Genomic DNA, 252,557 nt, shown 5'->3' with positions numbered 1-252,557 from the left:
GCGAATAAACAGATGGCTAGGCTAGTTTACCCCATTCTAAGGTGAAGTGTTAAGCAACCATGTGGTCGAACCTAACAGCAATAATGAAAATATTCCATGGATATCATATTACTGCGTCACAATTTCAGCCAATAAACAGATGGCTAGGCTAGTTTACCCCATTGACTTAGTGTAGTGTTAGGCAACCATGTGGTCGAAAGTAACAGCATTAATAAAATATTCCATGGATATCTTATAACTGCGTCACAATTTCAGCGAATAAACAGATGGCTAGGCTAGTTTACCCCCATTGACTTAGTGTGGTGTTAGGCAACCATGTGGTCGAGGATAAGAGCAATAGTGAGAATATACCATGGATATATTATAACTGCGTCACAATTTCAGCAAATAAACAGATGGCTAGGCTAGTTTACCCCATTGACTTAGTGTGGTGTTAAGCAACCATGTGGTCGAACGAAACAGCAATAACGGAAATATTCCATGGATATCTTATAACTGCGTCACAGTTTCAGCGAATAAATATATGGTTAGGCTTAGATTTCTCATTGACTTAGTGTGGTGTTAGGCTACCATGTGGAAGAAATTTATTATTTTGCTATTTAGCTAGACCTTAAATTTATTTAATGAAAATGATATTTAAAAGCATCACACAACATAGGTACATGATTGGAAGGCTATTTTAGTTGGCATTCTTCTGAAACAATACGTTAACTGCTTTCAAAAGCAGCTTAGTCAAATGGTTTTCATTGTTGTTGTCCTATGGAGTACTCGAGTTAAGAACATTAGAACAAAAAAAGTCGTACATATCTTAAAGATATTGATGTAGATTTAAATATTTAATATAGCTGTTCTAGTGTGTAGGGAAGAGCTTAATTTTAATGATTTTTTAATAATTGAAGTAAAAAGTTAATACTGATGCTTTTCCAGGTTTTTTCTATGGTTGTTTGCATCATTTTTCTTTACCCGATTGTCTGTAAATAGTTTGCTATTCTAGTTTAATTTAACTTTTCATAGAGTTATAGCCTTCAAGCAATTTCAGACATAGATATAAAAAATGTCCTCTTTATTCAATTTTGTACCCAAAGTTGATACCTCCTGGTTTGGTTGGGGGCGTGCTTCAAGGTCTCTGCAACTTCTATCTCTTCGAAAGACACACACGTACCATTGTGGGATCGTACACCAGCTTCTGCAAGAAATCATCCCGTGAATTGTTCGCAAGTATATTAATTTATTTACATTGTTTGAATTGATTTCCATCAAAAATGAGGGTAAACATTTTGCTTCAAATTCACTGGCTTACGTCAAAAAGGTATTTTCAATTATTGATGGAGATTTATTCATTTACATATATATTGGCCCCAGATTATAATCTCGGGCATAGTATAATTACTACAAGTTTTCAATAAGTACTTTGCTGGAGGTCTTAACTCTCCAAATTGTTCTCCGACGATTCTAAATGAACACAAAAGATGTTTGAATGTCCCAGTAAGGTCAATTTCCGCCAGGATGATAGATAACAAAATTAGTTTAAGAAGTTTGACTAAAGGTGACCACCATATTTGAAAATCTGGCTTGTTTGGGGCTCATACAGCATACATTTAAACATATAAAGTAGTGTTTGAACGGGTTATCCGGGTACCCGGCCACACGATACTACCCGGTTCCTAATTTATTAACCGAATCCTACGCAAATAGTTATCTATTTATTTTGGTGTTTTGCAAACCAATGGTAAGGCAAATTTTCCATAGACTTAGTTTGGTGTGAGGCTACCATGTGGTCGAAAATAACAGCAATAACGAATGTATTCAATGGATATCTTATAACTACGTCACAATTTCAGCTAATAAGCAGAGAGCTAGGCTAGTTTACCCCATTGACTCAGTGTAGTGTTAGGCAACCATGTGGTCGAACGTAACAGCAATAATGAAAATATTCCATCTTATAACTGCGTCACAATTTCAGCAAATAAACAGATGGCCAGGCTAGTTTACCCCATTTCTTAGTGTATTGTTAGGCAACCATGTGGTCGAGCGAAACAGCAATAATGAAAGTATTCCATGGATATCTTATAACTGCGTCACATTTTCAGCGAATAAATATATGGTTAGGCTTAGATTTCTCATTGACTTAGTGTGGTGTTAGGCTACCATGTGGAAGAAATTTATTATTTTGCTATTTAGCTAGACCTTAAATTTATTTAATGAAAATGATATTTAAAAGCATCACACAACATAGGAACATGATTGGAAGGATATTTTAGTTGGCATTCTACTGAAACAATACGTTAACTGCTTTCAAAAGCAGCTTAGTCAAATGGTTTTCATTGTGGTTGTCCTATGGAGTACTCGAGTTAAGAACATTAGAACAAAAAAAGTCGTATATATCTTAAAGATATTGATGTAGATTTAAACATTTAATATAGCTGTTCTAGTGTGTAGGGAAGAGCTTAATTTTAATGATTTTTTAATAATTGAAGTAAAAAGTTAATACTGATGCTATTCCAGGTTTTTTCTATGGGTGTTTGCATCATTTTTCTTTACCCGATTGTCTGTAAATAGTTTGCTATTCTAGTTTAATTTAACTATTCATAGAGTTATATCCTTCAAGCAATTTTCAGACATATATAGATATAAAAAATTGTCCTCTTTTTTCAATTTTGTACCCAAAGATTAACGTGACGTTGATACCTCCTGGTTTGGTTGGGGGCGTGCTTCAAGGTCTCTTGAACTTCTATCTCTTCGAAAGACACACACGTACGTACCCTTGTGGGATCGTACACCAGCTTCTGCAAGAAATCATCCCGTTTATTGTTCGGAAGTATATTCATTAAATTACATTGTTTGAATTGATTTCCATCAAAAATGAGGGTAAACATTTTGCTTCAAATGCACTGGCTTACGTCAAAAAGATATTTTCAATTATTGATGAAGATTTATTCTTTTAAATATATATAGGCCCCAGATTATAATCTCACGCATAGTATAATTGCTACAAGTTTTCAAAAATACTTTGCTGGAGGTCTTTACTCTCCAAATTTTTCTCCGACGATTCTAAATGAAGACAAAAGAGGTTTGTTTATCCCATAGACTTAGTGTAGTGTTAGGCAACCATGTGGTCGAACGTAACAGCAATAATGAAAATATTCCATGGATATCTTATAACTGCGTCACAATTTCAGTGAATAAACAGATGGCTAGGCTAGTTTACCCCTATTGACTTAGTGTGGTGTTAGGCAACCATGTGGTTGAGGGTAAGAGAAATAGTGAGAATATACCATGGATATATTATAACTGCTTCACAATTACAGCGAAGAAACATTTGGTTAGGCTTGGATTTCCATTGAATTAGTGTGGTGTTAGGCTACCATGTGGTCGAAAATAACAGCAATAATGAAAATATTCCATGGATATCTTATAACTGCGTCACAATTTCAGCTAATATGCAGATAGCTAGGCTAGTTTACCCCATTGACTCAGTGTAGTGTTAGGCAACCATGTGGTCGAACGTAACTGCAATAATGAAAATATTCCATGGATATCTTATAACTGCGTCACAATTTCAGCAAATAAACAGATGGCTAGGCTAGTTTACCCCATTGACTTAGTGTGGTGTTAGGCAACCATGTGGTCGAACGAAACAGCAATAACGGAAATATTCCATGGATATCTTATAACTGCGTCACAGTTTCAGCGAATAAATATATGGTTAGGCTTAGATTTCTCATTGACTTAGTGTGGTGTTAGGCTACCATGTGGAAGAAATTTATTATTTTGCTATTTAGCTAGACCTTAAATTTATTTAATGAAAATGATATTTAAAAGCATCACACAACATAGGAACATGATTGGAAGGATATTTTAGTTGGCATTCTACTGAAACAATACGTTAACTGCTTTCAAAAGCAGCTTAGTCAAATGGTTTTCATTGTTGTTGTCCTATGGAGTACTCGAGTTAAGAACATTAGAACAAAAAAAGTCGTACATATCTTAAAGATATTGATGTAGATTTAAATATTTAATATAGCTGTTCTAGTGTGTAGGGAAGAGCTTAATTTTAATGATTTTTTAATAATTGAAGTAAAAAGTTAATACTGATGCTATTCCAGGTTTTTTCTGTGGGTGTTTGCATCATTTTTCTTTACCCGATTGTCTGTAAATAGTTTGCTATTCTAGTTTAATTTAACTTTTCATAGTTATAGCCTTCAAGCAATTTCAGACATAGATATAAAAAATGTCCTCTTTATTCAATTTTGTACCCAAAGTTGATACCTCCTGGTTTGGTTGGGGGCGTGCTTCAAGGTCTCTGCAACTTCTATCTCTTCGAAAGACACACACGTACCATTGTGGAATCGTACACCAGCTTCTGCAAGAAATCATCCCGTGAATTGTTCGCAAGTATATCCATTCGCAAGTATATCCAAACATTGTTTGAATTGATTTCCATCAAAAATGAGGGTAAACATTTTGCTTCAAATTCACTGGCTTACGTCAAAAAGATATTTTCAATTATTGATGGAGATTTATTCATTTACATATATATTGGCCCCAGATTATAATCTCGGGCATAGTATAATTACTACAAGTTTTCAATAAGTACTTTGCTGGAGGTCTTAACTCTCCAAATTGTTCTCCGACGATTCTAAATGAACACAAAAGATGTTTGAATGTCCCAGTAAGGTCAATTTCCGCCAGGATGATAGATAACAAAATTAGTTTAAGAAGTTTGACTAAAGGTGACCACCATATTTGAAAATCTGGCTTGTTTGGGGCTCATACAGCATACATTTAAACATATAAAGTAGTGTTTGAACGGGTTATCCGGGTACCCGGCCACACGATACTACCCGGTTCCTAATTTATTAACCGAATCCTACGCAAATAGTTATCTATTTATTTTGGTGTTTTGCAAACCAATGGTAAGGCAAATTTTCCATAGACTTAGTTTGGTGTGAGGCTACCATGTGGTCGAAAATAACAGCAATAACGAATGTATTCAATGGATATCTTATAACTACGTCACAATTTCAGCTAATAAGCAGAGAGCTAGGCTAGTTTACCCCATTGACTCAGTGTAGTGTTAGGCAACCATGTGGTCGAACGTAACAGCAATAATGAAAATATTCCATCTTATAACTGCGTCACAATTTCAGCAAATAAACAGATGGCCAGGCTAGTTTACCCCATTTCTTAGTGTATTGTTAGGCAACCATGTGGTCGAGCGAAACAGCAATAATGAAAGTATTCCATGGATATCTTATAACTGCGTCACATTTTCAGCGAATAAATATATGGTTAGGCTTAGATTTCTCATTGACTTAGTGTGGTGTTAGGCTACCATGTGGAAGAAATTTATTATTTTGCTATTTAGCTAGACCTTAAATTTATTTAATGAAAATGATATTTAAAAGCATCACACAACATAGGAACATGATTGGAAGGATATTTTAGTTGGCATTCTACTGAAACAATACGTTAACTGCTTTCAAAAGCAGCTTAGTCAAATGGTTTTCATTGTGGTTGTCCTATGGAGTACTCGAGTTAAGAACATTAGAACAAAAAAAGTCGTATATATCTTAAAGATATTGATGTAGATTTAAACATTTAATATAGCTGTTCTAGTGTGTAGGGAAGAGCTTAATTTTAATGATTTTTTAATAATTGAAGTAAAAAGTTAATACTGATGCTATTCCAGGTTTTTTCTGTGGGTGTTTGCATCATTTTTCTTTACCCGATTGTCTGTAAATAGTTTGCTATTCTAGTTTAATTTAACTTTTCATAGAGTTAAGCCTTCAAGCAATTTCAGACATAGATATAAAAAATGTCCTCTTTATTCAATTTTGTACCCAAAGTTGATACCTCCTGGTTTGGTTGGGGGCGTGCTTCAAGGTCTCTGCAACTTCTATCTCTTCGAAAGACACACACGTACCATTGTGGAATCGTACACCAGCTTCTGCAAGAAATCATCCCGTGAATTGTTCGCAAGTATATCCATTCGCAAGTATATCCAAACATTGTTTGAATTGATTTCCATCAAAAATGAGGGTAAACATTTTGCTTCAAATTCACTGGCTTACGTCAAAAAGATATTTTCAATTATTGATGGAGATTTATTCATTTACATATATATTGGCCCCATATTATAATCTCGGGCATAGTATAAATACTACAAGTTTTCAATAAGTACTTTGCTGGAGGTCTTAACTCTCCAAATTGTTCTCCGACGATTCTAAATGAACACAAAAGATGTTTGAATGTCCCAGTAAGGTCAATTTCCGCCAGGATGATAGATAACAAAATTAGTTAAGAAGTTTGACTAAAGGTGACCACCATATTTGAAAATCTGGCATGTTTGGGGCTAATACAGCACACATTTAAACATATAAAATTGTGTTTGAACGGGTTATCCAGGTACCCGCCCACACGATACTACCCGGTTCCTAATTTATTAACCGAATCCTACGCAAATAGTTCTATTTATTTTGGTGTTTTGCAAACCAATGGTAAGGCAAATTTTCCATAGACTTAGTTTGGTGTAAGGCTACCATGTGGTCGAAAATAACAGCAATAACGAATGTATTCAATGGATATCTTATAACTACGTCACAATTTCAGCTAATAAGCAGAAAGCTAGGCTAGTTTACCCCATTGACTCAGTGTAGTGTTAGGCAACCATGTGGTCGAACGTAAGAGCAATAATGAAAATATTCCATGGATATCTACGTCACAATTTCAGCGATTAAACATCTTAGGCTTAGATTTCTCCATGACTTAGTGTGGTTAGGCTACCATGTTGAAGAAATTTATTATTTTGCTATTTAGCTAGAACTTAAATTTATTTAATGAAAGTGTTTAAAGCATCACACAACATACGAACATGATTTGAAGGATATTTTAGTTTGCATTCTAAGGGAAGCAATACATTAACTGCTTTCAACACCAGCTTAGACGAATGGTTTTCACTGTTGTTGTCCTTTGGAGTAACAGTTAAGAACGTTAGAACAAAAGACTCGTGCATGTCAAAAAGATATATTGATGTAGATTTAAACATTAATTATGGCTGTTCTAGTCTGTAGGGTCTGTCAAAGAAATATTATATAGTTATGAAGCCATTATATACTTTGTATCACCTTTTATTGTGGAGCATAAACACTTTTACATTTTTTTTCACAGAGTAGATTCTTCAGTGTTCACAGTGGTGGTTTTCTATCAGTTTATAGTACAGAACTATGGAATGTGTGGCAGAAACTTTCGGACGAGTTCATCTTACTAACTGCAATGTATGGTGAGAGACATTGGTTGAGGGAGTTTATACTACATAACTATGAAATGTATTGCAGAAACTTCTCGGACAATAACTACAGCTTACTCACTGCAGTGTTTAGTGATAGACATTATTTGAGGGAGTTTATACTACATAACTAAGAAATGTTTTGCAGAAATTCCTCGGACAATGATTGCAGCTTACTGACAGCAATGCAATGTGAGACATTTGTTGAGTGATTTTATACTACATATCTATAAAATGTATTGCAGAAGCTTCTCGAACAATGACTGCAGCTTACTCACTGCAGTGTATAGTGAGAGACATCATTTGGGGGAGTTTATACTACATAACTATGAATTGTATTGCAGTAACCTTTCGAACAATGACTGCAGCCTACTCACTGCAGTGTTTAGTGAGAGACATTATTTGAGAGAGTTTTAACTACATAACTATGAAATGTTTTGCAGAAACTCCTCGAACAATGATTGCAGCTAACTGACTGCAATGCAATGTGAAAGACATTTGTTGAGTGATTTTATACTACATTACTATTAAAATGTATTGCAGAAACTTCTCGAACAATGACTGCAGCTTACTCACTGCAGTGTATAGTGAGAGACATCATTTGAGGGAGTTTATACTACATAACTATGAAATGTTTTGCAGAAACTTCTCAGACAAAGATTGAAGCTTACCCACTGCAGTGTTTAGTGAGAGACGTTATTTGAGAGAGTTTTAACTACATAACTATGAAATGTTTTGCAGAAACTCCTCGAACAATGACTGCAGCTTACATGCTGCAGTGTTTAGTGAGAGACATAATTTGAGGGAGTTTTTGATACATAACCTAAGAAATGTTTTGCAGAAACTTCTCGGACAATGATTGCACCTTACTGACTGCAATGCAATGTGAGAGACATTTGTTGAGTGATTTAATACTACACAACAATGAAATGTATTGCAGAATCGTCTCGAACAATGATTGCAGCTTACTCGCTGCAGTGTATAGTGAGAGACATCATTTGAGGGAGTTTTTACTACATTACTATGAAATGTTTTGCAGAAACTTCTGGGACAATGATTGCAGCTTACTCACTGCAATGCAATGTGAGAGACATTTGTTGAGTGATTTAATACTACATAACAATTTAAATGTATTGCAGAAACGTCTCGAACAATGATTACAGCTTACTCGCTGCAGTGTATAGTGAGAGACATAATTTGGGAGAGTTTTTACTACATAACTATGTAATATTTTGCAGAAACTTCACAGACAATGATTGCAGCTTACTCACTGCAGTGTTAAGTGAGAGATATTATTTGAGGGAGTCTTTGATACATAACTAAGAAATGTTAACTTCTCGAACAATGACTGCAGCTTACTCGTTGCAGTGTTTAGTGAGAGACATTATTTGAGAGAGTTTTTACTACATAACTATGAAATGTTTTGCAGAAACTTCTCGGACAATGACTGCAGCTTACACTCTGCAGTGTTTAGTGAGAGACATCATTTGGGAGAGTTTTTACTACATCACTATGAAATGTTTTGCATAAACTCCTCGGACAATGATTGCACCTTACTGGCAGCAATGCAATGTGAGAGACATTTGTTGAGTGATTTTATACTACATATCTATAAATTGTATTGCAGAAACTTATCGAACAATGACTGCAGCTTACACGCTGCAGTGTATTGTGAGAGACATAATTTGGGAGAGTTTTTACTACATAACTATGAAATGTTTTGCAGAAACTTCTCGGACAATGATTGCACCTTACTGACTGCAATGCAATGTGAGAGACATTTGTTGAGTGATTTAATACTACACAACAATGAAATGTATTGCAGAAACTTCTCGAACAATGACTGCAGCTTACACGCTGCAGTGTATAGTGAGAGACATCATTTGGGAGAGTTTATACTACATAACTATGAAATGTTTTGCAGAAACGTCTCGGACAATGATTTCAGCTTACTGACTGCAATGCAATGTGAGAGACATTTGCTGAGTGATTTAATACTACACAACAATGAAATGTATTGCAGAAACTTCTCGAACAATGACTGCAGCTTACACGCTGCAGTGTATAGTGAGAGACATTTGGGAGAGTTTATACTACATAACCTAAGAAATGTTTTGCAGAAACGTCTCGGACAATGATTTCAGCTTACTGACTGCAATGCAATGTGAGAGACATTTGTTGAGTGATTTAATACTACACAACAATGAAATGTATTGCAGAAACTTCTCGAACAATGACTGCAGCTTACACGCTGCAGTGTATAGTGAGAGACATTTGTTGAGTGATTTTATACTACATAAATATGAAATGTTTTACAGAAACTTCTCGAACAATGACTGCAGCTTAACACGCTGCAGTGTATAGTGAGAGACATCATTTGGGAGAGATTTTACTACATAACTATGAAATGTTTTGCAGAAACTTCTCGGACAATGATTGCAGCTTACTGACTGCTATGCAATGTGAGAGACATTTGTTGAGTGATTTAATACTACACAACAATGAAATGTATTGCAGAAACTTCTCGAACAATGACTGCAGCTTACTCGCTGCACTGTATAGTGAGAGACCTTTGTTGAGTGATTTTACACTACATAACTATGAAATGTATTGCAGAAACTTCTCGAACAATGACTGCAGCTTACACGCTGCAGTGTATAGTGAGAGACATCATTTGGGAGAGTTTTTACTACATAACAATGAAATGTATTGCAGAAACGTCTCGAACAATGACTGCAGCTTACTCGCTGCAGTGTATAGTGAGAGACATTTGTTGAGTGATTTTATACTACATAAATATGAAATGTTTTGCAGAAACTTCTCGAACAATGACTGCAGCTTAACACGCTGCAGTGTATAGTGAGAGACATCATTTGGGAGTTTTTACTACAAAACTATGAAATGTTTTGCAGAAACGTCTCGAAACAATGATTGCAGCTTACTCGCTGCAGTGTATAGTGAGAGACTTTTGTTGAGTGATTTTATACTACATAACTATGAAATGTATTGCAGAAACTTCTCGAACAATGACTTCAGCTTACACGCTGCAGTGTATAGTGAGAGACATAATTCGCTGCAGTGTATAGTGAGAGACTTTTGTTGAGTGATTTTATTACTACATTACTATGAAATGTATTGCAGAAACTTCTCGAACAATGACTGCAGCTTACACGCTGCAGTGCATAGTGAGAGACATCATTTGGGAGAGTTTTTACTACATAACTATGAAATGTTTTGCAGAAACTTCTCGAACAATGACTGCAGCTTACACGCTGCAGTGTATAGGAGAGATACATTTGTTGAGTGATTTTATACTACACAACTATGAAATGTATTGCAGAAACTTCTCGAACAATGACTTCAGCTTACACGCTGCAGTGTATAGTGAGAGACATAATTTGGGAGAGTTTTTTCTACAAAACTATGAAATGTTTTGCAGAAACTCCTCGGACAATGATTGCAGCTTACTGACTGCAATAAAATGTGAGAGACATTTGTTGAGTGATTTAATACTACACAACAATGAAATGTATTGCAGAAACGTCTCGAACAATTATTTCAGCTTACTCGCTGCACTGTATAGTGAGAGACTTTTGTTGAGTGATTTTACACTACATAACTATGAAATGTATTGCAGAAACTTCTCGAACAATGACTGCAGCTTACACGCTGCAGTGCATAGTGAGTGACATTTGTTGAGTTATTTTATACTACATAAATATGAAATGTTTTGCAGAAACTTCTCGAACAATGACTTCAGCTTAACACGCTGCAGTGTTTAGTGAGAGACATAATTTGGGAGAGTTTTTTCTACAAAACTATGAAATGTTTTGCAGAAACTCCTCGGACAATGATTGCAGCTTACTGACTGCAATAAAATGTGAGAGACATTTGTTGAGTGATTTAATACTACACAACAATGAAATGTATTGCAGAAACGTCTCGAACAATTATTGCAGCTTACTCGCTGCACTGTATAGTGAGAGACTTTTGTTGAGTGATTTTACACTACATAACTATGAAATGTATTGCAGAAACTTCTCGAACAATGACTGCAGCTTACACGCTGCAGTGCATAGTGAGTGACATTTGTTGAGTTATTTTATACTACATAAATATGAAATGTTTTGCAGAAACTTCTCGAACAATGACTTCAGCTTAACACGCTGCAGTGTATAGTGAGAGACATAATTTGGGAGAGTTTTTTCTACAAAACTATGAAATGTTTTGCAGAAACTCCTCGGACAATGATTGCAGCTTACTGACTGCAATAAAATGTGAGAGACATTTGTTGAGTGATTTAATACTACACAACAATGAAATGTATTGCAGAAACGTCTCGAACAATTATTGCAGCTTACTCGCTGCACTGTATAGTGAGAGACTTTTGTTGAGTGATTTTACACTACATAACTATGAAATGTATTGCAGAAACTTCTCGAACAATGACTGCAGCTTACACGCTGCAGTGCATAGTGAGTGACATTTGTTGAGTTATTTTATACTACATAAATATGAAATGTTTTGCAGAAACTTCTCGAACAATGACTGCAGCTTAACACGCTGCAGTGTATAGTGAGAGACATCATTTGGGAGAGTTTTTACTGCATAACTATGAAATGTTTTGCAGAAACTTCTCGAATAATGACTGCAGCTTACACGCTGCAGTGTATAGGAGAGACTTTTGTTGAGTGATTTTACACTACATAACTATGAAATGTATTGCAGAAACTTCTCGAACAATGACTGCAGCTTACACGCTGCAGTGCATAGTGAGTGACATTTGTTGAGTGATTTTATACTACATAAATATGAAATGTATTGCAGAAACTTCTCGAACAATGACTGCAGCTTACACGCTGCAGTGTATAGTGAGAGACATAATTCGCTGCAGTGTATAGTGAGAGACTTTTGTTGAGTGATTTTATTACTACATAACTATGAAATGTATTGCAGAAACTTCTCGAACAATGACTGCAGCTTACACGCTGCAGTGCATAGTGAGAGACATCATTTGGGAGAGTTTTTACTACATAACTATGAAATGTATTGCAGAAACTTCTCGAACAATGACTGCAGCTTACACGCTGCAGTGCATAGTGAGTGACATTTGTTGAGTGATTTTATACTACATAAATATGAAATGTATTGCAGAAACTTCTCGAACAATGACTGCAGCTTACACGCTGCAGTGTATAGTGAGAGACATAATTTGGGAGAGTTTTTTCTACAAAACTATGAAATGTTTTGCAGAAACTCCTCGGACAATGATTGCAGCTTACTGACTGCAATAAAATGTGAGAGACATTTGTTGAGTGATTTTATACTACACAACAATGAAATGTATTGCAGAAACGTCTCGAACAATTATTGCAGCTTACTCGCTGCACTGTATAGTGAGAGACTTTTGTTGAGTGATTTTACACTACATAACTATGAAATGTATTGCAGAAACTTCTCGAACAATGACTGCAGCTAACACGCTGCAGTGCATAGTGAGAGACATTTGTTGAGTGATTTAATACTACACAACAATGAAATGTATTGCAGAAACGTCTCGAACAATTATTTCAGCTTACTCGCTGCACTGTATAGTGAGAGACTTTTGTTGAGTGATTTTACACTACATAACTATGAAATGTATTGCAGAAACTTCTCGAACAATGACTGCAGCTTACACGCTGCAGTGCATAGTGAGTGACATTTGTTGAGTTATTTTATACTACATAAATATGAAATGTTTTGCAGAAACTTCTCGAACAATGACTTCAGCTTAACACGCTGCAGTGTATAGTGAGAGACATCATTTGGGAGAGTTTTTACTACATAACTATGAAATGTTTTGCAGAAACTTCTCGAACAATGACTGCAGCTTACACGCTGCAGTGTATAGTGAGTGACATTTGTTGAGTTATTTTATACTACATAAATATGAAATGTTTTGCAGAAACTTCTCGAACAATGACTTCAGCTTAACACGCTGCAGTGTATAGTGAGAGACATCATTTGGGAGAGTTTTTACTACATAACTATGAAATGTTTTGCAGAAACTTCTCGAACAATGACTGCAGCTTACACGCTGCAGTGTATAGGAGAGATACATTTGTTGAGTGATTTTATACTACATAACTATGAAATGTATTGCAGAAACTTCTCGAACAATGACTGCAGCTTACACGCTGCAGTGTATAGTGAGAGACATAATTTGGGAGAGTTTTTACTACACAACAATGAAATGTATTGCAGAAACTCCTCGGACAATGATTGCAGCTTAACACGCTGCAGTGTATAGTGAGAGACATCATTTGGGAGAGTTTTTACTACATAACTATGAAATGTATTGCAGAAACGTCTCGAACAATGACTGCAGCTTACTCGCTGCAGTGTATAGGTGAGAGACATTTGTTGAGTGATTTTATACTACATAACTATGAAATGTATTGCAGAAACTTCTCGAACAATGACTGCAGCTTACACGCTGCAGTGTATAGTGAGAGACTTTTGTTGAGTGATTTTATACTACATAACTATGAAATGTTTTGCAGAAACGTCTCGAACAATGACTTCAGCTTACACGCTGCAGTGTATAGTGAGAGACATAATTTGGGAGAGTTTTTACTACAAAACTATGAAATGTTTTACAGAAACTCCTCGGACAATGATTGCAGCTTACTGACTGCAATGCAATGTGAGAGACATTTGTTGAGTGATTTAATACTACACAACTATGAAATGTATTGCAGAAACTCCTCGGACAATGATTGCAGCGTAATCGCTATAGTCATTGTTCGAAGCAGTCTTTGTTCATTGTTCAAGTTTCTGCAAAACATTTCATAGTTTTGTAGTATAAAATCACTCAACAAATGTCTCTCACATTGCTTTGCAGTCAGTAAGCTACAATCATTGTTCGATAAGTTTCTGCAATACATTTTATAGTTATGTAACATAAAGTCGCTCAACAAATGTTTCTCATTTATACACTGCAATGAGTATGCTGCTGTATTTTTTCGACTAGTTTCTGCAATTCATTTCATAGTTATGTAGCTTAAAATCACTCAACCAATGCAATGTGAGAACATTGCATTGCTGTCAGTAAACTGAAGCCATTGTTCGAGAAGTTTCTGCAAAACATTTCATAGTTATGTAGTATACACTCCCTCAAATAAAGTCTCTCACTATACACTGCAGTGAGTAAGCTGCAATCATTGTTCGATAAGTTTCTGCAAAACATTACATAGTTTTGTAGCATAAAATCACTGGCCAAATGTCTCTCACAATACATTGTAGTCAGTAGGCTGCAATCATTGTCTGAGAAGTTACTGCAAATCATTTCATAGTTATGTAAGTAAGAACTGCCTCAAATAATGTCTCTCACTATACACTGCAGTGAGTAAGCTGCAGTCATTGTTCGATAAGTTTCTGCATTACATTTCATAGTTATATAGTATAAAATCATCACTCAACAAATGTCTCTCACATTGCATTGCAGTCAGTAAGCTGCAATCAATTGTTCGATAAGTTTCTGCCAAACATTTCATAGTTTTGTAGTATAAAATCACTTAACAAATGTCTCTCACTATACACTACAGTGAGTAAGCTGCAGTCATTGTCCGAGAAGTTTCTGCAATACATTTCATAGTTATATACTTATAAACTGCCTCAAATAATGTCTCTCACTATGCACTACAGTGAGTAAGCTGCAGTCACTGTTCGATAAGTTTCTGCAATACATTTCATTGTTATGTAGTATAAACTGCCTCAAATAATGTCTCTCACTATACACTGCAGTGAGTAAGCTGCAGCCATTGTCCGAGAAGCTTTCTGCAATACATTTCATAGTTATGAAGTAAAAAATCACTCAACGAATGTCTCTCACTATACACTGCAGTGAGTAAGCTGCAGTCATTGTCGGAGAAGTTTCTGCAATGCATTTCATAGTTATGTAGTAAAAACTCTCTCAAATAATGTCTCTCACTATTGAATGCAGTGAGTAAGCTGCAGTCATTGTTCGAGAAGTTTCTGCAATACATTGTAATGTAGAACAAAATCACTGAACAAATGTCTCTCACAATACATTGTAGTCAGTAGGCTGCGATTACTGTCTGAAAAGTAACTGCAAATCATTCCATAGTTATGTAAGTAAGAACTGCCTCAAATAATGTCTCTCACTATACACTGCAGTGGGTAAGCTGCAGTCATTGTTCGATAAGTTTTTGCCAAACATTTCATAGTTTTGTAGTATAAAATCACTTAACAAATGTCTCTCACTATACACTGCAGCGTAATCGCTATAGTCATTGTTCGAAGCAGTCTTTGTTCATTGTTCAAGTTTCAGTCATTGTTAAGCTGCAGTCATTGTTCGATAAGTTTTTGCCAAACATTTCATTGTTATGTAGAACAAAATCACTGAACAAATGTCTCTCACAATACATTGTAGTCAGTAGGCTGCGATCACTGTCTGAAAAGTAACTGCAAATCATTTCATATTTATGTAAGTAAGAACTGCCTCAAATAATGTCTCTCACTATACACTGCAGTCAGTAAGCTGCAGTCATTGTTCGATAAGTTTTTGCAATACATTTCATAGTTATATAGTATAAAATCACTTCAACAAATGTCTCTCACATTGCATTGCAGTCAGTAAGCTGCAATCAATTGTTCGATAAGTTTCTGCAAAACATTTCATAGTTTTGTAGTATAAAATCACTTAACAAATGTCTCTCACTATTCACTGCAAGTGAGTAAGCTGCAATCATTGTCCGAGAAGCTTCTGCAATACATTTCATAGTTATGTAGTAAAAAATCACTCAACGAATGTGTCTCACTATACACTGCAGTGAGTAAGCTGCAGTCATTGTTCGAGAAGTTTCTGCAATACATTTCATTGTTATGTAGTATAAACTGCCTCAAATAATGTCTCTCACCATACATTGCAGTCAGTAGGCTGCAATCACTGTCTCAAAAGTTTCTGCAATACATTTCATAGTTATGTAGTAAAAAATCACTCAACGAATGTGTCTCACTATACACTGCAGTGAGTAAGCTGCAGTCCCTGTTCGATAGGTTTCTGCCATACATTTCATAGTTATATAGAATAAAATCACTCAACAAATGTCTCTCACATTGCATTGCAGCCAGTAAGTTGCAATCATTGTCTGAGAAGTTTCTGCAAAACATTTCATAGTTATGTTGAATAAAATCACTCAACAAATGTCTCTCACGATACATTGCAGTCAGTAGGCTGCAATCACTGTCTGAGAAGTTTCTGCAATGCATTTCATAGTTATGTAGTATAAACTGCCTCAAATAATGTCTCTCACTGTACACTGCACTGAGTAAGCTGCAGTCACTGTTCGATAAGTTTCTGCAATACATTTCATTGTTATGTAGTATAAACTGCCTCAAATAATGTCACTCACTATATACTGCAGTGAGTAAGCTGCAGTCATTGTTCGAGAGGTTTCTGCAATACATTTCATAGTTATGTAGAATCAAATCACTCAACAAATGTCTCTCACCATACAATGCAGTCAGTAGGCTGCAATCATGGTCTGAGAAGTTTCTGCAAAACATTTCATAGTTATGTAGTAAAAAATCACTCAAATGCAGTCTCTCACTATACACTGCATTGAGTAAGCTGCAGTCATTGATCGATAAGTTTTCTGCAATACATTTCATTCTTATGTAGTATAAAATCACTCAACAAATGTCTCTCACCATACATTGCAGTCAGTAAGCTGCAATCATTGTCCGAGAGGTTTCTGCAAAACATTTCATAGTTTTGTAGTATAAACTCCCTCAACAATGTCTCCCACATTGCTTTGCAGTCAGTAGGCTGCAGTTATTGTTCGAGAAGTTTCTGCAATACATTTCTTAGTTATGTAGTATTAACTCCCTCAACCAATGTGTCTCACCATACATTGCAATCAGTAGGCTCAATCATTGTCCGAGAAGTTTCTGCAAAACATTTCATAGTTATGTAGTATAAACTCCCTCAAATGATGTCTCTCACTATACACTGTGGTGAGTAAGCTGCAGTTATTGTCCGAGAAGTTTCTGCAATACATTTCATAGTTATGTAGTAAAAACTCACTGAACAAATGTCTCTCACAATACATTGCAGTCAGTAGGCTGCAATCACTGTCTGAGAAGTTTCTGCAAAGCATTTCATAGTTATGTAGTATAAACTGCCTCAAATAATGTCTCTCACTATACACTGCAGTGAGTAAGCTGCACTCATTGTCCGAGAAGCTTCTGCAATACATTTCATAGTTGTGAAGTAAAAAATCACTCAACGAATGTCTCTCACTATACACTGCAGTGAGTAAGCTGCAGTCATTGTCCGAGAAGTTTCTGCAATACGTTTCTTAGTTATGTAGTAAAAACTCTCTCAAATAATGTCTCTCATCATACATTGCAGTCAGTAAGCTGCAATCATTGTCCGAGAAGTTTCTGCAAAACATTTCATAGTTTTGTAGTATAAACTCCCTCAACAATGTCTCCCACATTGCTTTGCAGTCAGTAGGCTGCAGTTATTGTTCGAGAAGTTTCTGCAATACATTTCTTAGTTATGTAGTATTAACTCCCTCAACCAATGTCTCTCACGATACATTGCAGTCAGTAGGCTGCAATCACTGTCTGAGAAGTTTCTGCAATGCATTTCATAGTTATGTAGTATAAACTGCCTCAAATAATGTCTCTCACTGTACACTGCACTGAGTAAGCTGCAGTCACTGTTCGATAAGTTTCTGCAATACATTTCATTGTTATGTAGTATAAACTGCCTCAAATAATGTCACTCACTATATACTGCAGTGAGTAAGCTGCAGTCATTGTTCGAGAGGTTTCTGCAATACATTTCATAGTTATGTAGTAAAAACTCTCTCAAATAATGTCTCTCACTATACACTGCAGTCAGTAGGCTGCAGTCATTGTTCGAGAAATTTCTGCAATACATTTCATTGCTATGTAGTACAAACTCACTGAACAAATGTCTCTCACAATACATTGCAGTCAGTAGGCTGCAATCACTGTCTGAGAAGTTTCTGCAAAGCATTTCATAGTTATGTAGTATAAACTGCCTCAAATAATGTCTCTCACTATACACTGCAGTGAGTAAGCTGCAATCAATTGTTCGATAAGTTTCTGCAAAACATTTCATAGTTTTGTAGTATAAAATCACTTAACAAATGTCTCTCACATTGCTTTGCAGTAACTAAGCTGCAATCATTGTTCGAGAAGTTTCTGCAATACATTTTATAGTTATGTAGAATAAAATCACTCAACGAATGTGTCTCACTATTCACTGCAGTGAGTAAGCTGCAATCATTGTTCGAGAAGCTTCTGCAATACATTTCATAGTTAAATACTTATAAACTGCCTCAAATAATGTCTCTCACTATACACTGCAGTGAGTAAGCTGCAGTCACTGTTCGATAAGTTTCTGCAATACATTTCATTGTTATGAAGTAAAAAATCACTCAACGAATGTCTCTCACTATACACTGCAGTGAGTAAGCTGCAGTCATTGTTCGAGAAGTTTCTGCAATACATTTCATAGTTATGTAGAATAAAATCACTCAACAAATGTCTCTCACCATACATTGCAGTCAGTAGGCTGCAATCATTGTTCGAGAAGTTTTTGCAATAGATTTCATTGTAATGTAGAACAAAATCACTGAACAAATGTCTCTCACAATACATTGTAGTCAGTAGGCTGCAATCAATTGTTCGATAAGTTTCTGCAAAACATTTCATAGTTTTGTAGTATAAAATCACTTAACAAATGTCTCTCACATTGCTTTGCAGTAACTAAGCGGCAATCATTGTTCGAGAAGTTTCTGCAATACATTTTATAGTTATGTAGAATAAAATCACTCAACGAATGTGTCTCACTATTCACTGCAGTGAGTAAGCTGCAATCATTGTTCGAGAAGCTTCTGCAATACATTTCATAGTTAAATACTTATAAACTGCCTCAAATAATGTCTCTCACTATACACTGCAGTGAGTAAGCTGCACTCATTGTCCGAGAAGCTTCTGCAATACATTTCATAGTTGTGAAGTAAAAAATCACTCAACGAATGTCTCTCACTATACACTGCAGTGAGTAAGCTGCAGTCATTGTCCGAGAAGTTTCTGCAATACGTTTCTTAGTTATGTAGTAAAAACTCTCTCAAATAATGTCTCTCACTATACACTGAGGTAAGTAAGCTGCAGTCATTGTCGGAGAAGTTTCTGCAATGCATTTAATAGTAATGTAGTAAAAACTCTCTCAAATAATGTCTCTCACTATTGAATGCAGTGAGTAAGCTGCAGTCATTGTTCGATAAGTTTCTGCAAAACATTTCATAGTTTTGTAGTATAAAATCACTTAACAAATGTCTCTCACTATTCACTGCAGTGAGTAGGCTGCAATCATTGTCCGAGAAGCTTCTGCAATACATTTCATAGTTATGTAGTAAAAAATCACTCAACGAATGTGTCTCACTATACACTGCAGTGAGTAAGCTGCAGTCATTGTTCGAGAAGTTTCTGCAATACATTTCATTGTTATGTAGTATAAACTGCCTCAAATAATGTCTCTCACCATACATTGCAGTCAGTAAGCTGCAATCATTGTTCGATAAGTTTCTGCAAAACATTACATAGTTTTGTAGTATAAAAAAAATCACTGACCAAATGTCTCTCACAATACATTGTATAGTCAGTAGGCTGCAACCATTGTCTGAAAAGTTACTGCAAATCATTTCATAGTTATGTAAGTAAAAACTGCCTCAAATAATGTCTCTCACTATACACTGCAGTCAGTAAAGCTGCAATCATTGTTCGAGAAGTTTCTGCAAAACATTTCATAGTTTTGTAGTATAAACTCCCTCAACAATGTCTCCCACATTGCTTTGCAGTCAGTAGGCTGCAATCACTGTCTCAAAAGTTTCTGCAATACATTTCATAGTTATGTAGTATAAAATCACTTAACAAATGTCTCTCACATTACTTTGCAGTAACTAAGCTGCAATCATTGTTCGAGAAGTTTCTGCAAAACATTTCATAGTTTTGTAGTATAAAATCACTTAACAAATGTCTCTCACATTGCTTTGCAGTAACTAAGCTGCAATCATTGTTCGAGAAGTTTCTGCAATACATTTTATAGTTATGTAGAATAAAATCACTCAACGAATGTCTCTCACTATTCACTGCAGTGAGTAAGCTGCAATCATTGTTCGAGAAGTTTCTGCAATGCATTTAATAGTAATGTAGTAAAAACTCTCTCAAATAATGTCTCTCACTATTGAATACAGTTAGTAAGCTGCAGTCATTGTTCGAGTAGTTTCTGCAATACATTTCACTGTTATGTAGAACAAAATCACTGAACAAATGTCTCTCACAATACATTGTAGTCAGTAGGCTGCGATCACTGTCTGAAAAGTAACTGCAAATCATTTCATAGTTATGTAAGTAAGAACTGCCTCAAATAATGTCTCTCACTATACACTGCAGTGGGTAAGCTGCAGTCATTGTTCGATAAGTTTCTGCAATACATTTCATAGTTATATAGTATAAAATCACTTGAACAAATGTCTCTCACATTGCATTGCAGTCAGTAAGCTGCAATCAATTGTTCGATAAGTTTCTGCAAAACATTTCATACTTTTGTAGTATAAAATCACTTAACAAATGTCTCTCACATTGCTTTGCAGTAACTAAGCTGCAATCATTGTTCGAGAAGTTTCTGCAATACATTTTATAGTTATGTAGAATAAAATCACTCAACGAATGTGTCTCACTATTCACTGCAGTGAGTAAGCTGCAATCATTGTTCGAGAAGCTTCTGGAATACATTTCATAGTTAAATACTTATAAACTGCCTCAAATAATGTCTCTCACTATACACTGCAGTGAGTAAGCTGCAATCATTGTTCGAGAAGTTTCTGCAATACATTTTATAGTTATGTAGAATAAAATCACTCAACGAATGTCTCTCACTATTCACTGCAGTGAGTAAGCTGCAATCAATTGTTCGATAAGTTTCTGCAAAACATTTCATAGTTTTGTAGTATAAAATCACTTAACAAATGTCTCTCACATTGCTTTGCAGTAACTAAGCTGCAATCATTGTTCGAGAAGTTTCTGCAATACATTTTATAGTTATGTAGAATAAAATCACTCAACGAATGTCTCTCACTATTCACTGCAGTGAGTAAGCTGCAATCATTGTTCGAGAAGTTTCTGCAATGCATTTAATAGTAATGTAGTAAAAACTCTCTCAAATAATGTCTCTCACTATTGAATACAGTTAGTAAGCTGCAGTCATTGTTCGAGAAGTTTCTGCAATACATTTCACTGTTATGTAGAACAAAATCACTGAACAAATGTCTCTCACAATACATTGTAGTCAGTAGGCTGCAATCACTGTCTGAGAAGTTTCTGCAATGCATTTCATAGTTATGTAGTATAAACTGCCTCAAATAATGTCTCTCACTGTACACTGCACTGAGTAAGCTGCAGTCACTGTTCGATAAGTTTCTGCAATACATTTCATTGTTATGTAGTATAAACTGCCTCAAATAATGTCACTCACTATATACTGCAGTGAGTAAGCTGCAGTCATTGTTCGAGAGGTTTCTGCAATACATTTCATAGTTATGTAGAATCAAATCACTCAACAAATGTCTCTCACCATACAATGCAGTCAGTAGGCTGCAATCATGGTCTGAGAAGTTTCTGCAAAACATTTCATAGTTATGTAGTAAAAAATCACTCAAATGCAGTCTCTCACTATACACTGCATTGAGTAAGCTGCAGTCATTGATCGATAAGTTTTCTGCAATACATTTCATTCTTATGTAGTATAAAATCACTCAACAAATGTCTCTCACCATACATTGCAGTCAGTAAGCTGCAATCATTGTCCGAGAGGTTTCTGCAAAACATTTCATAGTTTTGTAGTATAAACTCCCTCAACAATGTCTCCCACATTGCTTTGCAGTCAGTAGGCTGCAGTTATTGTTCGAGAAGTTTCTGCAATACATTTCTTAGTTATGTAGTATTAACTCCCTCAACCAATGTGTCTCACCATACATTGCAATCAGTAGGCTCAATCATTGTCCGAGAAGTTTCTGCAAAACATTTCATAGTTATGTAGTATAAACTCCCTCAAATGATGTCTCTCACTATACACTGTGGTGAGTAAGCTGCAGTTATTGTCCGAGAAGTTTCTGCAATACATTTCATAGTTATGTAGTAAAAACTCACTGAACAAATGTCTCTCACAATACATTGCAGTCAGTAGGCTGCAATCACTGTCTGAGAAGTTTCTGCAAAGCATTTCATAGTTATGTAGTATAAACTGCCTCAAATAATGTCTCTCACTATACACTGCAGTGAGTAAGCTGCAGTCACTGTTCGATAAGTTTCTGCAATACATTTCATAGTTATGTAGTAAAAAATCACTCAAATGCAGTCTCTCATTATACACTGCATTGAGTAAGCTGCAGTCATTGATCGATAAGTTTTCTGCAATACATTTCATTCTTATGTAGTATAAAATCACTCAACAAATGTCTCTCACCATACATTGCAGTCAGTAAGCTGCAATCATTGTCCGAGAAGTTTCTGCAAAACATTTCATAGTTTTGTAGTATAAACTAGCTCAACAATGTCTCCCACATTGCTTTGCAGTCAGTAGGCTGCAATCACTGTCTGAGAAGTTTCTGCAATGCATTTCATAGTTATGTAGTATAAACTGCCTCAAATAATGTCTCTCACTGTACACTGCACTGAGTAAGCTGCAGTCACTGTTCGATAAGTTTCTGCAATACATTTCATTGTTATGTAGTATAAACTGCCTCAAATAATGTCACTCACTATATACTGCAGTGAGTAAGCTGCAGTCATTTTTCGAGAGGTTTCTGCAATACATTTCATAGTTATGTAGTAAAAACTCTCTCAAATAATGTCTCTCACTATACACTGCAGTCAGTAGGCTGCAGTCATTGTTCGAGAAGTTTCTGCAATACATTTCATTGCTATGTAGTACAAACTCACTGAACAAATGTCTCTCACAATACACTGCAGTCAGTAGGCTGCAATCACTGTCTGAGAAGTTTCTGCAAAGCATTTCATAGTTATGTAGTATAAACTGCCTCAAATAATGTCTCTCACTATACACTGCAGTGAGTAAGCTGCAGTCACTGTTCGATAAGTTTCTGCAATACATTTCATTGTTATGTAGTATATAAATTGCCTCAAATAATGTCACTCACTATACACTGCAGTGAGTAAGCTGCAGTCATTGTTCGAGAAGTTTCTGCAATACATTTCATAGTTATGTAGAATAAAATCACTCAACAAATGTCTCTCACCATACATTGTAGTCAGTAGGCTGCAATCATTGTTCGAGAAGTTTCTGCAAAACATTTCATAGTTATGTTGAATAAAATCACTCAACAAATGTCTCTCACAATACATTGCAGTCAGTAGGCTGCAATCACTGTCTGAGAAGTTTCTGCAAAACATTTCATAGTTATGTAGTATAAACTGCCTCAAATAATGTCTCTCACTATACACTGCACTGAGTAAGCTGCAGTCACTGTTCGATAAGTTTCTGCAATACATTTCATTGTTATGTAGTATAAACTGCCTCAAATAATGTCACTCACTATATACTGCAGTGAGTAAGCTGCAGTCATTGTTCGAGAGGTTTCTGCAATACATTTCATAGTTATGTAGTAAAAACTCTCTCAAATAATGTCTCTCACTATACACTGCAGTCAGTAGGCTGCAGTCATTGTTCGAGAAGTTTCTGCAATACATTTCATTGCTATGTAGTACAAACTCACTGAACAAATGTCTCTCACAATACATTGCAGTCGGTAGGCTGCAATCACTGTCTGAGAAGTTTCTGCAAAGCATTTCATAGTTATGTAGTATAAACTGCCTCAAATAATGTCTCTCACTATACACTGCACTGAGTAAGCTGCAGTCACTGTTCGATAAGTTTCTGCAATACATTTCATTGTTATGTAGTATATAAATTGCCTCAAATAATGTCACTCACTATACACTGCAGTGAGTAAGCTGCAGTCATTGTTCGAGAAGTTTCTGCAATACATTTCATAGTTATGTAGAATAAAATCACTCAACAAATGTCTCTCACCATACATTGCAGTCAGTAGGCTGCAATCATTGTTCGAGAAGTTTCTGCAAAACATTTCATAGTTATGTTGAATAAAATCACTCAACAAATGTCTCTCACAATACATTGCAGTCAGTAGGCTGCAATCACTGTCTGAGAAGTTTCTGCAAAACATTTCATAGTTATGTAGTATAAACTGCCTCAAATAATGTCTCTCACTATACACTGCACTGAGTAAGCTGCAGTCACTGTTCGATAAGTTTCTGCAATACATTTCACTGTTATGTAGTATAAACTGCCTCAAATAATGTCACTCACTATACACTGCAGTGAGTAAGCTGCAGCCATTGTTGGAGAAGTTTCTGCAATACATTTCATTGTTATGTGGTATAAAATCACTCAACAAATATCTCTCACATTGCATTGCAGTCAGTAAGCTGCAATCATTGTTCGAGAAGTTTCTGCAATACATTTCATAGTAATGTAGTATAAATTCCTTCAACCAATGTCTCTCACCATACATTGCAGTCAGTAGGCTGCAATCATTGTCGGAGAAGTTTATGCAATACATTTCATTGTTATGTAGTTAAAACTCTCTCAAATATTGTCTCTCACTATACACTGCAGTGAGTAAGCTGCAGTCATTGTTCGATGAGTTTCTGCAAAACATTTCATAGTTTTGTAGTATAAAATCACTTAACAAATGTCTCTCACATTGCTTTGCAGTAAGTAAGCTGCAATCATTGTTCGAGACGTTTCTGCAATACATTTCATTGTTGTGTAGTATTAAATCACTCAACAAATGTCTCTAACATTACATTGCAGTCAGTAAGCTTCAATCATTGTCCGAGAAGTTTCTGCAAAACATTTCTTAGGTTATGTATCAAAAACTCTCTCAAATAATATCTCTCACTTAACACTGCAGTGAGTAGGCTTCAATCATTGTCCGAGGAGTTTCTACAAAACATTCCATATTTATGTAGTATAAACTCCCTCAAATGATGTCTCTCACTAAACACTGCAGTGAGTAAACTGCAGTTCATTGTTCGAGTAGTTTCTGCAAAACACTTCATAGTTTTGTAGTATAAAATCCCTCAACAAATGTCTCTCACATTACTTTGCAGTAAGTAAGCTGCAATCATTGCTCAATAGGTTACTGCAAAACATTTCATAGTTATGTAGTATAAACTGCCTCAAATGATGTCTCTCACTAAACACTGCAGTGAGTAAGCTGCAGTCATTGTTCGAGAAGTTTCTGTAATACAATTTATAGATATGTAGTATATAATCATTCAACAAATGTCTCTCACATTGCAATTGCTGTCAGTAAGCTGCAATCATTGTCCGAGGAGTTTTTGCAAAACATTTCTTAGTTATGTAGTATAAACTCCCTCAAATGATGTCTCTCACTAAACACTGCAGTGAGTAAGCTGCTGTCATTGTTCGAGAGGTTACTGCAATACAATTCATAGTTATGTAGTATAAAATCACTCAACAAATGTCTCTCACATTGCATTGCATTTAGTAAGCTGCAATCCTTGTTCGATAAGTTTCTGCAATACATTTCATAGTAATGTAGTATTAACTCCCTCAACCAATGTCTCTCACCATACATTGCAATCAGTAGGCTCAATCATTGTCCGAGAAGTTTCTGCAAAACATTTCATAGTTATGTAGTATAAACTCCCTCAAATGATGTCTCTCACTAAACACTGCAGTGAGTAAGCTGCAGTCATTGTTCGAGAGGTTACTGCAATACAATTCATAGTTAAGTAGTATAAAATCACTCAACAAATGTCTCTCACATTGCAATTGCTGTCAGTAAGCTGCAGTCATTGTTCGAGAAGTTTCTGCAATACAAATTCATAGTTATGTAGTTAACTCTCTCAAATATTGTCTCTCACTAAACACTGCAGTGAGTAAGCTGCAGTCATTGTTCGAGAAGTTTCTGCAATACATTTTATAGATATGTAGTTTAAAATCACTCTACAAATATCTGTCATATTGCATTGCTGTCAGTAAGCTCAATCATTGTCCGAGGAGTTTCTGCAAAACATTTCTTAGTTATGTAGTATAAACTCCCTCAAATAATGTCTCTCATTAAACACTGCAGTGAGTAAAGCTGTAATCATTGTTCGAGAAGTTTCTGCAATACATTTTAATAGTAATTTAGTATAAAATCACTCAACAAATGTCTCTCACATTGCATTGCAGTTAGTAAGCTGCAATCCTTGTTCGAGGAATTTCTGCAATACATTTCATAGTAATGTAGTATTAACTCCATCAACAAATGTCTCTCACCATACATTGCAATCAGTATGCTCAATCATTGTCCGAGAAGTTTCTGCAAAACATTTCATAGTATTGTAGTATAAAATCACTCAACAAATGTCTCTCGCATTGCGATGCAGTTAGCAAGCTGCAGTCGTTGTTAGACGTGTTTCTGCAAAACATTCAATAGATCTATATTTATAACCTGCCTCAACCAATGTCTCTCACCAAGAGTACATTGCAGTGAGTAAGCTGCAGTCATTGTTCGAGAAGTTTCTGCAATACATTTCATAGTTATGTAGTATAAACTCCCTCAACCAATGTCTCTCACCTTACATTGCAGTTAGTAAGATGAACTCGTCCGAAAAGTTTCTGCCACACATTCCATAGTTCTGTACTATAAACTGATAGAAAACCACCACTGTGAACACTGAAGAATCTACTCTGTGAAACAAAATGTAAAAGTGTTTATGCTCCACAGTAAAAGGTGATACAAAGTATATAATGGCTTCATAACTATGTAATATTTCTTTGACAGACCCTATAGACTAGAACAGCCATAATTAATGTTTTAATCTACATCAATATATCTTTTTGACATGCACGAGTCTTTTGTTCTAACGTTCTTAACTGGAGTACTCCAAAGGACAACAACAGTGAAAACCATTCGTCTAAGCTGGTGTTGAAAGCAGTTATGTATTGCTTCCCTTAGAATGCAAAATAAAATATCCTTCAAATCATGTTCGTATGTTGTGTGATGCTTTAAACACTTTCATTAAATAAATTTAAGGTCTAGCTAAATAGCAAAATAATAAATTTCTTCACCATGGTAGCCTAACCACACTAAGTCATGGAGAAATCTAAGCCTAACCATATGTTTAATCGCTGAAATTGTGACGTAGATATCCTTGGAATACTTTCATTATTGCTGTTACGCTCGACCACATGGTTGCCTAACAATACACTAAGAAATGGGGTAAACTAGCCTGGCCATCTGTTTATTTGCTGAAATTGTGACGCAGTTATAAGATATCCATGGAATACATTCGTTATTGCTGTTATTTTCGACCACATGGTAGCCTTACACCAAACTAAGTCTATGGAAAATTTGCCTCACCATTGGTTTGCAAAACAACAAAATAAATAGATAACTATTTGCGTAGGATTCGGTTAATAAATTAGGAACCGGGTAGTATCGTGTGGGCGGGTACCCGGATAACACGTTCGAACACTATTTTATTTGTTTAAATGTATGCTGTTTTAGCCGCAAACATGCCAGATTTTCAAATATGGTGGTCACCTTTAGTCAAACTTTTTAACTTATTTTGTTATCTATCATCCTGGCGGAAATTGACCTTACTGGGACATTCAAACATCTTTTGTGTTTCATTTAGAATCGTCGAAGAACAATTTGGAGAGTTAAGACCTCCAGCAAAGTACTTATTGAAAACTTGTAGTAATTATACTATAAAAAACATGGATCGTCATTTATACTCAACTTATTTTAGAACCTCCTATATCTTTGAACATACATAGTCATCATTAATACTACAACTTTCGCATGCACTATACATAAGACATTATATTATTATCTATTTACTGACGAGGAAGATGTGAAATCTTCGAAAACGTTTGAATATACATTACTATGACTTTCATCAACTGTTTCGTTCTATTTTGTTCGTTTACCTGGTTCAACTAATTATCTGGTTCTACTAATTATCTGGTTCTACTAATTATACTATGCCCGAGATTATTATCTGGGTCCAATATATATGTAAATGAATAAATCTCCATCAATAATTGAAAATATCTTTTTGACGTAAGCCAGTGAATTTGAAGCAAAATGTTTACCCTCATTTTTGATGGAAATCAATTCAAACAATGTAAATAAATTAATATCCTTGCGAACAATTCACGGGATGATTTCTTGCAGAAGCTGGTGTACGATCCCACAATGGTACGTGTGTGTCTTTCGAATAGATAGAAGTTGCAGAGACCTTGAAGCACGCCCCCAACCAAACCAGGAGGTATCAACGTCACGTTAATCTTTGGGTACAAAATTGAATAAAGAGGACATTTTTTTATATCTATGTCTGAAATTGCTTGAAGGCTATAACTCTATGAAAAGTAAACTTAAACCAGAAAAGCAAACTATTTACAGACAATCGGGTAAAGAAAAATGATGCAAACAACCATAGAAAAAACCTGGAATAGCATCAGTATTAACTTTCTACTTCAATTAATAAAAAATCATTAAAATTAAGCACTTTCCTACAGACTAGAACAGCCATATTAAATGTTTAAATCTACATCAATATCTTTTAGTTATGTACGAGTTTTTTTTTGTTCTAATGTTCTTAACTGAGTACTCCATAGGACAACAACAATGAAAACCAATTGACTAAGCTGGTTTTGAAAGCAGTTAATGCATTGGTTCAGTTGCAAACTAAAATATCCTTCCAATCATGTTCCTATGTTGTGTGATGCTTTTAAATATCATTTTCATGAAATAAATTTAAGGTCTAGCTAAATAGCAAAATAATAAATTTCTTCCACATGGTTGCCTAACACTACACTAAGTCGATGGGGTAAACAAGCCTAGGCATCTGTTTATACGCTGAAATTGTGACGCAGTTATAAGATATCCATGGAATATTTTCATTATTGCTGTTAGGTTCGACAACATGGTTGCGTAACACTTCACCAAAGAATGGGGTAAACTAGCCTAGCCATCTGTTTATTCGCTGAAATTGTGACGCAATTATAAGATACCCATGGAATATTTCCATTATTGCTGTTTCGTTCGACCACATGGTTGCCTAACACTAAACTAAGTCAATGGGGGTAAACTAGCCTAGCCATCTGTTTATTTGCTGAAATTGTGACGCAGTTATAAGATATCCATGGAATATATCTGTTTATTGGCTAATATTGTGACGCAGTAATATGATATCCATGGAATATTTTCATTATTGCTGATACGTTCGACCACATGGTTGCCTAACACTACACTAAGTCAATTGGGTAAACTAGCCTAGCCATCTGTTTATTAGCTGAAATTGTGACGCAGTTATAAGATATCCTTGGAATACATTCGTTATTGCTGTTATTTTCGACCACATGGTAGCCTTACACCAAACTAAGTCTATGGAAAATTTGCCTCACCATTGGTTTGCAAAACAACAAAATAAATAGATAACTATTTGCGTAGGATTGGGTTAATAAATTAGGAACCGGGTAGTATCGTGTGGGCGGGTACCCGGATAACCCATTCAAACACTATTTTATTTGTTTAAATGTATGCTGTATTAGCCGCAAACATGCCAGATTTCAAATATGGTGGTCACCTTTAGTCAAACTTTTTAACTTATTTTGTTATCTATCATCCTGGCGGAAATTGACCTTACTGGGACATTCAAACATCTTTTGTGTTCATTTAGAATCGTCGGAGAACAATTTGGAGAGTTAAGACCTCCAGCAAAGTACTTATTGAAAACTTGTAGTAATTATACTATGCCCGAGATTATTATCTGGGGCCAATATATATGTAAATGAATAAATCTCCATCAATAATTGAAAATATCTTTTTGACGTAAGCCAGTGAATTTGAAGCAAAATGTTTACCCTCATTTTTGATGGAAATCAATTCAAACAATGTAAATAAATTAATATACTTGCGAACAATTCACGGGATGATTTCTTGCAGAAGCTGGTGTACGATCCCGCAATGGTACGTGTGTGTCTTTCGAATAGATAGAAGTTGCAGAGACCTTGAAGCACGCCCCCAACCAAACCAGGAGGTATCAACGTCACGTTAATCTTTGGGTACAAATTTGAATAAAGAGGACATTTTTTTATATCTATGTCTGAAATTGCTTGAAGGCTATAACTCTATTAAAAGTAAACTTAAACCAGAAAAGCAAACTATTTACAGACAATCGGGTAAAGAAAAATGATGCAAACAACCATAGAAAAAACCTGGAATAGCATCAGTATTAACTTTCTACTTCAATTAATAAAAAATCATTAAAATTAAGCACTTTCCTACAGACTAGAACAGCCATATTAAATGTTTAAATCTACATCAATATCTTTTAGTTTATGTACGAGTTTTTTTTTGTTCTAATGTTCTTAACTGAGTACTCCATAGGACAACAACAATGAAAACCAATTGACTAAGCTGGTTTTGAAAGCAGTTAATGTATTGGTTCAGTTGCAAACTAAAATATCCTTCCAATCATGTTCCTATGTTGTGTGATGCTTTTAAATATCATTTTCATTAAATAAATTTAAGGTCTAGCTAAATAGCAAAATAATAAATTTCTTCCACATGGTTGCCTAACACTACACTAAGTCAATTGGGTAAACTAGCCTAGCCATCTGTTTATTAGCTGAAATTGTGACGCAGTTATAAGATATCCATGGAATACATTCGTTATTGCTGTTATTTTCGACCACATGGTTGCCTTACACCAAACTAAGTCTATGGAAAATTTGCCTCACCATTGGTTTGCGTAGGATTGGGTTAATAAATTAGGAACCGGGTAGTATCGTGTGGGCGGGTACCCGGATAACCCGTTCAAACACTATTTTATTTGTTTAAATGTATGCTGTATTAGCCGCAAACATGCCAGATTTTCAAATATGGAGGTCACCTTTAGTCAAACTTTTTAACTTATTTTGTTATCTATCATCCTGGCGGAAATTGACCTTATTGGGACATTCAAACATCTTTTGTGTTCATTTAGAATCGTCGGAGAACAATTTGGAGAGTTAAGACCTCCAGCAAAGTACTTATTGAAAACTTGTAGTAATTATACTATGCCCGAGATTATTATCTGGGGCCAATATATATGTAAATGAATAAATCTCCATCAATAATTGAAAATATCTTTTTGACGTAAGCCAGTGAATTTGAAGCAAAATGTTTACCCTCATTTTTGATGGAAATCAATTCAAACAATGTAAATAAATTAATATACTTGCGAACAATTCACGGGATGATTTCTTGCAGAAGCTGGTGTACGATCCCGCAATGGTACGTGTGTGTCTTTCGAATAGATAGAAGTTGCAGAGACCTTGAAGCACGCCCCCAACCAAACCAGGAGGTATCAACGTCACGTTAATCTTTGGGTACAAATTTGAATAAAGAGGACATTTTTTTATATCTATGTCTGAAATTGCTTGAAGGCTATAACTCTATTAAAAGTAAACTTAAACCAGAAAAGCAAACTATTTACAGACAATCGGGTAAAGAAAAATGATGCAAACAACCATAGAAAAAACCTGGAATAGCATCAGTATTAACTTTCTACTTCAATTAATAAAAAATCATTAAAATTAAGCACTTTCCTACAGACTAGAACAGCCATATTAAATGTTTAAATCTACATCAATATCTTTTAGTTTATGTACGAGTTTTTTTTGTTCTAATGTTCTTAACTGAGTACTCCATAGGACAACAACAATGAAAACCAATTGACTAAGCTGGTTTTGAAAGCAGTTAATGTATTGGTTCAGTTGCAAACTAAAATATCCTTCCAATCATGTTCCTATGTTGTGTGATGCTTTTAAATATCATTTTCATTAAATAAATTTAAGGTCTAGCTAAATAGCAAAATAATAAATTTCTTCCACATGGTTGCCTAACACTACACTAAGTCAATTGGGTAAACTAGCCTAGCCATCTGTTTATTAGCTGAAATTGTGACGCAGTTATAAGATATCCATGGAATACATTCGTTATTGCTGTTATTTTCGACCACATGGTTGCCTTACACCAAACTAAGTCTATGGAAAATTTGCCTCACCATTGGTTTGCAAAACAACAAAATAAATAGATAACTATTTGCGTAGGATTGGGTTAATAAATTAGGAACCGGGTAGTATCGTGTGGGCGGGTACCCGGATAACCCGTTCAAACACTATTTTATTTGTTTAAATGTATGCTGTATTAGCCGCAAACATGCCAGATTTTCAAATATGGAGGTCACCTTTAGTCAAACTTTTTAACTTATTTTGTTATCTATCATCCTGGCGGAAATTGACCTTATTGGGACATTCAAACATCTTTTGTGTTCATTTAGAATCGTCGGAGAACAATTTGGAGAGTTAAGACCTCCAGCAAAGTACTTATTGAAAACTTGTAGTAATTATACTATGCCCGAGATTATTATCTGGGGCCAATATATATGTAAATGAATAAATCTCCATCAATAATTGAAAATATCTTTTTGACGTAAGCCAGTGAATTTGAAGCAAAATGTTTACCCTCATTTTTGATGGAAATCAATTCAAACAATGTAAATAAATTAATATACTTGCGAACAATTCACGGGATGATTTCTTGCAGAAGCTGGTGTACGATCCCGCAATGGTACGTGTGTGTCTTTCGAATAGATAGAAGTTGCAGAGACCTTGAAGCACGCCCCCAACCAAACCAGGAGGTATCAACGTCACGTTAATCTTTGGGTACAAATTTGAATAAAGAGGACATTTTTTTATATCTATGTCTGAAATTGCTTGAAGGCTATAACTCTATTAAAAGTAAACTTAAACCAGAAAAGCAAACTATTTACAGACAATCGGGTAAAGAAAAATGATGCAAACAACCATAGAAAAAACCTGGAATAGCATCAGTATTAACTTTCTACTTCAATTAATAAAAAATCATTAAAATTAAGCACTTTCCTACAGACTAGAACAGCCATATTAAATGTTTAAATCTACATCAATATCTTTTAGTTTATGTACGAGTTTTTTTTGTTCTAATGTTCTTAACTGAGTACTCCATAGGACAACAACAATGAAAACCAATTGACTAAGCTGGTTTTGAAAGCAGTTAATGTATTGGTTCAGTTGCAAACTAAAATATCCTTCCAATCATGTTCCTATGTTGTGTGATGCTTTTAAATATCATTTTCATTAAATAAATTTAAGGTCTAGCTAAATAGCAAAATAATAAATTTCTTCCACATGGTTGCCTAACACTACACTAAGTCAATGGTGTAAAGTAGCCTAGCCATCTGTTTATTTGCTGAAATTGTGACGCAGTTATAAGATATCCATGGAATATTTTCATTATTGCAGTTACGTTCGACCACATGGTTGCCTAACACTACACTAAGTCAATGAGAAATCTAAGGCTAGCCATCTGTTTATACGCTGAAATTGTGACGCAGTTATAAGATATCCATGGAATATTTTCATTATTGCTGTAACGTTCGACAACATGGTTGCGTAACACTTCACCAAAGAATGGGGTAAACTAGCCTAGCCATCTGTTTATTCGCTGAAATTGTGACGCAATTATAAGATACCCATGGAATATTTCCATTATTGCTGTTTCGTTCGACCACATGGTTGCCTAACACTAAACTAAGTCAATGGGGGTAAACTAGCCTAGCCATCTGTTTATTTGCTGAAATTGTGACGCAGTTATAAGATATCCATGGAATATATCTGTTTATTGGCTAATATTGTGACGCAGTAATATGATATCCATGGAATATTTTCATTATTGCTGATACGTTCGACCACATGGTTGCCTAACACTACACTAAGTCAATTGGGTAAACTAGCCTAGCCATCTGTTTATTAGCTGAAATTGTGACGCAGTTATAAGATATCCATGGAATACATCGTTATTGCTGTTATTTTCGACCACATGGTTGCCTTACACCAAACTAAGTCTATGGAAAATTTGCCTCACCATTGGTTTGCAAAACAACAAAATAAATAGATAACTATTTGCGTAGGATTGGGTTAATAAATTAGGAACCGGGTAGTATCGTGTGGGCGGGTACCCGGATAACCCGTCCAAACACTATTTTATTTGTTTAAATGTATGCTGTATTAGCCGCAAACATGCCAGATTTTCAAATATGGTGGTCACCTTTAGTCAAACTTTTTAACTTATTTTGTTATCTATCATCCTGGCGGAAATTGACCTTATTGGGACATTCAAACATCTTTTGTGTTCATTTAGAATCGTCGGAGAACAATTTGGAGAGTTAAGACCTCCAGCAAAGTACTTATTGAAAACTTGTAGTAATTATACTATGCCCGAAATTACAATCTGGGGCCAATATTTATATCTATGTCTGAAATTGCTCGAAGGCTATAACTCTATGAAAAGTTAAATTAAACTAGAAAAGCAAACTATTTACAGACAATCGGGTAAAGAAAATTGATGCAAACAACCATAGAAAAAACCTGGAATAGCATCAGTATTAACTTTCTACTTCAATTAATAAAAAATCATTAAAATTAAGCACTTTCCTACAGACTAGAACAGCCATATTAAATGTTTAAATCTACATCAATATCTTTTAGATATGTACGAGTTTTTTGTTTGTTCTAATGTTCTTAACTGAGTACTCCATAGGACAACAACAATGAAAACCAATTGACTAAGCTGCTTTTGAAAGCAGTTAATGTATTGGTTCAGTTGCAAACTAAAATATCCTACCAATCATGTTCCTATGTTGTGTGATGCTTTTAAATATCATTTTCATTAAATAAATTTAATGTCTAGCTAAATAGCAAAATAATAAATTTCTTCCACATGGTAGCCTATCACCACACTAAGTCAATGAGAAATCTAAGCCTAACCATATGTTTTTTCGCCGAAATTGTGATGCAGTTATAAGATATCCAGGGTATATTTTCATTATTGCAGTTACGTTCGATCACATGGTTGCCTAACACTACACTAAGTCAATGAGAAATCTAAGCCTAGCCATCTGTTTATACGCTGAAATTGTGACGCAGTTATAAGATATCCATAGAATATTGTCAATATTGCTGTTACGTTCGACCACATCGTTGCCTAACACTACACTAAGTCTATGGTGTAAACTAGCCTAGCCATCTGTTTATTCGCTGAAATTGTGACGCAGTTATAAGATATCCATGGAATACATTCGTTATTGCTGTTATTTTCGACCACATGGTAGCCTAACACCACACTAAGTCTATGGGAAATCTGCCTAAACATAATAAATAAATAACTATTTGCGTAGGATTCGGGTAATAAATTAGGAACCGGGTAGTATCGTGTGGGGCGGGTACCCGGATAACCCGTGCATTTACTATTTTATATGTTTAAATGTATGCCTTATCGGCCCCAAACATGCCAGATTTTCAAATTATGGTGGTCACCTTTTATCAAACTTCTAAAACTATTTTTGTTATCACCCAAGAGAAAATTTAAACATCTTTTGTTGTTTATTTATAATCGTCGGAAGACAATTTGGAGAGTAAAGACCTCCAGCATTTTGTGCGTTTTGTTTTTACTCTTACATTTTACATGTTTGATGAAGGTATGCTTTATTGGCCCCAGACATGCCAGATTTTTAAATTATGGTGGTCACCTTAATTCAAACTTCTTAATCTATTTTTGTTATCTATCATCAATTACTTAAAATTACAAAGCTAGCATTGAAAGTAGTTAACGTGTTTGTTCCCTTAGAATGTCAAAATTAATCAAAATTAAGCTTTTCACACAGACTAGTGTTACGAGACTGCTATCTATCTATAAGAGGGATTCAACCCCTCGAGATTAACCAGCAGTCACGACCATAAAAGAAGAGACGGGAAAGGAGAATTTGTTCTGTGAAACTATCATTAAAGCATACATTAAGTTAACACATATAACAAATACATTTCAATTACTTGCAAAAGAATGACGTCGCTGAGAGCAGGGCGTGGTTCCTGGTAGGTCGGCGAAAGTTGTTATGTATAGTTGGCCAGTCAGGTTTTCGGAAGAGCGTGTATTTCAAATTGAGCAATATATATATTTTGTAGAAAAAGTGCTCTTGAAAAGGTCCCAAATAAAAGTTATACACAACAGTCCAAATCGAAAACATCAAAATGAACGAGAGTATTCTCCTGGTAAATGAATTGACGGAAAGTAAATAGCGAGAGAGAGAATGGTGAATCAGCATAGATGTATTCATTGCGTATGATAAAGTAACAACCACGTAGAACGGCGTTGACAGATAATGAAAAGATAGGCAACATGTGTAGTGAAGACACACTTCTTGTTAGGAGGAGTGAATTGAACTGAACCAATTCTTTAAAGCTACCCCCAAAGATAAGCTTGCACGGCGTAGCGATTACGTAACACTCTCTTTGTATTAACACAGCAACTGCCAAAGAGGATCTAGCACGGCTTAGCGATTACGTAACTCTTTAATTGTAATAACACAGCTACTACCGAAGAGGAGCTAGCACGGCATAGTGATTACGTAACACTTTAATTGTATTATCACATTCCTAAGGTTTGCATAATCAATTAAACATAACTACGAACGATGTATTAATGAATTAATTCATTCACAAGGTAGACAATTAAACTACGTTCAACAGATGTACATTCCTTAAATATAATGCACAGACATCACAACACTAGTTCAACCACATTAAATGTATAAGGGAGTCTTCCCGTTAACCACGAGTACTCCATAGAGCCACAACAATTGATTTTTTTTATTTTTATAAAGCTGCAGTGTTGAAAGTTGTAAAGGTATTGGTTCCCTGACGAATGTAAAATGTACTATTCTTTCAATCATGTTTGTCTGTTGTGTGATGCGTTACTATCACTTTCGGATAGCGGAGTGTATAGCCTAGTGGTTAACGCCGGCGTCTCCCAGTCATGAGATCCCCGGTTCGATTCCCCGCCGACAGCAATGTGTGTCGTCTGGCAAGGGTGTTGTGCAATAACAACTTCCCGACATGGACGTTAAATGGATGTGTGCCGAGAGATTGGCTTCGGTCAGCTTGCGAGTCTATAAGCCTCCATGGCTTCTTTCGCGAGTTCCTGCTTGCGGGAAGATCACATATACATACATACATACATACATACATACATACATACATACATACATACATACATACATACATACATACATACATACATACATACATACATACATACATACATACATACATACATACATACATACATACATACATACATACATACATACATACATACATACATACATACATACATACATACATACATACATACATACATACATACATACATACATACATACATACATACATACTTTCATTAAAGAAAGTTAAGGCCTAGTTTGAATAGCAAAACGTATGCGAAACAGCGTAGTAAATTCCTATTCCTAAGAGACAGGTGGCACAGTAATTACTGCAAAGCTGTTACACGTTGAACTACGAGACCGAAAGGTGTAAAAGCGCGGCGGCTGGGTAACGAAGACTACTCCCTAGCCATACAATACGGAGTGCATGGTCGGCGCTGGCACAACACGTAATATAGCCGACACACTGCGGCGGCGGTTATTTAATACTGTATGCGAGATTCAGATGGAAGCCTTACTTTTCTCCAATCGTTTTAGTAAATCAACCTGATTTGAACATTCTTCACGGACAGGTGAGTGGGTTCAAGTCTCAAATAGAGGCAAAACAGATACACAAAATGGGACTTAAGGTGGGGGAGGGAGGGGGAACCTAGATTAGCCTTATGGGTAGTTCCACCTCTAAATTAGGCCTTGATATAGTAATACAATAGTTTACCAGCATAATGACTCGGCAGTGCTACTACTACATTACTACTACCAGTATACCCTGCATCGTGCGTTGGTTTTTTGCAAATGCGGGAGTGTTTGATGGTCAGAATTTAAAATAAGTCCCACTAGGTTATTAAAGTCGTGCAGTCTCTATACCAGGTACTTAAGGTTTTCCCTAACAAAAGTAAACTTATAGTAGTATTTAATCCGAATCTAGGTATAGTGCCATTCCGCCATAGCCTAGGTACATGCTGCCATACCTTTCCGCAATAGGATTCGGGCATTTCCGCCATGGCACCGCCTAGGGCGGAAACGTACATTTTAGGAAGGCCTTTACACTGGTGTACAGGAATGTACCGGTAAAACTTACTTAAAATCGCATGGAAGCAGAGGTACACCGTCTCCAAATGTTCAAATGTTGGTTGAGGTAATTGAATTAAAATAAAATTTGACAGATTCTAGATGTTGATTTAGAAATTAGAAGACCTACCTGGGGACAGACGGGCCTTAATTGGAAGTGTGAAGTGGAACAATTTACAGTGCATGTGTTGAACATTGAACAGTGCTTGAATCATATATTGCCCCAACAAAGCTTTACAATTAGATTATTCCTTACCTCGTAATTCTGGGAATTTCTTGAACTATAATGTACTCTTACCGCCATCATAGGAAAAGTGCTTTATCGCCATGGTGTAAACATGGCGAAAAGGCATGCACCTTTCTCTTGTGGTATAAAGTACCCCTTTTAACCCTAATTCCTAAAGGCGTATGTAGTTGTAGAAAGCATAGATATTTTTGTGACATTTACGTTAGGCCTAAACAGTCACTAAACTGACAGACAGGCATTCCTGGTGTTATACAATTTACACAGTAATATTTATATAGGCCTATATATGTACGAGAAGGAGAATCACTTTTAAGCAATGTAGCACAATTGTCCACCCTTGCCCTCAAAGGCATTGAAGACTCGCCCCAAACCGTGTGCGGTCATCTGAAAAAGTTAACTTTCCGTTGCTTGCAAGTGACGTTCTGTTTGTGTCGCTACAAAATGCAGACAGTACAGTAAAGAAATGTGATACCTTGTTATCTTTAGCTGGACCTGAGATGTCCAAAATGCAGACAGTACAGTAATGAAATGTGATACCTTGTTATCTTTAGCTGGACCTGAGATGTCCATCGCGCTGTATTGATTGAACACTGTGCTGTGCTTATTGACCGCAGCTGTATGTACTGACTATACACTAGTGTCTAATTACCGATGTTAGCAAGCTGTGTGTGTATTTTCGCCATCGATGGTGGTGTTTAACACTTCTGTTACACCTCATTCGAAACTAGGTCAGATTACCGGCATTAGACGTTTCTTTTTGCGCGAGTCTTCACACCCTTTTAGTCGCGGAAAAAACAGGTACTTTATGCAATCGTTCATACCTTGCACTGAAAATTGAATGCAATTTAGGCAGAGGAAATAGGATTTTTACTTTTGAGTCATATCAATTCCTTTCTTTCTAAAATGCACGCTAAACATCCTTCAAAATAGCCCTCTTACTGACCAACGCGTATGACTCATCACCTTGACCGAAAATCCTGTGGCTCTGTGCGGGCAAGTTGGTTGGACTATTCCATTCATCACGGGGGTCTTAAACGGTGTTTCTATATAACTAGGATTGCATTAGATAAATAAATTGGTACTTACTTGCCCCAACATTTAATGATGCATTTTCTACGGTAATTTTCTTGAAAATAATATTAAGTTCGATAAAATATGACGTTTTGAAAGCGAATCTCGGTTGTGGCGTTGTAGGTGAACACAAAGTACGGCTATCAAATGGTGATTTCTTCAGTATTTACTGGTCTGTGTGTTATCAATGAGGATTTTGAGTTCGATATTTATTAACTTTGCATCGTAAATCACCCGTCCGATGGAATTTTGAACTGTAATGTTAAGAAAATAACAGAACTTGAGAGACAACACATTTCTCTGTTTAGTGCCGTTTGAACTAATTTTTATTGGTATAAACTTTTCACGTTATGGCTGTAGGAAAATGGTCTATATGGTAAAGTCATAGGCTTAAAACTGCGACAGTCGAACTCAGTTCGCGTGCTGCACAGGGAATGGCGCTGAGGAATTGATATGCTGGTGCTAGATTGATGAGAAGCCATTCTCCTCGCATATAGGCATATATTTATATTAACCTACTGTGGAAATTGTATAATGCTAGGAAACAAAAATGGTCACTGTTTGTGATAAACCTAACTCAAAGCATGTCAAAGACATTAACGGTGTAGCACATTTGTTTTTTTAATTTCAAATGCCACTTATTCAGTCAAGGTGGTGCAGTTTTCAACACAAATCCTCATAATACTACCACAGACCTAGGCGTCCTTGAAGTATTGCTGTGTACGGTGTTTAATTCTTTCTACATTATCTAGTCTAATATTATTTAGTCTAACTTGCTAAGCCTAGGATAGGTCTTCTGTGCATTAGAAGGTGAAATTTGCCCCTTAAGAAATGTCTGCTCTAGCTAGTTATCAAAGCAGGCTCGTAGCCAGCGTGGGGCATGGGGGGCCGTGCCCCCCTGTGCAAGGGTCCATGCCCCCCTTGTAAAAAGATGGTAAGAAAAAAAATTACATGAAATTAAACAAATAAATTGGTTAAATTTTGTTGTTTTCATGAATTGCAATTTGTTGTTTAGTTTGAAGAATTTAATTTCGAGGAGTATAGTTTGCAGCCTCCCTTTCCCACTGCTCTGATCCCCACCCGCCCACTGTAGTATTTCTAAGCTGAAACTGCAAACTCTCAATAGAAGTCCTGTATAGGCTACTGTAATTTTCACCAGGTTCTTCATTCTACTGTAATACATGTAATGTATACAAATATTACGCGCGTTTCTACACCCCTTCACACACACGTGTTTCTACACCTCTTCACAATACAATCGAAAAGTTGCACAGTGATCATACACTCTGGACACATTGTTGTAAAGTTGTTTTAGTTGGATCTTTGCCTAATTACCTATAATATGGATCGCTTCCTTGTCAGGGGAAAGTCTTCAGCCCCGACTTCTTCCTCAGGATGCCCATCAGATCTGGGCAAAGATTTGCCAGAGAGACCAATTTTAGCATCATATCCGCCTACAAAATTTGGGGCAAGGCACAGATCATTCAATAAGGGGTGGTATGATCAATATACTCATGGATAGAGTATTCAATCTCAACGGACTGGGCTTTTTTGTTATACCTATACCATAGAAACTCTGCACCAATTAGATCATTAAAAGACAGAACATTCAACAAACAAGGATTTAATCAGTGGAAATCTGCAATGGAGAAGGGGAGGGTTACGTTAAGCACAATGGGTCAGCGACTCACATTCAGGCTATTAACTTGTGGAGAGAAAGAGATATCGGAAGTCATCAGGGAAGTGGGGTTCATCAGCAACTGTGAGAAGGACAACTGGAGAAAAATAGGTATTATCTTTGCAGTATCTTTGATGCAATTAAATTTCTTGCCATGAATGAAATGGCATTTCGGGGGAATAACGAAACTGTGGGGGAATTGCAAAAGCCGGACGATTTATAATCGGGGGGAAAGTTTAAGCAACTTTTGTTATTCACTGCAGAAAGTATGGCAAATGCTTTAATTGACGTGATTGAAAAGGCAGGACTGACTGAAAAGATTATTAGCTAACCATATGACGTAGCTAGTGTCATGTCAGGAAGATTGGGTAATTATATTCAATTTATTATATAAAAAAATGATAAAATGACAATAAAATTCCAGGATTTTCAAAAGAGAAGGGGCTGAAGAAAATCGTGGTAAATTTTGAGGATTTCGACCCTCTGGAAAAAAATGGATTTATATCCAGTGGCGTAGCTAGACTTTTTCCAGAGGGCGAAATTCTCAAAATTTCTGACTTTTCACCACGATTTTCCGAATTTTCTTCGAACTTTTTTTGCAGAGGGGGCAAGACATCCAGATTTTCTGATTTTTCTTCGAATTTTCAAGAAAAATGGGCCAAATTTGGTAAATTTTACCCCAGATTTTCCGATTTAAAAAAAAATTCCGCCAGGGGGGATTTCCCCCTGCCGCCTCTTTCCTACGCCACTGCTTATATCATAATTTATATTGAAAGAAACTAAGTATGCATCGGACCTTTTAAAATTGTGTATTACTCTCATTTAAATATAAAATCGTAGGTCCTACAGAAAAGTTTCATGAGGCACTCACTATAGAAAAGGTCTGTAGGGTCAAGCAAAAACCAAAAAAAATAGTGATTTGCTTTTATATTTAATGCTGAATCCGACTGTGAGTTGCTTAAGAATGCATATTCTGAATGCATCTCATATGCATGCATTGCATGTCTTTTTTTTACTATACGCATTTTTTTTCAGAGATAAAAATTTACTTTAGGAAGTTTCAACGATTAATTTTTGGCCAGGCTTGTGACAGTACAATAAAAAGTACAGTAGTACAATATTATAAACCATTTTTAATGCAATTATGCTTGCTGATATAAATACAAGAGCAATCGTTGCATGTGTATCTGTAACTGCATGATATTATATGCGACTCTTTCTCGAACACATGATGCGTTATATTTATTTTCTCATAAAGTTATTTGTGCCCCCCTTGATACTATGGTGCCCCGCCGTGTAAAAAATTCTTGCTACGGGCCTGTATCAAAGGGGTGATAAACTTCAGCTTCTCAATCTGTATGCAACTAAAATAATGTCACTGCTAGTTTCTTTACAGTATGCGTGATTATCACATTTGGTGATTACATTTAGTTTCTGGTAACCAGACAGTGTGTGTGCACGTACGATGCATAGAGAATCATATGACATATCCCATGGCGGCACATAGTTGTTATTTCCCAATATCCGACGGTGCAGTAATTGTAATGTACTTCAGTACAGTATAGGCCCACAAGAAGGGTTGTGCTGAAATGACATTTCAATGTCACATTGGTCCATGTACAACTATACTGCCATCTTCTTTTCATAAACAGTTTGTTCCCTGCTGCTGTATGACATTAGGCTTAGGTCAATTCCCTTCTATTACCACTATCTGAGAAATCTAACTGTTCCATGTTTGTCATGGCATCCTAGCTAATGTAGCAGTACTTAGTTGGAAAATGTTAGCTTTCCACCAATGGAAGACACCTGAGTAGCCTTATAATATTCAACAATCGTTTAGGTAGTATTTTAAGCTAGATGTTCATAACTATTGCTAGGGAACAGCATGTTGTCTGCTGTGGAATCCTGCCTGTAATTACACCAAAACTTAGTATGGATTTCACAAAGGGCAATGTTTATATAGCAGCGCTATTGTGGGTGTATTCAGGTATATATATTAAATACTTGGATTCTGGGTAACCCTGTACTGTTGGATATTAAATGTTCAGTTAAACAGCTAGTGAAGAAGCAGAAAATTATCATAAACATAGTTGACCAATGATGTAAAAGTGTTTGTTGATAGACTTATGACACCAAAGTTGAAAGAATTTAGTGAATGATACTGGTTTTCATATTTTGTCAAATGAGGAATATCGGGAGGGGGGGGGGTGAAGGGAAAGGTTGGTGAGAGGGATTACTAATCATTTGAATAATCTATTTAGATCATTTCCCCACTAATATCCCTTTTTTAATAAAATATTACACTTTCTCAATTGTTGAATAAGTTTGATACGGTAACTGATGTGCTTTTATTTGCACCATGGATCTTTTATCCATCCAGTTTGATAAACAAGACAAACCTATCACATGGTCTCAGAACTCAAGACTATTCAGAGACAGTAGACTGTTGTGGATATTGCAAGGATAATGCACAGGAATTTATGAGCACAGAGCATGATATCACATGAAGGAAACTTGGAGGCATATGCATAGGCGTACGAGGCGGGGGGGGCAGGGGGGCAGACTCCCCCCCAAATTTCCAGAGGACAAGAAATTCGGGCAAAAGTCCTGAAAAATTCGGGCAGCCTAAGAGGAGAAAAAAAAAATAATATAAATATGTAGTAGCTTGCCCCAATCTTTTTCATATTTTTGCCCGAAAATTCCATGGAGAGCGTTCTGTGTTATTTGTTTTGTGACATTAATATTAGTAAAGGCCTAATGAGTTTCTTTATTTAGCATCATGATGCCCAAATTTTTCCATGTAACACCACCGTAAGCGCAGCGCATCTTAGGCCATCAGCTGAAGGTCGAAATTCGCTTGTTTCGTTCCAGCAACTGCGGGTCTAAAATTTCTCTACAGCATTGAATACATAAATTAACTAAGATTAATGATCCAAAAGTTCTCCATGTACTTTCCTGCAGTTTTTTTGCAATTCCGCTCGAAAGATCGAACTATATTTTTTATTGCGTATGTTAAGAAACCTGCCGTTTTACGTTCAAAAGTTGTGCGCCAGTGAGATATCTGTACCATGTGATATGAATTGTCCAATGAGCCATGAGTTCTGTGTGCAATCTTTGTAGAAAACAACAAACATGGCGGCTCCCACGGGCGCTAGTCAGTCTCCGACACACGGAAATCTACAGTGCTCAGTGCACATTGAATCTGTAAAATTTGAAGCATTCAAGGCACTGACGAGTAAACAATGGAATAAAGTTACTTCCTGCGCTAAAGATTGGCTTAATCTCAGCGGCGGAGACAGTGATATCGCCGTACTACTGATTACTCCATGGCCTACTACGATCAAGCGTGTGTTCATCAGCATAGTATGATGGGGTTCCACGATAAGTGTTACAGGCGGTTCATTGATAGCAAGCACATTGGTGCAAGAAAACGGACAGTTCCAGAGGAGACCCCATATGATTTTAAACGAAGAATTGACGGAAAAGATCGAGGAAACCAAGCAGAAACTCTGGTGTATTGCCTGTTCAATTTATTATATGTGGGAAAAGAAACAATACATTACTAGGCGTTGCAAACGGGACAAGCTGCAGCAGGCAGAGACTTTCAATGGAGGTAAGCCTAAGCATACTACACGACTCTACTTGTACTTCTGTGGCATAGTTGAAGTGTTAAGAGAAGTTGCATAATGCAAGATCAGTAGCTCTTAAGGGATAGAATCCAAGTCAAAGGGCACAGTGTTGGACCTGAACATAATATAATTACTTAGTGGCATGGTCATCTGATTTGTTTTGTTATAAGGTGGTAGGAATGGAAATTTGTTTCAAATTCTCCATCTGGGGCACTAGCCTAAGTGTTAAATACAGGCTTCATAGTTTTCTTACTGTGGCCCTTTATTTGAATGATAGAGATATTATATTAGTTAGAAAAATAAGTGTAACAAAGGTGCAATAAGGTTAGGTTTGCAAGGTCTTATGGTCAGCCTGTCTAGCTTTACCAAAATGAACAAGTATCTGTCTCCTTTATTATTAGTAACAGATATAATCTACCATTGTATAATTTAAACCATAACATTAAGAGATAATGTACTGTACTGTCAAAAAAAAGCATGTTTTAATTCTTTTTTTGCATGGCACTGGTTTGCAAAATTTGAATGTGTCTTTGTTTGTCCATAGAAGATGAGCAGATCACATGGTATATAAATAAAATTGTCTTAGTTCTTATTTGTTCAAACTTACATTTTGATCAACAGAAAATGCAAAACAATTTGCTTTTTTTATTTCATTTGATTAAGGTATTGCTTCGACAAGCAGCAGAGCGGAAAAAAGATGAGCCCAGATTTTATGAATATTAGAGGAAAAGCCTGTGTTGCCATTGAAGTGAGGTACCACTCTCTATGTTGAAGAAACTAGATACAATTCTTGACAAGGAAGACATACAGATCTTGAAAGGTAAAGGACTCTCTTCAATGTGTGGTTCATTGAGTGTTCAGGGGTGGATCTAGGACTTTTGGAATATGGGGGTCCTCCCCCAAGGAAAATTAAAAAATTCTCTAAACGCTTTGAGATGCAATATCAGGTTAATCTTTCCATTGAAATTATTAAAGAAATTTGCAACATATTTCTAGCTGAATTGTAATTATATTGGTACCCCATCATAAAATGTGAGACTCAAAAATATCCAATTTCATGGTACAAGGTGTTCTGTTCATCTCCTCCTCAGAGCAGAGTTTACCACCAACAAAAGATGCTCTGATCCAGCATGTTAAGCGCTGCACCAACCAGGCTGCTATTCACAGTAGGGCATTGCAGCCAAGGATTGATGCACTCTCACCAGAGGGACATGGATGTAAACTTGAAAATGATGACCTTATAATCACTTGGATGACGAAGCCACCTGACCCAGATGTTTTGCTTCAGTGTGTCAGCAGTAGCTGTAGAGTCGGCAAATGTCTTAAAGGAAGATGTTCCTGAATGAATGCACAACTACCGTGTACAGACCTATGTAAATATAGAAATTGCAGCAACTTCCAAGAAGGTGTTGAGATTGTTGATGCAGGGGAAGATGATTTGGAGGATGAACTGTGATGGTGTTAAATCTCGATATCTTAGTCTGAAATTTTAAATCAAGTTTGAAGTTTGTGAAGAGGGTTAACTTTTTCAAAGTCATGTTGTCATTATTTTGTTCCCCAGAGTTTAAAGGAACCAGTAAACATGATCTTATTCATATATTCATTTTAGCTATTAGTAGTTTTACGTAGATTACCCTACCTACCAGACACCTTTGATAAATATCCACATTTTCTTCAAATCACACCTTTTTTTTTAGAGGGGATGGGAGGGGGGAGGAGGGTGTTATGGGCATGCTTTACCTCTTGCATATTCACAACTACATTTACTGATGACGCAAATACCGCGTCCTGAAACCAGGCAAAGGTTTATATACTGTTGTTGGGGAACCATCGCCCCTGACCCTGTTCCAATATCACGGTTCTTTATTGTTTGCCGTAACATTTCGTTACCTGTTTTATTCATATTGTTAATATGTTCTGTGCATCTGTTCAAGTTTTGACTGAAGGATATTCAAGTCTTTAGTGACTTTTATTTCATCTAATTATCTTCACCTCTACTACGGAATAGACTTTCCCTTTTCCATACCATATCTGACTTCCATGCAGTGAATTGAAGTGGATACTGTTAAGACTAGTACAACTGTCCTTGGATGAACTTTTAATCACTTATTAATTCCGCGCCGCGCCTTTTGATGAAGAACCTGTATCTTGAATCATCGCAAAGGCCCAGCTCTACTACACCATTGAGTGTATCGACCCAGTCTTAATAGATACATTATTGCTTTATATCTGGGGCTTAAGTTAACTGTCTTCGTTATTCACTTATTTGTACCATTCACCTTTATTATTCATATTATTTGTAGAATATAGAACTATTATTATTCAAAATACCATTCAAAACCTTGTCGACCTTTTCTTTTATGCGTTAACTCCCTTGGAAACTCTTTTTGCAGGAATACGAATTATAAACATGTCGTTTCAGTAACAAGGAGAAAGTACCTAGTTTTGCAGGAGACTGTAGAAAGAGTACTAAGGTACGGATATATACCGACTATAACTTTATTTCACATCTACGATATGCCATGACGTCTTAGTGTGCCAACTTATATATTGATTTATACAAAAGAAATAGCTCACTGGTCTTGGGGCATTGGTACATCTCATTGTAACTAGGGATTTAGCTACATGTAAAGTAGATGGGGAGGGGGTCGCATTTGTAAAACAGTTTGGATGGGGAGTGTAACAATTATGGAGAGGAACTTTTCATTATATGTGTATATTTACGCATACATGCACAGACGAAATGCATTCATAACATAGGGGGAAAATCTAAAAATATTTGATTTATTACAAAGCATTATATCTGAGTTTATTAAAAGTGGTACATTTTTATAATTAAAACCCTTAAGTTATAATGTGCAAAAATTGTATTTCATATTTCAAAGTTGAAAATGTGATTTTTTACCATTTTGGCGAAAATGTAGGGGGGGGGGGCACAACTTGTAATGCCTGAAAACAACCCTCACTGACCCTTAGACCAGAATCCTCTTCCACCATTCTTGTAACCCTGACCCAACTATTATACAAAAAAAATATATCAGTAGTAATTTAACATATAAGAAAAGAGTTGTATGTATGCACCACTATACCAAATCTAACGTTAGCACATGTGTTCCTAATACATAGCATCGTAGCACGTAATGTCTACATAACATACCCAATTTCAAGGGTTTCTTACAAAAATACTGCAGGAAATTTTTTGGAGAACTTTTGATATAATGTTTGTGATGCATTAAACTACCCAAAAATGCATTAAAAATCTAGACCCGGTGTTGCTGGAACGAAACTGATTTTACAGCCACATTTTGAGCTTCAGCTGATGGCCTATCTGGGCTACCACGCTTTTTGCACTATCGCCCAAAATTATTAACGCTGCTCACAATCGTGGTGACAAGCATGCATGGAGATTAGCAGTCTCTGAAGTGAAAAAACCACAGTAAATTTTTTTCTAACTAGTCAACTGTATATCTGGACATCCCAGACATGAGTGTATATAAGAAACATTTTCTTTTCATGGATGGTGCGGGGGGGGGTGCCTACAAGCCTGAAAGTACAGGTTTATCATATTCTTTGATATTTTTTATACTTTTTTGTGAGACAAATTGCAGTCTCACCCGACATTTTCCCGCCTACGTGTCGTTGAACAATGTATGTTTTTCTGGAGGTAGCTGAGTACTGTGTTAAAATAATAAATACTGTAACTAAATAGGAGTTAAAAAATAAAAATAAATTGTCCTAGATTTCCCCGTCAAAGTGATGTTACCATTTTTTCTTCTTCTAATTTACTAAATTTTTGGGGAAGTGTAAATTTCTAAACGTGAGGTTATAAAATAAAGAATGTTTAGATGCAACTTGTAAGGCTTCAGAAGTGCCATTTCCGGCAATCTGAGAGCCATATTTTGCCCAAAAAATTATTGTACGCTACGCGCCAACCGATGGTGGCGCTCTGCTTAGATAGTGTCACAGGAAATTTTGGGCGCAAAAGTTTCTGCCCCCCAAACCGAAATGGTCCTGTACGCCTATGGGCATATCTCATGTTTAGTAGTGTAGGGAAAGTGTTCCATACTGAGTACAAGTAGCCTTTTGCCTTTAATGGAGATCACAGGTCATTTGGGTAAAATAAATAAGTATATATGACCTCATGCGTACACAATATCTTAAAACCAGAAACAACCTCTGTTAATCATTGTTGTTAAAATTGGAAAGAATTCAAATGTATTGTGGTATTTTTTTTCTTGAAGGTTTCATGGAATTTATCTTTCCTGTGATGCATGTTTACTTAAACAAACCTAACGCAGTATCTGTAGTACTAATAGGCTTTCACCAACTTCTTGTATGAGCCCATTGCTATTTACTCAGTATTTTACCGGATATCAGTTGAAGTTTGAATGTGAAATGTGTATGTACATGACCATTGCATCATACATAGAAATGATCTTTTATATCTTGAAACTTAACCTAGGAAAAAATGTAGTTAAATGACTCACATATTTTCACTGCTGTTATATTGTGCAACAGAGGAGATTTCTCACATCAAATTTGTATAGAAAGTCCTGCTTACTCACCACTTCGATAAAATGTTACATTGGTTACTCAGCATCCCTCTGAACCTAGAAGTGACTCTAAAGCTCTCAAATAATGCCTTTGTTTTTTGCAAAATTGCAATAAGTCGTTCAAGCTTCCATGTGGCAATATAACCAAAGAAAAGTAAAACCAACTGCCAGACATGTACAGGATTGTAAAAAAAAACCTTTAAAAATACTGGTCATCATCTTTTCACAGAGTATCACGCCTCCAAAGCCACCAGTGGAAAAAAAGAAATTAAAGTTTTTCCATACAAAGGTAAACGACGACCTGACAAAGGCCCCGTTTGAGTATACAAGATGTAGTCAATAGAACAAGAGGAGTAGCCCTTTGACTAGGACATACCCTGAGAGCAGTTTATTTGCTGGGGAGACATACCCATATCCACCTGCTACCGAGGAGCTCCTTCAAGGTGATCCAAGCCCTCTCCAGTACTCAGTATTCACACTGTGTCAGCATCATCATCATCAGCTGCAAATGCCTGGCAGGCACTTCGTTCCAAGCTTACCAATGCTTTCATCGTATCAGTTGTCCCAAGCTCCAACATGTGTGATTCCTGCAACACTGTAACCAGTAATTGTGTGAGACTGCACCTCGAGACCTATCTTCTGTGGGAAGTGTGCGGTAGAAAGTCACAGAGAGAATGCACAGTTCCACCATTTAGTACAATTTAGGGTAAAAGCCATTAATGTGTTCAGAGTTACACCAGCCCTCCAGATTGAGGCAGCCAATGCTCTAGTTGAAGATTACCAAACTATACACAGGTAACTTCAAAACCATTTCTTATAATCACACAAAGTAAAAAAAAAAGAGAGAATATGTGACTTTATTCTTTAGCGCCATGTTTAGGGGTTGGCACTGCGATGCCAATATCTGAGATTGGATCACAATAAAGTAGATTGTTTTGGTCTGTGCGCTCTGATCTGTAAGTACTTACACATGTCCTGTCAAGTACGGGATATCATTATTTCATGCCCAAAATTATAACCTTATGGATATATATATAATTTGAGCCGTGACTAATTTTTCTGCATTGGCATTTGGCTCCAAGAGATAGCTGTTCTGAAAGAGATATTGAAACAGTAGGCATTTGACATTTGCTGAAAATTTCACAACATGGTTACTCTTGATTTCTTCTCGTACCTTTTAGTGAATGATCCCAAGGTGGGATTTACAGTATGGAAAAAACGGCTTTCACTGACAGTAGTTCCTCCTAGCTTTTAGTTTCTGAATAGGAACTTACAGTATATGCCACAGTTAAAAAACCATGATGTTATGTGAAGTTACTAAGATTAAACTGCAGGTTAGGACAATTGATTTTCATGCTTGTATCGATCATAATTACTTTATATGTAACCACTCTGTACTCTACTAGGCTGAGCTTTATGTAACACAATAACATGCAAGGGGGGGGGGGGGTTGGGGAGAGGGGCATTGAAGAGACCTCTTCGGTACTGGTTGATAATTTCTGGTAAATTTGGATTAATAACGACTAACTGTGTTAATTTAAACAGAAAAAGTTTAGTGTAGGCTGCCTTTAGATTGCAATGATATCCAACCTATTAATGTAAAATCATGTACAGGAGAGGAATATGACACCCACACCTGGTACACTGGGCCTTCCATTTTGATGGAGTCAAACTGTCTGCTTGGTGGCCTACAAATCTGGTGCCCTATATTCAGATAAAAAAGTATAATGGGCATGGCAGACAGAGACATTACTCTAAGATCCAAGATATTAAAAAGACATGTTATTTAATGCAACAGTCTGTGCAAGGCAACCTCTCTAGCTCAAGACACCTCCCATCTGCACCTCCCTCCACTTCAAAAAAACATGTAAAATGAATCTTGCACATATGGAGCTTTCATAAACTTTTACACCACCCTTGTAATACACTGAGAAATTATGGCATTCTTCAAAGTTGGGGTAATACACAAATTTTCAAGATTCTTTATTGAAACTACCTTCTGGAGAGATTAAAAGGACCCTGCTGCACAGTATTATGAAAATCTTTAAGAAATGAAAATTGCTTTTATATGGCAATTTTTTGACCTTCAAGTGATGAGCATAATGTAGTCTAGATAGCTATCTTTCTGCTTTTTATATTTATTTGCTCACAGAATGGATACTGCTCAACTTTTAGTTTCTGCAGAGAGCTCACTGCCTCACAACACAGCTGTAACAAGAAATATTTGAAGTCAATGAGGTTATTTGACAAACATGGTGAGAGTTACACACCATAGTGGAATATTTATGTAACGACTACTCGCCATGTACCTACGGCATAGGAGCAGCGGGGTTAGGGGTGTTTACAATGACGAAGTGACCTGCTTCCCTTTATTATCTTAAGGTAGGAGATATTGATTTATGGTAATATTAGCCCATGTGTTGAAACCAAAATGGTACGGTATGCTGAGATTACAAATTCTCTGAACTGTGTACAGAGGTTGTCCTGTTATGTGTTTTGTCAATGCCACATCAATTCAGTATGCAATAACTAACAGATAGGCTATACCCAGTTTACAGTGATGTTATGTGCACTAATGTTGTCTAATAATATCTATGCATGTTTCATTAAGCTTAATACTGTATGTGGGCTAGGAAAAGCAAAATGTCAAATTGCACAACGTTTGATGAAGAGCTCTGCACAATAATGCTAAAAACATTTATTTTATTTACATATTTTTTACATATTTCTGAAACTTCCAATAGTGCAGGGAGGGTAACCTAGTATTGCAATGAATTTGAATACATTCACTTTCTCAATCTTATCTTATTCCTTTTGATGACAGACAAAACAATGAAGCCAGAAAGGAGAAGATTGAACCACAAGGAAGTGGCAAAACAATTCATCAACCTGAAGAAAGATAGGCAAGGTGTTATAGTGAAAGAAATACCACCAAAAGGTAAGTTGAAATTATACAATACTTTTCAATGTGAGCAGTTAATGGCGTGATATACTGTAGGTATAGTAAGAAAAAGGGAGAAAGAATAAAGATATGCATCCTGCCTTTGCAAGTAAAAGTAAGCGCATGTCAATTATGTCAGTCCTGCAAAACATGTCATGTGCAGTGGCGTCACCAGACATTTCAATCTTGGGGGCACAGGGGAGGGGGACAGCACTAGGGGCACAATGTTTATTTGTGAATGCTGTCCTTTGAAAAATTTCTATTAAGTAAGGGTCCTTAGATGTGATCTGGTGCTATATTTTGCAACTTGAAGTAACTTTATGTTCAAGAATTTTGGGATCAGTCTGTCCGATGTTTATGTTTGTAATTGAGGCAGATAAAGTTTTTGTTTGAGTATTGTTTTTAGCACTTCAAATTGCATCTGGGGGGCACCTGGTAAGGCTCGACTCTTTTTGGGGAGGGCACATGCCCCCCCCGACTAGGCTACCCTGGCGACGCCACTGGTCATGTGACCCCTACCCTTTGATGTTCGAGGTGGAGACTACTACTAGAGAGCTGGCCCCTTAACAATAACCATAAACTGATTTTATTTACTGCAGGTAGAGGAGTCGTAACAGATCCCTTGTATGAAAAGGGGGAATTTCTCTTACGATTCAGTGGAAAGTGGCTTACGGCTACAGAAGGAGATCAGCTGGAAAATGAAAATTCATCTGGGTTCAGATTCTTCATCAAGTGCAAGGGCAAGGAATATTGGTAAGGCATTGGGTATTGTGAGAAGTGTATGTACAAGGTCATGTAAAGTCCAAGGTTATTTTTAGTTACTCTATTCCTAGCAATCCGTAGTTGTTGAAAGGTTAGCGTTGTTGCCCGTCTTTCTGCGTGCGTTATGTGCGTGACACGATATCATATTTGCATTCAGCTGTGCATGATCGATTGGCTTGTCCAATCAAGAGTTATTATTGTTGGTCTATATTGGAACTGAGTTTGAAATGTATGGCTTACTCTGTATTTGTTATAGCACAGGTATCCATTTATTGACCCTTAGTTTTGAAAAGTAATAAACTGCACCACCCATTGAAATAATGTTATCAATTCTGCATTTGTACCTTCTCTCCCTTCATTTATCCAGATAAACAATGTGTAATGTATATGACACTACTTGGTTTAACTAGGAGTTATTAAGGCTGCAATTGTTCATAATTATCTTTGTTTTCCTGCTATCTTTATTGATACATTGTTATTAACAAACAAGGCTTTTTCATTTATAGTATTGATGCAACTGAAGAACCAACGTCTGGTCCTAAATTAGGACGACTAGTAAACCATGGAGAGAAGATAAGTGAATGTCAAACTTTCTACTATTCAAGTGAGTGGTGACCCAGCATTGTGCCTGTTTGCATCACGGAATATTGAAAGGGGTGAAGAACTGCTATATAACTATGGTGTTGGAAACTTACCGTGGAAGAACTGCACCCAGGTTAGACCATTGTTTCTAACTCAATTCACAATTTGCTACTCTAGCAGTCTTTGACAACCAAAACAAACTATTTCCATCAGTAATCACTTGGGCAAACTCTAGAATCATGGAACTGGGACCACAACCACCAGTATCCTACATGGCTCCAGTTTAGGCTACATGGTAGGGGTTAAATTCCATCTTCTTTGTATCGTTTACTGTTGTCAAAGAATACATAATTCAAAGATCTCATAGCCATTCCATAGACCAGTCTGCTATATTACAATATATTGAAAGCCAAATGTCAAGTTCTTCATGAAATATGAAAACAAAAGTCAATATCTATTAATATGTTTTTTCTAACAGACAAAACAAGGCAGAGAAAGTCCTCAACCTCCATGTTGTGTGGCAGGAGATGTGTCTCCAAGAGTATCCGGGAAGTCTACTGATAAAGGTTAGTCAAAAAACTTACATTTTATCTTCAACACCTATTGTAAAATTTGAACAAAACTTAATTTGATGTTTATATTATTTGAGCAATTAAATTGACCAAGACAGTAGAGGTGACCCCAGTTCCCTTAAGTATAGCTTGGATGTATCCCCACTTTCAGTGTACAAGTTCATCAATGAGCATATATATTTGTAGGTGTGTGGCTTAGGCTTACAGAAGCCAAGGCTGTTATAAATCCACTAGACAGGGGATGTATATAATAAAATCAACTATGATAGATTGACTATTATATTTTCAATTGATATACATCTCAGTTGGAAATTGGATAGTAAAGTGGGGATGCACACTATTGTAAAACCAGTAGGCATAATTTAAAATATGACAGTTAAGAATTATTGTTTAGAATGACTACTGTATTGTGAATTGATATGAATGTCAGTTGATACTTGGGGAATGAAGAGAGGATACACACTGTTATAAAACCAATAGACTCTGTACATCTACAATAACATCAAATATGACAGTTAAGAATTATTGTTTAGAATGACTACTGTATTGTCAATTGATATGCATGTCAGTTGTAACCTGGGGAATGAAGAGATGATACACACTGTTATAAAACCAATAGACTCTGTACATCTACAATAACATCAAATATATATTTGATGTTATTGTAGAATAACTCTTAGCTGTCATATGACAGTTAAAGGCACTCTCTCAGCTAGGAAATTGCTAATCTTGTCTCAAGGTATTCCCCGATTTAAAAATAAAAACAACGCTGCCCTTTTCTCACAGCGGCAACATATTCATTCCTTAATGTGGCATTCTCATCCTTAGCTATAAACAGCATACGGATCTGGGTACTCTTACCGCAAAGTATCAGGTTTCTGAGATTCTAATCCGCCTCTCACAGTGTTGCGTAACCTATATGCATACGGTGTAATTGTACTGTGTGCAATGCGAGCAACTTTCCACTTGTTATGTACGCAATTTTTCGATTGGCTATATGGAACAGTGCATATTGTACTGCTGTGAAAACGCTATACCAGCTCGTAGGAGTCATATGGGATCTTGTGCTTCCGATTTTGGTTGGAGAAAATGCTAAAGAAATAAAAAGCGAATAGTTTCGTCGTGTGATTCTCTACAAATACAAACATGTGACTGAATATGTGCTGCTTATGAACTTTTATTTGACGAAACGACTTGCTTCTGGCCTAACGTTCTAAAATACTTGAGTTCAAAAAAAAAAAATTGGTAGCAAACTGCTTATCCACTAGAGAGCCTGTGTAGGAAAATGTGTGAAAGTAAGTTGGCCTGACGTTTCGATCCTAGCAGGATCTTCTTCAAAGGCTAAATGACAAGTGACAGTAACAGAAGGGACAAAAAACACGCACATAATACAGACAGTTTAATGAGCATGGTGAACACAAAGAGATAGATGTTAGGGGATTTAGTAGACATGGGATGGAGAGAAGAATGAAAGAAAGAAACCAACAGGGGAAGAGGAGAGGTAGGAGATAAACAGTGGAGGGACAAAGAGAGGATTATGGGAAGGGGGTAGGGAATAAACTGGAGAAGGACATAGACAGAAAGGTGTGGAGAAAAAAAGGGGTGGATGGGGGGGGGGGACAAGGGGAGAAGGAGGGAGAAAGAAGAAAAGTTAGTCATGTCCTTCCTGAATGTTGAGCCCATGAGGTTGAATGGTGCGAAGGCATAGCATCCACAACCTCTCTCTGCTGGTTTGTACTAGCTCAGGACGGCTACCTAAGGATTCAATCTCCTATAGAGACATGTCGTTAATGGTATGGTTGCATAGCTCCCAACTCTTGAGAAGGCAAATGCTGGTCCATGCCACGAATCATCCTCCTGGGGGAGGGGTATGTAGGGAGGGGAGGGGGACAACCCCTCCCCTTTTGAATTTTGTTTGGAATCCTGGTGATGCCTACATGTAAAATGGTGGCACTTAGAAAGGCTTTTGTCACCCAAAATTTTCTGAGAAATGTGCAATTTTTTGTGTGTAACATCAATAAATTGAATAGTAGGTGATAATTCATTCTTTCCCGTGGCATGAAAAGAAATATAGGCTTATTTGAGGTTCAAATGATGTTGTAAAGGATGCTGCTAAAGAAATGATGGTTGCTAAGTCAAAGTTTGATGCAATTTTTTTATGTATACTTGACAATCACAATGCAGGTTTTTCGGACGCTTTCGCGGGTCAGCGGGTTTGGGTATTAGAATGCGGGTCCAACCCGCGAATTGCAGGTCAGTTGGGAGCTCTGTGGTTGGGAAGGTTGAAGTGTTTTAAAAAAACCATTACTACAAACATATGGTGGCTTCCACGGCAACTCTTGACCAGAGTATGCTGTATTGGCCCCAAATATACAAGATATTCAAATATGGTTATCTTTGGTCAAAGTTTTGAAACTGGTTTTATTACCACCATCGAGAAAATTTACCTCACTGGGACATTCAGGCATCTTATGCTTTCAATTAGAATCAGTGGCGTCACCAAGGGGGGCCAGGGGGGGCACGTGCCCCCCCTGGAAAACCTAGTGCCCCCCGAGTGCCCCCCATCTGAGATTTGGGTTGGTAAAAAAAATATATATATATTTTGTTATATTCAACTCCCATCATCTGAGTTGGTTTTTCATAAGGACAAAGAAGCACAGTAATTCGTATTTTCTTCAAATGAGCTGCGAAAATATGGAAAAGTTTATCCTTGACCATCGGGTATCGAAGTCGTAACCCGCGCCATCACAACTCGTGAATTGGATGCCTGTGAAATGCCGAAAATCAGGACCTGCTGTGAGAAGGGAGGGTACTGCAGTATGTTGCCTTGGTCTGAGGTTGACAGGTTAGGAGCTGACGAAATGTGAGAATGTGAGGGTCCGCAGGCACCATACTTGCCTATATTTGTGGACCCATATATTAACCCTGTTGTGTAGGGGGTGCAGAGGTCATTTGAGGTCAGATGCGTGTAGGAACAAATGGCGAATGTTCACACCTGCATACTGAGCTATACTCGATGTGTGATCAAACTTTGGATTGCATGGTGAGATCCCTGATAGGAGCCAATAACGATGCTGGAACCTGTTACATCTTAATAGATAATGGGAGAAAACGAGAAGGACAAGAAAGGAGTCGGGGGTCATGCACACATTAATTCAACAAATGTAGGTTCTATTGATAGGGTTAGGCATAATATCGACAGCATGTGGTTCATATCCTCTGCAAAATTCTGCGCGTTGTTTAAATCATTACCTCAAAAATAGCAATTTCTGGAGATATCTTCAGATCGAATTTAGCATCAAATGTGGCACCATTTTGCATCTAGCCCATCCTCCGTATGCGAAAATTTTCCAAAGGGGAGGGGTCACCCCCTCCCCTTAGACCCCTCCCCCAGGACGGCGATCCGTATCCACCTAAGTGCCCCCCATCAAATGCTGGTGCCCCCCTGTGCCCCTCAGACTGAAAAGTCTGGTGACGCCACTGATTAGAATGCCTTAGAACAATTTGGAAAGTAAAGACCTCTTGGAACATTTTGTTTTTTTATATATTCTACCAATTATAGCATGCTAAATTGGGGCCAATACTACATAGCCTACCTTTAAAATATCCTGTAACCTACTCTGGATAAACACTATCTGATATGGAAGAAATGCTTTGGTTAAAGTTTTTTTTAAACAGATGCAATCAATGTGTTAAAAAAAAACATGTTACAATACTGACTTACCTAACTTTAGAATAAGCAATACAAACAATAGTAGGGCAGTGTTCCAAATACGGAATGCAAGAACATATACCCAAATAAGGCTAGGAGACGCCATGCCTCCATTGTGGAACTTTTCCATGATAAGTATAGCAGCTTTACATCCAAAAGAAACTTTGGCAACACTTCAAAAGACCCCATAATGTCCCTGCATTTCAAACATCTCCATCTGCCACTATCTCCATCTGCCACTGGGGTTATATTGAGAGCACTGAATGTACTGTTTTATCACTACTAGCTGCAAGTTAGAGTACCTCTTCAACACTCCATGACATCACAATCAGGCGCGTAGCAAGGAATTTGCCAAGGAGGGGCGAAACTGTAGATTGGGCACTATCTAAGCGTAGCTTAGATAGTTTTAAATTATGTAGTTTACATTACACTATGAATGAACATGCAAATCAATGCTAAATACTACAGAAAGGAGTTAGATACATAACGCACTGAATGCAACAATCAATGTTTGACACCATGAAGAAGATAAATTCTTATTAAACATTGCACTAGCTTAGTAACTTCATTTTACTGAGACACCATGTTTGTTGTTGTCTGTTATAGTACAGTTTGTTCAATTGTCTTGAAGGCTTGTGATATCTACATTCTGGATACTTGTTACTTCCATTGTCCACTCTTGTGTCCTTGATGTATGGTATTTAAACAAGCTGAGGAACTTCTTTGACATCAGCTATTTCAAAATTGTCCGTATCCATGTTAACAACGTTCACTATGCAAATCCATAGCTTTCACTGGAGAACAAGAAATATGACAATCATCTTACATAAAGTAGAGAAGCACACATTTATTAATGAAACAATCGAACACAAACACTTCCAGTTCCAACCCATATATCTGCTTGCAAAACATCCATCATGCCATAACGCTATGCTGTGCTGTACTGTTCCTCTAAAGGATGTTCTGTACATCTGTAATGTGAAATGAAAAGGGAAAAAAGACATATTGATGGCATTGTGTGAGGACAGAAGTGTCGCAAAGATATACCTGTTCAAATAATTTTCCAAGATATGATTCATTTGATTTTAATTGCAAAAGAGACATTCAGGTTCATAGCCAAGGTAACTGGGTTGGAGCCAGCACAAATGTTATGTTTGTTTATTCACTGAGATTGTAACTTGCACTCATTGTAATAACTAAATATTATTGTTCAAATCTGGGAGAAAGTAGACACCTTAATGATGCCCCTAACATGTTAAACTAGAAATATAGCTCACACTCAAAATTTGCAAATTTACAAATGATGCCACATCATCATGAAACATAAAAAGAAAACGTAAGAAAAGAATAATTGTGCAATTTTTGAACACAAACTGCTTCAGACAGGTAGGTATATGCACATTCTACAAGATTGGTAAATGTCTTTATTTTTCAGAGATAAGGAAAAATACTACTGTTATCGTTAACTTGTGGGGTTTGAACATTTTTGGGTCCCTCGCATTTACAGACCTCCAGTGGCTGTATTAGCACCATATTTAGAACTATATGTCTATGTCATTTAATATTGCATAATACAATAAATGAATAAATGTGTCCAATGTCCTAAATCCGGTTAGTCATATACAGTCCTACAGTAGTAGACTGCAGACCTAGTTAAAATGTAGACTTATTTACAGCATGGAATGGTTACAGTATGTACATCAAAAAATTACCAGTCTCCACTGGGGTACAGCTGCTGGAGTGCATTGCTGCATCAGCCTCTGTTGGGCATGGCCTTTTGTTGAGGAACTGGTGTTATCTTTTCTGGTGTATCATTTTGGATACCAACCTCTTGAGTTTTTTAATTGGGCACACACCTTCAACTGAAAAAGACAAATAATACCGGGATGTGCAAAGTTTAATATATCAGAATGCATACTGTACACATAGCAGGGAAGTGCTCATGAATATTTGAGTGCCGGGCAGATTGTGCGGTAGTGTGATCCACATCCTGGGAGAGGGATCTCATGGGTGGGGTACCCCCCCAAATGGACAAATTTTGCACATGAAGTATGCTTAGGTGGTGCTATTTTCCTATTCTGTGCCATATGTTCTCCCAGATTTTGGTTATGGTAAAATTTATTAAATTATCATCAAAAAGTGCTGGGCGAAAAAGGTTCAAATACTGTTTGTGCGAGGCGGCATTCAGAACTGCTGCACACATTCCAACTCACACGCATTTGGCGTGTGACACACGCATTTCCAGCCCTTCATAGGCTCACACGCTATGTGCACTTTATCACACGCAATCTACAAACAATCTCCGAAAAACCGTCCTGAAAGATGCTAAGAAGGCTACATACCTCTACAACCAAGGGCGTAGGAACCGGGGGGGCTGGGGGGTGCCAGCCCCCCCAGTGAAAAATGTGGAGGGGCGGAAGTATCATTCCGCCCCCCGGTTCGCAAGTCAGAAAACCCCTTTTTCATTTCCAAATGAGAAAAAAATCTCATTTGGAGCACCAAATTGCATCTAAGGCCAGGTGAAAATACAAAATTAAGTTTACAATATGGAGTGGGTTTTGAAGTGTGCTATATTGCACCAAATTGCATCTGAGGCCACCTGGAAATGCAAAAAAATTCCAAAGGGGAGGGGAACACCCCCTCCCCTTAAACCCCTCCCCCAGGCCGGCCATCAGTCTTCAGCCCCCCCACTCAAAAGTACCTTCCTACGCCACTGTCTACAACACAAAGCAACTTACACTTACAAGAGTAGTGCATTTGCCATGGTGGTGGAGGAAAATGCCGGTGGGAGAGGTGTTGGTACCAGAGATTGAGAAGTGTGCTTCAATTTCTGATATAAATGTTCAATTATGTTAGCAAGTGATTACTTTCATCGATTCAAGAAAAGTCTTTGTTGAGAAATGTATTGCTTGTTGAGTTCAATAATATATATATGATGATGACATTCTCAATATAAAATTACTCAGAGAAACTGAAAAAGAATGCACCATTTTGCATCTAGGCAGTCAAAAATATGAAAAATTATACAAAGGGGGAGGGGGACACCCGCTCCCCTTAGACCCTTACCCCACTGCCGCTGATCACACTCATAAATTTTCCTCAATGTTGGAAAGTATGCTGTTGGGCGCAGCCGCCCAGTGTGAGCACATCCCTGACATAGTGAATTATATAACTTCCAACATAAATTACTGAATACCACATTTTGCCCTTCACTAAATAGTCAACAATTCACATCAATTTTGCAAACACAGAACAGTAATTACACTACTAGTTACAGAACTTTGCTATTGGCAGCATAAATTCATCACATCTGCTTTATGATATACAGTATGTATAGTGTCAACTCTGCAAGTATTCAAGAATGTTCATTTACTAATCTAGTGCAAACCTAAACTAGTGATGTGCAACAATTTCTATTATATTTTTTATTTCTATGTTAGTAGTATACACCTGCAGTATTATAACTTATCTACTAATACCTTACATACACTAAATGTCATAACGTCTGATGTTACAATGGCAATGTCCCAGTAGGCTTGTTCATACACTAATATGTCACCAAATTTCATCATGTTGAGGGATGCATAATTGCTTTAAAAAAATATAGCTAGGCTTTGCTTATTTCCAAGACTAAAAATTACGGAATATTCTACAGGTGTGCCCTGAACAATGAAGTGTTTAAAAGATCACACAGAAACATGATATGGTATATTATGGGCGACCATTATAGTTCTCACACATCAGTAGTATCACTTTCATTTTGTACAATTTTTAGAACTGCATGATCAGATTATGTGTAGAGCTATGAAGCCTATGATATTGTTATATTTTGGCTAATGTCTTTAATTTCTATATCATGATGAAATTATCAATTATTGTAAGACGGACTCAGCGACCCCCTGGAATGGTGCGTCATGTCCGATGAATTGTGTGACTAAGGGGTCCGTCAAAGCGCACATTTGGTTCGTCATTAAAGCTACAATATGTGCATCAGTGTGCGTCAATGTGCCATGCAGGGTCCATCATGGTCAGCAAACGATCGGTCAAAACGTTAATTTGGTGTATGTCAAAGACATACAACAATGTGTCACTTTCACTATGATGCAGGGGTGCATCAATGTTCAAAATTCAATCAAAATTAACCTATTCCAGGGGTCTGAGGGTGTGTCATACGGAAGCAGGACACTTCGCCCAACAACCATTTCGCCCAGTTGCCATTTCGCCCAACCTTACCATTTCGCCCAACCAGCCTGGTCATTTTGCCCAACCAGCCTGGTCATTTCGCCCAACCAGCCAGGTCATTTCGCCCAACCGGCCTGGTCATTTCGTCCAACCAGCCTGGTCATTTCGCCCAACCTTGATTAAATATACTTCAAAAGGAAACGTTCGGGAATTGTTAACGTTACAGGATACGAACCGAATATTAAGGAAACTTGAGGATCGATCAGTGTGTTAGGGGTTAGGTTTGATAGTAAACGTTCGAATATTAAGGAATATTAAGGAAACTTGAAGTCCTTTACTTTGTATAACTTTAGTAAGGAAACGTTCGGGAATTTTTAACGTTACAGGATACGAACCGAATATTAAGGAATCTTGAGGATGGAGTCAGTGTTTTAGGGGTTAGGTTTGATAGGTTTGGTAGTAAACGTTTGGGAATTGTTAACGTTACGGGATACGAACCGAGTATTAAGGAAAGTTGAAGTCGGGGTTAAATTGATTACATATGTGATTACATATGTGGTTACATTGATAAAGTGGTTACATTGATTAAATATAGTACTTCAATATTACGGACGGGTTTTATATATTTTTTTTCAATTTAATAAGGAAACGTTCGGGAATTGTTAGTCAGTAGGATGGATCAGTGTTTTAGGGGTTAGGTTTAATAGGTTTTTATGAAGACCGATTCCCCTGTGTTTGTATAATAATATAACTTACATTGTATGCGTAAACGCTTAAAGTAGTGTAATCCTCCCATAATACCCGAAATAACTGCTCAGACTTTGATCCATATCGAGCGGACCTCACTTTTTTATTTACCTATTACGAAGTAACCTAACCCAAAATAAATCAAATTGAACTAGTGGATTAGAAAAAGTAATATTATTCTGACTGAATATTAGTAAAAATAAGGTTGGGCGAAATGACCAACACGGTTGGGCGAAACGACCATGCTGGTTGGGCGAAATGACTATGATGGTTGGGCAAAATGACCATGCTGGTTGGGCGAAATGACCAGGCTGGTTGGGCGAAATGACCAGACTGTTTGGGCGAAATGGCAGTTGGGCGAAATGGTTGTTGGGCGAAGTGACTAGAAAGCTGTCATACAATTGCTAGACCTGTGCATTATTGGCATCTGCAATTCTAATAGTCATTTTATAATCAAAATAGATTAAACATACCAAGGAGAAACAATAATTCACACCTATTTTGAGTTACACAGATAAGTCCATTAGAACGGTCAATAATGTGTTAGTTCAACCAACACTGAGATTTAAATAATCCACTAGACTATGTTTCGACTGCATTGTGCAATATGTGACTTAAATAGTACACACCATCACATGGTAACCACATAAATTATTGGAACAATAGAGAAGAATATAATGGACCCAGCACACTTTATAGTAGATTAGTATTTTAGCATTACATCTTCCATTGAGTAGATTATAAGACTACAGTAATTGCAGAATACTGTACCATGTAACTAAATATCATGGTGTATCCTTTAAATTAAATGTGATACATTTTGTCGAACATAAAATGGTGGCATTCACAATTATTGGTAACATTGATTTGTTTATGTTGTCCTTGATTTTCTGATTAAGCAACGATGATAACAAACTATCATGTTATGAATGTATAAATATGTGAACAGTATCCTTCACTAATTCAACAAAGGAGCCTGTAGAGCTAGTGTAGCTTCTTTCTGAGAAGGCTTTTGAGTTTTGAATTAATTTGGAAAACTTACTTATAGCACTTTACACTACAGTTACCAGGAAAAGAGGTAGCCCCTAGCGTTTTTTTAAAGTTACTACCAAGTTGGGAGTAATAGGCAATACTCTAATTTGGGATAGAAAGAGTTAACATTTTTGTGTAAATTTTTTTCTTTGCAAGTGGAGAATCATCCACAGCTAAAGTGGCTATGCGGATTGACAAGCAAGTGAAGCAAAGTAAATACCCTAGCCTATGCATATTAGACTTAAAAAGGTAAAAAGAACCCAATGCCTTAGTAACTTAATTCATCTTGGAGTTGCTCAGCAGATTCGAGGTTATTTCACCACTTGCTCCCATGCTCAGACAAAAAAAAAGACAAAAATGAAATGGCTACACAAATTAGTTTGTCTATAACTGAGAATGACCATGCATGCAAATATGCAGTAAATTTTCAAGTTGTCAGACGTACTACTTTATTTGTTGCAAGGAACTCTATAATTGTGCTGGTAAACTAGAGTAGGAAATGAAAACAGTTACTTTATTGAGTATAGGCCCCTGTCCCTCACTGCATACTAGACTTACAGTCAGGGCCGTCTTAACGCATGGGCCCACTGGGCCCTGGCCCAGGGCCCCGCGATGTCAGGGGCCCCGCAATCGTAGTAACCCATGTCGTAATATGGGAGGAAAACTTATTGAATAGGCCATTATGCCTGATTGAATCGATACTTGACAACTTGTGACGAGAGTTGGTGAAACAATTGAGAGTTTGACATTAAATATTCGAATCTGAGTTTGCAACCCTGGAATATACAATCCCCCGAAGGCCCACACAGAGAAACTGTTACTCCGTAACAATAAGAAAGAGGATATTGCCTCAGCCACGAAAGGCATAAAATTTGAAAACCCTGGAATATACAATCCCCCGAAGGCTTACACAGAGAAACTGTTACTCCGTAACAATAAGAAAGAGGATATTGCCTCAGCCACGAAAGGATAAAATTTGAAAACCCTGGAATATACAATCCCCTGAAGGCTTACACAGAGAAACTGTTACTCCGTAACAATAAGAAAGAGGATATTGCCTCAGCCACGAAAGGCATAAAATTTGAAAACCGTGGGAAATACCTCACTACCAAACCTAAACAAAAGGAGCCACCACTTGTGTTCAAGCTCACCTATACACCCCATATCAAAACCACGCATTTGAAAAAAACACTTTTTGAAACATTGGCACTTAAAGCAGCATTTTGCGTTAGGTCTCTGTTGTCTACTTTTTTGACATGTCCATCGAATTTTGTACATATTTCAATCACAAAACAGCAATCTAAGATATTAGCCAGTTTTTCCCTGCCAACAACGTTAATTGGCGAGTAATTAAGGATATTTGCAGATAATGAGCAAAGTGTCCACGACAAATTCCACATTTAAAATTAATCGCATACAGTTCCCCAAACCCACTAGTTTGAATTCAACCAATCAGAGATGCAGGTTTAGTTATGAGCCGTTGCTTAAAATTGATGCAAGACTTTGCGTTGGTACAACCAGGGAGTTGTTATGGAACTCCCTGGTATACAACTGCCATATAAACTGTACACAAATCAAGCATGGTGTTATATTACGTATTGGTCAAATCGTAGTGTTTAAATATTCATATTATGGGCAAGGTTTATTGGGATCCCAACGGAAAATATCTTGGAGAAAACAAAGTTTCAAAGTTGCAAATTTTTCGACTTTTATGCCACCATTCGAAGTAAGATTTAAATAGATAAGCTAGTTATGTATGTCGTTATGGCATATTGGAGTCAGTGAGGTTGAGAACAATCATAGAAAAGGACGCAAAATGCTGCTTTAATCTCGCAACACGCGGAATTATCCAAACTGTTTCCAAAAGAGCCGATTCTAGCCTACAAAAGGGCCCCAAATCTCAAAGATTTACTTGTTAACTCAAGGTTTTGTACTAACGAAGAATCAGCTGACTCTCAAGGTTCACACGAAGCTCTTTTAGATGCTCTTATAACTGCACTATGAGTCCATAAAAACTCGTGCACAGAAAATAGATGCATTTTGAGAACGAGACGCCCAGGCTGAATATAAAATATTGAAAGGCTACTACTGATGAAGCTCCTCCTATAAAGTTTGAGAGCAGAAACCGGTCTAGTTGGTCATAAGAACCTAAACTAGTCTTTCCTACTATTAAAAGTACACTCAATTCACCTAATAGGTGCAATTATGTTTCACCATGAGGAGCATGCTATAAGTTCATGTTCCTCGCACCCTCCCTTAAAAATACTTCATGTTCTTGGCGACCACGTTGCGTTAGATAGTGTAAAACCGCCTACAGCCCCCTTTCAGTTGAAAGACTCAACACAAGGGTGTTACAAATGGTGAGTCCAGTATTGTTAGGGAAGGGATGGAGGGCAACTGGAAGATTACTCTTCTATAATGTATTTCAGCTTTTAGATATATCACGTATGTTATTCAGCTAAAGTTTTATGCTTTATGCGCGACATAGGGAGGGGTGGTAAATGCAGGCATGTCTATGCTTGAGCGCTTGTCAAGGATGTCAATTTTTCACGCAAATTTTTTCGAACTCACTTGATTGAGGGGCTCGCTCTATTGCCGGGCCCAGGGCCCCGTGATCTCTTAAGACGGCCCTGCTTACAGTTACAAAATAAATATGCCCATATCAAAAAATGCTTAGACAGGAATAACCACCAAATTGAGGTAGGCCCTGCATATGGTGCATAATTTTATAAATCTGGGCCTGGAGCTAGGCTACAATAGTCCTACTTTGTTATTGCTCCGCTCATGAGAAGTTGCATTTCTTTCGAGTTTTATTTTCTTTTGGGGAGATCTCCCTACCAAATCCACATGTCCATATTACACTGATGTAGGCTAAGGCCTATTCATATTTGCAAAGCTACCGAATTATAAACCAAACACATATGATACCGCAGACTTTCATACTGATAATGCTTACTAGGCGAATATAAGTAGAAAAGCATAAATAACACTTCAAGAAATGTTCGGCCTAGGCTAGGCTACAGTTAGTACAGCAGCCTGCACTGCAGTAACATGGACATGAAAGCATGGAAGTTCGGACACCTAAGCCTTAAAACACCCCAATACTATATCTCATGGTATAAATCACCTGAAACTATACTTGATATGGTTGGGTCATTTTGGAGAAAATAACTGTAGCTTCGTAGTTTTTCGTGCAATTGGCTCTTGCTGTAGGTTGTCATGGGGAAATCGTGTATTTCTTAGGGGTGTCCGAACTTCGCAGTTTTCCAAACTTCGCAATACTGACTTTACTACTACTGTACTAGCCTATGCCTCTCGGTGTATTAGTTGCCTTAGTTTGTCGGCCTAGCTACTCCTAAGTAGGTATAGCTAGCATGATCTATTGAACAATATAACAAGGAAGCCTACAGTAAACCAAACACTTCGGCCAGAAAACAGTATACTGTAGCCTAAATAGTAAATATATAACGTTAGTTGTTAGCACAATTTGCTGCCTACCTTCTCGTATGATCTGCCATGCCAGTAAATGCTCCGCGAAGGTAGCATTGGTCATTTTGTCGATCCCCCGATCTCTGTTCCAGTAGATCGTTTTTGGAGACCCAGCACTTACACAAATTTCTAGTACCCTTTACATGCATGCGTATTTCTTGAGCATGTTTTTTGTGCGGGGTTTGAAACAATACATGTATGAAAATGCCCTCCTTACATGCACTATGGCATGCGTGAAGCATGTATTTGAAAAAATACATGCATGTAAATGAGCTACATTACATGCTCCAGCAAATATAATAATAATAATAATTTATAATTTTAGGTTTATAGTCTTGTTCAGGGCCAAGGCCCTCTCACACGACTTTACAACTTAACCCTGGTCATTGGTAACTTGTCACACCTACACATCAAAGTGTGCACAATTCAATCAATCTCTCCTGGGGCACCACAGTGCACCACAACCACGTGTCCCCCGAGGGACTTCCCATAGGGTGCAGCCACAAACCGGCGCAAACAACTATTTTTACAAGTTACCTTGCAAGTCCCCATTTATACACCTGGGTGAAGAGAGGCAATGGAGATAAAGCGCCTTGCCCAAGGACACAACATAATGATCTGGCCAGGGCTCGAACCTGTAATCCATAGATCACAAGTCCACTGCCTTAACCACTTGACCACTACGCCCTCAAATAATAGTAATACATGCTTAAAGCATGTATTACTCAATGTTTCATACATGTACATGCAAAAAGCATGTTTTTTTGTGCGGGGTTTGAAACAATACATGTATGAAAATGCCCTCACATGCACTATGGCATGCGTGAAGCATGTATTGGAAATGTTTCATACATGTACATGCTTGAAGCATGTTTTTAAATCCATTGCATGCACTAATGCAAAGGAAATATACATGCATGTATTCCATGGAAATACATGCATGAAAGTATTCCATGAATGCATGCATGAGGAAATGTTTTTAAACATTATAGTTTTGGTTGCTTTGTGTGACAAATACATGCTGTAAACATGTTTTTGAATTCTGATGTAATGACACACTTTTAGAAACAAATATTGAATGTTACATTGAAAGTTAATTTATTGAAATACTAATTACATCCATATAGACAACTGATTTGTGTGTTAATAGTATTCGTATTAATATTGCTGATGAGTATAAAATCGGTGAAAATCCAAGATCTGAATTGTGACAAGTTTTTGGCAGGATCTGCAGTAAGATTGCAAATTTATGCATAAAATAAGTCTCGCAAATGAGGCAATGCTTAGAAATAAGGTAACATTAAATAAAATACTGGTTAAGAATAGACTACTTACAAGAAGTGTGAAGATTAGACTTGTTAATTAGAAACAATTAGGATGAAATGCAAAATCTGGACTGAAAGCAATGAACATGCATGGAAAATCAGTTTTATTTATGTTGAAAACATATACTAATAGTCAGGTGGCTTAGCAACAATTTTCAGGCTTAACGTTACCGGCCGGACAAAAGTACCAAATTTGGCATGGAGTTTCTTTTCGACCTATCTATCGATTTTATCCGTGGAACCCACTTTATCGGTTCCGATTTTTCAAGATGGCGGCCAAAATCCAAGATGGCCGCCAGAAAAAAGGAAATGTCATATATCTGGCTGTAAAAATCGGAGATGAACAAATGAGGGGTCAATTCAGGTGTTTCCGGGGTCACTGAAACAGATGATGATCATGGCATGTTGCTTGAGTAACCCACTTCCAAGATGGCGGCCAAAATCCAAGATGGCTGCCAGAAAAAAGGGAAATGTCATATATCTGGCTGTAAAAATCGGAGATGAACAAATGAGGGGTCAATTAAGGTGTTTCCGAGCTCACTGAAACAGACAGGGGCGTATCCAGGGGGGGCGCAACAGGCACGCGCCCCCCCTATTGGCTGTCACCAAAAAAAAAAAATATTTAACAAAAAAAAAAAAAAAATTGATGACGACCTTTATGTGAGTTGTTGGTGATAGCTCAACCCCCCCCCCCCCTCCCGTATGCTTTATTTTTTGCTTGCCAAAAAAGGGTTCTGGCGAAGTTCGGCGGCATAATAGTTTTAGAAACATAGATGGTAATTGTGTTTGTATTATCGCGTAGCACAGGGCGTGTATAAGGCCTCTGGGCTGCCTGAGGGAAGCCCATAATAGCTCCGTGCATAACACGTGAGGTTACTCTATCGAGGCAAAAATTTTCCACCCCTGCCCTTAGACCCATCCCCCAGGACGGCGATCATTCATACCTGACGCCCCCCCCCAGTGGAAAATCCTGGATACGCCCCTGAACAGATGATGGTCATGGTATGTTGCTTGGGCCACCCACTTCCAAGATGGCGGCCAGAATCCAAGATGGTCTCCTGGAAAAAAGGAAATTTCATATATTCAATCCCCAGACCCCCTATGCCCTTTTCTGATCGGGACCATCAAACCTTCCGTCCTCAAACGTGTAAATGAAACCGGGCTAGCACCCTGACTATATGTTATGGCTAGTATTCTAATTGTGTCACTTTGGTTCAGGAAGCCACTTAGGACTTATTGGGGAACTTTGAGGTGTGATCGACCGTGGATAGACACTGACGCAAAGCTCGTTATTATATGGGAGTTACGAGTGTCATGTAAGACTGATTACATTGAGTCAACTATATAATAGGGTAACTTGAGGGAAAACCGACCAGATGTGAATACCGACTCATTGAGAGATTTTGTACGATTGTGCACCCTTCATAAACACAACGTCAATTGTGCGAACAACACACGCTAAGTCAGGTCACTAGTCATCTGAGGTATTTAGGTCGTTCTTTTCGAACCTGTACTCCAGGGCTGCTATTAGCGAGGATCTCCAGGAAGACTTGTTGTCTGGTATAGACAAACCTTCCCCCCCCTTCATAAACACAACGTCAATTCTGCGAACAACACACGCTAAGTCGGGTCACTAGTCATCTGAGGTCAACCAATAACACTAATAACCAAAACAACAATAATAACAACCAATAACACCAATAATGAAGGCGTGAAACCATCATTCCCACACCAACCGGACAAAGGGACACTCCAGCAAAAGGTGTTGCATAGTCCTGATGGCTTTACAGCCCAAACAGGGACAAATCCCATAACCTAATCGCCACCTGACTAGGTGAAAATGGTTAGTGATGAGGACCCCATGTGCAATCCTCCTCGCCAAGTCCCGGAGACGGCTATCTAGTGACTTGCAGCACACAGAACACCACACATCTGGAGAGATGGCGGTTTGGCAAGCCGAGGGGCCACGTTCAGCAGAACATCTGGCCCACCCTCCTCTTTGATTCTGCAAAGTGAATCACCAATCTGAGTATACACCCCCGAAGGGCGTGTCGCCTTTGGCCGGTTATTGGAAAAGGATCCGGGCTAGTAGTGGCGAAAAAGAAAACCACCCCAGAACCTAACAAAAAAGGCAAACGAGGGATTCTCAAACGCAACGAAAAAACCTTTCAAAAGGAGAAAGCGCAGTTGAGATGGTAGGTGGACCAAACCATGCCCACCCGCTCAAGGGGGTCTTTTACAGAACGGTCCTTTTGAGAAGGTTTGGTTTGCACGTTCCCCAAATGAAATAAAAAATGATCCTCTCCAATCGCACCAAGGCAGAATCTGGTGCAGCGATCACTGTACCAGGATACCAAAGGAGAGGAACAATAAAACGATTGACAACTGTAACCTTCCCAGGGAGGGAGAGTCACCTCCGATTGAATGTGTCGAGCCTTGCTTCCACCTGATCAGCCTTCTCGGCCCAAGTGGTGGCCTCTGGGGCACCATAACCTAGCCAGATGCCGATTACCCTGATCATGACATATGACCAAGTAGCATCGAACGGGAGGGATTGGCCACGCCAACCTCCTGAATGCAGCCCTTTGGTCTTGGACTTGTTAAGTCTGGCACCAGTAGCCTCTTGGAAGGTGGCCAAAACCTTCGATAAAGGCTTAAAGGAGACGAGGTCCGAGACAATACAAGTGACGTCATCGGCATATTGCACGCATTTAACTCTAGCCCCACCCGGTACATTGAAAGGTCAAAACCCCAAGGTACTGAGCGTTTCGCTGAAGAGAACATACAACAACGGGAAGAGGGGACAACCCTGACGGACTCCCCTTCGAACCGGGAAGGGACCAGAAGTAAATCCGTTAACAGTGACCATGCTCGTGACGTCCTTATATAGTAACGAGACCCAACGAATAAACACTGAGTTCAATCCGAAGGACTCGCACAGCGCAAGTCTGGAGAGGACCTACAATATCCGGCATCACATCCGCTAAGCGATTTCCTAATGCTTTGGCCAGGATTTTGTAGTCCAGATTTAACAGCGTTATTGTACGCCTATTAGGGTCCAAAGGGTCTCCCACTTTGGGAGGAGAACAATATTTCCAGCCCTCTGTGTTTGGCTCATATAATTCAACTGGAAAGCGGTAGCGAACACGTCTCTAACGTCCCCACCGAGAACCTCCCAGAAGGTCCTATAGAACTCAGCAGGGAGGCCATCGGGACCGGGGACTTTCCCTTCTTCATAGCTGCTACCGCTGTCCAGAGCTCACCAACGGAGAGATTCGAACCCAAGCTATCGTTTAACTATGAGGGGGGGGGGCCTTGTCTATACCAGACAACAAGTCTTCCTGGAGATTCTCGCTAACAGTAGCCCTGGGGTACAGGTTTGAAAAGAACGACTTAAATACCTCAGATGCCTAATGACCTGCTTAGCGTGTGTTGTTCCCACAATTGACGTTGTGTTTATGAAGGGTGCACAATCGTACAAAATCTCTCAATGAGTCGGTATTCACATCTGGTCGGTTTTCCCTCAAGTTACCCTATTATATAGTTGACTCAATGTAATCAGTCTTACATGACACTCGTAACTCCCATATAATAACGAGCTTTGCGTCAGTGTCTATCCACGGTCGATCACACCTCAAAGTTCCCCAATAAGTCCTAAGTGGCTTCCTGAACCAAAGTGACACAATTAGAATACCAGCCATAACTATAGTCAGGGTGCTAGCCCGGTTTCATTTACACGTTTGAGGACGGAAGGTTTGATGGTCCCGATCAGGAAAGGGCACGGGAGTTTGGGAATGAATATAGGCTATATGAAATTTCCTTTTTTTCCAGGGGGCCATCTTGGATTCTGGCCGCCATCTTGGAAGTGGGTGGCCCAAGCAACTTACCATGACCATCATCTGTTTAGGTGAGCTCGGAAACACCTGAATTGACCCCTCATTTGTTCATCTCCGATTTTTACAGCCAGATATATGACATTTCCTTTTTTTCTGGCGGCCATCTTGGATTTTGGCCGCCATCTTGGAAGTGGGTTACTCAAGCAACATGCCATGATCATCATCTGTTTCAGTGACCCCGGAAATACCTGAATTGACCCCTCATTTGTTCATCTCCGATTTTTACAGCCAGACATATGACATTTCCTTTTTTTCTGGCGGCCATCTTGGATTTTGGCCGCCATCTTGAAAAATCGGAACCGATAAAGTGGGTTCCACGGATAAAATCGATAGATAGGTCGAAAAGAAACTCCATGCCAAATTTGGTACTTTTGTCCGGCCGGTAACGTTAAAGTTGCTAAGCCACCTCACTATACTGTAACAAGTGTAGTGAGAAAGGCAAATTCCAGTTATCCTGGCAAGCTAAATAAAGTATATGCAAAACTAAAAAATAAGGAATTGGTCACATGTAGATAATGAACGGTAGATATAATTATGAACTGGTATATAGCTGATAAAAAATATAATGCAGATGAACTAAGAAAGAAAGCACCTTAAATGCAATTATACAAGTGTAATAAAAATGGTATATCAAAACATTACATATGCCCATTGGGCACCCTTAATTGTGACTACATTTTCCTCACTATAGATGTGTAGTGTTATAGTATTATAGTATAGTACACAAGTATACTGTTGTAAAGGTAGTAATGAATGAATCATGTTGAAAGATAAGATCTGGATACTCAAAACACTGATCAGGTCATAAAATTTGGCAATGTTTATCCAATTAAAGAATGGATTGGAAGCTTACAGAATGTTGCATCACAGAATGGCCACTCTGTATGCTATAAGGCACATATATAGAATATATATTTGTCATAAAATTAAGGCAAAAAGAAAACATGAGCAACATTAATATAGTTAAGCTACATCAAAAATATGTGAACATTCTAAAAGCATTAAATTTGGTGTAAAACATAAAACAAATTACTAACTTGGTCCATTGCTGACTTCTTTTCCTATAGGCTTGGTAAATTGTGGAGCCGAATAGCAAATTAAGAACAGAGAAGAAAAATTTCAAGCAGCCAAACACTAGCTTTTCACGATTTTTACAGCACATGCAACTCATCAATTTCTGTGAACTTCTCCCAGGGCAAATAGGGAATATCTACTTCACATAACTCACATACAAACAAAGTTCATTTTAATTAACCTCTACATTTACACTTGCAAAGATATTGGCATATCAAGATTAAGGCATATTTTGTAAATATTCATATGACCCAAAACAATAGGGATCATACATTTCCCCAAGCCCCACATGCAGTATATGTCAGATATTATGTTTACAAGCTACAGTATTTCTCAATTATCAGAGTTGACACTTTTTGTAAAGTTTGTACATACATGGCAAACATTTCCCGGTGCATTGTACCGTCTGCACTGAAAATGCGCCCGCTACACCACTTGACAAACGTGACCCCATGCTGCTTGCAGACCCTATGAATCATGCTGTTCGCAGCCGGTATTCTACTGTTGTAGGCATCAAGGCGTGGGGCAATTCCATGACAGAAATCTGAAAAGAACAGAAACAAACATATATATAGGCTATAGATATTTATTATAGAGAAAATCCATACAGAAAACCAGAGAAATAAGATATGACTCATAAATGACAAATAAGGAGTAGTGTTTTAGGAAATAGTATTTTCTAAAACATCTCTGGTTTTGTCTAATAATAATATTTTATATATAAATATGTATATATATATATATATATATATATATATATATATATATATATATCAGGGTTCTGCCCAGGGTGGATTGAGTGCCGGCAGGACTATCTGAGCGGAGCGCCACCATCGGTTGGCGCGGAGCGTACAAGAAAATTTTGGGTTTTGGAAACCCCCCAGATGGCCGGAAACGGCCCTTCCCGAGTATTCTGAGCCACATGTAGACAGCTTTGAAATGAGACCTCATGTCTGGAATTTTTCATAATTAATGAAAAAAAGTTAGGACAAATATCTGGAGCACCAGAGTACAGACCAGCCGGTGGTGCCTATTAAATAAATCATTCAGGCTGAGATAATAATTTTAGATGGACAGTGAGTGAGAGTCCACTCCCAAATAAAGACGAATCATAATGAATCATGTATTCTCTCTCATTTATTCAACATCGGGCATATGAAATCGGTCCATTGAAAGAATATCACATAATTACAGCAGTGACTGCCGACTCTGACCACTCAGCAGACGCAGTGTGTGAGTCTTCGATTCTTCTTCCTAGCCCAGAGTTGCACTGCCGGGACTGCCCTTCTGACAAGGAATTTATCCAGGGGAGGACCTTCTATCACAACCCTAAGAATAGCATCAAGTGTTTATTACTGCAGTGTTTAACCCTACCCAACTACCACGGTACATGTGCTGCGAATTTTCCCAGGTACCTTGCCAATCCGACTGTGAGCTCATCCCCTGTCTAACACCTGTTTGTTAACATTTTTTGGCACGTTGCCAGGGCACTTTTCATGGAGTAAACTTTTTTCGTTCCACTCTAGAATTAATTAGGTCAGTCAGTAAAGGATCGGTAAAGTTATGCGAAATGATATCTTAGACGTTCAAGAAAAGTAGGTAAAATATCCCCGTTACATTTAGGTAAGTAAAACACACCTCAAGCCAACTGACTCCTCCGCATGCACACCCCATGAAACACGAGGCACAGTCCATACCATACACGCATAGCACGATATCAAGGCCCCTTGCTATGGCCATCTTTATGAAAGTTACCCTTGTAATCACATGTTTTAGGCCACTTGGCATGATTAACTCAATGCTAAATATTGTTTCCATGTTCTTGTAGAAAACGTAAACTCCGCAAAATACAATTAGTTGTGATTTTGTAGTTACGTGAGATCCGTTATAACCGTTGAGGTGGTTAGGCTATTTGCTATACACTTAACTATGGTAGGATATTATTTTTTCGGTATTTTTGGAAATGCTAGAAAATACTTTCTTCCCCCCCCCCCTCACTTAACACCAGATGTGGTCTTACGGTATATTCATAAATGGATGCACTAGAGCCTTGTTTACATGACATTAGTTGCATTTAGTACGATATGCAAGTTTGGCGTGAATTTTTCGAAAGTGCTTTGCTCGATCTTTCGTAAAATTTGAAAGGTGTAGCCTACCACCTTTCCGTACACAATTGGTACAATTGATTTTCAGTTCTTTTTCTCTATACGGTCAAGTGAATAAGTTGTACATTGAGTATAAACTCATATATAATAATATAAAAATTATAAAAATAGATATAAATGAAACTATCAAAAGTACGATCGGGAGTTGGAAACGGAAAACAGTCATTGGTCTGGAATGCGGAACTCTGGTAATTTTTACTAAGTATGACACTGTGATGTGTTGGATATTTTGAACAGTTATGAACTGGATTTCCCCTAGTCTCAAACAGATTGTTTCTGTACGTTCGACCCTCCGGCTATGGAGCTGTTTTTTGGAGTTCCTATCGAAAATAAGTGCCGGTCGGAAAAGTCACTCAGGCAGATTGTGGCGGTCGGTAATTCAGCGTGCCGGTCGGGCCCGACCGGCGCCGACCAGCAGCGGCAGAACCCTGATATATATATATATATATATATATATATATATATATATATATATATATATAAATGCAAATCCTAATGAGTTGGAATATATATATATATATAAAACACAATGTGTCACTTCTGGTCGAAAAAGTGCTCGATACACAGGGTAGAATTGTATGTTTAAACATCAATTATGGACTTTTCGATGAACTTAAAATTCAACCATTTTGCATGTATGTATTCCTTAACTCATTCCAATTACATTGCTGCAATTAACTTTACCAATTACGGACGATAAATACGTGAAAAAAGGGCAGAAAAGTCAGCCTTTTAGGAAAACTATATCAGACATTCCTGAAACATTCCTCAGACATCAGGTGACCATGTGATGTCATTGTTGGTATACCCCCAATCAAAACAATGATTTGTCCCTCAGTTAGTGTGTAAAGTTGTATACTCGGCCACGAATGAGCTGCGAGAAACATCAACGATATTATACTCCTTTTTTCCCAAAATGTCACAATTCTGTTTAGTTGGAGGTTGTAGTAATACCTTAGCCTACAAAAGCATCAGCTTTTTTAGCTTTCCGAGTGAAATTGACCATTTAAGTGTGAAGCCTAAAATAACTCCTCGTAAACACTTCTTAGTTGCCCTGGGTGTCCTTACATATGTAAGGGTGTTAGCCACTGAAAATAATTGTTTGTTTCTTGATCAGAGAACCCTGGGTTTGGTGTGATGACCAAACACAGAGCAAGACGCATAAAAAATGGAAAACTCAACTGGATTGGATTAAATTAAATTATAATTACGAATAACAAACAATATACAGCTGATCTGGGCCCAGAATAAGAATTAAATAAAATGACTTACAGTTGTTAGGTGCGCACCCCAATAGTTAATGTTATTACAATATGTTTAATTTAAACGCTGATTCTGGTTGGCTGGCCCGCTGGTGTCATCAAGGGTGTCATCAGATCTTCCACGACATCAGTATAAATGGAGTCCTCCAATGGTCAAATAATATAAAAGGAAATAGTGTTCCAGCATAGCGTTCATCAAATTACAATATAAAAGGAAATAGTGTTTCAGCAAGCGTGTTACAGAATATCCATATATAACAAATACTGTATACCAGACAGCCAGATAAAACAGTGGATTGTAACAAACACTGTTCCGGACAGCCAGATAAAGCGGTGATAGTAACAAATATAGTGTTCAGGACAGCCAGATAAAGCGGTGATATAAGTAACAAATATAGTGTTCCAGACAGCCAGATAAAATAAAGAAGGATTACAGAGTTTTCCATTTAGAATTAAGATTTACTATAAAACAACTATCCAAAATGATTAATAATTAATAAGTCTCCTTTCTCTAGACTTTCCACGAAGAAGATGTACAATAAAACAAACTATCCAACATTAAAACTATACTTCTTCTCATTAGCAACTGTCTTGCTCCAATACTCAAGGCCAACTGCCTGACTCCCTATATCCTCACAAAACTCCTTTGTTCCTATAATATATATACACAGACCCCATTTCCTGTGATGCACTACAGTAGCATGCACTGTTAGTCCAGTGGGTATAGTGAGCTACCGCCCATGTTGGGTCACAGCAAGGGGAAGTAGTTATGTTAGGATTTCATCGCATTTATCCATTTGTTATATTCCAGTATCGTGTATTATATTGTCCATTTTGTTTGTTCCTGCATCTGCATGGTCCAAGGAGTGGAATAAAATCGGTACTATAGCGATTGGACGTTGTTATATTTTGTTAGTGACTGCATGTCTTTTGTGATTGTGTATGTAGTGGATGTTACTGGCCTAACTAGGCCTAACTGTATGGAATAACACATAGTCACGGTAGTATTTCGCCCAGGATTGAACGAGAAACATGGATTTGGAGTTGGGATATTCACAACAGAAATTTGGTTTACTGCTAGGATATTTTTTCCTGTGTATGTACTTTGGATATTAAAACGAGTAAGTTCAGCTGAAGCTTAGTCATGTATCCTTCCCTGGTCGAATCGGGCCTACCAAATTGAAATCGAAGCAAACTTGATTGTTTGCCCAATGGAGATGGGAATTAAATACCAATGCATACATGTGATGCATTTACATTATGAATGATTCAAATTTTGGCATAAATTTTTTTTTGTCAGTCAGTCAGTCAGTCAGTCAGTCAGTCAGTCAGTCAGTCAGTCAGTCAGTCAGTCAGTCAGTCAGTCAGTCAGTCAGTCAGTCAGTCAGTCAGTCAGTCAGTCAGTCAGTCAGTCAGTCAGTCAGTCAGTCAGTCAGTCAGTCAGTCAGTCAGTCAGTCAGTCAGTCAGTCAGTCAGTCAGTCAGTCAGTCAGTCAGTCAGTCAGTCAGTCAGTCAGTCAGTCAGTCAGTCAGTCAGTCAGTCAGTCAGTCAGTCAGTCAGTCAGTCAGTCAGTCAGTCAGTCAGTCAGTCAGTCAGTCAGTCAGTCAGTCAGTCAGTCAGTCAGTCAGTCAGTCAGTCAGTCAGTCAGTCAGTCAGTCAGTCAGTCAGTCAGTCAGTCAGTCAGTCAGTCAGTCAGTCAGTCAGTCAGTCAGTCAGTCAGTCAGTCAGTCAGTCAGTCAGTCAGTCAGTCAGTCAGTCAGTCAGTCAGTCAGTCAGTCAGTCAGTCAGTCAGTCAGTCAGTCAGTCAGTCAGTCAGTCAGTCAGTCAGTCAGTCAGTCAGTCAGTCAGTCAGTCAGTCAGTCAGTCAGTCAGTCAGTCAGTCAGTCAGTCAGTCAGTCAGTCAGTCAGTCAGTCAGTATTTCATCCCAAAAGGGAAAATACAAGCTCGCATATGTACATATAAGACAAATACAAGATGATAAAGAGTAAAAAGACATAAGAATGGCAAACAAGAGAGTATCAGAGAATTAAAGTATAAAAGTTTAAAGGCGTGATGATCAAACAAATGTAACACCCGTATAGATGGCAAGAACGGGAAGATAAAGCAGGTAACTATCGATTGAAACGAAAATTAAAGAGCTTAATGCACTGAGGGATAAAGGAAGATTTGTGTCGATTTGTTATTGCACTCGGAAGCCTCATCCGCCCACTGCGAGATATAATTGCACTGCTGAGATTTAGAAACAATGGGTGATTCTCGTCGGCAAGGATGGCGTCGAGCTTAGACTCTATAACATTATGATACATACACTCCATTGTGAGCTGGTCCCCACCCAGAATACGATTAGCCTGTCTGATAACAGAATCAATGCGACTCTTATCATAAGCAGTCACATTACCACCCCAGCATGTCATACAATATATCTCAACACGCTACAAATGACTGAGTTATAAAATATGGTGAGGATACGACTGTCAATGTCAAATTTACTCATTCTACGGAGACAGTATAATCTAGGGTTTACTCTCTTCACCAAATAATCAATATGCTCATGCCACGTCAGTTGATCATCAAAAACAACACCAAGATATTTATAGGATGAGACTTGTTCTACGGGATTTTCTTTAATCACAACCTCTCTCGGTTGACCCTTGACCCTTCTAAAATCAATATTCATTTCCTTTGTTTTTTTAACATTAAGCTCCAGGAAGTTCTTGTCACAATATTTAAAGATGACATGGTATATCAACATCACTTCCCAACACCTCTACTACTTTAAAGATGAACAATAGTGACATTTTACATTACTCTCTGTACAGTGGTTTATATTTGAATTTTCCTTAAAACTGGGACGTTGACTTTCAAACACAAACCGTTTCTTTCTGTTGATTAAAGAAATTTCTGGTTGAAATTGCTACTGATGAGGCAGCTTTTGGGAAATCTTTGCAGGATGCATATTTATATAGCTGATTTGAAAATTGAAGGGAAACGTACAGAAAGTTGTGTATCTCTCAACTACCTACCTATCCTCCTTTAAAAAATGCCTCTAAAAAATACTACAAAAATCTAACCTGTTTCTTGTTGCCAAGGGAGGCTTGTTGGCATTCCAAAGCACCTGTCAAGCATTTCAAGAAATGCAGTTCCTCACAAGTGACTGCTGTAAGGAAAGAGCAAAGGTTCTGTGAAATCTTCTTGACATAAATTGAAAATGTTTGTTAAAACTAGCTTTATTCTGTCAAAATATGTCCATATATCAAAGAAAACAAAGAAAACAATAGTAAGAGTAGACAGAACAGGTAGTAGACACAGCTGAAATGATGCGTGTAACCAGAACAACAAAATTGAAGGTAATTATCTTAATGCATCACAATATCAATGGAGCATTTGCAGTTCATATTTGGACCAAACAATTTCAGAAACAATATATTATCAATTTGACCTTCCGTGATGCATGATCCTTCCAATGAATGATGTAGCTTCTAATCTTACATTGCACGTCTTTTAGTTTTTCAGGATAAGTAAAAAAAAAAACCCATCACTTACATGGTAATTTTGGTTGGTGCATACGTTGATACCGTTGTAACTCTCTCCTGAGCTCGTCGTTCTTCGGTTAATATCTTCTTCGGTCCCCAGCAAGCTTCCAACATATTTGCACTTCTTCTCTTGCTGGTAAATGACTAACGTACTGAACCACGTACAATGCAAGTGGTAGGCTATAGTATAGGCTACTACAACATGACCGAAAAGTTGAAATTCGAAAAATGCACTCAACTAAATCACTGGAAATAATGAATCCAAACTGCTTTAAACACTAGATCCGTTGACAGAAACAATAAACCTTGATACTAGAGTGAACGCGACAGGAGGTGTTCACTAAAATGAGCAAAAAAACAAGCAAATTTCCGAAGAAAGATGATACCGACAACACACCACTGATGTCTTCCAATATCTATATACTGTAACTATCTTTGAAAGTGTATAAGTTTTACCGCCGAGATTGAGTCCCGAGTAATGTTCCTTGTAAATGTGAACTGTAATAAATTTAACACGAAACGAATCTATTTGGTTCGTGTTTTGTGGGTAAAACAGGACAGGTGTAATTAATTAAAATATATTTATTTAGAAATTGTGGGCTTTCTTTTTATTTTGGTATCGTTTTTCTCGGCTTAGAAGACCAGACAAAATAAAAAAATAATGAATAAACGTACCAGGCACGCCGTCTGCGGTTTAGTTCTGCGTCGGTACGGTCGGTCATTATGCATATTCATGTTGTCGACAGCAATGTTCAACTTAACTTCGACCAACGTAAAATAGTATACTGTACTGCACTAAACCAGTAGGAAGGCCTGTGACTACCTTGCCTGGAAAAATAAAGTCGCAATTTAAGGACGTTAATATTAACAATTTCGAAGAAGCAATAAACCTTGCGCAAGATCGTGATACATGGCGGAGGTTAATCACTGAGCATGTCGGATACACGAGACTCAACTTACTAATACTACTGTACTGTGCGCATATCGCGCGATATGTATAGACCTTACGTACCTTGTCCTTAGACTTTTAGAGTAAGTACGGACCACGTTACTTCTATGCTCTAAGAAAATTCCGGAACTTTTGTCGATCAATATTGAGGCCTACAATGCCTTCTAAATATAGAGACTATTTCAGGACAAACGACCCGTTTATATGTAACCACGAACCACACGGTGGCGACAAAGCTCATCTCAGTTAGACGATTTAGACAATGGTGATGAGATGCCTTACGTTAGGCCCAATATTATTGACACTACTCATGTTAGTGTTGCCTTAGCCCAGCTAGTACTAGTTCTACGACTAGTTTGAATACTACTAACGTTGGTGCCACTCAACTCCCAACAGAAGGAATCAATGAAGGAAATGGAGCTGAAAGGTTGTTAAAATGACTTTTTTTACTTCAGTTATGATGGAACTGGATGTTTTTCCCACCATGAACAAACAGGTATACAGCCTGTGGTATTGGTAAGGCTATAGCCCAGCCAGCAATCATAATTGGGTCCCAAATGGGGCCCAATCGGGCTGCCAAATGGGCCCCAATTGGGCTTCCCAATAGGGGCCCATTCAGATTTGTCATTCCGTTCCACACAGGGCCCAATTGGGCCAAACAGATTGGGGCCCACGAGTGGCCCAAATTGGTCCCAGTTGGGCCAGAGTGATTGGGCCCATACCAATCCCATACGGGGACCAACCGGGCCAGCTGTCTGGGGCCCACCTGGGCCCCATTCTGGGCCCCAATCGTTTTGGCCCACACAGAACCCATACTTTGCCCAATCAGGCTAACTGCATGGGGCCCAAATGGGACCCATTTCGGGCCCAGTTGACTGAGCTTGACCCAAGTGAAACCCACATTGGGCCCAACTGGGCCAACTGTGTGGTCCAAATTTTAAGCCCAGCTGGTTCACTGTGTCCCTTAAAATAGTTCAGTTATGTACAGGTTCACCACCTCTCAGCATTCAGGAAAGTGGCTGAAGGCCAAGTTTCAATCACGACCATGGGATGGGGACATAAAATAACAGTCCTGGGAGCATGCAGGAAGTGTTTGTAAAAGTTCTACGTTTGTCTCAGCGTGAAAGTGTAGTCGACCCTATCATCCAAAGGACGAGAGAAGAGCTGGATTTAGCTTGGTTGCACTTGTGTCCCACATATTATAGTAGGTTGTTGAATGGTGGTCAATAACACTTGAACCGTTCATGTACGTGGTACAGCAGAGATTAATTGCCTCAGAAATATATCTAAAATAAAAGCAAATGTATTCCTGTCTACATTCATTGAAATATATTTTTCAAGAAGACAACGATGAAAACTAAACAATAATTCATAAACTCCATAATTACATTTTATTTTAAAGAAAAATATGAAACTCTCAGAACTGAAACTATACAGTATGCATCCTAATTGGTGGGAACATTTTGGCATTTGGAGAAAGAATAAAATGTCCAGGCAAACCCTGCAAATGTTAACGATGAGGGCAAGATGCTATATATTGCACATACTTTTGCATTGCAATACAATGCGAATGTTGCTCAGGGCCAACAGTATGTATGCTAGATCATCCTCTGGATCAAATGGAATCATAAAAACATGAAGTCATTTAAAATCGTGACAGAAAGCTGAACTTTTACTTTTTCTGGCAAGGTGAGAATAAACATCTTCAATGTTTTATGACAAGATAATGGCATAGGTGATAAAAAATATTACTAAAGTAAATCTGGAAAACACAAAAATATAAATGGATGGATGTACTCTAGAATAATGAGCATTGATGAGCAAGAATTAAGGTGTATAATCATTTAATGTAGATACGACACAATGAAAAAGAATGGAATGGTTTTAGTACTAAGCATAAAAATTCACATTAAAGGGCAAGTGTACTCAAAATGTGATTTATGTATGTTATAGAGCTCTAAAAATCATGCCAGTAGCTATTTATCCCATCTCTATACAGGGACATAGCTAAGGCCTGATGATTGGGGTGGGGGGGGGGGTGTAGTGGCTGAAATTCCAACTGGATGGGTTTTGGACCCAGAAAATTCTGACTGCTGCCTTGTACCCCCCCTCCGCCCCCCTAACGTGTGCGTAGCGCGCTGAATCATTTTTCAATACATCTGTACCACTGGCCCTCACTTCAAAGTAAGCAACTGAGTGTAGTTATCTGCTTGAAGGCTACATAGACTACTGACTACAAAAGCTACGTTAATGTAACAAAGGGGAATTTTTTTTCTTTTCAACAAATTGTATTCGAAGACATAGTGAATTACCAAAAATTTTGCAGCAAAATTTCCAATTGACGAGATATGATAAGTTGTCAATTAAACATTTTGCAGAAAAATGTCCAATTGACGAGATATGATTAGTTGTCAATTAAACATTTTTCAGAAATTTTTCAATTGCTCAGTTAAAGCAACTGAGCAATCCAACATTTTTCTGGTATTTGATAGATTTTATCTTGTTATCTAAACAATTTACTGAAAAAAGTCAACTTATCGGGCAAAGTTTTTCATGTTGATGGCACTTTTAAGCTTCCATAGATTAGCATTGAGTGTCTCAATTGTATAAACCATAGAGCCAATGTATATCCTGAACTTACTTGAAGCTAGCGAACAGGGTCAACCCACCCAAAATTAATACATAAATTAACCGAATTGAAGCTGAACTTTGTACAGTAGTTCTAGGCATTTTTTTTAGAGTATTCAAAATCATACAAAGTTTTGTATAGTGTAGTGTAAGGATCTTGAGATACAATTTCTCAATATGACAAGGAAAATGTGGTAAATATGACTGATTAAAGGTCAATTTTAGGTCACTCAGAAATTATAAGAATATGTGTAAATTAGACTGCGACAGTCGGAAAAATTAGAGTGCGACAGTCGGAAATTCATGGAAGTTATAACCCTATCTGTTCTAAAATGTTAACATGTCAGCACTTGGGATTTAGATGATGGTTCCACAATATTATTTATTTCACATGTAAGGATCATGTGGAAACGTGCGTATATATTTCAAAGGGAAATATAACACTTTTAGTAATAGCCAGGTATTGACATGAAAAATATAGTGTGGCCATTCTACTCCTATTGAATAACAAACTGCAAACAGTCATACCTCAGTAACTTAAGATGCTATGAAGATGGAAATAGTGCTACCGACATGATTTTCAATGCTCTATCAGATAGGTGAACTACAGTTTGAATAAATGCCCCTTTAATCTAAAAAAATCGGTTTGAACATGAAAAATACATATTTACAAATGAAATTGTCATGCGGTTGATGATTGAAACAACGAATGAATAGGTTGACTGCGTCCAATTGATTGTCAAGATCGTGCTGACAGGCCTTGAGTTGTTCAGTAGTGAGTATTGGCAAAAACAGCTGCCGACTTTCCTGGAACTTAACAAAGGAGGCTGTAGGAATAGTAATAAGGGCAACAATAATTGGTGGGTGCTCTCGTTGAACAGCGTCCTTAAAATGTTGGAGATGTGAGATTAGCCAAGGAGCAGTAACTGGAGATCGACGGGGAACTCTGTGACCTGAAGAATTGCTGGCGAATTCCGTAAGGTTGTTAAATGCCTGCAGCACAGCAAAGAATGACCCAGTCGTTGGTAGGATAGCGACGTAGCTTATCTATGGTATACGGAAGTCTGCAACAGTGGCTCCTCTTCTAATTACAAAGTCTATGCTAAGTACAGGTCCTTCAGGCCTACGATAGCGATCGAAAGAATATGCCGTTGAATCAGTTACAAACAGAAAATTAATGCGTGGTGATCCACTACGAGACATGTGTATTGGAAAACGAACAAGGAGACTAATCTATGAAAAGTTTATAATGAAGACAAATAATACACCAACCGCGATTGCTCTGCAACTGTAAAAGGCTAAGTCAATGTAGACCGCAAGGATAGGCTGTCGCGAGTAATACACGAAATGACATGCCAACAGGTCTAGGCTAGTTGCCTGATAATGCACATAACTTAGGCCGATAGGGTGTTGTAAAACTCAAACCTCTGAAGTCTGATCTAATAATTCGGATCAGTCCGTCTAGTAAAATTAAATGAAAAGTGGTCGGTCCTCCAGTACACGAAAATACACACAGTACACCGTCGCTCAGTCCAAGCTTAGATCGGTGGCGTGAGAATCTTTACGCCAAGCCGTGGTTGGAACTTCCAGAAGGTGGCGCGAAGTAGTAGTAGTAGACTATAGGGCGCCTAGGCTTACTATCCTATGAACAGCAACCGTGCTAGGCTACGCTGATAAACACTAATCACCTGCGACGAGGACAGGAGGTGATCGTTAGGCCAAAAGCTCGCGGAGCAGTAAATAACACGAGCGGGCAATGTCCGAACAAATATAGATAATAAGGGTTGAAGTTCCCGAGGTAAAGATATGCGTGTAGAGCTGTAATTAAGTATATTAATATAGGTCAGCTGGTACTCCTAATAGTAATAATCAGGTGCGTATCCAGGGGGGGCGTTGGGGGCGCGCGCCCCCCGGGTAAGAAAAAGAGAAGAGAAAAAAGAGAAGAAAAAAGGAAAAAAAGGGGAAAAAAGAGGAGGAGGAGAGGAAGGAAGGGAAAAGAAAAAGAAGAAAGAGAGAAAAAGGAGAAAAAGAGGGAGTAAAAGCAAAACGCGAAGACACCGGGAAGAGAAAGAAGAACAGTGACATCATTACAGCGCTGAAGGGTAGCCAGTGACGGATCAATGATTTCGTAAAAGTGTGACTCACCCTACCCCTTACACCGACAACTCCATTTTTTGACGTTTCCATTTTCCTCTCTCACTAATGATCTATATATATACTATATATGGTCTATCATAACGCGTGTGTAGAATTGTGCTATGAAACCAACTGTGGCTGGTCTCGAACTCGACCGTGTCGTCGGGGAACATGATGCATTTTGGGATGGGGGCGACCGCCCGCCCCCCCCATTCAGCATTTTTTTAAATGATATTGCTAAGTAATTTCAAAATAGAAAGTGCTTAGAGGCAACTTACAAGGCCTGGGAAGTGTCATTTCCAGCGATCTGGGAACATTTTCGGCCAAAATTTGCTTGTACGCTTCGCGCCAACCTATGGTGGCGCTACGCTTAGATAATTTGCCTATAGGCTTCGCCCCTCCCTTGGCAAATTCCTCGCTACGCGCCTGTTCGAATTTGTAACGCAAACAGCAGATATAACATCATATCAGTGAGCATGAAAATGGCGTTCCAGGATGAAAAGCCTCAAAACTGTCCGACTTGCCTGAAAAAATAACCAAAAATTTTCAAGCGCTTCGCGCGCGTTCAACGTGTTCATGTCAATATCATATAAGCAAGCATCGGTTATTACATCGCATGCCATCATGTACCGTACGGTCCGTTAAAATTGCGCAGTATACCGCGGGATGCTAATGTAAACAACGACATGTCTCATGTAGATGTATAAAAAGCATGGAGGTCCAATTATGTCAAAACTCTCTTTTACATTAGTAATGGCGAATTAGGGCCTGCACCCCCGCCGCGCAGTGGCGGAGCGTCCATATGGTCAGGGGGGCGGATCCCCCCCTGACGGACTCAAATGGACTGCTGGCGCCTTTTTCAGCTCTTTACCACTTTTTACTTATTCTAGATTATTGACTTTTTTATTGCGCTCTCATCTACTTATTGACATTTGTCACATTTTGTTGGTGTAATTTGGCGATGACACCTTATTCTTTGTTTATCTGCAAGTTAGCCAGGCCCGGAAAGGGTCATTTCCGGCGATCTAGGGAGTATCTTTACTCAAAAATTTTCTGTACGCTACGCGCCAACCAGTGGTGGCGCTCCGCTTAGATAGTGTCGAAAGCACCACTTCAGACCATTCTCGCCACTCCTGACCAATACCCCTAGCTCCGCCACTGCCGCCGCGCCTCCTACGCCTATGTGTGTAGTGTTCGGTTTCGGAAATATCTGCTATTTTTTCATTTCCTTCAACCAAGTTTTATAATAGCCGTTATAACAGGTTTTAATATTTGTACACCAATAAATTAACTGTGTCTGAATTTTCGAAAATTTCTGACCAACATTCTACATCACACTTCCCTCTACTCGTGCAATTTTGACCGGTCTGTTAGGGGTTGAAGGAAGTTTTTTCTATATTGGTTGTCCATAGATGAAATTTTGTACAACATTATGGGTATGTTTTGAAGTGAGTTTATTCACGAGAAATGTGAATTTTCAAATTCTGAACAAATATGGGGCTTAAAACCTTGAAAAGTGGGGCTGACGGGTATTGTGGGCCGGGACGTAGAATCACCTACAAAAGCAAAGACCCACAGGAGATGCGATCAGGTCGAACATGATGTGTGCCGGGTTGACAATCTTCAAAAAGGTTATGGATGGAAAAAAAAACTATTAGGAAATCCTTGGTTCTCAGGCAGAAAGTGTACATCTGGTTGGTCATTTTCAAGCCCGAGAAGTGCCGTTTCCGGTGATCTGGGGGGTTTCAAAACAAGAAATTTTCTTGTACGCTGCGCGCCAACTGATGGTGGCGCTCCGCTTAGATAGTACTTCGCGCCCCCCGGGTTTGAAAATCCTGGATACGCGCCTGATAATCCACATGTCGCGGAGGTCCCAAGCTAAGATGACGCATGTATTCCTCTGGGGAGTCCCTTAAAGTATTTTCCAAACGAGGCAACCCGTCACAGAAAGTTTACACTTCCGGAGATGAGGGTGCAAGGAAATAAAACTTGCTACAAATTCACCCAAATGAGTCACACCCTCACAGAAAAAATTGTTCCAAAATACTCACCGAGTACCAACTCCTTTCGAGTGAGTGATTGAATTATCAATTATGAATTGACTTATTTCGATGGATTTCGTTGAATCATATCGGATTTCGGAAAGCGTTCTCTGTCATTTCTTTAGCTTTATCGCCGTAGAATGATCATGTGAGGACATGGAGCGCACGAGCGATACGTATTGGCGGCCAAAAAAACGCGCCTAATTCGGGAATCAGTGTTGCCAGTTGGCATTATCATAACGATAGTGCAGTGTGAAAATGAGATATATACATTGTAGGTCAGCAGAAAGAGTGAAACCCATGGGCGTATCGTACGGGGGGGGGGGGGGTGTTTGTGAGTTCGTCGTTAAAATCAAATATACTGATTACCTTAATCTTTTTTTCTTTTTTTTTTGCTTGTCAGTTTTTTCGGCTAACAATCTTACCGATTTAACATATTTTTCGCAGACTAGCCTCATTTTTTTCGAGCGAGATTGCAAACAATCAATTTTGGTTGGTAAATTTGGGTCCGTACACCCCCCCCCCACTCGAAACAGTCACAGAACGCCCCTGGTGAAACCGTCTTGCTCCCGAATGGGCCCGAAGTGGGCCATACATAAGGGCTAACCTGATCAAAAACCGAGTCTGTCCCAATTGGGCCACTACGTTAATGAATTAACTGTTGTCAAGGATTGGTGGCCTAGGGACGAACCTAACCTTTCCAAAGCAAAAAACAAGTATCTGTTGAACATCTCAATAATGTTTTGAAGTATGTTAACCAGAAGGGCCAAACTGTATTGTGCCCGAATGGGCACTGAGTGGGCTGGCCCTGGCCCAACCAGGCCCAATTCAACTGAGTGAAACCCAATTGGGCCCCAACTGGGCCTGCTGGCTGGGAGGCTGCCTACAGAAAACCTAGTACTTTTTATTAGTAGGGTAATATTGTGAATAGGCCTAGGCTATATCTTATTTGTATTACTATTACTGCCTTGGTCCATACCTAGGCTTAGCCCTGTAGCCTAGTCCACCAAACTTACATGTGCAGGGTATACAATTAAGCTTCTTTAAAGTTAGGAGCATGGAACTGCCCTTAAAATGCATAGCTGGAGGCGGATATTTTTTTTTTTTTTTGGCTAGATCATACTAGTCTAAAGTATTTTAGTAGTAAATAGTACACAAACAATACCGTGGTTCCAGTTTAGTCCAAAGAGACATTATTTGATGTCAAAGTTACAGTAGCAGATTCCAACTGACCAGAAACATGGTGCAAAAAGCTAATGAACGTACAGGTCTCTGTGTGACGTCATTGTGCGGAGTGTACCGCAATCACAATGGACTTTACACGTATTTCTCGTAAGCAGGGAACCTTTTCTTAACTTCACTCTCCGCAAGAGTTACCTGAATAATTAGATTGAAAGGCTCGTGTTCAGTGCTCAGATGGAAGAACAATTACACTTAGGTTGCCGTTCTATTATTTTTTTCTTGGGGGGAGGGGGGAGTAGGGGTGGATGACAGAAGTTGTTTTGCAAAGAACAATCTAAAGACTTCTTTGCTGTGAGTCACGATGTAAAGCAGAAGTTTTGTTTATGCAGTAGCAGGTATATAGCGCTTGTGTGTAACGTGGAAAAAATGCCAATTTCTCTGACGAAGGATGATGTATCCAACAATAAATTAACACATATTAATGTTGACGTTGCACCACCCAACCAAAGATATTTTATTTCTGTGTATGATTTTGGTTGCTGTTTGTGTGTGCATGGATTTAGTTACATTGCTGAGGTTCCCAATCTGATTGAAAGTGATTGAAACAGAGGGCCCATGTTTAAGTTACGTATAACATAATCTTTTCATTTGAAAGCTGATTCTGATCAGTATTGTTTGGAGAAAGAAAGAAATTAACACAACAGGAACACTGTAGATATATAAATGACTATATGAATAAAATTGTGAATTCAGTACAATGCAGAAAAACGTTATTCTTGTTCACAATTGATTTTCAAACTCTATTGATAGTTATTTAATTTTTATATATACTAATTGTGTTCATTGAACGGTACACACCAGTCGAAGAGATGCATAATATAAGTACTGTAACATGAGTACAGTAAATGGTATGGTAGTCAAAGGTTTTTTGCTTGCATGGAGGCCCAATATTTACCAGCTCTGACAACTTTCTCAAAATACCACTGGCTATGTAAAACGATATCTATGGGTATACTAGACTTTTGCTTACATGTACCACCTTTTATATGTTTGCCTATCATAATATTGGAAAATTTTGAATGTAATTAACCCCAATGAGTTAGATGAGTCAGTCATTTTAGGCTCAAGTGAATGAGCTGTTTGTGGTTTTTGTTTTTTACTGTGTAAAGACACCAATCGTTTATATTCTATTTATAAGCTGCAATATGTTTGTACACAAAATCCATAAGGTTAGGTCATGTTATGACCTTTTTGTTGTGAAACAATAATTTCAACAATAATTTCCTATATGTAAGGAATTTCATAGTAATCTGAATGTTATTCTTCATTGTACAGTAGGTTAAATCAATTTGAAAAGTATTTGTTGTAAAATTGCTGTGGTAAGCCTCTCATCTTTCTTTCTGTCTTAATGGCTGTCGTTCACTTTTGAATCAAGAGGGCATTGCGTATCTCTTTGGAAATTTGTCAAACCTTTACCGCTTTATTCTACGGCGCAAGAGTTACCTCTATAATTAGATTGAAGGGCTCGTGTTCAGTGCTCAGAAGGAAGAACAATTACACTGAGGTTGCCGTTCTATTATTTTTTTCTTGGGGGAGGGGGGGGGAGTAGGGGTGGATGACAGAAGTTGGTTTGCAAAGAACAATCCAAAGACTTTTTTGCTGTTAGTCACGATGTAAAGTAATGCCAAATATAGTTTTTTTTTTTGGCCTACAGTACTCAAGGAAGTCGTTCTGTGCATGTTACACTTAGCTTAGACTAAGTCTACCAGAACAGTAAAACATCAGCTTTGGTGAACATTCAAATTTGTACATTTTCTTGAAATGAACTGCAACTAATTTTATCTTTTTTAATTTGTTTGTGTGTATATATAGGCCTCAACCATACTATTTAATAATAATAATAATATTAACAGAGATTTATAATGCGCACATATCCACCCTGCAGGGTGCTCAAGGCGCAAGATTATTATTAACCCCTGGTCATTGGTAACTTGTCACACCCACACACCAAAGTGTGCACAATTCAATCAATCTCTCCTGGGGCACCACAGTGCACCACAACCACGTGTCCCCCGGGGGACTTCCCATGGGGTGCAGCCACAAACCGGCGCAAACAACTATATTTACAAGTTACCTCGCAGGTCCCCATTTATACACCTGGGTGAAGAGAGGCAATGGAGATAAAGCGCCTTGCCCAAGGACACAACGCAATGATCTGGCCAGGGCTCGAACCTGTAATCCTTAGATCACAAGTCCACTGCCTTAACCACTTGACCACAACGCCCTTAGTCTCAAAGTGCAAGCAATTGTGATCTAGGGATGTTATACTTGACTTCTAAAGAACGTAAAGGTCATGGCTTGGCTTGTGCTTTTAACACAGGTTTGTCTTGGGGGACATAAGTTTTTATCTGCAGGATGCAAACTTTTTCGGGCAGATGCGTCCCTGGAACGCGCGTTTTGAATTCCTAGTAACTAAAAACATTGGCTGACATTTTTCCAATTGACTGTTTACATTTGGCCACCCAAAAAACATTTGGTGTCCATAAAAAGGGTTGTGACCCCAATTTGACTACCAGGGGTGTAACATAGAGTACTAGTCCACTTTACTTTCACCAACTTATTGTAGTAATGCATTAGTGAACATTAGTGAATGTATAAGTGGTAAAATAAATATTTTGAGAGTGCAGGCTGTCATGTCCGGTGGTGGTTTCCGTAAACCGGTCATGATAATAATAACACGTGAAACAATTGGTTGCCATTTACAAGTCTGTTTATTTTAACAATATAGGTGGCGCTATCCCAATATGGGAATTCGACGGAACATAAAATAAGACAATACAGTACACTCCTCCCCTTGTCAACAAATAAAAAATATATGTCCTTTAATTTATGTCCTAAAAAGTACAACCTGTAATAAACATTATTTAAAAATCAAGAATCTTCTTCAGTTTCCTCATTCTATCTGACCTTCTGAGTAAAATTTGACTATCAACTGACTGTCTTGGAGAATCAGGTTTACCAGATTCCAACAAATGTGGTGAAGTTTTTTCCCTAACCTGACTCTCTGATGTGTCAGACTCATGATCTTCATCTGGCAACAACAGTCTGTCAAACATTTCTGAGTGAGTGGATTCCAAAGCTGTGGTGCTTTGAGATTCTTTCAAATCAGACTGTGTTTGAGCAGAAAATGACTTTGACCTTATCTGGTTCACATGTCTCTTCCAAGTTTGACCTTCTACTTGAATGAGATATGTCACAGGACCTAACACTTTGTAAACAACTCCAGTTACCCATTTACCATAATGCTTTCTGAAATCTAGGCCTGAGACAGAATCACCTACAGAAAATTGTCTCACTGAACCTTCCATGACTTCATGACTTTGACCTTTTGATAACTTGGTACTCAGAGACGGTGTAACAGGAAATTCCCCCCCCTGAAAATTTCCCCCCCGGGGGGAATTTTTCCTAGGATAAATCCCCCCACCCTGAAAATTTACCCCCCCACCATAAGCATGATCAATTTTCCTGCCAGCACCTGCAAGTCTTTAGCTTGCAATGAATTTCATAATATTCCTATATTCCAATAGGCGATATCTCAAATCTATCACTTCCTTCAGTCTCCATGGTGTAAATTGTAAAACAGTATGTATAATTGGCTTCAGTGCAGCAATCCCTTTGATGTTCACCCTCATAAGCCATGAATTAAGATAATCCCATTGAGCTTCACCACAGCTCATAATCAATAATCAATAAGTCAACCCCTTCCCAATAAACATTGAATCCTCCTGTGGAACCATCATACCAACACAATGTAATAGTTTCAATTTACAATGATTATACTTGACTACATCAGTAACATCAGAGCTAGTCCCATTCCATTCATGGCACTGCATTCATGGCCTAACCCTAACCCTAACCCAAGACATCTCCTCTGAATATCCTTATTGCAGGAATGATATATTCCAAGTTCATGCCCAAAAAATGTTAAAATCTCCTTATTATAGTTCCATGATGAGATATCCTTGATAGGTGTACAAAAATATAATTAACTAGAATTACATGAAGGTGGGGGGGAATTTTTCCAGGTTGGGGGGAATATTTCCTAGGAATAATGCCCACCCGGGGGGGAATATTTCCTAGGAAATCTCCACCCGGGGGGAAAATTTCCTAGGAAATATTCCCCCCGGGGGGAATATTTTCAGGGGGGAAAAAATCCTGTCACAACGGTTTCAAAGAACTCAAACGTGTTCTCAACTCACGCTTCAAAAACAACTTAGATGGTGTCTCTTTTGTTACCGAATGTGGAGTCACTCTCTATGACAATAAGAACCGGTCTAATTTCTGATGTAAATTACCAGAATCATTTTGAGATTTCTTCATGGACTGCTTAAAAGTCTGAACAAAACGTTCAACTTCTCCATTTGATGCTGGATGTTTGACTGCTGATTTTATGTGTTCCACATTATTTTTCTTCAAAAACTCTTTGAACTCATGTGCCACAAATTGAGGACCATTATTAGACACTACAGTATGAGGTAGTCCATACCTACTGACAGGGGCGGCGATCTGTTTCAAATATTGGGGGGGACATTTGCAGGCAAATTACTATCAAAGCGGAGCGCCACCATTGGTTGGCGCGCAGCGTACAAGAAAATTTATGGTTTTGATAGCCCCCAGATCACCGGAAATGGCACTTCTCGGGCTTGAAAATGACCAACCAGATGTACACTTTTGCCTGAGAACCAAGCTTTTCCTAATAGTTTTTTTTTTTTCATTCATTACCTTTTTCAAGATTGTCACCATTCACACATCATGTTCGACCTCATTGCATCTCCTGTAGATCATTGCTTTTGTAGGTAATTCTACGTAACGCCCCACAATACCCGTCAGCCCCACTTTTCAAGGTTTTAAGCCCAGTATTTGTTCAGAATTTGAATAATAAATTCACTTCAAAACATACCCATAATGTTGCACAAAATTTCATCTATGGACAACCAATATAGAAAGAAAAAAACCTCAACCCCTAACAGACCGGTCAAAATTGAACTCGTAGAGGGAAGTATGATAAAGAATGTTGGTCAAGGAATTTTCGAAAATTCAGACACAGTTAAATTATAGCTGTATTAAAACTTATACAAACTTAAACAAATATTAAAACCTCTTATAACGTCTACTATAAAACTTCGATATCATAGAAAATACCAAAAAATATGCTTGAGGGGGAGGGGCGGTCTCCACCCTTTGCCCCCCCCTCCCTTGGCTACGCACCTGCGGTTAGAAATCTTGTAGGAAACAGGCCAAATGGAAACCTAGTGAACCCATATCGATGTGGATCATATACTTATTATTGTACGTACTTATTTCATTACGGATGCTGTCCGTCTAGCTATTCATTTCGAAAAAAAGGAAAAACTACTTTCGGTCATATATAGTAACAAATTGTAATACGGTTAGACAGGCGCCTTGCGAGGAATTTGCCAAGGGAGGGGCAAAGCTTGTACCCAGACTTTCTAAGCGTAGCGCCACCATAGGTTGGCGCGAAGCGCAAAAGAAAATTTTGGCCGAAAATGCCCCCCAGATCGATGGAAATGGCACTTCCCAGGCCTTGTTAGTTGCATCTAAGCATTTTCTATTTTGAAATTACTAGCGATATCATAAAAAAATACAAAACATATGCTTAAAAAAAACTATGCCACCAAATATTGGGGGGGATATTAGATACTATATCCCCCCACCTAAAATATTGGGGGGACATGTCCCCCCGTCCCCCCCATGATCGCCGCCCATGCCTACTGAACATTTTTCGCATAACTGTTATTGTTTTTCAGCTGTAGTAGTTTTCATCGGTATGACTTCTGGCCATTTAGAGTGACTGTCTACGACAAGCAGAAACATAGATCCTAAAAATGGACCTGCGAAATCTACATGTATTCTTTGCCAAGGCTCTGTTGGCCATCTCCATGGGTTTACAGGCGCTTTGGGTGGCAAAGTTTGGTACTGTCGACAATCATCGCATGACCCTACTAACTCTTCTAGCTGCTGATCTAGTCTTGGCCAATAAACATGGCCCCTGGCTAGACTCTTCATCCTGACCATGCCAGGGTGACCTTCATGTAACTCCTGCAAAACATACTGACTCGGGCACAACTGCTCTAACCCCCCACAAAATACAACCACATTCAACTGTTAACTCGTTTCTTTTACGGTAGTACGGCTGAAATTTAACATTGACAGTCTCATTTGGCCATCCATTTAATATGAAGTACTTGACTCTTGACAAGACTTTATCTTTATCAGTTTCCTTCCTAAGTTTCTCACTGCTAACAGGCAACCTGTTAACTTGGACCTTGTTGACCTTTGACCCTTCATCAGTCCATAACACTGTGAACTGATCAGTACTCTCCCTACTTTTATTCTGGGTTTGCTGAGGCAATCTTGACAAACAGTCAGCATTTGCATTTAGTTTTGTTGTGCGATACTTTATATCATATTCATAACCTGCTAGCAATATGGCACAACGCTGCAATCTAGATGCTGCCAGAACTGGTATTCCTCGCTTTGGACCTAGGAGGTATGTCAGTGGTTTGTGGTCTGTCTCTAGGATAAAACGTTTGCCACATAAGTATTGGTGGAAATGCCGCACACCAAAAACTATTGCGAGAGCTTCTTTTTCCAGCTGTGAATAGTTTTGCTCTGCTTTTGTCAAGGTTCTAGATGCATACGCAATTGGTCGCTCCTCGCCCAAGATCTTATGTGAAATGACGGCGCCAATACCATGGGGACTTGCATCAACTGCTAATGTTACATCCTTATCAGGATCAAAATAGACAAGCACAGCCTCTGAGCTTAGGATTTCTTTCACTTTATCAAAAGCGTTTTGGCATTCCACTGTCCATTCAAACTTAGATTTGCTTTTGCTTTGCTCTATAGGACCTACTATGGTTGAAAGGTTTGGGATAAACTTTCTGTAATAGTTTATTAACCCTAGCAGTGACTGCACTTCATGCACTCTTTGGTTGTGGAGCAGACTTCAGTGATTCAACCTTACTTGGTGAAGGATGTAGCCCTACCTTGTCTGCAACATGCCCCAAGTACTCAATTTGATCTTGAAACAACACACACTTTTCCCTTTTAAGTTTTAATTAAACTGATTCAGCCTTTCCACATCTGCTAATAGATTCCTTTTGTGTTCTTCATCATCTTTTCCAGTGATAATGATATCTAGGTAACAGCCTACACCCTCCAGCCCATTCAATATCTTATCCATACTCTGTTGAAATATGGCTGGGGCTTAGTTTACACCAAAAGGAAGCCTTGTGTATTGGAATAACCCCAGGTGTGTATTAATGGTTACATATTTCCTTGATTGTTCATCAAGCTCTACCTGTTGGTATGCTGAAGTTAAATCTAACTTTGAGAACTTCTGCCCCCCATTCAATTTTGCATACAATTCCTCCAGCCTTGGGAGTGGGTACTCTGTGGTTTCGAATTCAGGATTAATTGTCACTTTATAATTACCACAAAGCCTTATTTTTCCATCAGGCTTTTTTACAGGGACTACAGGGGCTGCCCATTCTGAATATTCCACTTTTTCCAGGATCCCCTCTTTTACCAATCTGTTAATCTCCTCTGTAACTTGTTCTTTAACTGCAAATGGGATGGGGCGAGGTTTGAAAAATTTGGGTTTTGCTCCCGCTTTTGCTGCTACCGTTGTGAAAGTTCACGTCCGGATCGGAAATTCATTAATAACCGATGTCATAAACTTCATAGATCCCATCCTCGTTCGCCATCTGTCATGTCTGGTGGTGGTGGCCGTAAACCGGTCATGATAATAATAACACGTGAAACAATTGGTTGCCATTTACAAGTCTGTTTATTTTAACAATATAGGTGGCGCTATCCCAATATGGGAATTCGGCGGAACATAAAATAAGACAATACAGTACACAGGCAATACCAAATATAAACTTCAAAAAGTCATACCGCATCATCCTGTATATTTTATAAAGTTCTTAAATTTCTGTCATCACAGTATGTAAGTGTAAAATCAAGGCACAGCATGAAGCATGTACAGTAGCTAAATACACAATGGCATTTCCTTATAACTCATGGGAGAATACTAAATCAATGCTTTATATTTCAGGGTGCTCCATTTAATAACATATATCACCAATGCATGAGGTTACTTTAAACAACCAGCTAGCTGAAATTCGAAAAAATGAATGCTTGTTTGCATCTTAAGATGTCAAGAGCTCATCTGGAAAAGAAAAATAATCAAACTCTTCATTCATACCAAAACTTATTGTGATAAAATATGATATAATCATCCTATATACAGTATACCATAAAATTACATCCAAATTGACTAATTGCATGTGTGCAATTGTAAATTGATCAAAGTCCAAAATACATGCACTGTAAATTTGAATACATGCACTATGAATTTGAAAAAGTCACAAATACACGCTTCACAAGCATTCATAAAACAACTAAGTCCAAATACATGTTTGACAGTTTGGTTAAATGCATGCATACACCAAGTTACATGCCCAATGGACACTTATATTGCTGCGATACATGCTTAGTGTAAGGTTTAAACGCATGCATTCGAAATACATGCATGCATAAATACATGCTTGCTGGATGCATACATGTAAATTGTATGAAAACAGCATGTGTAGAGCATGTACATGCATGCAAATTGCATGTTTTAGCCTTTTCATACAAGATACATACAATTTACATGCAATTTACATGCAATTTGCATGCTCTAATTTGTATGAGGGAGTCCACGTACATATAGCACCAGCTCAAGTACACTTTTCATGCATGCAATTCTCTGTCCCTTTTTCGCTCACTGCTTTTGGCATCGGGACCCACAATAAAGCAACCTGTGCCTTCCACCTAAACAGCTCGGCGACGAGACCGCAATATACACGTTACGTGTGTTATGCTACCACTGCGTGAAACTGTGCTATACATTACATATATTTACATACAGGGTTTACACTGTACAGTGGCAGTATATTACAAATACCGTGTCACGTGAGTAACGGTGTACCAGCGAAACCTATGAAATTGGCCCGCCCTCTAAAAATTTCCTAGCTGAGAGAATGCCTTTAAGAGTTATTAATGTTAACACTACTTTATTGTGAATTGAAAACATGTCAGTCGGAGCATACAGAGTGAAGTGGGGATACACACTGTTATAAAATCAATAGACTGGGGATATCCACAATGACATCAAATATGACAGTTAAGAGTTGTTAATGTTCAGAATAACTGTTGTATATACTGTCAATGTAACTCTTTCACTTTACCTTTACTTTTCAAGTACCATTTCCCTGTAGGACATCTCATGTTACATTGTAGGAATTTGCAAGTGATATAAATTGGGTCTTAACACAAAGTGCACGATTATGATTGAGCTTAAATTGTTGGCCCAAATGTAGCTACACTAGACAAAGTTTTACTCAAGGGCTCACGTGATGTGACATGCTGCATAGTAACCATGACAGAAGTTATTTATAGCATGCTATGGGTAGGGCCAATACAGCAGATCTAATAGTGATGAGGTTTGCTTAGCAAATGAGGTTCTTGATATTGTGAGACGGTTAAAAGTTGGCTTAAACACACTAAATGCTTTGCATTGGCTCAAGTGGTAGAATAGGTCTTGGCAGACAATAAAGGGTTTGATATCAATTATTGTGCCAAGTTTTAAATCAAATAAATTGCCCAACGTGTTTCCCACTTATCAATCAGTCCTTTGCCAAGTTCTGATTATAGTAGTATTTGCCTCAATCAGGTAGTTGAAGGGTAACACCCAAAATTTCAATCGTAAGAGTCAGGTAGTCCATCTAACTGCATTCACCAGTGACTGTGATGCGATATATTTCACACAGGTTGTGGAGTATGCAGGTCCTTGTTCAACTGTTAAGCCAATTGCTAACCTTCCTCAATGCTAGCCATCAAAAGTGTTGATCCTTGTGTAACAGTGGTAACCCTTATCGATGGACTTGGCAAAAGGTGACGAGCGTCATTTATTTTACTTAAATACTTTTTTATGAGAATCATTTGTTACTACAACAACTTTTTGTGAATGGTCTGATCATCCTTTTTACGGAGCCATTCTTTTGCATAACAAGATCGTATTATATTCAGGGGTTTTATTTCTTATTGTTGTTTGTTTACCACTGAATAAACACCATAGCAACATGAACCTGTGTTTTGGTCATTACAAATTTGGCGTAGTCGGCAGGGTTAAGGAAAACCCCTGAATATTAGAGACCAAAACCCCTGAATATAATACAATGTCCGAAGTGGAAGAGTTGCGGCTTGAGCTGAAGTCCTTGCGGGATGCACTGGAAAGGGAGAAGCTGGTTTCGATGAAGGCTAAAGCTGACATCGAGGCACTCCAGAAGTTATCTGTTGGGTCTGAAGCTGACTCAGATAAGGAAGGTGATGAAGATGTCCATAGTACCAGTGAGGAGGGTGATAAGCAGCTGTCTGTGGTATACCTCTCACAGGGTCAACGAATTGATCGATTTTGTGACCGACCTACAAAGCCAGGAGATCTGTCTGTACAGGAATGGATCAGAGACGAAAGGAGTCAACTGGAGGTCCGATGACTAGGACCTAAGGACCAAGCCAGTCTTATTCTCAACCATCTAGGTGGGAAGGCGAGGAAGGAGATAGCAGGAAGAGGGGATGAAGTTCAGAGGGACCTCAGTAAGATTTTTGCTATTTTGAGTAAAGTCTTTGGTGGCGCGGTGACACTCTCTCACAACTACAACAACGTTTCTTCTCTTATAGACAGAGGGATGGTGAAGATCTTGTAGCTTGCTCCTTAGAACTGGTTGATCTCTTTGACCGTATTTGTCAATTAGACTCATCGTTTCAATCATGCAGGGAGAAAAGTTTAAGGGGAAGACTGGCAGAGGCGGCGAAAGATGAGGGGGTACAGAGAGAGTTACGAAGGCTGAACTTGGAGAATCCAAACATGACATTCTTCGATTCACGAGATCAAGTGATGGAGTGGATTGGGGTACCAAAGAGCCTGACACAAGGAAAATTCACTGTACATAAACTTGAGGCAGACAGTGAGTACCATCACCTAATTAAACAACAGGGCGACCAGATAAAGGCACAACAACAACAGATTGATGACCTAATTCAAGCTCTGAAGACTAATGCTGAGAAGTCCTCAAGACCCAATTACACTCATGGAGGAAAACCATCTGGTACTAGACGATGCTACCAGTGTGACTCTAAGTTTCATTTCAAGCGAGATTGTCCTGACAATCCTATGAATAGGCAACCACAGATTGGGGCAAGCACAGAATCAGTCTCTACAACCACCAAGGAACCTTTAAACTAGGGAAGCCTGTCGTTGGCAACCAGGAATCGACAGGTGTAGTTTTGAATAACCCTGGTCATGACACTCTTGTAACCAAAGCAGTAGGAGAATGCCCGAAGATTACAGTTCAGTCTGGATCACTGAGTATCAGGTGCCTTCTTGATACAGGTGCCGAGGTTTCTACGATCACTGAGCCGTTTTTCCTAGAGCACATTACCCAGAGTGGCGAGCTGGTAGAAGTAAGTGCTTTTCTGAAGATATCTGGTGCTACTGGTGTAAATGTCCCATACATTGGATATGTGGAGTTACCCATTACTGTGTTGGGTTGTGTGTTTCCAGGCATGGGTTTCTTGGTAGTCAAAGACTCTTGTGACCCCCAGTTTGTAGAAAAGAAGAAGATGGTGCCTGGTGTTCTGGGATGTAATATTTTCAGAGCAATGCAGAGGTTGCTGGAGAACAAATGGGGAAGTAATTTCCAAAATAAACTTGTTCTGGAATCTGGCACCATAGAAGACCAGCGGTTGGCTCATGTTATTGCTGCCTTTCAGGATAAGGAGGAAGATTTGAATAACCGAGGTGTGGATCATAGTATTGCTTGTGTATGTGCTGAAAAATTGGTACTGGTGGCAGCAAACACCATTACGTCCATAAAGGTATCAGTCCAACCATCGACTGATTCACGACCATATGTTGCCATTATTGCACAGTTGAATGCTGAGGACAGGACACACCTACCCACTGGCTTGCAGGTTGCACCAACACTTGTTTCCGTTGATCGAAGTGGTGTTGCTCCATTGCAGGTCGCTAATTTTTCGAATCATGACATTTATCTCTAACCAAGGGCTCCTGTTGGGATTGCTGCAGGTGCATCATTAGGGTCGATGGTCCAGGCTTGATGTCAATGAAATACAAGTGCAGACAGTTGATGCGAATGAACTCCAGACTGTATCAGAACCACTTGAACAAGTATCAACAAGGGCTATTCCACTGGAATCCAAGATGACTATTGGTGACAAGTTAAATGTATCTCAAAGGGAGGAGCTAAGAGCTCTGCTCCACAGGTATGATCATGTTTTCAGCCAGCGCGAGGACGACCTTGGCTTCTGTGATAAGGTGGAACACCGCATTATCCTACTGGATGATAAACCAGTTAAGGTACCACATAGGAGAATTCCACCTCACCGATGGAAGGAAGTTCATGACCACCTTCAACAACTTTTGTCTCGACAGATTATCAGAGAATCATCTAGCCCATATGCGTCACCAGTGGTGCTAGTTCGAAAGAAGGATAACAGCCTGAGAATGTGCGTAGACTACAGAGCTCAACGCAAAGACACACCGTGATGCTTACCCCATTCCCAGAATTGAAGAAGCCTTAGATGCATTTTAAGGAGCTAACTACTTCTGTAGTCTTGATTTAGCTCACGGTTACCACCAGGTCCCGGTTTCTGAGAGTGATATAGAAAAGACCGCTTTCCGAGTTGGTACAGGAGGTCTCTACAAGTTCACACGAATGCCGTTTGGACTAACAAACGCCCAGCGACATTCATGCGATTGATGGATAAAGTTTTTGGTGATGAGAACTTCCAAACAGTCCTAATCTATTTGGACGATATTTTAGTATTTGGGCGAACTTTCCAGGAAACACAACAACGTTTAGAGATGGTTCTGAGTAGGCTGCGATCATACAATCTGAAAGTCAAGCCAGAGAAGTGTTACTTGTATGAGGAACGATTGAGATACTTTGGCCATATTGTTAGCAAGGATGGTATTCTCCCTGATCCTGAGAAAACGAGAGCCATTCAGAATTGGAAAAGACCTGAAACTGAAAGAGAGTTGCGGAGCTTTATGGGGCTCGCAAGTTATTACCGACGTTTTGTTGCAAACTTTGCCAAGATAGCAGCACCACTCCATGCTCTGACAGGTGGCCAGAGATGTAAAGCAAAACGTCCTCACAACCCAACCAGATCAGTTGCAGACAGATGGGAGGCAAAACATGAGGAGGCTTGAGCTGAAATCAAAGCTTACCACAGCACCGCTATTAGGCTACCCTGACTTTCAGCGCCCATAAATTCTTGAAGTAGACGCAAGCTTACTTGGTTTCGGAGCAGTACTCTCCCAACAACAGGAGACTGGACGAGTTGTTATAGCTTATGCAAGCCGAGGACTGAAGCTCGATGAGAAGCAGATGAGTAACTACAGTAGTATGAAGCTTGAACTGATGGCACTTCACTGGGCCATCACAGTGAAGTTCAGAGATTTACTGCTGGGGGCAGAATTTGTCGTATACACTGACAATAACCCATTGAGCTATTTAAAGACATCTGCCAAGTTGGGGGCAGTGGAAACACGTTGGGCAGCTGAGTTGTCCCAGTTCCATTTTGACATTGCATACCGATCAGGGAAGTCCACTGTGAATGCTGCCTCATTGAGCAGAAAGGAATTCCATGGCGAAGAACCCGTCTTTGCTCAATTTGGGAAATTGTTGCTGTTGCTGGTGACCTTCACACAATGTCCACATTGGGCATAACTCTTCCAAATAAGGTGAAAGAAAGGATACAGGAACGTACCCAGGAGGTGTGGCAGCAAGAATTACATAGTCTGCCAGAGAGAGTTCAACCATCGTCCACCTTTCCTCTACCCTCCATGTCCACTGAAGGGATAGCTCGACTGCTGTCTACTGATCCAGTTGTAAGTAGATTACGACATTACTGGGATCTAAAACAGAAACCAACTATCTGTAAACTAATGGAGGAATCCAGAGAAGCACAAAAATTGCTTCGAGAATGGGAGTGTATATCAGAGAAAGATGGTTTACTGTACCGACCGTACAATCACTTTAAAGGGACAGAGGGTACAGCAGATTCCCCTACCATTGCAACTAAAAGATACCGTCCTCAACTGTGTTCACGACCAGACTGCATGGTCACCAGGGATCAGAGAAAACGTTCAAATTGGCAAGGTTAAGATATCATAGGATTGGCATGGCCAATGACATTGTGCCACGTGGAGTACTACAGGAGATGTCCGAGGTGTACACTTGCCAAAAGTGGACCAAAGATCAAGACATCCATGGGTTCAGTGGTTGCCAAAAGGCCACTGGAAATTGTAGCAATTGACTTTACAATGTTAGAGCCCAATTGTGGAGGTGTAGAAAATGTGCTAGTCCTTACAGATGTGTTTACAAAATTTACGCAGGCTGTTCCTACAAGAGATCAGAAAGCATCAACAGTAGCTCAGGTTCTATTCAGAGAGTGGTTCATCAAGTTTGGTATCCCAGAGAGAATCCACAGCGACCAAGGTCGGAACTTCGAGAGCCGATTAGTCCAGGAGTTGTGTTATTTATAAAACATCAAGGACACACACACCATCCCCTGCCACCCGGAGGGCAATGCACAATGCGAACGTTTTAACAGGACAATGCATGACCGCTTGAGGACATTGTCTATGGATAAGAAGAGAAAATGGCATAAGTATCTTCCTGAATTGGTCTATGCATATAATATTACACCACATACCACCACTGGATACTCCCCTCATTATCTATTTTTTGGAAGAGAACCAACATTACCCATTGATCATTTGTTGGGTATTGAGAGTGACGAGACGTGGATGGCAGATCACCATCAGAGGCTAAGGCCAGCTCTTGATATTGCTGCATCCAATATTGAGAAGGAAGCACAACGACGTCAGGAAAAACATGGCAAGGCAACTCCCAATACTAGTTTACCAATTGGTGCCAGAGTATATACCAGGAACAGGAAAGTAAAGGGTATAAAACAAGATACAAGATTTCTGGGACGATATCCCACATAAAGTTATATACCGTCCCTATCCTGATGGTAACGTGTATGTCATTGAACCCCTTAACGGAAATGGAACAACAAAGACATATTGCACCGAAGAGACATACTTGATTCAAAGGAATTGGTTCAAACTTTGGAACCTGCAGGGCCAAGTGAGGAAGTACCTGCTGTTGAAGCCCTAAGCCAGAACTCAGATGACGAAGTCATCAACTCAGCTTGGTGCGTAGAGAATGTCAACCCCGACGCCCAACAGCCTTGCAGCCGTGACGATAGCAATAAGTCAATTGAAATTGCTACAGCGCCTATGTCCGATGCTGATGAAGCTAACACTACAGCAGACGTAGACCATGAAGTTCCCAGTGACTCTGTTGATATGAACTCATACATAAACGAAAAGGATTTAGGGAACAACACCTTGAGGCGTTCATCCCGAAGTAATGCTGGTTTGCACTCGAACCCTAGTAAACTTCCCAGGTCTGCAATTCAGCAAGAGGTTCGAACTAGTTATGTTGACCCAACTGTTCTAGCTAATATATCTCAAACTCAGCTCCTGTTGGCACAGATGCTTGCCAAGTGTTGATTCCTACAATTATATGCTTTTGTGTGTTCGTTAGATATCTGGCCCAACCTAAATACACGTGTGTAGCAATATGTATAATTGCTGGTGTGTATAGATGTAACCATTGAGGTCATGCCAGATGGAGGACAGTGCAGCGAATTGGTTTGGAAAGAATTCTTTTCAATTTAATTTTATTGTTTATATGTTGTTGTCGCCACTCAAGCACTGTGTAGATGTTTTGGCAAATGTATATGTATTCAACCTTCCAGGTATTAAATGCCTATTGAGCAGAGCTTCGTCTATCACATTCCGCATGCAGCATTGTGCAAAATAGTTCATTTGGATTATGTATTATTGCCGGGATCTATTTCAAGATTTGCATGTAACTGTATTATCTCGATCAGTGGTATTCAGTCTATCTTGTCATTTTGTAACATTTGCTCATTGGTACTCAGTTTAAAAAAGGGTTAGCAATTGCAATTATGTATTTTGTCTTGAAATACTTGGTTAGAGTATATGAGAGTGTTGAAATGTAGAATGATATGTTACAACCAATCTTATAGTCTTAAGTCACACCGACTACCATAGGTATTGGACTTACTTGATGGCATCCCAAAGCAGGTTTGAAAGGCTTGCTTGTTTTTTGTAAATATGTTGAAGTTTTATTCTTCTGACTTGTTCTTCTGATTAATGTCAGGGACGACATTGTTTAAAGGAAGGGGAGATGTAACAGTGGTAACCCTCATCGATGGACTTGGCAAAAGGTGGCGAGCGTCATTTATTTTACTTAACTACTTTTTTATGAGAATCATTTGTTACTACAACAACTTTTTGTGAATGGTCTGATCATCCTTTTTACGGAGCCATTCTTTTGCATAACAAGATCGTATTATATTCAGGGGTTTTATTTCTTATTGTTGTTTGTTTACCACTGAATAAACACCATAGCAACATGAACCTGTGTTTTGGTCATTACACTTGTACATACTTATATGATTTTCTTTTTTCATGTACAGAAGTTGCAACAGAAGCTGACTATGAGCAAGAAGATTCTGATCAAGATGACTCTATTGAGCAGCCTGTTGATGACAGGGATATCAAGAAAGGACACTCTCTGAATGATGCTCAACAAACAGGTATAGAAATTCACTTGATTCAATATCTTTGAGCTCTGGTTTGAAGTTTATAAAAAAAAAGAAAAAAAGAAGAAGAGTAAGCTTTAATTGCAAACAAAATTGAAGGCTTTTTCCTGCTTTGTGGTCGGTTCAATATCTTCACAGCTTTGTAGATTACCAGTTGGCTTTATATCTAGAAAAGTAGAGCTTTAAAGAGCAAGTTGGAACAGTATGCTTATGGGATGGGGAGGATGAACAAAAATGTTTTGAAAGAGAAAGAAAACCGCCAATGCTTTGATTTACAGTACTCCTTAGTAGTCATGCTGTTTAAAACACAATACTTAACAAGCTGATATTTTTTATTTGAAAATGAGAATGTAAAAGTGCTCATATTGCTTTTAGATTTGTCTCTCATTGTAATTGTTGGAAAGTTAAAGTTTTGTTACATGAAAACTATTTGTTTGCCCAGCATATTTATAATCTCAGTACAGTGTTCTATTGTACGAAAGGGACAGAAAAACTTTGTACAAAAGTAAGGAGTTCATATGCAGATCTATTCATTTCAGACTGCAACCTGTAAAGAAGTTTTTATCAGTGATTTTGATGCAAAAGTTTTGGACACAAGTTCACTGAAATACGCTAAAGAGGGGTATTTATCATTTTTAATCATTGTTACTGAAAGATTAGTTACATTTTGAAACTTTAGGCACCAACCTCATCCAGTATGGTTTGTAACTGAATTTCACTGGTAGTTGAATAAACCTGAGGCTCCTTCTATTGAGCAATGGATTCACTGAACAAAAACTATTAATTGTCACTTGTTTCACATGATAGTTTGCCCAGGGATACATGACTGTTGTATTGAAATCAACTTCTCTGTGACCTTCTGTTTTTGTTTGAAGTAGTGTAATTCTTGTTCAGATGTAAACTTTTACTTGATTTTCCTTCGGGTTTTAAATTTTGTTGCTTTTTTCTAGTACACGAGAAGTAATATCTGCTCAAGTGCACAAAAATGAAAAAAGTGTTTTGTAGAACTTAAAAGGATTATCTGGTGGCCCAAAGAAGTTACCTTAAAGAATAGTAAATTTTCCAAACATGTTGTCAAAGTATGAGAACGCTAATGTTGCGTTTGACAGAGAAACGATTTTTTAATCGTTATGGATAGACATTTCAAATATGATTTGAACAGTACAATACGTGACGTCAGCTCTGCCATAGCAGATTGCGTCATAACCCACCCTCCGCACAGTACCTATACGGTAATCACAACAAAAACTCTGTTTGTATACAGATAAATTTCTTCCTTAATTTCCGGTGAAATTTCTTAAAAATTAGATATGTTGTCAAAAACTCCTTAAGCCGCCATGTACTTGATCGGTGGTTCCGTGGTCTTTGTGTAACACAAGGTAAATTTTAACAGCAGACTCTGAGTTGTTCAGGCTATACATCGCGCTATCCAGCTCCAACGCGAAAAATGTTCGCATGTAGGCTATACTCAAACGTTGACAATCGGACAGTTCTGCGAAGCCTAAGCTTCTCAGTGCTACATTCTGCTGTAACAACGATTCGATCAATTTCTTCAATAATTTCCGGTGAAATTTCTTATAATTTAGATATGATTTAAAAAACTCCTTAAGCCGCCATATATGTAGTAGAACGGTGGTTTCGTGGTCTTTTTGTAACACAAGATAAGTTTTAACAGCAGGCTCTTCGTTGTTTATACATCGCATCCAGCTCCAGCGCGAAGAATGTTCGCGTGTATAGGCTACTCTAATGTTTACAATCGGACAGTTCTGCGATGACATCGATTCCGCCAAGTTTCATCTTTCGGTTTAACGAATACTTTACAAGTTTCCTTTTACTGTTAATTTGATCCATGAATTTTATTTCAGCGATTTCGAAGAACAGTTAATGAACTGTGGTTTGAGTGTGAGTGTACTATGTGTAACGCTATACAAGTACACCAACTGAGCATCGTAGTATATACGTTCGCGAGTATGTACGTTATATATATGAGGCAATCCAATGTGCTTACACGTGAGTTTATTTGCTGCAGAATTGGGAGTGCTAACTTCAAGTCGCCTGTTTTGCCTATCTGCAAGCACTACGTCAATCACCATATTGAAGCGTTCGAACAAACGGTACTTTTGGTGAGAAACTGGTGAATTTGAAAACCAGATTTCTACAAGAAGAAAACATCGAATGGGGACAATTTTTACATGGTTAGAAAGAGAAAAATAATAACTACAAGGACAATGTATCAAAATCTTCCACCAGACAATTCCTTTAAGGAGTTTGTATTAATTTTAGCAAGGTCCTTCGATCTGGACTTCAACCTACCTGCAAAGAAGAAATTTTGTTGCCTTTTGTTTGTTTGATGTCATTTAAAACCGCTCAATGGCCTTTGAGTTTTTAACAAGTTCACTGAAGAAAGCTTACAAAGCAGTATTGTTAATTTTAAGGTATTGTTACAGAAGGATTAGTTACCTTTTGAAAACTGCCGGGACCGAGCCTTGGCAGATTACGTAGAAAGTCACTTAGTTAATAATTTGTGTCGAACAAGTTGGCAGGTTCCCTGTTCATAGTGGCATATACCTGAAGCTCCTCATATTGAGCAAAGCATTCACTGAACAGACAACAATCGTTTATTATGTGATATGTCATGTGATAGGTTGCCCAAGCAAAACTGACTCTTGCCAATATTGATATGAACTTTTTCTGTATGTTGTTTGAAATAGTTTTATTCTTGTTCAAAGGGAAAAGTTTACTTAGTATGCCTTTGGGCAAGACCAGCTACTGACATAACACTGTTCACCATTGCTTCCCTTTTTGTTGCCACGGCTCCCCTTAGAACATTTACAAATATTCATAAGGGCCTCAACATCTCGTCAGCAAGATTCCATCAACACAATCATATGATGATGGGAGATAAATTTTCTCTTTCATATGAACTTGAAAGGAAAATTGCATCGTTAAATTGATAGAAGAGGAAGCAAAGAGCTTTTCAGATTCCTCATTTGACACCCTCAGTAATCACATGCTTTCACGAATCCCACTTTCTAGAAGGGTCCGAAATACCAGGTTCAGTACCACTAGCGTAGATCTCTTGGAAAGCCAAAGTATCCTGTTACATCATCGAAACCACAATGCATTTTTGCATTCTGGCTGTTACATATTTCTCTTGGATGATTGACAGAAGCTTTAATGAAAGACTCCCATGTTGCAATGGAACACTGGTACTATCGTTTTGTGGAATTGAACATTCTCACCCAATCAAAGGAAAATAATCTAAGTAAAGTCACCTTGGGATCACAGGCGTACGAGGCGGGGGTGCAGGGGGGGGCAGTCTGCCCCCCAAATTTCCAGAGGACAAGAAATTCTGGCAAAAGTCCTGAAAAATTCGGGCAACCTAAGAGGAGAAAAAAAAAAAATAAATATATATATATATATATTTTTCTCCTCTTATATTTTTGTCTCCTCTTAGGCTGCCCGAATTTTTCAGGACTTTTGCCCGAATTTCTTGAAAAAAAACAACAAAAAAAAACAATATATATATTTTTGTCTCCTCTTAGGCTGCCCGAATTTTTCAGGACTTTTGCCCGAATTTCTTGTCCTCTGGAAATATATATATTATATATATATATATATATATATATATATATAAATATATATATATATATATATAAATATGCAGTAGTAGCTTGCCCGAATCTTTTTCAAATTTTTGCCCGACAATTCTATGATTTTCTTTATTTAGCAACATGATGCCCGAATATTTCCGTGTAACACCACCGTAAGCGCAGTTCATCTGGGCTACCACGCTTTTTGCACGATCAATTTTTTTCTAACTAGTCATTTGTTTACCTGGACCAAGGGTGGCGGAACCGGGGGGGGGCACAGGGGGCACGTGCCCCCCACTTTGCCTCAGGTTAAAAATGTGCCTTTTTTCTACATAAAAATTGAGGTGAATCAAGTAAGCAAGAGGCCAGGGAACCAGAATGAACACTCGGGAAGGGCCGTTTCCGGCCATCTGAGGGGTTTGTAAAACCAAAAATTTTATAGTACGCTCCGCGCCAACCGATGGTGGCGCTCCGCTCAGATAGTCGTGCATACAACTTTGCAAATCCTGGCTAAGCCCGTGACTTTTAATGAATTTCTGTGGGGCAAAATCAAAGCTATTTCGAATGGAAAAAATTGGTTAAGATATTAACAAGAAAAAAAATCTAATTCGGAAGATTCCTACATTAGCAACTAGCATGATTTCACCTCATTTTGTCTCAAAAGAAAACTTGTTCTTGGTTTCCCAATTTGCGCATTGGATATTGCAGTGCTAGTATGCATATTTTCCTTTGGGGGGGGGGGCGTTGATGGAGTGATGTGTATACACAAATATGATAATGCAATAAGAGTTATAAAGGGTACTAAATATAAGGCTGCATCAGTCCAATCGAATTTCTGCAAAGTGCCCTTTGATGTCGGTGCCCCCCCCCAGATTAAAAGTGCTTCCGCTGCCCTTGACCTGGACATCCCCAACATGAGTGTTTATAAGAAACATTTTCTTTTTCATGGATGGTGGGGGGGGGGGGGGAGTGCAGGTTTATCATATTCTTTGTTATATTTTATACTTTTTTTGTGAGACAAATTGCAGTTTCACCCGACACAGCGACATCCTCCCGCCTACGTGTCGTTGAACAATGTATGTTTTCCTGGAGGTAGCTGAGTACTGTGTTAAAATAATAAATAAGGTAACTAAATAGGAGCTTAAAAAATATACTGTCCCATTTTTCCCCTTCAAAGTGATGTTACCTGTTTTTCTTCTTCTAATTTACCAAATTTTTGGGGAAGTGTAAATTTCTAAAACGTGAGATTATAAAATAAAAAATGTTTAGATGCAACTTGCAAGGCCTCAGAAGTGCCGTTTCCGGCAATCTGAGGCATTGTTTAGCAAAAATTTTCTTGTAAGTTACGCGCCAACCGATGGTGGCGCTCCGCTTATATAATGTCACAGGAACTTTCGGGCACAAAAAGTTCTGCCCCCCAAACCGAAATGGTCCCGCACGCCTATGCTTGGGATATGTCATATTATTCCTTGCAGTTACATTGGGGATATATATGTATCAGGCACGTATCCAGGGGGGGGGCATTGGGGGCGCGCGCCCCCCAGGTAAGAAAAAGAGGAGAGAAAAAAAGAGAAGAAAAAAGGAAAAAGGAGGGGGAAAAAAGAAAAAAGGGTGAAAAAAGGGTGAAAAAAGGAGGAGAGGAAGGAAGGGAAAAGAAAAAGAAAAAGGAGAGAAAAGGGAGAAAAGGAGGGAGCACAATATAAAGACACCGGGAAGAGAAAGAGGAACAGTGACATCATTACAGTGCTGAACCCTATTATAAACACATGGCCAGGTAGCCAGTGACGGATCGTGGATTTCGGAAGGGGCGTGTGCCTCACCCTACCCCTTACACCGACAACTCCATTTTGTGTGTGTATGGACGCCTTAAACAATTGTGCTATGAATGGGGCGAACGCCGCCCCCCCACCCCCCGGGAGCATATTTTTTGTTATCATATCGCTAGTAAAATTCAAAAGAGAAAATGCTTAGTTGCACTTACAAGGCATGGGAAGTGTCATTTCCAGCGATCTGGGAGGCATTTTTGGCCAAAATTTTCTTGTACGCTTCGCGCCAACCCAAGGTGGCGCTACGCTTAGATAGTTTGCCTACAGGCTTCGCCCCTCCCTTGGCAAATTGTTTGCTAGGCGCCTGTTTGAATTTCTAAAGCAAACAGCAGATATTACATCATATCAGTGAGCATGAAAATGGCGTTCCAAGCAGAACAGCCTCAAAACTGTCTATGTGTGTAGTCAAAGGCGAAGGAGCCTAATTTGATTTGGGGAGCTGTAACGACTTGCTCGAAAATTATAACCAACATTTCGCGCGGTCCGCGCGTTCAACATGTTAATGTCAATATCATATAAGCAAGCATCGGTTATTACATCGCATGCCATCATGTACCGTACGGTCACTGAAAGTTGCACAGTATACCGCGGGATGCTTATATAAACAACGAATTTTCCTATGTAGATGGAGAAAAAGAATGGAGGTCTAATTATGTCAAAACTCTCTTTTACATTAGTAATGGCGAATTAGTCGGCCAAGCTAAGAACTATATTTTAATTACCAAGGAGATAATTTTTAAACTATTCATTTCCTTTAGCTACATCATTGCAATGTATTTTTCTTTCAGTATAGGTGCCCGAAAAATTCTCAGCATGTTGCCCGATTTTTCAGAGAGAAATATTTCGTTCGGCCCCCCCCCCTCCTTGACCTATGTGTGTAGTGTTCGGTTTCGGAAATATGTGGGTTTTTTTTTCATTTCCTTCAACGAAGTTTTATAATAGTCGTTATAGGAGGTTTCAATATTTGTACACCAATAAATTAACTGTGTCTGAATTTGCAAAAATTTCCTGACCAACATTCTTCATCATACTTCCGGCCTCTACTCGTGCAATTTTGACCAGTCTGTTAGGGGTTCAAGGAGGTTTTTCTACATTGGTTGTCCGTAGATGAAATTTTTGGCAACATTATGGGTATGTTTTGGAATGAGTTTAAACACGAGAAATAAGAATTTTAAAATTCTGAACAAAAAATGGGCTTAAAACCTTCAAAAGTGGGGCTGTCGGGTATTGTGGGCAGCGACATAGAATCACCTACAAAAAGCAATGATCCAGAGGAGATGCGATGAGGTCGAACATGATGTGTGACTGCTGACAATCTTCAAAAAGGTTATGGATCGGGAAAAAAATTATTGGGAAATACTTGGTTCTCAGGCAAAAGTGTACATCTGGTTGGTCATTTTCAAGCCCGAGAAGTGTCATTTCCGGTGATCTGGAGGGTATCAAAACCAAATATTTTCTTGTACGCTGCGCGCCAACGGATGGTGGCGCTCCGCTTAGATAGTAATTTGCGCCCCCTGAGTTAGAAAATCCTGGATACGTCCTTGTGTATATCCCCAGTCCCATGTCAAACACAAAAAATTGTGTCATCCCCACTTTGCACGTACAGGTTCAAAACAAGAAAACAAAGCTTTTCTTCCTTCTCAATATGATAACATGCAATGCCAGCCTGTATTCGTCATAAAACGCGAAAAACATCATTCAAAAGTTGCTCAGAACAGAAGTTCCCAGTTTGCATTAATACAACTTGCTTCCCCAATAGGCGCCGTAAACGCGTACGGTTGTGTGTGTGACGCCTGGCCTTCTAAACATGGTATCTCAAGTAGGGAAGCTTGGACCAATCTAATATTTGGTGTATATGAGTACCACATTGAGTAGATGTGCCCTATTTTTTTGATGCCTGTGAAGGTCACCAAACTGTTGGAGGCCAAAAACCAAAATATTAAAACAACCAATAACTCCCATTGACAGGGTCCGACATGGTTGATATTTTGGGACTAGTTGTGAATGGGGTAAGGGATCATTTCAAAACATAACGGTCCTGTGATCCAAGGTCAAAAAAGTCAATTAGGGGTCAAAAACTAGTATTTTTGCAATAACTTGAGAACCAAATGTCCATCAAGGTTGGGAGTTACGCTATTGTAATACAATAGTCGACCTGCATTTGGGTGACCTTTGACCTCAGGTTGACAATAACGGCATAAACACAAACTAGTTTCATAGGAATTTCTTAAAGGTGGAGAGACCAGAATTTGAACCTTTCACCATTCTTCACAAAAAGTGAATGTTAGCTGTTTGAATTGAAGCTTTTTTACACTTGACTTAAATATGTAGGCTATTGCCAAAACAAATAGGACATACAACAACACATCTTAACAACAACTGTGTCATTAATGAAACTAGAAGACACAATTTTAGGATCAAAGCTGAAATACTAGCAGCTGATGTGGGGGACTATCATTTCATCAGGGATTTACCATATAACCGGGCCCCTTTATGCCTCTGCCATCAATCAATACAAGGTACTGTATGAAGTCAGTCAACCATTATTCTACATAATAATGATGACAGTACCAATTGTTCATTTTCCATCTACTCATGGCTAACTGGAACATTGTTCTTATTGCTCTATAAATATTTTCAAATGTTTGACAGGTACCTTATCTAACATTCTGTATACAGGGCAGTTACAACATAAGCCTATAGTTTGTTTTCAATCACCTCTTCCTCAATCAATGAATTGATATTCTTTTAACTGTTCTTAAAGGAGTAGAGGTTTTCTTTTAGCTGTTACCAGGCCTGTTGATTAGTGCTGTAGAAACGGGGTACACCCCTCAGTCCGACAAGTTTTCAGTCCGACAAGTTTTCAGTCCGAAAATGAAATACACGTTTTCAGTCGGAAAATGAAATACACGTTTTCAGTCCGAAAATAAAATACATGTTTTCAGTCCGAAAATGAAATCCACGTTTTCAGTCCGAAAATGTTTACAGTTGGGGAATGAAAGCAGTTTTAATGCCATAATATCACCAATAAACTGTGACAGCCCTAACTGATAGTAAAGAAATCGATTGAATCTTTCGTATACACTCATAATTGACAAATAATTAGCAAAGTTTTAGAAAATATATTGGAATTTTCGGTCCCCCTGGGACCTTCGTCAGCAATATTGGCAGTCGAATGAAAAGTACAAAATGTAACACAATGAAAGTATGACGCTAGGTGTAAAGTGTAAATTGCATTGATGGAATTAGAACCAAACAAACCATGACTATACAGGAAGCTGATTAAGGAGCGAAGAACGGATTACATATGTTTGTAGAACTGATAGTTGTTAAGGGGTCCCAAGTCTTTGTTGAGGCCGGTGATATGAGACTTAATACAAAAGATTCAATCGATTTTTTTACTATCAGTTTGGGCTGTCAAATTATTGGTGATATTATGACATTAAAACTGCTTTCATTCCCTAACTGAAAACGTGTATCTCATTTTCGGACTGAAAACGTGTATTTCATTTTCGGACTGAAAACGTGTCGGACTGAAAACTCGTTTTTTCGGACTGAGAACGTGTATTTTATTTTCGGACTGAAAACGTGTCGGACTGAAAACTCGTTTTTTCGGACTGAGAACGTGTATTTTATTTTCGGACTGAAAACGTGTCGGACTGACAACGTGTACCCGTAGAAACTAAGTGTTTCTGAAATAAATTATAAATTCCACTGCAATTTGTTACTGCATCCTGTCCTTGGAATTTATCTCAGCTTGAGGAGATTTTGAAGTTAAATTTATGGCATTAATCCTCAGCAGCAGCTGTGATGATAACCTTCTAAGAGATCAAAATGTCATGCCATATATTCCCCATTGACAAATTCCAGAAGAATCAACTGAGGTAGCATATAACCTTGAAGTCACTTGTAAAAACAAAAAAGTGAGGACAAGCTTTAATGCATAATGCAGGTGTAGCAGTACAAAGTGTCGCAAATATTCCATATTCAGTATAAACTGTCCCGGTCCCACAGGACAGTTTATACTGGATTTACCAGTACGTTTGGTCTCCCCGGACCTATTGTACAAGGCCAGTTGGTACAGACTGTCTCCCCAGACAGAATATGCTATGGTTACACGGAGGGGGACATTATTTGACGGTCATATATTTTGTTGTAAATTGTGTCCCCCTGAACACAATGTCCGCCGTAGCATGTACGTTCGAGTAGCAAAAATTTAATTAGTAATGGACTCTGGCAGTATCCGTATTATTAGCAAATTGTCGCATTTCGGCTTCCGTATATTCAGCAGTAAAGTCGTGCGACAACTAAAACGGAAAAGCTAGCAGAAAACGTGAGACAAATTGCGGATATTCTAAGAGATGAGAGCTATCCAAGTGGGTTTACAAGAATAAAACAGAGAAGAATCTTACGGAGACAAAGTCAGTCTTTCAGACTGGCTGAAAATGGAACTCTTGCGTACCGAAATTGAAGGAAAGTGTTGCTATCTAGGGCTACTCAACTCGCCCAAATCGAAGCAGCTCACACTGACTAGTGACATCTATAAGGTAATGTCTGTAACTTACAGTATAGGATACACAATATGCCTTTGGTTGTTAAATGGCGAACGGCCATTCCACAGTTAAACTATAACCAGGCCTCTAGGACCTTTTTGGTGAACAAATCATGATATTCTTTTACCACGTTTGGTTAGTTGTAAAAACTCATTCGCAAAAGTCAAGCAATTGCTTGTGCAACATTATAATCAGTTGTATGCTTGAGCAAAGTTATTAGGGCCTATTTCTTTTCGTTTTGTTTACCCAATTGTTTACCCAAACAAATTTACCCAAACAAATTTTTGTGACAATTATTATAAATTTCCACCTTTAATCGCCCTGCCTATCATAAAAGATAACAACAGATTACTAAAGCTTAGAGAGCTAGTCTGGTTTGCATGCATGGGACACTATAAAATGCAATTATTGGACTATAGCATATAGCCAAGCCTACTTCTAGAGGAAAGTGGCACTAATACTGTACATAATAAATTCACGTTCATTAATTTTGGTTTGTAAGAACAGATATTGAAGGCCTGATAGTACTTTTTTTAGGTGTGGCATATTCTCTTCATGCCAAACCTCACTGCAGAAGAAAACTTCTTAAATATCTATAGACCCCAATTGTGGCCAAGCAATGTGTACAATAATGGGAATATTCCATTTCAAATACTGATATAGAGTTGTAATTCAATTTTGAGGCACTTCAGCTAGAACTACCAATTCTGCAGCCCATATATTTGTGTGTGTTTGTTTGTTTGTGGGTTTTTTTTGGGGGGGGGGGGGCAAAAAAACATGATATCTCCTTTGATCATGAATTTTCTTATATCTTTTTTAAGGTGTTCATCTTTGCATAGATAAACCAGACAACAGACTATGTCTATTGTCTAGATTCTATTGGAAAACTATCAACGTTGAGGAAACAAGTTATGTTCAACAGGATGTCAAAGCGTCATTGTCATGTAGACCTACGAACAAGTCTCCATAGCATTCCTGTAACTGGATTATGGAAACAGGTAAATATTCAATCTGTTTTAATTGCACAGGATGTCCGCAGTATGCAGTGAAGGTTTAGTTTAGTTAATGTCACTCTTTCTGGACAAATTAAACATTTACAAGTTTAACGGTAGTCTGTATTGGCCCTAAATTTTGGCCACTTTAGTTGCTAGAAGTTTTCAAAAAGTACTTTTCTGGGGGTTATAACCCTTTAAATTGTGCTCAGACATTCTAAATGATGACACGAGATGATTGAATGTCCCAGTGAGGTAAATTTCCTTCAGGGATATAAACATACTTACAGAATTTTGTCCAAAGTGAAAATTTGGCATATTTAGGGCCTATACAGCAAACCTTTAAGCCACACTCTGGCCTAACTGCAGAGCAACCATCAATATAGGCATGTAATTGTAAGTTGCAAAAAGTGGCGTATCATTTTACTGGTTTAGTGGTTGAAGCGATTGTAAATATATGGTACAGAATGGTGTAAGTTATATTTTCATATTTGCAAGGTAAAAATAATTGGCCTAAATCCACCAACACCCTGTTTCGATCAGATATCCCACTGTTTTTATCTAGATCTGTGTACAGCATGAAGCAATGGAATAGAACAACAGTCAAGGCAAAGCCTGCAACTTGTAAAAAAAATTAAATTAGCACCTAAATGCTGTCTTCTTTCTTAACAGGTTGGTGTTGATCTTATTGGTCCTCTACCAGGGACAGCTGCCAATCGACTGTACATGACACTGTCTGACTATTCAAAGTGGCCTGAGACTAAGGCAGTGCCTGACAAGACTGCAGCATCAACTTCTTATTTCATTACTGATGTGATGATGAGGTAAGCATGTCTTAAAAAGTGAACAATTTTCTGTAGTTAGTAACTAGTTCCAATATGAATGGCATCATATTTGTTATTTGTACCATGCAAATAACTTGTAGTGCATGGCAGAATTCTGTGTTTGAGTGTAACTCATTTCCAAATAGGTATTAAGCATACGGGTCATTCCATATCAAATCACCAGATTTTGGGGTATGTTGTAGTTCGACATTTTTCAAAAATTCCCAAATTTATTGCATGAGTGGACCACCATAAAATAAGCATATTCTGAAAATTTCAGTTGCATTGCTTTACAATTGGCCGATTTAAAATTCTTTGAAATTCCGCAATTTGTCGCCACCATGGCAATTTGGCATTTTCTTGAGTTTTGAGGTCTCATTTCTCAGCAATTACACATTCTACTACCTTTCTATTACAGATGCCTATAGAGTCTAACCCATAGAACAGAAAAATAAAAAATTAGGCTACAAAAATATTGTCTTGTGGAGTTAGGTCAACTTAAAAGTGTCACCCTCCTGAAATTTTTTGTACAAACAGGGTGGTACTATATCTCTTCAAGAAAAAATTATCAATTTTTTTTAATTTGACGCGTTTTGAGTTATTGGCCGTCAAAAACGACCTCTTTTGTACATCGGAGCAACTTAACAACTTCATAAATTAATATTGAGAACAGCTAGAACCCTGAAATTTGTTAATGTGTAAGAACTTTATACTTATTAATAAAGTATAAACCCTGACACCTCTAACATGGTTACTTTGGTAAAAAATTGGCATCAAAACCCCTACCTCATGCTGAATCGCAGCATGAAATAGCAACTTTAGAGTTGCACAACTTGCAAACATAGTCTAGGAAAGCATTGTAATCATTATTTTGTAATATTTGTACTAGACATAATAACCTCTGAAAGAATCAAGTACCCTGAAGCAATGGTTAAGAGCAATTCATCACTAAAAATAGCACATTTTTTAGTGAAAAGTACAAAAATCAAATATTTTGACACTTTTAAGTTGACCTAACTCCACAAGACAATATTTTTGTAGCCTAATTTTTTATTTTCCTGTTCTATGGGATAGACTCTTTAGGCATCTGTATTAGAAAGGTAGTAGAATGTTCAATTGCTGAGAAATGAGACCTCAAAAGTCAAGAAAATTCCAAAATGCCATGGTGGCGACAAATTGCGGAATTTCAAAGTGTGATAAATCGGCCAATTGTAAAGCAATGCAACTGAAATTTTCAGAATATGCTTATTTTATGGTGGTCCAATCATACAATAAATTTGGGAATTTTTGGAAAGGGTGCAGCAACAGCCATCCGTGATTTGACACGGAATGACCCATACAGAAAGGTCACAAAGGTAGGTGAGAACCGAGAAAGTGTACTGTAAATCTTTGCAGGTTAAGTCCCCATTAACAAGTTTATATGTAAGTAGTTTTTGTTCCTATATTTACTTGCAAAGGTTCCACCTCTGGTTTTTAAGTAGCATATAGCCTGACAATTGTCGTCATTTAATTAACATCCCCAAAAAGTGATTTTGGCTGGACATGTTTCACTGCAGCAGACACAGTTTATTTGTTCAAACAAATGATGAGTAAATAATTAAGACCACATTCCACAGCTAGACACCACCTTTTGTGTGTTGTTTTTCAAAAAGGTGTTGGACAGTTTGATATTGTAACCACAGGGAACTTTTCTGTTTAGAAAGTGTGAACTTATTACTAATTGGCTGTTTTGACAGGAACTTCGACAAGATAAGAGAGATAATGTATCACCTGAGTTTTGGTACCATTTCTCTGTTAGGTCCGTTGTGGAAAATTGCTAAATGTGTTTGTGTGTGTGGTGTGGGGATATTTCCTGAAACCTGGGAGAGGGACCCTCTTTTTTGGCAAAATAGGGCAATGTTTAGGTCTCTTGATGCAAAATGATGTATAATAGTACATTTTACCATAATAATGGTTAGCTAGCATTATTTGGTTTTGCATTTGGGTCATAGAGAGGGTGTTTTGAACCCCCATGGATCCTGATTCAGGACAATTAATGTTTGATCGGCATTAAACAGTCATACCATGCACACATACATCAATAGAGCACCAAAAGGCATCAAACTTCTGTTGTATCCTAGCTTAAGCTAATTTGATAAATTTCTGATATTAAATTTCATTAATATGTCACAAATGTTGTATTGGCTCATGTGGTTAAAACTTTTCAGGTTTGGTAGTGAACTGTACAATATAGCGCCAAAATTATGACATGCAATCTCCAATTAAAAAAATGGACCCAGTATTCCCATAAACATGTAAGTGTCACAATAAAAGATCATCCAATTAACTCAATGCCTAAGCATAGTTCAGTTGTACACTATACAGTCTACACTTAACCAATATGGTGAATGTTAATTATCTTTGTAGTGGAGCTTACACATAACCTTTCAAGATGATAATTTATTTTATATATGACTTACAGTGTGGCATTCACAACTCATAATATTGCTTTCAACTTTTGTTTTGCACAGATTTGGTTGTACTGATATCTCATATCTGACCACCAATGGAGGGAGTATGTATGAAGTTAACAGAAGACATGTCTAGACGATTTTCTTAGCAGTTAACTTGTTACCGACAATAATCTTGTCTTTCACTCTAACATATCATGAGAGAAAACTTCGTCGTCTGCTATATGTTTAAGCAAGAGAGGCCATTGACTTTTCACTGCCAGTCGTTCGGTGGAAATCCATATATTTGCAGTTCAAGTTGAAGGGTTGTGACGCTCGAAATTCTTTATCACCTCATTACTTCATTAAATAACAAATACGAAGGCGTGTTTCTTGGTTCTGGAAATTGTGTTCAAGATAAGTTCTCATAGTAAAACATATAACCGACCATATTCTGCTTCCTGTTGTAACTTTTGCTGTTATGGATTTATGTGTAAGTCTTAACGAAAAACCCGTTGGATACATGAGAATCAGCTATTTTATTTTGTAATTTACAATCAAGATTTAACTTTTGACGGTATCAAGTTGCACATTAAAGCATTTTATAGGTAATCCTACTGTTTGTGGAAAGCAGTCCAAGGGGGGGATTCTAATAGGGAAACTTCTGCATGGTTTTATTGAGGTCTTTACCAAACTCTAAAGAGGATGTTCTTCATGTGGATTATGAGAGTTTCAAGTACATATTGTTTGAAGAAGAGTGACAGTAGTATATCATTCTAACCAAGCAATACCTCCCTGCTTGAAGGCTGCTCTAGAAAGCATGGATTATCTTTAGTTGCATCAGAGCTACAAAGGGAGAGTCATCATTCCAGTTAAATTTCCCCATGCAGGGGGTAGGAAGTGAGGGTGGGCACACAACATCAGAGGGACATTTTCTCATTCCACAACCACCACTCGTTATGCTATAAACCAACACACACCGGCCATATCACTTAAAAAGACATGATGTGTTAGTATGCTATCAATACTATTTATTGAGATTGTTTATTGTTAACCTTGCTATAAAAAGATATGGGATGCCATTTTAAAAATAGTATGTACAGACAGTGCCCCCCCCCCCGGCTCCTGGCTCCCTGATCCCATGTATAATCATTTTTTCACTCTTTGCCCAGTCTGATATAGATTCAGAATATTGTGTTTGTGCATGACACTGATCCAATTTCATGTTTTGATTTTTACTATATTAACTTTCTTTAAACAAACTTTTCTCTACAAGAATGACATATTTAAAGTGTGAGTAACATGATGAGACAATAAATCTAGCATATTGCATCCTGCTCTGTCCTATTTGCTTTATTCTTTCCCTTGTTTGGCTTTGTTTTGTTTCCTGTATGTTTTGCAGCTCTTTTGAAGAGAATATTGTCGCATACATCTTTTCTAATTTGAACCACTTTTGTCCAATAAGAAACCTTCATAATAAGAAACAACGAACCTTTATCACTGGAATTGCCTGGAATGCCATTTGTCTATACAAATGAAGATTTGCTTCGTGCATGGCCATCACAACAGGCTTAGGGGGCAGGGGTGGGGGAATGGCCTTCCACCCTGTTGAGAGGGAGAAAACCATGACTCGACGATTGAGTGACAAAAATAAGGAATGGTTAAAAAGTAAACAATAAAGTAGTAATGAAAGTCAATAAATAGGTGTCAAGCCCATACGGAGGGTTGGGGCAGTGTTGACATTTTCAAGGTCAGAGAAGTATCTTCCAGCTAATTCACGGTTGTTATTAGCAAACAAAAATATTTTGGAACTCATCAAAGATAGGTCACAGACTTAAGAAGACCCCTCCCCAGGACACAAATTCGATAACTTACCACCCCAACTCCCCCCCCCTTATCCTTGCACTCAAAATTATGTGTCTGGGCCTGAGCTTTGTATACAGCATTGCCGATTTCATTTAGGATGTAACTTGAAAACACTCTCGGTAACTTCCCGTCCTATAATGAGCTTTACGCACGGATGAAATTTCATATTGGCTAGGCAACTCTCGTAGACCCATGAAATACAGTTACCATACTTTCCAAAACTTACCCACTGTGTGTTAGGGAAATACGGAAAAAAAGAAGTTTGGACTCCTAAAGTCGTAATATTTTACCTCTGCAATTATCATATTTTGTTGTAGCTGTTGCATTCCCTATCCCGTACCCGCCCTCCGTTGGGGAGGAAGTTAGGTTTATACTATCTCTCCCTCTGTAAAGATGACTATGAACGCAATGTAGTTGCCGAATACAAAATGCAACGTATACGGAGGATAACATAGCAGCAATCACAACAAAAACATGATTAACATCTTCTACAGATGGAAGACTTGTTTCTTTTTTTTTCCCCCGTTCTATTTTTTGTTTTGCAGCAACGCACAACGTCTCATTTATTTCCTGTAACATTTAACTCTGACGTATGCATCTGCTCTAATTATTGATATAATGAACTCAATTGCCTTTTGAATATCGAAATGCTTGCGGGACAAAATATGCTATGAAGTATTTGCGGACATTCTGTACCAGGACATTTCGTCCGGTGGGACTATATTTGCTGTGAGGGTGGGACACAATTTTCAGCAGATAATGTCCGACCGGACTAAATATGCTGGTACAAAGTGTCCGCGGAGACACTTTGTACAGGGGGACACTCTGTACTGTCACACAGGCCTGGAAAGACCTGGGCACCTTGCATGCTCACCTGAATATTGCCAAGTAAGGACATGCAGAAATGGTAAATTTCCTCTAGATTGGTAATAAAAAGATTAAAGAATTTTGTCTAAAGGCGACCATATTTGAAAATCTAGCATATAGGGCCAAATACAGCAAACCTTCAATGTTGTTAAGTCCATTATAAATTTGCTGGTACATGAAATATTTGATCACAAACTATCTACAAACAGAAAGAATGGAAGATGAGTTGGTTTAATTAAAAGTATTTAAGTATTATTTGAAATATTACTACATGTTGCTAAATAGGCTTCTTGTGAATTAAATAAAGAATTTACTTTACTTACTTTTCTGTTTCTTTTGTAGGAATTCACTAATTGCTGATGAGAGTAAACTACTTGAGGAATATTGGTGTAATGGGCTGCAGAGTTATGGGAGCAGTTTGAACAAGAAAAAGATATTGGAGTTAACAAAACAAACTTCATTAAGTGCCAGAAGAATAAAGGTCAGTTTAAAATTTATTATTTTGCTCAAATTTGAACAATGAGTTAATTTTCTGTCACTGCTGTTTCGTTTCCTATGAAATTGATATTTTGAGAGCTTAACCCGGGCGTGATGTTAGAAAGCCCACTCGAATGTACTCTAAGGTCACCTTGATCCAGCGCAGTAGTTAAACTACATTTTTTTTATCTTAGTTGCAAGTTACCTTCTGATTCTTCTGAAAGGGGTCCTATGTCTGAACCCAATTAGGCTATGCCTGCTTAATTTTTACTGAGGAATGGCCGGAATCTGATCTGGATCAGCTGCAGGTACTCTGTGCTATTCTGTAGAAGGCCTTATGTAGACACTAACACACAGCTATAAAACGTTCCTCGCAACCAATGACAAAAGGCACAGTAAAGCTTCTTGTAGTCTCTAACTTTAATCTAAAGATAATGCAACAACTGTCAATTGGAAGCAAACTACTCAATCTCTGTAAGACATGACAGATTACTGAATACCGAGGTAAATTTTACTGAGCATGTTGAGACATACCCAAGATATTGCATTACAAACGGAATGTCCCCATAATGGGGGGAAAAGAAAAAAATTATATGTTACAGCATTTTCTGGAAAAAAGAAAGCATCCAATGAATTAAAGCAGTTTTCTATTATGACTCTCTGATTGAAGGCAGTTATTGGGTACAAAAAATATGCATGTCTTCACAGGGGCGGCAATCTGTTTCAAATATTGGGGGGGGGGACATTTGCTTTGGTGCAGGTGTGACAGTACAGAGTGTCCCCCTGTACAAAGTGTCCGCGGAGACACTCTGTACCAGCACATTTAGTCAGGTCGGACATTATCTGCTGAAAATTGTGTCCCCACCTCACAGCAAATATAGTCCCGCCGGACGAAATGTCCTGGTACAGAATGTCCACAAATACTTCATAGCATATTCTATCCCGCATAAAATTTAGGCATTTCGACATTTAAAAGGCAATTTAGTTCATTATATCAATAATTAGAGCAGATGCATACATAGTTAGCTGTTACAGGAAATAAATGTGACATTGTGCGTTGTTGCAAAACATAAATAGAAGGGGAAAAAAGAAGAAAAGTAATAAGTCTTCCATCTGTAAAAGATGTTAATCATGTTTTCGTTGTGATTGCTGCTATTTTATCCTCCGCGTTCATAGTCATCTTCAGGGCCGTCTTAAGAGGACACCGGGCCCTGGGCCCGGCAATGGAGCGGGGCCCCTCAATCAAGTGAGTTCGATAAAAGTTGCTATATCCTTTAAAAAAAAATGAAAAAAATACCCACCAGCGTAGAAATCCATAAGGAATCGAATGATATATAATTGGATATGGTATCCTGGGGGAGAGTCTTGAGAATTTTTTTTCAAAGTCTTGGACCAAAAATGACACAAATTTTTGGGAAAACAGGGTTTCTGTGATTTATTTTAGCAATAACTCCCTAATCCGAAACTAAATGCAGCTGTAGGTCTCTGTACAGAATCAGTACATATTGGGAGGTCTTAGAAAGCAAATATTTTTTTTTTTTTTTTTTTTTTTTTTTGTGGGAGTTAGATTTTTCTTGACCTGGGGTCAAAATCGGGGTCAAATGAGGTCAAATGAAATGTAAACAAATTTTCGAGAAAAATAATTAACAATTTCTCCCCCCCCCTAAAAACTATTTTAAATTGAAAGCCATGACTGTTCTCTTTCAAATAAGCCATGTTTCCCTTCAGGGGGGTGTTGGGTTATGGAATTAAAAATTTTTCTCCAATGTATGACACACTCATACATTGGGACGTAAAGGGTTGTCTAGACATCGCGCATAGCATAGGAGCAGTTCACTTCTACTACTAGGACATCATGGACATGCCTATAAAGAGCTCACAAAGAAATTACAGTAGATAAGATTTAGGATCAATTCCACCTGATCATTGATGTGCCGAAAGGCTCATTTAATCAGTGGCGTAGGAAGGTACTTTTGAGTGGGGGGGGGCTGAAGACTGATGGCCGGTCTGGGGGAGGGGTCTAAGGGGAGGGGGACACAAGCTCCCCTTGTGGCCTCAGATGCAATTTGGTGCAATATAGCACACTTCAACACCCACTCCATTTTGTAAATAATTTTGCATTTTCACCTGACCTTAGATGCAATTTGGTGCTCCAAATGAGATTTTTTTCTCATTTGGAAATGAAAAAGGGGTTTTCTGACTTGCGGAGCGGAGAGGGGGGGCGGAATGATACTTCCGCCCCCCATATTTTTCACTGGGGGGCTGGCGCCCCCCAGCACCCCCGGTTCCTACGCCCTTGCATTTAATTATGACCATATACAGTATGACGGTAATCGATTTTAAGTGATGGAAAATGAATATCAACTTACCGGATATATTCTCCTGGGTGAGAATTGCACTGAAAAAAATGACTGGTGCTCGGACCGCGGACCCGAGTTGTCTGGTGTTGTAAGCCTTCGGGGCATTGTATATTCCAGGGTTGCCAACTCAGATTCGAATATTTAATGTCAAACTCTCAAGTGTTTCACCAACTCTCGTCACAAGTTATCAAGTATCGAATTCAATCAGGCATAATGGCCTATTAAATAAGTTTTCCTCCCATATTAAGACATGGGGTTACTACGATTGCGGGACCCCTGACATCGCGGGCCCCTGGGCCAGGGCCCAAGGGCCCATGCGTTAAGACGGCCCTGGTCATCTTTACAGAAGGAGAGATCGCATAAACCTAACTTCCTCCCCAACTTCCTCTGGAAACGGGATAGGGCAGGCAACAGCTACAACAAAAAATGATAATTGCAGAGGTAAAATATTACAAACTTAAAGGAATTTAAAGTTTCATTGTAGCCCTATGTCCCCAACACACAATGGGTAAGGTTTGGCAATTATGGTAACTGTACTTCATAGGTCTACAAGAGTTGCTTAGCCAATATGAAATTTCATCCGTGCATGAAGCTCATTATTGGACGGGAACCAAAGGTTTTTTCAAGTTACATCCTAAACGAAATCGGCAATGCTGTATACAACATACAGGCCAAAACACATAATTTTGAGTCCAAGGATGGGGGGGGGGGAGGAGTTGGGATGGTAAGATATTGATTTGTGACCTGGGGAGGGGTCTTCTTAAGTCCGTGACCTATCTGTGAAGAGTTCCAAAATATTTTGTTGTTGTTGCTAATAGCAACCCTGAAGTAGATGGAAGATACTTCTCTGACCTTCAAATATCATCACTGCCCCAACCCTCTCCGTACGGGCCTGACACCTATTTATTACTACTTCATTGTTTACTTTTTTACACTGCCTTATTTTTTATCACTCAATCGTCGAGTCAAGGTTTTCTCCCTTTCAACAAGATGGAGGGCCATCCCCACGCACCCTAAACCCCGTTGTGATGGCCATGCAAGAAGCAAATTTTCATTTGTATATACAAATGACATTCCAGGCAATTCCAGTGATAAAGGTTTGTTGTTTCTTATTATGAATTTTTCTTATTGGACAAAAGTGGTTCAAATTAGAAAAGATATATTAGAACGATATCCTCTTCAAAAGAGCTGCAAACATACAAAAACAAAGCCAAACAAGGGAAAGAATAAAAATCAAAACATAAAATTGGATGATAGTCATGCACAAACACAATATTCCAAATCTATATCAGACTGGGCAAAGAGTGTAAAAATGATTATAGATGGGATCAGGGGGTAGGAGCCGGGGGGGGGGGCACTGTCTGTACATGCTAGTTTTAAAATGGCATCCCATATCTTTTTGTAGCACGGTTAACAATAAACAATCTCAATAAATAGTATTGATAGCATACTAACACATCATATATGTGCCCTTTTGATGAAGAACTGTCTTTTGTATATCTTAAGCCTTTGTTAAGTTTAATATTTTATTTTAATTATTCATATGCACCATAATAGTAATGATAGCATACTAACGCATCATATGTCTTTAAGTGATATGGCCGGTGTGTATCGGTTTATAGCATCCCAGTTTCCGTTTGCAAAGTGGGGCAACGTCGATTCAGACGTCCAATTTTCGTTGGTCCAACGTTTGGCCGACTCTTCGGTATACCGTTCAAACGACGTTCATTGGACGTCTTTCCAACAATTAATGTTGACGTCAATTCAACGTCGGTGAAACCGTCCAATATTCGTTGATCCGACGTTTGGCCGACTCCTCGGTATACGTTGAAACGACTTTTATTGGACGTCTTTCCAACATTTAATGTCAACGTTGATTCGACGTAGATGAAACCGTCCAATAATCGTCGGTCCGACGTTTGGCCGACTCTACGTTATACAGTTAAAACAACGTTCATTTGACGTCTTTCCAACATTTAATGTTGACGTCGAATCGATGTCGATGATACCGTCCAATATTCGTTGGTCCGACGTTTGGCCGACTCCTCGGTATACGTTGAAACGACGTTCATTTGACGTCTTTCCAACATTTAATGTCGACGTCGAATCGACGTCGATGAAACCGTCCATTATTCGTTGGTCCGACGTTTGGCCGACTCTTCGATATACCGTTCAAACGACGTTAAGTGGACGTTAAGTGGACGTCTTTGTAACACATCATTTTAACGTCGGATTGACTCTGGCTTTGGGTCGGGGTAAAAAGTCGGTTCGACTATTTTCCGACTATTCGATAGACTGTTGCAAATCCACGCGACGTCGATTCCATGTCGATAAAGACGTCCATATTGCGCCGGTAAGACGTTTATCCGACTATATTGAAACGACGTTAATTAGACTTCTTTCCAATATAAAATATGTACTCCTTTTGGTCGTAGAAAAGTCGTACTGACGTTCCCAACGGATAGTCCGACGCAAATCTGACTCTCACAGTACAACTCTGACCTTATTATTGATTGTTGTTGCGAGTGCCTTATAGTTTACTAACAAATTACACAATGTATGGTAAGTTTGTTTTAAATTGAAAAATGAAAAACAGGAGTTGACTGAAATATTTCGTTTAAAAGAAAACGGCCCTTTTATATTTGATTACAATAATATGATAAAGTCACAAGAAATGTCTACTATAAAGTTAATAGAGGTAAAATGCGCTACATAGCATAGACTATATGTTACTACAGCTGCATGTTTATTAGTTTCCAGTTAAAAGGCAATAGAAGTTGTTGACTGTTGTTCCAAACTTGTCAACATAAACCGTTGTGGTAAAAAGGAGCGTTCTACATGTACATTGTCGTACGAGTTACACCCCACCGCCGATGAAATGCCATATGTTAAAGTCCCATTCAGAGTTTCCTCATGAATTTCAGAAAACAAACTTCTGAATTTGATTCCAACGTTTCTTAACCTAAATACACTCTGACCAGGTGGGTTTTATGGAGAAAAGCTGTCGCAATCGAAAGAAAAAAAATTTCTGTCGCCCAATATGGCGGTAACGATTTACCGTAATATCACTGCAACCGACTACGGTTCATTACACAAATGTAAAGAAAATAGTCCATGCAGTCCTATTGGTATTGCATTTTACAAGTAGAATAGGTTTGACACCGCTAGGTCACGGTACTAATCTCCCACCAAAATATGCCTTCTCGCATTCACTACACTAGAGGTAGGGAATATCCCGAAAACACTCGAGAAGTACAAAAAGGAAAATTACCAACAAAATAAAACAATGTAAAAAATAAATATTGAAAACCACGAGCATTTTCCCATAACAGCAATCCAAAACAAGTAGTGATTGCCTCTGTAATACAACTGAAATTTCGAAATCTATATGTTTTTACATCAGTTCTGGAGTCGTTACTAGACACACGTAGATTGAAAATGTCGGTGCCTTTGTGCATATACCACATTCTGTGTATCTACAAGATGTAAGGTTATTAACCTCGTTGCACTTTTGACATTCCCTTGGTTCCCACGATCCCTTATAAAGAAAAACATAAGAAATTGCTTGACCTGCTATTTCAGACGTCTATGGGAGGGCGTTGTGGTCGAGTGGTTAAGGCAGTGGACTTGTGATCTAAGGATTACAGGTTCGAGCCCTGGCCAGATCACTGCGTTGTGTCCTTGGGCAAGGCGCTTTATCTCCATTGCCTCTCTTCACCCAGGTGTATAAATGGGGACCTGCGAGGTAACTTGTAAATATAGTTGCGTGCGCCGGTTTGTGGCTGCACCCTATGGGAAGTCCCCCGGGGGACACGTGGTTGTGGTGCACTGTGGTGCCCCAGGAGAGATTGATTGAATTGTGCACACTTTGGTGTGTGGGTGTGACAAGTTACCAATGACCAGGGGTTAAGTTGTAAAGTCGTGTGAGGAGGCATTAGCCTCATACAAGACTGTAAACCTTCAACTTTAACTTTAACTTTAGTCAATTCAGAAAAAAACAATAAACAGATAAACAGCACATGAAGTTTCTTTCTCACTCTTGGTTGGTCCTTGCAGTGACAGATTTGATGAATTAGGTAACATTGAACCAATCAGTGACCAGATGCCCGAACATGAGTGAGCCCAAGTGCGGAGTTGTTATTTCAGAGGCATGTCAGTAGGGAAAAATTAGTCAAAACAACCGCTCTTAGTGATCGTTGTTTGCGGACGTACAGGCTATTTAAGTAAACATGGTTTCTTATCAGTATCTTGAAGTAACTTAACAACGATAATTGAACTTTAATTTAGAGACAGGGAGAGGTAATCTTATAATCAACGGAATATTTGACTCATTTACTTGAGCAAGGGCGAGAAATCGAGATACCAGTTACACCAAGCTCACAAGGCGTCGTGCACACTCACAGTAGTAAACCGCCTCATAACACTTGTTATGGATCTTCATTCCAGCCTAATAACTTTTTTCCAATTAATACGAGAATATACGCAATAATATAGATATCGTGCTACCAAAAACACGGAATGAGCAGTATCGATAGAGTTGATAGGTAAGTACATATTTATCCCATCAGTTGTTTAATCATCATGTTACTCGTTCTCAGTTGCTTAGTCAATACCAGAGTAGAAATAAGATTCCGAGTTGATCATGCCCTGGATAACACTACAGCCTGTACAGGAAGGGCATATGCCGTGGACCTATCAAGTATCAACCGATGTTTTCAATAGCAGTTGGTATATAGTTGCAGTACAATATTTGTATATACTATTTTTATTTGTAGCTTATTTGGCTAATGCCTGAATCCCAACACCCTCTAACTTAGATTAAAGTTCAGGCCAGGATTTCCTTTGTAAGAATTTGTTGTTGTTGTTGTAAAGTCGGTCTGCGTATCGACCAGCATGTAGCAGTGCTTATTAATGGTATGCAGTATTTCCGCGAAATATGCCAGAAATTTAAATATGGTCACCTTTGGTCATAATTCTTAAATTGTTTTTATTACCGCCTTGGAAGAAATTTACCCCACTGAGAAATTCTTTCATCTTGGGTGTTCATTAAGAAAATGTCTGAGAACACTTTGGAGAATAACGACCTCCAGGAAAATACTTTTTGAAAATGTCTAGCAATTATAAAGTGCTATAAGTTGGGGCCTATACAGACTACCTTTAAACTGGGGGTGGTAACTTGATAATAGTCACCAAAAATATGGTGGGATAAGAAAATTGCCAGAATGGCTTCTGGTCACTACCAATCTTAATATAATAACTCACCATTTTGTATTTAAGCACTCTTAATTTGTAAAAAAAGTAGCACCATCCTCTGGGAAAGGCACTGGAAGAGCCAGGAAGCAAACAGAATATCACCAGCATGTAGTTTATAGGTCATGCAGGCACTTTGGGCTGATATGAGGCTAATTAAGACTACTTTGAATTGTAATAAAAAATCTTTCACTAGGAGAATGGAATTGCATTTGATGCAAGGATGTAGACCCTGCAAGAATTTTTTACTGATTACTTTTACTGCTGTAGTCTTCAAAATGTGTTAGAAGACTATAATATAGCCAGTACTATTTACAAGGCATGTTAAGTGAAAGGAACAGTTTAATGACAGTTCAAAAGTGTCACACTAAAGTTAAATAATGTGAAAGCAGTCTTGATATTGATAATGGAAAGATGATCTAGTTAGGGTATCAATTAGAAATCACAATGCAAATAGATATATTCAAGGATTTATGTTGAAGTTAAAGTAATTGACTTCAATCAAGCTGACAATCTGGCTGTTGTGCCTGCCTGTCCTTGCGGGCACCAGTCCGGTCTGCAGGATGTTTTAGCCATAATTTAATGACTGCTTCCACCTGTGACTGGGTTGCTGTTTTTGTCAAAGGGTTTCTTGAGATGGCCCCTAGGGACAATAGGAAAATACGAAGAGCAATTATAAGTATAATCACATGAATAAACCAAGAGAAAATGTAATCTAATGACTGACCACATGGCATAATTGATTCTATGTTGTTTATTTCAGGCAAGTCTCATCCCAAATGATTGGAGGGCATTGATGATACTTATCAACTTGGTCCAATTTTACTGCTCTGCTGAGCGCTTTGCAAAGATGAGTACATTATCTTATATGAATTACAGTCACACATTGCAGTCTGACAAAACCATTAAATCTACACAAAGTTGCTTGATGGTTAAAATATGGGCCTTGGCCTTTTGGGAAAGATGTATACAGTGCATAATGTTTGTGTGTAGTTCAGTGTGAAGCTTTTCTACATGTTACATGATGCAACATTGAAGCACTGTTAGTTTGGCACAGTATATATACCATTTGAACAACTGGGATGATTTTGTAATTATAGGCATTTGTATACTTACTAAAAATCAAATCTTTCAGAAGAAGGGTAGAAAAGGCTTTCTTTTCGGCACTCCCCCTGCCTATAACCAGTTGAATTTTGTGGCCAAGGCACTGCTCATTAGGAAGGATAGAATCCTTCTCACACTACTATCCAAGTTGGTCCCACCTATCATAGACAGCTTCTGGACCTATATAAGGAGGTGATGGCGAAAAAAGATGAAATTTATTATGGAACAAAGTTTACATTATCCAGTTGTAATAAGTTATGAATTGTTTACTTGTTATTTACCACCACACTACTATTAGTATTATATTAGTTGCAATTAATTTATTTGCTAAAAATATGTATTTGGTAAACATTACTACAAGAAGTATAATTAAAAAGTAATATATTTCAAAATGTATGTATTTAACAGAGATACAATTTTTTCAAAAAAATAATCAATGCCAAATATATCTCAGATGGAGGTTTGACTTATGACATACCACGTATGACAGGAGTGGGGTCACTGGGTGCATAAGTATCTAAGAGTTTGGCAAGATTTTTTAAAAACTGTAAGACTCCTACGTACCACTCCCAGTTAAAAAAAAGTGTGCAATTTTTAAAGCAATATGCAATTATGAGGCTCATAGAGCAAATTTTAAACTGTACCATCTACACATATAACTTGGGTTGAAATATGAGACTTATAGACCACATAGCATCATATGTCTATTTAATATGGCTGTGAAAAGGTTTTCATTAACTTTATATTACAAATTAATGGAGCACAAAATTACAGCAAGTTACATTTAGTCTAAAACTCAATCATAGAACGCTTACACTATTGGTTTCTTTAAAACGTGCAATCAAAAACACACAAAAAACATTTCTTACCAGTTTTTTCCTTGATCCTGTGTCATTTTTAAGTTTTTCCTCCAAAGAAGTTATACCTTCAAGGGACTTTAGAGGAAATTCATTTAGCCAAACGTCTTCTTCGCTATCTGGTAGGACGTTTGCCTCAGTTAGTGTTTTCAGCAACTCCTTGTTGTGCTGAACCTCCGCCTTAATCTCAGTCAGCATCGAGATAACCCTTTTTTCAAAATCTAATAAAAGTTGACAACAACAAAATAAACTTAGTTAAATTCCTATAAACTCCATGTGTCATGGTAAAACTGTGTTCCCTTAAAAATTATACTGTACATTAGGTCTTTTATTTTTTGTTGTTGCATATTTAGCATCAATTTAATAATAAATAACAATTCACAAGAATATAAATAAATAATATTAAATAGTAACAAATATGTATACCTTAGCATTTTTTTAAATTAAACAATTTAATGAAGCTGAAAATTCTGTAAACCAATAGAGCTAGTGTACAATGCTTATAAACAATTGAAAAGAGTTAAAAGAAAATTACCAGGGAAATGGAAAGAAGAGGCTGCACTATTGTCCAAAGTTTGGTTTGGGAAGCAAGGTGGGGTTGGAGAGTGTGGTGGGGCAGGAGATAGAGCAAGCAGAGTTACTGGTGTTGAAGTTGATGGAAATGATGGTGGTCTGGGTCGCTTTGGTGAGGCAGGACACTCCTCATCGCTCGAGCTTTCAATCATATAACGTTGATTAGGTCTGCAATTAAAAAATAATAATACAAAAAATTAAATTACCAAAGTACAATAATGATAACCTAAAATCTATCTTACTTTGACCACTTTTATGCTAACAAATCACCCTCCCACCCCAGTTGAAAAGAGAAACCTGGTGATAATTATACTTTGGTGCTTCACTGCTTTGTATACATGTGTGACTCTATCAGTCTTTTTGCTGTGTTGGGACTTACTTTCGTTTTCTTCCTATGGTTACTTCCTCATCTCCTGTCTGCAGGTCTGACTCATCTTCAGCCTGCCTTAGTTTGGAAACTGCCTTGTCATATGAATCTGTATGGAATAATATAAAATATGCCCCATGTATTTGAATACCTTTATTTTGAATTTGTGAAGTTACATTTTTATTTTATTCCTTGGTAAATTGAAAAATATCAGGAAACAGTTGGATAACCCAGCCAAAATGAGAAGGATAAACAAAGTGCATGAGACAGGGTGGGGGGGGGGGGTCCTTATAGATTAGGTAACCAATGGACAGAGCACTTATGAGTTCATAGCCCATCGTGGTGAAACATTGTGTTCAATGGTGGTTACTACATTAATTTATTTACTGTTCTCCAACATTTTATCTCAAACTTCTGGGCTGGGCTGTGTAGCATATTAGCAACAAGTATTAAACCAGCACTTAGAAATGGGGGCAAATAGAGAGTATGAAGACACACACTTCAATTATATTTAACATAATTTTTACTTACTTGTTGCATATAGTTTTCTTATTTTAAAAGCCTTCCAAGTTGTCTTGGGCTCTGTGGTAGTCTTCAGAGCTTTTGCCAAACTTGCTGAAGATTTGAAGGGGGGGCCACAAACAAGTACCCTCAGAAACCATCCATTTCTCATTGATGGTGGCTATCTCCTTAGAGTCCGTAAACTCCACAATGTGATACAATGGGTCCATGCTAAGATTGAGTAATATAATTTTTCTAATTTATGTTAAAGTGATGATCATATATGCAAGTACATGAAGTGTAAAAATGTATAACATTAAACTTAAACTAACAGTAACTGGCCTCAAGTCTCCTTAATATAAACTTGCTCTTTAATGTAGGATAGGCATAGCAATGAACCAATTTCCATGCGTTAAAAGTACATATTTTTTTAAAATTTCCTTCGAATGTGATACCTGTAGATTTTCACTTATATTGTCAACTTGTAAAATTCCTATACACATTGATTCACAAGGATAGCTAAAATAATTGTCCTTGTGAGTGAATGATCGATAAACCACATACAAATCATCATTGCAGGTAACAAAAAAGTTTTGCACTAGGCACACATCATTCCCTATTTGAACACAATTGTCCCCAGTGCAAAGAGTTATATGGATATTCAAATCTTTGTGATAAAAGTAGGCATACTGTGACATAGCTAAATGTCCTTCTGGCACTGGCCCATTTGAATGTTCTTGTTTGAGGATAGTGCGCTCATTGTTCTTCATGCTTTTCTGAATTTCCCCCTTTCTCAACAGATGCCCAACTACTTGCCGCAGTGGCAGTGATGGCTTTTTCACCATTTTCTTCAATGTGCCCAAATAACTTTCAAATGGAAATGCAGAAACATTAATGGACCATATTTACGTGCATCATCAGCAAGATGAAGCAAACAATGTACATTGTACACTACCATTTCCTTGCCATACAATTTGGAGAAATGTGCAACAAACAGTTTTAATAATTCTTCAGAATAATCAATCAATGATGATTGGTTACAAAGCATTGGTGACAACAGAATTTGAACTGCAACAGAAAGCAGCAGGAAGTTGTGGTAAAGGTTCATTGGTATTTGGCTAGAAAGGACTAATGGACCAGTGTAGACTAAGAATTGACGGAACTCCGTAGCCTTCCATCTATCAACTTCTCGGAGTGATCTAGGTTTTCTTGAAAACTCTCTTGGCATGAACTCTCTAAGTGAAATCATCTTCTCAGAAATTGCATTGATCACTCTGGTTGGCATTCTAGTTTTGAGCGGACCTTTCATCCACAAACCCAGCAGTTTACGAGTAACACCCAAACACACCAGATGCATGTAATCTAATGGAAATTGGGAAACTATAATCCTATAGAAGATGAAAATGGAGATTGTCCAAGGTGGTGATCTTCGTCAAGCATTTGTTGGAAACTTTCGTCAGTTCTTAAGCTATCTGTAATTTCTTTGTACACCATTTTTCCCATCCAAGTTCCAGTTTGTATGCACCGATCACAGCCTTTGTAGGAGGAATGCCCTTTTACACGCTTTATTAAGGCACGAGCTGGGGCATCACAAATAACAGCAGATATTGAAAATTGGTATTTTGCCCCACAATGCTCAATACCATGTTCTTCGAGACTTGTAACTTTGATAATTAATGGTTTTAAGAATTCATTAACTGGAGATGGTTTCGACATTCCAGAAAATATTCCAATTGGAAATGGTGTACTGTCAAAAATTTGATCAGTGATCCCCAAAATTGGCCAGAACTGCATATTTGAACTGCGAAACAGGGGTAGACCATCAATGTTAATTTTAATTGAGGTAGATTCTTTACATGGCTGTGATAATTAACTGCAGTTTTGATTTAATGTAGTTAGCAATGCCAAAGTGATAGTACTTGCCCCCTGCTTTGTTTTCAAAAGAAATGTCTTTAATGGGCTTTAGAAGTGATCTTGGATCCTTTTGGCAAATCTATATGGTATGGTTTTAAAATGTTTAACAAACTAGATACTGCTGTTTGAGATATGTTGTTTGATGTAGCTCATTCCCCCAACTGATCAGAGAGGCCCATTTCATCAACATCTGACTGGCTACTAGAACATGGTGAAAGCTCTTCAAATTCACTTTCAGAATTACTACTAGGCCTGCGGGTAACTCCAGGATTGTTTAATGTATTGTTGAAGAGGTGTTTGCTTTCAGAAGGCCTAGTGCTAAGCCTAACATTGTCATGGCCTGTTTGTGATACTGTGGGGCTAGAAGTAAAATTTAGTGCAGTATTTGTGACTGGAATGTCTAAGTTGCTGGGCTCTTGAACCTGTTTATAACTTTACTCTTATCTATTTTGAGATAGGGGTGGTGCTTTAGTTGAAATTGTACATTACGTCTTGTTTTCCAATACGATATTGGTTTTACATAAGCCATAACAAAGAAGAAATGTTGAAAATTCGAGACTTAAGCTACGGGCAGTTCTGCTCAACTGGCATAAAATTTCCTCTTAGTCTCAGAGTATTCAGGAGAGGTGTGGGGACTTTGTCTTTCCTAAACTGTTACCGTTAAATTAATATCCCAGTGTCCCTGGGCATTCTCTTCTTTGGGATTGTGAACTAGCCTCTAGTCTAGGATAGTATCGAATATGGTAAAAACCACTTTTGGTGCCTTTTTTGGTAATGTTTAAGAATAAGATATAGGAGGGAGGGGGGTGATCCTAGCTTGGGGCAGTTTGAAACTGGGAGTGGGACGAAAATTGTAGCTACCCAAGCTCAATTATTTACCTTTATTGTTATACCGGTCGAAGAATAGGCCTATAGCCTTTTAATGTTTGAAAACATAAAATTGACCTCCTAAGTCCTAGGCCTTTGCAATTGTCCGACTTCATGAGGAACACAATGAGGACGTTATCATTTCAGTTTCTGCCATACTCCAGTATAGGTTATAACTTAATTCGAGGAATCAAACAAAAAACAGACAAGGCCTAGGCTATAACATATCCTACCGCCTGTGCAGTATATACAACAGCATACACTAGGTTGGCCCATAAATAAATCTGAGCCTATACATAGTATAACAATATAAGTATATAGAGCAAGGTCCTTATTTCCACAAATTATATCGACTCCTTGTCTTTTTGAGACCGCTGCCACTAGTTTTGCATTTATTATATAAAAACCTTGTACTCCGAAAAATCTTGTAACCGCAAATCCCTGTTTGATGCTGATCAATTTGTTATAGCTATAACGGCCGGTTAATGTATGTTAGACGTGGAATGTTTGTCATATATACAATGTATAATCCATGTCTCGCAAGCTGCGAGATCAAACACGTGCATGTAAAACGTGTATGAGTACAGCAACTTATCATACTTGTACGTACGTACGATTCGACCAGCCGGTCATTGTGTAGGAGAGTGATTATATTTATGTTAATATTTACGCGGGAAAATTTACGCGGGAAATGTTGAACATGTGAGGGCGTGTGTTTGCACTAAAGGGAATATATGACTTATCTCACGTGTGGGATTCATATCAGTTATACGGGCAAGGGATGATACATGTAGCATATTTGGTCCCCGTTTCCGGAAACTGAATAACTTAGAATTAACTAAAGATCTGATACTGATCCAAATATTATACAAGTAGTCTGTTTGTAAAATGGAAAGTTGCAGGTGTGAAATATTGTCGAATGAAACCTTTTGTTTGACTTTTTGCTTGCACACATTTTGCAAGTCGAAGAGGCACTCCCCCCATGTAATCGCTATACTTCCCCCCCCCACCCCGCAAAGGAAAATTTAATTTGCCCCCTAGTTGCCTAAAGTACTCAACAGTAACAGCTCTACAGAATCGTGCTATTAAGGCTAAGATCTTTATCAAATTTTAGTGTGATATAGCTCACACTATTTGCACAAGAAATATTTGGAAGTACTTTATTCTATTTTAGTTTGGATCCTTTTGTCAACAGCGTTTAATTCACCGAATGTCCGAACGTTATATGTAGGCTTTATTTTGCATGTTTACAGTTTTGTACTGACGTACTTTGTGCTAAGAAAATGTAATCTTTTGTATTTTCAATTGTCTGAATGGTTGACTCATTAGAAGACCGTTTTGAACGAGAATTCAATTTTGTTTCTATTTCTTAAGCCATGTTCGGCATTTGCACGATCGTATTTAAGAATAAAATATGGTAGTGTTTTATAACCGCGAAAATAGATCACATTCTGGTGCAGGAGCTATGTTTGATCTACCTAAGTTAGCAAATAACCAGTAGCTATAAAGGAGGTCCCACACTCTAGAAGTTTCAGCCTTGGCAACACTTAAAAGATGGGCCTGACCTGTACTAAAGCATTAAAAACTTGACCCTTTGTTTATTTGCACGTGATTATTGGGCCTATATGACCAATTATCATGGGTCATGGCCAATCATACATTACATGACCCAGCCTATACATGAGATTTAATGCAGAGTTTTGGGGAGGGTGGTGGTAGTCTGCTGTGCTGTGAGAATATAAACGGTATGAAAGAGTCGTACTGTTTTTATGTTGTTTACATTAATTCCAGTTTAAAATTGAGTTGCCGTGGCAACAGCCCTAGCGCCCACACCAAATTAACAAACAAATAGATTGTGACTGGTTAATGGTGGATGAAACTCCCTATAGATGAGTGTTTCTGTGTGTGTGTGGGGGGGGGGGGGGGGACTACATGGCTATACAGTGGCCCAGAGTCTACCTAGAATTAAACCAATGGTATATGCATTTTGGCAGACATGTCAAGAAAGCGTCAGTATCTCGACAGAACTACGATTTTTGTCAAGAAGTTGAGTTATTTTTATAATGTGTGAGACATGTCCCCTTATGACCACTGTAAAAGTGTCGTGTTGCACAATTACAACTCGTAAATATTATTAAAAAACGAACAAGCAACAACACTGAATTCCACTATGGAGCAACCAAAATTCAACGCAATTATATAACGCTATGTTAATTAATCCGTTGACGAGATCCGTCGGTTGTACGGTCAAAACAGCAATTTCTAGGATCACGTTACCATCTCAACATTTTTCAGATATTTGTAGTTTTGTTAAAGTCGGTAACCCGCCAATGCAATTTGCAGAAACTTGAAGGAGATACTTTATCTCGTCAACATTTTCCGATTTCTGTCATTTAACAACATTCAATACCAAGTTTGTGAATTTTATCACGTTATCGTCTTGTCAACTCCACAATTTACCGTTGTTTGTGGTTTAGAAAAGTCGGTAACTTTTCAATGCAATGTCCCTTCTGCGCTTCCATAGTCTTGCACAGCACATAAAAAGAAAACTGACATTCCTCTTTCACATTCGCTCAGCAAAAGATGAAAGCGCTGCCGACGCACATTTGTCTACGGAAGTGTTATAAATGCGTAGTCAGGGATGTGGTTGTGTTTGTGAGGATATGGGGTGGGGGTATAACAAGTATGCTCTCGTGCATCAAAAGATTACTTGATTCATAATTGTTATATGGAGCTGCCATGACCGAATCAATTATTTAAGTTAAACGTTACCTTAATATTACTGCACCAGATATCAGTGGCGTAGGAAGGTACTTTTGAGTGGGGGGCTGAAGACTGATGGCAGGCCTGGGGGAGGGGTCTTAGGAAATTTTGCATTTGGAATTTTTTGCATTTCCAGGTGGCCTCAGATGCAATTTGGTGCAATATAGCACACTTCAACACCCACTCCATTTTGTAAACTTAATTTTGTATTTTCACCTGGCCTTAGATGCAATTTGGTGCTCCAAATGAGATTTTTTTCTCATTTGGAAATGAAGAAGGGGTTTTCTGACTTGCGAAGTGGGGGGCGGAATGATACTTCCGCCCCTCCACATTTTTCACTGGGGGGCTGGTGCCCCCCCCAGCCCCCCCGGTTCCTACGCCCATGCCAGATATTGCTGTGCGATATTTAATGTATGGTTCTTTCTTTCACTCGCAGTGCAAGTGTTATGGAAGAAAACGAGTGTCGATTTGCAATATACTTGTTAACATGTTTAACATTGCTCTATAGCTTCATTTTACTGAAAATATGTCTCCTTTTATTGGATTCATTTAAGTTTTACTTACCTTAATAACAGCATGATAAGCGAGAAGTTGTTGTATATACTGACGGTACTTTCAAAGCTTTCTTCTGAGTGGCATATGATTGCCAGTGTTAAGTTGGATGTCACGGATACACGTATTTCGAAATGTTTAGTTTACGTTATATTAATAAACTGTATTAAACGTCGAAGGTATACGTATTCACGTAAGCGCCCGCTGTTCAAAATTGATTCAACATCGATCCAACTAACTGTTTATGATATAGTATATTTCTAGATAGTCATTTGAGCGTATAAAGAGGGAAGCTTATATACTTCTACCGCCAATGCCGTTCCAACACCGAACTAGTTCAGCCGACGTCGATCCAACGAATCGTTTATGATTAGTCTATTTTGAACTGTTGTTTTAACGTCTTTTTTAACGTCTCTTGTCGACACTTCATTCGACGTCGATCAAACCAACTATATCAATGATTAAGTCGGAGAGACATTTACCGTGCGACGTCGCCTGTCCGTAGTTGAACGGACGTCGATCCAACGAACCGTTTATGATTAGTCTATTCTGTCTAGTCGTTTGACTGGTCTGACTGGTCTATTGAGCGTCGGAGGGACGTTCTCATTACGACGTCGCCTGTCCGTAGTTCATCCGACGTCGATCCAACGAACCTTTTATTATAGGTCTATCATAATAGGTCATTTCGGCGTCGGATGGACCATTGAAACGCGACGTGTGTTAAAGGGCTGTCATCCGACGTCGGAAAGACTACCTTTATATAACTACGATATTAACAAACGTCCATCCGCCGTCGTTAGGACGTCTAAAAGTGAAAGGATTAATTTGTGACGTCAATCCGACGTCTGAACTACTACTTATGTTGGACACCGACGTTTAACCGACCATCTGGACCTAAACCCGACGTCGATCCGACGTCAAAATGTTTACTGGGATATTGAGTGGTGGTTATGGCATTAGAAAGTGCCCCTCTGACGTTGTGTGCCCACCCCCACTTTCTACTCCCTGCATGGGATAATTCATGAGGAAATTTAACTGGAATGATGACTCTCCCTTTGTAGCTCTGATGCAACTAAAGATAATTGATGCTTTCTAGAGCATTCTTCAGGCAGGGAGGTGTTTCTTAATTAGAATGAGATGCAACTATCACTCTTCTTCAAACCTTATGTACTTGAAACTCTTACAATCCACATGAAGAACATCCACTTTGGAGTTTGGTAAAGACCTCAATAAAACCATGCAGAAATTTCCCTGTAGAATTCCCCCCTTGAACTGCTTTCCACAAACAGTAGGATTACCTATATAACGTTTTAATGTGCAGCTTGATACCGTCAAAAGTTTAATCTTGATTGAAAATTACAAATAAAATGGCTGATTCTCATGTATTTGGGTGTGCACCTCACTACTGTAAGTTGTTTTATTTAATTCTTTGACTGGGCCCAGGTCATCTGTACTGTATATTGTTTGTTATTCATAAATATAATTTCTTTTGATCCAATCCAGTTGAGTTTTCTATTTTTTATGTGTCTTGCTCTGTGTTTGGTCCCCACACCAAACCCAGAGTTCTCTGATCAAGAAAAACATTTATTTTCAGTGGCAAACACCCTTACATATTTTTAGCCTGGTGAGTTATCATGTCAAGGGTCAAGTGTAAATATTGTAAATAAAGTTTCTTTTCCATCCATACAGATCCATGCAGTTTTACTCTGTGCATGTTATCACTGATACTGATGTTTTCTGAGAGTTATATTACATGAACCGAAGGATAATTGTTATGGTGATATTTAGAAACTTAGAAGAGAGTTGAACTAGAAAGTGTGAAGCATTTATATTATTTGTTTTACATACTAATGAGGTCATATTTGCATATATTCATATCATTTTAAGTTTTTAAGTGTTTTAAGTGTTGATTATGTTTTATTTTCTCATCTTATGATTTGTTCTGTATGTTGTTTTACAGAGGCTGTTTTATTGTAAGAATAGAGTGAGTCAACCGCAGCTACTGGTGTCTTGTGTCATTCATTTGACTGTTCACTCCTTCTCTATATAAGCCTTTCGGGTCCATTTCACATTTATCAAATTAGTGTAAGCTAGGATACAACAGAAGTTTGATGCCTTTTGGTGCTCTATTTATGTGTGTGTGCATGGTCTGACTGTTTAATGCCGATCAAACATTAATTGTCCTGAATCAGGATCCATGGGGGTTCAAAACACCCTCTGTATGACCCAAATGCCAAAACAGATAATGCTAGCTAACCATTATTATAGTAATATGTACTAATATACATCATTTTTCATCAAGAAACCAAAAATTGCCTTATTTTGCCAAAGAAAAGGGGTCCCTCCCCCAGGTTTCAGGAAATATCCCCCCACCAATACACACACAAACACATTTAGCGATTTTCCACAAGGGACCTAACAGAGAAATGGTACCAAAACTCAGTTGATACATTATCTTGTTGAAGCAGGACTGTCAAAACGGGGTACACCCCTCAGTACGACAAGTTTTCAGTCCGAAAATAAAATACACGTTTTCAGTCCGAAAATGAAATACACGTTTTCAGTCAGAAAATAAAATACACGTTTTCAGTCCGAAAATGAAATACACGTTTTCAGTCCGAAATGAGATACACGTTTTCAGTCCGAAAATGTTTTCAGTTGGGGAATGAAAGCAGTTTTAATGCCATAATATCACCAATAAACTGTGACAGCCCGAACTGATAGTAAAGAAATCGATTGAATCTTTCGTATTAAGTCTCATATATACATATATATATATATATATATATATATATATATGTATATATATGTTTATATATATATATATATATATATATGTTTATATATCTATATATATATATATATATATATATATATATATATATATAAACATATTATTATTAAGTATTAAGTCTCATATATATATACATATATATATATATATATATATATATAATATATATATATATTTCCAGAAGACAAGAAATTCGGGCAAAAGTCCTGAAAAATTCGGGCAGCCTAAGAGGGGAAAAAAATATATATATATATATATTTTTTTTGCAAGAAATTCGGGCAAAAGTCCTGAAAAATTCGGGCAGCCTAAGAGGAGAAAATAAAAAAAATATATATATATATAAATATTTTTTTTCTCCTCTTAGGCTGCCCAAATTTTTCAGGACTTTTGCCCGAATTTCTTGTCCTCTGGAAATTTGGGGGGGCAGTCTGCCCCCCCGCCTCGTACGCCTATGTTCACAACCATGCCGACACTCTTCTCCTCTTCTCCACTGACACTGACTCATAATTGACAAATAAGGAATAAAGTTTTAGAAAATATATTGGAATTTTCGGTCCCCCTGACGCTACGTATAAGAGTAAATTGCATTGATGGAATTAGAACCAAATAAACCATGACAATACAGGGAGCGGATTTAGGAGCAAAGAACGGATTACATGTGTTTGTAGAACTGATAGTTGTTAATGGGTCCCAAATCTTTGTTGAGGCCGGTGATGTGAGACTTAATACGAAAGATTCAATCGATTTCTTTGCTATCAGTTCGGGCTATCACTTTATTGGTGATATTATGGCATTAAAACTGCATGCTTTCATTCCCCAACTGAAAACGTTTATTTCATTTTCGGACTGAAAACGTGTATTTCATTTCGGACTGAAAACGTGTATTTTATTTTCGGACTGAAAACTTGTCGGACTGAAAACTTGTCGGATTGAGGGGTGTACACCATCAGGATATCTCAGAGCTCAGGTGATGAAATCATCATATCAGCTACCAGTATGTATATAGAAAGCTGGGGGCCTTGCAAGGCTTAAATGTGTTTGCTCTGTGGTGCTCTACATTAAGCAAAGCAAGTCTAGCAGCGTGGCAAGTTCTTTTCAAATTATACCTACATCTCCCATCATTACCTTATAACGAAGTGTACAGTACTTTGACTTCAATCTTCTTATACTTTAATTCATTGGCAACATAATGTGCTACAACAGCATATTTTTAGGCCTGTCTGGATTTTGTATGGATTACACTGTTTACCAATTGTAACTTACACTTGCATCAGTGATTATTCATTCAATGCTTGCCATGCATGGCATCGCCATTTGTTACCATGTTTATAAGCCAAATGTTGGTAAGCTGAGTTGACCAAATCTGTCGTATTAATCTGACGATGAAAAATTGCATTATATTTAATGCAATTTTTGAGAAGGTTGAGAAGGTTGAAAGACAAACATGAAGATATGTTCCAGGAATGTATAGTACGTATCTCTAGGCCACTGCCATCACTAAATTGAATTTAGCTTCTTCTGACTTGATCATACTTTATTGGATTGTTTGTAATTGTTTGAATGACACTTGACATACCTTTTGTTTTTATATATCTCATTAGAACTGGATTGACAACACAAAAACAAAGCAAGTCAGAAGAAAATTTGGCAGCCGCAGCAAAGCACCTTCACTAAACCCAGGATAAAGAATGCCTATAGCTGCTTCATGGCAGAGCATATTTCAGAACATGGTGGGTATAGACAGTGGCGTAGGAAGGTACTTTTGAGTGGGGGGGGGGCTGAAGGTGTTGAAGGTGGTGTTGAAGGAGGTACCTCCTTCAACACCACCATAAAGAATGCCACTAATAAAGCTGGTGGCTTGCACCCCCCCCCTGTATCCTTCCCGAGATCACTTTCCTTGATTAGCTGTGACATAGATTGTTAGCATACATGCCATGAAATTTCAAAGAAAAAAACTAAGAAAATGTGATACTTAAGTACTGATCATAATGGTGGTACTACACCCAGCTGTTTGCTCTTTCTGACTGGGCGTTAGGAGTCCACAGTCTAAAATCCAACACAGGACTAACAAAATGTAGGGTGATGTGTGAGTTACTAAATTGCCATAAAAAGAGAAAGTGGTGAGCTTGTAATGATTTCTTTACCATAAGTCAGCTCATACACAGCTCAACATGACAATGTTCACCTATATGCAACCAAGGTAAGGATATCATGTCTGTCTGACATAAGTCTATCTGTCTGTCAGCCTGTCTCTGTGTCCAAATTTGGAAAGATTCTTCTTTTCACTCAGTGTCCAATGTAACTGGATAAAATTTGATGAAGTTGGATGGTTTGGTATCTGTGTTGTTCATGAGCTTGTGATCAAGGTCATGCATGGCAGATGATGTGTCATAGATATGCCTGGGATATTTAAAATTTGAATGGGAGCCTACTTCTAGAGCGGATTATTAACATGTGATTATATTTAGTTTGCAATGCCTGATCAAGATTCATATTGTTCTCTAGTCCTGATAGTTTGTGAGAATTTAATTACTTGAGGCCTGATCAAAAGTCGTGTAGGGGTTCCCTCAAAGTCATTTTGTGTTCAAAATATCGTGCTTCTATGTAAGCATGCATGTTTTGTAGGATATGGGTTTGTCTCCTGCACATGCACAAATGAGTACAATAGATCTGCATGCAAGTAGTCAAGTAATACTGTGTAACATTGTCTGGAGTGGTCTATATATGCTACACTCAGTACTTTCATTGCATGAAACAAGTTCTCTGTCTGAATTCCAAGTAATTAACCACCTTTAGGGATGCAGCTATCTGGATAAAATACTGACATTGAGCTGCCTTTATAACCATTGCCTAAATGAGTTAATCTTCTGTTCTTCTTTGTTTTGCACGCAACATCACCTGAGAACCAGGGTACAACCCTTTACAAAGCCATTAAAGCATGGAAGAAAGTCAAGGGTACACCAGAAGTCAGCAGATACAAAGAGCAAGCAGATGACAAAAATAGGATGGAAGCCGAAGGTGCTACAATCAGGAAGGAGCATAAGACTGAACATTTGACTGAGACATTTTGACTGAAATCAAGAAAATGGTAAAAAACTGAAATAGCAGTTACCAAAGGCTATCATTTGCAGTGAGAGTGTTTCATGGTATGTCAGTTATATACTGCAGAAATTTCAGTGGAAGACTGATGAATATAACAATCTGTATGCAAATAGAAAAAACTTAGAGCTGCATATTGTTTCACTCCCATCTGTAGGTATGACATATTGCAGGTGTTATCATGGCTGCTAATTAAATAGTGTTTCACTTATGTTTTTATTGCATGAGTAGGACTCCAATGACTATGTAAAATTATGTTTCTCTATATTTCATCACCATTGAAAATACTCTAAAGCAACATTCCCATGCAAGAAGAATTAAGGCGCAAACTCTAACAATTTCCCCCATATGATAGAACTTGCATGGAACCGCTACATACCTCCACATTTTTTACTATAGAAAAATAAAAGTGGAAATATTAGTGTGATATCATTGCAATTAACACAGAGGAAAAATCTTCACTGTGCCTATTCTTTTTATTAATATCCAACTAGGAAGCTAGAGTGATGTGATTTCAGTAGTAGTGGGTGAGGGAACTTTCTGCTTCTGTACTGAAGAACAGCAAAGTCATCTTTCAAAGTATTAAACAAGAAAACAACAATCACAATCAAATTTACCACAAAAGTCATAACCAGTGAAGCAGATTGACTCTGTGATGTTGCATGTAAATTCCAGTTTCTGTATTCTTTCATCAGTAGATGTTACAAGCATGTCCGCTATGATATCATTGACTCAAATAACTAGCAATTCAATAATGCACCTGAAAATTGCAATGAATTATCATTGGGGTATTGTGGTGGAAAACAAAAAGGGATTACATCTTTTTTTGTGCACATCTGTTTGTGTGTGTGTTAGATTGTTGAGGGTGCTTTAATGTTTGTTCGTACTACTGGGAATAATATAATTGTTATTCATTTCTTTCCAGTGTTTTCATCTTCAAGAGTTGGACTATGAAGCAATTATATGTTCGTTGCCATATACCGAGCAAAATCTCCATAGTTCAGGAACTACTGAAGGCCAAAAGTTTTTAGATAAAGATCGAGGTAGAAATCTTACGAAAATTTGGACTGAGTGTTATAGGTATGCAAAAACAATTTCCAGTGTTGAATTACTATTCATTGCAGTTATTTATTAGTCAAGTTTTGTGGCATAGAGACCTTAAATGCCTGGAAGTCGGATTGCTTCGACTCCATCCCTCTTACCGACCAACATCCCTTTCAAATTGTAGCAAACCAAGAAAATTAAGAAGAAGAGTTGCTGATGTAAATTTGAAGTAGTAAGGAGAATTTCAACACCACAGCAGTAATATGAATGGGATTTTCAGTAGAAGTCAAATCTGTTAAGTGGTGTAATGTACAGTAGCATAATTATCCAACAATAATCAACTGCATATGAGGAAGTATTTAAAGGTCATACATTCATTTTGAAGGTAGATTAAACTTGTGATTGTTTTTTCTTTCTGTTTCATTCAATAGGGGGTAATGCTGATGGTCCTGTTAAAGAAACAACCTGTACAACACTATGTACCCGCGTGCAGGAGCTCTTAACGAAAAATTCTGTAAGTAAAAATGACTAACTCACGTTCATCGATTGCATCTTGGGACAGAAATATTAGTGTTGTCTCATTGTAAGTGATCACTTACTCATTAGCAATGAACAGGAATTTTTTTTATATGATAAAGTGGTGCCAAGTCAAATTCCATTCTTTAATTGCTGAGTGAAATACGAACAACTGGAACATCAGTCAATCAGTTTCCCAATTGTTCACAGTGCTACTTACATTAGCTGCCTAATATTGATTGTTCATTATTATGAGCTGCAGACATTAAAATGCTATATTCCATTTTTTCGGCTCATAGTAAAGTATTTACTACACAAACAATACTGTGGTTTCCGGTTAGTTGAAAAAGAAAGTAATTTAGAGAAATTTGATGTCAAAGTTAAAAGATTCTCACTGACCAGAAAAGTGATGCGTACAAGCTAATGAACGTACAGGTCACTGTGTCGTTATAGTCTGCAGAGTGTACCGCTAACGCAAAACAATAACAATGGACTTTCTTCGTACTTCTCTTAAGAAAGTGAGCCATTTATTAACTTCAGTCTTGCAATAAACATGCAGTTACAAGAGAAAGAAATGGTTGTTAGAATTGTTCACACATGGCTACTTAAACTCATTTTGGTTGGCAGTTCTTCAATTACAAGTAAATGATGGTTACAAACCTGCCTCAATGACTGATCATATTTTGTAAAATTCGTTGCCATTATAGGTCACTTTACATAGTGTGCGGTATGATATTGGGGTCTTGCCGCAATTCCAATGCCTACCTTGTGAAAAAATATCAACATTTCAGATATTTCTTCATTTGTTGTTGCAATTAATCGTGTTTGCAGTTAGTTTGTCAGTCAGTGGATGCAGTAATAATTGAATCCAAGAAATACAAAGCTCTGCTGGGTATATGTCTCAGTCTTGCTGCCATAAAGTATAAGGCTTTCAGTAAGTCACAACTCCACAAAAGCAGATACACAAGCAATTGGAACATCTCAGAAAACATGACTAATGGATTCCTTGTTACACATTTTAAGAGTTTCAAAAGAGAAAAATGTGATAACTTTTACCGTCTCAGTAAAATATATACATACTCACAATGCAAATCGTCCATACATGTTGTTATAGCTGGTGTCGTTTGTTTTGCTAAAGAGAACTACATCACACAGGACCTTCTTGTGTAGCAGCGTACAACTATCTTTTGTAACATGATCTTTTCTTACTGCACTTATGGGATAAATCACAGCTGAAGCTAAACAATTGAGTATGCACATTAGAATAACAATTAGGCAATCGTGGCTAATGAGTTTAAGCATACTGTATATCAAAATTAGGGAGACAACCTTTAGAGGGCCTCTGCGTAGACACTGACCTTGACGTGTTTTTGTAGACAGATTAACGAGAGTGGGCTACAGGGAGGTGTGGGGGACGGCATTCAAGCACAATTGGCAGGGATAATTTCAAATGGTATAGCAAACATGCCAAATATTCAAAGCATACTTCCAGCCTACCAATAAGGATGACTATCTCCATTAACATAAGGCCCAACAATGGAAGTAATCAGACTGTGCAAGAAGTATCGATCTAGTATAGCCCATTATTCTTCCTAAGGTAAATAAAAAAAGCTTAAACTCTTCACTGGTTGAATAGGTCATATTTTCTCTCATCCCCATTGTCTATAACCCGTCCGTATAAACCTGGATTTACCTAGATATGACTAAGTGACATGAAAACAACGGTCAGCCTGGCATATGAAAGATATTGCTTATATCACCCACAGACTGAAATATGACGGTAATTATGACCAGGGTAAAAAAATTGATGTACAAAATGTAAAGATTCTGAGTTTAGAAGTAAACATCTAACATAACGCCAATTCTTCCCAAGGAAACTATTCGGAAGAATGTATCCTCTGTCCCAGTCATCATTTCTGAAGTGTGCTGAACATATTTTTGCCTGTTGTGGAGACTCGTACAAAATAAGACAAACAAGCAAAATTTATCTTCTGTCGGGTTCAAGAATAACACTGGGTTAAATGGCCAGTGAGTTCTAAGAAATCAATGTAAAGCATAAAAATAAAGTAAAGGTACAGTAAAGTAAAGGGCGGTGGAGCAAACAGCTACAGTGTGAAACGGTGTTCACTCTAAAAGAAAAAAGGAAAACATTTATAAATATGATGAAACATGAAAATATGTTTATACATTCAAAAGGATTATCATATCATAGTAAAATACTGAATGAAACTGAAATTCAAGGAAATAAGCAATTAGGTAGAGATATTTAAGAGCTCAAACCAAATCCAAAAGTTCCTAGAAATAAGCCATAGTGAACAGCTTATGTACCTGTAATTCTATTGCTGACTTTACATGCATGCAACGAACTATAATCAATAATACGGCAAAGGAACTATTTTCAGAAAATGAGTTATTGGAGATACAATAGTTATATAAACCATTAATCTTGTGACTGACATGTGATTCATTTACACTAAACGATAATTGACAGAAATCAAGCCTCAAACTAGAACATGTTTAGTGATCAAATTTGGACAAAGGAGTGTCGAAATCAGTCTCTATCACTAAATCTGATTATGAATGTCTCAAAGTTTAAGTAAACAGGCAATTTTCTAAACACAATTACAATAATTAAAGATTGACATTCTTATATGTACCAAACTAATAATGCAATATACAAATGAAGCCTAAGTAGACCATTGTCCCTAGCATGCTGTGTAAGGCTTCGGCCCACTCAATAACATACGAAAATTGCTCTGAAAACCATTATTAAAAGATCAGATTCGACAAGATAGAAAACTATATGTAAGTTACATCTCAACATTATGGTGATGAGTTATACCTCAAAGAGTACTAAAATCAATGTGACACAAAGTTTGACTTACGAACAGAAGAGAAAATATAATATAGATGACTAGATAACTAACTGGAATAACTAAATTATGTCATGACAATACTTCCAACAGTGGAGGTTAATTCCCAGAATTACACACTGTTTATTATAAATGATACTCGTAATCCATCGTAACAATTGCTCAACTATCAAATTACAGTAGCGTGGTAGGTTACCATTCCTACAAGATAAGTTTATTATAGCCTAGCTTTTACGCGATGGAGGCGGCCATTTTGAGAAGAGGGCGCCCAGACTAAATATGCAAATCTCTACGTCACTACAAACCTAATGCAGAAACTGTACTGAGCTAATGGTGTACACATACATAGCATAATAAACACTGTACTAAACTTAGATAGGCCTTACGAGCGATCATGACTGTGAATTAACTTAATGAAATATCAACTTAAAATTAATTACAAGTTTACAAAAAGTGATTAAGAATGAAGAGGAATATTCACCTCACATCTCGATGACTATTACAGATCGAGATATTACTTAAGTCTCGGTTAAAATTATGTTGAAAACAGCATGGAGAAACGCATCGACCCTTCCTGTCTGCAGATTCGATAGCAAGTGGCGTGCGTTTGTGGTAATTAAAGGTAATAAAAGTTACGCAATAACGTTATGCAAGAGGTAGAACACTACTACTAGGCGTGATCTGTAAACAATGGAGATCTTTCATTACCAATCCAGTCCCTGCGTAGCATCAAGCTAAGAAATCATGAATATTCAAAAGGGTGAAAGTCAAGACTTTCGTAAAACAAAGGAAATAATTTACTAGGTCCAGGGGCGTCAATCCGATTTGAAACGTGGGGGGGACGTAATCGATTCGACTAGTCCGGCCGTAAGTACTATCTAAGCGGAGCGCCACCATCGGTTGGCGCGCAGCATACAAAGAAAATTTCAGATTTCAATACCTGCCAGATCGCTGGAGATGGCACTTGCCAGGCTATATAGCAGCCATCTAGTTGTGGGATTTTGGGAGAAAAATACAAATTCGTCACTGAGGAAGTCTGCAATAAATTTCATGCGGCCTTAATTTTTGGTGCATTATTTCTTTATTAGTGATTCCAATTGACATGAACATTAGAACCCAGTGCAAGATGACACATGATGCGGCGAACTGGACACCCCAGCCCCATTTTGATCTATGTTTCAGGATAGGATACCCCTCATTTGTTCGAACCAATGACAACTAGCAATCTGTGAATAAATTTACTTCGGCACATTATATTGCACCAAGTCGTTCAAGGAATGACCCAGGCCTCAGATATAGGCCTATAGGAACGATGTCGCAAAATGTCCCCGGAAATATAGGCAAAGCAAGCTATCCGCCGCGACTGCATGTGAGTTTCTCAACTTGCCGTTGTGGGAGCCATACCACAAAATGGTGCATTTCTTTATACCCCATAATGGATAATTCAAATAAATAACTAATTAGGCAAAGTACGTATAGTGAGCTTAGCGCAAATTTGGCCAAAAGTCGTCATACGCCAGCATGTTAAACCACCAATGAATTGTAATGCCACCCGTGACACACTTCCAATGTGTCTGTGTCAGTTTAAATGTTTTGCTAGGTCTACGAGAATACATTTCTATGAAATTTGAAACAAGGATGGCAAGACAAACCACTTTAATCATATTTTCAGGACCTCACACATGCGCATGTATTGTCAGACTTAGAATAGGTCCCATGTGAGTGGTGGCTAAAGTGATGAAGGCATCAAAATAAATCAGTGGTTGTTCGTTGGAGTCCTCACGCAAGTTACCTCGGTTGCTAGGTGGATCTGCATCTAGTAATCGGGTGAATTCTGGTCGGAGCGTACCTTGTAACCACCGTGTTCCCAGTGTTCTCACTTTGGAGTAAACTCCGGTATCACTCAACAACAAGGTAACATGGGATGCACTGCCACGGAATATGCTCCCTATTTCATTTCCCAATATTAGTGAACGAGCACCGTCTTTGGAACACCATCTACAACTAAGCAACAACTATGTACAGGCTTTGGCTCTAGCTATGAAGTGCCGTCTCTGAGGATCATGGTGGAGCGCAGTAGTATTCTACAGGAACCGCCCGAAGATGCGGGGTCTGGAATCCGAGGAACCAACGAACTTCTCTGCTAACTCCTCAGGCTTCAACTGGGCCAGACGTTCGCGGTGAAAAAGGCACACCATCACATGGTTCAGCCTCTGTTGAGTCATGGTGCTCCGTAGCCATGTCTTCAAACGCCTCATAGCACTAAAAGATCTCTCGGCTTCCGTCGAACTGGCAGGGGAGACGAGGAGCAACCGCAAGAGAGCTTCGACCTCGCCAAACATAGCCCGTACCGCTGGATTCATCGACTTGAATATTTGTCGATACCCTTCAACCGACGACGAGTGGAACTGGTCTCGAAAGAAAGGCAGACTAATCTTAAGATTGTCGGAGAGCTCAGGGTACCAACTCACGAGATCTGCGTGGAATTCTCCATTAAGTAACATTGACGCCAACTTGTTTTGTAGGTCTATGTCCGTAGACGCGAAGTAATGATCTAGATTGGTAGCAGCGCTGTCTAGTACCTTGTAATACTCACTGCGGAACTTTTCTTCAGTGGACTGCACAAGTTGCTCGCCATCACCAGCATACTTTGCAGGGATTCTTCGCTGTCGTATTTCTAGAGGGTCCAGGTGCCATTTCGCTGCCTTCTCGTGTGCGTCGTCGAAAATACTCTTGAAACATTCCTCAGAACGAAGCCGCTGAAGTTCCCTTCCCACTACTCCTGCGGATTCGATCATACCTGATATGGTGACTTTGGAGCTTTGCAGGGCCCGGTTGAATTTCTCGAGGCATTGAATGATTGGCAGAGCAGCCAGCAATCCGAGAATGCAACTTACAGATGAGACACACTTCATCACTCCCGTGGCTCTGGATGCTACGTTGGTGCCGAACTCAGCTGATGCTGTACCCAATGCTTTTATGACATCTTCGTAATTGTCCAGAAAGGCTCTAATAGAAGCTGAGTGCGTTAGCCACCGGGTTGGACAGATGGGTTTCAATCGACCTGGAGATGCATGATCAACAACGTCATCGTGCAAGTCTAGATACAGGTTTTTGAACTTCCCTGAACTCTTGTATAACTTGCCCAGCTCCTGAAGATGATCTAGGGCGTTTCTGATGAACGCTGCACTCTGGACAGCTTTTGACACAATCAGATGCGACACATGTGCCCCGCAGTGAGTGTATAACGCAAGTGGCTGGAGTTTCTTTACTTCGGCCTGGCAACCTCGATATTTGCCAGCCATGTTGCTCGCGCCGTCATATGTCTGTGCTCGTAGATTCTCGATCGGCAGTTGGTATCTAATCAAAACGTCTTTCAACATGCTGCACAGCGTGGATCCCGTTGTTGAGGATAGCTCATAGAGACCCAAGAACTCTTCTCTGACGTCGAAATTGCCATCGACATACCTGATACATATTGATTCCTGCTCCCTCCCTGTGCAGTCTTGGGTACCATCGATGATTACACCGAAGACACTGCAATCACTGCTGCTCTTGATGTCGTAGCATATATTTCTCAATATCTCATGGCTCGTTAGCTGTAGCATCTCGTTCTGATGAGCCCCAGAAGTATAAGACGTCTTTCTTTCGAGCCACGTTTTAAGGTTGTCATCATCGGATCCCCGTAGCTGCAGTAGGGCGTTGAAGTTCCCGCTGATCGTTTCTTTTCCTCGAATCGCTAGTCCCTGCTGAGCTAGATACTGAAGAGATGATAATATCTTCACCAACGCTTTCTGGGCCGACAATTGAGACTCATGGTTTTGTTTGCTCAGCTGAAGATCCACACCAAGTGATTTCTTACGCGAAATCAGATTTGATATGGAAATCCGGTGCGCATCAGACTTTTCATGCTTCTGGCATTTCTCGATGGCCTTTTTCCAGTTCTTGAAACCCGTTGATATGAAAGTGTCTTCTTGATATTTCGCCATCCCCGTGAGATTTTGCAATGTTGCATCTACACAGGTGAAGCACAACACGCCACCGAGTTCTGAAGAAACATGAACCCATGGGAATTTCTCATACCACGTCGTTTGGAACTTTAGTGTCCTATTGCCCAGCATTTGCGATGGCAGACAGGTTACATCCTTGGGCTGGTGTGGCTTGTCATGAAGTGGCACGGTTAGTTTCGTGGCCTCGACAGAGCTTGTGGTACAATTAGGTGGTATTTGAAAAGCTGAACCGGGTGGTGAACCAGGAGATTCAGGAAAGGTCGGTGTTGCTGACGAGCAAGTTGCTTCACCCCCAGGTGTTGAGACGGAGACGTCGGATTCAAAGCTACATTGACTTTTGTCCTGTTCGTCTACAGAAGTTGATGGAGGAACTGGTGAGCTATGGTGTTGAGGGAGGCAAGGGAGCCGATTCTGTAGATTCCGTATTAGGACTACTGTGTGCACTTTTTGTCGCGGTCGCGGGAGTAGGCGACGTACTTGGTGTCACCGTTAAAGGTCTAGGTGGTGTATCAGCCAATGTAGATTTTGATTCCAATGTCTTGGGTTCCTGTGATGCCAGTCTGAAAGGAAAGCGGAACAACATATTCATTAGGATTTGAAAAGTATACTCTATTAAAAGTAAATTCGTTGATCCGTCGCCCAAAATTATATGGCATGATTCTCACAACACCTGCCTTGGGTGAGAATAATATTTGACGATGTTCTGGCTTGATCTATAGAATCCGCTAGAATTACATGAAATGGTCAATATTGCACACACAAGGTTGCAACTATTGTAAACAATGACAAGGCCCAAGGGCACTTACTTCCATTTGCCCGATCATTATGGGAACAGTTAGGGAACTCACTGTACTTGTGTTTTCAATTAGTAGAGCGATTATATGCACTTTTTCACCATATGAGGATGCAGGTCTGAACACTGCACTATAGTCAGCTACAAGCCTTCACCTGGCACATTGAGGCAATGCCACTGTAGCAAGACCTCAATGTGGAGATGTGGTTATTTACCCAGCATACGGCAACTTACCAATTGCCCACCCTTCGTTCAGGAGCGGCCCCAGGCATTTTTATTTTTCTCTATTTTTTCTTAAATAAATACAAACTCTGGAGAGGGTTGTTAAACTGTTAGTATAAATGGTCATCTCACTGAATCAGACGCTTCAGTTACTTATGCAGCGACCGGCCCCCACTGAGATAGGGTCGAACATTCCTGATAAATACACTGGAAATGTAGGCTAAGGCTACCGTGGCACTGAATATATTATCTGCGTCACACAAGCACACCAACGCACTTTTCAAGCTTACGAGGAATTCGTTCTCCAAGCTGAACAAGCTTTGCTAATTGACCAGGTTCCGTTGGTGATAAAATTTTCTGGGAGTGCGGAATTATTCGTTTCTTCAAGGGACATTTGAGGGAATTCATAAGAATTACATCTCCTACTGTAGCATATACTACAATTGTCTTGTTTATAGAAAGAAGGGAGTAGGGATAGTCTAGACTAACTTCACCCTACACTTAATTAGGCATTAAAACATATTGAAATAAAGAGACAAGGCCATTTCTCAGCTTTAGTATAGAAATTTACGCTTGTTAAAGGTTGCAAATAGATGAACTGTCGGGCAACCGGCCCTAGTCAGGGTGTGCACATTTTTGCGTACCTACCTGCAATCGTCTAGGTTTTAAACCCTTATGCATGTGCTTGGATAATCACCTTGTTGCGCTTTAAGAGGCAACACAACAATTCACCAATATCCTATAGGAATCTTGGAAAATACCTCAATGGCAGTCTCACCTTTTTGGGGTAGACCGACCGAAGAACGAATGTATTGTACTTTGCTTCTCTATCCTCTTCGTAGGTCTAGCGAAAGTTTCTCGTGAATCTGCCGTATTGGATAATAAGAAAAATATAATAAGATCAATCTATTTTTGAATAACAAATTGCAGGAAAGAACTGAAAACTTTTATAAAACATGAAGTGTCTTGCAAAATCGCTCTTTGTGCAACATGTTCTGTTGCCCTGGTCAAAATTCATTAATAACGGGGTTTTAACGAATGAAGGTGATATAATTATTCCTTGGATATAATGTACTAACCTCGCACACGCTGTAAATTATACCCTTCTAGACAATAGTCAGCATTGACCAAACTCCTCTAAGATTGTTAAAGGACCGCGGTAATACCCTGTCACAAGAGGCATCTAAAGGGTAGTATTTGTGACTACCCCCCCCCTTCGGCAGTTAGCCATTTTTAGTTAATATAAATTATCAAACACAAATTTTACTTCCAAAGATGACAACTTTAGCACCAGATAGCATGTAAGGACACTGAATTATTCAAAAATTTTCTCACAGGGGAGGGGACAACCCTTAGCCAGTGTTCTCCACTAGCCGTTTTGTCCTGGAACGTCAGGAATTCTTCGGTATAGGCTCCTATTCTGCCCATGGAACAGAGCGTTTGGATGGGTAATTTCTCTGACACGTGCTTCTCAGATTTAGGATCGTAATCATGAAAAATATTGCTTATTTTTCGCATACATATATCAAAAGGATGTAAGTCATTTCAGTGGAGTATAGACTGGGAGCTATTTTCACATCAAAATAATATTTCCGAAAGGACTCAGTAGAGGCATACGCAGTAATTGATGGGCATGCTTAGATGTCAGTGTTTTCTTCTCAGGCCTGTTCATACTGGCTCCGCGCCGTATATTTGGAGAGACAAATTGACTACATACACTTTCCAGATTATCGTGTGCATTTTTTCTATACATTTTTTTGCGATCAATTGTACTGAAATATCACACCTGTATCCTCAATAACCACTCAAGACTATCCACCATATTTTGGTTCAAACGTACAACCTATAGGGGAAGGATTTCTGAGTCTTGAGTGTACAGCAGTAACCCTCGTCTGCATGATTGTTATTATACTATACATACAATCAACTATAAATTCTCACCTGCCGAAGACATTGCTGGTGAGGGAGCTCCAATGTCTTTGGTGGGGTATTGTTCTTGATTGTCATCTGGTTCTGAAAAGTGGAATAGTTATCGGTATTATGATAAGGGTTATGAGCCTATACCTATTCGTTTCAGGGATACATAGTGCTGATTTATTATAAACTTGTAATTCTGAATGTGCACAAGAGAGGCCAGGCTTATTTCAGAGAATCAAAAGAGATGAGCGAGTCTTTCTGGTATGAAATGTCCTACAGCGAGCGCCTCCTCCCTAATAGTGAAAAACATCTTGATTTGGTGACATAAACTATGTTCTACCTACCGAGGCTGACATAGTGGTTCTCATGGATATGTCCCAAGTACAAAGTTTCGGTAGCGTTCTTCTCTTGGAAGTGATGCATGTAAAATCCGTTCGTTGTACTCCCTGCTGCACTTGTGACTACTTTCATATTCACTCCATATTTTTTCATGGTGGCGACTATTTCCGGTTCTCCAGCCCACTCGTGGTTTTGTCGCATGTTGGATATATACTCCGCAGAGACATGATGTTCCATTTCTGGAATTGCCTGAGAGGAATGAAGTACAAATCACATCCTCAGATAACTTGTTCATTTTTCTCGAGTTACTATTTCCTGCATAAACTTGAAATTATATGGTGGTTTGCACTATTTGACAGTATTTGAGATGGCTTGATGCCAACCTAGAACCTTTACACAGGAGTGCGAACCTGTATAGCCTTACCATACCCAGAATGCATTCGATACCGTTAGTAAAATGAGTAATCATGATAAATCGTGCACCTTTCGAACAGACATTGTAAGCTTATGGTTTCCTTTTTATTCTCATTTCATTTGAAGGCTACCGTACACTACACTGATTCACTGCGGCTTCGTGTTTTGATCGCGTAAGTGCGGTTTGCGGCAAATGTTTGTTTGCAACCCCACTCACTGGCAACAATTTTGTCCCGTTTTAAGGGAATCGATAGTACTAAACATGTTTCATATTCGTCACGAGCAACGACTGATCCATTGGTCGACCTCAATGACGACCTTACGCGCACATCATATCATCCCTCCTAATAATCACCACCACGCTGAAGAAGATCAGTAATTCTTGCCGGGACACTGACTCAGAAAGCCTCTGCAGGATCAGTTACATACGAAGGTTACCGTCATGAATACCGTAATGATTAAACGAAGTACTCACGTTGTATTGCATATAATCACATATCTCTGCTCGGAGCGCTTCATGACTTGTGGTTTTCACACTTTCAAGGAGACCGATTCTTGCCAGCTGATCCGCAAGTGCCCGGAAATAACACTTACCGTCACCCTGTACGTCGGACCTCAGCTTCAGTCCACATCTCTCAGCATTCGAGAGCAGGCGGGCACGATGAGATTCTATACGTGATTGAGGAAATATTGTTATCTGTTATTTGTACGTCATTCATTAGGTTCATACCTAAAAATAAGTAATTATAGAGACAATTACACGAAGAGGTTAGGTATTATTTTCGTACTAAACGTTCCCCTATGTACCGTTCTATTTTAGGCGTTCTCTTCTACACAGAACGACAGCCATTCTCGAATAGAAGGTAAATATTTTGAATGCTTTTAAGTGCTTCCGTTAGAAATTAATTGCTCCCGTATTAGCCAAGACAACTATTCATCACTCCACAGACACATCAAACCCCGGTTAGTCCGACGATCTCCACGTGGAGTTAATACAAAATAACAACCTATGTTGAAACCGTGTTCATACAAGAAACAGAGATTGAGCCAACCGTCCTGGTCCTTGGTTACTTGGACAACACAGCTGCATGTGTAAATTAAATGCTGATACTAGAGGAGGGAAAGGATAGGGGTCCGTTTTATCACTATAATATTTCGAAACATTTCTTTGATATGCAGTAATATTAATATTGATAAACCGTCCATACTGCATCACAAAAACACGCAATCTCATGACGAAATATTCTGCATCTTCGCTTTATTTGAATTGACCTCTGCGAGCTCACGATATATCAGGCAAACATGCGGGATAACGATTTTTATTAATTGAATAACCGGGGCTTTCAAAACAATACCATCATACGAAACAATACCATCTGGTTTATCTCGGAAATCTGAGAATCCACTGGACAGTGGATTATGTTTCTTCAATAAGCCGCGTGCTTTACTCGATAAACACTAAACAGTAAATATTTGATAGCATAAATTATTTGTGATAACCATTATATCGCTGGAACACATGTTCTTCAACAAAAAATTATAGTTATAATACCCGGGTTCCATATAACACTTCATCACCGATATATGATAGATCTTTACAGATATTCACCCTGATGTACAACCAGTTCCCAGTTGAAAGCCTTGCCTCCCCCCACTTGCCCCCCCCTAAATGGAATCACCAATCGAGAAAAATACTGTTTGGCCTATACAAAATACGCTGATTCTGCCCCACCTTCCAGATGCTTAGCCCCCCTCTGCCCCCCTGGATGATAAAGTCTGGCTACGCCACTCTGTACAACACACTGTTTCAGTATGTCACGATATCTTGTCTACGTGAGCTTCCCTATAGAGGGAGGTGGGGGCACATATGGCGCTACATGTTTTTCTGTTTTTTTTTTTGTTGAAAATCACTCCACAGGTACCCTCTTCATACCATGGTTTGTGGGCAGTCGAGTTTCCAAGGCCACACAGGCAAACAAGCAAAAGCTGAGCTGTCCTTGTCGGGTCCAAACTCACAATTGCCCGATCCAATGTCCAGAGCTTTACCGACAGAACCAATCCGACCCTTGTTAATCTGTTTTCAGACTTAACAATATTGTTGCCATCTAGGAACCCTTTCATGTGACAGCGCCAATACGTTAATCGATGTTGTACTCGCCTCTTGTAGCACGTTGGCTTAAGCCCAGTGGAGCAAATAAAGGCACTTCACTGCCTCCAGGCTTTTAATTGCAATGAATGTGCCCAAGTAGCTGATCATAACTGTCACAAGCTACGGCGTTAGGTGAAAATATGGTCCATAGCAACAACTCACACTCATTTAATCCTTTGGGTGCTTTAAATCATGGCCATACATGTTCATCATTCCCATCATATATGCACTGCAATATTCATTCAATTACCTTTGGTTGTCACTGTCGTGCCTACTGCCATCGATGACCTCCGACGTTTTCGTGATTTGCTCCTTGGAGCGGCCATCTGTTTAAGAAAGATTCGAAGAATTGGACAGATGCCAGTGGGCATGAGAAACTCCTACTATGCTTTTCAAGTGTTTCAGACCCGAGGGGTTGGTTGATCGGGTCCTGTGTAACGACACATCAATACCGTACACATCGGTTTTATGTACGCTCCTCAGAAGGTCAGAAGAGGAAGGGGTATATCTATCAAAAATTTATGTTCCCACCCCGACAGTAACACCGCCATTGTATGGACAGACCGGTTTTAGCGGGGCATGTGTCCAGGGGCCCCCATACCAATAGGCCCACAGTCTAGGATATATAACATTCGTTCCAGGGCGACTGAAAGGGCTGTCTAGCTTAAAGCTGTGTAGATCTGTGCCAACTGACAGTAGGCTAGTAGGTGCATGTGTGTCAGGTCAATCATACCATTTGCCACGAGGAGCCAATGCCTGTTTGAGGGTCCCACATAGATCCATGCCCAGGGCCGCCACATTTACAAATCCGGTCCTGACGTATTCATAGGATCTGAGCTTACGTAGTTTTAGAGGTGGTTGCTAACGGGTAGATGTAGGCTATCGTAAGGGCATAAAAATATTTTCCCGCTCTTGTGAGGACTCCATAAATAACATTATTAAAACCTTTCTCGAAGACCTTTCTTGAATGTACTGAAAATGCAATGTGTTCGCTGCCCCCCCCCCCCCCCCGCGCATTTCTCACTGACTAAGGCACTGGAGCAGGTTCATTTTAGGACCTTGTCACACTCTTTGACAGTGGATCGATTTATGGTGAACCAAATGTAGGCTATACCAGTTACATTAAAGTTGCTACCCAGCTGCACAATGGGCCTAGCCTACTCCATAATGAGCAATGTCCGGTAGGCTACTAGTTTATGACTAGGCCGGATAATGATATCTATCAAGGTCGTAAAATTTGGTAACTGCGTGCAACGTCTAGATGTCACTTAACCTGTCAGTCACCTCCTCTTCCCAAAAGTTAGGCTTTGAAAGAGCTAACTCTCTGACGGTCCGGGCTTAAGTTCAATATGACCTATGATTATGACGAACTGAATGTTCGCGGAACAGGTATGCTACTTAGAAAGCAGACCGATCAGACATATCTCACTGTTTCAAGCTATACCATGTTTGTTGTAACAGTCGCGTCGAATAACGCAATACCTATTCAGGACCCACAATAGCGCCTAATAATTCAAGGCCTATTAACAAGAATATTACAGATAACAGCAGATAATAGTTAGAAACTACCTACCTTTCGAATATCCTATTCTGTGGTCGTGTTAACGTGGTAACACGGTCATACACAGGTTGCAACATTCGGAAGTTTCAATTTCGCGCTTCTTCGAATAGAGGGCATACTTCTTGGACTAGTTGTAGGCTCCGGCCGCACCGTTATCCGCACACAGCTTGTAGTTTCGATTTCAAGTTTCGCTCGTCGCAACAAACAGACAAAGTGGCAGGTCTACTGATGTGAAAAATCTTGGTCACTTTTCATAGAGTTTAGCTTCTAATATTCGATGATATGAATCCTGAGATGTGTAAGCCCTAACCAAATAGAGCCACGACACTACTCTTTTTCCAAATGTGTGGGGGGGACATTTGGTATTGTTTTCCCCACTCACCGAAATGTGGGGGGGACGTGTCCCCCCGTCCCCCCCTGGATTGACGCCCATGACTAGGTCCATTCCACCTGCATACGGTGGGATCCCTGGGAGCGAGAAAGGCTTTGCGAGTTCTCCTTACAAAATAAATCCAAAGCCTGCAGCAATTGTCGTCGGTTTGATGACTGGGGAAACACAAAGAAACTAAACCTTCGGTTCTAAAAAGTGTACAACATAAATCATTGGCATTTTGATACTAACAGTATATATATGACAGTGTTGTACAGGCATAATGTAAGTGCTGAAGTGAATAGCTGGTTCGAAGGTTTTCCTCAAACGACTCTGCACATCTACGTCACAGGGTGACCTACAGTCACTTGAGCGCTTAGGAATTTTTGCAAAAATAGGAAATTCCTTGTCCGAAAGTGCTAGGTTTTTCTGAGTCCCATAATAAAATAATGCAATGTGTCATAATGGAAGTGAAAAGATGTAACATAAATTTGAACAAATTAGACGATGTAGAAAAACCACCAACTATGCATGTTAAAGGAAATTTAAAAAATTTTCAACTGAAGGAAACTTGCAAAGCTTTAATGTTGGGAAGGTTTCCAGTGAATAGAACAGTTCTTGTGTGTCAATATCACACTGTTAGCTGGATTGAGGCATGAGCTCGAGTTTATCATGTAAACTAGTAAACTATGTTACTAGCTACCTGATTTAAGGCACATTGCTATCCCTGCAACGTTTTAAGGACACATGTTTATAAAGGCAATACAATGCAAGTTGAATACACATTGCCCAGCCAGCAATGTAAATCAATATAGATTTCTTAATTCCGTATTCCTGTAATCCAAAGATTATTCAACGCAGAAGAAATGTTGAGTCGATTCGTGGTTTATTAGCTTGATATCTGGTAACTATCTGGTAATCTGTTAATCTGCTAATGTGTCAATCTGTCAGTCTGTCAATCTGGTAACTAAATGAATAAAAACGAAACATACGTTTGTAATTAAACAATCAGGAAATCGATTAATGAATAAGTCAATTATTGAAGAATAAATACATAAATCCAAATCATACAGAATAAATAATCATGTATGCAACAAATATACAACGTTATATCAATAAAAACACAACTTACATAAAATCTTTGGTTTAACACTGGAAAATACTTCTTGCTTCAATACGTTCTTGATATCGACTGAACTCAAATTACGGTAAATGAACGTAAAGACAGAACCAACGAAAACAACAAATTTCAAACACATACTCACGCACGCACGCACAAACACGCACACACGCAGTAGCACTGCAACTTTACATGACGCACACTTCGTAACAATACACAAACAACACATCGTGTGAGCGCGTTTACACTCCCCCCTGTTAAATCATATGGATTTCACACACATTTACAACCAATCAAACAATTTAGTACACTGAGACAAAGTAATATATATATTCAAAGAAAAATCAACAATGAGACTAATCAGACATTCTCTTTACAATACACAATTTCGTAATCGGTCTTTTGAGTATTTTATTACGAACCTTAACCTCAACGCTTCTTACTCTCCCAAATCAGCATTGTCGAGACGACCCCCCGCTTTAAGTACATTTCCAAGAAGAATGGGATTGAGTTTAAATAATCGCTGGTCACGCTGCCAGGATTTAAACGCCGATTTAAACCCACGAAATTATGGTAGTTTCACTCGCTTCGATTTCTGATACAGACAGATTTATGCCACTTGCTGCCAATGAACCTCTACACTTATTAACAAAGCGAAAGACCCAAGCTAACACCTTGACTAACTTGGTCCACGATGAAAACCTGGAGATTAACTGCTCAGAAAAATTATCATTAACTAAAGTAGTTACATTAAGGACAACAGACTTTCCTATTTCTGTGTCTCCAGACAAATCAATATCATCATGTTTCAGTGAAGGCCATGCGCTTTCTTTCTTCGAAAGGAAACTTGGGCCGGAGAGCCACGTTCCTAAATCATACGTACCCCTCGAGCCATCATCGGCTGGGTTTTCTTTGGAGCCTACATGTCTCCATTGATTTGGAGAGGACAAATCATGAATCTTGGACACTCGGTTCGCAACGAAGGTTTTAAACCGCTTATCCTCGTTGCGAATGTACCCAAGGACAATCACTGAGTCCGTCCAAAATATAACATCATCGAGATCAAACCTAATCTCTTGTTTGATCGACGTGTACAACGTCACTGCAAGAACCGCGCCCATTAACTCGAGCCTAGGAATAGACACGGGCTTCATTGGGCTGACTTTGGCCTTTCCTTGAATGAATGAGCAGCTTGCTTCACTGTCAGCACCTATCACGCGGAGATATGCCACTGCAGCATATCCTCTCTGAGATGCGTCACAAAACACGTGAAGCTGGACGCGCTGTGCGTTATCTAACTGTAGCCAACGAGGGATCTGTATAGATGAAAGAAGAGGAACATTTTGAAGCCACTTCTTCCATGTCACAAGTTCTTCGTCCGTCAAGGGTTTGTCCCAATCAGACCCTTTGCGACAAATATCTTGTAAGAGGCACCGTGCAATGACAACAAAGGGAGCAGCAAAACCCAATGGGTCAAAGATCGAGCTTGATATTGACAATAACCCTCGCCTTGTAAAGGGTTTGTCGGGCAACGACACGTTGAAGAGGAAATTGTCATTTTCGGCATTCCAACTCACTCCCAGTGTTCGCTCAGTTGGAAGAGTCTCCAGGCTATTACGTAAATTTGGAGCTCTTTCGGACTCTGGGATGCTTTGGAGAACGGCACGATCGTTACTAACCCACTTCGTGAGTCTAAAGCCGCCCTTACTTAAAATACTTCTAATGCGTTCCACAACTTCTATTGCAACAGTTGGATCATCGACTGAAGCCAGAAGATCGTCTACATAAAAGTTGTTCCTTATGAACTGAATGGCTTTCTTACCTACAATGTCCTGATTATGTAACTCGTTGTCCCTGGCCGTGCGCTGTAACGCATAGCCGGCGCAAGCTGGACTTGACGTGGCACCAAAGAGATGCACCGTCATTCTATATTCAAGCGGTTCACTTTCTAGATTACCGCCAGGCCACCACAAGAACCTGAAGACATCGCGGTCTTCGCTTATCACCTGCACTTGGTGAAACATTGCCTCTACGTCAGCAACTAGTGCAATTCGCTGCTGCCTAAATCTGTGGAGAACACCCACGAGACTGTTTATCGTGTCTGGGCCTTTCAATAAACACGAGTTTAATGAAGTATCCCTCCACTTCGCTGCACAATCATAGACTACTCTGACCTTGTCTTTGTGGGGATGAACAACTGGATGGTGAGGCAGATACCAAACATTACCAGCCTTACCTTCACCTTGAACCCGTTCGGCATAACCTTTCGCAATGTAACCTTCTACGGTTTCTGTATACTTTTGACGCATTACATTGTCTCTTAATAGCTTACGTTTTATGTTTCTTAGACGTGATTCAGCTAACGGTTTATTGGAAGGCAAGTAATGGTAATCTTCCTTCCACAGAAGTCCTATCTGGTAGTGACCTTCACTAGTAAGTGAGGCAGTAGATTCTAATATACCTTTGGCTCTCTTGTCTTGGACAGAATCACCTTCACCAATACTCGCATCGTCTACAGACCAAGAACTTTTAAGTAAACTTAAGATCTCTCCATTCGAGCAACAAGATATACGATGGATGTTCTTTCTATCGCTACGACCACTGAAACCTGTAGGACCCATAACAGACCAACCAAGGGGTGTCTTTACTCCATACGGATCCCCCGTTCCACCACGCCTCTCATCCATAACCCAAAATGCCTCGGGAACATCCGCCCCTATTAGTAGCTCAAGGTTGTATCTTGAGATATCCCCCCAGGGAATAAGTTTCAAATGTTGCCACCGGTTGAGGTCACGAGCAGAGGGGACACTATCATCACTATTGGGTAGTTTTGGAACAGAAAGAGCAGTTATTGACAAATCATTACTTTCATTCTCCCCTCTAACGGTAATATCAAATGTTGAACCGACTCCGTTAACCGTCGAAGACGTGTAAGACGTCGGTTTTCCCTTAACACCTAACTTCTTCCTTAGGGATTCTGAACACAGAGTAGTGTCTGACCCACTGTCCAAAATAGCCAGGGTATGCACCCGATTACCATTGTTACCGGTCACTGTAACCGGCAGAATTCTCAAGAAAACGTTACTACCACAAACAGCAGTGTTTGCCATAACAGAGATATTCTCTTGATTGGGTGGAGGATGAAGTAGATCATTGTGTTTGTTAGACTGACAAAAAGTGCAAACGGTATCCCTTCTACATTTAGCCACCGAATGACCAGGAAATAGACACCTAAAACACAACCTCTTTGTCCTAACAATGTCTAGCCTCTGGTTGTAACTCATGTTGCAGAACGACTCACAGTCAAAAATCCTATGATCATCATCACAGGCAAAACACTTAAGAGATCTACCTCTCATAAAATTAGATTTCACGCGAGGTTTCTCGTCACTCACTACGCTACTCGACTTGCCTATATTCCTACCAAACATGTTAGACGAAATTTCAGCTTGACCTGTCAGATACGATAGAAGGTCATTAAATTCTGGTTCTCTACTCTCATGTATCTTTTGGGCGACATTTGCCCACCCAGTTTGAAGATAAACAGGTAACAAACTGTGAATCTTAAGAAGGTTACTTGTTGAATTTAAGTCATTTACATACCCCATCTGAGTTAAGGTAACGTAACACCTCTGCATGTCGGATATGAGCTTCCACAAGCTTTCTCCGTCATTAGCCTTAATCGATTTGCGACTAACCAATTTACTCATCAAAGAATTCAGAATCAGATGCGGTTGACCAAATTGACGTTTCAAAATTGCCTTCGCGCTTTCGTAACCTTCGTCACCTAGAAGCGCGCAACTTTCGATGCAGAAACGCGCTTTACCTTTACATAGCTGCAGCAAATACTGCAAACGCGCGGCATCACCGCTCAATTTACTTGCCACGTTAACTTCGAAATTGGTTATGAAGTACCAATAATCTGTGGGGTCTCCATTAAACTCAAATACCTCAGCCTTCGGTAACTCTAATGCCAATTTGAGTTCGTTAAACCCGAATACATAGTTGGAATCACAACTAGAACTATACCTATTTGAACTTAAATGTGGAAGACCTTCACCATTCTTCATGTCTACGTTACTATTATTACCATCGGTAATATCATTAACTTCCTTAGAGCTAACACAATGACTAACGTTACTATTCTTAGTAAAAATACCGTTATCATCATTGTCGGTTAACCTCTGTTCCTCGTCGCCTTCGGGAGCTTCTGAGATCCTCTCGGGCCCTTTTCTGCTTAGGTCTACATACCTCTCGACTTCGATCTTTACGGCGATGAACTTGCTGACTACGTCCGCCATCCATTCTTCTTCCAAAATAAACTTATCTTCTTCCACAAGCTTTTCAATCACAGCTTGATGTGCCTCTTCTATTGCTTCTAAATTTGTATTCGCTTTCTCTAAGAGTTCCTTCACAGAGTCTATTCCTGCGTCCTCTCTAATGAGAGTAGAAATAGAATTAATTGCTCTAGTCAAGGTCCCCTTCTTATTCCTGCACCGTATTAACAGCGTCTTCATCGTAAGGGCTTCGTCCGTTGACATCTTCAATTATAGATTTTATTTACTGTAAATCAATATAGATTTCTTAATTCCGTATTCCTGTAATCCAAAGATTATTCAACGCAGAAGAAATGTTGAGTCGATTCGTGGTTTATTAGCTTGATATCTGGTAACTATCTGGTAATCTGTTAATCTGCTAATGTGTCAATCTGTCAGTCTGTCAATCTGGTAACTAAATAAATAAAAACGAAACATACGTTTGTAATTAAACAATCAGGAAATCGATTAATGAATAAGTCAATTATTGAAGAATAAGTACATAAATCCAAATCATACAGAATAAATAATCATGTATGCAACAAATATACAACGTTATATCAATAAAAACACAACTTACATAAAATCTTTGGTTTAACACTGGAAAATACTTCTTGCTTCAATACGTTCTTGATATCGACTGAACTCAAATTACGGTAAATGAACGTAAAGACAGAACCAACGAAAACAACAAATTTCAAACACATACTCACGCACGCACGCACAAACACGCACACACGCAGTAGCACTGCAACTTTACATGACGCACACTTCGTAACAATACACAAACAACACATCGTGTGAGCGCGTTTACAAGCAAGCCGACGCCTGGCCACCTGCGGCATTTCAGCGGCATATCAGCAGCAGCAAACCGCTTCATACCCGCCGGTGGGCCGACGTCGGCTAACACGCGGTTTGCCGACGTCGGCCTGCCGCCTTCGGCCCGGCAGCAGTGATAGCCGGCAAGCCGCCCTCGGTAAAAGAGCGGTTTACCTCCGGCGGGCCGACGGCGAATGAGGGCCGAGATGCCACCGGCGGCAAGTAGGCGGCATACCGCCAGGGTGCCGATATCGCTTACTGTACGTATTTAAGCCGTTTTGAGTGACCAGCTGTTCATAATGTTAGCTGGAAATTTCTCGGTAATAGATTAAATTTGTTGTCAGATTATCGTTCTATAACATAATCCTATTAACAGATCCGCTTGGACTTATGGATTACGTGTTAATTCTTTAAATTATAATTATAGTTACACCTGCAGTGCATGATCCTTTGCAATCTCTTAACACTGCAAATGTTTCATATATGAATATGACACCGGCTGTTCCGATCCCGTAAAGCTGCATCGGCGCTGCGTGTATGGCAAAGCCATATATATGACAAACACCGCATAATATATCCTCGTATTAATACGATTAATATCCTTGTATTAATTCAAATACATACGTGTATTAAATCATACATGCACTCTTAAAACGACCTAGTCATTTTTCCGACCAGAAAGTCTAGTCAAAATAGCTTTGATTAGAAAAGGGTTGGCTTGATTAGATATTCTCGTTGCGGTCACTCTGATCTAGTTAATTTAACCAGCTTCAGATCATATCAGCTATCAAGTGACAAGGATACCCATAGTTACAGCTGAGTTTGCGCATTGCCTGTGGAATTAAGACGTTTGTTTTTGACATTCTTTACGGCGCGCAACCACTGCCTTAGACTACGTCTACACTAACTTACTAAGATGGACGTAAACGAGGACGATTTTGTTTAAAAAACCCGTACGAAATGGGGGTTAACAAAATACATCAACACATTTAAAGGTGAGTGCTACATTATGCTATAAAATGTGCTTAGTATCCTGCAAAGGTGCATTCTGTCAACGTCCGTTCGTTCATGCAATGGGGATAGCCGGTATAACGTACACCCGTTGAAGTCATGTAGACTAGGCTTAACGTTACTAGGCAACATCAGTTCAAAGTTGTGTGCATTGTAGGCTACTGTCGGTTGGTATACTAAAGCACTAAGTGCCTACGCTGTCCGGCTCGGCCTTATACTAGCTAGGCCTAGTAAGTACTAGGGTGCTCCAAAATTTCGTGAATTGAAGCCATGGATTTAATTATAACCACACGATTCTTTTACCTTATGCCATCGAAGTTCGTTCCTGAGATGTATGGCTAATAAACTGTCACGATTTTGTGTCAAATAACTTTAATCTGTGTCCACAGGCTAGTACAGTTGTCAGTAGTAGTACTATAGCCTAGGCATAGTAATACTGAGTACTAGTACTGAGTAGGCCTAGTACTACTTCCAGTGAGCGCTTTGAAACGCTGTAAACGCGATATAAGTGTAATTTATTATTATTAGTTTATTACTATTATAGTAATGGCTTAATAATTGACGCACCCTCGTAATTGACGCACCTTCAAATATTACTAGCAACGATACAGCAGTCCACCTAAACTTTTTGGGCTACCGTTACTCCTTACTCAAAATCCATATATGGCCCAATTATGGCAATTTGTATCTGGCCCATATCTGTGCCATATATGGAATTTATATCTGCATGGCCATAACAAGAATTGGGCAGATATAACTTAATATAAGATAAAGGCCATATCTGCCTCAGATAAAACTTTATATGGGTCACTTTTTATCTGGACCAGATATGGTCCATACATGGCAAATCCATATCTGGACCTTATATGGCAAATCCATATCTGGCCCATATATGGCAAATCCATATCTGGCCCATATAAAGCAGATCCATATATGGTTTACGTATGGCAAATCCATATCTGGCCCATATATGGCAAATCCATATCTGGCCCATATATGGCAAATCCATATCTGGCCCATATATGGCAAATCCATATCTGGCCCATATATGGCAAATCCATATCTGGCCCATATATAGCAGATCCATATATGGTTTACGTATGGCAAATCCATATCTGGCCCATATATGGCAAATCCATATCTGGCCCATACATGGCAAATCCATATCTGGCCCATATATGGCAAATACATATCTGGTCCATATATAGCAGATCCATATGGCTAATATATGGCAAATCCATATCTGGCAGATCCATATCTGAGAAACCAATATTTGGCTCATACTGTATATGGCAAATCCATATCTGGCTTATATATGGCACATCCATATCTGGCCCATTAATTAGAAATCCATATCTGGCCCATATATGGCAAATCCATATCTGGCCCATTACTTAGAAATCCATTACTGTCCCATCTTATGATAAATCCAGATTGAACTAGTTAAAAAAAAATGCTACATCTGTGCCAGAACTTCATCTGGCGATGTAAAGAAATATAATTTGAAACCAAACAAAGGCAATATATGGCGCAGATAAAGCAACTCTTTATTTACTGCTTAATTATCTGGCCATTGATTACATTTCCTGTTTGATCCATCAGCAGGTATTTTGTTTCACCTTACCCACAGTATGTCCAAGCCTTTACAAATAAAAAAAAACTAATACTAAAAGAGGGTCTTCTGTTCAAACGATTAAGGCAATATGATCGTCAGAACAAAAATACATGGTTAAGAGAATAAAATATCCTGGCATGATAAAAAGTTCCACGAATAAATTGGCATTTGAAAGCCTGCTTCATGACAAAATGCCCATCACTCTGCCGTCTCTAGGCTGTCTTCAGTCTCTGCAAGGTCTGCAAGTCCTTTCATCGACACAATTCTCAAAATAATGACGAAGATCGACACATGAAGTTGGGATTTACTTTATTTCCAGCACATTCCAAACCCAACTGTGTACATAACTTTTTGTGACACACAGTTTTATTTGTGCCTCACAATGCTTCCAACTTGAAAGAGATTTCAAAATCATTTCAAATTGTGTCTGAAACAAACCCATCTCCAGTCAATTAGACCAAAAAAGCAAGGCTTAATTTGAGGTGAAGATCAACTTATCTTGGACATAAGAATCTGCAGTATTGGCCTCAAACATATCACTCAAAAAGCTCCTTGCTGTTTCCTAATCCGACTGCTATGGTCATAAAATGACAGCTGTTCAAAAAATAGCCTGCACGCTCTGACAGATATTTTACTTGTATGAGAGTCTTTGTGTATACACTGTATTGTAAAAGTATACTTACTTAAAACTTTATACTGGCGTCGCGCGGTACCACTAGTACACTTTAAAATAATACTTGAAGGTTGAGTTCTATATTCTTACTAAATTGCATTGTGCTATTCCTTTATTTGATATATTTGCTTTATTCAGCGGTGTAACGCCTATGGGCTCGGACGGGGCAAGCCCAGGGGCCCCTGACCAAAGGGGGCCCCCGCTGCACCGATGCACAGAACTTAGAAGAGGGGTACCCTTTTCTTCTCTTTCTTGAGACGGCACGTTTTCGTTGGAAAAGAAAGTATAAACGAGACAATGGACATAGTTTTCTGTGCGTGAATACGTTCGTCATAAATCATATGCCCCTGCAACTGCAAATCTCGTATCCTTCTTTCCGCACGACTGACTCAAGAGCCTGAGGTATGCACACTGGAACTTGATAGGTTATGCTGTCACATATTATAGCGAAATAGTGCCTCTAATTTCAATAAATTCGCTCTCGGTCAGGGTTGCCACATGACATATTGGTAGATAACTGGCCAATTAAATGACACAAATTTTGGCATATCTTGAACGCCTTTGGCTGATGCTTTCCTCTGCTATCGGCTAAATCGCCGATGCCTCAGTAAATTCAAGCTCTAGCCTTTCCAAGTTCTCGGGAACTTGGATACCATTTGTCCACAGGAGTTACGCCACGGGTGGAAATATACATGTTTATGTTATTTGGACATTGGTCATTGGTCTTATTATCCTTTCAATCTCTTAAAGGATTGGTTCAGGTGTTTGAAATGTCTATTTTGTATGAAAGAGCGCAAAAAGACAAAAAGAACAGTGAAGAAACTACCATGATAGCATGCTCTGTTAAGGAGATATGACACTTTGAAGATATCAACATTTCTTTGAAAACGACTGGTGTAGAAAGACTTACTGTGAGGGTGTGACGTCACATCCTCACTTCCTTAACATTTGTGAATATATTTCATTAAAAATTATTTACATTTTTTAACACATTTGAAAATAATATAATCAAAAATTCTTCAGATGTTGAATTTCAAATACTTCCTTTTGACAAATATGAGATCTCCTGACATATCTTTTGGTTGAAAGTCATGAAATCTCACAAAATATTTAGAGAGAAAAACAAAGACTTTGCAGGAATGTGAGGATGTGACATCACAGCTAGTCAGATTTCAGCAGTTTCTACACAATCTGATAAAACTTTACACTTGAATATCTCTTTAACCGGAAAAGATATTTGAACAGTTTTTTTCACCATTGTGTTTCTTTTATTATCGTCTTTCATATAACATAAACATGTATGATAACTGAACCGATCCTTTAATGTATTCAAGCTTTGCAACACATTTTTTTATGTTCCCAGTATGACAGACAAGGCGGACCAAAAATGTGTCTATGAACGCAGATTTTCCCCAAAATCTCAGTGGATTAAATCACCACGAAATGTTCCATATATATACGGCTTAGATTGCACCAGAGAGCTTGTAGAACCCCAGAGCTTCCAGTGCCCTAAGGCGGGCCCTGGACCCACGCCTTTGGGACTTCGCGCTCCGCGCTCGTGATGTGCGCTGCGCGCACATCGGTTGATTCTCCGCAGCAGCCAGGGGGCCCTTCCTTCCCTGGACCCAGGGGCCCCCAGACTCATCGTTACGCCACTGGCTTTAGTAAATAAGTTCCAGGAGGGCGATATATGTTCCATTCAGTATCGAAGTTCAGTCCCAAAATATGTTGTTTCCATGCATCAGTTCCAAAAATTTTCTTCCTTCTGACTGTTCAGTTCACTATAGAATTCTTTGCCAATGTCTTGACATCAATAGGTTTTATCTTACGAATCTCCATCACCTTTTCTTATCCTTTCTATTAAATTTCCTTATGCTTTCTACTCCTACCATGTGTACACTAGCTGCCTTTCCTATCTCACTCACAGAGTAACCGTTACAAATATGTCCTTTGTTCAAAAGCAGGTCTCACACCATGGAGGTCTGCATGCTTTTACCTCCATGTTCACACTTAATTACCCTCTGAGTCATCCTTTTTCCATCAATGACCCTGTGGTTACCTAGCAACCCAGATAGATCAAGTAGCCAATTTATACCCCCTTTGACTTAGTGTGCACTGTAAGTGCTTTACCATTGAAATGTGTGCAGTACCACAAATTCAACAATATAGGGCAATGTAAATCTCTATGAAAATACACTAAGTAAGAGCATACAGTCTACATGTATATCCAGTTATATCTGGCTTAATATGGCCAGATAAAACTTTATCTGCATATCTGGATAGACTCTATGTCCATAGGCCAGATAAAACTTGATATGCCTATCTGGATTGACTCTATATCCAGTTATATCTGGCTTTATATGGCCATATCAAACTTGATATGGATATCTGGCTTACAATTATATCAATATATATCTGGCTTTACATGGTCAGATAAAACTTTATATGTGTATCTGGATTGACTCTATATCCAGTTATATCTGGCTTTATATGGCCATATCAAACTTTATATGGATATCTGATTTACAATTATATCAAGATATATCTGGCTTTATATGGCCATATCAAACTTTATCTATCCAGATATAGCCAGATATAAAACTAGATATGGAATTTGAGTAAGGGACTCTCTCGCACACGTTACTTTCCGCTGAAACAAAACGGTGTTTGTCATCGGAAAACAAAATTTTTTTCAGCGGAAAGTACCGTTTTATTTCGGAGGAGCAGCTGGAATGGCTTACTGAAATGATTAGGCACATGGAAGGATTTAGGAGGATGCATGGAGAAGACAAATTTGACTGTAGTAGGATAAAATGTAGCTCCAAGACTAGACTATTATTAGGATAGCTTAGGTTGTAGCGTAGGCTGTAAGCACTAGCTTAGGTTGTAAGCACAAGTTTAAGTTTAGTTAAACAGCGCCACCTTATTTGGTTGTAGTTTTCGATATGGCGAGAAGGTGAAAAAAGGTGAGCTGCCATGACGATTTGGTCTCGCTAAGTTTCATCCTTTAGGGGACGGGGTGGGGGGGGTGTCCTTTGTGATATTTTCACATAAACATTAACAGCGTCCCTTTGCTCTTTAATATATCCACCGACCGACTCTTACTTCTTTAAGTGATCCCTAATTACATACACCCCAAGCCTCCTGTAAATTATAAGCAGCTTAAGCTTAATACCCTCCCCCAAGTTTTGCACGAAGCTAGGTGTGTCAGTGCAATGTGACAGTGCTTAATGTGCTGCACTATCTTGTAGACACCCTATGTGTTTGCCCGTGTTTTGAATTAACACTGCAATTTGAGTTAGTTTAAACAGTTGATAACATTTCACGTTGCATGTTTGAAGCTAACTATTTGCAAATTCCAGACAAGAAGAAGCTTTCAGTGGCATTGCAAGTACTTCCACTTCTGTTTCCTGCGGGAACTAAGTGTGATGGTGTCGGAAAGAAGAAGAAGCTGAAAGCAACTTTGGCAGAGGCAATTAAATTAATGCAGTCTTTTGCGCAATGTGTACAGGTAACTACATTAAATCACTTATCCCATTTTGTTAGAACTGGAACAAATACTACATGAACTTGTGCGTTGAAAGATGTACTAGGGTGACGGTAACTAATAAGAAGTACACTTCGAAGTAAAGGGAAGGAAAGTTTGATGTGTGATTTATGTGAATGGGTGTGTCCAATACTCCCCTTAAACTGAAACTTGGTCAAGTTGGTCGGGAGATGTTCTATGATGGACTTTTGGTTAATATAGATTTCCATGGATATATTGTATTAAAAAGGAAAGGTTTTCATGAACTTGCAAAGTCCACAGGTATTTGGACAATCAAGTCTGAATAAAAAATATGGTTGTGAATACGGTTGAAAATCATATTGTCAAAACTTGTTTTCTTGCGATAATTACAATATATTATTTTATTAAATACAAGTTTCAGTTGGTTTATATTTGAAAATACATCAAGCAAACCTGAGATGAAAAAAAGTGTGACTTGAAGTATCTACAGTATAGGATATCTATTAATGGACTTACATTTCAGTTTCAAAGTCAGTAATATGAATTTAAAAGATGGGATCAGTTTTTCTTGCCTTTACCCTTTGCTTTGCATGTGAGAAAAATTCACAACTATCTCTGCATATCTTGTTTATTGTTTTCACTATTTCATCACTGCAAATCCATATCTGGCCCATATATGGCAAATCCATATCTGGCCCATATATAGCAGATCCATATATGGTTTACGTATGGCAAATCCATATCTGGCCCATATATGGCAAATCCATATCTGGCCCATACATGGCAAATCCATATCTGGCCCATATATGGCAAATACATATCTGGTCCATATATAGCAGATCCATATGGCTAATATATGGCAAATCCATATCTGGCAGATCCATATCTGAGAAACCAATATTTGGCTCATACTGTATATGGCAAATCCATATCTGGCTTATATATGGCACATCCATATCTGGCCCATTAATTAGAAATCCATATCTGGCCCATATATGGCAAATCCATATCTGGCCCATTACTTAGAAATCCATTACTGTCCCATCTTATGATAAATCCAGATTGAACTAGTTAAAAAAAAATGCTACATCTGTGCCAGAACTTCATCTGGCGATGTAAAGAAATATAATTTGAAACCAAACAAAGGCAATATATGGCGCAGATAAAGCAACTCTTTATTTACTGCTTAATTATCTGGCCATTGATTACATTTCCTGTTTGATCCATCAGCAGGTATTTTGTTTCACCTTACCCACAGTATGTCCAAGCCTTTACAAATAAAAAAAAACTAATACTAAAAGAGGGTCTTCTGTTCAAACGATTAAGGCAATATGATCGTCAGAACAAAAATACATGGTTAAGAGAATAAAATATCCTGGCATGATAAAAAGTTCCACGAATAAATTGGCATTTGAAAGCCTGCTTCATGACAAAATGCCCATCACTCTGCCGTCTCTAGGCTGTCTTCAGTCTCTGCAAGGTCTGCAAGTCCTTTCATCGACACAATTCTCAAAATAATGACGAAGATCGACACATGAAGTTGGGATTTACTTTATTTCCAGCACATTCCAAACCCAACTGTGTACATAACTTTTTGTGACACACAGTTTTATTTGTGCCTCACAATGCTTCCAACTTGAAAGAGATTTCAAAATCATTTCAAATTGTGTCTGAAACAAACCCATCTCCAGTCAATTAGACCAAAAAAGCAAGGCTTAATTTGAGGTGAAGATCAACTTATCTTGGACATAAGAATCTGCAGTATTGGCCTCAAACATATCACTCAAAAAGCTCCTTGCTGTTTCCTAATCCGACTGCTATGGTCATAAAATGACAGCTGTTCAAAAAATAGCCTGCACGCTCTGACAGATATTTTACTTGTATGAGAGTCTTTGTGTATACACTGTATTGTAAAAGTATACTTACTTAAAACTTTATACTGGCGTCGCGCGGTACCACTAGTACACTTTAAAATAATACTTGAAGGTTGAGTTCTATATTCTTACTAAATTGCATTGTGCTATTCCTTTATTTGATATATTTGCTTTATTCAGCGGTGTAACGCCTATGGGCTCGGACGGGGCAAGCCCAGGGGCCCCTGACCAAAGGGGGCCCCCGCTGCACCGATGCACAGAACTTAGAAGAGGGGTACCCTTTTCTTCTCTTTCTTGAGACGGCACGTTTTCGTTGGAAAAGAAAGTATAAACGAGACAATGGACATAGTTTTCTGTGCGTGAATACGTTCGTCATAAATCATATGCCCCTGCAACTGCAAATCTCGTATCCTTCTTTCCGCACGACTGACTCAAGAGCCTGAGGTATGCACACTGGAACTTGATAGGTTATGCTGTCACATATTATAGCGAAATAGTGCCTCTAATTTCAATAAATTCGCTCTCGGTCAGGGTTGCCACATGACATATTGGTAGATAACTGGCCAATTAAATGACACAAATTTTGGCATATCTTGAACGCCTTTGGCTGATGCTTTCCTCTGCTATCGGCTAAATCGCCGATGCCTCAGTAAATTCAAGCTCTAGCCTTTCCAAGTTCTCGGGAACTTGGATACCATTTGTCCACAGGAGTTACGCCACGGGTGGAAATATACATGTTTATGTTATTTGGACATTGGTCATTGGTCTTATTATCCTTTCAATCTCTTAAAGGATTGGTTCAGGTGTTTGAAATGTCTATTTTGTATGAAAGAGCGCAAAAAGACAAAAAGAACAGTGAAGAAACTACCATGATAGCATGCTCTGTTAAGGAGATATGACACTTTGAAGATATCAACATTTCTTTGAAAACGACTGGTGTAGAAAGACTTACTGTGAGGGTGTGACGTCACATCCTCACTTCCTTAACATTTGTGAATATATTTCATTAAAAATTATTTACATTTTTTAACACATTTGAAAATAATATAATCAAAAATTCTTCAGATGTTGAATTTCAAATACTTCCTTTTGACAAATATGAGATCTCCTGACATATCTTTTGGTTGAAAGTCATGAAATCTCACAAAATATTTAGAGAGAAAAACAAAGACTTTGCAGGAATGTGAGGATGTGACATCACAGCTAGTCAGATTTCAGCAGTTTCTACACAATCTGATAAAACTTTACACTTGAATATCTCTTTAACCGGAAAAGATATTTGAACAGTTTTTTTCACCATTGTGTTTCTTTTATTATCGTCTTTCATATAACATAAACATGTATGATAACTGAACCGATCCTTTAATGTATTCAAGCTTTGCAACACATTTTTTTATGTTCCCAGTATGACAGACAAGGCGGACCAAAAATGTGTCTATGAACGCAGATTTTCCCCAAAATCTCAGTGGATTAAATCACCACGAAATGTTCCATATATATACGGCTTAGATTGCACCAGAGAGCTTGTAGAACCCCAGAGCTTCCAGTGCCCTAAGGCGGGCCCTGGACCCACGCCTTTGGGACTTCGCGCTCCGCGCTCGTGATGTGCGCTGCGCGCACATCGGTTGATTCTCCGCAGCAGCCAGGGGGCCCTTCCTTCCCTGGACCCAGGGGCCCCCAGACTCATCGTTACGCCACTGGCTTTAGTAAATAAGTTCCAGGAGGGCGATATATGTTCCATTCAGTATCGAAGTTCAGTCCCAAAATATGTTGTTTCCATGCATCAGTTCCAAAAATTTTCTTCCTTCTGACTGTTCAGTTCACTATAGAATTCTTTGCCAATGTCTTGACATCAATAGGTTTTATCTTACGAATCTCCATCACCTTTTCTTATCCTTTCTATTAAATTTCCTTATGCTTTCTACTCCTACCATGTGTACACTAGCTGCCTTTCCTATCTCACTCACAGAGTAACCGTTACAAATATGTCCTTTGTTCAAAAGCAGGTCTCACACCATGGAGGTCTGCATGCTTTTACCTCCATGTTCACACTTAATTACCCTCTGAGTCATCCTTTTTCCATCAATGACCCTGTGGTTACCTAGCAACCCAGATAGATCAAGTAGCCAATTTATACCCCCTTTGACTTAGTGTGCACTGTAAGTGCTTTACCATTGAAATGTGTGCAGTACCACAAATTCAACAATATAGGGCAATGTAAATCTCTATGAAAATACACTAAGTAAGAGCATACAGTCTACATGTATATCCAGTTATATCTGGCTTAATATGGCCAGATAAAACTTTATCTGCATATCTGGATAGACTCTATGTCCATAGGCCAGATAAAACTTGATATGCCTATCTGGATTGACTCTATATCCAGTTATATCTGGCTTTATATGGCCATATCAAACTTGATATGGATATCTGGCTTACAATTATATCAATATATATCTGGCTTTACATGGTCAGATAAAACTTTATATGTGTATCTGGATTGACTCTATATCCAGTTATATCTGGCTTTATATGGCCATATCAAACTTTATATGGATATCTGATTTACAATTATATCAAGATATATCTGGCTTTATATGGCCATATCAAACTTTATCTATCCAGATATAGCCAGATATAAAACTAGATATGGAATTTGAGTAAGGGACTCTCTCGCACACGTTACTTTCCGCTGAAACAAAACGGTGTTTGTCATCGGAAAACAAAATTTTTTTCAGCGGAAAGTACCGTTTTATTTCGGAGGAGCAGCTGGAATGGCTTACTGAAATGATTAGGCACATGGAAGGATTTAGGAGGATGCATGGAGAAGACAAATTTGACTGTAGTAGGATAAAATGTAGCTCCAAGACTAGACTATTATTAGGATAGCTTAGGTTGTAGCGTAGGCTGTAAGCACTAGCTTAGGTTGTAAGCACAAGTTTAAGTTTAGTTAAACAGCGCCACCTTATTTGGTTGTAGTTTTCGATATGGCGAGAAGGTGAAAAAAGGTGAGCTGCCATGACGATTTGGTCTCGCTAAGTTTCATCCTTTAGGGGACGGGGTGGGGGGGTGTCCTTTGTGATATTTTCACATAAACATTAACAGCGTCCCTTTGCTCTTTAATATATCCACCGACCGACTCTTACTTCTTTAAGTGATCCCTAATTACATACACCCCAAGCCTCCTGTAAATTATAAGCAGCTTAAGCTTAATACCCTCCCCCAAGTTTTGCACGAAGCTAGGTGTGTCAGTGCAATGTGACAGTGCTTAATGTGCTGCACTATCTTGTAGACACCCTATGTGTTTGCCCGTGTTTTGAATTAACACTGCAATTTGAGTTAGTTTAAACAGTTGATAACATTTCACGTTGCATGTTTGAAGCTAACTATTTGCAAATTCCAGACAAGAAGAAGCTTTCAGTGGCATTGCAAGTACTTCCACTTCTGTTTCCTGCGGGAACTAAGTGTGATGGTGTCGGAAAGAAGAAGAAGCTGAAAGCAACTTTGGCAGAGGCAATTAAATTAATGCAGTCTTTTGCGCAATGTGTACAGGTAACTACATTAAATCACTTATCCCATTTTGTTAGAACTGGAACAAATACTACATGAACTTGTGCGTTGAAAGATGTACTAGGGTGACGGTAACTAATAAGAAGTACACTTCGAAGTAAAGGGAAGGAAAGTTTGATGTGTGATTTATGTGAATGGGTGTGTCCAATACTCCCCTTAAACTGAAACTTGGTCAAGTTGGTCGGGAGATGTTCTATGATGGACTTTTGGTTAATATAGATTTCCATGGATATATTGTATTAAAAAGGAAAGGTTTTCATGAACTTGCAAAGTCCACAGGTATTTGGACAATCAAGTCTGAATAAAAAATATGGTTGTGAATACGGTTGAAAATCATATTGTCAAAACTTGTTTTCTTGCGATAATTACAATATATTATTTTATTAAATACAAGTTTCAGTTGGTTTATATTTGAAAATACATCAAGCAAACCTGAGATGAAAAAAAGTGTGACTTGAAGTATCTACAGTATAGGATATCTATTAATGGACTTACATTTCAGTTTCAAAGTCAGTAATATGAATTTAAAAGATGGGATCAGTTTTTCTTGCCTTTACCCTTTGCTTTGCATGTGAGAAAAATTCACAACTATCTCTGCATATCTTGTTTATTGTTTTCACTATTTCATCACTGCAGATTGGAACCAACTTGCCAGAGTTCCTGGCTAAGGTTAGCCAGACGCAACCATTTATTGTAATCATATGAGAGCACAGAAGGAACCAAGAACAACAGTTTGTGATAGTAGAAAGGATGGCAATACCATGCTAGTTCTCTAATCAAGGCAGGTCATCTATGTTTCAAAGTGTTTTATGTATTGGACGTACATTAACTACACTTGGGAGTCTAATAACGTGTGGGATTTCATCCAAAAGAACATTTACGAGCTGGGCGAGGATGAAGGGGAGGCTAAGGTCAACACCAAGTGTCTTGGCCCTGACGAATGTTGTATCATGCAGTGCTGAAACTTCAAATGAGATTTAAAGAGAGGGTGCTTACGATCCATATTTGAATGGAATGCTTACCTTATATTATTTGGTTTTTGTGGGCCAGCATGAAATTTGTATGACTGAGTTTGCTCCAAATATATTTTTTTGTAAAGACCTTACAAAACCAATATATAATTCTAATAGAGGAGCTGGTTAAGCCCTTTTTCTTTCTTTTAATGAACCCAAGATCAAATACTTTACAGGCTATCATACTTCAGAAACTTCACTTGGTTTTGACAAGCTTGGAATCGCCTAATATTTTGGAGGTTCATGTGATTTGTGCAATAATTATAACTTAGTTAAAAATGTTTGAAATAATATTAAGAAGTATTATATTAATGGAACAGTATTTCAAAATTTACAAATGTTATTCAGACTGACCAATATCCAGCAGAATCTTAATACATTTTAAATGGTTTAGAAAAAAATCTCGAAATGTGAAATTTGTTGTATGTGTACATAACCCATCATGTCATAGCATTTTTGTACCCCCCCCCCTTATCAGGACCGCTGGATATGTAAATTTGCAGCAGGCCATTAAACATTGAGAGAAAAACCAAAAACATATACTAACTATCACAGTAAATGTAATGATAGAGTCTTGAACGCTGTGTATATCAATTACCAAAGGTGACTGGAATCATGCGCCCAACTGAAAATTGAGCCACAAAATGTGCTTGTACGTTTTATGAACTTCATTCAACATTAATTCTGGATACAGTATAGTATTTCATATTCCAATGGCATTTAGAATGTCTGCAATTGATAGGTCTTGCTTCCTTATATGTAAATTCACACTGTTTCTATTTCGGCACACCGTGTGTGTCTTCATTTGATATTATGATGGCAAGTGTTTTCATAAATCTGCTTCACTCTTTTCCTTCATTCTGTGGCTTTATCAAATAATTGGTGTTAGTTGTTCATAAATGGCTAAAACATCTGGTAATTAAGGGAAAATGAATGAAATTAATAAATTGTGACAATATTATGTCAATGCTCCTTGCCTTATGTTTTTTATTAAAAAACTTGACTGTCGTTATATCTGGAATACACACTTCTAAAAGTTTTTCTATCCCTTAGAGTCTTTCTGGATATTCAATTAATAAAACTTTTCGAAAATGACCCACTTAAATATACACATGCAGTGACTATTTTCCAGCTGGAAATGTAATCCGAATTCCATATTTCATCAACTGTCACAATTTTTAAAATAATCTATTTGACTATTGGAAAAAAACATAATTGAAAGACATCAGCGCTGATTTGCCGTCTGCCTGCCGCCGGCCACCTGCCGGCGGGCCTGCTTTGAGGACCGGCGGGCCAGCCTCGAGCAGCCGGTTGCCCGGCAGCGTTTCCGCCCGCGGTATGCCAACTTGCCGTTTGCCAAATCTACGGCGGCCTGCTGCATAGGCGTACGGGACCATTTCAGTTTGGGGGGGCAGAACTTTTTGTGCCCGAAAGTTCCCATGACACTATCTAAGCGTAGTGCCACCATCGGTTGGCGCATAGCGTACAATAAAATTTTTGGCACACAGTGCCTCTCAGATTGCCGGAAACGGCACTTCTGAGGCCTTGCAACTTGCATCTAAACATTCTTTATTTTATAATCTCACGTTTTAGAAATTTACACTTCCCCAAAAATTTGGTAAATTAGAAGAAGAAAAAATGGTAACATCACTTTGAAGGGGAAAAATTAAAAGTTTTCTTTTGAGACAAAATGAGGTGAAATCATGCTAGTTGCTAATGTAGGAATCTTCCGAATTAGAGTTTTTTTCTTTTTAATATCTAAACAAATCTTTTCCATTCGAAATAGCTTTGAGTTTCACCCACAGAAATTCATTAAAAGTCACGGGCTTAGCCAGGATTTGCAAAGTTGTATGCACGACTATCTGAGCGGAGCGCCACCATTGGCTGGCGCGGAGCGTACTAGAAATTTTTTGGTTTTACAAACCCCTCAGATGGCCGGAAACGGCCCTTCCCGAGTGTTCATTCTGGTTCCCTGGCCTCTTGCTAACTTGAGGCACCTCAATTTTATGTAGAAAAAAAGGCACATTTTTAACCTGAGGAAAAGTGGGGGCACGTGCCCCCTGTGCCCCCCGGTTCCGCCGCCCTTGGTCCAGGTATACAATTGACTAGTTAGAAAAAAAATTGATTGTGCAAAAAGCGTGGTAGCCCAGATGAACTGCGCTTACGGTGGTGTTACACGGAAATATTCGGGCATCATGATGCTAAATAAAGAAAATCATGGAATTGTCGGGCAAAAATTTGAAAAAGATTCGGGCAAGCTACTGCATATTTATATATATATATTTCCAGAGGACAAGAAATTCGGGCAAAAGTCCTGAAAAATTCGGGCAGCCTAAGAGGAGAAAAAATATATATATATATATATATATATATATTTTTTTTTTTCTCCTCTTAGGCTGCCCGAATTGAAATTTGGGGGGGCAGTCTGCCCCCCCGCCTCGTACGCCTATGGCCTGCCGGCGGCAGCCGCCGTCGGGCGACTTCGGCTTGCTTGCTGGGTGTTTAACTGGTTTATATGATCACAGATGCAGGTACGGGCAGAAGAGCAATGAGCTACAAGCAGCTTGCTATGGGGAATATTGTGGTAGATGGTCTGCCACCTGGTATTACCTGTAAACGACCGTCTGTGTATGGAGTCTGTGATCTGCAAGCAATATTACGCAGCAAACATAGTATTACAATCCGTAAGTTTTGTGTTGTGTTTGCATGTCTTACTAGTAAAGCACAAGGCCAACAAGTGTTACCTTTCAGTGAGCAGATTCCTTTTGCATTTTACAGTCATCAATTGTTATAAAGCTAAGCAGGACAATTTGAACACTTATAAACATGATATGAGAGGAGGGGAGGGGGGGGGGGGGGTGAGTGGACGAGAGGGTCTGGGTGTTTTTGCTGCAGAACTTCATTGAAATTGTCACATGATACATGCTGGTAGGTACACACAATACCGGCTTGAAGGGAAATAATCACAATGAAATATATTCACTGAAATGGAGGAGGGAGGGGTCTGTCCATAATATAGATAGTGGTACGTTATAGTTACACAACTACATAAACATTTTGACCTGGGCTAAGGGTACTTGCTGTTTTGTCGTCCTGTAATATAGTGCTCATGACTGTACACAATTATATTGTCCATATATTGTTGTATATACTTATAGTGTGTGTAAGTTCTCATGAGAACATAACATTGTAACCAATCAAATTTATTTCATTTTCATTGGAAATATTCCTGCTTTTCCTCACAAGTTACTTCCAGCAATGCAACTAGAACTCCAGATGCCAATTGCCTATCAGCAACTGAACATGATATGTAAAAAACTTATATCGAACTTGAAGTTTGCTGATATAACATACTTTTTAATGATGTCTTTTGTTCGATTTTACAGCACAAGTCATTCTACTTCCTGTCCAGATCTAAACCTTTTGGTTTAAGTTGACCAAAGATTTGTTAAAAATTCTCTGGAGCAAAATGACCCTACTACACTCAGGCTAATTGTAGTTCTGCAGTTTTGAGTGACCATGATCAGAATGTTAATATGTCGGCAGCAGAATTGCACATATAAGTTTAAAACAAAACACAAATATAATCAATTTTATATAATGTGCTCGCTCACTGTGTTGTTCTCTTTCTCTGTAATTTCTGTTTGCTAGACCAAGAACAAGGCTCTAGCAGTGATGAAGCTGTTCATCCATCCTACGACCAAGAGGGTTAGTGGTTTGGCTGTCATGTTCTACTTCATTTCTATCTTTATTGCAGTGGTTAGAAAGTTCTTTGCTTATGCATGAAACAAGCTTTGCATTTCATCATTTTTGGTTTTGATGATAATCGTAACCTTTTTAGTTGTGATTCATGCATGTGTATGTGTTGTGAAGCAAAGCTTGTAAACACGATATCTCACAAAGAGAAGCGTGGACATATCTGATATATCGGTATCACATTAAGTGCAAGAACTCTTTTCATTTTGGTGGAGGTCAGAGGTTTTTGGGGTCAACAGAGGTCAAAATTGTAAAAACTTCAGAAACAAGATATCTCTCTAGAAAGGAAACCTAAAGAACTATCTCATGTTTGATATGTGGATGAAATTCATTGAATGAAAGTAGCCTTTCAGTTTGGTGAAGGTAAAAGGTCAGTTGGTCAACAGGTTAAACTGTGAAAGCCTTTTAAACATATCTCAAGCAGGGAAGCTTGGAGCTATTTCATACATGGTAAGTATAGGTGTATCACAATTATTTCAAGAAGCCCATGAGTTTGGTGGAGGTCAAATGGATCAAGCTGTGAGGAATTGTCTATTTAATATCTCAACAGGTAGCTTGCTGCTAAATAATAAGCTAATATGTCACAATGAGTTCAAGAAGCTTATCAGTGGTTACATTAGGGCAGGAACTTTCATTATGGATAGTATCTTATACATGCTTTCTCTGTCTTATTGAGATCTATATATGTTGTACATGCAGCCTCACCACACAGTAGGTCAGATCGTTATAAAGGTCAGATTGTTATGCTATTGCTTATAAATCTTTCATCATTGAAACAACAGTGCATTTATGCAATCTGGTTCTTCTTTCATGTGAAATGTCAGATTTAATCACATGTTTTTTGAAGTGACATGCAAGGTGATATATTACAAGGTCTTTATTTTGTATCTATTATCTCCAATAGTTACTGGAGTGACAAAGATTTTGTAGTATCTTAGGGGAGTATATGTCACCATAACACTCAGGCAAACCCTTGTCAGTACTCAGTGTGCCAGTGAGCATTCCTATCCTAATAGGTGTTGATCGGCGTGTACAAGTAGGTTTAAAAAGCGACAAATGTAATGTACAGTGCATGATGTAATTCCCTATGTAATTGGTTCTATTAAAACTAATGAGTCTCACGTAAACATCCATGACTGAAATGAATCACATTAAAGCCATTTAAATTGTAGCTTGTGTCCTTCTTAAATGTGAATGGTACCATTACTTCCAGTCATTACCTTGTGCTGAAATTACAAATTGTTTATTCTTTTTATCCCTTTCATCATCTGATTTCATTGGAAGTTATGAAGATTGTAACATCCGGATGCATGAGTTTGCACTTCTAATGAAACTATGTATCATCTTCATATCTCCATAGGGACCTTCAGTCATTCTGCTTGACATAAATGAAGACTTGCAGTCATGTCCAGAAAATACTGAGGAAGATGTGCGTGAAGAGTTAGAAGCAGGAGAAGAAAAAGAGCAGGAAGACGAAGCAGGTGTGGTGACCCTCTTTCCATGGTATTACACCTTAACCAACAATGTAGATGATTCTGTTGCTTTTAACAGATTTTTCAACTTCCTTGCATCTGTTGCACATTGTGGGTCCCTGTTTCTAGGGCATAGGCCTACTGATTTGAACATAGTTTTCAAGCTGGAGTAGCAATTTCCTGATTAATCATTCACAACTACTGTTGTTAAATGACTATGTTTACCATGCTAGTAAAAGTATTTTTTGTTTCAGCTGATTTCTTCACGGTGGAGAAGGTCCTGAAGAAGAGGCAGAAGAAGGGAAAAACTGAGTATCTGGTCACGTGGCAGGGTACTCTTCAAAATTTAATCAATGGGTAGATGCAGGGAGTATCTCAAAGGAAGCCCTGGATATGTATTAAGGCAAACTAGGTATTAAATTTGGCATTTAAATTTGTATGTACTAGGAGGATCATTTGTTGGATGATGTTGAATCACCTATGACCTATTCCTGGCCAGAGCTTAAGTTACACGTCATTTTGAAGTTTACCTGTTCTTTAATTCCTATGGTATCATTAATGAAGTGAGCAATCACAAATTTATGGTGACAATCTTTACGTAGAAACATGTTAGTGTTAGAGTTTCATTACCAGCCATCACAGGTGAGGAGTTCACTTGGTGGAAAATGGACTAAATGTCAGACGAGGCAACATCATGTCAAAATAAAGGGTAGGGCTATCCAAACCCACATCAATCCGCTTCATCAGGATCCCTTCCTGTCATCGTTGCCAATGTATGTTATTTCCTAAAAGTGACCAAGGGGAAATTTCCGCTTGGTCGAGGTCGGGCAAAGGTCAATACTGCCCTTAACTGGTACCTTTTATACCCACCTCCTCGATTTGCATACTTACGTAATCGATGCACACTTACGTATCGATGCATACTTACACATTATGTGAGGTACACATGCTTCATTCCTCTCCTGGTTCAGGAAGGCGTCACATGTGTTTACTATAGTAGACCCTTAATGTAAGTATTCTAAATGTTTTATATATGTATTAAGGAACTAGATATTGTAATTGTATATGTCTTTTAATATTGTGTTATACAGATGTAAGATGGTCAGCTCTTACATAAAGTTTTCTTTTGTACTATAGTTTTACTTGTTTATTAGTATTAGTGTACTGTGCAGGGTCACTGTACAGAGGTCTATACATTTGTACAGTATATATGTATGTTGTCTTGTGGTAGTGAAAAGGGGGATTAAAATCTCTCCTTCTGGGTTGCTAAGCAACTATCTTTGTTCTTCCTGGAAATTAGCCCTCACAGGAAATGGGGTCTGTGTATATATATTATAGGAACAAAGGGAGTTTTGAGGGTACAGTATAGGGAGTTAGGCAGTTGGCCATAAGTATTGGAGTAAGACAGTCGCACAAGAGGAGATATATCGTTTTAATGCTGGATAGTTTGTTTTAAACCTTAATTTACAAATCAAGTTACTGTATAGTCCTTATTATTTTATGGAAGGAGTCATATTCACCTGACAGTCTGGGACACTATTTACTATAAAGAATATTATTTACTTAGAGGATATAATTTTACCATAAAGGATAGGCCGGGACACCATTTGTTATAACTGACATTACTTTACCACAGAGGATATACACATTATTTTACTGGAGGATAGCCTGGGACTCTATCGCTTATTAATTAAAGGACACTATTTCGTTGGGATCAGACATTAAACCATTTATCTGTTCAACTCTTTCTGATGTCGTGGAAGACCTGTACCTGATGTCACCAGCACGCAAACTCACCGGAACAGCTTTATAAATTAAGTGTATTTACTTTACTTTTGGGTGCGCACCTCACTACTGTAAGTTGTTTAATTTAATTCTTTGACTGGGCCCAGATCAGCTGTACTGTATATTGTTTGTCATTCGTAATTATATTTTAATTCGATCCAATCCAGTTGAGTTTTCTATATTTTTTTTGTGTGTCTTGCTCTGTGTTTGGTCATCACACCAAACCCAGAGTTCTCTGATCAAGAACAAACATTTATTTTCAGTGGCTAACACCCTTACACAGATATGCCTTTAATGTGATTTGCTGTATGCTTGTACCTGTTATTATTACTGCCTCTTTGTGTATTTGATGTTTGCTTATTTGTAAGAGTATCTGGAGTTAAAGTATTATCTTCGTAGAGTATCTCTCCAGAGGTTATTCCTTTTGTTGGTATTCTATTCATTCTCCAGAAAGCCGCCGTAAACGCCAGAAAGCCGACGTAAACCCCAGATAGCCGCAGTTAACCCCTGTACACCGCAGTTTGTCGTGCGGTTGGTTTTGCCTGGTAACAATTGTAAGTTAAGTTATAATTATCAAGAATGTAATTGTCGTCAATTTTTCTCTGTTTTGTTTCATGTTACCAAATGTTATTCGTCATACTTCTTTCTTTTGTGCATTTTTTATAAGGAGATATATAATGCTTTATCATGTTATTATTGATTTGTGCAAATTCATATGTTTGTTTCACCAATGTTTGTATTGATGTTTTGATATCTTTACTTTATAGTTTTCACCGTGGTCCTGTTGAGCCACGCATGAAATAGATGGGTTAAAACCTACGACACCTGGTTCAGCTTCATTGAGCGTCGTCTTGGTGACAGTGAAATAATTGTTGGGTTTCGATAACTTGAAGTCCTGTATATCCTTCGCCGTCCGGTATCCGGCCGTTGTTTCTTATTCACCTTTCTATTTTCTATAAGCCCACCAATTCCTGTCGTATATAAGCTCACCATCGTATTCCAGTAACAGAAATAGTGTACCACGTGCCTAATTCCCGTAACACCAATGTAATCGTCGTCTGATGACTCATGGAAGACCTAAAGACTGTCAGGACTTCAGCAAAGAGGGCTGCTACGATGCAGATTAGTCGTGTCAGGCAGTATATCGCGGAAGGTAACGAGGACATTAACGATCATGTAATTTTATTGAAAGATCTTTTTAAAGTGTTTACGTTGGCTCACGAGAAGTACCACGAGACGCTTACTGTTGAGAAGGATGTTGACGAGAGTGACGACTATTTTTGTGAAAAGCAGAAAGATTACATTTCCGCTTTAAATTTAGTTAAAGATGCATTGAATTCTGCTGTAGAGGATCAACCCCTTAAGGATAATCCAAAAGCAGATTTATTTCGTAAAGAATTTCTACATTTATTGAATTTACCTAAGGTAGAGCTGCAAATATTTCATGGCGATCCATTACATTATCATCAATTCATAAGGGCTTTTGAGGCTAATATTGATAAGATATGTGAGGACAACGATTCAAAGTTGTCTAGATTAATGCAATATACATCGGGCTCTGCTAAAGAGGCCATTAGGAGTTGCCAGTTAGTTGGAGGTAGTAGCGGTTATGCTAAAGCTAGGTCCATATTAGAAAACCGGTTTGGAAGTCGCACCTAGTTACTGAGGGGTTAATACGTGAGTTAAGGTTTGGTAGACAAATAAGACTTCCGCAAGACATACAACTGTTAGCTGATGATATGCAAAACGCATTCCTTGTACTTTCTGAGTTAAAAACTTTGAAGGAGGTTGATTCTCAAGCAGTCCTTATCGAAATAGTTGCCAGGTTGAAAAAAGAAAGTCATTAAATGTTTTGTACGATGTCTTATGTATCAATTTGTGATTTTTCATCTAAATCCCAATCTTAACTTTCTTGTAACAGACTGCTGAGAAAGGTAATATTTTCTACATACTCAATACAATCCCCCCCGTGACATCACTGAATCTATTACGTAATCGTACTCTTTACTGATTTCTACCCCTTTGGAGACGGAAAATGATCGCGTTGTTGGGTTTTTCTTAACATAAGAATTGTAAAGTTTTAAATTATGTAAAGTCAAGTCTATGTCACTTGACCTTTAAAGAGAATGAGAAGAATGTATCCTACAGATGTATTGTTCTGGACAGCTAAGTGTTCCATTACAGTATATGTCCTTTTAATTAGAACATTAATAAAAGGGAGTGATTTAAAAGGATACTCCAGATCAAAATTTACTTTTTTGTGTTAATAGAGAGCAAAAGTTTCCTTTAAATCCTATTTGCCGTTTTGAGATGTTGACAGTTGAAGTTATTGTATATTCTACCATAAACAGACTTGATGAAAAACAGGTACGCTGTCATAGATGCACACTCACCAATATATGTTTTGTTTTCCATCATTTTTTACCTTGGGGTAGGGTTGATTGTTTACCTGAGGGCAGACGCGTAGCCAGGAATTTGCCAAGGGAGGGGCGAAACTGTAGATTCGGCATTGCAAACTATCTAAGCGTAGCGCCACCATGGTTGGCGCGAAGCGTACAAGAAAATTTTGGCTGAAAATGCCTCCCAGATCGCAGGAAATGGCACTTCCCAGGCCTTGTAAGTTGCATCTTAGCATTTTTCTTTTGAAAATACTAGTGATATCATAAAAACCGTTAACAAATTTTTGAAAAAATTTGCTCAAAGGGGGGGGCGGCCGCCCCCTTTGCCCCCCCTTGGCTACGCGCCTGCCTGAGGGTGATGTGAACATACTGACATGACTGTGACAAAGTCACAATATAGATACAACAAATACCTGAGTGGAAAATTAGGTGCAATTTGTAAAGAAGAACAAAGCTTTCGTTTGTGTTTGTGAATCAATGACATCACACCTGTTTGCTACAAGTTCACTTTAGTACTGGAGGCAACATCTTTAGCTGTCCATATATCGAAAACAAATTGATTCAAATTTTACCAGATGGTTAGAATATAATTCCCTTTCATATATCAATACTTATTTTTCTTATGGAGCTCTCCTTTGTTATTTCCATAAGTATAGTCATACATCTGTAATTGAAAACACAATTTTTTTTTGTAAATTAAACAAATCGTCCGACTCGTGTAGCGTGTAAATTATAGTGAGGGACCTTTCAAGCTTGTTAAATGACGGCTCAAAAAGAATATTGCAGGGTTATTTGATCTCCCATGAATGGCATTAGAAATCATACAGTTACAATACAGTTACAATCTTCCTATTTCATTACTTCTCAAAGACTGCAAAGTATAAGCAATGGTGATATTACTGTGTACATGTGTGAGGGCATCTTGGCTTCTAAACATGATATTTCACTAGGTAAACATTTCTTAAATGTCAAATTTGGTGATAACATGATCCCTATTGTTAACTGCTAGGAGGACGCAGAAACTGATGCTCACGCAGATGCTGAGGAAGGGGTACCTTTCGCCAGGTAAATATACTTTCCTGAAAATCGTGATTCAGATGATGCTGGTGAGCAAGGCCCTGTTACTTGGGAATGAGAATATCCTGTTGATGACTCTGAGGAAGAAGATATCTTTGAAGATACTGTTGAAGAGCTTAATGATGAGGTAATGCAATTCACAGATTAATCTGTCTTCTAAAAAATATAGTACAGAACCTTTATCATCCTGTCGATTCACTTACAGAAACCTCACATATATATAAGGTGTGGAAAGAATTTTTTTCTAACATACTTCATTCACATTTAAATTGGTCATGGAACAAATTGGCCACCTGAAAAATGAAAACATTTCCTAGATAAATTTAATGCCAGCTATTGAATTGAGTATCTTCTTTCTATTCAGCATGTTCTTCTTGAGGAAAATGGTGGTGTCCCACCTCAAGAATGTCTGCCACTTTATGATGGAGCCTTAATTACAGAGCCACTGAGTTCATTGGCAATTCTGGCCTTTGCTTTACGTCATAGCTTACAGATAGTGGCTGTTTGCGATCTCCTGCAGCTGATCAATATACATCTACCAGTAAGCTGCCTCCCGGAGACATTCTATCTATCATTCTAAGTTGAATTTCATGCTTATATTGTAAGGGTTGCTGAACTACCTTGGTATGGACAGCATTTTGTCCTGCACAGTTTGTGGTACAAACAACATAATGAAGTCGGATCTAGTTAAGGGTGGTTTCTATTTCATTAACTTGCCCTTATCAATGCAATTACAAGATATAATGGAAACCCCATCACTGACTAAGTATTTTCGTAACAAGGAACAAATTGAACTCATTTGGAACTGAGATGGCATGCCTGCTTTCCAGTCAATGTAGAACACAACACAAAAGTATTTGCTACTTTGTGCGCTTGTGACTCTGTTGCAAGATGCCAGCTACAGGGGATAACGCAGTTTAATCGACATTTTGGATGTTCATGGTGCCTCCATGAAGGCGTGGTAGTTCCAAAAGGTTGTGGCCATGTTATGACATACCCCTATGACTATCCAACTCCAGCAAAAAGGTCTCAGAGGGGTATGGAAGATCAAGCCATTCGGTTAGGTTCTGGTATGCCCCATAGTGAAGGAGTGAAGGAAATATCCCAAGTTGGTACTGCTACAATTTTATATGATGAGAGGGTTTCCAGTGGACTACATGCATGCCGTTTGTGAAGAGGTGGGTCATTATTGATTGAATCTGTGGTTTGACAGAACACATAACAAGGAGTGGTTCATCGGCAACTGTCTGAGTACAGTTGATGAGAGGATAGAAAGCATCAGCCAACCTAACGACGTTACTCGCCTCCCGAGATCGCCATCTCAAAGCACTCACTGGAAGGTGTCTGAGTTCAGATCATGGATATTGTTTTACTCACTTCCGTTTCTGAAAGGAGTCCTTCCCTCCGCATATCTAGCTCACATAACATTGTTAGTACATGTATGCTATTTGGGTGTTGTTACTTACACGACAGTGTAAAGGAACATGAAATTTCCTTGTGTGAAATTATCCTTGTGAAGTTTGTGTAACAAAGTATGGTGCCCACAACATATCATACAATGTTCATCTGTTACTTCATTTAGCTGATACTGTGAGGAATTGTGGTCCTCTTTGGAGCAACTCCTGCTTTCCATTTCAAGGATATAATCATAAAATTAAAGAGTCTTTTCTCATGGCACACAAAAATATACAGGCTCAGATTGCTCAAAACTTTACATAACTGCAGGACTCCCTGCCAATATGCAACCAGTAGTTTTGAAAAATGTAGAAGGGCTTTTAAGAGGTTACCCTATCATGGTTAAGGCCAGTGGCGTAGCTACGGGGGGGCCTGGGGGGGGGGCCGGGGCTCCCCCATGAAATCGGCTGCCCCCCCACTGCCCCCCCACTGGGAATGGGGTAAAAAAATGTAAAAAAAAAAAATTGTAAAAAAAAAACAAAAAAACTCATCAGTGGGATTCACTAATATTTTTTGTTCAATAATTTGGGAAATAGAGTTACACAATTTTCTCGTCTGCATCTGGCAGAATAAGAATAATACAATATCTGTAGTAATCATGAGAATGGTCATACAGCATGGCATGGCAATGGTCGATGCGACGGTCGGACCGTACACCACGAACCTTGTGCATGTGCTGCGCGATATCGATATCTACCAATACATGTTATCGGTCATCGATTGGCACAAAAACCCAGATTCTGATGACAGCTGCCTCAAGAAACCCAATAAATGGCCTAATTAGCACCGAGCCACCAATGTGGACCATTACCGAAACATCGATGCGTGTTAGTCTTCCATCCCCTTCCTCTAATGCTATTTAAGTCCACATGTGGGCATTTCCTGCAAACCTACCGGTAGCCCACAGGGGTTTGAGTTGGGAGAAAGGCCTTGACACCTTGAAACAACAAATGATGCCAACCATAGGCGTACGAGGCGGGGTGTGCAGGGGGGGCAGACTGCCCCCTAAATTTCCAGAGGACAAGAAATTCGGGCAAAAGTCCTGAAAAATTCGGGCAGCCTAAGAGGAGAAAAAAATATATATATATATATATTTTTTCTCCTCTTAGGCTGCCCGAATTTTTCAGGACTTTTGCCCGAATTTCTTGTCCTCTGGAAATATATATATATATATATATATATATATATATATATATATATATATATATATATATATATATATATATATGTATATATATATATATATATATATATATATATACATATATATATATATATATAAATATGCAGTAGCTTGCCCGAATCTTTTTCAAATTTTTGCCCGACAATTCCATGATTTTCTTTATTTAACACCACCGTAAGCGCAGTTCATCTGGGCTACCACGCTTTTTGCACGATCAATTTTTTTTCTTCTAACTAGTCAATTGTATACCTGGACCAAGGGCGGCGGAACCGGGGGGAAAAAGGGGGCACGTGCCCCTCCCCCACTTTTCCTCAGGTTAGAAATGTGCCTTTTTTCTACATAAAAATTGAGGTGCCTCAAGTTAGCAAGAGGCCAGGGAACCAGAATGAACACTCGGGAAGGGCCGTTTCCGGCCATCTGAGGGGTTTGTAAAACCAAAATTTTTGATAGCCGTGCATACAACTTTGCAAATCCTGGCTAAGCCCGTGACTTTTTACGAATTTCTGTGAGTCAAACTCAAAGCATTTTCGAATGGAAAAAATTTGTTAAGATATTAACAAGAAAAAAACTATAATTCGGAAGATTCCTACATTAGCAACTAGCATGATTTCACCTCAATTTGTCTCAAAAGAAAACTTGTTCCTTGTTTCCCAATTTGCGCAATGGATATTGCAGTGCTAGTATGCATATTTTCCTTGAGGGGGGGGGGGGGGGGACGTTGATGGAGTGATGTGTATACACAAATAAGATAATACAATTAGAGTTATAAAGGGTACTGAATATAACGCTGCATCATTCCAATTGAATTTCTGCAAAGTGCCCTTTGATGTCGGTGCCCCCCCCCCCCCCGATTAAAAGTGCTTCCGCCGCCCTTGACCTGGATATCCCCGACATGAGTGTATAAAAGAAACATTTTCTTTTTCATGGATGGTGGGGGGGGGGGGGGAGTGTCTACAAGCCTAGAAGTACATGTTTATCATATTCTTTGTTATATTTTATACTTTTTTGTGAGAAAAATTGCAGTCTCACCCGACACAGCGACATTATCCCGCCTACGTGTCGTTGAACACGGGGTAGCTGAGTACTGTGTTAAAATAATAAATAAGGTAACTAAATATAGCAGCTTAAAAAATATACTGTCCCATTTTTCCCCTTCAAAGTGATGTTACCATTTTTTCTTCTTCTAATTTACCAAATTTTTGGGGAACTGTAAATTTCTAAAACGTGAGATTATAAAATAAAGAATGTTTAGATGCAACTTGCAAGGCCTCAGAAGTGCCATTTCCGGCAATCTGAGAGGCATTGTGTGCCAAAAATTTTCTTGTTCGCTACGCGCCAACCGATGGTGGCGCTCCGCTTAGATAGTGTCACGGGAACTTTCGGGCACACAAAGTTCTGCCCCCCCCCAAACTGAAATGGTCCCGTACGCCTTTGATGTCAACTTCACTCAAGTTAAAAGTCTGGCTGAGTTGGCAAGGCCAGTCAGCATGAAAGAGAAAAAAAAAATTTGCATTTCTGTCACCAAAGTTGCACATCTTTTTGGTTGCTATTTTGCCTCACAGGTGCCATCTCCTGCGATCTGGGGGGTGCTGAAATCTCAAATTTTCTCTGTACGCTCCGCGCCAACCAAGGTGGCGCTCCGCTCAGATAGTAACCCGGCCCCCCCCCCCACAAGAAAGAACAGCCCCCCCATGGCCCCCCCACTCAAAAAATCCTAGCTACGCCACTGGTTAAGGCAGTTTCTTTAAAATGTGAGAATTTGCATGTGTTGCTAATAGGGAACCCTTGTAATTATGAACCAGCACCTACCATCAGAATTCTCTGATTCCGTTGATGAACTTGAATTACATAGAATTACATAGAATGTTCACATCAAGTTGGTGAAATAAGAGCCATTGTCAGAGTAAGAGGGCATCAAGGTTATGTTTGTGATTTCTGAGAAAAGAGTTAGAGAATGCAAGTTTGAAAGTGATCAGCAAACTGGTGCAAATACAGTATGTCAAATATACGATTATAGGCAAGAGGTCCTTGTTGTCAAGTTAACTGTGAAGGCCATGAAATGTGTTACAGGTAAATTTGATAATAAGATATATTGTATGAACTGCCTAAAGGAATAGAGTTATTTGTAAGTAGTATAGAGTATTTGTAATCACTTCAGGACATTGTCATCATGTTATCCTCTTGAACAATAACAAAAGTATTTTGGTGACTTAATTTTAGCCATGATCATTTGAACAAAAGTTATGTTGAACATAGTAGATTCACTTTCAACAAGAAACAAATAGATTAAAAATGTCAACCTTCTGTGCATATCTCTCATTCCAGTTACCAGCTTCCTGTATTAAGAAATTTAGGTTATTAGAGTCTGTATTCCTCTTTTCCTGCAAATACGTTGAGTAACCAAACTGTGTTTCCATGATATGTTTTACCGCAATTTTACCAACTGAAATTTTTCATGATGCCCAAGTAGTAGTTAAAAAATTAGGTCACTGACTGCATATAATTGTTAGTATTTATTTTGCCATGATTTAGCAGTCGTTTTGACAAACGTATGGTTTAATTTGGTTTGATAACCACACAAAACCCTTCATGCCCCTTAAGGTTTCGTTTTGTATAATAACATATTTTTAATAGAACTATTAATGAGGTATGCGTTTGATACTGATAGTGTTGGAAGATTAGTACCAGTATGGTTGGATTTGTTAGCTCCTTGAAATGTCACTCCATAAACTGTACCCTTACCCTGAGTACCATGTCACTCCATAAACTGTACCCTAAGTACCATGTAGGTGTACCCTAATTACCATGTAGGTGTACCCTAAGTACCATGTAGGTGTACCCTAATTACCATGTTGGTGTACCCTAAGCCTTGTAGGTGTACCCTAAGTACCATGTAGGTGTACCCTAAGTACCATGTAGGTGTACCCTAATTACCATGTAGGTGTACCCTAATTACCATGTAGGTGTACCCTAAGTACCATGTAGGTGTACCCTAATTACCATGTAGGTGTACCCTAAGTACCGTGTAGGTGTACCCTAATTACTATGTAATTATTTAATCCCTGCATATTTTTTATGGAAAGAGCTTTATATATAATAAATGATCAAAATAATAAATGATCATCAAAATTCACAAAAATATGCCTTCTTTCTTTGTGTAAGTTAGCTGAAGTTAACAGACTCTCATTTTGATTTTTTATGCAGGATTGCTTTACATGTTGTTTATCGCTCCTGTGGTAACTGGAGTTTGCATGCTTTGGTGTTGCCTGCAGGAGTACTTATATTGTAGGTTTAAACACATTGAAGAGGAAAGTTTTCAGCTTGACAGATGATCTCCATTACATGGATTCTTTTAAGGAGGGAGAGATCTAACGTTAAAAACATGGATCATTTAATTAAACTTCACTATATCATTAGTGAATATCAACTTCATGTTAGATAGAAATTAACTTATTTGTTTTAGGGGGGGGGGGGGTGGAAGTTAATACAATGCAAAGATATGTTAGGAAGGGAGAGATTTATAGTTAAAACCAAAAGTTGCCTTTCACTTTTCCATTAGTGAAAGGCAACTTCTGGTAAGATTGAAGTCTACTGTTATATTCAGGGTACTTTCTTGGGGTGGGAGTAGGAAGAGAGAGGGGTCTAGAGATATTTCTACATCAGACATATGCTAGAGATCGCACAAAGGGTCAACATATTCTATGGGGTTTTAGAAGGTAAGCATACTTTCCACAAGTATTTTGTTATTGGGAAATTTGACATTTTTCACTTTCCGCAGGGTTTTCATGGGCGTCGGAAGCTATTTGGGATTGGTACGGCAATTCAGAGTGTGGCCATCTATCATAATTATCGGGGGGACGTTTGGTAGGTCAAACTACGCTACGCGCCACCATGGTTAGCGCGTAGCGTAATGTAGAAAATTTGGAAAAAATGTCTCCCAGATTGCAGGAAATGGCACTTCCCGAGCTTGAAAACAAGACCCCTGCCACCGGAATAATCTTCTGAAACACATTTTGAAGTATGATTCTTTTTTGGTTCTTTATTTTTTGCCATTTTTTTTCTTAGTCCTACTTTTTTTTTTTTTAGCGCCGTGAATATTGGTCCGGCGACCGCCAGACCTGCCGTACCGGCTCCGACGCCCCTGGTCTTACTAGGGAATTTGTTACTTCCCATGGGGCAATGACATTTCCTGTGGGATTTTGTATCTGTTCCTGAAGGGAATATCCATTTCCTGTTGGGAAATGAATTTCCCCAAGACATTTTTAGTTTCCTGCAGGAAATTACTAGGGAATTTGTTACTTCCTGTGGGGAAATGACATTTCCTGTGGGATTTTGTATCATTTCCTGTAGGGAATAGCTATTTCCTGTTGGGAAATGCATTTCCCCAAGACATTTTTCAGTTTCCTGCAGGAAGTTACTAGGGAATTTGTTACTTCCTGCGGGGAAGTGAAATTTCCTGTGGGATTTTGTATTGTTTCCTGTAGGGAATAGCCATTTCCTATTGGGAAATGCAGAATACCTTAGGGAAATGATCATTTCCATTTCACTAGGGCATTTTTATGGGTTTCTTTGTAAGAGATTGGGTTTATTTTTCATCTTGACTTGTAACACCACTCTTCTATTCTACTCTTCTATATATTGAGTTTTGTAGATAATTTAATGCATTTGTGACTGTTTTACATGTGTTCCACATTGCTGAATCGTCGGCACATACTACATCTAAGTTCAACCACCCAAATAAAATAAAAAATTTCAAACATTTTCTTTCAATGCTACAGCTATGCAACAGAATACATAAGAACATGTTGTAGGCCTATCACTTAGACACTGTGTATGCATATTGTGTGTGTTATCGCATGCTGGTAGCATAGCCAAATGAGCCATTTGGATGGCGCATGCGGTACAAATCCATTATTCATACAGACATCACAAACTTCCTGTCGACTGTCTGAACTCTTGATCTTTAAGAATTTTACATAGGGAGGAATGCAACAGTTTAAACAAATTATGACCCAGTACAGGCCATTTTAAAATGTGCACAAGTAGGGGGACATGTGATAGTGCCCCTCCCAATCACAAAAAGTGAGGTGGACATGTCCCCCTGCCCCCCCCCAGGATTGATGCCCATATCCCAGGGCAACACCCCTTCCATTATAAAATCCTTCATGCCTCAAGGCCTATAAAGGTTCAGGCCCCTACCCTGATCAGTTTGGAGAATATGTTATTTTCATTTATTAGTGCAACCTTCCTTTCAGGACTACTTATAAAAACTTTAATTATTATCTTAATATGCCTCAGATGACCCAGCACCATATCTTTACTTTTTAATCACTTGGGAGAGCTTGGAATTTATGCTCACCCCACACCATGTTTTTTTGGAGTGTTACATGTCAACACTGAAATTCTGCCTAAAGCCATCCTTTAAGTTTATTCACATCTCAAGGATAGATAAATTGATATGAAGATTATTGTGGGACAAATATCTTTTCAAGAGCATCTAACATGATGACATCACCAAACCCTTGCTGAGATCCACTTTCTCTAGTAAAGGAGGATTTAGCTTGTGAAAATAGATTACATGCAATCAACCATATCTCAAAAACTTGTCCAGGTTGGTTTTCTAATATGTTACATTGTCTGCCACAGTAACGAAAAATCCCTTTATTGGATACTGGTTTAAATTATAGCAAATAACAATGGGGGGGTCATTACTCTGATTAAATAACTTTTCCATCCTTAACATTTGAATACCTTCACATTAAGCCAGCAGTAAAATGAGAAAGAAAAGTCACAATCAATTATTTGTCTGCTGAAACTTTGTTTATTTTGATTGAAAAACAGAGATAGTGAATAATCTACAAACTTGAAGTTAAATTCAGAAGATTCAGAAGATGAATAATTCTGTTATTCTTTTACACGTTGTGTGGGTACAAGATCCCATAAGAAATACCACATTTGCCTCTTTTGACACTGAATGTCCTCTTTATCCATCAAGTAGCAAAATATGGTGCCATCAGGAACATACAATAGTCACAGGACAAGTGAATTGTCAAAGTGTGTTTATGGTTTTCGTAAGCACTTATCAACATCCACTGATACATGTTTAGTACTCTCTATTATTCTTGAAACAAACCAGTTGCAAGTAAAGTAGAATATCTGAAAGCTAACGGAATGTTTAATCTTTACTAAACCTAACAAGGTCACCATGGTTCCTTGCTTATAAGCCTATATTTACAAGGGAGCAGAACTGTCCTTAAATTGTATTTGGATGTACACACAAATATTATTCTCAAAAATATCACAAATCAACCGTTGGTTCTTTTGAGAACCTGTTGAGAACCTGGTGTCCAATTTAAGTGTGATATGCACTCTGTACTGAAACGGTATTAAAATAAACTTTTGGCCACTCATAACTTCAGGTGTCCGATTGAAGTGGGAGTTGGTTTCCTCTCTACAAGCTCTATCATACAATTGAAATATTGACCCTCTTCTTTGCCCATATCTCTCAAAAGAAGCATATTTGTAAGATTTGACCTTTAAGCTTTTGACCTCCTAGTCAGATGTAGTTAGACAGTCTGATTAAAAAAAACAAGTCTGTATGACCATCCTAGCAGTACTTTAAGGAAGCCACTAAATACTAACCCCTACAGCGGGTCGGACCATTTCGAGTGCCCTCGGAACTCGGTTTCTGGTGCAACTGTGCTCGGCGCTCTCAGTTCCCGAATTACGTCATTTTGCATATTTTTTGGTCTTGGAAGTTAGTTGACTCTATGTAATAACTTGTGAGACCTGCTACTCGATATAAAGATAGATATAATAGCGGTTTGAAACAGTACTTGCAGTTTTTAAATGATATTTGTAAATAACCAGGTCTTGGAAGTTAGTTGACTCTATGTAATAACTTGTGAGACCTGCTACTTGAGATGAAGATAGATATATGGGTTTGAAACGATACTTGCAGTTTTTAAATGATATATGTACACAACCAGGTCTTGGAGGTTAGTTGACTCCATGTAATAACTTTTGAGACCTGCTACTCGAGATAAAGATAGATATAAGAGCATTTTGAAACGGTACTTGCAGCTTTTAAATTTGATATTTGTAAATAACCAGGTCTTGGGGGTAAGTTGACCCTATGTAATAACTTGTGAGACCTGTTATTAGAAATGACGATAGTGTAATATTGTGACGAGCCCGGCTCCTCCGATAGTGATAGTATATCGGGACTCGCGATAGAAAGGTACTGGGATATCTTGATGCCGTATTTATGCTTCTTCAGGAGATGTCTCGAACGGAAGAAAACAATGACTTCACAGAAAAACAATTTGACAAGATCGGATTTGATTTAATGATTCGGTATAATTTCTTCTCTGTCGATTCTCTTTACAAATAAAACTAAATTACAATGATTTGACTTGACTTGACTCCGTCAATTAAACAATTAGGAGGAGTGATGAACTTTCGGCGGAGTGATAAATTTGCTGACCAAGTGATAAAACTTTCGGCCCCATGCCCTTTTATACCTTACTTCTATAAAATCCCTCTGCGCATAATCAGTAGGCAGCCAATGAACTGACCATCCTGTATTAACTTAATGATATAAAAATAAGTGCACTGGCACTGATCTGCCCTGATTGGTTGGGAGTTTGGAAGTCCATCCCCTTTCTATGGAAACTTCCATACCACGTGAGAGAACCTTCTCGAATGTTCCACAGACATAATGGAATCTATTTTGGGAAAAGGCACTGTACCAAGATTCAATAAGATAGTTAAAAACTTCTCGTGGGAAAACTGAATCCATGACCTAGATAAATACATAAGAGGCCTGTAAAGGTGTCTCGATGGAGTTTTTTTGGTAACATCAAAGAGATGGTATCACTATTTCATAACAATAGATCTAAAGGTTTGAAGTGAAACTTGCAGCTTTTAAATTTGATATTTGTAAATAACCAGGTCTTGGAGGTTAGTTGACTCTATGTAATAACTTGTGAGACCTGTTATTTGAAATGACGATAGATCTAAAGGTTTGAAGTGAAACTTGCAGCTATTAAATTTGATATTTGTAAATAACCAGGTCTTGGAGGTTAGTTGACTCTATGTAATAACTTGTGAGACCTGTTATTTGAAATGACGATAGATCTGAAGGTTTGAAGTGAAACTTGCAGCTTTTAAATTTGATATTTGTAAATAACCAGGTCTTGGAGGTTAGTTGACTCTATGTAATAACTTGTGAGACCTGTTATTAGAAATGACGATAGATCTAAATGTTTGAAGTGAAACTTGCAGCTTTTAAATTTGATATTTGTAAATAACCAGGTCTTGGAGGTTAGTTGACTCTATGTAATAACTTGTGAGACCTGTTATTTGAAATGACGATAGATCTAAAGGTTTGAAGTGAAACTTGCAGCTTTTAAATTTGATATTTGTAAATAACCAGGTCTTGGAAGTTAGTTGACTCTATGTAATAACTTGTGAGACCTGTTATTTGAAATGACGATAGATCTAAAGGTTTGAAGTGAAACTTGCAGCTTTTAAATTTGATATTTGTAAATAACCAGGTCTTGGAGGTTAGTTGACTCTATGTAATAACTTGTTAGACCTGCTACTCGATATAAAGATAGATATAATAGCGGTTTGAAACAGTACTTGCAGTTTTTAAATGATATTTGTAAATAACCAGATCTTGGAAGTTAGTTGACTCTATGTAATAACTTGTGAGACCTGCTACTTGAGATGAAGATAGATATATGGGTTTGAAACGATACTTGCAGTTTTTAAATGATATATGTACACAACCAGGTCTTGGAGGTTAGTTGACTCCATGTAATAACTTTTGAGACCTGCTACTCGAGATAAAGATAGATATAAGAGCATTTTGAAACGGTACTTGCAGCTTTTAAATTTGATATTTGTAAATAACCAGGTCTTGGAGGTTAGTTGACTCTATGTAATAACTTGTGAGACCTGTTATTAGAAATGACGATAGATCTAAAGGTTTGAAGTGAAACTTGCAGCTTTTAAATTTGATATTTGTAGATAACCAGGTCTTGGAGGTTAGTTGACTCTATGTAATAACCTGTGAGACCAGTTATTAGAAATGACGATAGATCTAAAGGTTTGAAGTGCAACTTGCAGCTTTTAAATTTGATATTTGTAAATAACCAGGTCTTGGAGGTTAGTTGACTCTATGTAATAACTTGTGAGACCTGTTATTAGAAATGACGATAGATCTAAATGTTTGAAGTGAAACTTGCAGCTTTTAAATTTGATATTTGTAAATAACCAGGTCTTGGAGGTTAGTTGACTCTATGTAATAACTTGTGAGACCTGTTATTTGAAATGACGATAGATCTAAAGGTTTGAAGTGAAACTTGCAGCTTTTAAATTTGATATTTGTAAATAACCAGGTCTTGGAAGTTAGTTGACTCTATGTAATAACTTGTGAGACCTGCTACTTGAGATGAAGATAGATATATGGGTTTGAAACGATACTAGCAGTTTTTAAATGATATATGTACACAACCAGGTCTTGGAGGTTAGTTGACTCCATGTAATAACTTTTGAGACCTGCTACTCGAGATAAAGATAGATATAAGAGCATTTTGAAACGGTACTTGCAGCTTTTAAATTTGATATTTGTAAATAACCAGGTCTTGGAGGTTAGTTGACTCTATGTAATAACTTGTGAGACCTGTTATTAGAAATGACGATAGATCTAAAGGTTTGAAGTGAAGCTTGCAGCTTTTAAATTTGATATTTGTAAATAACCAGGTCTTGGAGGTTAGTTGACTCTATGTAATAACCTGTGAGACCAGTTATTAGAAATGACGATAGATCTAAAGGTTTGAAGTGCAACTTGCAGCTTTTAAATTTGATATTTGTAATGTAATAAAGTAGAAATTCATCCTGCTACTTTAATGTTTCTAAGTGTGGGTACAATAATTGGCTTTACATGTGACTCTCACATGCCCAGGACATACTGCCTATTCATATTTTGAATATTCATGATGTCAAAGTGAGGGTACAGTATCTCACTGCCATGCACCCATGTGGGCACTTCACTCTTTGTTGTTGTCCAAGCAATATGCCAGTTGCAGCTGTGCAAAAGTATTCCGAATTGAGCCTTTTGTGAAGATTCAATGGTGGTAAAGCTGGTGCTACCTGACTCCGGGTCGTGTAGTAGATTGTGCGACGTGACGCACTGAGGATGTCCTTGGGTTAACGGAGTTGCTGTAAACTTATTCATTTGGGTCTGGTGAGTAATGAGTTGAATAGGGTGCAGTTGTCAGGCGCATTCCGTGTCTCACCAGGTCTTGTCATACGATCATTCTTTATTGTTAATATTTCTTGTAATATTCTTGATACCTTTTCATGTGCTGAGTTAAGAGGTGTAGTTGTATAAAGGATTTATAAAGTTGATATTTTATAGACAAAGCATGGGTCTGAGTCTGAGGTTTACAAATTGTAGTTAATGTCAGTGACATACTTTGTTCAGTCGTTTCCATTCATTATATTTATTCCGTGCGTAACATGAGTTATGGTTTTCGGTCTCTACAGGTAAAGCGCCATTGTTGTTTATGATTACGTATTGCTATTTACAGTGTCCTTGAGTTACGTAACTATTTGTCATGGAAATGTCCTCATTCTTATGTAAATTGTTTATTATTAATTTAAAAGTATTTTGTTAAATAGTTTGTTAATGACCACTCTCTCTGGTTGAGGTCACTTTGGTGAATCCCTGATCTACCTCCAGTTACCTTGGGCATTCGTTGTATATTAACTGTATTCAAATTCCAGATGTTTTGTCATTGTGTGTAGATTCCTTTGAAGTTATAGTTTCAAATTGCATCAACATTTCGGTGCTTGTTTCACTCTTGTTAGTTCTATGCTACATATGTGATAACTTTTTACGCAGTGGTGCATTGCTTCTTCAACAATGAGACATTAAGTCTGGGCTTCGTGGTAGTCTGCATACAGTGAACATTTTGTATTATCATTATGATTATTATCATGTTATCTCATATTCTGTTTGTTATTTGCTCTATTTTACAGAGGCTGTTCTTTTCTTATATTGTCATTGCTTTTGACCTTGGCGTGAAAGGTCAAGGAATTAAGGAAGACAACTTAAACCAAGATATCTACATTGTACTGTCATCATTTGTTTGGTGTGGCCTGCGCAACGCTCCCCTTCCTCCCTGGGCTGGTTCCCTTTCAGTAAATAACCAGGTCTTGGAGGTTAGTTGACTCTATGTAATAACTTATGAGACCTGTTATTTGAAATGACGATAGATCTAAAGGTTTGAAGTGAAACTTGCAGCTTTTAAATTTGATATTTGTAAATAACCAGGTCTTGGAGGTTAGTTGACTCTATGTAATAACTTGTGAGACCTGTTATTTGAAATGACGATAGATCTAAAGGTTTGAAGTGAAACTTGCAGCTTTTAAATTTGATATTTGTAAATAACCAGGTCTTGGAGGTTAGTTGACTCTATGTAATAACTTGTGAGACCTGTTATTTGAAATGACGATAGATCTAAAGGTTTGAAGTGAAACTTGCAGCTTTTAAATTTGATATTTGTAAATAACCAGGTCTTGGAAGTTAGTTGACTCTATGTAATAACTTGTGAGACCTGCTACTCGATATAAAGATAGATATAATAGCGGTTTGAAACAGTACTTGCAGTTTTTAAATGATATTTGTAAATAACCAGGTCTTGGAAGTTAGTTGACTCTATGTAATAACTTGTGAGACCTGCTACTTGAGATGAAGATAGATATATGGGTTTGAAACGATACTTGCAGTTTTTAAATGATATATGTACACAACCAGGTCTTGGAGGTTAGTTGACTCCATGTAATAACTTTTGAGACCTGCTACTCGAGATAAAGATAGATATAAGAGCATTTTGAAACGGTACTTGCAGCTTTTAAATTTGATATTTGTAAATAACCAGGTCTTGGGGGTTAGTTGACTCTATGTAATAACTTGTGAGACCTGTTATTTGAAATGACGATAGATCTAAAGGTTTGAAGTGAAACTTGCAGCTTTTAAATTTGATATTTGTAAATAACCAGGTCTTGGAGGTTAGTTGACTCTATGTAATAACTTGTGAGACATGCTACTTGAGATGAAGATAAATACAGCTGCAGCTTTCTTATATACATGTGTTAACTTAAAATGTCAAGAATAAACCGTGATACGTTTGGATATTTGTGTATTTGTCTCCTATTTTTCCCTCTTTTACTTAATCGCGAGCGGGAATTGGCCCGGCAACACGTGTTACACGAGCCAGTACCCGCACTTTACATGTGAAATGTACAACATGTGCATCTACTAAAAAACAAAACAAAATTGTGACCTTTGATAACTTTGCACACGGTCACCCAGGGGTCAACCTATGGACAATTTTGATCTGAAGAACAAATGGAATCAGAATATGGCAACAAAATTCAAATGACCCAAGAAACCAGAAAAGGTTACACAAGGTCAAAATGAGGTCAAGGGTTACCCAGATGCAATCAACTATTGGATTACAATAGCACAACTCCCAACATTGACAGACATTTTGTTCTGAAGTTATTGCAAAAATACTTGGTTTTGACCCCGAATTGACCTTTGTTGACCTTGGATCACATGACCGTTATGTTTGAAACTATCCCTTACATAATTCACAACTAGTCCTAAATTTGAACCATGTCGGACCCTGTCAGTGTGAGTTTTTAACAAGTTATTGCTAATATACTAGTTTTTGACCCCTAGTTGACCTTTGTTGACTTTGGATAACATGACTGTTATGTTTGGAAACGATCCCTTACATAATTCACAACTAGTAATAAAAACTCAACCATGCCGGACCCTATCAGTAGAAGTTTCACAAGTTATTGCAACAAAACAACACATTTTGACCCATAATTGACCTTTGAAGAACTTTGACCAAATAACGGTTATTTTGGAAGATCTGCCCCTACTTCATTCACAACTTGCCCCAATATATCAGTCATGTCAGACTTGTCAATAGGAGTTGTTGCAAAAATTAGCTAAGTGGGCAGTTTTCTTGCCCACAAGCAACCTTGAATGACCTGACAGTTTTTATCAAAAATGTTTCCCTTGATGATGTGCACTCTATCCTCAAATTGTTATGTGCTCAAATGTACACACACAATTTTATTGCTAATAGGTGTAAAAACCAACCTTTGGCCCCTCATAACTTGAGAACCAAGTGTCCGATTAAAGCTGGATATGGAAAGTCACACAGTCAACCATGGACAATTTTAATCAGAAGGTACCTTTGAGATCCGAATATGAGCACGAAAATTTAAATAACCAAAGAAACTAGTATATGTCACCGGAGGTCAAACTGAGGCCAAAGGTCACCCTGATGCAGGTCAACTATTGGATTACAGTAGCACAACTCCCTACATTGACAGACATTTTGTTCTCAAGTTATTGTAAAAATACTAGTCTTTGACCCTTATTGACCTTTGATGACCTCGGATCACATAACGGTTATGCTCGGATCACATATAACGGTTATGTTTGGAAATGATTCCTTACCCAATTCACAACTAGTCCCAAAGTATCAACCATGTCGGACCCTGTCAGTAGGAGTTTTGTACCGAGTTATTGCAAAAATACTAGTTTTTGACCCTTAATTGACTATTGTTGACCTTGGATTACATGACTGTTCTATTTGGAAACGATTACTTACCCAATGCACAACTAGTCTCAAAAAAATCAACCATGTCGGACCCTATCAGTATGAGTTTCTCAAGTTATTTCTGAAAAACGCATATTTTGACCATAACTAACCTTTGGTGACCTTGGATCACATAACGGTTATTTTATAAATTCTGCCCCACTTCATTCACAATTTGTTCCAATATGTCAGATTTCATCACTGGAAGTTGTTGCAAACATTGCATAAGTGGGCCTTTTTTTGCCCATGAGCGATCTTGAATGACCTTGGATGACTTGACAGTTATGTTTGGAAATGATCCCTCACTTAATGCACAACTAGTCCCAAAATATCAACAATGTCAGACCCTATCAGTAGAAGTTTCACAAGTTATTGCAAAGAAAACAAGAGCATCAATGACGCAGTATCTCAATACTGGAAGTTCTAATTTCGATTCCTAGTTTCATATCTTTGCTCTGTCTCTACAATTATCAATATCAATAATATTTTTGGTCATATAGTTTGACATCAATGACAACAGTCAAATAAAGAAGAGGCGAACAACTCGACCATATTCTTGATGCCCGCCTTGAGAAAGCTAGGCCTATCGACCTACTGTACGTTACTGTAGACTGTAGTGGTGACTACCATCAAAACAGTGTACACTTCCAAGTATCAAAACAACCCACGTTTTTCCATCTCAATATTTTTGACATGAAGATTTCGTGGATTTATGACTTGGAAAAAATAATGAACAAGTAGATTACAAGTTTTTAATTGAAAGTGATGGGTGGCCTCCTCCTCCCCTTATAGCCACCCCAGTTCCTCTCCATTTTAGTATTTTCTTTTAATTCTTTGAATATTTGATGTCAAACATCACAGGTTCAAAAGAAAGCTAAACATACTTCTTATAACCTTATAGTTATACATCTTATATCCTTATAAATAAAACATAACCTTATCCAATTTTTATAGTCTTATAAAAGTTTTGATGCTATGGCCGGCTCCTCTTTTATACATTACATACTCCAGTGAAAATAAAATGTGATAGATTATAATTTTTGTTTTAATTCTTTTTTTTTTGGGGGGGGGTTAACCAAACAAGCTTTTAATTCATAATGATGCTTCATTCTAGAAATGCACAATATACACTCTATTCCAAATGAATAGTTGTTGTATTATCCCATTAACATTATGTTAAATTTATGGAGTCACAGTTAAAATATAAGTTGGAAACTTAAGTTAAAATTAAAACACACTGTAAGGCAATCAAACAAACTTACTGTACCCTGGCCCAAAACTGCCTGAACACCACCAGTACAATGCTAATGTGGCTATTACTATATGAAGGCCTAATATAGGATGCACTAGGCCTAGCCTAAACTTGTAAACACAACAATGTGTATACGTAATTATACAAAAATACCTGATGGGCAATCAAACAAACTTATCATGACTCTTGCCCTGAAAAACTACCTGAACACCAGTACAATCCTTAAATTGATATTACTAAAACCATGGAGCTATAAACAGACGAAGTCCTAATATAAATTAAATGCAGTACAACAATGTGTATATGAAATTAGTGTGCAATACACTACCAGTACCAGCAGCGTATCTCACAACAGTACAGAGGGTGGCCATTTTCGTATATCTAACATGTAGCTGCCATGAGCCATAGCCAATCTGCTACAAACCAGACTTGGAGGCGGGGCTTGAGTCATAGCCAATCTGCTACAAACCAGACTTGGAGGCGGGGCTTAATTATCAAAAACAAGGAAACAAACAAGTTTTGGAGCGTGTGCAAAAAAGCCTTGTTTCAACTGTTTTTCAGAGTGATTTCGCCAAATTTGGACATAAATCGGTGAAAAAGTCATAGAATGAGATACAATTCTGGAATAAAAAATAGTAACTTTTGTTGGCCTATATGATATATGCTTGCTCTGGAAATTCCAGAGAAAAAGAACTTTGTAAGAAGACGCTGAAAATTTTTTAAGAGAAGATAGAGTCCCACTTACTGTTACAATATCTCTATACATGTAATGTATTGAGATAAAAACATATTTTGACCAATAATTGGCCTTTGGAGAGCTTGGATCAAATAACGGTTATTTTGAAAATTCCCTACTTCATTCACACCTTGTCTCAATATATCAGCCACGTCAGACTTCGTCAATGGAAGTTGTTGCAAAAATTAGCATAAGTGAGCAGTTTTCTGCCTACCTTGAATGACCTGACGGTTTTATCAATAATGTTCCCCATCATGATGTGCACTCTGTCCTAAAATTGTTTGTGCTCTCATGTACACTCACATAGTTGTTAAAAAGGTATCAAAACCAGCCTTTGGCCCCCCATAACTTGAGTTCCGGGTGTCTGATGGAAGCGGGGCATGGTTTACTCTCTAAAGCACACAGAGCTGTATCATATATCTAAATATTGTCAAACTTTTTTTTCTTTTTTTCTTTGCCCTGTATCTCCTAAAATGAGCATATTTTCAAACAAATCAGAAACAATCCTTAACCTCTAATAAAGGTCGCAAAGGGGTCAACCATTGACAATTTTGATGGCAAGACCATTTGAGATCTGAATATAGCCACAGACATTTAAATAACCAATGAAACATTACAGGTCCCGGAGGTCAACCAAAGGTCACCCAGATGCGGGTCGACTAATGGATTACAATAGCGTAAACCCCACTATGACATACATTTTGTTCTCAAGCTATTGCCAAAATACTGACCCCTAATTGACCTGTTGACCTTGGATCACATGACCGTTATGTTTGGAAACGATTCCTTACCTCATTCACAGTTTGTCTCAAAATATTAACTGCATCAGATTTTTGCACAGGAGTTGTTGCATTTTTAATATTTTGCATTTTTTTACCCTAACTGACCTTTGGGGGCACCAAAAACAATAGGGATCTTCCTCTCACTACGTATGGGCTATCCACTTACCAAGTTTGGTCATGATACATCATTTCCTTATTGAAATATCGTGTACACAAGCCAAGCGTCACATACACACACACGCCAAGTTGAATGCATAGGTTCCTTGCTTTGCAAAAAGCAAGGAACCAAAAAGGACCTCTATTTTGGGTACAATTTACCCAGAAAGAAAAACAAGTAGAATTTACAATGGACACTTTAAAAGAAAATTGTCATTATAAAATATGACATGATTTCAAGCTTGAGTAGTGATGGACTAACACTTAAACATTTGTCCAAAGCATTTTGTAGAACTTAAGCTATGGCCAAAGGGTAATTACACTGTGACTGTGATCTTTATTTGTACTTAATCAATTAATCAAAGTTTCTCAGTCAAATACTCAAATTTCTAACTGGACTCTTCCCCATATACACACTGTTGCTCTCTTGCTCTGTGCAGAAGGATGCACACAACATTTTCCAATAAATATTTAGCTAGTATTATACTTTTACCAGTTTCATGTTTTAATCAATAGCAGTATGTTTGCAGTGTAATAAATCACAGGTTCCACACACAATGCACTATTTATGCAGTTATCAAAATGTTATTTCTGGAGCATGTATAAGTTAAAACTGAATGGAAATTACTATCTGGGTCAATCCATGCCAAATCAACAGTGGCAAAATGCAATCTGGATTTGGTTGCTAGGCAGGGCCGTATCCTAGCAACCAAAAAGTGTTCAAATTTTTTTGGCCTAATATCATCCTTTGAGACATGTGGCAACACACCATATCAATATCAGGCAATTCTGAGAGGGTCGACGTGGAATCGACTAAAAAATCTGTTGATTTGGCATGGATTGACCCATATCATGAAAATACCTCACACTTGACAAGTTTTTTTACATCTTATACCGGGAGCAAAATGCATTGACATTATGTACTATAGCAGGGCTAGACAGGACTTGCAGTGACACTCCAAAGCTCAAACTTTGGTTAAATATCCGTAAGGACTAGAATGGGTTACACATTCGAAAAAGGAAACTGCAAAGGTAAACAAATTGAACTTGTCAAGGATAGAACTCTGGATGAATGATAAAATCAGATTGAGTTAACCTAGGATTAATATTGATTTGTTTTGTAGGAATCTCACTATAATCTGTGATGTGAAAATGTGGTCCAGACATGGGTAATCCTGAAAGTGGTCGACTTGTTAAAGTATCCATTAATTTCTCCACCGATTTGGATTCTGTGTCAAGAATAAAAAAGTGAACATTTTGCAGTGTCATGCAAAGGAGCATTCAATTTCATTGCCTTGAGTAGTCTACTGAAAAATTCATAAAGTTTTTGGTTTGTTCTTCATTTTTATTCTTACCAACTTTGCATATTGTAAATTGAAATCATAAATATTAGGTTGATCCAAACACCTTGTATGAAACTCACTCAAGATTTTTGAGTGAATCAGTTTACGATGTTTTCAGAATTTGACCTCTGTAGACCTTGAATGGCAAATCCACTGCAAAAACATTAAGATTCTTGTACAACATACATACATGACTCAACATACATATCAAGTTTAAATCACATCCAAGCTTTTACTTACATAGTTACTGCATTACAAATTTTTCAGACTGAACTTTGTCTTCAAATTACCTTTGACCTCCACAGAAGCCTGTAGGGTTTCTGTGGTCAATAAAGTGAATCAACAAGCCATGTATGAAGTTCTTCCTAGCTCTGCTTTTGTAGTTATCATGTTTTCATGGTTTTCAGATTTTGACCTCTGCTGACCTCAAAAGACATTTGATCTCCACAGAAATCCAATTGGTTTCTTTTACTTAGGCAGATCCGAATACCAAGTATGAAGTTCATTCACCTTTCCTGTATGTTTACAAGCTTTTTGGACTTTGAGCTCAATTGACCTCAGATGACCTTTGCCTTCACAGAAACCAATAGAGCTCTTGTTCTAAGGTAGATCCACATATGAAGTTCATCCAAACTTTACTTTTGAAATGATTGTGCTTACAAAATAGGCAGACTTTGACATCTCTTGATCTCAAATGACCTTCACAGAAAACAAAATATTCTTGGTACCCAGTATGGTGGATCAGCATTTCAAGTATCAAGTTCATCCATTATGTACTTTTTGAATTATCATGTTTACAATCTCTGAGCATTAACGTGCCTTCTTATTAACAGAGAACAGTTTATAAGAAGGGTGAATCGTAATATATTGGAGACATGTGATCACCTGAAGATGATGAAAAAGTACACATCTAATTATGTTTCTATTTATGTTTCTAGAACCATCACTATGGAAGCATTCCCAGCTCCAGAACATTATTCATACAAGAGTGGCATTATTAATCAGGTGACCTAACCATTATTAACCAATGAAGGGAAATACCTTAGTGAAATAAGAATAAGCCCTGCCCTTTACTTATTTCAGATTAAAGACCAGTATTAAAAATGCTACAAACCCTCTGCTCCAGAAGATCTTAAATATCTTCGTGTGGAGGCTCCATAGACATACGCTGATTTACTAAGTCTGGATGCAAGTTGCTTCTTCTGGTTGACTGGTTCTTCATTGCCAATTAAACATTGAATGTTCCTCCTGTCTAAGAGGGACAAGAGACCATAGAAAGCAATTAAAAAAATCTAAGGACTGTCACGTTAACTACTGTTGTATTTGTTCTAATTTCTCTGCTTTCATTAACAGGAGACAACACTGGATGGTTGCAGTCCACTAAGGAAATATGATATTGGAATATGAATTGTATTGTAAGAGATATTAGGCAGGATGAATAATGAGAGTTGTTTACTTGAAATGCATGTGCTGCCTGAAGGTGTCATGTCTTAGTGTCATCTCTTTTTTATGACAAAGAAACATCTTATGGCTTTGAAAGATATCATAACTCAGCATAATGTAAGCTGGATGTGTAGTAATTATTAAGACAGAATCCAACAATAAATGTGGCAATGATGTCATATCCTTTGTCCAATCTTCAGTTTTCCTCTAATATATTATGAAATTAACAATCTCATATTTTCTTGGCCCCCCCCTATATTTTTCCAGGCCCCCTAATTGACCCCAGTGTTGTAGCTCTCCTGACCTCCCCCTCTTGTCAGGCCTGTTTTTACGGGGTAAATGTGATTACAATCATCTGTTATAATCGTCCAACGTTTCTACAATTGTCCGTTTGTACTCATGATCCTGTTATCTTTTGCTAGTTTGCTAAAAAATCTCCATCATCTTTGATACCTTATTATCCTTATCTCTCTAGTATGATGGTACAAATAAACATAACTTCACAAGAATTATTGTCAGTCTACTTGCCTTGCATGAAAATTTGCATGAACTTTGTAGAACTGCAAGTACTACATGTTGCAAAAGGAAGAGAACTTAAATGCTATTGAACCTATTAAGTTAGATATTAGGTTATCTCTCTTTTGTTTAATACTTTAAAGATCCTATCTTTGATGTTCTGATGGTGTACTACCTTTATAATCTGATGCAATGCCATCTATTTAGTGTGTTAAAGGACTATGGACATATATGAACAACATTGTCCTAATCACTCTAATAGGCATTAGAAAATTATGAAAATAGCTTCAATTCCCATAAAAATCAATCAAAGATTGACCACTTAACAAGTATTTTCTTTATTCTATAGTTAACTTATGAATAAACATTAGCTAATTATGCACATTGATAATGTAAAGGGAATGACAGTCTTATTTTCTGTTATGTTATTCCTTAGTTTTTACAACCTTTGTTTCAAGGACACTGAACACAGGTTTGTGGTCTACAGCACAAGGAACAAACAAGGAACATCACTTTCTTCAAATGATACATGTGGGTTTGTAATATGGTGTCAAGGCCTAAAATAAGAAATTTTGATGAGTGCAACACCCACATCATAGTAGTATGAATGTTACAAAATTAAGCAAAATGGACGAAAATTTTCATCGGCAATATAGCCCATTATCCAATGTTAAGCCATGTCTATATGTTCTTACTATTTAAGCATTTCATGCAGAAAGGTCACGTCCACTCAGCACTGCACAATATGTATGAAATTCCTGGATTACTCAGGGCCCAATATACAGTACCATTGTATAAACAGGATGGTACTCACACCAGCGACGTAGCCAGGAAGTTGAAAGGGGAGGGAGCACATTTTGCAATTGGTATGGGGAAGGGGTCTAAGGGGAGGGATGTCCCTTAGATGCAATCTGGTGCAATGTTTTGCTAGTTTCATCATTATCATATGATATAAACATTTTTTTGACACTGAAAATGGTCAGCAGTTGCTCCCGCCTGGCTGAGTCCCTGACGCACACAGTACAGTGCGTTATAAAATCCTATCTGAACGTTATACACTGCTGCATATTGTTTTGAAAATTTGTATATGTAGCAACACCTTAACAATCACAAGTTGCTGATATGTAAGTGACAATGGTATCATAAAAATTCCAGATAAATGCAATACAGACCTTTAATCTTTAGTGTGTTAAAATTGCTGCTTTATTACCTACTGAGTCAGATGCTACATTATCTATTTAGTTAATCTCATGCTACTGTATGTCATCTGTAGAATCTGATGCTCTATTTACCTTCTATGTCAGTTAATTTGTTGCAATATTAACTTGTTAGTTTGTTAATAACATGCAATATTACCTCTTTCATTGGCCAGTTTCATCCAGGCTTCAGCTGCTTGGGCCTTCCAAGGATCATGAATAACTTTCTTCAACTGCAATATACAGGAGTATACAAAGTATATGTACTACTGTGTACATAATCAACTCAAAACTAACATGATAGTTTTACACAACAATGCATTAATCAAAGATCATTTCACTGTATTTATGTGGGATAACACACTAATCATGAAAAAAAAGTGTGCATCTCGTGATCTGACAACGAATGTGTTATCAAGGACTGATGTGAAATCTAAGAATCCAGCCTTAATAAGATCAATAATCAGCCTGGAAGGCATTCATGCTGTGTCGTTGCACAAGGCATTAAATCTCAATTGACTCACTTCACAATCAGATGTACCAATGCTGGGTAACTTGTAAATTACAGTTGTCTGCAGCAGATTGTGGCTGAACTATATGGGATTTTCCCCAAGGAATATGTTTAGTGGTGCACAATAGTCCCAGACTTAGTAACTGTGTGAATTGTGCATATGTCTGAAACCAGGGACCAGCTCATCACAATAATGAATGGTAAGTGCCTAAATACTCCTGCAAATTGGTGTAGAATTACAGCATCTTCCTAAATACAAGAATTAAACCTCCAAGTTTTACATCAGGCAAAAGTACATGAACCCATCAATCCTTCATATTGTAGTGCTTAAACAAATTTGGCCACTTTTGACTTCACTGAATGTGTGAACATTTTTGTTAATTAATTCCCTATAAACATTAACAATTTAAAAGGTCACTTGTACTGAATGTGGGGCACTAACAAGTCCATTCAAAATTCCCTTCTTTTGGTATAATGTTCATGAGGTTTCCACACTTTGACCTCTCCTGACCTCTGACATCCACTAAACAGTCTATATGAGGTCAGAATGTGATCCATCCAATTTCTATTCTAAGAATACAGTGTTTATCATAATTTCAACTCTACTGAAAACTAATGACTTTTCACCTTTGACCCACTGAAAACAATACTGTTGTTTAGTGGATAGCCCATATGGCAAGTATGAGAGATTCATTTCTAAAGGTATTGTGTTTACAAGCAATCCATAACAAATACACACCCTATACACATGCAAGCAATCACAATTACATTGCTTTACTAATGATGTTGAAAAAAAAAAACTTGCCCAAGTATTGATCTTGTCCTAAGCCTGCTTTTGACATGTTTTACCAAAGTTGCACGTGGTATACATGCCACACTAACAATTGCTGATAACATCAAAGCTTAGATTAATATATAGATCCAGAGGATCATCCTTGCATCTTACTTGCTTGTCCTTATACCGCATCACATCTACTGTATTTGGTCTTCCAATATATTTCCATCTCAACTGATTTCTGCCTTGTCTATCAGGAACAGGACATAATGCATCAACTGCAACACAAGGAGAAGAAGAATTGTGCTTTGATGGCACCCTTTGACTAAAATATGAATAACAAATATGCCCATTGGAAAATTGAAAGTTGCTGTGTTAAATACAAGTCTTAATGCATTTTAATAGTCACTCAAGAGTTCATAACTATTTGTTGGAGCCAATGATACCAAAGCTATCTGAGTTTAGTACACGTTGTCATGCTACTTACCTACGTATACTTCCTCCTTGATGGTTGGATCAGGATATCTGAAACCTTCAACAGATCCAAGCTCTTGACCATCAGGTGTACGAGTGTTATGGTAACCAGGCACATGGTGTAGACGACACTTCATGAATACTCTAACACGTAACAAAATAAGTATGTATGTATTATGCATTGAAGCTTGTACAAGGCTTACACTGAATCAGTAGCCGATGGTGAAATCACATTTCAAAATCAAATGCCTATAAGTTGTCTATTGAGGGTGGCAACCAAATACTAAGACTGAAACAGTCAAATGAGCACCTTTCAATGGCAATATGGCCTCCATTACTCTGAACTTCTTTTCCAAACAAATTCCTTTCTATAATACACTGATGACTCTTAGAAGTGACTCTTACACTTTACCTTGTGATGTTAGGTACTGTATTAAGTTCACTTTCTGTGAACGGCAATTCAAGCAATTATTCCAAAAGTAATCAATGTGAGTACAACTTGAAGTATCCATTGAGGTCACCTCCAGTTGACTCCTTGTCACAAAATATTTTAGACTTGCAAGTTGGCTACATACAACTTACAATAAGACTTTTGGAACATTTTGATTTTGTAAAATTATTTCTCTACTGAATAGTAGTCAGTACTAGTAGGCCAGCAAGACTTCAACTGTCACTTTACCAGACCATATTCCTTAAACCTTATGGTCTTGTGGTTTGCACTCAATATCACCTGTCCTTTTTAATGCTTAAAGTCTCAATACGTGTTAGCTGATGAATTTCGGAAAACAAACTTCCATAGCAGATTCAATGTTTCTTATTCAAAATGCACTCTGACCAGGTGGGTTTAAAGGAGAAAAGCTGTCGCAATCGAAAGAAAGAAATTTATTTTCCGTTGCCCAATTTACTGTAAAGTCACTTTGACTGCCCATGTCAGCATGTTCATTACACTAATGTAACCATATATACTCATATCGTCCACTTTTTTTACCCAATTTCACGGAGTAAATGTCTGAAAACACCTGTTCATTCCTTGAAATGGAACGAAATATCACAATTTTGCAAGCTACATTGGAAAGACCGAAAGAAAGATACTATTCAAGAGAATTGACCTAACATAGGCTAACCACGATAGTGAAAGTAAGCCTAGCCTAACGGTCATGAACAAAACAGGGAGATCTGATTTGCGCATGAAATGTTGGGCGGGGATTGCAAATTTTCAAAATGTTTAACGACAGATAACTCAATAAAAATAATGAATGTTAATATGAAAATTGCACAGAACTGTGTTACTTGACAAGCTATTTGGGCAGTAAGCTGGAAAGGTTGAAGTTAAAATTTGGCAAACACACTTTAATTTACTTTGAACTGAGACACTTACTCTGCTGGGTGTGGTCTATTCCTCCTTGTGGGTGATAATGGCTTTACTATTGGCTGCTCATCAGGTAGTTTGTGATTCTTGGCATAATAACTGTGAGAATAAGTGGTTGGTTTTATCGCTGGTTTTCTATCCCATTCTTTAACTTCTTCTTCCCAGGCCTGATGTGCAGCATATTTAATTGCAGATAACTCCTCATTGGCCGTTGCTTTCTTCAAACCTTTTCGAAACCTGTATCCAGACATAGTTGAGTCTGCTGATTTGGATCTGAATTTGGAAACTGGATTGCCATAGCCTGGTAGTATATGTCCAGTGGCCATAGTGAAGTATTAAAATATTAATGAAAACATATAATTGAGTGGCCTGAGGAGTAAACAGTTCTCTTCTTTAGATACAGAAGCAAAACTTCGTCTCTCTCACTTTTTGTCCATGGTTTTGGTGGCATCTGTTGTAAGACATAAGTAAAAATTTGCTATTTAATAAGTAGCTATCCATTCAACATACAGTTTGGAAAATCAAAAACGATGCTGTGCTCATCCAATATACAAAAGGTAAAACCTTTATAGAGGCTCATTGATGATTGACTATCACTAAATAGCAGAACAAACTTTAAGCTTAAATGGGCCAAGCCTTGAACTTGTGGGCTGTGCCATTCTGCCATTAGTACATTCCGCCATAGAAATCGTGCTTTTTCCACCATAGAAATAGTGCCGTTCTGCAATGTTACCCCGATGGCGGTAAGCAATTTTGTGTGACAGAAGGAGCAAATTTATTGTGGGTGCACACTAGGCCTATATGCACTGTATATTGCTTTGCTTCACAGCTATAGGCCTGCAAAATAAAAAAAATCTGTCATTTAAATCGACAATCAGAATCGGTCTTTTTAATAAACAATCAACCAAATTAATTTTGATTCATTTAACCGACTGTTATCTATTTGAAGACGGTGTATCCACTCATGATTACGAACTTACAAATAAAATTATTCAATCAACATATACATTAAAGACTGGGTAACTATTCCCCAATCTTGTCTTAACTACAATTCAGTCTATCCAGTGAACTGTCACATTTGAAGACAGTGTTCCTATCCTTCGACCTGCATCAAAGAAAGTTTCACCGATACATTCCTGTGTAAAATCCATTCCTACATGTACCTTATCCGCCATAGGTTTCAAGCCTTTCTGCCATAGGGTTTCAAGCCTTTCCGCAATGACAGAAAGGATGGAAACCTATGGCGGAAAGGTATGACGGTTTGTACCTATGGCGTATTAATTGCCAGGAACCTACGTTGCCTAAAGCTTAACAGACCTAACCCATGTTGAGCCTGGCCTAATTTGAAGTTAACCTTAATATGAAAAGTAATTCATAAGCCTTAGGGGCCTATATGTGAGGGTAGGCTAGGCCTAGCCTAAAATAAAACAGCTCAAAACCCATCTAACAACTTAATGATTAGCCCACACAGACCTAGTATTACAAGTATTGACGCACCTCCATAATTGACGCACCTTCAATTATTACTAGCAACGATACAGCAGGCCACCTGAAATTTTTGCAGTCAAGCAGAATTACTTATTTCATGAGTTTGAATCCATTTCAGCTATTTGTTGACCAAATTGTGGTATTTTTTAAGCTTTTATCACCCTCCCCTCAGTTTTGCACATTTTTTGGGCATTTGGAAATCTTACATCATAAAATTAACCAACATTACCTCAATATGATAACACTACTTTCTGGGACCTGACCTGTCTGAGCTTAGAGGCTCATAGCATAGCAAACAGCATCTAAAGTCAATGGATGTATACTAAGTCCTACACTGCAGTTAGCTTATAGACAAATGTGTCAATTTAGGGGTAGGAAAGAACTTGTCATGGCAGACATTTTGTGGTCAAATTCTGCTCAATTGTATGGTGCATATGCACAGAACCTGAAATATTTTGAGATCATAACATTTCTGAGGAACTACACATATGAAAAACACATACAGTTGAGGGATTTGGATTTTTCCTTGATAGACATCTTCAAGGGTGTGAAGACTCGAGCTAAAAGAAACGTCTGATGTTGGTAATTTGACCTAGTTTCGAATTAGGTGTAACAGAAGTGTTAGACACCATCGATCCCAGAAAATACACACACAGCTTGCTACTGTCGGTTATTAGACACTAGTGTACAATCAGTACATACAGCTGTGGTCAATACCCACATCACAGTGTACAAACCATACAGCGAGCGATGGACATCTCAGGTCTAGCTAAAGATAACAATTAAGGTATCACGTTTCATTACTGTCTGCATTTTGTAGCGACACGAACAAAGTGTCACTTGCAAGCAATGGAAAGTTAACATTTTCAGATGGCCGCACAAGGTTTAGGGCGAGTCTTCAATGCCTTTAAGTGCGTCAATTAATATGAGCCCACCATGCTACTAGAGTATGAAAATTGAAAAGCTAACGAGTTAAGTTCACTAAGTGGTATCCAGTCAAAACGTCCCTTTACCAAAACGTCCCCGCTTTTTTAAGACCAAAACGTCACCGCTTTTTACCAAAACGTCCCCGCAGTCAAAACGTCCCCGTGAGTCAAAACGTCCCCGCTTTTATAATCAGTTGGAATGCAAGTGTGGATGTTATTAGTTAGGGAATTGACTGTTATGAGGGCGGAAACATTTTTGAGTATAATTTTTTAGTAAAACATGTAACGTTACCACACTAAAGGTAAACGAGCGATATATTCTATACTTCAAAATGTCAAATATCAACAGGGGTACGTACCCGTGACAAAATTTTACTTCGTAAAAATAAACGATAAGTGATTTCACTCAATTTAAAATATTATATAGATATATATAAATATATATATATATTGTAAAGTATACGCATCCAAATTCTTTTTTAATTCCTCTTGTATAATATTTTGGATTTCCTTAATTCGTTAATTCATTGAAAAACATATAGCGTATACCTTTTTCATACCAAATATAATTAAACGATATAGTCCTTCATGATTTATTTAGCGACTGTAATCCAACTTGTATGCCGATGACTTAGCCAAATTATAACTTAATATTAATATATATTCACAACTGTGAATGAATGTGATAGACGGGGACGTTTTGACTTACGGGGACGTTTTGACCAACGGGGACGTTTTGTCCAAAAGCGGGGACGTTTTGGTACGGGGACGTTTTTGTAAAGGGACGTTTTGACTGGTAAGCCACTAAGTTCGTACGTGAGTCAAACTGAAACTACATAGGCCTACTAGGAGTATGACTGTAGTCTAGAACTAGTAAAAGTAGCTAAGGTTAGTAAAATAAGGCCTAACGTTAAGTCTATATGCGTAGTACTGTAGGTCATTTAACTTACCTAACTTATGTCTCACATTACAGCCTACCCTACAGTACAGGCTATCTTTCCATCAGAAAAAGAGATTCATATTTAGCAAGCATAAACTGATGAAGCCATGTAAAACCATTAAGGCCTGCGGTGAACAACAGTTTCTAATGACAAGAACTTTTTGCAAAAACTAGGAAGTGAATACAATAAATGTAGTTCTCTATCTTAGAAGAGATTTAGAAGCGACCGTCTTTGCAACCACTGTAAATTGTTATGACGTTGCGTTTGAATTCTAGTGCTAAATATCATAAGGTTCTATGGGTTATACCTTTTCTGCGACAAATACTGATTCGTTCTGAGTGATTACCACTGTTGCTGGGCAACGTTCCACTCATGTCAGTGTTACACAGTTGTATACATTGTACAGGGAGTTGTTATCCATAACAACTCCATGCATTGTATCATTGAGTGATATCATGGACAAGTGGATTAGTATGGAACGCGGAAAGGGTCAACATGAGGCGCCGTCCAAATCAGTAGGGGCTATAGCGCTAACAGAGGCTAAATCTCAGGCAGTAGTACACAAATCTCGACTGTGTCCAAAATCTCACATTGACTGCACGTTGAAACGATTTTCAAAAAAAACCTAAGTCCAACAACACATGTTGTATGAATTTGAGGGCGAAAAGATGTGGCGTTTTCCCGTGGGAGGCGAAAACTTTGTCAACCTCTCAGTGTTGTTGGACAGGTTTTTTTTTTGAAAATCGTTTTACGTGCTAAAGTCAATGGGTGTAAAATTGGCAAAGTTGACATGCTTGACGAGCCCCTTGCCCCCATTAAACGAGGGAAATAGCCCGATGTAGGGGGTTGTGGTAAATTTCGTATACACCCTCTAAACGTGGTATTAATTTGGGGGCGTAGAAATGTTGCGTTTTCCCGTGGGGGGCGAAAACTTTGTCAACCTCTCAGTGTTGTTGGACTTAGGTTTTTTTTTTAAAATCGTTTTACGTGCTAAGTCAATGGGTGTAAAATTGGCAAAGTTGACATGCTTGACGAGCCCCTTTCCCCCATTAAACGAGGGAATTAGCCCGATGAAGGGGGTTGTGATAAATTTCGTATGTACCCTCTTCATGTTGTATGAATTTGGGGGCGAAAAGATGTGGCGTTTTTCCGTGGGGGGCGAAAACTTTGTCAACCTCTCAGTGTTGTTGGACTTAGTCGTTTTTCCAGAGATTTAGCCCTCGAAAGCGCTATAGCCCCCTCTCGTCCAAATAGGAATGGTCGTTCGCTCAGAAACCGTCCACTTAGAGATCGCTGCTCAAATACAGAAGCCGTCCATTTTGAAATCGCCGCTTAACGTGAGGCGCCGTCCACTTAGAGATGGCCGTTGATACACAGGCCGTCTAATCAGAGATTGCCGCGCAAACACACCCACATTTTCGGGAACCGTCCATTTAGAAATGGCCGTTGACTTAGAAACCGCCGCGACTGAGAAATGGTCGTGATTAAGAAATCGTCCATTCAGAGATCGCCCACTCAGAGATCGTCGTCTCAGAGATCGTCCATTTGAGTGACAGCCAAACTTGCATATTTATATCTTGGGCGGGCGTGAACTTTTCAATCACAGAGTCGAGGTGCGTCGGCCGTTCGCACTCGTCCTCGTTCATTGAATTTTCAATCACAAATTAAAATGGATGAAACGATGATATACAACTCGAGGAACTTGTGAATATCGGTTTCAACAACAGAAGAACGGCAGATTTGCTTGATTGCAGTGAATCAACTGTTATAAAAGGAGGCGTGCTTCTTTAGGCCTCTGGAAAAAAGATGGATCTTTCGCAATACAAACCTAACGTTAGTATGATGGGTGTATGAGTACGGTGCTGGTATTCCTCAGCTTGCGGCCAATCCCTAATACTAGACTCGATACTCACACTTATTTGTTTTGATCCATTTCATACAGTGTCGGTTCGTACTCAATCTTCGGAAGTTTGTGCATGTTGAGACGACGTACAATTAAGCCCATTAGTATTTTTAATTAATAATTCGTGATTACAATTTTCCCCAAAATTATTGATTTGTTAGTACGAATTATAATTTGCTGTAATGAAATACTTGTATGTGGTAATGAAATACTTGTATGTTGTAATGAAATACTTGTATGTTGTAATGAAATATTACTTGTTAAAAATGAGTTATTATTTCATAATGATGAATTATTAATTTTTAACAACTAATGTCGTATTAATAAGAATTATGAAGAATTTTTAACTTGCAATTATATACAAATTTTTATTTCAAACGAATTGTAATTTCTTTAAATGATTATTGACTTGCTAATACAATTGATTTGTTTTAATGATATACTATTACATTTGTCATGAAACGTTACTTGGTAACACTGAATTTACTAATTCATAGTAAGGGATCATTAAGTGATTACAATGTTTTGTAAATTTGTAACAGCTAGTGGAATTACTATGGTGTAACGCCTATAGTATTTCATAGTTACAATTTATTAATTCATTATTGTAAATTAAAAATTAAATGTTAACATTTGTAGTTACAAGGGTTAACAGTTATGATCATGGTCATCATGATACACATCACACTTTTCCATGGCCAAGAATATGTTATATTTGATGCTCAGTTACTGAAGCATACATGTTAAGTCATCACTTTCTTTTATTTTGACAAATGCTGAGCACATGAAAGGTCAAATCTCGGTCAAATTGCTTAGACCAATGAAAAAAAACTGGGCCTAGCGACGGATGTTACTACTTTCCAAATTAGTTATTCCTGTGCCCTTTCGAAGTTACGGGAAACTTCTTCGGCATTTTCGACCCCCCAACTTGTGGATTATTTCTTCCATCTTATTTCTTTTGGATTCTTGAAACTTTCATTGCATGTGGTCTTCGGTGTACCGAGACGAAATTACTCTCCTGAAAAAGGGAGGGGCGCCGCAGGTACGACTTGAATGAGGCGGGAACAACAGCGTTCTATACTGTAACAGCTCGGTGTTACAGTGCTCGTTACCTGGCGGGAGCACAGCCGATAAATAGTCCACGCCCACTTAATGCATACGTATATAGCCATTGTAAAGGGAGGACGAATTCTAAGTAGGCGCGGCTCAGCATCGACCGGCGATTTGTAAGTGGACGATTTCTGAGTCAACGGCTATTTCTGAATGAACGGTTTCTGTACTTCAACGACTATGGCAAGCCATGTGGGACAAACACCGCATAATATATCCGCGTATTAATTCGAATATATACGCGTATTAATTCGAATACACATGTGTTGTTCAAGTTTCGCTTTTTGAAGCGATCTCGCGAGCCCGCCAAAACATTTATCGTTGGTATATGTACACAGCAAGAGCGGAAATGTTTTTTTCGCATGTATATTCTAATTAATCCGTGCATATATTGGATTTAATCTCCATATGTATTTTATTTAATACGTGTATATATTCGAATTAATACGTGTATATATTCGAATTAATACGTGGATATATTCGAATTAATACGCGGATATATTTAAGCCATATGATTGGCTCATAATATATACGCGTATATATTCCAATTAATACGCGTATAAATTTCAATTTATACGCGGATATATTATGCAGTGTTTGTCCCATATGGCTTGCCATAAACGACGATTTCAAAATGGGCGGCTGTTGCATTTGAGCAACGATCTCTGAGTAGACGGTCTCTGAGTGAACGACCATCTCTGAGTGGACGGCGCCTCACGTTAAACGGCAATTTATAACGGTGGTCGGCTGCTTGCATTTGAGCAGCGATCTCTAAGTGAACGGTTTCTGGGTGAACGACCATTTCTAAGTGGACGGCGCCTCACGATGACCCTTTCCGCGTTCCATATACACTAGTGTCAAATTACCGACGGTAGCAAGCTGTGTGTGTATTTTCTGGGATCGATGGTGTTTAACACCTCTGTTACACCTCATTCGAAACTAGGTCAAATTACCGGCATTAGAAGTTTCTTTTTTGCGCGAGTCTTTACGGCTGCTGAAGGTGCAAAAACTAATAGAGTTGAGAGTAAGTTTGAAGACAGCGCCTGAATTTAGAAAAAGGATTAAAAGACTTACGTTCAACCAGTAGGGAGTTCCATAAACGTGGTACGGCATTCGGAATGTAGACCGTGGAGCCCTCCATCCTCCGGTGGCATACAATGACTTATAATGCGGATGCCCTGGATTGAAGCTAAATATGAAGGAGGGAAAGGGGTTTCCTTTCCAAAGGAAAACAAATAAGTCAAAATGGAGCATTCTGAGAATATCTTTGAATATAATTGAACAATTTGAACATAACTAAACTTACACATTTATTTTGTGATTTAGTTTGTAAGTCAATGGGGCTGTTAATTGGCGTATGCTACCATATAGACAAAGTTAGGCCGACTGCATAACGATTTCTGATTGGTAGAGACATTTCAGTGCTCACTGGCCACCATTTTATTGGTTTCGATGATAACCCTAACCTATGCATTCATGCAGGCGGAGAGTGTATACGTATGGGTGTATGGTTGAGCGTGTGTGTGTGCCGCCTCGCTTGTAAACACGATATCTCAAGAAGGGAAGCTTGGACCACTCTAATATTTGGGGTATATGAGTACCCCATTGAGTAGAAGAACCCTATTGTTTGTGGGGAGGTCAAAGGTCATTTGGAGTCATCAGGGGTCAAATAGTGAAAACCTTGTAAATACGATATCTCAAGGAGGTAAGCTTGAACCAATCTCGTACTTCGTGAGTAGGAGGACAACATTTAGGAGCGAAAGCCTATAGTTTTTGTGGAGGTCAAAGGTCATTTTGGGTCACCATGGGTCGAATTGTGTAAACATTGTAGACAGGATATCTCTAAAAGGAAAGCTTGGATCAATCTCGTATTGAGTGTGAAGGAGTACCACATTGAGTTCAAGGTCCCTATTATTTTTGGTGGAGGCCCAAGCCCATGGTCACTAGAGGTCAAATTGTGAAAACCTTGTAAACATAATAACTCAAGAAGGGAAGGTTGGACGAATTTCATATTTTATATGTAGTTGGTACACGTTCAGTACAAAGAATTTATTGAGGTCAAAGGTCAGTTGGAGTCACCAGACGCCAAATTGTGGAAACGTTGTGTTAAAAGCTACCGTATCTCCCACCGGCCAGCCTACCAGGCTGTGTAATGAAGTAATAGCAATGTTTTTCGTGCATCAATCTGCAGCTTAAAGACAAAAAAAATAATGGGGCAATGTATGAAGTCGCGCTAATCAAGTAGCGGTTCAAAGTAACAGTAAGGTACTGTATAGGCTTAGGACTCGCGCACACCTAGCTACTGTATATTGCATATACCTAGTAATATAGGAGCCATAATGTAACATAAGCCAAGCTATCTTCGTAGCTGTTTTTACAGACGTTTTGTTTTAATTGTTTAAGACATAACAGTAGGCCTAGCTGCTTATTTATGATTCTGTCACATGTTTACTTGTTCAACACTTTTGGTGGAAAAAGTTTTATTTTCATACTGCAAAGAAACAGTAGCATGCAGTAGAATGATATTGAGTTGAGCACCGCTAATAATAAAAAAAAAATCACCTTCTACCATGTCCAATTCTACCAACATACCCACTACAGAATAGAGAAATCTTTAAACGTGAAATAGGGTTCCATACGTACAAAACACATACAGCCTGGAAACAAAAAGATGCTTGCTTACATAATAAGGATTTAACAAATGGCTGCTTTAGTACACAACTGATGGATAACGTCCTACATTAAAATTGTAACCATACTGATGATAAGGTTGACTTAGCTGATAGATTCTATTACTACTGTGCATTACATGAGGTATCCACAGATTGTTAATTTGTCCTCCGCCTGGACCATAATAATAAAAATAATAACTAAGATTTATAATGCGCTAATTATAAACAAAATAGTTGTCAAAAGCGCCATACATATAAATATGAATAGAAAGAAAAGCAAAAATAATAATGCAACGATGAAATATAATTACAAATCAAATTGAAAAATGTTTAGCATAGAGGTAGGTTTTTAGTTTAGATTTGAAATGTGATTTATAAGGTATACGTTTTAAATGGTTTGGGAGGGAATTCCACAATTTGGGGCCAGAAGCTGAAAAAGCACGGTTGGCATAAGTAACCCCATTGGTCCTAGGTTCAAGGAGGGTAATCAATTTTGACTGACGGGTGGCACGCTTGTATTGCTTTACTATTAGAAGTTCTGAAAGGTAGTTTGGAGATAAATGATTATAAATACAATTGTGGATTAAAATAAGGACTTTGAAATGTATACGCGTTTCAATTGGAAGCCAGTGTAATGCTTTAAGAAGAGGGGTAACATGTGAAACTTAATTTGCTTGAAGATAAGTTTGGCTGCCCAGTTTTGAATTTTTTGCAAACGAATTACCAGATTTTTTGGAAGGCCAATGAAAATAGAATTACCAGAAATCAAGCATGGGGGAGAACCACAGACTGTACTTTTGGATATTTACTTTGGTCCTTCATATGGCTGTATTTCTGTTATTGGGCATTGCCAATATTTGACACATAACACTCTCGATTTTGAACAGTGACAGCAGTATCAATTTGGGTAGGAGATCCCAGTCTGTCATCAGTCAAATATCGCTTAGGCGTGCGATCTCGATGAGATCTTCTGATAATTCTGCCGTGTGAGCCATGGTCCTTCTGTTGTAGGGCAATGTCATCCGCTGTAAGGGGTCTGTATGTCCTTGGTTGGAATGGTCTAAAGTGTGTCCTCACCTGTACTCGTAATATAATTCCTCATCACTGTCAGAGTGTCTTCAATGATCACTAAGATCTTCCTCCATGAATTGCTGAGCTTTAGGATTATGTAGCGGCTGCCGATGTTTAGTAGCCTCAGTTTGCTTTGGCGTGATAGGGAGATAATTGCACAGTAACAAGAGATTCCTATGGAGCACACCTTCCTACCCTCTTCAGTTTCTGGTGAGACTTCTTAAAGTTAAACTGGAATTTCTGGGTTTATTTTGCGCATAATTCAATCCTATTTTCCCAGCGAGATCGCAGTTTGCCGGGTCCCTCATCCTTGGACAGGTTCCGCACCAGCACCTGGTTACCATTTTGAAGTTCACAATCCTGTGTCTTCTTGTAGTACTATCGTTTCCCCCTTCAGCTTGCTGCTTTACTTTAGTGCTTTCAGGCTATATGTGATAGGCTTCCTTCCGTGCAGTGCATCTTTCCACCTATCTACATGCATACATCTACATACTATGATATGACTCCCTTGGTGAGTAAATACCTTCTGAAGCCATTTCAAGCATGTGCATACCGATCGATCGAATGTGCGGCACCGATCAATCGAATGTGTGTTACCGATCAATAGAAAATGCGGTACCGATCAATCGAATGTGCGTTACCGATCAATCGAATGTGCGATACCGATCAATAGAATGTTAGGTACCGTTCAATCGAAGTGCTGTACCGATCGATCGAATGTGCGGTACCGATCAATCGAGAATGCGGTACCGATCCATCGAATGCGCGGTACCGATCAATCGAATGTGCGGTACCAATCGACCAATGTGCGGTACCGATCGATTGAATGTGCGCTACCGATCAATCGAATATGCGTTACAGTTCAATCGAATGTGCCGTACAGTTTAATCGAATGTACGGTACCGATCAATCGATTGTGCGGTACCGATCAATCCAACATGCGTTACAGATAAAATCATATGTGCGGTAACGATCAATCGAATGTACGGTACCGATAAATCGATTGTGCGGTACCGATCAATTGAATGTGCCGTACCGATTAATTGAATGTGCGGTATCGATCGATTGAATGTGCATTACCGATCAATCGAATGTGCGGTACCGATTAATCGATTGTGCAGTACAGAGCGACTGGATGTGCGGTACCGATATATAGAATGTGCAGTACCGATCAAACGAATGTGCGTATCCGATCAACCGAATGTACGGTACCAATGGACCAATGTACGGTACCGATGGATTAAATGTGCGGTACCGATCAATCAAATATACGTGAAAGATCAATCGAATGTGTGGTACCGATCAATCGAATGTACGGTACCGATCAATCAAATATGCGGTACCGATCGATCGAATGTGCAGTACCGATCAATGTGTGGTACCGATCAATGGAATGTGCTGTACAGATCAATCGAATGTGCGGTAACGATCAATCGAATGTGCGGGACCGATATATCGCATGGGCAGTACCGATCAATGGAATGTGTTGTACCGATCATTCGAATGTGCGTTACCGATCAACCGAATGTGCGATACAAATCGACTGAATGTGCGGTAACGAACGATTGAAGGTGCGGTACCGATCAATCGAAAGTGCGGTACCGATCAATCGAATGTGCCGTACCGAGCGACCGAATGTGCCGTACCGCTCGATTGAATGTTCGGTACCGATCAATCGAATGTGCGGTACCGATCAATCGAATGTGCGGTACCGTCCGATCAATCGAATATGCGTTACAGATAAATCGATTGGGCGGTACCAATCTAACGAATATGCGGTACCGATCGATTGAATGTGCGGTACCGATCAATCAAATATGCGGTACCGATCGATCGAATGTGCAGTACCGATCAATCGAATGTGTGGTACCGATCAATGGAATGTGCTGTACCGATCAATCGAATGTGCGGTAACGATCAATCGAATGTGCGGGACCGATATATCGCATGGGCAGTACCGATCAATGGAATGTGTTGTACCGATCATTCGAATGTGCGTTACCGATCAACCGAATGTGCGATACTAATCGACTGAATGTGCGGTAACGAACGATTGAAGGTGCGGTACCGATCAATCGAAAGTGCGGTACCGATCAATCGAATGTGCCGTACCGAGCGACCGAATGTGCCGTACCGCTCGATTGAATGTTCGGTACCGATCAATCGAATGTGCGGTACCGATAAATCGAATGTGCGGTACCGGTCAATCGAATGTGCTGTACCGATCAATCAAATGTACGGTACCGATCAATCGAATGTGCGGTACCGATCAATCCGAATGTGCGCTGTCGATAAATCGAATGTGCGGTACCGATCAATCGAATGTGCGGTACCGATCGATAGAATGTGCGGTACCGATAAAACGAATGTGCGGTACCTATCAGTCGAATGTGAGGTACCGATCAATCGAATGTGCGGTATCGATCAATAGATGGTTCGGTACCGATCAATCGAATGTGCGGTAACGATCAATAGAATGTGAGGTACCGATGGATAGAATGTGCGGTACCGATCAATATAATGTGCGGTACCGATAAATCGAACGTGCGGTACCGATCAATAGAATGTTCGGTACCAATCAATAGAATGGGCAGTACTGATCAATAGAATGTGCGGTACCGATAAATAGAATTTTCGGTACCTATCAATAGAACGTGCGGTAACGATAAATAGAATGTTCGGTACCGATCAGTCGAATGTGCGGTACCGATAAATAGAATGGGCGGTACCGATCAATATAATGTGCGGTACCGATCAATAGAATGTTCGGTACCGATCAATAGAATGTGCGGTACCGAAAAATAGAATGTGCGGTACCGATAAAACGAATGTGCGGTACCGATTAAACGAATGTGCGGTATCGATAAATCGAATGTGCGGTACCGATAAATCGAATGTACGGTACCGATCAATAGAATATTCGGTACCGGTGAATATAATGTGCGGTACGATAAATCGAATGTGCGGAACTGATCAATAGAATGTGCGGTACCGATAAATAGAATGTTCGGTACCGATCAATAGAATCTGCGGCACCTATCAATAGAATGTGCGGTACCGATAAATAGAATGTGCGGTACCGATAAAACGAATGTGCGGTACCGATTGAACGAATGTGCGGTATCGATAAATCGAATGTGCGGTACCGATTAAAGAATGTACGGCACCGATCGATCGAATGTGCGGTACCGATAATACGAATGTGCGGTATCGATAAATCGAATGTGCGGTACCGATAAATAGAATGTTCGGTACCGATCAATAGAATGTGCGGTATCGATAAATCGAATGTGCGGTACCGATAAATAGAATGTTCGGTACCGATAAATCGAATGTGCGGTACCGATCAATAGAATGTTCGGTACCGATCATTAGAATGAGCGGTACCGATCAATAGAATGTCTTGTACCGATCAATATAATGTGCGGTACCTATAAATCGAATGTGCGGTACCTATCAGTCGAATGTGAGGTACCGATCAATCGAATGTGCGGTATCGATAAATAGAATGTTCGGTACCGATCAATCGAATGTTCGGTACCGATGAGTAGAATGTGCGGTACCGATCAATATAATGTGCGGTATTGATAAATCAAATGTGCGGTACCGATCAATAGAATATTCGGTACCAATCAATAGAATGTGCGGTACTGATCAATAGAATGTGCGGTACCAATCAATAGAATGTGCGGTACTGATCAATAGAATGTGCGGTACCGATAAAAAGAATGTTCGGTACCGATCAATTGAATGTGCGGTACCGATCAATATAATGAGCGGTATCGATAAATCAAATGTGCGGTACCGATCAATAGAATATTCGGTACCAACCAATAGAATGTGCGGTACTGATCAATATAATGTGCGGTACTGATAAAAAGAATGTTCGGTGCCGATCAATCGAATGTGCGGTACCAATCAAAATAATGTGCGGTACCGATAAATAGAATGTGCGGTACCGATAAAACGAATGTGCCGTACCGATTGAACGAATGTGCGGTATCGATAAATCGAATGTGCGGTACCGATAAATCGAATGTACGGTACCGATCAATAGAATATTCGGTACCGATGAATAGAATGTGCGGTACCGATCAATAGAATGTGCTGTACCGAACAAACGAATGTGCGGTACCGATAAATCGAATGTGAGGTATTGATGAATAGAATGTGCGGTACCGATCAATAGAATGTGCGGTACCGATAAATAGAATGTGCGGTACCGATAAAACGAATGTGCGGTACCGATTGAACGAATGTGCGGTATCGATATATCGAATGTGCGGTACCGATTAAAGAATGTACGGCACCGATCAATCGAATGTGCGGTAACGATAATAAGAATGTGCGGTATCGATAAATCGAATGTGCGGTACCGATAAATAGAATGTTCGGTACCGATCAATAGAATGTGCGGTACCGATCAATAGAATGTGCGGTACCGATCAATCGAATGTTCGGTACCGATAATACGAATGTGCGGTATCGATAAATCGAATGTGCGGTACCAATAAAAGAAATGTGTGGGACCGATCAATATAATGTGCGGTACCGATAAATCGAATGTGCGGTACCGATCAATACAATTTTCGGTACCAATCAATAGAATGTGCGGTACTCATCAATATAATGTGCGGTACGATAAATCGAATGTGCGGTACTGATCAATAGAATGTGCGGTACCGATAAATAGAATGTTCGGTACCGATCAATAGAATGTGCGGTACCGATTGAACGAATGTGCGGTACCGATAAATAGAATGTGCGGTACCGATAAAACGAATGTGCGGTACCGATTGAACGAATGTGCGGTATCGATAAATCGAATGTGCGGTACCGATTAAAGAATGTACGGCACCGATCAATCGAATGTGCGGTACCGATAAATCGAATGTGAGGTATTGATGAATAGAATGTGCGGTACCGATAAATAGAATGTTCGGTACCGATCAATATAATGTGCGGTACCGATACATCGAATGTGCGGTACCGATCAATAGAATTTTCGTTACCAATCAATAGAATGTGCGGTACTCATCAATATAATGTGCGGTACGATAAATCGAATGTTCGGTACTGATCAATAGAATGTGCGGTACCGATAAATAGAATGTTCGGTACCGATCAATAGAATGTGCGGCACCTATCAATAGAATGTGCGGTACCGATAAATAGAATGTGCGGTACCGATAAAACGAATGTGCGGTACCGATAAAACGAATGTGCGGTATCGATAAATCGAATGTGCGGTACCGATTAAAGAATGTACGGCACCGATCAATCGAATGTGCGGTACCGATAATACGAATGTGCGGTATCGATAAATCGAATGTGCGGTACCGATAAATAGAATGTTCGGTACCGATAATACGAATGTGCGGTATCGATAAATCGAATGTGCGGTACCGATAAATAGAATGTTCGGTACCGATCATTAGAATGAGCGGTACCGATCAATAGAATGTCTTGTACCGATCAATATAATGTGCGGTACCTATAAATCGAATGTGCGGTACCTATCAATAGAATGTGAGGTACCGATCAATCGAATGTGCGGTATCGATAAATAGAATGTTCGGTACCGATCAATCGAATGTTCGGTACCGATGAATAGAATGTGCGGTACCGATCAATATATTGTGCGGTATTGATAAATCAAATGTGCGGTACCGATCAATAGAATATTCAGTACCAATCAATAGAATGTGCGGTACTGATCAATAGAATGTGCGGTACCGATAAAAAGAATGTTCGGTACCGATCAATTGAATGTGCGGTACCGATCAATATAATGAGCGGTATCGATAAATCAAATGTGCGGTACCGATCAATAAAATATTCGGTACCAAGAATGTGCGGTACTGATCAATATAATGTGCGGTACTGATAAAAAGAATGTTCGGTACCGATCAATTGAATGTGCGGTACCAATCAAAATAATGTGCGGTACCGATAAATAGAATGTGCGGTACCGATAAAACGAATGTGCCGTACCGATTGAACGAATGTGCGGTACCTATCAGTCGAATGTGAGGTACCGATCAATCGAATGTGCGGTATCGATAAATAGAATGTTCGGTACCGATCAATCGAATGTTCGGTACCGATGAATAGAATGTGCGGTACCGATCAATATAATGTGCGGTATTGATAAATCAAATGTGCGGTACCGATCAATAGAATATTCGGTACCAATCAATAGAATGTGCGGTACCGATAAAACGAATGTGCGGTACCGATTGAACGAATGTGCGGTATCGATAAATCGAATGTGCGGTACCGATTAAAGAATGTACGGCACCGATCAATGGAATGTGCGGTACCGATAAATCGAATGTGAGGTATTGATGAATAGAATGTGCGGTACCGATAAATAGAATGTTCGGTACCGATCAATATAATGTGCGGTACCGATACATCGAATGTGCGGTACCGATCAATAGAATTTTCGTTACCAATCAATAGAATGTGCGGTACTCATCAATATAATGTGCGGTACGATAAATCGAATGTTCGGTACTGATCAATAGAATGTGCGGTACCGATAAATAGAATGTTCGGTACCGATCAATAGAATGTGCGGCACCTATCAATAGAATGTGCGGTACCGATAAATAGAATGTGCGGTACCGATAAAACGAATGTGCGGTACCGATAAAACGAATGTGCGGTATCGATAAATCGAATGTGCGGTACCGATTAAAGAATGTACGGCACCGATCAATCGAATGTGCGGTACCGATAATACGAATGTGCGGTATCGATAAATCGAATGTGCGGTACCGATAAATAGAATGTTCGGTACCGATAATACGAATGTGCGGTATCGATAAATCGAATGTGCGGTACCGATAAATAGAATGTTCGGTACCGATCATTAGAATGAGCGGTACCGATCAATAGAATGTCTTGTACCGATCAATATAATGTGCGGTACCTATAAATCGAATGTGCGGTACCTATCAGTCGAATGTGAGGTACCGATCAATCGAATGTACGGTATCGATAAATAGAATGTTCGGTACCGATCAATCGAATGTTCGGTACCGATGAATAGAATGTGCGGTACCGATCAATATAATGTGCGGTATTGATAAATCAAATGTGCGGTACCGATCAATAGAATATTCAGTACCAATCAATAGAATGTGCGGTACTGATCAATAGAATGTGCGGTACCGATAAAAAGAATGTTCGGTACCGATCAATTGAATGTGCGGTACCGATCAATATAATGAGCGGTATCGATAAATCAAATGTGCGGTACCGATCAATAAAATATTCGGTACCAACCAATAGAATGTGCGGTACCGATCAATATAATGTGCGGTACTGATAAAAAGAATGTTCGGTACCGATCAATTGAATGTGCGGTACCAATCAAAATAATGTGCGGTACCGATAAATAGAATGTGCGGTACCGATAAAACGAATGTGCCGTACCGATTGAACGAATGTGCGGTACCTATCAGTCGAATGTGAGGTACCGATCAATCGAATGTGCGGTATCGATAAATAGAATGTTCGGTACCGATCAATCGAATGTTCGGTACCGATGAATAGAATGTGCGGTACCGATCAATATAATGTGCGGTATTGATAAATCAAATGTGCGGTACCGATCAATAGAATATTCGGTACCAATCAATAGAATGTGCGGTACTGATCAATAGAATGTGCGGTACCGATAAAAAGAATGTTCGGTACCGATCAATAGATATTTTGGTTCCAATCAATAGAATGTGCGGTACTCATCAATATAATGTGCGGTACGATAAATCGAATGTGCGGTACTGATCAATAGAATGTGCGGTACCGATAAATAGAATGTTCGGTACCGATCAATAGAATGTGCGGTACCGATTGAACGAATGTGCGGTACCGATAAATAGAATGTGCGGTACCGATAAAACGAATGTGCGGTACCGATTGAACGAATGTGCGGTATCGATAAATCGAATGTGCGGTACCGATTAAAGAATGTACGGCACCGATCAATCGAATGTGCGGTACCGATAATACGAATGTGCGGTATCGATAAATCGAATGTGCGGTACCGATAAATAGAATGTTCGGTACCGATCAATAGAATGTGCGGTACCGATGAATAGAATGTGCGGTACCGTACAATCGAATGTTCGGTACCGATAATACGAATGTGCGGTATCGATAAATCGAATGTGCGGTACCGATAAATCGAATGTTCGGTACCGATGAATAGAATGTGCGGTACCGATCAATATATTGTGCGGTATTGATAAATCAAATGTGCGGTACCGATCAATAGAATATTCAGTACCAATCAATAGAATGTGCGGTACTGATCAATAGAATGTGCGGTACCGATAAAAAGAATGTTCGGTACCGATCAATTGAATGTGCGGTACCGATCAATATAATGAGCGGTATCGATAAATCAAATGTGCGGTACCGATCAATAAAATATTCGGTACCAAGAATGTGCGGTACTGATCAATATAATGTGCGGTACTGATAAAAAGAATGTTCGGTACCGATCAATTGAATGTGCGGTACCAATCAAAATAATGTGCGGTACCGATAAATAGAATGTGCGGTACCGATAAAACGAATGTGCCGTACCGATTGAACGAATGTGCGGTACCTATCAGTCGAATGTGAGGTACCGATCAATCGAATGTGCGGTATCGATAAATAGAATGTTCGGTACCGATCAATCGAATGTTCGGTACCGATGAATAGAATGTGCGGTACCGATCAATATAATGTGCGGTATTGATAAATCAAATGTGCGGTACCGATCAATAGAATATTCGGTACCAATCAATAGAATGTGCGGTACCGATAAAACGAATGTGCGGTATCGATAAATCGAATGTGCGGTACCGATTAAAGAATGTACGGCACCGATCAATCGAATGTGCGGTACCGATAATACGAATGTGCGGTATCGATAAATCGAATGTGCGGTACCGATAAATAGAATGTTCGGTACCGATAATACGAATGTGCGGTATCGATAAATCGAATGTGCGGTACCGATAAATAGAATGTTCGGTACCGATCATTAGAATGAGCGGTACCGATCAATAGAATGTCTTGTACCGATCAATATAATGTGCGGTACCTATAAATCGAATGTGCGGTACCTATCAGTCGAATGTGAGGTACCGATCAATCGAATGTACGGTATCGATAAATAGAATGTTCGGTACCGATCAATCGAATGTTCGGTACCGATGAATAGAATGTGCGGTACCGATCAATATAATGTGCGGTATTGATAAATCAAATGTGCGGTACCGATCAATAGAATATTCAGTACCAATCAATAGAATGTGCGGTACTGATCAATAGAATGTGCGGTACCGATAAAAAGAATGTTCGGTACCGATCAATTGAATGTGCGGTACCGATCAATATAATGAGCGGTATCGATAAATCAAATGTGCGGTACCGATCAATAAAATATTCGGTACCAACCAATAGAATGTGCGGTACCGATCAATATAATGTGCGGTACTGATAAAAAGAATGTTCGGTACCGATCAATTGAATGTGCGGTACCAATCAAAATAATGTGCGGTACCGATAAATAGAATGTGCGGTACCGATAAAACGAATGTGCCGTACCGATTGAACGAATGTGCGGTACCTATCAGTCGAATGTGAGGTACCGATCAATCGAATGTGCGGTATCGATAAATAGAATGTTCGGTACCGATCAATCGAATGTTCGGTACCGATGAATAGAATGTGCGGTACCGATCAATATAATGTGCGGTATTGATAAATCAAATGTGCGGTACCGATCAATAGAATATTCGGTACCAATCAATAGAATGTGCGGTACTGATCAATAGAATGTGCGGTACCGATAAAAAGAATGTTCGGTACCGATCAATAGATATTTTGGTTCCAATCAATAGAATGTGCGGTACTCATCAATATAATGTGCGGTACGATAAATCGAATGTGCGGTACTGATCAATAGAATGTGCGGTACCGATAAATAGAATGTTCGGTACCGATCAATAGAATGTGCGGTACCGATTGAACGAATGTGCGGTACCGATAAATAGAATGTGCGGTACCGATAAAACGAATGTGCGGTACCGATTGAACGAATGTGCGGTATCGATAAATCGAATGTGCGGTACCGATTAAAGAATGTACGGCACCGATCAATCGAATGTGCGGTACCGATAATACGAATGTGCGGTATCGATAAATCGAATGTGCGGTACCGATAAATAGAATGTTCGGTACCGATCAATAGAATGTGCGGTACCGATGAATAGAATGTGCGGTACCGTACAATCGAATGTTCGGTACCGATAATACGAATGTGCGGTATCGATAAATCGAATGTGCGGTACCGATAAATAGAATGTGAGGTATTGATGAATAGAATGTGCGGTACCGATAAATAGAATGTTCGGTACCGATCAATATAATGTGCGGTACCGATACATCGAATGTGCGGTACCGATCAATAGAATTTTCGTTACCAATCAATAGAATGTGCGGTACTCATCAATATAATGTGCGGTACGATAAATCGAATGTTCGGTACTGATCAATAGAATGTGCGGTACCGATAAATAGAATGTTCGGTACCGATCAATAGAATGTGCGGCACCTATCAATAGAATGTGCGGTACCGATAAATAGAATGTGCGGTACCGATAAAACGAATGTGCGGTACCGATAAAACGAATGTGCGGTATCGATAAATCGAATGTGCGGTACCGATTAAAGAATGTACGGCACCGATCAATCGAATGTGCGGTACCGATAATACGAATGTGCGGTATCGATAAATCGAATGTGCGGTACCGATAAATAGAATGTTCGGTACCGATAATACGAATGTGCGGTATCGATAAATCGAATGTGCGGTACCGATAAATAGAATGTTCGGTACCGATCATTAGAATGAGCGGTACCGATCAATAGAATGTCTTGTACCGATCAATATAATGTGCGGTACCTATAAATCGAATGTGCGGTACCTATCAATAGAATGTGAGGTACCGATCAATCGAATGTGCGGTATCGATAAATAGAATGTTCGGTACCGATCAATCGAATGTTCGGTACCGATGAATAGAATGTGCGGTACCGATCAATATATTGTGCGGTATTGATAAATCAAATGTGCGGTACCGATCAATAGAATATTCAGTACCAATCAATAGAATGTGCGGTACTGATCAATAGAATGTGCGGTACCGATAAAAAGAATGTTCGGTACCGATCAATTGAATGTGCGGTACCGATCAATATAATGAGCGGTATCGATAAATCAAATGTGCGGTACCGATCAATAAAATATTCGGTACCAAGAATGTGCGGTACTGATCAATATAATGTGCGGTACTGATAAAAAGAATGTTCGGTACCGATCAATTGAATGTGCGGTACCAATCAAAATAATGTGCGGTACCGATAAATAGAATGTGCGGTGCGGTACCGATCAATCGAATGTGCTGTACCGATCAATTGAATGTGCGGTACCGAACAATCGAATATTCAGTATCGATCAATCGATTGTGCGGTACCGAAATATCGATTGTGCTGTACCGATCAATCGAATGTGCGCTACTGATCAATCGATTGTGCGGTACCGAACAATCGATTGTGCGATACCGATCAATCTAATGTGCGGTACCGATAAAACGAATTTGCGATACCGATAAAAGAAATGTGTGGGACCGATCAATATAATGTGCGGTACCGATAAATCGAATGTGCAGTACCGATCAAAAGAATTTTCGGTACCAATCAATAGAATGTGCGGTACTCATCAATAGAATGTACGGTACCTATAAATAGAATGTTCGGTACCGATCAATATAATGTGCTGTACCGATCAATAGAATGTGCGATACCTATAAATAGAATGTGCGGTACCGATCATCATAATGTGCGGAACCAATCAATTGAATGTGCGGTACCGATCAATCGAATGTGCGGTACCGATCATTAGAATAATCGGTACCGATCAATATAATGTGCGGTACCGATAAATCGAATGTGCGGTACCGATCATTAGATTGTTCGGTACCGATCAATATAATGTGCGGTACCGATAAATCGAATGTGCGGTACCAATCATTATAATGTTCGGTACCGATCAATAGAATGTGCGGTACCGATTAATGGAATGTGCGGTACCGATCAATAGAATGTTCGGTGACAATCAATAGAATGTGCGGTACCGATTAATAGAACGTTCGGTACCGATTAAAAGAATGTGCGGTACCGATCAATAGAATGTGCGGTACCGATAAATCGAATGTGCAGCAATCGAATGTGCGGTACCGATCAATCGAATGTGCGATGACGATCAATCGAATGTGCGATGACGATCAATCGAATGTGCGGTACCGATCAATCGAATGTGCGGTAACGATCAATCGAATGTGCGGTACCGATTAATCGAATGTGCGGTAACGATAAATCGATTGTGCGGTGACGATCAATCGAATGTGCGATGACGATCAATCGAATGTGCGGTACCGATCAATCGAATGTGCGGTACCGATCAATCGAATGTGCGGTACCGATTAATCGAATGTGCGGTAACGATCAATCGAATGTGCGGTGCCGATCAATCGAATGTGCGGTACCGATCAATCGAATGTGCGGTGAGGATCAATCGAATGTGCGGTACCGATAAATCGAATGTGCGGTACCGATAAATCGAATGTGCCTTATCGATCATTCGAATGTGCGGTACCTATAAATCGAATGTGCGTTGCCGATAAATAGAATGTGCGGTACCGATAAAACGAATGTGCGGTACCGATTGAACGAATGTGCGGTATCGATAAATCGAATGTGCGGTACCGATTAAAGAATGTACGGCACCGATAAATCGAATGTGCGGTACCGATAATACGAATGTGCGGTACCGATAAAACGAATGTGCCGTACCGATTGAACGAATGTGCGGTACCTATCAGTCGAATGTGAGGTACCGATCAATCGAATGTGCGGTATCGATAAATAGAATGTTCGGTACCGATCAATCGAATGTTCGGTACCGATGAATAGAATGTGCGGTACCGATCAATATAATGTGCGGTATTGATAAATCAAATGTGCGGTACCGATCAATAGAATATTCGGTACCAATCAATAGAATGTGCGGTACTGATCAATAGAATGTGCGGTACCGATAAAAAGAATGTTCGGTACCGATCAATAGATATTTTGGTTCCAATCAATAGAATGTGCGGTACTCATCAATATAATGTGCGGTACGATAAATCGAATGTGCGGTACTGATCAATAGAATGTGCGGTACCGATAAATAGAATGTTCGGTACCGATCAATAGAATGTGCGGTACCGATTGAACGAATGTGCGGTACCGATAAATAGAATGTGCGGTACCGATAAAACGAATGTGCGGTACCGATTGAACGAATGTGCGGTATCGATAAATCGAATGTGCGGTACCGATTAAAGAATGTACGGCACCGATCAATCGAATGTGCGGTACCGATAATACGAATGTGCGGTATCGATAAATCGAATGTGCGGTACCGATAAATAGAATGTTCGGTACCGATCAATAGAATGTGCGGTACCGATGAATAGAATGTGCGGTACCGTACAATCGAATGTTCGGTACCGATAATACGAATGTGCGGTATCGATAAATCGAATGTGCGGTACCGATAAATAGAATGTTCGGTACCGATCAATATAATGTGCGGTACCGATACATCGAATGTGCGGTACCGATCAATAGAATTTTCGTTACCAATCAATAGAATGTGCGGTACTCATCAATATAATGTGCGGTACGATAAATCGAATGTTCGGTACTGATCAATAGAATGTGCGGTACCGATAAATAGAATGTTCGGTACCGATCAATAGAATGTGCGGCACCTATCAATAGAATGTGCGGTACCGATAAATAGAATGTGCGGTACCGATAAAACGAATGTGCGGTACCGATAAAACGAATGTGCGGTATCGATAAATCGAATGTGCGGTACCGATTAAAGAATGTACGGCACCGATCAATCGAATGTGCGGTACCGATAATACGAATGTGCGGTATCGATAAATCGAATGTGCGGTACCGATAAATAGAATGTTCGGTACCGATCATTAGAATGAGCGGTACCGATCAATAGAATGTCTTGTACCGATCAATATAATGTGCGGTACCTATAAATCGAATGTGCGGTACCTATCAGTCGAATGTGAGGTACCGATCAATCGAATGTGCGGTATCGATAAATAGAATGTTCGGTACCGATCAATCGAATGTTCGGTACCGATGAATAGAATGTGCGGTACCGATCAATATAATGTGCGGTATTGATAAATCAAATGTGCGGTACCGATCAATAGAATATTCAGTACCAATCAATAGAATGTGCGGTACTGATCAATAGAATGTGCGGTACCGATAAAAAGAATGTTCGGTACCGATCAATTGAATGTGCGGTACCGATCAATATAATGAGCGGTATCGATAAATCAAATGTGCGGTACCGATCAATAAAATATTCGGTACCAACCAATAGAATGTGCGGTACTGATCAATATAATGTGCGGTACTGATAAAAAGAATGTTCGGTACCGATCAATTGAATGTGCGGTACCAATCAAAATAATGTGCGGTACCGATAAATAGAATGTGCGGTACCGATAAAACGAATGTGCCGTACCGATTGAACGAATGTGCGGTACCTATCAGTCGAATGTGAGGTACCGATCAATCGAATGTGCGGTATCGATAAATAGAATGTTCGGTACCGATCAATCGAATGTTTGGTACCGATGAATAGAATGTGCGGTACCGATCAATATAATGTGCGGTATTGATAAATCAAATGTGCGGTACCGATCAATAGAATATTCGGTACCAATCAATAGAATGTGCGGTACTGATCAATAGAATGTGCGGTACCGATAAAAAGAATGTTCGGTACCGATCAATAGATATTTTGGTTCCAATCAATAGAATGTGCGGTACTCATCAATATAATGTGCGGTACGATAAATCGAATGTGCGGTACTGATCAATAGAATGTGCGGTACCGATAAATAGAATGTTCGGTACCGATCAATAGAATGTGCGGTACCGATTGAACGAATGTGCGGTACCGATAAATAGAATGTGCGGTACCGATAAAACGAATGTGCGGTACCGATTGAACGAATGTGCGGTATCGATAAATCGAATGTGCGGTACCGATTAAAGAATGTACGGCACCGATCAATCGAATGTGCGGTACCGATAATACGAATGTGCGGTATCGATAAATCGAATGTGCGGTACCGATAAATAGAATGTTCGGTACCGATCAATAGAATGTGCGGTACCGATGAATAGAATGTGCGGTACCGTACAATCGAATGTTCGGTACCGATAATACGAATGTGCGGTATCGATAAATCGAATGTGCGGTACCGATAAATAGAATGTTCGGTACCGATAAATCGAATGTGCGGTACCGATCAATAGAATGTTCGGTACCGATCATTAGAATGAGCGGTACCGATCAATAGAATGTCTTGTACCGATCAATATAATGTGCGGTACCTATAAATCGAATGTGCGGTACCTATCAGTCGAATGTGAGGTACCGATAAATCGAATGTGCGGTATCGATAAATAGAATGTTCGGTACCGATCAATCGAATGTTCGGTACCGATGAATAGAATGTGCGGTACCGATCAATATAATGTGCGGTATTGATAAATCAAATGTGCGGTACCGATCAATAGAATATTCGGTACCAATCAATAGAATGTGCGGTACTGATCAATAGAATGTGCGGTACCGATAAAAAGAATGTTCGGTACCGATCAATTGAATGTGCGGTACCGATCAATATAATGAGCGATATCGATAAATCAAATGTGCGGTACCGATCAATAGAATATTCGGTACCAACCAATAGAATGTGTGGTACTGATCAATATAATGTGCGGTACTGATAAAAAGAATGTTCGGTACCGATCAATTGAATGTGCGGTACCAATCAAAATAATATGCGGTATCGATAAATAGAATGTGCGGTACCGATAAAACGAATGTGCCGTACCGATTGAACGAATGTGCGGTACCTATCAGTCGAATGTGAGGTACCGATCAATCGAATGTGCGGTATCGATAAATAGAATGTTCGGTACCGATCAATCGAATGTTCGGTACCGATGAATAGAATGTGCGGAACCGATCAATATAATGTTCGGTATTGATAAATTAAATGTGCGGTACCGATCAATAGAATATTCGGTACCAATCAATAGAATGTGCGGTACTGATCAATAGAATGTGCGGTACCGATAAAAAGAATGTTCGGTACCGATCAATAGAATGTGCGGTACCGATTGAACGAATGTGCGGTACCGATAAATAGAATGTGCGGTACCGATAAAACGAATGTGCGGTACCGATAAATCGAATGTGCGGTACCGATAAATAGAATGTTCGGTACCGATCAATAGAATGTGCGGTACCGATGAATAGAATGTGCGGTACCGTACAATCGAATGTTCGGTACCGATAATACGAATGTGCGGTATCGATAAATCGAATGTGCGGTACCGATAAATAGAATGTTCGGTACCGATAAATCGAATGTGCGGTACCGATCAATCGAATGTGCGGTATCGATAAATAGAATGTTCGGTACCGATCAATCGAATGTTCGGTACCGATCAATATAATGTGCGGTACCGATCAATATAATGTGCGGTATTGATAAATTAAATATGCGTTACCGATCAATAGAATATTCGGTACCAATCAATAGAATGTGCGGTACTGATCAATAGAATGTGCGGTACCGATAAAAAGAATGTTCGGTACCGATCAATAGAATTTTCGGTACCAATCAATAGAATGTGCGGTACTCATCAATATAATGTGCGGTACGATAAATCGAATGTGCGGTACTGATCAATAGAATGTGCGGTACCGATAAATAGAATGTTCGGTACCGATCAATAGAATGTGCGGTACCGATTGAACGAATGTGCGGTACCGATAAATAGAATGTGCGGTACCGATAAAACGAATGTGCGGTACCGATTGAACGAATGTGCGGTATCGATAAATCGAATGTGCGGTACCGATTAAAGAATGTACGGCACCGATCAATCGAATGTGCGGTACCGATAATACGAATGTGCGGTATCGATAAATCGAATGTGCGGTACCGATAAATAGAATGTTCGGTACCGATGAATAGAATGTGCGGTACCGATGAATAGAATGTGCGGTACCGTACAATCGAATGTTCGGTACCGATAATACGAATGTGCGGTATCGATAAATCGAATGTGCGGTACCGATAAATAGAATGTTCGGTACCGATAAATCGAATGTGCGGTACCGATCAATAGAATGTTCGGTACCGATCATTAGAATGAGCGGTACCGATCAATAGAATGTCTTGTACCGATCAATATAATGTGCGGTACCTATAAATCGAATGTGCGGTACCTATCAGTCGAATGTGAGGTACCGATCAATCGAATGTGCGGTATCGATAAATAGAATGTTCGGTACCGATCAATCGAATGTTCGGTACCGATGAATAGAATGTGCGGTACCGATCAATATAATGTGCGGTATTGATAAATCAAATGTGCGGTACCGATCAATAGAATATTCGGTACCAATCAATAGAATGTGCGGTACTGATCAATAGAATGTGCGGTACCGATATAAAGAATGTTCGGTACCGATCAATTGAATGTGCGGTACCGATCAATATAATGAGCGATATCGATAAATCAAATGTGCGGTACCGATCAATAGAATATTCGGTACCAACCAATAGAATGTGCGGTACTGATCAATATAATGTGCGGTACTGATAAAAAGAATGTTCGGTACCGATCAATTGAATGTGCGGTACCAATCAAAATAATGTGCGGTACCGATAAATAGAATGTGCGGTACCGATAAAACGAATGTGCGGTACCGATTGAACGAATGTGCGGTATCGATAAATCGAATGTGCGGTACCGATAAATCGAATGTACGGTACCGATGAATAGAATATTCGGTACCGATGAATAGAATGTGCGGTACCGATCAATAGAATGTGCTGTACCGACCAAACGAATGTGCGGTACCGATAAATCGAATGTGAGGTATTGATGAATAGAATGTGCGGTACCGATCAATAGAATGTGCGGTACCGATAAATAGAATGTGCGGTACCGATAAAACGAATGTGCGGTACCGATTGAACGAATGTGCGGTATCGATATATCGAATGTGCGGTACCGATAAATAGAATGTTCGGTACCGATCAATAGAATGTGCGGTACCGATCAATAGAATGTGCGGTACCAATCAATAGAATGTGCGGTACTCATCAATAGAATGTGCGGTACCTATAAATAGAATGTTCGGTACCGATCAATATAATGTGCTGTACCGATCAATAGAATGTGCGGTACCTATCAATCGAATGTGCGGTACCGATCATCATAATGTGCGGTACCAATCAATTTAATGTGCGGTACTGATCAATCGAATGTGCGGTACCGATCAATAGAATGTTCGGTACTGATCAATATAATGTGTGGTACCGATAAATCGAATGTGCGGTACCAATCATTAGGATGTTCAGTACCGATCAATGGAATGTGCGGTACCGATAAATCGAATGTGAGGAATTGATGAATAGAATTTGCGGTACCGATTGAACGAATGTGCGGTACCGATAAATCGAATGTGCGGTACCGATTGAACGAATGTGCGGTATCGATAAATCGAATGTGCGGTACCGATTAAAGAATGTACGGCACCGATCAATCGAATGTGCGGTACCGATAATACGAATGTGCGGTATCGATAAATCGAATGTGCGGTACCGATAAATAGAATGTTCGGTACCGATGAATAGAATGTGCGGTACCGATGAATAGAATGTGCGGTACCGTACAATCGAATGTTCGGTACCGATAATACGAATGTGCGGTATCGATAAATCGAATGTGCGGTACCGATAAATAGAATGTTCGGTACCGATAAATCGAATGTGCGGTACCGATCAATAGAATGTTCGGTACCGATCATTAGAATGAGCGGTACCGATCAATAGAATGTCTTGTACCGATCAATATAATGTGCGGTACCTATAAATCGAATGTGCGGTACCTATCAGTCGAATGTGAGGTACCGATCAATCGAATGTGCGGTATCGATAAATAGAATGTTCGGTACCGATCAATCGAATGTTCGGTACCGATGAATCGAATGTGCGGTACCGATCAATATAGTGTGCGGTATTGATAAATCAAATGTGCGGTACCGATCAATAGAATATTCGGTACCAATCAATAGAATGTGCGGTACTGATCAATAGAATGTGCGGTACCGATAAAAAGAATGTTCGGTACCGATCAATTGAATGTGCGGTACCAATCAAAATAATGTGCTGTACCGATAAATCGAATGTGCGGTACCGATAAATCGAATGTACGGTACCGATGAATAGAATATTCGGTACCGATGAATAGAATGTGCGGTACCGATCAATAGAATGTGCTGTTCCGAACAAACGAATGTGCGGTACCGATACATCGAATGTGAGGTATTGATGAATAGAATGTGCGGTACCGATAAATAGAATGTTCGGTACCGATCAATATAATGTGCGGTACCGATACATCGAATGTGCGGTACCGATCAATAGAATTTTCGGTACCAATCAATAGAATGTGCGGTACTCATCAATATAATGTGCGGTACGATAAATCGAATGTTCGGTACTGATCAATAGAATGTGCGGTACCGATAAATAGAATGTTCGGTACCGATCAATTGAATGTGCGGCACCTATCAATAGAATGTGCGGTCCCGATAAATAGAATGTGCGGTACCGATAAAACGAAAGTGCGGTACCGATTGAACGAATGTGCGGTATCGATAAATCGAATGTGCGGTACCGATTAAAGAATGTACGGCACCGATCAATCGAATGTGCGGTACCGATAATACGAATGTGCGGTATCGATAAATCGAATGTGCGGTACCGATAAATAGAATGTTCGGTACCGATCAATACAATGTGCGGTACCGATAAATAGAATGTTCGGTACCGATATTACGAATGTGCGGTATCGATAAATCGAATGTGCGGTACTGATCAATAGAATTTTCGGTACCAATCAATAGAATGTGCGGTACTCATCAATAGAATGTGCGGTACCTATAAATAGAATGTTCGGTACCGATCAATATAATGTGCTGTACCGATCAATAGAATGTGCGGTACCTATAAATAGAATGTGCGGTACCGATCATCATAATGTGCGGTACCAATCAATTTAATGTGCGGTACTGATCAATCGAATGTGCGGTACCGATCAATAGAATGTTCGGTACTGATCAATATAATGTGCGGTACCGATAAATCGAATGTGCGGTACCAATCATTAGAATGTTCGGTACCGATCAATAGAATGTGCGGTACCGATTAATCGAATGTGCGGTACCGATCAATAGAATGTTCGGTACCGATCATTAGAATGAGCGGTACCGATCAATAGAATGTCTTGTACCGATCAATATAATGTGCGGTACCTATAAATCGAATGTGCGGTACCTATCAGTCGAATGTGAGGTACCGATCAATCGAATGTGCGGTATCGATAAATAGAATGTTCGGTACCGATCAATCGAATGTTCGGTACCGATGAATAGAATGTGCGGTACCGATCAATATAATGTGCGATATTGATAAATCAAATGTGCGGTACCGATCAATAGAATATTCGGTACCAATCAATAGAATGTGCGGTACTGATCAATAGAATGTGCGGTACCGATAAAAAGAATGTTCGGTACCGATCAATTGAATGTGCGGTACCGATCAATATAATGAGCGATATCGATAAATCAAATGTGCGGTACCGATCAATAGAATATTCGGTACCAACCAATAGAATGTGCGGTACTGATCAATATAATGTGCGGTACTGATAAAAAGAATGTTCGGTACCGATCAATTGAATGTGCGGTACCAATCAAAATAATGTGCGGTACCGATTGAACGAATGTGCGGTATCGATAAATCGAATGTGCGGTACCGATTAAAGAATGTACGGCACCGATCAATAGAATGTGCGGTACCGATAATACGAATGTGCGGTATCGATAAATCGAATGTGCGGTACCGATAAATAGAATGTTCGGTACCGATCAATAGAATGTGCGGTACCGATAATACGAATGTGCGGTATTGATAAATCGAATGTGCGGTACTGATCAATAGAATTTTCGGTACCAATCAATAGAATGTGCAGTACTCATCAATAGAATGTGCGGTACCTATAAATAGAATGTTCGGTACCGATCAATATAATGTGCTGTACCGATCAATAGAATGTGCGGTACCTATAAATAGAATGTGCGGTACCGATCATCATAATGTGCGGTACCAATCAATTTAATGTGCGGTACCGATCAATAGAATGTGCGGTACCGATAAATCGAATTTGCTGTACCGATCAATAGAATGTTCGGTACCAATCAATAGAATCTGCGGTACTGAACAATCGATTGTGCGGTACCGATCAATCGAATGTGCGGTACCGATCAATGGAATGTGCGGTACCGAACAATCGAACAATCGAATATTCAGTATCGATCAATCGATTGTGCGGTACCGAACAATCGATTGTGCTGTACCGATCAATAGAATCTGCGCTACTGATCAATCGATTGTGCGGTACCGAACAATCGATTGTGCGGTACCGATCAATCTAATGTGCGGTACCGATAATACGAATTTGCGATACCGATAAAAGCAATGTGTGGGACCGATCAATATAATGTGCGGTACCGATAAATCGAATGTGCGGTACCGATCAATAGAATTTTCGGTACCAATCAATAGAATGTGCGGTACTCATCAATAGAATGTGCGGTACCTATAAATAGAATGTTCGGTACCGATCAATATAATGTGCGGTACCGATTAATCGAATGTGCGGTACCGATCAATAGAATGTTCGGTGACAATCAATAGAATGTGCGGTACCGATAAATAGAATGTTCGGTACCGA

At 38.7% G+C, this 252,557-nt stretch overlaps 6 protein-coding genes and 4 long non-coding RNA genes across 26 annotated transcripts; 2 read left to right on the top strand and 8 right to left on the bottom strand.

Moving 5' to 3' along the window:
• Positions 1 to 21,669: 21,669 nt before the first annotated feature.
• Positions 21,670 to 36,754, bottom strand: LOC139979993 (uncharacterized). Of its 4 annotated transcripts, none has more exons than XR_011797419.1 (6): positions 36,375 to 36,754; positions 33,020 to 33,164; positions 31,682 to 31,826; positions 30,374 to 30,518; positions 28,605 to 28,745; positions 21,670 to 27,140 (listed from the first exon to the last, which is right to left on the bottom strand). It is a non-coding gene; the product is annotated as an uncharacterized lncRNA (long non-coding RNA). The 4 variants fall into 4 exon arrangements; XR_011797420.1 differs by having other exon boundaries at positions 21,670 to 27,135; XR_011797421.1 differs by having other exon boundaries at positions 31,686 to 31,826.
• Positions 36,755 to 37,957: 1,203 nt separating this feature from the next.
• On the top strand, positions 37,958 to 208,354 carry LOC139980152 (uncharacterized). 8 transcript variants are annotated; one of them, XR_011797464.1, is made up of 22 exons: positions 37,959 to 38,115; positions 50,019 to 50,584; positions 51,942 to 52,044; positions 52,614 to 52,727; positions 53,330 to 53,483; positions 53,999 to 54,207; positions 54,553 to 54,640; positions 97,211 to 97,337; positions 106,739 to 106,858; positions 124,157 to 124,295; positions 127,622 to 127,748; positions 145,795 to 145,923; positions 147,103 to 147,281; positions 148,218 to 148,372; positions 148,768 to 148,850; positions 186,671 to 186,727; positions 188,136 to 188,256; positions 188,502 to 188,659; positions 190,483 to 190,586; positions 190,800 to 191,185; positions 193,441 to 193,635; positions 207,199 to 208,354. XR_011797464.1 is itself a non-coding variant. In XM_071991584.1 (14 exons), exons 6-11 carry the CDS (start codon positions 185,608 to 185,610, stop codon positions 190,829 to 190,831), a joined length of 468 nt encoding a protein of 155 aa, XP_071847685.1. In that variant the 5' UTR covers positions 127,622 to 127,748; positions 145,795 to 145,923; positions 147,103 to 147,281; positions 148,218 to 148,372; positions 148,768 to 148,850; positions 185,545 to 185,607; the 3' UTR covers positions 190,832 to 191,185; positions 193,441 to 193,635; positions 207,199 to 207,614; positions 207,858 to 208,354. The 8 variants fall into 8 exon arrangements, 4 of the variants coding, with proteins under 4 accessions (XP_071847685.1, XP_071847684.1, XP_071847686.1 ...); XR_011797465.1 differs by lacking the exon at positions 97,211 to 97,337 and having other exon boundaries at positions 37,958 to 38,115; positions 147,103 to 147,339; XR_011797463.1 differs by lacking the exons at positions 97,211 to 97,337; positions 127,622 to 127,748 and having other exon boundaries at positions 37,962 to 38,115.
• On the top strand, positions 44,413 to 47,560 carry LOC139979966 (uncharacterized). 2 transcript variants are annotated; one of them, XR_011797413.1, is made up of 3 exons: positions 44,413 to 45,220; positions 45,900 to 46,056; positions 46,328 to 47,560. It is a non-coding gene; the product is annotated as an uncharacterized lncRNA (long non-coding RNA). The 2 variants fall into 2 exon arrangements; XR_011797414.1 differs by having other exon boundaries at positions 44,414 to 45,220; positions 46,333 to 47,559.
• LOC139980154 (uncharacterized) lies at positions 54,647 to 126,790 on the bottom strand. The gene is made up of 4 exons (XR_011797467.1): positions 126,661 to 126,790; positions 122,101 to 122,686; positions 60,071 to 61,075; positions 54,647 to 59,329 (listed from the first exon to the last, which is right to left on the bottom strand). It is a non-coding gene; the product is annotated as an uncharacterized lncRNA (long non-coding RNA).
• Positions 128,311 to 144,117, bottom strand: LOC139980150 (uncharacterized). Of its 2 annotated transcripts, XR_011797461.1 has the most exons (6): positions 135,334 to 144,117; positions 134,815 to 134,911; positions 134,398 to 134,603; positions 133,875 to 134,083; positions 133,018 to 133,185; positions 128,311 to 132,544 (listed from the first exon to the last, which is right to left on the bottom strand). XR_011797461.1 is itself a non-coding variant. In XM_071991582.1 (5 exons), the coding sequence occupies exons 1-5, from the start codon at positions 135,473 to 135,475 to the stop codon at positions 133,078 to 133,080; spliced, it is 762 nt and encodes a 253-aa protein (XP_071847683.1). In that variant the 5' UTR covers positions 135,476 to 144,117; the 3' UTR covers positions 132,552 to 133,077. The 2 variants fall into 2 exon arrangements, 1 of the variants encoding a protein (XP_071847683.1); XM_071991582.1 differs by lacking the exon at positions 128,311 to 132,544 and having other exon boundaries at positions 132,552 to 133,185.
• On the bottom strand, positions 149,358 to 156,119 carry LOC139980147 (zinc finger MYM-type protein 1-like). The gene has a single exon (XM_071991575.1). The coding sequence runs from the start codon at positions 155,844 to 155,846 to the stop codon at positions 153,810 to 153,812; it is 2,037 nt and encodes a 678-aa protein (XP_071847676.1). The 5' UTR covers positions 155,847 to 156,119; the 3' UTR covers positions 149,358 to 153,809.
• LOC139980149 (uncharacterized) lies at positions 156,115 to 163,601 on the bottom strand. Of its 2 annotated transcripts, XM_071991581.1 has the most exons (7): positions 163,143 to 163,601; positions 161,820 to 161,895; positions 159,896 to 160,089; positions 159,012 to 159,255; positions 158,692 to 158,763; positions 157,529 to 157,616; positions 156,115 to 156,295 (listed from the first exon to the last, which is right to left on the bottom strand). In XM_071991581.1, exons 2-7 carry the CDS (start codon positions 161,893 to 161,895, stop codon positions 156,115 to 156,117), a joined length of 855 nt encoding a protein of 284 aa, XP_071847682.1. In that variant the 5' UTR covers positions 163,143 to 163,601. The 2 variants fall into 2 exon arrangements, with proteins under 2 accessions (XP_071847682.1, XP_071847681.1); XM_071991580.1 differs by having other exon boundaries at positions 161,820 to 163,601.
• LOC139980146 (uncharacterized) lies at positions 163,734 to 169,176 on the bottom strand. Its single transcript, XM_071991573.1, has 2 exons — positions 164,633 to 169,176; positions 163,734 to 164,467 (listed from the first exon to the last, which is right to left on the bottom strand). Exon 1 carries the CDS (start codon positions 169,159 to 169,161, stop codon positions 165,175 to 165,177), a length of 3,987 nt encoding a protein of 1,328 aa, XP_071847674.1. The 5' UTR covers positions 169,162 to 169,176; the 3' UTR covers positions 163,734 to 164,467; positions 164,633 to 165,174.
• Positions 206,491 to 207,979, bottom strand: LOC139980153 (uncharacterized). The gene is made up of 2 exons (XR_011797466.1): positions 207,899 to 207,979; positions 206,491 to 207,776 (listed from the first exon to the last, which is right to left on the bottom strand). It is a non-coding gene; the product is annotated as an uncharacterized lncRNA (long non-coding RNA).
• Positions 208,355 to 210,978: 2,624 nt separating the features above from the next.
• On the bottom strand, positions 210,979 to 224,203 carry LOC139980148 (uncharacterized). 4 transcript variants are annotated; one of them, XM_071991579.1, is made up of 7 exons: positions 224,059 to 224,203; positions 220,406 to 220,847; positions 219,041 to 219,171; positions 218,725 to 218,831; positions 217,428 to 217,500; positions 215,227 to 215,364; positions 210,979 to 213,998 (listed from the first exon to the last, which is right to left on the bottom strand). In XM_071991579.1, the coding sequence occupies exons 2-7, from the start codon at positions 220,720 to 220,722 to the stop codon at positions 213,820 to 213,822; spliced, it is 945 nt and encodes a 314-aa protein (XP_071847680.1). In that variant the 5' UTR covers positions 220,723 to 220,847; positions 224,059 to 224,203; the 3' UTR covers positions 210,979 to 213,819. The 4 variants fall into 4 exon arrangements, with proteins under 4 accessions (XP_071847680.1, XP_071847679.1, XP_071847678.1 ...); XM_071991578.1 differs by having other exon boundaries at positions 220,406 to 221,233; positions 224,059 to 224,166; XM_071991577.1 differs by lacking the exon at positions 224,059 to 224,203 and adding an exon at positions 223,761 to 224,027 and having other exon boundaries at positions 220,406 to 221,233.
• Positions 224,204 to 252,557: the final 28,354 nt, after the last annotated feature.

The sequence above is a fragment of the Apostichopus japonicus genome, chromosome 14 (genome assembly GCF_037975245.1).
Source record: "Apostichopus japonicus isolate 1M-3 chromosome 14, ASM3797524v1, whole genome shotgun sequence".
NCBI classification, from domain to species: domain Eukaryota; kingdom Metazoa; phylum Echinodermata; class Holothuroidea; order Aspidochirotida; family Stichopodidae; genus Apostichopus; species Apostichopus japonicus.
This window is presented reverse-complemented; position numbering and strand designations above follow the sequence as displayed.

What these genes read in the sequence shown, in the direction of transcription:
- LOC139980150 (XM_071991582.1), bottom strand. Translation starts at nt 135,475, where the DNA reads ATGAGAAATGGATGGTTTCTGAGGGTACTTGTTTGTGGCCCCCCCTTC. An exon ending in AAGAAAACTATATGCAACAA is followed by an intron (nt 134,912 to 135,333) that starts GTAAGTAAAAAT and finishes TATTCCATACAG; the next exon opens with ATTCATATGACAAGGCAGTT. An exon ending in CTCTTCTTTCCATTTCCCTG is followed by an intron (nt 134,084 to 134,397) that starts GTAATTTTCTTT and finishes AACTTTTATTAG; the next exon opens with ATTTTGAAAAAAGGGTTATC.
- LOC139980147 (XM_071991575.1), bottom strand. Translation starts at nt 155,846, where the DNA reads ATGCTGGGCAATAGGACACTAAAGTTCCAAACGACGTGGTATGAGAAA.
- LOC139980149 (XM_071991580.1), bottom strand. Translation starts at nt 161,940, where the DNA reads ATGCCCACTGGCATCTGTCCAATTCTTCGAATCTTTCTTAAACAGATG. An exon ending in GTGATTATATGCAATACAAC is followed by an intron (nt 159,256 to 159,895) that starts GTGAGTACTTCG and finishes CATTCCTCTCAG; the next exon opens with GCAATTCCAGAAATGGAACA. An exon ending in GGTCGGTCTACCCCAAAAAG is followed by an intron (nt 156,296 to 157,528) that starts GTGAGACTGCCA and finishes CTTTCCTTTCAG; the next exon opens with ACTGGCATCACAGGAACCCA.
- LOC139980146 (XM_071991573.1), bottom strand. Translation starts at nt 169,161, where the DNA reads ATGTCAACGGACGAAGCCCTTACGATGAAGACGCTGTTAATACGGTGC.
- LOC139980152 (XM_071991584.1), top strand. Translation starts at nt 185,608, where the DNA reads ATGGTCTGCCACCTGGTATTACCTGTAAACGACCGTCTGTGTATGGAG. An exon ending in TCCATCCTACGACCAAGAGG is followed by an intron (nt 186,728 to 188,135) that starts GTTAGTGGTTTG and finishes ATATCTCCATAG; the next exon opens with GGACCTTCAGTCATTCTGCT. An exon ending in GTATCTGGTCACGTGGCAGG is followed by an intron (nt 188,580 to 190,502) that starts GTACTCTTCAAA and finishes CGTAAACGCCAG; the next exon opens with AAAGCCGACGTAAACCCCAG.
- LOC139980148 (XM_071991579.1), bottom strand. Translation starts at nt 220,722, where the DNA reads ATGGCCACTGGACATATACTACCAGGCTATGGCAATCCAGTTTCCAAA. An exon ending in AATAGACCACACCCAGCAGA is followed by an intron (nt 219,172 to 220,405) that starts GTAAGTGTCTCA and finishes GTTACGTGTTAG; the next exon opens with AGTATTCATGAAGTGTCGTC. An exon ending in CAAGGAGGAAGTATACGTAG is followed by an intron (nt 218,832 to 219,040) that starts GTAAGTAGCATG and finishes CTTGTGTTGCAG; the next exon opens with TTGATGCATTATGTCCTGTT.